Source organism: Mesocricetus auratus, unplaced genomic scaffold, assembly GCF_017639785.1.
Source record: "Mesocricetus auratus isolate SY011 unplaced genomic scaffold, BCM_Maur_2.0 Super-Scaffold_100707, whole genome shotgun sequence".
Classification (NCBI taxonomy): domain Eukaryota; kingdom Metazoa; phylum Chordata; class Mammalia; order Rodentia; family Cricetidae; genus Mesocricetus; species Mesocricetus auratus.
This window is the reverse complement of record NW_024429269.1, coordinates 2,957,003-3,206,712: the sequence shown is the minus strand read 5'-3', so window position 1 is coordinate 3,206,712 and position 249,710 is coordinate 2,957,003. Positions and strand designations below refer to the sequence as shown.

The window sequence follows — 249,710 nt, the reverse complement described above, 5'->3', positions numbered from 1 at the left end:
TCACCCTGGGACCAATCTTGTCATTATGACCAAGGCTCATTTGGCCTGCACTCAACTGGTGGCTGAGGGGCACGTGGATCACCAACAGTTCCTTTAAACAGGCTCAACCGTGTCCAATCTGCTGCCAGAGAACAACTTCTCTTCTGGACATATGGGCAAGCAGAAGCTGCCTACAGACTTAGTGCATGCATTTATTTCCCATATTTAGCAAACACTTTCCCAACAAGTCTGCTGTCAAAAAACTTCTAAAATATATGTGATCCGTTGATCTGCCTCACGTGCAGAGTTTGGATATGTCTAGGTATTTTTCACACAGCAGCTCATCTAATAGTATGGGGGTTGAAGACTTCCCACTATCCTGTGTGATGTTATACTTGAGCAATCTATACAGGCATGAAAAGGATCCACTGTTAAGTCTCCGGTTGCAGAGCAGATGATAGTGACTCATTAGGGACCTTAGCCAAGAGCTTCCCGTGTCCAAATATTTCAAAAACACTTTTCAGTGCCTGACTTTGGGGGTTTTGCCTTTTAAAATAAATGGTTTCTCATATAATTATCTTTTGTGACTAATTCCCAGGAGCACATGGAGACTGGGAAACAGAGCTGTGTTCCCTTACTTATTCCAGTCCTTGTCATACTTGTAAATCTCAATATTTTCCTAAGGCCTGACTGACATCCTTCCTACATGGTCACATTTGCTCGTGACAATGCATGGTTGATGCAAACACATGCTTCATTAGATGAACAGAGGAAATGGAGCAGTTTTAGGGGAGGAGAGTATAAAGAATGGAAGTCTCAAAATATGAAAATAAATGGGAAGAAAACTGATTTAAAAATGGAGATGGGGAGCCAAGGTAGTGGTAGCACATGCCTTTAATCCCAGCACTGGGGAGGCAGAGGCAGGGGGATCTCTGTGAGTTCAAGACCAGCCTTCTCTACAAAGCAAGTTCCAGGATGGCTACAGCTGTTCTACAGAGAAACCCTGTCTCAAACAAACAAACAAACAAACAAACAAACAAACAAAAAGAAACGTTAGAAAGTCGTTCCCTGAAAGGTGCAGGGGACTGGTTGCTCTTACTGAATCTCCATCCTGTCAACAGCCAACATCGTGGTGACTGGCCAGCTCTATGAACTGTTGGACTCTTAATGGATTCCTTGGGCCACTTCCTAGTCCTCACTCGTTTAATTGCCTGCAGTTTGCAGACATGCAAGAGTGAGGCTCTGCACACTCATTTGCTATTGCTCCCTAGCAAACAGTTCCCACTATAGGGCTGGACAATACACGCCAGCCACCCTACAGTTTTGTAGCTCTGAAGCTGAAGGTCTCAGGGGCTGTAATTTAAGGTGCCGGCAGTGTGTTTCTGGAGAGTAGGGTGGGGATTACTTCATTCCTTATTCTTGTTGACTGTCACTGAGAGCTGCCCAGTGTATGCATTGTGGCACCCTTCTTCCATCTTTAAAGCCAGGGACGGTACAGTGAGTCCTTGCAATGTAGCATTTTTCTCACCTCTCTTAACAATCAAGGCCAAGAACTTTTTTCTTTTAAACCAAATCATGTGACTAGATTGGGACCCCCATTGATAACCCAGGACAGTCTTTCTAATAATATTTACAGAACCCCTGTGAAGGCTAATCTTGGTTGTCAACGTGATGGACCTGGGAAAGAGAAAACTCAATGGAGGAATTACCTCCATCAGAATGGCCTATGGACATTGAAGATAGGGTCTCTCTGTGTTGCTCTGGCTGTCTTGGAACTGGAACTCGCTCTGTAGATCAGGCTGGCCTTGAACTCACGGAGATCACCTACCTCTTCCTCCCAAGTGCTGGAATTGAAGGTGTGGATCATCACCGCCTGCCCCTTACTTTTAAAATTTGTTAGTATTATTATTATTGCTACTTGATATAGGAGGATCCAGCCCTGTGAGTCATACCATCCTGAGACAGGTGGGCCTAGGCTGCATAAGAAACAAAACAAAATAAAACAAAACAACAGGAACCATTGCAGAATGTGAGCCTGGGATGGGAGCAAGCCAGTAAGCATTCCTCCATGGTTTCTGTGTTAAATTCCTGCCCTGACTTCCTGTGATGAAAGACTGAACCTGTAAGCAGAAATTAACTCTTTCCTCCTCGAGTTGCTTTGGTTATGGCATTTGCCACAGCAGCAGAGAAACAAATCCAACAGCCCCTTTGCCAAATAAGGTGGAATGTTTGCATGTCCTGGGGACTATAGACCAGGCATTTTCTGAGTGTATATGGGGGGGGTCAGTCTGTCACAGAGTAGGGCTGCTGTGCAATCTGAATTCTGAACTGTTCTTTCTGAGAGACCTAGAGGAAACAGGAGATTGGCATGGGCTGCTGAGAACTACTTTCTTTGCATAAATACATTAACAGTCTAATTTTTTTGAGAATATTAAATTTGGAGAGTCAAGCCTCTGTGTAACAATTGCTAATATATTCTTTAACTCAATTGAAGGAAAAAAGCAGATAGAAAATGTGCCATAAATTAGAGGATTTTATAAAACATCTAGGAATCATCTTAATTTAGTACTTAACAAAATTTTAGAGTCAGGTGTGGTGTTTCATGTCTGTAATCTCAATACTTGAAAGGGTCAGGAGAACCCAGAAGAGAGGCCAGCCTGGGGTACATATCAAGAAGCTCTAGAACAACAGCAAAAGAAAAGTAATGCTGCTGAAGTATTCATTTTGAGATAATTACAGATTCAAGTGCAATTTAAGAAATAATACCTATCTTAGGGTTTCTATTGCTGTGAAGAGACACCATGACCATGGCAACTCTTATAAAAGAAAGCATTTGATTGGGGTAACTTACAGTTTCAGAGGTTTAGTCCATTATCGTCCTGGCAGGAAGCATGGCAGCATGCAGCAGACACGGTTCTGGAGAAGGAGCTGAGAGTTCTACATATAGATCTGCAGGCAGCATGCAGAGTAAGATACTGGGCCTGGCTTGAGCATTTTAGACCTCAGAGCCCACTCCCAGCGGCACACTTCTTCCAACAAGGCCACATCTCCTAAGAGTGCCACTCCCTGAGCCCTACAGGGCCATTTTCATTCAAACCACAATACCTACATCCAGTTTCTCCCAACGGCAACGTTTCTTTTGTAACCACAATATAGTATCAAAACCAGGAAATTGGTTTGATAGCTACAATCTGTCTTACTCAGATTTATTCCTTATAGACACACACACACACACACACACACACACACACTCTCTCTCTCTCTCTCTCTCTCTCTCTCTCTCTCTCTCTCTCTCTCTCTCTCTCTCTCTCTCTCTCTCTCTGTAGCACCAATTCTCTTTGGTCTTAATAATAAAAACCCCAGAGTCAGCTATCAAGGGGTGAAAACTGAAGAATGCAGAGCAGCCAGCCACTGGAGTTCTTACCTCTACCAATGCTCAAAGAGGAGACCCCATCCTCAGACTGCATCCATCTCTATGAATCCTCAGATTGCCTTGAGCTCCTGTCTCTTCCCGCCATATACTCCTCTCTCTGCCTTGCCATATCACTCCTGTCTCCACTTCCCTAGTGCTGGGATTAAAGGCGTGTGATTTGTGTGAGCTGTTTCCCTTCTAGACAGATTCAATCTCATGTAGCCCAGGATGGCCTTAAACTCACAGAGATCTGCTTGCCTCTATCTCCTGCATGCTGGGATTAAAGGTGTGTGCTGCCAGTGCCTGACCTCTATGACTAATTAGTGGCTTAGCTCTGAACTCTGATCTTCAGGCAAGCTTTATTTGTTATAGCATAAACAATCACCACACTATACAGTGTTCTCATATCTAGATTGAGTGGGTTCCATCACAGTCAAGGTGCAAACAATTCAGTTTTTTTGGAGATAGGGCCTTGCTATGTATGCCACCCAGGCTGGTCTCCAACAGATGTGTACAACTACAACCGGCTGGCTTTAGTAATTTGTAAATATATTTATTGGAGGGGGAAGGGGAGATAGAGAGTTGGTCGTGAGTTGCCTGGTGTGGACACTGGGAACTAAACTCAAGTGCATGCTCTTAACCCCTGAGCCATTTCTTCAGACCCTGAATTTAATAATTTTAGAAACTATATTATTTGATGAAAGGATCCCACAGCTAAAAGCCACTGGCTTAGCCCAATATTTTTGCTTTGGAAAGAAGAAACTTGTGTACAGGTACCTGAGTACTCCAGCACATGCACTAGTGACCAGCACTGACAAAGTTAAAACAACACAAAACACATACAAAACCAATCTCTCCCACTTCCCCTCGAAAGTGAACACCTTAAATTTAGCAAACATAACGATTTAGTCCATTTTTCCATCTTAAGTATTTTGTTTAGAAGTGAACTGGTGGGGCATTAAGGACTACTTGGTTCCAGCAGGGAGTCAATTGGTGCCACTGAAAAAACAGTTTTAACAACTGATGGGCATATATAGCTACATAATAGTTCATTGTACTGATGGTTAGATCCCTCAATCACCAGAAACAGTTTCAAGGTAGATTTAGAACTAAAAGGAGAATGCAGAGAACACAGTGTACCCTTCTCCGACTCAATGCAACCAGAGGTGGGTGGCTATTCTGTGGCTATTCGTACTGGAAAGAACACTATAGCCTCATAGGATGTTGCTGGGAAAACAGGACATGTCTTGCTTGCAGAAACAATTTGGAGGAAGTATCTAGGAAGTCTTTCTAGGGAAAAATTATCCTGTATCCATAAAACAGAACCAATGGCAGAGGGACATTTTATACTCAACTTAAGCCTTTCATCACAAAGTGGAACCAAGGCCTTGGGGAGCAGTGGACTACTGGCTACTCACGTCATCCAATCCAAAGCTACTAAAAGGTTTGGAGAAATTTTGCACTGGGAGGCAGCTGATCCTCAGGATTTCATTTCAAAATAGAATTTACATGCTACCAGTGGGCAGGAGCCATGCTAACCTCTTCACTGTTCCAATTTTAGTGTGTGTTCAAGTGAGTACAGACCTTGTGCTTTCTTTTCAAGACTGGTACTGTGTAGCCTTCGGTGACCTGGAACCATGTAGATCAGGATGGCATCAAATTCACAGAGATTTACCCACCTCTGCCTTCCGAGTGCTAGAACTGGATCTTATGAATTCTAAGGTCTCTTCTAACTACTAATGGTACCTTAAGTCCTGGTCTGTCTTCTGTGTCTGAAAACAAAATCATACAAGAAATTATCTGCTTATGAGAAAACTGTTGGGTATGTTTTTCGACCAATATTTACCAAGCCTCTATTGTACTGCAATAGATACAACAATGAACAAAGATACCTATCGCCTATATTGATAAAAATGAGAGAGGTATGATAGAGGACAGTGTAATATAAACTTCACTGGTAAACTGTCATGTGCTGCGGTGGAGACACAGTCTCAATTGGGAACCCCACGTGAAGGAGCAAGACCTTGGCAGATGCTGTGAGCTCCACACCGATGTCTCTGCTCACTATTTGTTCTCTTTTATTTGCTAAATACTTAAGTTCACTTATTTGGAACTGAATGGTTATCATAGATCATTCTCCCGATAGACAATGTGTATTTGTATATTTCTAAATCCCAGATTAATGTTTTTATGTAATTATAAATAGAAATACTGTAAAAAATGAAATATGAAAGCTAACTTTTGAAGTTAAATTTAATGTATGTATATGGGTGTTCTGCCTGCTTGTATGTGTACCATACGCATCCTTAGTGCCCACAAAGGCCAGAAGAGAGGGTTGAATCCTCTGAAACTGGAGTTATAGATGGTTATGTGTCCCATGTGGATGTTGAGAATTGAACCTGGGTCATCTGGAAGAGCAGTTGGTGCTCTTACCTACCAAGTCATCTCTCCAGCCCTCTGAAACCTAACTTTTAAAGAAGCACTGTAATCTGTTAGACTGAGTCTGGACGGTGACGTAGGAAATTACATTCAATAATATACTAATGACAGAAAAGAGAACAAATTATTTAGTTTTATTAAAAATTTCCAGTTTAACCAAAATATACAGCCACTACATTTAAAATCAGTTTTTACACTCACAGTTAAAGTGCTAAGAAAAACATTTACAAAACTGACATCAGTGTACTGTAAACAAAATAAATCTACAACAGTAGAGTGCAAAGCACATCCAGTACCGTGAAGTACAGTCCATGCTCTAACTGGTGTGCTCGCCCTACACAGACCCCACTCACCCGGACACGAACAGTTTTAGCCAACGTATGGAGAAGAAACATGAAGAACTAATGTCACAAGATACGAGTCTTCATCACAAACACTTTCTAACTAGATGTTTATGTGATAAAACAAGGTTCGTTTTAGAATTTAGAATCACCTCAGCAATTTAATTCAGAATAGCATTTGAAAGACTAAATTGCTAAGTACCAATTATTTAAAAGTAAGTTCTGGAATAATGAAAAAGGAGTATTTTTTTCCTGCCTTCACATCCCTTAGAAAATTGTTAACAGAAAATAGGGAAAGTCTTTTTTTTTTTGAGCAGGCACGGACAGTGTTCACCTGTAAATTCCCCATCATTGAGCAGAGCTGCCAAGATTGATCTGTTTGTTGTTAAAACAGACCTCTCTTTAAGCAAGATAATAGGATTATAGTTACTAATAATTTAATATGAACTAAGTTTCCTTCTTCCTGACACTTGAAGTGGGTTATACTTTGGGCATGATTGGAACAGTTGGGACTGGGAGGGAAGGAGAAAGATTTCAGGCTGTGCATTTGGGGACGGGTCAGACAAGAGTGGCGCGCTCATTCAGGGCATCACTTGAGTGGATCATCTAGGAAGAAGTGTAACAAGTCTCTATTGAAATCAAAGTAACTTTCTCTAGCCTAAGAATGTATCAAAAACAAAGATGCCCAGACACCTCTAGAATGTGCTGATAAATGGTTTCAGAATAATACAGGGCAATTTAGTCTTGAGTTTGAAACAACTTCATTTATACCTTTTGGATCATAAAACTGGAGATTTCATCTGTGGGAGTTTTCATATATTTCTTACATGTGTGTTTATATTCATAAACTTTTGCTCTTTTAACCAGAAATGTAAGTATAAAGAAAATCTTTAGATGAAAGCTTATGGAAAATGTATTGACTGTATAACTTGGTATTCATTATTTTAGAATGTCTATGGGAGATAAAACTCAGTATTTAGCAAAAAAGGAGTACACATCACTCTGGGGGATTACTCTGCCTCTAAATGGTATTTATCGATTATTCCTTTCACATTATGACAGTATGTCAACTTATAAAAGCTTGAAAATCAAACATGAATTCAGCAACAGGACAAAGCTCTTCAGGTGAGCCAGAGCTCACACAGTCTCCTATTCTGATAGCCGGAGAAGAGCAGGGATGAAAAGTTAACCTTTATGTCCTAAACATCTTATTGTTTGGTTGTCCCTTTAATACACACTGTTCTTTTTTTACCCCAAGCCAGGAATTTCATTGTTTAGAAGAATATTTTCCAACTATTCAGACAACAAGAACCTTGAGATGCTCGGCTGTCAAGAAATGACTGATCAATGAGGACTGTGCTGAGACAAGGAAGTAAGAGCCAGTTCATTAAATAAATATGAGACTTAGATATTCTGCATTATGGAAAATGAAATAACTATTAATCACAGACACATCTTCATATAAGCAATCCTCCAAACTGACCATCAGATTAAAATAACAGATAGCATCTTCTTGTTTTGGAGACAGGGTCTTGTCATGTAGCTCAGGCTGGCTGTGAATAGTAATCCTCTGCCCTTAGTTAGCCTCCTAAATGCTGAGATTACAGACATGTATTAACATGCTGGGCTTGAAAACATTAATTTAATTTAAAATTTTAATTTTGAAGAATTAGCTTTTATAATAGTTCCTACAAACAAAATAAGCCAACGTGATGCTTGGAGTTGTGAGAAAACTTTGGAAGTTGGAGGAGGGGAGAAGGTATGGTAATAATGGTCTATCTTTATCATGATGAAACAAAATTTCAAACTTAAGTGAGAAAACAAAACTCAAAAACAAAATCCAGAAATTGAAAATAAAAGAAGAAAAGGTGTTTGAAGTTGGTTGGTATTAAAAGCTGGTTCAGTGGTAGAAGGCTTGGATAATGCAGTGCAGTCATTAGTCTCAGTCTCTCTCTGTCTCTGTCTCTCTCTCTCTCACACACACACACACAGAGGGAGGGAGGGAGGGAGGGAAGGAGGGAGGGAGGGAGGGAAAAAAAACCAAAGTTAAGCACATGAAAAGCCTTATATGATGGGTTGTTCATGCCTGCAATCTTGGTGCTCAGAAGGCCCAGGCAGGAGGACTGCAAGCTTTACGCTAGCCTGGACTACATGGTAAGTTCAAGGACTTGACACCTGATACAAAAGACCAAAGCCTCGTGAATTAGAGCACTTGCCTAGTACATGCAAGGCCCTAGTAGCAGGCAATGCCCTAAGCACTAGGGAAATAACAAAACAAACAAACATAAAACAAGAGAAGCTGGATGGTTTGGGGGAAGTTAGAATACTATATAAAGAGAAATAATAAAGAATTCAGATTTATTCCAATTCATGGCTAATATACATGAAATAATGCCCACTGACAAGAGAACTTCCAGATGCTAAACACCTTTCTCCTCTTCTCTCTACTTGGTTTTTGAGACACAGCCTCACTATGTAAAGGCTAGCCTAGATTTTCCCATGCAGCACAGGATGGCTTTCTGTCTTAGCCTCCCAAAGACTGGGGCTCCAGTGGGTGCCACCACATTTAGCTTAGACAAACATTTTCTTACTAGAGAGTCCTTTTTATTACTTAAACATTTTCACACTTATATTATTTTCAAGGCATATTTATCTCAGCTCAATGTAAAAACCTACTGTGTTGATTTTCTCTTACCAAAAATAAATAGATAAATAAAGATTATTAAATGTTTCTGCCGACAGGATTAGTTCTGGGAAAATGATCTGAGACAGGGCTGAGGGAAGCAATTTGCCAGCTTCCCAAAACTCAGGATGGAAGGAATAGCTAAACAAACTGAGACGTACAAGATGGATAACTCTAAATCATTCTGTGTTTACTTGGTTTTTCTTACATGTCATTATCAATCCCCCAAATAATCACTGAAACCGGACTTCAGATTCAATATATACAACAAGGACTTGGAGAGCAGGAAAACTGAAGATAAGTGTGTTGTTTTTAGAGACTGTTTAATAATTATAAGAATGATTAATGGCAGGATACAGTTGAGAAATGTGTTGCTAGGCAACTGGGTCACTTTGCAACATCACACCAAGCATTCACCAAATCACATGCCTATTTTGTTGCTAGGTGGTATGACCCTAGGGACCCTGCTGTATGGACAGGAGGTCTAAAACAGGTCTTAAACTTGTGATCCTCCTGCCTTGGGCTGCCTCGTGTTTCTTAACTAAAAATGACTAAAATGTCATTATGCAGCATATGGCCATACAGGAATCTCTGAGTGAGAGACTGAGCATCTAATTTAATTATGGGAAGCCAGTGAAAGGCCTAAGGCAAGGAATCAAGTATAGTCAAGGAAATCCTACCAGGAGCTGAGAAAGTATATAGCTCAATGGTAGAATGATTGCCTAGCATATGCATGGCCTTAGGCTTGTTCACCAGAAACAAGAGGGGTGGTGGTGGGGGCTACAGAGTTGACATAGTTAGAAAAAAACATTAGAAACCAGCACACCAACCTATATCTAATTTCTGGTATGTACTCACCAGAATTAAACTCAACTGTACACTGTAAATCTATAGTTCAAAGGATTGAAAGACATTATATGAACTGATATAGACATTAGAGAAAAGAAAACGATCTTTAAAAGTAACTGGGCGGTTTGGAGGAACGACTCAGTGGTTAGGAGCACTGGCTGATCTTTCAGAGGACTGGGGTTAGATTTGCAGCACCCACACAGTGGCTCACAATCCTCTGTAGCTGCACTTCCAGGGGACCCAAGACCCTGTTCTGGCATCCTTGAGTGCCAGGCATGCAAGTGGCCCACAGACATAGAGGCAGGCAAAACATTCTTACACATTAAAAAAAAAGCAGGATTTCCTTTATCTAGTTCTTGGAAAGCATCTTTAATTTACAAGAGAATTCTGTTGACAAGATGGAGCTACTGAAACCTCTGCTTTATTAAAGAATACTTAAAATTTTGTCATATTTATTGATTGTATGCTTGTGTGTTTGTGTCTGCACACATGTGCCTGCTCATGCACCTACACCCTACCCACACAAGCACACCACAGTCCACATTCTGAGGTCAGAGGGCAACTTATGGGAGTCTATTCTCTCTTTCCACCACACAGACCTTGGATGGAACTCAATGGCAGCAAGTGCCTGTATCTGCTGAGTCATCTCACTGACCCTGATAGATAATCAAGGAATCTTTATGGTAATATTTTCTGCAAAGCCAGGACAAATTAATAATAACAAACCACATTTATCTCTAACAATATATTGTGTGTTTTGTTTTCAAGGCTGGGAGTGAACCCAGGGTCCTGCCTATTGCTGAGCTAAATCCCAATCCTGCTAATATTGTAAATCAGGCTATCACTTTTCTGTGGCAAGCTGACAGCTACACCTATTCAGTGAATTCAAGGAGGCAGTTAAAAAGTAATGATTAAATGGAAAAATTCTATTTATAATCAAGTAGGGTAGTAGTGATGGTACATGCCTTTAATTCCAGCACTCAGGAGATAGAGGCTGGTAGGTTTCTGAGTTTGAGACCAGTGTGGTCTACAAAGAGAGAAAGGGCTACTCAGAGAAATCCTGCCTTAAAAACAAACAAACAACAACAATAGATTTTTATAATCATTTGAATTTTGGTTAAACCTGACAGTCTTCTGATTAGCAAAGGAGCCAGTGCAGTAACTGATCTGTCCCTAACTTTATTTTGAACACATGCTAGGAGGTACACTCTCAATGAACTATACTACAGCTGTACAGGATGCATCTGGCAAGAGGTCTTAACTAAATACCTATACTCATAACTAAGAAAACAAAGACCACAAAACAGCATGCCATTTCTTTTATGTTTACCAATGTAATATGTTTATGTGGAAAAAGTTTTTTTAATTAAAAAGTCCATGTCTGGTATTTATAACTTCTGTCTCTTTTATTAAATGTAATACAATTTTCCTCTTTTAAAAATCACTTAAGCTGGGGCATGGTGGCACACTTGAAATCCCAGGACTTGGCTGGCAGAGGTGGGAAAACCACAAGTTCAAAGCCAGCCTGGGATATACACCTAAGACTTGCATATGAGTCTGAGGTGTTTTGTCGAGGGGAATGGAACTAGCTCAGTGGAAGAACACTTTTCCAGCATTGGGGGTCCTGAAGTCTAAATCCTCACACTGTAACAACAGAACCAAACAAAAACTAGGAACATCTCTCATATCTGTCAACTTAGGTTCAAGTTGCCTTAGCTATGTAAACTGATCAAGTAAACAGAATTTATGGGAAGAGATGCAAGTGAGCTTACAGCAGTGACTACCAAATGGCCAAGGGAGAGGCAAATTAGAGTCTAGTGGAATATGAGACTCCTCATCTAAACTCTACGTTCCCTTCAACTGCACACAAAAATGCTGTGTCTGAAGTTACACAGCTCATTGAAAAGGGAGGCAAGACTAGATATCAGCTTTCCTGACTCAAAGTACTAGGATGTTTTTAAAATAACACAATGCATTCTTACTAGTTATTAAATAAAATCTGGCCAAAACAAAAGCACTGAGTTCTAAACTTAAAAAAAAAAACCAGTTAGCATAAAACAAAGAAACATCTACAAGTTTGCAAATATGAGCAAGCTTGCTTATTTTTTCTGCTTCAGGAAATTTAACAAGCTTGAAAAAAAAACCTTAAATAGTGGTAATGAGGAGAATAATAGAACACTGTCTATTAAGATGGTAGGCTTTGGGCAGACTTTTAACATTTTTTTCCCAGAAGATTTAAATATTGAAAGGAAAGCATCACCCTGTATCAGTTTAGTTATTAAAGATACACAGGATTAGAATATTCAGAGAAAGCAATTACAGTCTGGTGAACAGTGAAGAATGTCTAGTGTTCCTAAGGTTTTTCCCATTACTCACATGAGCCAAACAACAAATCATGAAAGAGAAGAAAGACTATGAAGAGATGCACAAATGCCAATGCATTTCCATAGACAATAATCAAATTTATGTAAAAGTATATAAATTTTAGGTTATATGGTTGAATTAAATACATGGTTTTCATATTTTAAAAAACATTTACTTTAAGCTGGGTGGTGGTGGTGGTGGTGGTGGTGGCGGCGGTGAGGCAGCGGCCCACGCCTTTAATCCCAGCTGGAGAGGCAGAGGCAGGCGGATCTCCGTGAGTTCCAGGCCTGCCTGGTCTACAAAGTCAGTTTCAGGATGGCCAGGGCTGTTAAACAGAGAAACCCTGTCCTGAAAAAAAAGTATTTTGAATTTTGAATTTATGTGTACGTGTATGCCTGCTACAGTGTGCTGGTGTCAAAGGAGGCTATAGAAGAGCCTTAGATGCCCTGGAGCTGGAGTTACAGGCAACTCACAGCTGCCGCACTGGGTGCTAGGAACTGATCTCGGGTCCTTTGCAAGAACAGTGAGCACACTTACCCACGGAACCATTTCTCTAACCCCAAGCTTTTCTCATTTTAATTGGTTACAAAAAGGCATAAAAGAAGCTTAAAAGAGCCAGGCGATGGTGGCACATGCCTTTAATCCCAGCACTCGGGAGGCAGAGGCAGGTGGATCTCTGTGAGTTCGAGGCCGGGCTGGACCGATAGCCTCCAAAACAACACAGAGAAACCCTGTCTCGTAAAAACCAAAAAAAAAAAAAAAAAAAAAAAAAAAAAGAAGCTTAAAAGAATCATGAGTTATTTATAAATTTAGGTTCTAGAAAACTTCTATCCCTGTGTTTTTGTGTGAAATCGAAGAATTCTTATTTTACACAGATTTTAAAAACACTCATAAACATATATAAATAGTTCTCATGGTCTAAGTTGAGTGCTGTGTAGCTGATTGTTCATTAAACATTTTCTGAAAAGCTTATGCTGCACTAAGCCCTGTGCTAATTGTTATTCATCAACTGCCTCTGAAACAAATTACTGTTTTGAGCTTAATATTGTCTTGGACCTCTTGCCTAATTATGAATAAAACAATATTGCTAAAATCAAAGTACTTTTCAAAACCATGTTTGCTAATATATTAATACTTTTGAGGGAACTATTATTTTCTTGGTTGTCAACTGAACAAAGAAAACACTAAGTATTAACATATGCCAATCACAACAGAAAGTTACCCATATGGTAAGAAACTGTCCCAACTTGTTCAAGTCAATTTAAGCAGCTTAAGATTTGAAATCACTGTTCTGTTATAGTTCTTCAATGGTCTCTTCAAAAAAAAAAAAAGATTCTTAATCTGGAACACTAGTATGATAAAGAACATGGCCCAAACTAAAAAGTGTTACATAAAACAAACAATATTATGCAGGGTGTGTCAATAAGTGAACGATGGTACTCGTTGAAAGTGACGATAGGCCAACAACAATCACACATACAGCAGCAGCTTCGAGGAGATGCAGGTACACACACAGAATCTGGAAGCACAAAGGTAAGACTTTCATAGCAATGTTCACTTCACTGTCTACACTTGGCCCCTTTAAAAGACAACCAATTAACACTTGGCAATCGGTAGTAATGCAGATGGTGATAGATGATAACATCTTTGAGCTCAAACTGGTATTTCTCTTAACTTCCTATTTTTGTTTGTGGATGTTTGTTTTGGTTTGCCCATGCTGTTCTATGGAGCTTCTCAAACAGAAGCTTTCTGAGTTAATGGGTTATTTATAGACAAGTTATCAGTTGTGCCTTAAGCCTTGTGAGGCTTAAGGAAGGGGTAACTACTATCAGTTATAAGGGACTTCAGGCTCTCTGAGCGGTAACTCGAGTTCCAGGGAGAAAGAAAGAAAGGACAGAGGAAGAGAAAACATTTGGGGCCAAATGCCCAAATATGTCTTATGAAGAATGGGTAATCTCCACCGATACATACTTTGAAGAAGCAACATGACACAAATAAATCATGACTACCAGAAAACTGGCTCTTCTGTCATGTGGGAGCTCTTCATTTTATAGGGCGAAAGAAGCATGGACATGAATTAAACATGTGTCAAGAAATGTACTACAGTAGACCTCTAATAAACCTCTTAAATCCTCAGGAATCTTTATATTTCACAATGCTTCACAGTTTCAAAGAGCTTCCATATGGTTGTTGTCATCTGATCTAAATTTGACAACTTTGTGAGGTAGGTAGAGTAGATATTCATCTTCAATCTTCATTTTCAAACAAGGGGAGCTAGGCTCAAGGAGGCTGACTTGTTCAAAGTTGAAAACTAGCATATGGCGAAGCCAAGCCTATCCAGAGTCTAGAATATTTTTTCTGAGTGTCATTCTTAGATAGCCTGCTAAGAATCTTCTGTGGTGTTTTTAGAAATACAGATTTGTGAAATCCTATTGCCTTCGACTCTCCAGAGATAAGAGCTGAGGATTCTGCATTTTATAATTGGATAATAAAGTAGGAAACAAAAGTATATTAGGTAACAATGCAAAGTGCATCATTGAATCTGGCTAGATCTTCCCAGTGATCAAAAGTGATGCCATCAGCCTATCATTAGGGAAAAGTGAACTTAAAAGAATGGGCTTCCAGCCTGGCTAGCTAATAATCACCTAGAACACTTTTGTTTTTAAAGCATCAACTCTCACCTGAAAGATGTTGGCCAACAAGAGTTCCCAGAGTGAGTTTTACTTGCAATTAGGGCTGAGAATCACTGTGTTTTCTTAATAGCACATTAGCATTTTCCAGAATTTTTTCTGATCAATTTCAAACCCAATAAAGTTCACATTTCATATCCTAAATCATATAAGCTTTATAAGATAAGACGTCAAGTGTTTTTTGATATTTTTAAGATTAAAAGGTATTCACAGAAAGTAACCACGCTCCACTTAGCTATAATGATTTTTAAGAACCCAAATTAACCACCACTCTGGACTTAGACTATATACCTCAGATGTAAACAGTAATTCAGAAACTGAAAATAGGGATGTGGGCAAAAGCAGTAGCCAAGTGGCTACTGGGGAATTCGAGTGCAGACAATCAGCTCACTATAGGAGGGCCTGGATACCAATGTCTGATGGCTTTGGCAAGGTCACATCTCACTGTAGAAAAATACAACAACGAATACAGAGAAAATATTTTGCCATTTTGTAATTTGTTTACCAGTAAAAACCCTTTTAATGTGTGATGCTTATCTTACTGCATGCCTCCACAGAACATATCTGAACATGAAGTTGTCTATGAATCAATACAATTACCTGGGAAAAGATGGCCACAAATTAATTTTTTTCTATCATGCATATGGATATTATAAAAACATAGCCCATAAAAGTAATATTTACAAAAGTGAAAAACAATACAACTACAGGGGAAATGCTCATTTCTGCCTTTATTCCAGGGCTAATCCACATCCTGAATATCTCTGGGGGAAGACTGACAGACTTTGAGAGAACCTCCCACAGGCCAACGGGACTCTTCTGGCACTTTTATCTTATTAGCTAAATACCCTTGCTGGCTTATCATAGTCTTCTACAGTTTAAAAACAGTTCCTTTTTTTCACTCAGTGGAAATAAACTTACAAAGTCCTAGTATTTATCTGAGAAATAAGCCTTGCATAGAAATTTTCTTTAATTCTGAAACTTTGTTTTATTAACAGAGCTACCAGAATATCATTTCACAACTAGTTCATATGATATGAAAGTTCACTACAAAGCAGTCACCACACATATAGGGTTTTTCTAAATATAAAATAAGTGGGTTTATAAAAATGCTTACCAGACAATCATCTCTTCACAACCTGGAAAGAATTATTTTTGTGATGACATGATTCTTTGTGTTTTGGATGTGTTTACGCGCCAAGTTTGATGTGATACAAAAAGCACAGATCTACCTTCTCAGTGGGCACACTCTGTCTGATTGGAAGCAGGATGACAGTGAGTTACAGCAGCCAGTCATGCAAAGGTAAAGACTAAAACCTGCTTTTCAACAGCACACATTTTCACCTTGGACAAGACTAAGCACTGGTCCCATCCTCTTCGATAACACGGTTCATGCTGGTGCCGTGTGTAATGTGAGTCATGGGGTTGTTACTGAGGTCTCGGATGCTGCTGTGTCGTGACTGCTCATTAAGCCGATGAGAACTACTGTGCCTGGAGTGATCCGTCAGGCGTGACATGCTGCCATGAGGTAGTCTCTCCTCCATTCCTCGGTAACTGCAGGGAGTGTACCTGCGTAACAGAGTGGATCTTGAAGTAACTGAACACATCAAAAAGTAACACTAAGTAGTTTTCATTAAAACACCTTAGTGATTGAAGTGCTCAACAAATCAACAGTGAGAAAGCAATAACTGACATGATTATTTAGAGTAATTCCATTAAGCTGTAGAGTTATCTGATATGGGTAACAGAAAGAGAGAGTCCACTTAGGTTCAGAATGAAGGTCCTACTCTCTGCAAAAGGGCAAATGATAAACAAGCAAGGCTGACCTACTTGAAACTATGTTAAGTACACATACTTTTCTTACTCAAGTATGTGTCAAATACAGTGGGCTCAGAGAGATGAAGACTAGGTATAGTCAGTAGCAGTGCAGAGTCCAACTACTAAATGACTAGGGTTAGAAGAGGGAATACATGAAGTCAGCAGAGAAATGAAGAGTGACTTAAAGAGTGAGTTGCTAAGCACTGATGACATCTGTGTCCATGGTGTCCAGACGGGTTAGCAAACAGCCAATCAGTCATGTATAAATTATCTTAATTCTTTTCCTCAGGGTTTAAAGCTGTGAAGACGGTAATCTGTAGATGCTATATCTACTTGGAAGTTGTATCCTGACACCCTATAACCAAATCTCTTATCAGCAAATCTTTGTACCCTATCTGGGCTCTGCACACAGCTGAGCTACACACCTTACTCTAGGTGGTCTTCCTATCCAGAAATGCAACAGTGGGTTGATCATATTTTCTTTTGTTGAAACCCTGATTCAATAAACCACCTCAGAGTCAAGAATATAAAAATACAAAAAACAATGACAACAACAACAACAACAAAACCAATCTCAGTCACTGGGTCTAGGCAGTCAAGGTCACAAAAACCAATTAGAGTTTTTTATTGATCCATTTATAGAGCTCATATGATACTTATCAATTTTTCTGGCTAAATAGTGAGTTCTTTCAGGTTAAGTACCATATTTTAATATCTTAATATGTAATACCTTGAGAATTTTTTCCTAAAATACTTTTGCTCTGCAGACCAGGCTGGTGTCAAACTCACAGAGTTCTGCCTGCCTCTGCCTCCTGAGTGCTGGGATTAAAGGGCCTGCACCAACACCAGCTGGCTCTTTTTAAGCCAAGGTCTCTAAGTAGTCCTGACTGTTCTGGAGCTCACTATGGAGACTAGGCTGGTCTTATATTTACAGAGATCCTCCTGTCAAAGTTTCCCAAGAGCTAGTTTTAAAGTTGTGTACCACCATGCCCAGCTCATTCCCTTTCTAACAGTCATCAAAGTAAATCATTATGAGCAACTGAAGAGCTACTGTTTAACAAACAAACATTCATCTAGCCAGCCGATGGTAGTGCACACCTTTAATCCCTGCACTTGGGAGGCAGAGGCAGGCGGATCTCTGTGAGTTTGAGGCCGATCTGGTCTACAGATCGAGTTCCAGGATAGCTTCCAAAAATAATATAGAGAAAACCTGTCTCGAAAAACCAAAAAAAAAAAAAGTCACCTACCATTCTTTTATCATAACTATAAAAAAATACCATGACTTAAGGTGAATCATTTGTAAAATTAAAAGATCTGAAAGATTCATGAACATTGCTGAGGTGGCCATCTAGTTTTACAGAAGCGCTTGTCAATGGACTTTTCATTATGTTACAGAGTTTAACTGAGAAGTCCTTTTTCAAGTCTTTCTAAAACCTATCTTAGGGACCAGGCACAGTGGCAAATACCTTTAGTTCTATCACTCAAAGAGGAGGCAGAGACAGAAAGATCTCTACCAATTTGAGGCCAACCAAGGCTACATAGTGAAACCCTGCTCCAGCCTGTCCCCAAACCCAAACTTATCTTTGTTTCAAGTTTGAATAAAGAAAAAAATAATAAAGATGCTATCTAGGATTTCTATTGCTGTGCTAAAACACCATGGTCAGAGGGTTATGTCAGCTCACAGTTTCGTCATCCAGAAAAATCAGGGCAGGCACTTAAATCAGGAACCCGAGCGGGAACCGGTGCAGGGGCCAAGGAAGAACACTGCTTCCCGGTTCACCCCTCATTGTCTGCTCAGCCTGCTTTCTTACACAACACCTCCCTGCCTGGGGAGGCGCCACCAAAAGTGGACTAGGCTTTTCATAGTAATTATTAATTAAGAAAATGCCTGACAGGCTTGCCTGTACTCCAATCTTACACAGGTATTTTCTCTACTGACAGTTTCTGTTCCCAAATGACTCTAGCTTGTTTCAAGATGACATAAAACTAACCAGGACAGATGTATATTTAAATGTTTTAATTTTTTCATATTAAATAGTACAAATTTCAGCCAGGCATGGTGTACTTGTAATCCCAGGAACTGGGAGATGGAGGCAGAAGGCTCAACTCAGTTTTGGCTATGTAGTGAATTTCAAAGCCAACCTGGGCTACAAGAGACCCTACCCTATTTCAAACACTTAAAAAATTTTTACATTTAGAACCTAGAGACATTTACATTTTTTAAATAATCTATTTACTTTTATTTCATTTGCATTAGTGTTTTGCATGAATATATGCTGTGTGAGGGTGTCAGATTTTGGAATTAGAGACAGTTGTTAACTGCCATGTGGGTGCTGGGACTTGAACCCGAGTCCTCTGGAACTGTGGTCAGCCCTCTTAACCATTTAGCCATCTCTCCAGCCCGACATTTACATTTTTAACTGTATGTTTTGGTGAAATAATTAGAATGATTGCAAATGCAAATATGTTACAATGGACTTGTTACAATCTATTTTAAAGTTATTACTTTGCATAATGATTATTGTTCTTTGAACTAAATAGATTCCCTAATTTCCAAATATGACTTGCCAACTTTTACCTTCCAATGTATCAATTTCAAATAAATATGGCAAATAAAGAAAGCAAATGTTCTAGTAATAATAGGAAAACAATTAAAAACAAAACAAAACAGAGTCCTGTGTGGTGGTGCATATCTGGTATCCTACTTGGGAGACAAAGGCAGGAGGATTAGCAAGTTTGAGGTATGCCTGGGCAATGTGGCAAGACACCACCTCCAAATAAAGGACAGGCCAGGGAAACGGCTCAGCAGGCAGTCTACTGTGCAAGCAGGAGGACCTGAGTTCAATGTCTAGAAACCTCTTAAAAGCTGGCATGGCTGTTCCACAGTGCCCTAATGCTGGTGAGGAAGAGATGCACAGGTTCCTGGAGCTCACTGGTAGCTAGACTAACCAAATCAGTGAGCTCCAGATTCAGTGAGAGACCTCTTCTCAAAAAGAATAAGGACATCCAATGTTGACACATTGTATATACACATGTATACATACATACACATGCACAATCAAGAAAACACACCGCACACTACAAAGGGGGTGTCTGGGAAATGAAATAGTAAAGTACTTGCTTACCATGTGCAAGGCCCTGGGTTTAAGCAGGAATGGGAAGGGGAGAGAGAAAAGGGAAGAGAGGAAAAGGGGGCAAAGGGTGGAAGGGAGGAGAGCAGAGAACACTCAGTCATTTAAAATACATAAAGGAGGGCTTTCAGGACTGGAGCTTGCTTCCCAGCACCCACACCACACAGCTCATAACTGCCTGCAACTCCATTCCAGGACTTCTGACACCTTCTTCTACCCCACAAACACACACACACACATAAATAAAAATAGTGTTTGCCTAGTGTTGAGATTACAAGCCATTTGTGCCTGACATTTGTGCTGTTGATGCTTAACTCTTCCCCCCTGCCAAGGAATACATTTCATAGGAAAAATTACATTGTACAATTATGTCTGAGAAACATGACTATCCACAGAATTCTAAAATAAAAATATCCTGCCCAAGAATAAATAAGAACTTATACAGAAAACAAGTTTAATTAGTGTTTAATATAGCTTGTGTATGTAGGAATTGTCAAATTTCTGTACCTTTCAAAAGGTACAGAATGTGATTATATGCCATACAATATGAAAATACAGATTTTATATAGTTTTAATAGATGTCTAGACAAAATATGGTCATTTTGCTGTTGTTAAAAATATAATATGGCCCAGCACTCGGGAAGCAGAGATAGGCAGATCTCTGTGAGTTCGAGACCACTCTGGTCTACAAGCGCTAGTTCCAGGGCAGCCTCCAAAGCCACAGAGAAACCCTGTCTCGAGAAACCAAAAAAATATATAAATAATATGGGTACTCCAGAGTCAGTGAAAAAGAGATGATTGACATTTTGATTCTCTTTACTATTTGCTACCATTCATCTGAATAATTAAACTAACCATAGTTTCAGTAGTGATTATTCACGCCACTGCTTTCCCTTGCCAGGTCACCTATGTACCAATCTAGTCACTCATTCCCAAACTTCTACCTACTTACTTTTCTAGCTATCCTCTCATCTAGCTACCAGTGACTTATTCTTTGAAGTGGTATTCACATGTATGTAGTACAGAGTTCAATAATTACCCAAGCAGTGAAACAAAGTGAGTACTGGGAATTTGTGACCCAAAGCCAGGATGCCGTTAGATAATAAGACAGTCTGAAAACAGTTAAAGTCTGACTGAGCAGAAGGAAGTCATCACGAGATGGCTTTTTGGATTATGAAAATTCTTGTTTAGACTTTTAGTCTCAATGTAGTCTTGAAAACTCTCACATTTGCCCTACAGTTCTGGGTATGAAAGAGAGTCCTATGGGCATATTCATTTATGTGCATATTCATTCACCCAGATACCTTCAACAGACCCGTTCCACATCATTTTGCTTCATATGTAGATATTATACCCTTTTTATAAGGCTCTATGCTCCTAGAATATAGAAATTAAGAAACTTTTCAAAGATTTCTTTATTTATTATATATACAATGTTTTGCCTGCATATATGTCTGCATATCAGAAAAGGGCACCAGATCTCATTATAGATGGTTATAAGCCACCATGTGGTTGTTGGGAATTGAACTCAGGACCTCTGGAAGAACAGCCAATACTCTTAACTGCTGAATCATCTCTCTAGCTCCTTACAATATAGAAATTAAAAACCTTGCCGGGCGTTGGTGGCACACGCCTTTAGGGAGGCAGAGGCAGGCGGATCTCTGTGAGTTCAAGGCCAGCCTGGTCTACAGAGTAAGTTCCAGGACAACTTCCAAAGCAATACAGAGAAGCCCTGTGTCTCAAAAAGCCAAAAGCCAAAAACCAAAAAAAAAAAAAAAAAAAAGAAATTAAAAGCCTTTCCTTTCTATATATTTATGTACAGAATGTCATATATAAATATAATACTGTAATAATGTCTATTCATCACTGAAAAGGATGAGGCCAGGATGTCAAATATCATCACTAAGAGTTCATAGATAAAATATATTCCAAAACATGGGATCTCTATTGTGGAATATTCCTTTACACTGTGTGAATATATGTCACTGTAATTGGGCTAATAAAGAGGCTGGCTAGGTGGTGGTATCACACGCCTTTAATCCCAGATCTTGGGAGGCAGAGATAGGAGGATCTTTGTGAGTTCGAGGCCAACCTGGTCCTGGTCTACAGAGCGAGTTCTAGGCCATGCTCCAAAGCTACAGAGAAACCCTGTCTTGAAACAAAAACAAACAAAACAAAAGAAGGAGAAGAAGGAGAAGCAGCAGCAGCAGCAGCTGCTGCCGTCTCAGAATTTCGAGGAGATGCACTTGCCATACTGAGAAAAGGTACTAAGCCATGTGGCAGAGAGCAGATAAGAAATACAGGTTAATTTAAAATGAAAGAGTTAGCTAGTAACAAATCTGAGGTATTGACTGAGCACTTACAATTAATAATAAGTCTCTGTGTGATTATTTGGGAGTGGCTGCTAGGACACAGAGAAACTGCCTATACTTAAGGAGTTATCAGCATCTTAAATTAAGATCCCACATCAACAGCTCCATTATACTTTCCTTTCTCATGCTGTTCTAAAATTCAAGTCAGACTTTATTATCCTAGTACTCAAAGTCCTACAATAGCCTCTCACCGTCAGAGAAACCCAAACCCTCATCCTGGTTGCATCTCCTAAAAGTCTCCACACATTATGCTCTGGTCATACCTAGGCACCAAAACTTGCCTGCCTGTTCTTTCCTCTATAAAAGGTGCTCCCTTGTCTTTCATTCATTCCCAAGTGTCTCCTCTGTACTCTATTTAAAGTAGACGTGTCATCTGTTAGGAAGCTGATTCTGACTGTCCATGATGAGGTCTCTCTCTGTCTGTCTCTCTGTCTCTGTCTCTGTCTCTGTCTCTCTCTCTCTCTCTCTCTCTCTCTCTCTCTCTCTCTCCTCCCCCTCTCTCTCCAGGTTCTATAGAAGAGGGAAAAAAGTTGTCTTTGCTATCTAGCTTATTCCACTTAATATGATCTGCAGTTCTACTCATTTTCCTGCAAAAGAATGTTGTTTCTTCTTTATAACTAAATAAAACTTCACTGAACCTCACTGTGCACATGTACTACATTTTATTTATATGTTCATCTGTTGATGAAAATCTAAGCTGATTCTACAACTTTGATATTCTGAACAGCAATGCAATAAACACAGGTAGAGGGGAGTGATGGGGATGTCCTTCTGTGTATATGTTTATCTTATTTGTTGATGAATAAAACACTGTTTGGCCAATAGAGGCAGGAAGATAGGCAGGGCTAGGAGACGAGGAGAATTCTGGGAAAGGTAGGCAGAGACATGCTGGGGAGAGTTGCCACGTATTAAAGGAAGGAGTAACAGGTATAGAGCCTTCTCTGGTAAGGTAAGACCACGTGGAAATACTTAGATTAATAGAAATGGGTTAATAATTAAGACAGAGCTAGCCAATAAGAAGCCCTGGACGTCAGCCAACAGTTTAATAATTAATATAAGTCTTTGTGTGCTTATTTGGGGCTGAAGCAGCCATGGGACCTGGCGGGACAGAAAAAACAGCAAGAGGGCTGTGGTGGATTGAATGTATTGGCTCCCATAAGCTCACAGGGAGTAGCACTATTGGAAAGTCTGGCTTTACTGAAGAAGGCATGGCTTTGCTGGAGGAAGTGTCACTGTGGGGCAGACCTTGAGGCCTCTTTTGCTTAAGCTTCACTCAGTGTCACAGTCTATTTCCTGTTGCCTGCAAGATGTAGCACTCTCAGCTCCTTCTCCAGCACCATGTCTTCCTGCATGACACCAAGCTCCCTGTCATGATAATGGATTGAACCTTTGAAACTGTAAACCAGTCCCAATTAAATTTTTTCCCTTTGTAAGAGTTGCTGTGGTCATGGTTGTCTCTTCACAGCAACAAAAACCCTAACTAAGGCAGGGGTGTCTCTACATTATGCTGACTTAGATCCCTTTGGGTATCTTCTCAAGAGTCATATAGGTAGGTCATTAGGCAGCTCTATTTTTAGGGTTCTGAGGGACCTCCATATTGATTTCCATAGTGGCTGGAATAATTTACACCTTCCCAACAATGCTTATCCCATCTCCTCTCCATCCTTCTAACATTTATGCTTGCTTTCCTAAAGAAAAATATACCTTTCAGGTCAGCTGTCCCTCCCTCCCTACTGCTTCTTTACTCTCTGACAAATCCTATTACCTCTCAAATGACTTCATGTGGCAGTTCCTAAGCAGTTTCTAGCTCTAGTATCCCAACCTCAAATTTAATGAGAAACCCACACCCAGGCTTCCTTCAAGCTCTTTCTCTGAAGCATTTCTGAACTGCTCTCCATGGTACCAGAAAGAGTGACTCCTACTCTCTGCTTGCTTCCATTGCACCTAATAATCAAGGGCTGGGTATTGGGTGCTAGGATATAGCGCAGTTAAAATCCTTGCCTAACATGCTCAAATCCTGGGTTTAAATCCCAGCACCCCACAAAATAGCAGGCTGACAAACTGACTTAATGCCACACCTGCTGCCTCCTGGTTATAACTAAGGCCATGGAGATGAAGCTTGTCTGAGTGCACACTGCCACAGCAGGTCTGAGCAGGGGTTGCCACTTTAACTAAAAAGCCTGAAGCATTTACTATCTGGCTCCTTAAGAAAACACTTCCATAGCCCTGGAATATAATTTGCTTTATGCTTGTATTTTACTTTTATGTGCGTATTACATTAATAACTGAAGCTTATATCTGACCCTGAAACAGGCTCTTTTCTAGTGAATAGGTGCATCATCTCACTGGGTTTTCATGACATTACTTAAGGGGTGGCTATTACTATTTCTCCTTTATAGGTAAGGAAACTAAGTTTTATTGTCTAGATCTATACTCTTTAAGATTTACTTTCATTATTTTTAATTGTGTGTGTGTGTGTGTGCCTGCATGTGGGTACGTGCATGTGAGTACACGTTCCTGTGAAGGTGTCGGGTCCTCTGGAGCTAGAGTTGCAGATGGTTTGGAGCTGTCTGATGTGGGTGCTGGGAACTGAACTCAGGTCCTCTGGAAGAATAGCAAATACTTTTAATTGCTAAACTGTCCCTATAGCTCCCCAGATATACATTATTTATTTTCTTGGGGAGTTATTTAAGACAGGGTTTCTCTGTGTAACAGCTCTGGTTGTCCTGGAACTTGCTTTGTAGACCAGGCTGGCCTCAAACTCACAGAGATCCACCTGTCTCTGCTGGGATTAAAGGTATGCACCACCACCTGGCAAAATTCACCTTCCTAAACTGACCAGTCCACCTTCTCTACCCTCTCAGTACACTACAATAATGCCATACACTTTTATGTCAGGGCTAAACCCCAAGTCCTTTGATTGGCTTTAAGCCCCATAATCTGGGACAACTATAACCAGAAAGTTAAAAAGAGCTTAATAGTGTTCCACTTCTAATTCAGAATTGGCTCCTGTCTCCTAAGCTTATTGAATACATATGGTGAATTGCTTGCAGAGCTTACCTGCCATCACGTGACCTGTGGAGGCTGCCATGGTAGCTGCTCACTTTGCTGTGGACACTCCCTGCTTTGCTTCTTTGATCATCCACCATGGCCAACTGAGTTGAAGAAGCATGTGTGGATGTTCCTTGAGTGGAAGTTCCTCTGGATTTTCTTATAATAGGAGTATTTGGGTCCCTCAGGAGCGACTGAGCAAAGTCAGGTTCCTGGAGCACCTGCCGGCTCTCATTCACTATCCTACACAATACAACAGGAAGTTTACGTTATGAACATTCCTATAGGCCAACAAACAATACTGCTATGCAATACTGGTTGATGCTAGTCTTGAAATTAATTGCTCCCGAAATTAAGATTTTGAGACCAATTTGAGGTAACATTTTTGGCATAGGACAGAATATAACAAAAGCCTGTGTCAAAAACTAGGCCTGATGCCAATAATCCTAACATCTGGGATGTTGTGATAGGAGGATCATAAGTTTAAAGTTATCTTCAAGTGCAAAGCCAGCCTAAACTACATAACACCTAGTGTCAAAACACAACAACAAAACAAACCCAATGTCATTGGCCCTAAAGTGGTGTGACAGAGAGACCGTGTTAGGGTAAGAAAACCAAGATTGTAGTTCCAATTTTGTGAGCACATAGGCGATCTCAGCAAGTTACTATCCTGTCTTTCCTTTATTTTATCTATGAAATGAAGGCAGATAAGTCCATTTTTTCTAAAAGGTCCCTTTCAGCTAAAGACACCTGTGATTCTTTAGGTTCCAAAATACTTTTAAAAATTAATTATAAGACAAAAAAAAAGCTTTCTTTCATGCTTTGAAGAAGTAACAATGGTTTCATGATGATAACTGGATACGGTTTTAATTTGCAAAGGCCATTTAAGGCTTCATCTTGACTCTGGGTCAGGAACAGCTGTCTTGTGTTAGAGTAAACCTGAGTAGTCAACCTTAGAACAAAGTCATATGAAAAATTAAATTAAGCAAATATTCAATGAAGTCCTACACATTTCAAAGGACAAATTATCAAAAGTAAAAGTTTTAACTGTTATGAAAGGACGTACAGCAGGTATGTGTGCATGATGATGAACAAAGCAATAACTGAATTAACAAGAACCCAACTTGTAGAGTGTCTGCGAGAATCAGCTAAAGTTAAAAATTAAAGGACTTAATTTAAAAAACAACCCCAACATGTAAAGACTTGATCATATATTGAGAAAGCATTTGAGAAAGCACATGTAAGCTCTCAAATTAACAGTGTTGGTCCAGTTCCCTGCTGTTTTCAGTACTGGGCTGATAGGCTGAAGACAGGTATTTAACATCTACTTTACATATATTCCTTTAATCCATCTAACGTTATTTTTGATATTTAAAACTATAATAGAGGGCTGGAGAGATGGCTGAGAGGTTAAGAGCACTGGCTGCTCTTCCAGAGGTCCTGAGTTCAATTCCCAGCAACCATATGGTGGCTCACAACCATCTGAAATGAGATCTGGTGCCCTTTTCTGGCGTGCAGACAGAACATTGTATACATATTAATAAATAAATAAATAAAATCTTTTTAAAAAACTATAATAGAGTACCAATAGAGAATAAGTTCTTACAAAGAGAAAATATGTCACCTCCAAAAGCAGCATCATTATTTAATGAAAACACCAAAAACCACTAGAAATATTTTCTTTCTTCCAGGACAAGGTTTCTCTGTGTAACTCTGGCCATCCTAGAACTCATTCGGTAGACCAGGATGGCCTTGAAGTCACAGAGATCCACCTGCCTCTGCCTCCTGAGTGCTAGGATTAAAAGTGTGCATACTGGATAACTAGGAATATTTTTAATTAAAATCAGGAACATGATGCAACCTATTACCATCACTCTTAATTAACTCCTTCAATAATTTCAGACTAGAATTCAACAAAAGAAAGAAATTAGGGTTATAAACTTTTAATGTGCACTAAATTAGAATGGAACAATAGTCTATCTTTTCATATGTTTGACAGACCTGTGTAAGCAATGGAAAACTTCAAACTGAAATTGAAGTTACCACTTATATTGAACAGCTGTGTGGCTATGGCCAGACATTTATGCTATTCTTAGTTTTTTCATCTGAAAAGAGATGAGAATACACACCAACCTTCACAAGGAAGTTAGGAAGGCCAGGTAAATATGAAGGGGAAAAGCATCCACTTGTTTGCAATTTCAAGAACACTATACTTTGAATGTTCTGCAATGCTTAGCCTTCCTTCCTTATTAAGGATTAGAACAAGCAAGCACTTGGATGGTTCTACTCAGCCATCTTCTCAAAGTCAGAGTTTCCGTTGTTTGTTTATTTATTTATTTATTTATTTAATTTTTAAGATGGAGTCTTCCTGTCTGGCCTCGAATTTCTAATCCTCCTACCTCAGCCTAATCAATAACTAGGATTACAGGCATAAGCTACTGTGTTCAGCTAGTTTTTCATTTTAAAGTCAAGCTACTGTGCCAAATGTTACTAGTCACTGCTGACAGTTACTTCTCCAAGCCCAACACACACACACACACACACACACACACACACACACACACACACACACACACACACACACAAGGGCTGTTAATACTGTGAGGACTCATTAACTTACTCTTTTTTCCTACGACCATGGAAAAAACTGGCCCATTCAAAGCATGTCTTTTTGCTTCCAACCCAAAATATAGAAGGAATCCCAACTATGAGAGCCATCAGATACTTCATCAGAAAGAGAATCAGGTCTGGACGACTCATCTGAGTAACCTACAGGGAGGCAAAGAAAATCACCTTAAATATGTGCATTTATTGAAGGCAAATACAGAAATACAAACAGACAACAGTGAAATCATGTTACAAACTTAGTACCTTTGTTTCTAAAGTTCTGTGAATAATTTTCTTGGATCCTCAGAATAACAGCAAGTACTCTTAACTGAGCCATCTCTTCTATTCTTAACTAACTTTCTGTCTACCTTTTAGTTTTAGCAGAGATACACTCACATGACTGTGAACCTACCAATTCTTACACTGTCAATGTCACTCTGTATCTTGCTAGTAAGGGAGATGCTCTAGACATTTGTCTTACTTTGTTAATGTTCTTTTACCTTACATTTTGTCTAACGTTAACATTGTTCATCAGCTATTTTCTTACTCATACCAACATATTTTCAAGGATTCCCCAACACCTCTTCATAGACTGTTTCTTTCCCCATAAGTCCTATGTCTGCCATAGCATGCCTTTTAAAAGCAATGTGTAGTTTACCACTGGAATGTAAACTCCATGAAGATGAAGGTTTACTAACTCTCCAAGTGTTTTATTTCCAGGGCCTTTAAGCAGTGCTCAACACATGATTGATACACAGTAAATATGTATTTGAATATATACTTACACTTTTAAAAATTTTTAGATGGGTCTTACTGCTTATCCCCGGCTGATGCAGAACTCATTTAGACCAGGCTGGCCTTAAACCCATAGAGATCCATCTGCCTCTGCCTCCTGACTGCTAGGACTAAGGGTGTGTGCCACCACACCTGGCTACTTATACTTGGTTTTATTAGGAATAAATTACAGTCAAAAGCTGGGCAGTGGGGTTGGTTGCACATGCCTTTAATCCCAGTATTTGGACGGCAGAGGCAGGTGAGTCTCTGTGAGTTCAAGGCAAGTCTGGTCTATAAATCAAGTCCCAGGACAGCCAGGACTGTTATACAGTGAAACCCTATCTCGAAAAAACAAAAACTCAAAATAGTTGAAAATATTCAGCACCAACCACATCCTCTTCACAAGACAACACTCCTCCCACAACTACCTAATTTTGAAGTATTCAGAGTAATTTTCACGAAAATATTATTTTATCATTACTAACTTTGCCTAGAACTACTCAAGACTTCTCCCTTTGGAGTCCCTTGTTTTCCCACTGCCTTCTTGGGTAGGGTTTGCCAAGCCTTTGTCTAAAAGCATTTCTGTCCACTAATCTCAAGTAGCCATACAGCAGTAACACTATTTGTTACTATCTTGAAGTCCACTGCCTGCAAAGTCCTTCTGCTGCTGGAGAGACCCCTGCCTTCCACTGGAAACTTTTACCTCTGGTAGTCTTGAACTTTGCACTCAATACTCCTTATTGTCTTTTACTTATTGCTAGCATTCTGATTGTTGTTTTAACCAGTTTTGTTGTTGTTTCCAGACAGAGTATCTCTGTGTAGCCCTGAGTGTCCTGGAACTCACTCTATTGACAAGGCTGGCCTTGAACTCAGAGATCTGCCTGCTTCTGTCTTCCAAAGTCTGGGATTAAAGGTGTACACCATCATGCCCAACATATGTATGTGCATTGTGTTTTTCCTGCATGCATGTCTGTGTGTCATCTGCATGCGTGGTTATTACACAGGGCAGAAGATGGCACGGATCTCTGAGAACTGGACTGTAGGCTGTAATGTAGGTACTGGGAACTTAATCGAGGTCCTCAGCAAGAGAAGCAAGTGTTCTTAGCCATTTTTGAGCTGTATCTCCAATCCCACAACATATTTGTTTAAATGAAGATTTTCTTAAAATATTAAGGAACAAATGTACATTTCATAAAAAATGATATATAAATATCTTGTACCTAATAAATGTTCAAAAATATGTCTCATGGAACACTGCTGTCTCACGTGCAAGTTTGGAGAGATGGCTCAGCAGTCAAGGGCACTTGTTGATTTCAGTTCTTAGCACCCACGCTTGGGAAGTGGGTGGTCATAAATGCCTATAACTTCAGTTCCAAAGGATCTGACACCCTCTTCTGGTCTCCTACACACATGTGGCACATACTCACCCAGACATATAAAAATAAAGCTTAAAAAAGATACTCTGTGGTGAAATAAACCATGGAGACTATAACCCCTTTAAAGGAGTTTTTATATCAGTGTGAAGTTTCTGAATAGCCCTGAAGTATGGAAGTTATTTACATCATCCTCCTTGCCCCCAACCCCTAAGCTGATAGACACTGAAGACTTGGAAAGGGAAAATTCTAGGCATTGTCCTACAGTTTAAGAGCCTATTCATCTCAGAAAACCTTTTTATTTTTTTCTGTTCTGAAACAATGTCTTTTAACATGGCACACCCTTGAATTAACACACATTCATTCTCCCTCAACCTCTGGCTCCGCTCTTTTAGACAAGTTTTCACTCTGGAGCCTAAGCTAGCCTTGAACTTGTGGCAATCAATCCTCTGCCACCTCATTTCATAGTACATAGGTGAGCTGCCTAAACTTCCCAAGTACTAAGATCAGAGGTGTGTGCCCTGGTTTGAAAAACTGTAGTATAATGAGACACTAATTTTTATGTCTAGTTTTGTTGTCTTCCCCATGATTAAAAATCCATCAAACCAATTAACATGTACATTAACCATGATTGTATGTATCCAGAATGAGGGCGGGGAGGGAATCTCTACAAAGGTACAATACAAGAATGAAGTGGCTAAGAAACATGCTTCAAATCACATTTGCTTATATCCAATAAATGGTCAAGTGAGGGATCATCAGAAAAAGATATTCCTATTACTGCAGAGAGGCAATTTAATTCCATAATGCAAAGAGGAGCTAGAGAGATACCTCAGAAGTTAAGAGCATTGGCTATTCTTCCAAAGGGCCTCAGTTTGATTCCTAGCTCCCACATGGTGGCTCACAACAATCTGTAACTCTAGTTGGTGAAGATTGGATGCCCTTTTTCTAGCCTCCCTGGGCATTAGGCATACACACAGACATACATGCAGCACAAACACTTATATGCACAGAAATAATAATAGAAATTTAAATAATACAATGAGGATGACAATGGGTAATAACTTTAGAAAATACAACAGGTAAAGGTGAAATAAGGAAGTGCAATGGGAGAACTCAACAGAAATCACATAATTCCTAAAAGTGTTGCAGCTGTCAAGTACTGTCCTGAAAAATGTGTCTTCAAAAATCATTTGAAAAGTTAAATGCCTTGAACTTGTGCCTATCCGGGAATGATCATCTGAAGTTGAAGTGATTACTCATGGACTTTGGGTAAACCCTTCATTTTGTAGATATGGCTTCAAAATACAGGGAGGTGAAATGATCCACCTTAAGGTTAAATTTATTTGCATCCTCAGTCATTTAAATTTTGAGTGTTACTATGTCTCACAGCAGATGAGTCAGAATATTCTGTGTACTTGTTGAATTTCCATTCTAGGGAGAGGTAGGGCAGAATACTGCTAATACACAATACAGAAATAAGGAAATCTTAGACATTTGGGAGCAGTAAAATAACTAAAGCAAGGTGAGGGGCAAAGGAGAGAAGAGTATTTGGGGTGTGAAATGGTAGAGAGGAATTAGATATCAGAATGGCCAAGGTCTCTCCACAGACATGATACATTAGGTAGGGGTTGAGGACATATCTTGGAGTGTGAGTATTTCAAACAGAAACGCTGATAATGATAATCCTAAGGAAAGTTTGTTACTTTTGAAGAAAAGCAAAGTGGCCAGTAAAGCTAGAGCCAGCTAGAGCTGAGCATGCAAGTAGGAAAATGACAGGAGATACCGTCAGAAAGAATTAGCAGGAACCAGACGATGTCTGGTCCTATGGGCAATGGTAAGAATACAAATTTCATTACAGAACAACAGGAAGCCATTGAGGGGCTTTGTTCAAAGGGGCAACCAAGTTCACTTGTGTTTTCAAAAGAGTATTATGGCTGCCACACTGAACCGAGCTGTGAGAGAGTGAGAGTACAAGCAGATGAACCTTGATCAAGGGAGGAAGTGGAGGTTTGCAAAGCTAATTGGGTTGGATGCAAAGTGTGAAAGGAGAGGAGGCTCGAAGACGCCTCCAAATTGAGTCTGAACAACTGGGGAAGGCAACTACCAATCAGTGAATGGGGGGAATGTGGGGGTGAGATGCAGGAAGTAGGCTTTTAGGAGAAATATTAAGAGTTCTAAACTAAGCTTGGAAACATCATGCAAATAGGCATTCTGGAGCTTAGATACCTGTCTAAAACAGGGTGAGATTAAGGCTATCCAGAAACGGGGGCCGGGGGGGAACGGGGACTGGGGGACAGAGCACAGACAAGAAGACCTATTTTCCAACTTCTTTCCTCTAATGTTTTATGCTGTATGGTACTATCGTTAATAAATCAACATTGCTCGCATAAGAGATTGTTTGAAATAAAAGGAAGGAGTACTAAAAACAAAATCAGTAATACCCAAAGCAATCACAGACACCTTCAGTCATGCAAGCAGCAGAGGAGATTTGAGGGAGAGCAGAGACGGAGTATGAACAGTCTATCATAGGATTCTGGTTAAACCCCAAATTCCAGGGGGAACAAGTTAGCACCTGTGGATGGCAAGGGTAAAGCAAGACAGTGAGTGCTGGAGCAGAGGTCCAAGACACTAACGGGAGGATGGCCAAGTGACTGCTGTAAAGGAGCTTTCCTTGTGACGGAGAAAAGAGCTGGGAGAATGCACTATCTGGTTATACATCACAGAGAACACAAAGATATTGAGGGTGTGCTATATATAAATATGATACACAGGGCAAGGCCCACCAAATAAAGGAAAAGGAATACATATTTAGCTTTATTACAAATAACCCTATAATGAGGAAGTGAATTAATAGTTTTTTAAAGAAAAACATTAAAAAACAAATCTTTATATAGAAGGGAACAAATGAGAAGCACTACATTGTTTTTCCTTTTATAAAAAAGTTCTTGAAAACACCAGATCTTTCTGATGTTATAAAATATAACCTGTCTTAAGTTTTGTTTCTGGTGTAGTGATAAAATACTGACCCCCTTAAAAAAACCCACCCTAAAACCAAACCAAAACAACAACAACAAAACAAAAACAAAACAAAACAAAACAACGTTGCGACAGAGGGTTTATTTTGGTTCACAATTCCAGATTACAGCTACCACTCCAAGGAAGCCACAGTAGCAGTAATGTGAGACAAGCGGCCACATCACACCCACAGTCGGGGTAGAGAAACAACAAGTGCATTCACACTTGGTGCTCAGCTAGTTTTCTCTGCTTTTACACAGTCTATGACCCCAATCTATGGTGTGATCCACAGTAGACTGTGTCTTTGAAGCCACATCATTTCTTGTAATTAAAACTCCCTACCAACATAGCCACAGGCCAACTGGATCTAGACCATCCCTCATTGAGACTCTTCCCTTGTGGTCTAGAACAGATTGCATCAGGTTGACATTCAAAACTAATGATCACAGAACCCTAATTCAATTCATCTGATGTATTTCTTTGGCTTGTTATCTAGGAAACCAAGGAGAATCCCAGATAAAGGAGACACCTGCATCTACTTTGACTACTGTGCCACCCCCCTTTTTTGGACAATAGCCTGGCTAGCTATAAACAACCTATTTGGTATTATCTTCTAAACAGCTGATCTCCACAATCACTCTTACTATAGCTAATAGTACTGCTATATGGCTTTACTGAAGTATCATTTGGAAAAAAACATTCAACTATATCTTATTTTTCCTACTTAGGTTCATAATCTAAAAAAGCCCTGTGGTTTAAATTCTTTTCAAGTAAATGGAAAAAAATTACTCATATTAAGGAGGGAAAACCTTGCATAAAAAGGAAACAACCTGGCCGGGCGTTGGTGGTGCACGCCTTTAATCCCAGCACTCGGGAGGCAGAGGCAGGCAGATCTCTGAGTTCGAGGCCAGCCTGGACTGACAGCCTCCAAAAACAATACAGAGAAACCCTGTCTCATAAAAAAAAAAAAAGGAAACCCCCTAAGATATAGTCACATTATTTTGGTAGCCTAAACTGTTGTTGATATTTTGGCTTTGAATCAGGTTGGCAGAGTCTTTGGCTCTTAGCTCTTTTTCCTTACCAAGCAAAATCTGTATTTTCAAATGGAGATACATACTGTGATCGATTAGCTTTTATTTTTTAAAATATGTTAACCACAAAATACTGACTTATTATCAAGCCTGTAACCATGTAAAACCATAAGAAAATAAACTATTAATCAGGCTCAGGCAACCTGTCATACAAGTAACACAGCATGGGAATTTTGTTTTGTTTTGTTTTCCTGGGAGCTGACAACAGAACCCAGGGCCTTCTGTGTGCTTAGACAAATGTCCTAGCACTGAGCCACACCCTCAACTACAAATTCTTGAAGCTTCAAGTTATAGCTTTTATACACTTCTTAATTACATTATGTTGCTTTATCAGCCTTTACTTTTATTACACTTTGAAAAGTCAATTACTTGCCCTATCGACATAAAAGCCTATTATAATGCTATAGTAATTAAGATAATGTAGCACAGAGAGACGAGCAAGCCGTGGAGCAGAGTGGCAGCAAGTTTCACTGGGAGCTCCTCGTGTCTGGCTGAAGAAGCACTAAGAGCAGTGGAGCAAGGATGCAGGGAATGGTAACTGCTACAAACACCAGGCATGGCTATGATAAGTTATAATTCTAAATAGAGAGATTGCCATATTAAGGTAATTACTTCTTATAAAATTAAGAGCAGCCAGTGTGGCCAACTATAACAAAGTTCAACAACTAGCTTGTATAACTACTCAGTGTCATCCTTTAAGTAAATAAAAATGAAATTTAATGGTTAAAGAACAAATTTGTCTTTCATTATTCAAGCTTGTGACTACTCAAGTGAGAGATGAGAGAGAAAAGAGACAAAAGAGAGCAGAACTTGACTAATTTAGAATGAATTGTCCAGAGAACACAAATGCTCAGGCATTACCACAAAATCTTACTACTATCAGGCATATATCAATAAAGACTGCACCTATTATTTAGCGAACCCCATAAGAAACTTACTCAAGAGATCAAAATGAAAATAGAAACAACACAGTTATCTCAATTTTGTCATTCTTTGCCTTGCTGGCATTATGAAGAAGTTATAGTTGATTAAGCAAAGGGCAACATCCAATTCTACATGACAAGTGTTGATCATCATTGACATTATTGTCTGTCTTACAACAGGAAATAGTTAATAAATAGAAAAGCAACGCTGTACACACAGACTATACACTAATAGATGCAGTAAGTGGGAAACAAATAAAAACTACAGAATTATCTTAATCTTGGTGAGCATAAGCAATGATATTCCTCATGCATAGTGTAACAATGATGCTCACACAGGTGGAGAGTATAATTTCTATCCTGGATTTTAAAAAAAGAACTACTATTTTTTTCCTTTTTTAAAATTTAAATTAGAAACAAGCTTATTGTACATGTCAATCTCAGTTCCCTCAAGAACTACTGTTTTCTTCCTAAAGCAAATCACACAAAAAGTAAATTATTTGGGAAAGTCTGGTCTTTTGCAAATGCAAACTAAAAATGATCAGAAAAGGCAAGTCAGTTTTTACAGAATAAACAAAACAGGGGTCCTCCTTTACACAGCAATGTCATAGCCAACAGCATTCTCAGCCTCGTACACAATGGAGAGATCTTTAAAACTTCCCAAACTGTTTGCAACTTCAGGGTTTAAAGAGCTCGCAAGCAACAAGCAGAAACCCTATCAGCTATGAGCCACAGCGTGAATGCTGAGAACTGAACCTGGGTCCTCTGCAAGACCCAGGTTCATAACTGCTGAGCCATTTCTCCAGCCCCTTAAATGGTGTGTTTTATTTTAAGGTGGGTTAATAAAACACTCACCTGGAAATCTGTTACAGTAACTTCCTAGTCACTCCTAGACCCCAGGATTTCTTATTTAGAGACATTTAAACCTGGCTATGAAGTCCTAGAAAGATAAATGTAATCTTTGTATACTTAACAAATTGTATTAATATTTGATATAAAAACTTCAAGCTGTTTTAGTAGGTGTTTCCAGGTCTGTTTGTTGTTACTCAGGTATTTTTTTCTGGTTCATGCTAAGAAGGTGCTCATTTTCTATGGAAGAAAAGACAGGAAGAACTCACACATAATTCTGCTTTAGTCATGCCGTTTTCTGATTCACAGTTAACTTTCTTCTACTGGCTATGAACTCCTTTAAGACAGTGGTTTTATCTTAATCATTCCTGCTTCTGTAGCAACCTCAACATGTCAGAAGAATAGAAGCATAATAATTCTGAATTAATGAGATTCTTAAAAGAAGAGAAAGTAAGGTGTGGTTCTGGGAAAGCAGTTTCTAGATTCATTTACTTTTACATGTGAGAAGAACTTTAGATATCTTGTAAGATTTCAGAGCTCAGGGTGGGGGTGTAGATCACGAGACAGAGTGCTTGCCTAGCATGCACGAGTGTCGCAGAAGCATATAAACAGGGTGCAATAGCACCCATCTGTAATACCAGCATCTGGGAGGTAAAAGCAGGAGGAAAATAAAATCAAGGTCATCTTCTACCAGATGGTATATTTGAGGCCAGTTTGGGCTACATGAGATCTAGTCTCAAACAAACAAAAAAAAAATAGAGCTAAAGAAATTATAAACTAAGTGACTAATGTAAAGATACAACTTCTGAAGCCAGGCATTGGTGGTGCATGCCTTTAATCCCAGCACTCAGGAGGCAGAGGCAGGCAGATCTCTGTGAGTTCGAGGCGAGCCTGGTCTACGGAACGAGTTCCAGGATAGCCTCCAAAACAATACAGAGAAACCCTGTCTCAAAAAACAAAAACAAAAACAAAAAACAAACAAAAAAAGATACAACATCTGAGTGAAATAGCAAAATGTAGAAAAAACCTCTTTAAATACATCAGTGTTCTTGCATAGAAAAAAGCATAAAATATTAAGACTGCAGGCTTTGGAACCAGGCAGTTTTACATCCAAACTCTGTTACTTACTGTATGATTTTGGCTAAACTGTGTTTCACACTTAGTTTCCTTAATAATTTTAAGGAATTTTGTAAAATTATTCCTTGGCTCCACTGTCAATAAGTTAACATCAGAGGTTGTCCTCTGGCCTTCACATGCCTGAGCACATACTTGAAAACATACATACACCCCCCTATGTGCACACACACACACACACACACACACACACACACACACCTGGCAGCAACTATAATTATTAAACTGTATCGCTGATGTTATATTAGCATAAACTACCAAAATTATGTCCCTTAATTGGTGCGGCAAAACTGTCAAAGACTTCTAAGAATAACCTTTACTGACAAGTCTTATAGTGACATACAAGTCATTTTATTTATTTAGTATAGTGACATAGCAATATTAAGTTATAGTAAATATTTTAGTTTTGGACATAAAATTATCACCAAATAGTGAGACTACACTGCAAGTCTGACAATTTACATGATAGGTATCAACTACTATTACAAGTTCATTATAAAATATCCAAGGTTATAGAGAATGTTTGATGTTGATCAGGAACTGGCATATTATAGCATGTAGACTAAGTCACTCTTTTGTAAGTTAAACTTTCTTGCAACATTTGCCTCCTTTTTTCATGGTCCTTTTTGCAGACAGCAGCAGAGCTGAGTACTACTTAGCCACAAAAGCTCCCATATTTACATTTGACCCTTTATAGAAAGACTGCTGTGTTATTTTGTAGATCATGACAATGACACTGAATTAAGTTTTTTTTTTTTTTTTTTGGTTTTTCGAGACAGGGTTTCTCTGTGGCTTTGGAGGCTGTCCCGGAACTAGCTCTTGTAGACCAGGCTGGTCTCGAACTCACAAAGATCCGCCTGTCTCTGCCTCCCAAGTGCTGGGATTAAAGGTGTGCGCCACCAACGCCCGGCTTGACAATGACACTGAATTAAAAGGGAGGAAAACAAAACAAAACAAAACAAAACTAGCACATGCCTATAATCCAAGCACTTGGGAGATGGAGAGAGGAGATCAGGAGTTTAAGGCCAGCCTCTGCTACACAGCAAGTATGAGATCTTACCTTTATGACCCAAAGCACAAAGTGCAAACTTTAAAACAAGGTGTATCTAAAGTGCCACTTAACTGAGCTCACAGTTTAAGCTGTTTTGTTCCACGGAAGCCCTAACATCAGCAGCTTATATCTTAATTCTGCAAGAGATTTGCAATGCTTTTTCAGGGAATTTGACTCCTCTTTAACAGAAACTAAAAAATTCTGAGAATAAACTGATTGAACTTAGAAGTTACAAACAAGATAGCTTCCACTTTAAAGATTAATAGATACCTCCACCAAAACATTAGAAGAACTACATATTTACAAGAATCCTTTACTGTCTTTCATGGTTCAAGAAGAAAAATACCATTTCCTTCACAGTCCTAAGTACGGCTGATTCTTTTGAAACTGACTAGCAAAGGGAACATCCTATCAGAAAATGAAGCTAAAACCAACAAATTGGACTTAATGTCATTCTGCTATTTTTGTATTTTCCTGAATCAAGACTAGATAAACAACAGATGGCTTGCCTTGTGTGTCTGGAAGGGTAAATGATGTTTGTTTTCCTATAAAAATGTATTTTTTTAGATGCTGCTAATGTGAACTCGATAGACTGAGCTGTGGCAACATACTTTCTATGTCTGAAGCAAAAGCTCTGGTGTCAGATGCCTTGACATATAGCACTAGGTTAGAGGAATCAAGGACATGAGAAAAATGGAAAAAAAACCATGTTTTTGAAAATTAAATGTTTAGAAGAAAATTGGATGATTACAGTAGAGAACCCAAGAAGAATTATGTACTTATCCTTAATTAATGCTCTATATGAGACACTCAGGCAAGAGATTAAAATTCATCTTGCTTAATCTTCATAGCAACTTAAAAGATAATATTATTTTCTTACATGAATAAGTGGTATTTACTTGACATGAACTTATCCCATTTGATTTGTTCCAGTTTTGAGCTAATATGCCCTGTTACATTAAAAAAATCTATTCTAGAATTATCAGGAACTTTTGAAAAGTGCTTCAAATCTCTTAAGACACAACAAACAAACAAATAAATGAGACTGCCATTTACAAAAAAGGGGGAGGCTGAAGAGCTGGTTTAGCAGTTAAGAGCACTGGCTACTCTTCCAAAGGACCCAGGTTCAATTCCCAGCACCCACATGGCAGCTCACAACTGTCTGTAACTCCAGTTCCGGGGAATCCTACGCCCTCACAGATATACATGCAGACAAAACACCAATGCACATTTAAAAATAAAACAAACAAACTCCCCAAGTACCTAGGGAATTACTAACATGACATCTGCTCTAGAAGTAAATATCACTGCCTTTAAAGACATGTTTTTAACTACATGCATTTCCCATAGAGAAGAGAGGATTAAGACCTCCCTGAAGCACAACAGATGGTTTGGGTTCTGGGAACTGAACTCGATCCTTCACAGGAACAGTATATACTCTTAACCACTAAACTATCTCTGGCTCTCTCTTTTTCAGTTGTGAAACAAGCATTACTCTGAGTAAATTTAGGACTAAATATTCCTTTATTTAAAAAATATTTGAGACAGTATGCCACACATCACAGCCTAGTCCTGAATTCTATATGGCCAAGAATGACCTTGAACTTCTGATTTTCTGTTCCTACTTCCAGAATGCTGGGATCACACACATGGACCAGCAGCAGGTTTACATGTTGTTGGGGATGAAATCCAGAGTTTCATGCTTCTTAAATAAACTCTACCAACTGATTCATAGCTTTAGCTGGCCCTTAAATAATGCTTTTTACAGCATGAGTGGATACATATTTAAAAAAATAAATGAACATTCTTTTCTCTGTAGTTTTGGAGGCTGTCTTGGAATTTGCTGTGCAAACCAGGCTGGCCTGGAATTCACAGAGATCCACCTGCCTCTGCCTCCTGAGCACTGGGATTAAAGTTGTGTGCCACCACCACCTGATTAAATGAACATTCTTACAAAAACAAACAAACAAACAAAAAACAGTTGGTACAAGTGTAGGCAGTGAAATTCCATTTTCAAGATGAGCATTCATTTCAAATATTTGCTTTGTTTTTTGGTTTTTTTTTTTTTTTTTTTTGAGACAGGGTTTCTCTGTGGCTTTGGAGGCTGTCCTGGAACTAGCTCTTGTAAACCAGGCTGGTCTTTAACTCAGAGATCTACCTACTTCTACCTCCCGAGTGCTGGGATTAAAGGCATGTGCCACCACTGCCCTTGCCATTTCAAAGATTTTTAACCCAACTTATATTTAGCTCATTTTGTCCAAATCATAAGCTTATATACATGTGATTTGCATTAAATCCAATTAGTATTTTAAGCAATGTGATAAAATTATGTCACAAACTGATTTTTTAGATGTTAGAGGCCAACTTTACTATTTTTGTCAGAAGCCAAATAGCTTCTTTCTCACTTGCTTTGTATTGTTTGTTATTTAGGGTTACACTATATAACCCAGGCTGTCCTCAAACACTAGTGGTGCTTGGATTACGGTGTGAACCACCCTACCTGGCTTACAACCTTAGTATATTTAATCAAACACATTCAAATGCTATTTAGTCTTTCTAAGTTACCTGCAGCAGCTACCCCACTACGGCTCAAACCACTTATAAAATTCTCATTAGGAATTATCATAAGAGCTTCCTGCATGTTCCTTTAGGCATGCTCAATATTACTTCAAAATGAGAATACAGTATCATTGGTGCTTAAGATCCCAATGAAACTGAATGAAAACTAATATCCTAATATTTGCATGTTAAAAGTCACAAAGTAGGCAAGTACAAAGCCCTGCGTTCCATCCTTAGCACTTTATAAACTGGGTCATTCTTGGCTACATAGTGAGTTCAAGGCAAATTTGGCCTACATAAAATACTGCCTTAAATATAAATAAAAAAGTAAAAGGGTGAATATTGTCTTAGTTATTTTTAGACCCACTGGTGGCAGGCCTTGTAATCACTGAAATGCAGTTTGTATAGGTTTACTTTTGTTGATTTTTTTTTAGCTAATGTGACTGTGTGTCTTAGAGTTTCTATTGCTATGAAGAGACACCATGGCCATATCAACTCTTATATTTTTGGTTGTGAGGCTAGCCTTTAATGGCTGAGCCATCTCTCCAGCCCCACAGAAACTCTTATAAGGAAAAGATTTAACTGGGTGGCTTACAGTTCAGAGGTTCAGTCCATTATTAACATGGTGGGACATGGCACTGTGTGGGCAGACATGGTGCTAGAGAGGTAGCAGAGAGTTCTTTATTCTAGCAATGGCAACAGGAAGTGAACTGAGACACCGGGTGGTATCTCGAGCATAAGAGACTCTAAGTCTGCCTCCACAGAGACGCACTCCCACCAACAAGGCCATATCTACTTCAATAAAACCACACCTCCTAAATAGTGCTATTCCCTATGAGCTTGTGGAGGCCAATTACATTCAAACTACACACTGAGAAAGCCACACACTTCAAGTGTTTTAGAATAAAGCCACACTACATACGTTATGAGGTTACTGTGCCTATCAAATGGTATCATAGACTTTTATCCACCATCAAGTCAATTTAACTAGTGCAATATCTACAGTACTTTATCTTCTGAATATACCAGATTCAATTCAACATCCATTTACTCAAGTGAGATTAAAACCATGAAATCACAAAGGAATTCACTAGATTGCACTATTACTTAAAGAGAAATGTTAATATTAATTATAGAGAAAATTTAAATGATAGAAAAAATATTAATGTATGCATACAAGTGTTCTTGGGTTTTTGTTTTTTTTTTGTTTTGTTTTGTTTTTTGTTTTGTTTTGGTTTGGTTTTTTGAGACAGGGTTTCTCTGTGGCTTTGGAAGCTGTCCTGGAACTAGCTCTTGTATACCAGGCTGGTCTTGAACTCACAGAGATCCGCCTCCCTCTGCCTCCCGAGTGCTAGGATTAAAGGTGTGCGCCACCATCGCCCGGCAATGCATATAAGTGTTCTTAACCATGAGATGTGAATGTGGAAAACTTCATCAAGTTTTAGAAAACCTGGAGCAGTCTTGGGAGTTATCCAGAATGGCTACTCTGGTCTCTGTAGATGAGGATAATGGAGAAGCCATTTGGTTAACTATGGTTGAGCCTGGGATCTTGTATTGAAACCTTAGATGGGAAATAGCAGGTTTTAAAATCACAGGATGGCAAAGTGTTCAGTGCTCCACCAGCCTTACCCAGCACTGGTAGACAGGCTGGTCAAGAGCTCAGAAAAGTCAGTCAAAATTAATTGACCCCTCAAAGAAAAACAACTAACTTTTACTATGAAAAAGGTCACCAAGGAGACTGTTAAAATACAAAGTTCTTTTCCTGCTTCTGATGACAACAGAAAAGTCTAGACCAGTGGTTCTCAATCTGTGGGTTGCGACCCCACAGGGAGTCAAATGATCCCTTTCATAGGAGTTGCATATCAGATATTTACAATTCATAGCAGTAGCAAAATTAGCTATGAATTAGCAACAAAAATACGTTTATGGTTTGGGGTTGCCACACATGAGGAATGGTACTAAAAGATTGCAGCCTTAGGAAGGTTGAGGACCGCTGCTGTAGACTTTTAGTTCTGACCTTCCTGAGGAGCATCAGACACACCTCCCTGTGAATGGAGTACCCCTCATGATTGTGAATGAGAAGAACTTGAGAAGGTGCAGATCCCAGACTCCCCCTTGCCTGTGAAGATGCTCTTTCTCCCATGGGTATCAAGCTGTTGCAGTCTTCTTCCAGTGCTCTCTCCACCCTGTTATGATGCAGATATTTAAGCTTCTTATTCCTTTATAGTTTGTGTATATGTATGTTGCATTAATAAGACATTTGTAAACCAAGTGATGGTGGCACACACCTTTAATCCCAGGACTCGGGAGGCAGAGGCAGGTAGATCTATGTGAGTTTGAGACCAGCCTGGTGTACAAGAGCTAGTTCCAGGAAAGTCTCCAAATCCAGAGAAACCCTGTCTTGAACCCCCTCCCCCCAAAAAGCAATCTAAAAACCAAACCAAACCAGAAAATTACAAACAAACATAAACCCCAAATCACAAAAGGTAGGTCAGAGAAGATACTTGCTGTGATGCAAGTAACTGGAAATCAGCAACCAACAGCAACCTATTAGAGCAGTAAACAAAGATAACAAATAGACAAGTCACAGGGAAGAAGCCGCAAGGCTAATAGGCACATGGGAAAATAATCTTATTACTAGTAAGGGAATGTAAACACTAAACAACTGGGGTAGTACTTCAAAGCCTGGCAAAAAAACTTTCATGCCTGATACTTATAAAAGAGAAAAAAATGTCTGAATCTAATAAAATAGCCACTTGAGTTGAAGACTCTTTTTCCTACGATGCAACAATTGCAAATTTTGGTAAAAACAAAATAAAATAGAGAACAAGAAGTAATATTACAAAGAATGTGGGCATATGGATGAAGAAGAAAGGTTATTTTAAATAAATGGTAACAGCAGTGTTGGGGACATGAATATGATGTTAACACACAGTCAGTGCTTATAGTAGATGATGATAATGACAGTTTCTCGTTTGCTTTGTGGTATAATTGGTACAAACAATGCTTTTATATTTGTAAGAAATATTAGCTACTATTTTTAAACCCACAATTTATAGATTGGGGAAAAATAATAATGATCTTCTATTGAATTTCTTACTAGATTTGCTTACTAAAAACCCCTAATACAATTTTCAGACCTGAAAGTACATAAAAGACATGGTTGACTCACATTAATCGCTTCCCTATATGTTACCTAGTATTCAATTACATATTGTTTTATGGCTGGTGAAGAAACAATGTTTGGCTATGAGGCAGTCTTTTAAAATATCAAACCAGAAGAAAGCAGTAAACTGTCATTGTCACCACTGACTCTGAGCACTGACTATGTGCTAACCTTATCCTCACTGAAGCATTGTGTTACTACTTCTCTAAGGTATTCTTTTTTCTGTATCTCTGTGGCAACTTTTCATTTACCAACTATAGAATATGTATTCAAACATTTTTTTTAAAGTTCTTTCTCTCAAAGAGTTCACTGTCTAACAGGAAGAAAAGATACATGGACACGAGAAGTGCTTTAATAGTGTTTAGAGACTTGACAGATCTTGTTAGATGTAGGAAAGGCGTTTGACAAAATCCAACATGCCTTCATGATAAAAGTCCTGGAGAGACTGGGGATACAAGGCATACCTAAACTTAGTAAAGGCAATTTGCAGCAAGTCCACAGCCAACATAAGCTTAAATGGGGAGAAACTCAAAGCAATACCACTAAAATCAGTAACAAGGTAAGGATGTCCACTCTTTTCTTACCTATAAAATAGAGTTTTTGAAGTCTTAGCTAGAGCAATAAGACAACTGAAGGAAATTAAGAGAATACAAATTGGGAAGAGAGAAGTCAAGTATTATTATTTGCAGATGATATGATAATATACAAAATGGCCCTAAAATTTTCATCAGGAAACTCCTACTGCTGATAAACACTTTCAGCAAAGTGGCCTAGATTCAAGTTTAACAAAATAAAACAAAACAAAACAAAAAAATCAGTAGCCTTCCTATATACAAATGACAAATGGACTGAGAAAGAAATCAAGGAAACAGTATCTTTCACAATAGCCTCAAGTAATATAAAAGTATCTTGGGGTAAATCTAACCAAACAAGTAGAAGACTTGCATGATAAAATCTTCAAGATATTGAAGAAAGAAATTAAAGAAGACATCAGAAGATAGCAAGAGCTCCCATGTTCATGGATTGGTAGGATTAACATAGCAAAAATGGCCATTACCAAAAGCAATCTACAGATTCAACACAATCCTCATTAAAATTCCAACACAATTCTTTATATGGAAAAACAAAAACCCAGGACACCTAAAACAATTCTGAACAATAAAAGAACTGCTGGAGTCCCCACAATTTCCAATTTCAAGATGAACTACAGAGCTACTGTAATAAAAAACCACAGGGTATTGACATAAAACAGGAACATTGATCAGTGGAATCAAATAGTAGACCTAGACATAAATCCGTATACCCACTGACACCCAATTTTTGATACTGGAAAGAAGATAGCAACTTCAACAAATGGTGCTGTTCTAACTGGATGTCAGCAAGAGCCAGAGGGGATGAAGGACACCACAAAAAAAATGCTCTCTGGAGCAACTAAGCAAAGCACATATGAACACACAGAGACTGAGCAGAAAACACAGGGCCTACATGGGTCTACACCAGGTCCTCTGCATATATATTATAGCTATTAGTATTTTATGAGGCTTCTCAGTGTGAGAACAAGTGGGTCTCTGACTTTTGTGTCTGCTCTTGGAACTCTTCCTCTTTTTAGATTTCCATTTCTTCATCTTACTATATTTTATTTAGTCATGTTTGATTGCTATCTCTTAAAAGCCTGCTCTTTTCTAATGAGACAAAAAGAAAGTAGATCCAAAGGGAACGGGAGGTGGGGAGGAACTAGGAAGAGTAGAGAGAGGAAAACTATAATCAGATATACTGTAAAAAAACAGAATCTATTTTCAATAAAAGAAAAATGTCTTGCTCTCAAAGAGTTCACTGTCGCCGGGCAGTGGTGGCAACAGTCAGGAGGCAGAGGCAGGCGGATCTCTGTGAATTCGAGGCCGGGCTGGACGGATAGCCTCCGAAACAATACAGAGAAACCCTGTCTCGTAAAAACCAAAAAAAAAAAAAAAAAAAAAAAAAAAAAGTTCACTGTCTAGCAGAAGAAAAGATAGAGGAATGCAAGCCCTTTGGTCTGAGATGTAAACACTTCAATAGTGTTTAAAGGTCTGAGACATGTCAGGGAGCTGTAAGATGACTAGTGCACACAGAAGATGGTGAACAGATGCCACATTAGAACACTAAGAAAACACCTTTTGAGGGGCTGAGAGACTGCTCAGCAGTTAAGAACCTTTATTGCTCTCTGAGAAAAGCCAGGTTTGGTTCCCAGCACCTACATAATGGCTCACAGTCATCCACAGACCCAGTTCCAGAAGACACAACACCCTTTTCTGAACTCCACTGGTACCAGGCACACAAGTGGTATATGTTCATACATGCTAGCAAATACACATAAATTTAAATAACCCTTAAAGAATTACAAAAGAAAAAGAAAACCCTTTTAAAAGGAGGAAGACTGCTGGGCGTTGGTGGCATATGCCTTTAATCCCAGCACTCGGGAGGCAGAGGCAGGCGGATCTCTGTGAGTTCGAGGCCAGCCTGGTCTACAAGAGCTAGTGCCAAGACAGCCTCCAAAGCCACAAAGAAACCCTGTCTCGAAAAACCAAAAAAAAAAAAAAGGGAGGAAGACTAGGCACCATCTAGAGGATGAGGTCCTCTGGCCTGTTCTCAGTTACTCTCCTAAGACTAAATGGTCACACACTAAGCATGGGCAAGCCCCCAGTAGTTCAAATAGTCAAACAAAACAGATGTATGAAAATTTAATTTATGGACAGAATCAAAATAAATGATCTTTAAACTTCTTTCTAGATCTAAAATTCTGATTCTATGGCTCTTCAAACTAGAAGGTACATCACAAAGTATTCTGTATACAAACAAGAAAAAGTAATGCCAAGAGTTTACACAATTGAATTCAGCTATTTCTATAAAACTGTTCAAATAATCTGACCACCAATGAAATTTCCACAGAAGACAGGACCCTTCTCTCAGAGTTGGAACAGTTTTCTCCCCTATAAAACTTGACTTTCAAAGAATCAAATATTTTGTGGTGATGAGATAAGTTGCTTTAAGCTCATAATATGAAAATATAAATCATCTTTTAAAATGAAAATCTAGCCAGGTGGTGGTGCACATCTTTAATCCCAGCACTTGAGAGGCAGAGGCAGGTAGATGTCTGTGAGTTTGAGGCCAGCCTGGTCTACAAAGCTACACAGAGAAACCCTGTCTCAAAAAACTAAAACAAAAACCAAATAAAATCTATACAAGTATGTGTATTATAAACTTACCACAATACATGCTTATCAATTATCTTCACTTTAAAACTTTAATGTACATGCTTAAGGTTCATGACGAATTAGAAGGAAAACAACAGATAAGATTACTTTTTATAGTAACCCTCTTTTCATTAACACACATTCCGAGAATTATAACAAGGGTTCCCTTACCTGGTATGGACATGGAATATGATATTCTCTGCAACGTTCCTGTATCCATGTTGTTTCCCAGATGCCACGGTAAGCTTGCTCGTAAAAGTAACATCCAATTACAACCAAGAGTGGTACAAGGTAAAGAATGCTGAAAACACCAATCCGGATCATGAACTTTACTAACTTATCTTGGTTTTCCTTTTCTAGTGGGATCTCAATCCGAACTCTGTTTAGGGATATAATGCCGGCTAAGAGGAGAGAAACCCCAACTACCACATACAGGCAGAGGGGAGCAAGAACGAAATATCTTAACGCATCAACATCGTAGAGGCCGACAAAACACACGCCACTAATATTGTCACCTTCAATTTTATTCATCGCTAAAAGGATGATAGTTAGAGTTCCAGGGATGCCCCAGGCACTGGCATGAAACAGCAATGCTTTCTTCTCAATAGCTTCACTACCCCACTTTGGCACAGCTGCTAAAAACCATGTGATGGTAAGAATTACCCACCATACACTGCCAGCCATAGTGAAAAAATAGAGTACCATAAAAAGCATGGTACAGGCTTTATTGTGAGATCCTTGTGTCACTGTGGAAGCCTTGTACTGTGCAGGGCTAGATGCATTGCAGGCTACTCGATCCTCAAGCAAAAAGCCAATGAAGAAAATCAATGACACCATCATGTAGCAGACTGCATAAAATATGATAGGCCTTTCAGGGTAACGGAATCTTGTGACGTCAATCAAAAAGGTTAAAAAAGTAAACAACGTGGCAGAGAGGCAAATGATTGAAATTAGTCCTATGAAATAGCGAGCAAATGACAGTTCTTCTCTCCTAAAGTACATATTGGGACATGGTGGTGAACAATCTCGAACACGCAGAAAGGAATAGCCAAGATCTGGATCAATTTTCAACTCTCGGGGACACCAAAAACCGTAATCCCTCTGTACTGCAACTGGGGCACCTTCAGTTGGATCTCCAACTAAATTCAAATCCACAAGTCGGGGATATGGCTCATCACAATCTGGAAACCTAAAAAATAAAGATGATAACCATATTTACTTCGGGTAGATCTGCTGTCACTTAGCAATTTCAAATTCTAAATTTAGCACCTGTAATATCATCTATTCCCATCACTTGTGATAAATAAAAATAAAGAAAACAAGGGGCTGGAGAGATGGCTCAGTGGTTAAAAACACTGGCTGCTCTTCCAGAGGACATGGGTTCAATTTCCAGCACTCACAAGGCAGCTCATAACTGTCTGTAAATCCAGTTCCAAGGTTTCTAACACCATTACACAGACATACATGAATGAAAAACACCCATGAACATAAAATAAAAACAAATTGTATATATTTTTTTAAATCTTCAAAAAAACACCAAAATAAAAGAAAATGGCATGTTCTGGGGAGGCTTCAAGCAGATTTTAAATGACAGTCTTAAAATTAAATTTGTTTTACCCTCAAAATCAGCACTCCATTCAGTCAAACCAGCCATCAAAAATAAACAACATATATGTGGACTATTTATTTAGTATAGTCTTTATAGTTTCCAAATGTGAAATAAGTGTGTATATGTATGTGTAATTATATTGTGTAAAAAGAACAGCAGATAAAAGTTCAAACTTAAGATTTAAAAATCTTCCTTAAATGTATGGTCCAAGGTGCTGTGAGCTACATTAGTAATAAAAAAACCTCACAAATGAGTTTTAGATCTCATGTGCACTCTCTAGCTTCAGGAGAGGCAATGCTGGGTTTAGAACCTAAGGCTTTTATGAATGAATGCTGAGCAAGCACTCTAGACTCCCCTAGCCCAATCTCTGTTACTGGTAACAAAGCTTATACTAAATGATGAAAAAAAAAATAAAGAGGCTGGGGAAGAAACCAAGGATGTTCATGATACATGTCCAACACATCTCATGTGTTAAACTTAGTCCTCACTGTGGTAGTATTAGTAATAAAGGCAAAGCTCTCATAGATTGGGCTTTAAGAAGAGATTGCCTTTTTGCTTTCTAGCCCTTCTGTCATGTGAAGACATGATATACTACTCTACCAGCTACTGCCAGATCACAGTCAAAAGTACTTTAAAGGAGAAATAGTTTCTAATAAACACTGTAGAGTAATCTAAACAATTATCAATAGGAGACAGCTAAATAATTATAGGATTTTAACACAGTTAACTATCAGATATTAACTTTTAATTAGTAATTTAAGAAACACAAACAAGAATAGATCAGGGAAAACATTTTGTTTAATTAATATATATATATGCATACACATATATATGTAAAATGTATAAACCAAGCATGGACGTAATTAATAGTTACTTTACCATATTTACCAAACCTTGGGGAGAAAAGAAGGAAATGCAAGCAAGACAAGGGCCAACAAAGCATGCAGCTGTACTATAGAGCCCCCCCACCTCACTCCAGACAGAGTCTCAATATGTAACCTAGGCTGGCCTCAAACTCACAATCTTCCTGCCTTAGCTTCCCAAATGCTGGGATTACAAGCATATGCCACCAAGCTCAGCTTGTATTTACAATATTTTATTTCTTAAAAGAAGATCTGAAGACAAACATTACAAAATGTTGAGGGCAGGAAAAAGGCAGATCATTGTGAGTATATAAGTATTCCCTTATTATTCGTTATCTCTGAAATAATTGCAGAAAATAGGAAGGTATGTTATATAATAAATCCCTTATTATTCGTTATCTCTGAAATAATTGCAGAAAATAGGAAGGTATGTTATATAACAAACTATATCATTACTCTTAATAGTACTGACTCCTACAAAACTACAGGAATGTCTGCTAAACAAATTCCTAAATCTTCTGTAACAGTTCACAGTCTATGTGTTACATAAGATTTGAAAAGCACCAACATTTTCTCAACTGGGTGCTAATATGTGATAGGGAGAAAAAAATTGACCCATCAACCCTAAATATCAGCACATCCTATCAAAAGCATTTAAGCTGCTAAAATGATAGTCATGAGTAATTATTTAATTATTTTCCTCTTCTTCTTTTTTTTTTTTTTTTTTGGTGGTGTTGTTTTGTTTTTTTTTTTTGAGGCACAGTTTCTCTCTGTAGTCCTGGTTGTCCTAAAACTCATTCTGTAGACCAGGCTGGCCTTGAACTCACAGAGATCCACCTGCCTCTGTCTCCCAAGGGCTGGGATTAAAGGCATGAACCACCACCACCTAGCTTCTAATTTTTCATGAATGGCATTACTTCTAGAAACAGAAAAGTGTTTTAAAGGCAGAAAAGAAAAAAATGTCTTTATGATTCTTAATTCTTTTAAATTTCTTCATAGAAATATCTTCTTCCTATCATATTCATTTACTTCTTCCCAATTCCTACAAAAATAAGACAATGAAACAGTGCTCAACATTAATATATACATCTATACATTGAAAAAATCCTGCTCTTTAAAACAGATGAAAGAAAAGGCAAACATCAGCATAAAAAAAATGACCATACCTACTGCATTCCATATCTTCAGGCCAAGGAACACCAAACATCTCCATGAGCTTTGAACATTCGCTATAGGCACGCTGACACAGCCTACGACAGGGAAGTGTGACACGCCCATATTCCATACAAATAGGAGCATAGAGTGCACAAAGAAATGGCCGAAAATCCCGAGAACAGTCCAGGTTCACCATAGGGTGGAATGGCTAGGAAAAAGTTAAAATTGAATAATTAGATAAAGAGCTTTAGATAATTTAAGTGTTTGTTAATAGCCTGAGTTACTTTTTATTGATCTTTAAAATTTTTTCAAGGCTATTAATATTTATTTCGTGGAAATCAAGACTCACTAGACTCAGGACAGGTTAAGTGAAGTTTATTCGGGGAGAATGAACTTACACAAGAAACAGATGACTGCCTCGAGTTCCCATTCCAAGGATGCCGACCCTGCCACCCAGATACTCTCCATGACCAGACCAAGAAGCAAGAGAGAGCCACCTGTCCTGACCCCAAAAAGTAAACCCACTCTATGCCACTTCTGTACCTGTGGCCACGCCAGAATGGGCATGGTCACAGTTACAGGTGCTGGGTGGCAGTGGATATCTCACTACAAATATTTTTTAAAGATTTATTTATTTATTATGAATACAACATTCTGCCTCCATGTATCCCTGCAGGCCAGAAGAGGGCACCAGATCTCATTATGGATGGTTGTGAGCCACCATGTGGTTGCTGGGAACTGAACTCAGGACCTCTGGAAGAGCAGTCGGTGCTCTTAACCTCTGAGCCATCTCTCCAGCCCCACGACAAATATTTCTAAGATTTTTAAATAAAATGTTCCCCAATCTATTTCTCAAGAGTCTAATTTGGTTAAATCCAAGGACTATGACAAAATTGATAAATCCTTGTACATATTTAAGTGTTACAGGTACTATTAGTGAAGAAGCAGGCTAGGAATTACTAATAAAACAATCCACTTAATATAAAAAAGAAAAAACTATACAAGATATGCACTAAAGCTCAGCAATGATTAGTTTTATTATTTGGCAATGGGACTGTAAGGGTTTTAATTTCCTTTTATGTATTTCAATTTCTACATTTTCTTCAATTAACACCTATCAAAAAGAGCAAATTAGCAGCAGCAAGGGGTTCTGGAAAGAATAGAAGGGAGAAGATAGGTAGTTACACTGTAAAGGATGGAAATGGAAAGAGACCTCTCCATAGTTATACACAGTAAAAAGTGTTCCAGTTAAGAAATGGTCTCTCACCTTTTGTTGATCAATTATTTTTTTTAAAAACGTTAAAAAAAAACCAAACATCTACACGATTTTTTAGACTGAAATAAAATGTTGTAAATACAGCAAATGCTGTAATTTGATACTAAGTTAATGAAAAGAAAACTTGTGGTCCCAAACATAAAACTAGGCTAAGATACCTACTGTAACCAGAGGAATAGATTAAATATCCCCAAGAGTATTCCTGGGTTTCTGACTACTAAATATTTTTCTAGTTGTTTGTAAAATAAACTGAGCTCAGCTGATTGTGAACTAGTTATACTCTCACCACTGGCTTATCTACTGAGTAAGAATAATTATTGCTAAATATAGTATAATCAGAAAGCTGAGTCAGTTAAATCAATGCCAAAGAAACTAACTAATGTATAACAATCACAAATCACTTCCAACTATGACAGCATCCATGAAAAACTTAAAAGAGAAAGTATTTTTGTTTTTGTTTTCTTTTTTTTAGATTTTGAGACACAGTTTCTCTGTGTAGCTTTGTAGACCAGGCTGACCTCAAACTCACAGAAATCTGCCTGCCTCTGCCTCCTGAGTGCTGGGATTAAAGGCATGTGCCACCACTGTCCACCCAGGTAAAAGAGAAAGTTTTAAGTTACCCACTTAAGTTGAAGGACTATTCATGGAAACATACTGAGTACCATGAGCTCAAAGAGCAGGGGGTGCAGCCATGTGGCTTAAGAGGGCAGCCAGGTTCCCATGCAGGCACTGGCTGAATATGGAAGTAAGGCAAAAGGCTGAGAATCAAGCCACCTGTGCTGGTGCTGAGGAACTCAGAAAAATGAAAACGTAAAAGGGGGGGAGGGAGAGAGGAAGAGAGAGAGACAGAAAGACACAGAGACAGAGAGAGAGAGAGAGAGAGAGAGAGAGAGAGAGAGAGAGAGAGAGAGAGAGAGAGAGAGAGAGAACAACATATGTACCTGCACACACACATTAAAAAAAAAGCTGGTGGAAAATGACAAGGTCTATATATAGACTGAGCCAATGTTAAGAGCATAACCTTATAATGTTAAGACAAGGGAAAGAGGAAAGGCAAGGGAGAGAGAAACAGAGAAAATAATATATATTTTTCAGAACTAGCATAAGATGATACATTCTTATAAATGAAAACTCAAAACACCCCAACGTGTGTATGGGGGGTTGTTAAAAACAGAACTCATCCTTACGTGGAGAGAAGGCTCAGCCATTAAATGCTAGTGTCACAACCAAAGACTAATAGAAAATTCCTGTTCTCCTAAAGACTCTGCTAAAAAGATGAGACTTTCAAACTAGGATGCACTGTTGTATATCTTCTACCTACAAAAGATTTTTTCTGTTTTGTTTTAGTTGGGTTAGGTATTTTAAGATAGGATCTTACCACATAGCCCAAGCTGGCCAGAACATAATCCAACCTCAGCCTCCCAGGTGCTAGAATTATAGTTAGAAGGGATTTGTATTCAGAATACATAAATAACTCAGGGGCTAGCAAGATAGCTGAACATATAAAGGCACTTGCTGAACACATGAAGAACTGACTCCTGAATATAGTTCTTTGGTCTTCACAATCATGCTGTGGCACGCCCCTTCCACACACATTAATAATAATAAGTAAAAGTTTAACTCAAGACTCCAAAGTAAAATATAAGGGAACCATGAGAAGGAAAAAATAAGGAGAGGGTGGAAGTAATAGAATACATGAATCATTAAAGTGGGAAGGTGAATACTGGGGGAGGGGTAGAAGGACATGGGGAGGGAGTAGAAGAGGAGGTTCAGCAAAAACAATGAAACAGGTTACAGCTAATTTAAACCTTTTCTAACGAAGTGGAAAAATACAATCAGAAAACAAGCATAAAGTTTAAACAGTTATTTCAACAAGTAAAATGCACATGGAATAGTGCTTCATATATACCTGCACTGCTAAAGACAAAGACAGTGGTAATGCCAAATAATGGCAAGAACATAGATTTGACTATGTCCTGCAGGTAGGAATATAAAACGGGTTTACAACCACTATGGTTTCTTAAAACCCAACCCCAGAGAAAGGAAAGGTTATGTCAACCCAAGAGCTTGTCACCAATGTTTACGTGAGTTTTAATTTGTAATAGCAAAGACCTGGAAAAATGCATACATCTTTCAATGTTACCTAGGTATCCTAATTTTAGAAAATAGAAAATAGAAAAAGGGATATACGTAGTCTCTGTGTACTGTTTTGGCAACCTCTAAGAGCCTATAATTATTTAAAACTAAAAGCAAAGTTAATAGCACTTGGGAGGCAGAGGCATGCAGATCTCTGTGTCAGGCTAGAATAGTCTATATAGCAAAGCCCAGGTCAGCCAGGACTACATGGTATGATGCTGTCTGAAAAAAAAAAAAAAGGTAAGGAATTACATTCACATACTGATATATATATACATATATATATATACACACATACATGACAAACATGCACATGTATGATGGTAATAAGCAAAATTTAAAATAATCACATGATGGGATATCTTTGTATATATGTCATCAAACTCTCCAACTGTGATTACTATAAGTTAACTGTATTTTAATATTTTGTGTATTTGCACTTGAATTACAAATACCTTGAACTAGAGTTTATCTGACATTAGCACAGTATGATACGAATTGTTCAAAGTGCCTCACATACATTATTTCATTTCAATCACACAATTCCACACAGTAAACAAACTTGTCGAAGGTCATACAACTATTAACATGAATACAACTAAGTTTAGTCAAAACTTAACATTTTTACCCAGATCCCTTGTACTTAACCAATTTGTTTCACTTAACCTCTATGCTTTAGTTTCCCCCTCACATACAGAACATAACTAATAAATAATATGTATAAATAAGATATGGATTACTTTCAACTATAGTGGGTCTGTAGCAGGCTGATTGGGTTCCCTGTTCTCAACTGTCAAATGGAGAACTCAACTGGAATACTTTTAAAATGCCAAACAAAGCAGGTAACATCAAAACTGTGATGCTAAGTGAAAGAAACCAGATATAAAAAGTAGATACTGTGTGCCTGGAGCAATGGCTCAGCAGGTAAGAGTACAATCTCCTTACTACTGCAGAGGGTAGAGTTCAGTTTCTATCACCCACATCAGGTGGCTCACTGCTGCCTTTAAACCAGCACCAAGTGATCTAATGCTCACTTCTTGCTTCCATGGGCACTGTGCTCATGTTCATAAACCCAAATCAGATGCACACATACACATAACTAAAAATAAAAATAAAATGTAAAAAGGTAGATGCTGTATGAGCCCAAGTCCATAAACATTAGAATGCACACTAATCCACAAGCACAGAGAGCACATCTGCAACGGCTGGAAGCATAAGCATAGGGGTGACCACAAAGGGCTGTAAGGCTTGAGTGACAGAACTGTTCTACACTTTGATGATGATGATGTCACAGGAATTATTAAAACTCATCGAAGGTAACACTTCAAATGAGTATAGTCTGTTATATATGGTACAACTCAATAAAGCAGTTGTTACATAAACAAAGTATTGACGTTTTTTAAATGAGCAAACCACCTTTTTCTTAACCTTAACATTTTTAACCTCACCAAAATAAAAATTAAATGATATAGCCTAGACACTAGTTGAGAACACATATATAACAGAGTGAACAGCACTCACAAGCTATGAAATTGAGAAAGGAACTTGGCTGACTGAATTCTAAATGACTCTTCAGTGTTTCTCAAAGCTGTGATGTTTTCATTCCCTAAATCAAGACTAGAGTATAGGAAGTTTACAAACTGGAAAGTAACTTTCTAAAACTAGATTTCTGATTTCTACAACAAAGGTGCACTACATGGAACCTTACATTCTTTGTTTAAATTCAAATCAACCAAGCCTTTGTGCTCCTATTCTTTCTTCTCTCAAATTTCCATTCGTTACCATAGCAACTTGCTAACTGACAAGCCTTCAAGCATAGCAACAGTCCAAGCTTAGCAAGGGTGTGAAAAGGGGACAGTGTCAAAGGCCAAAATCTGACTCAGGAGAATCAGAATTCCAATCTTTGTCACTGTACAAAGAGCCTGGTAACCATAGAAACTGTGTTGTACTGGGTTTGGGAATAGCATGATTAAATTCACTAAATGTGAACCAATGTGGAACAGCCTTGAGAATTCAAAACTGCTATTCATAGCTACTTTAGATCTAACTGGAATAAGAAGTTATTCCAAACAACTTATAAAAAATAATTTTATGTAAGTAGAACTATAAAAGACTCTAAAAAAAGTAAAACAAAACCCAAAACCCAACCTCTCTTTCTAGACAATAGTTTCTGAATATACAAGGTCTAAAACTTTTAAGAATTATTTTTTGCCTTGAAAACAATAAACCAAACAAAAAAGCTTCTAGGTTTCTAAAAAAACACATTTAATTCAGTAACAACTCTTTTCAAACCTTAGAAACAAATGTACCATGGTAGTCTACACAGCTAACAGCTAGGGTCAGCATTATCACAATCTATCTACTTTCATAAGTCAAAGTAGAGTTCCTGAAACAGTGCATAGAGTTGACTCTTCTTTAGTGAGTAAGCATTTAATATTTCCACTAGTGTAGAGAGTTCTGGATTATGACATACTTAAAAAATAATACTTTACAAGTCCAATTCTATTACATTTAATAATCTGACTTAAAGAATTACAAGGGATTTCTTTAATGTAATTTATCATAAGAAAACCAATTCAAAATTTCTAAAAAGTTATTTACAAAAATAACTGTAAATAACTCTCCTACCTGTGTGTATAGCTGTTTTAATTTAGAAGTTTCTTAATTGTTTGGTTTATCCTAGTCACAATACTAGTTTTTACTAAAGCCACACCTATCATGGCTGGGGATATAGGTCAATGTGATAATAAAAGGTCATTTCACTACATTGTTGTTTCTTTAGAGGAAAAAAATCACCTTATAAACATTAGCCTAAACAAAAGATAATAAGGAAAATAAATATGGTGGACAATTAGTGTATTTTAGAGATTAAAAACATGAACCTGGCTGGGCAGTGATGGTGTACACCTTTAATCCTGAGGCAAAGGCAGGTGGATCTCTGTGAGTTGGAGGCCAGTTTGATCTACAGAGAGTTCCAGGACAGAGAACCCATGGCTTGGAAAACAAACAAACAAACAAACAAGCAAAAACAAAAAACCCATGAACTCAAAAGAAATTTTATTTTCTAAAAGGTCTATCTGTAAAGGTGAGTCAGTATTGTTACACTGGGGTACATTCAAAATTTCAGAAGCTGTTATTTTTGTTCCTAAAATCAGAAATAACTGCAAATAATTCTATACTATCTGTATATAGAGTGCTTTTTGTTGTTGTTTTTGAAACCAGAACATTTATGACTAATTGAAATCTTCAAGATGAACTTAATGCTTCCCTCACAGAATCCATGTCTCAATCTACAATAGACAATTTTAGGTGCCTTATCCACCCAGGCCCAGTAGTGTTTCCTAGTTTAGCCTTGGCACTCTAGTTACACTTTCTCTATAGCTTGGAAGTGTAGCCACATTTGCTACAGGTTCTACTTCTGAAGGTGGCAGGGCTTGGAGCCACAGCAGTGGCACATGTGCATCTTATGGAGACACTTTCCAAGGGATGATGCTCCTTTCATCATCTTGATTCTTCCACCAGGGCCAAAGAGACTGGAAGAAAAAGCACTTCTGTTTTTTAATTTAGAAGATTCTTGTATTAGTCTCTGTTCTAGTTAGGGTTACTACTGCTGCAATGAAACACCATGACCACAGCAACTTGGGGGAATCAACCTTTCTTACAGGGTGCCTTCTACAACTGAAATAACACTTCACATCAAAACACCATTTTGGAAAGGGTTTATTTAGCTTACACTTTCATATCATTGTTCATCATTGATGGAAGTCAAGACAGGAACCCAAACAAGACAGGAGCAGATGCAGAAGCCATGGAGGTGTGGGTGCTGTTTACTGGCTTGTTCCTCATGGCTTGCTCAACCTTCTTTCTTACAGAACCCAGGACCACAGCCCAGGAGTAGACACATCCACAAGGAGCAGGGCACTCTCCCATCAATCATTCATTAAGAAAATGCTCTATAGGCTTGCCTACAGCTTGATCTTATGGAGGCATTTTCCTCAATCGAGGTTCCCTCTTCTCAGCTGACATAAAACTAGCTTGCACAGCATCACATGTTTTGGTTAAACCACATACCCTCCTGCACTTTTTTTTTAACTTAACAATAGATCAAGGACAACAGAATTTGGACAAGCAAAGGAAGACTTAAGCAGAAACAACACAAGATCCTAGAGAAAGGAAAGTTATGTTGCTTCATTCTTTTGTTAATTACATTATTTATAAAATACAAATACATAAAGTGAAAAGCTTCAAATCACTTTGAGCAACAACCAAAAAAGAAAAAGAAGTATTACACTAGTGTTCATAGGCAGGTGGTAGCTTTGGAACTGTGATCATCATCACTATCCCACCAAACTATTTTCAATCCCAGGATAGTAAGAGTTTAGGTATAGCAGCAAAACATAATTGTGATTACTGCCATTGCTAAAGAATTTACAATTTAACACAAACATTTATTAGTTATTGTATATGAGGCTCTATGTTAAGTACTAGGCATACAAAGGTGGTTAAGGATAAGCTTCCAAATGAGTAATGCAAAGGAGGCAAAAAAAACAACAACAAAAACAATCATTGTAACAAAATAACATACACACTGCACAGTGGTAAACAAAGCATATTGCTAAGTATGGAGGTAAGAGGAGCTAACTTTGGTCATCCTAGATTCCACAAGGAAATCAGACCCAAGTCAGGCCTTGAGAATAAAGCAAGGTATCACCCAAATATTGGCAGAGCCTTCCAGGCAAATGTGGCATTTGCAATGAGTTGATAAGGTCAAGGAATGTACAAAGTTCTGTGAAACTGTGAAGAAAGGCTTCTGCAGACCATTGAGACTAGTCTAGAGTAGGAGCCATTTACAAATGTCTATTAGGCTTCAAACAGGCAAGGACTGGCGCTGCTATTTTAGAAAAGTAGTAGTTTTCGTATTTTTTATCTTTATAACCACTTCCATTCTGATGGTACAGTAAGACACTGTGTCCCAGCTATACTGTTTATAAATAGTAAAATGTGGGCTTAAATTACTGTACCTCCAATTTCCTTACTCTTACCTCTTCATTACAACAGTGTAATTAATCCTCATTTTACTGCCTTCACATATGATGCATTCTGTCTCTGTAAAGTAGGTGCTAAAGGTCAATGAGATGCTATTTTCCAGCTGCCACATTGGTTTAATACAACTATGGCTTGAATCTGAATGTCCCTAGAGGCTTCTGTTTTATACAGTTGGTCCCAGCAGAAATCATTCTTTTGGAAGGCTATAAAACCTGTAGGAGGGTGGGGCCTACCTGGTGGACATAGTGCATTTCAGGGTTAAACTCAGCTGCTGGCTTTGGCATGGTCTCTGATTTTGGATCCACTGCAATGTAAGCAGCAGGGCCACAAACACCTGCGATGAATTTACAAACTGAGCCACTCTGCTATGCCTTTTCCCAAGTTGAAGTCAAAGTCCCTGAAATGTCAATCTTTTCACCCTTATGTTATTTCTGAAGGTATTCTGTCAGTGACAGTCTAATACAGAGACAAAGAGCAGATTCTACTGCTAATACTGGGAAAGAGGTTCTCTCATGCATTGTTAAGGGGAACAAAAAGTATGGTACTACTTCTATTGAGTTTAAAAGTATCAATGAAAACATTTTCAGTAATTTGAACACTTGAATTTCATTTGAAAATATATTAGTAAAAGTATGAAAACACATGTGTGGCACTTTTTATAAGAGCAAAAGACAGGAAAAATCCCAAATGTTCATTAGTAAGTACTGAGTGAAGAAATGCTAACTATCTAACCCAATATAGCTCTAAAAACCTAGGACACAATATCCGTTACAGCAGGATAGCTATTATAAAATTTTTAAAGAGGAGAAGGGAAGTTGGCAAGTGCTGATAAGCAAGGAGAGAAATTAGGAATCCTTGTGTGTTACCTTAAATCTGAAAACAAGTGTGGCCACTACAGAAAGCAGTACAGCAGTTCCTCAAAACATTAAATGGTTTGTTGCAACATTTTTCTAGCAGCCGTCTCTCAGCTCAGTAATTCTATGTTTAAAAAATAATTTTTTCAAGTGCTGGGGATCAAGCCAGGGTCTTAAGCTGCTAGAAAATTATTTTTAAACACAGAGTTACTGAGCTGAGAGATGGCTATGAGTATGAATTTCACACTTTCAAACTGTGTCTGATGACTCTGTCAGTGGCATCTCTGTTCTGCTATGACAACCATGCAGCAAACAACTTCCTCAGGGTTCAGTCAAATCTCTGAAGCTTTCTCCTCAAAACTACTTCCCACTTATGGATTCTTCCAGGCTGTCAGAAATTCTAAGAGGCAACCCCACTGACAAACTATATGCATTACATGGACATATTAGAAAAGGCAGAGAATGCCTACCATGTCATCATTCTGAATGTTCCATGAACATGTGAGGAATGATGAAAGTTCACCTGGGGCCAAGTCCATCACTTTCCTAGTGATTCTCTCTAGACAATTTAGAAACAGAATCTGAAACAGAATTAAATCTGTAGACCAAGCATTGTGCACCTATTTACAAATCTCCCATTTAATCCTAACAAGCACATCTAGTTTTTTTTCATTATTGTTGCCTTAAATAAGAAAACAAGATGTAGGAGGGAATGTTAGGCAATCTGTCCAAAGTCTTACACCTACTGCATGACAGAACCTAAGTACAAGCAACTTTATGGCGTCTTTCTTGCTTCCAAAGAAGTTGTGACTTTACAGTGATACTAGATATGAGGGTATTTTTAATTCAGTCTTTAGTACATAGCAAAACTACTACAACTATTATGCTAGGAGTCAACCTACTTCTGGCAGACAATACCTCCTTTCATATATCCTAGTGTGATGGTCTAAGAAAAATCTTCCTCTTTATTAGTCAAACCTTGCATAGTCATAGAAAGAGGAGAAAATGTTTTGTTCAATCTCTATAACATCATCAAATATTCAGAAAATTGTAACATACCTGACACACTTCTCACCATGATAATGGATTAAACCTCTGAAACTGTAAGCTAGCCCCAATTAGATGTTTCCCTTTATAAGAGTTGCCATGGTCTCCCCAACCAAAAAAAAAGCCGGTGGTGGTGGCACACACCTTTAATCCCAGCATTCCGGAGGCAGAGGCAGGTGGATCTCTGTGAGTTCGAGGCCGGGCTGGACCGACAGCCTCCAAAACAATATAGAGAAACCTTGTCTCGTAAAACAAAAAACAAAAAAACAAAACAAAAAAGATTGATGTAATCTCTGAGGAAGTATGATCACATATGTTAACAGTATAACAAATTTCTTTGTAAAACATGTCTCAAGGGGCTGGAGAGATGGCTCAGTGGTTAAGAGCACTGACTGGTTTTCCAGAGGACCTGGGTTCAATTCCCAGCACCCACATAGCAGCTCACAACTGTCTGTAACTCCAGATCTAGGGGACCCAACACCTGTGGCAAAACACCAATGTATATAAAATAAAAATAAATATTAAAAAATGTCTCAAAATAAATTCAGAGCAGAATTTCTCCAAACACAAATTCTTCAATCTATTATAGCATGAGCCAAATTATGTAAAATTTCCAAACGTATAAGATATAGTAAAAAGCAGCAATATTTTCTTATCATTTGTATCAGACACATTAGGTGAGTCATCAAGGCACTGTAGGTTACTTTCTGGAATGTCAAATGGTAGCTCAGGTCTTACCTCCATTGCTAAAGCTGCTGTCTGTTGGTCATAATGGTTCAGAAGATTAGGCATGAAGGTAGTATTATAAGGCAAATCTTGGCACATCCTCAAGGTAATAGGTTCACAAGAAAATAAACTGTGCCCACCTATACGCCTCACAAACACAGTCAAGAGCCAAAGATAAAAGACAGTCCAACTCATAGCCATTCTCCCTGGATCTGAATGAGACTTGATGATCAGATCTACCAGTATATGCCTGCAGGTCTCAGCTTGAAAGCACCCTTCTGTATCTGTTAGGTTCTTCAAACAGTTAGAAACTCCTTGTACTGTCAGAGGTTTGTTAACCTGGTCTCACAAAAGGCATTTGTTTTTGGTTTCACAATATTGGAAAATGACATCATCTTGTATCTTCTTTTCATTTTATTACACAGGGCACATCTGGCCAGCATATCAAGTTGATCAACCACATTCCCAAATCACAGATTCCATCTTAGGAGGAGAGTTATTTCTTCCTTGTTGAAATATCTGAAAAGTATTGAAAATGGAAAAGTTAATCATTTCTCAAAATATTGCAGACTTGACATTAAAATATTTGATGAGATAATACAGGGGTATTCAGAAAGTAATAGTTTTTCTATTTTATCATATGATATATTCATACACACTAAAAATAGTTCTTAAATAATATTTAAAGGCTAATTTTATACCCTAAGTTGCATATCTAACACATGGTGGAGAATTCCATCACAAGATATAAACGATCCACTTTGAATAATTTTCCCTTTGCTCCAAACTGTGTTCAGATGATATTTGTTGTAAACTAGATTATGGAATTACAAATTTATTATATGTGTTTTGTTAGCAGTACACTTTTATATTAACTGACTTGGTAGAGAGTAACTGTGAAAGGCCTGGGAAGATATTAAACCTCTTATTAAGTCAACATTGCAAACACTGTCATTTGATGATGGGGGGAATGTCCTTTTGTATGCTGTGAATATATGTTCCTTATTAGTTGATTAATAAATGCTGATTGGCCAGTGGCTAGGCAGGAAGTATAGGCGGGGCTACCAGACTAGGAGAATGCTGGGAAGAAGGAAGAAGAAGGAAGAAGGAAGAAGGAAGAAGAAGAAGAAGAAGAAGAAGAAGAAGAAGAAGAAGAAGAAGAAGAAGAAGAAGAAGAAGAACAAGAAGAAGAACAAGAAGAACAAGAAGAAGAAGAAAAGAGTTGACAAGGAGACACCATGTAGCTACCAGGAAGATAGGACACCTGGGCATTCTCCGGTATGCCAAGACTATGTGGAGATACTTAGATAAATAGAAATGGGTTAATAATTAAGAGAGAGATAGCCAATATGAAACATGAGCCCATTGGCCAAAGAGTTTATAATTAAAATAAGCTTCAGAGTGTTTATTTGGGACTAAATGGCTGCGGGACCAGGCAGAACAGAAACTCTGTCTTCAAATGGTGCCCCCAATATGAGGCAAGAACCTGACGAAAGCTTAAAAAGGGTTCTGAATGCACAGAAACGGAACTGTACTGGTCTTCCTAGTCTCACAGTCGCATGCAGGCCATAATGCAAAGAGGCTGTGGCATTCAGGTTTGAACAAAGCATGGCGGATTCTGCTGTGGTACACAGAGGCTGCGTCTCCAAGCTGCAGAGCATGCTGCATGGCAGATTTAGCTTTTACTCATATAGACAAAAACGGTTTATGGGCAGTGTGCTATAAGCTGCTTGATGGCAGCATAGAACAGAGTTGAGGTGGTAAGCGCAGCTCTGGGAGAAGAGAAGCACAACAGAAACTCCGTCTTCAACTTAACCCACACTTTCCTCCTCAAAATGATTTGAACATCACTTCTCAAACATGGAAATCTATGAGTAAATTATGAGGTAATCTATGCAAAAAAGTAGCATCAAGCATTAGGTGCTTTGGGCACTGAATTGCAGTTGACAAGACTCTATCAACCATACTGAACTAAAAATAGATGGTTCTAAAAGTATCCCCAGCCAGTTTTGCCAATGTTACATCATTTTAGATAGCATAAAAATTTAAGGTCACATATATTGCGCTGGAATCTCAAGTAAGTGAACAACAAAAAGGTCACCATACAGCCTGGTGTATAGACAGGTTGAGTAGGGCTGGTGATGATTCCAAATTACCACTTCCACTGAACTACATAAATCCTCTGAAGACAGACACATTGCCTAAGGACTACTTCCTAAGGAGTACCCATAGTTACAAGTGTCCTGTAAGTCAGGTCTTGAGAAATGCTATGCTAAAACGGAAGAATTAAAAGAAAAAGCATGTTTATATATAATAATCTACATGAAATTATTAGGTAGATATAAAGAAGAAGAAGAAGAAATGGAAAGTGACTCAGTTTTGGTTCCCAACACCCGCATGGTAGTTCACAACTATCCATAACCCTAGTCCCACGGGATCCAATGTCCTCTTGTGAAAGTACCAGGCATACACATGGCACACAGACATACACGCAGGTGATCACTCATACACAAAAGCAATATTTTAAAAAAAGAGTAATAGAAAACATTCCAAAGAACAAAAGAAATACAAAAGGCCAATAAACACATGGCGTGATGTTTAGTTTCACTTAAAAATGCAAATAAAAAAGACAAACATAACACTTTTGCCAATCAGATGTACAAAAATAACAATGTATGGCATGGATTATAGGGAAATATTATTTTCAACATCTTGAAATACTTTGGATAAGGATGTAAATAGTTGATACTTTTTTTTTAAATGGCTACTTATGGGGCTGGAGAGATGGCTCAGTGGCTAAAAGCACATGCTGTTCTTCCAGAGGACTTCGTTCAATACCCAGCACCTGTAGGTGACTCACAACGATTTGTAACTTCAGTTCCAGGGGATTTAACATCCTCTTCTGGTTTCTGAAGGGGCTACAGGTACATGGTACACATACATATAGGCAAAACACCCATACACATAAAATAAAAATAAGTAAGTCATTTTAATGGCTATTTATACCAAAAGCCCTCAGTTGCATACATAATTTGATTCAGCAAACCTATTCATAATTTATTCCAGAAGCATACCAGTGCATATGGTATACAACTGAAATATTAGCATAGGTTAATTTATAACAATTTTAAAAACTGAAAGTAACCTAAAACATTACCAGTAGGTGTTTTGATAAATAATGCAGCGTAAACATATGATGGATTAGTACCCAGACACTAAAAATGATGAGCATGACTTAGAGCACACCACATTGGTCATGTATACAGCATGCACAACATCCTGTGTTCAATCTCCAACACTGCCCCTCCCCCCCAAAAGATGAGCCTGAATTGCATTTACTGACATAAGAACATAACAATGATAAGCTAAACAATTACAACTGGGAAAATGGTTCAGTATGTAAAGTGCTTGTGTTGTAAGCATGAAGATCTGAGTTTAAATTTCCAGAACCCACATAAAGCCACATCCGATAGCAGCATTCCTACAGGAAAGATAGGAGGCATATACAGGAGAACCCTACCTGGAAAGGCTGAGAGGCAGCTAGCCTGGCATATACAGCAGTAAGCAAATGACTGTTTTAAACAATGGAAGGGAAACATTGGCATCAAAAGCTGTCCTGACTGCCACACATGAGTACTTTTACATTTACACACACATATACACACAATGTAACCCTAGCTAGCCTTGAACTCACAGAAATCCACCCATGGCCTGGAATTAAAGGCTTATAGCACCACATACAACTTAATACAAAGATTTTTAAAAATCAGTATGCATACATAACTCACTTCTATCAGAAAAGCATACATGCAAAACAACAACAAAAAACTCCACAGTTATTTCAGCTAGATGTGGTGGTACACACCTATAATCCTAGAACTCAGCAAAAGGATTTTAAATGGAGAATAGTCTGGGTTACATGGTTAAGAGCATCTTAGAGGGGGAGGGGCATATTTAAAAATAATAAAAGTGCTCTATGAATTTCATGAAAGACCTGATTTTGCATTATTTTGTACATAAGTAACTCCTCAAATCTATTAATGTGTGCTGACTGGCAGACAAGAACAAATGCTACTTGAACAGTGTATTGGCTGGTAATTAAAGCAACAAGCCAAGGGATCTACTACTTGTATTATTGCGGGTAGTAGGAAAAGCAAAGAAGTGATAATTTAGTATGATTCAAATAGATTTTTCAGGTTGGCCAGATAGCTCATCAGGTAAAAGCACTTGCCACTAGGCCCGGTTGACAGGAATTCAATCCCCAGAATCTATATGACAGAGAGAACTAACTCCCAAGTTATCCTCTGATCTCCCCATGCATGTTGTAGCATGAGCGGGCATACACACACACACACACACACCCCTAAACAAAACTTGAGTTTTTAACACTAAAATAACTGAGGTTACCTGTCAGCTCAATCAAAATGTTGTGTGTACTTTGCAGCACCTTGCATACACTTGTACACACTCCACACCACTCTCGGAGGATCAATCACCTACACCTGTGTACATGCACGCAAGCATGCATGTGGTGGCTAGAGATCAATCTCCAGTATCTTGCTCAGAAGTGTCCACATGTTTTTGTGAGACAAGCAGGTCTCTCACCAAGGGCTCTCTGATTCAGTTAAGCTGTCTAGAGAGCCAGTCTGTCTCTGGGGCTGGGATTACACAGATGCACCAGGCATCAGGCCTCAAACGTGTATGGTAAGCACTTTACCAACTGAGCCACCTCCATAGCTTCTGAAATAGGTGTTTCTAATCAGAATCACGAGAATGTGCCACTTTTCTCAAGGTAGGCTAGTCTATGGAAAAGCTCTAAGCTTTACAAAACATAGCAACCCATTAAATAAAGGTTTACAGTTGTTTGAAGCATTGTTTTTATTATTATCCTTTTTTTTGGCATGGATCTGTAGGATTACAACAGAATAAGGAGTCTATTGAGCTAACTAACAGAAGGAGTAAGCAGTTTTGGGCACCAGGGTCCAAGCAAAAATGAATGCTATGACAGTTCATGTACTATCTGTGAGGAAAGAGGCACTTTCACCTCTCCACAGAGCAATATAAAATATTTGGAAAATTCTAAGTGCTTGGTACCATTTTAGATGGGGGCTAAGGGACTCATCTTGGAAAAGTGCTTTCCTAGCATTTGTGAATCCCTGGTTTGAGTTCCTGTACTAAGCGGGACATAGGAAATACTTGAAATTTATACATGTCCAGTTTTATGAATGTATATCATTGGGTATCTAGTATTGTCCAATTATTGTTAGTTTTATGATTAAAAAGTAAAAGTCCTTAATATAAATTTAGCTGAGCACATGACCTGAAGGACAAGAAGAAAAAGACAAATCAAATGTTGGCAGACTGTCTTCCCAAGTTGCCTACTGAGCCTGGCCCAAAGAACTTAGGTAGAAAGCTAGCTGATCCCAGGAGCTACCATGAGAAAGTGCACCACAGGCCTTCTCAAGAAAGTATGGCAACAAAAGATTGTCTAGAAATGTCTTCCCATCACTTTGTCCACAGACAGGGTCCCTCTCATCATTCTTAGTTTACGCTTAATTTTCTTAACAGGAGGTTCAGAAATATCACCTGTAAGCTGTAAATCCTGAATACACTGGCTACAAAGTGGAAAGGTAGGACACTCATTTTTCAGACATGTTTTTCAAGAACACATCCCAAAGATTAGCAATGGGTTCCTCTAAGTCAGTCTCTCTGAAAGAAAGCATTGACTTTCTAGAAAAATATTCCTATGACATATTCTCTTTTCCCTAAGGACCACTCAGTATTTGTCCTTTCATTTTCCATTTCTTATTGGGGGTGGGGTGTGTGTGTGTGTGTGTGTGTGTGTGTGTGTTCATATGTGTGTCTGCATGTGTCAGATATCTTCCTCAACTGCTTTCTACCTTTTTCTTTTCTTTTCTTTCTTTTTTTTTCTTTTTTTTTGGAAACAGTCTCTCACTGAACGCGGAGTTCACAAATTAATTGGCTAGATTAGCTGATCTGCAAGCCAGGGCTTTGTGTTTCCACTCAGGTCAATAATGGGTTACAAGCACCATTGCCACACAGGGCTTTTTAACTGGGTGTGGAGAATCCAAACTCAGGCTCTCATGCACATACAGTAAACATGTTAGCAACAAAGCCACCTCCTCGGCCCTCCATATCTTATAGTATTAAAAAAAATCATCCTCACCAAATTGCCTCTTAGCTATTGTAAAAAAGTTAACATATCATATTTAATTCATAGAACCTACATTTATACTAATCCCAGAGTTATTATTTTCTGGCCTTTCTGACTATTATCAATCTAATTTAACCCTGGGGCAAAGGGGGATACTGCATCCCATGTAGCCAAGGTTATCATCCAACTCCTGACCTTCCTGTCTCTCATTCTCAAGTGCTAGGATTACAGGTGTGCACCACAGTGCCCACCACCTCTTTAATGTTTAAGTTTCTGTCATCTACTAGATACGACAAGTAACCCAATCTATTAATGTGCTGAGTGGTATTGAAGAAATAAACCAAAAGGTACTTCTAGAAGCAGAATTAGAAGCAATAGTAGGCATCAAATTTCAATCATATTTGCAAATTACTAAATTCTGGAACTAAGAGATGCAATCTTTCAAAACTAACCTGTAAACAAAACTGAAAGTTCAAAGACAGATCTGCTTGTTTTCTCTCTCTCCCCACCCCAGTACTGAACTCAGAGTCTTGAAGGTACCAGCCAAGTACTACCAGCTGAGTGGTAGTCCCAGGCCTGAAGATGGACAAATTCTAGCAAAAGGTAAATAAAATAAGTAAAGGTGAAATTCCAACCAGCGTCCCTTTCCAATTAAAGTCTGTTAATCAGAAAATGCTGAACTTCTGAGAGGAAACAGCAAGTCCCAGTGTTTTCCCCTTAACAAGATTGTATGTTTCATAGGCTTTCACTAAAGTATTATTCTGGAACTTAATGAGTGGGAGACTGGAATGTGTTAAGCTCACACCCTGTTATAGTCTTCAAAAGCTTCATTTACAGTGCATTCCCTGGATCCACCGAAGTCAGTGGTTCCCAGGATGATAAACTGGAAAGCAGAGAGAAAGTCCATTTCTGCACAGCAGCTAAGTCTGCCAGCCAATGAAGAGCTGTTACATCCAGCCTTCATCATCATTGGAAACTCTCATTTTCTTTCCTCAGAATCTTACTATAGCTGCCCCAACCTCTACTGAGTCAAAGAAGACAACGTGCTGAGAACTGGTGCCTACTGACTCCTAAGGAAAATAAACTCCACGGAAGCCTGGCATCACTATATTGGGGGGGTTGTTTTTGTTTTTGTTTTGTTTTTGCTTGTTTGTTTGAGGCAATATCTCTCTATGTAGTCCTGGCTGTCCTGGAATTTGCTATGTAAACCAGGCTAGGTTCCAACTCAAGAAATGCTCCTGCCTCTGCTTTCTAAGTGCTGGGGTTGTAGGTGTCCACCACCACACCTGCTCTCAAGCTTCAAAGTTTTACGAACAAAATCATAGCAGAGTTTTAGCAGCAAACTAATACAAAACCTAAGTTGGATGGATTCCCAAACCCCAGAGGAAAAGCAGGGGAACAGACAATCTTTTGTAAGCAACACCACCCCCCACTCTTCTTAGATGATAAAGGTTTCATGCTGTACTATACAAAGAATGTGCACTTCACTATTAAATCCCTCCCAACCATTTCCACTTCAAATACCTCAAGCATGAAACTCCCAAGAAAAATTAACCTGAATACCAAAAACAGAAAATAAAGTTCAAAGAAATGTGAGGGAAGAATAAAAGAGATGAGGAGGCCACAGTCCCTTTTCCTTTCATTAATGGAACCTTGTTAGCTTTCTAGAAGATGAGATGCACATTATTACTAGACGGGGGTAGGAAAGATGAAATAGAATATACATATTTGCCTAACAGTTTCAAAGCATTTGGGGGCAGGGAGCAACACTACACATTGTTTTACTAAGTACAGAGAAGCATGGTAAGAGCTGCGACTGGGTTATAGGGTATCTTCGGTTTTATCCTTCCAAATATTTACACTTCTTTCATTGGCTCCTTAACTGATTCTTTTTACCTTTTGCGTGGTTTCACACAGCTCACGCAGGGAGCAGGGGACATAGATTTGTTTAAAAGTCAAGATGGAAAGGAAAGCACTGTTGTCGAGAGGACCTCCCCACCTTTCTTTTTGAGAAAGGGGGTTCAGTGTAGCCTTATTCTGTCCTAGAGCTTGCGGTGATCCTCCTGCTTCAGTTCGCGACTGCTGGAATTACAGGCACGAGCCATCATGCACGACCCGCTCCTTAATACAGAACTCAGGATTTATCTGTCCTCTTCTAGCCCACTATGCCACCACCGAGGACCAAAGAAAGCTGAGGAGGGAGGCAGCATCCTTAAGCCCAGCTGGGTCTTTGTTTCCCTGCTCTCATACACTGGCTCTGCAAACTAACCCAATTCCCATCAACAAACACTGCAGATGTACCGAAAAGACTTTTCTGCGGAGAGATTTTTGAGCTGGTGCGTCTGTTCGGCAGCCTGAGAAATTCAGAAGGGAGCTAAGAATTCCCATTTTTCATTTACACTGGGCGAAAACCCGGGACCTCTCCTCGAGTCGTGGTATTTTTTTTCAACTTTAAGTCTCCTCTGCCTAATTAATGGCATGCGCTTTTGTTCTTTTTCTACCCACCGAAGGAAAGGGAAAGGATAAGAAAAAGGGAGGAGAAAAGAAAAATGAAAAAGCTCTCCTTTTCCCTTGAAGCCCCTATCTCCAAGAGTACCAAGATGTTAAGAAGCCTATGGGATGTTTACAGCCTTAACGTCACCCTCAGCTCGGCGTCTTTATTCCAAAGGCCACGAACTGTTCATCATGCAGCCGTGGCATCCCAGGGCTAAAGCGCCGACCCCGAGTCCCCACCACGGGGGCAGCTGAGGAGTGAGCGGAGCAGGGAGCCTCCGACTTTGCAAAGTGATGGGCAGCAGGGGACAACTTTCGGGCGGTGGGTGGCATGGGTCGGCCGGGGGCTGCTGGGAAGCGGCGGCGCCGGAGGCTGGCGCATCGTCCTCCCGCCCACGCCCCCGCGTCGCCGAGCACAGAAACCGGCTCGGGCCGGCCTCGCTCCCCGCAGGCGGCCGGCGCGGGGACCCGGCGCGTCCACACTCGCACAGGTTGCCCGGCGCGGGCGGGACGTACCGGCCCCGCCACCTTCCCGGGGTATCCCCGACCCGGCACGGCTGAGGCCCCGAACTACGCGCCGCCCACCCCGACCCCACTCGGGCCCGACCGCTCACCATCCGCCGCTCCGCGCCCGCCTCAGCAGCGCCGGCCTCGGGCTTTTGTTCCGCCGCGACGCGAGCGGCGAGCGCCGCCTGACGAGGGGCGGCCGGGCTGGGGCGAGCGCCTCAACGCTCTCCACACGCTCTGCTCCCCTCTCGCCCTCCCAGCTCCGGAGGAAGCGTCGGCCGCGGGACTTACCTCACCGGCGGCCTCCGGGCTCTCCCGGGCTGCACTGCTGGCCCCGCAGGCGGCCGCGCGTCCCTCAGGTCCCTAGAGCAGCCGAGGACCGCCGGCGCGCCGAGCCTTCGCGAGCGTCGGGGCGCGCGGCCCGGGGAGGAAGGTGCGCGCGCGCACGTGCCGCGCATGCGCGCTGCACCAAGTCTCCCAGCCGGCGCCTGGCAGTGCGGTGCTGACCCGCGCTTCGTTGTTCTCTGCTTGGCATCCTAGGTGACTGTGACGCCTTTGAGCTTCGGCGCGTCGGCTTAGTGGTTCCCAGCGCTGGAGGCGTTCATCTGAAATGTGCCGGCTTCTCCTTGCAAGGCCCTCCTGAGCCAAGCTCTCAGTGCGGGTCCTCCAACACCTGCTCCGACAGCTAGTGTGCCAATTTCGGGATCTCGGGGTCAGGGAGCGATCGCCCGCGGCGGAGGGTAGGACCGTGTACAAGTAGCAAGGGACACCCGGCCAGTTGCAACACTGCACACTGACCCGCGAAGCAGGTGCACTCTGTGCGTCCTCTCCGCCAAGTCCTTTCTATAAGCAGATGGAGCTTGTGTTTACTGGCGCCATGCCTCATCTTCTCTTTAGAAAAAGCTTCCCTCTCCCTTTCTACATGCACGACTCGAGAGCGGAAAGATTCTTCAGAGGTCATCTAAACACAGTGTTATTGTATTTTTCCCCAAGAGGGGAGAAGAACGCTCAGAAAGGTTGGGTGAAAGCGTTTTAATGAAAGAGTAGGGATTCAATCAACTGTTCTCTTTTCTACAGCATTTTACCTATCTTTCTTTTTGTCTGTCTCCAACTTGGAGTTTGTGGCATTATTGTTCTCTTGGTAGCTCACAGGACTGTTAGCATCCTGCTACAAGTTAGTGTACTTAACACTACTGACCTGTATGTTTATAAACGGTTAAGATGGTAACATATGGGCTAGAGATATGGTTCTGTTGACAAACCGCTTGTTGTACAAGCAGAAGAACCTGAGCTACATTCCCCAGAACCCACAAAAGTCCAGTCCTCAAAACAGATACTTGTAATCCCAGTGCTGGGGAAGCAGAGACAGGGAGATTCCTGGGTCTAGCTGATCACTCAGCCTAGCCTATTCCATGAATCCCCAGTCCAAGGGAGAGATCAGTCTCAAAAACCCCGTGGTTAGCCTCTGGCCTACACACACACACACACACACACACACACACACACACAGAGAGAGAGAGAGAGAGAGAGACAGACAGACAGACAGACAGACAGACAGAGACACAGAGACACAGAGACAAATAATGTAATGAATATTGAGAAGGCTTGTGCTTGGACATATAGTCTCACATCAAAAGGCAGCCCCGATGAACCAGCGTGATAAATGAAATCAGAAGCAACAGTTTCCTTTTTCCTTATTGTTACTTGTGCAGTAACATTTTAGGATAGTAACATTGATTCTTAGGGCCATTCCAGGCAAGTCAGGGTGTCCTGGGGGAGCTAATGGTGCCTCTTGATGAGAGTGAATAAAGAAGCAGGCGTTATATGGGGGAAACTTGGTGCTAGCTTCATGTATTGCCAGGTCCCCATAGCTAAAGCCCTGGAAATGTGCTCACCAGGAGCTTTCTTAGTCAATGGACGCAACATCCAGTAAAAACAGGCACAGGCCACACCACTGCTCGTGTCAGGAATCACAAATACATCAACACGATTAAGTCCCATAAATGCAATACTTAACAGAGAATGAAACTACAATATATGTAAGTGGAGGTGTATCTTTAAAAAGTGGCAAGAATAAGTTGCTTATAGGAGTTAACATATATCTAATGAAAATATCAAAAAGAAACAAGGCTGCACACTCATTCTGCAGCAAGGTGGCAAAGGGCATTCCAGATATAGGGAAGACAATGGGATCTGTGTGTAGAAAGAGCTTCTACATGTCTGGTACACACACACAGAGAGAGAGAGAGAGAGAGAGAGAGAGAGAGAGAGAGAGAGAGAGAGAGAGAGAGAGAGAGAGAGAGAGAACAGTAGCATCTTGAAACATCTTTGTGGAGATACAGGTATTGTGAAAGTTCCTAAGGTTTTCTTTATGTTTGACATGCTCAACATAGAGGTAATGTCAAAATATCACAGACACTGGGCTATGTGTGCATGTTCCCTAGAAACACAGTGGGCATGGGGTGACTCACAAGGAACACAGTGGGCATGGGGTGACTCATTCCCCTTTGGGGGAACAGCTGGATGGAGGAGCTGTGGGACAGGAGACCCAAAAGGTGCAGTTAAGGGCAGAGAAAGGGATCCTCTAGCAGGAATAAAAACATTCAAATCCCACAGGGATAACTCCAGATGCTTTCCCTGTCCTGTCTCCCTTTCCTTCCATGTTGTAACCACTAATAGAAAGCTTTTAACAATCGGGAACTTCACAGAGAGACTCAGCCACCTAGGCATTGTTAAAACTGGTCCTTTTCTGGATGAACCCGTTTTGAAACCATAAATGTTAACTGGTAATGCATGGTAATTTAGTATGACATCTCTACCTGCCTCCCCCAGGCCACCCCCTCACATCCCCAAAGGCTTTGTTTATTCATTTACATACAAGCTGGTCATTTGGGAAAAAAAAAACCACTAAGTTGGAATCCAGACAACCTAGGTTCTAATTTCAGCTTGACCACTTACTAAACCGTTGTTAACTTAGGCAAAGCTCTAACCTCCATGAGACCCACTGTCCTCTTTTCATTTAACTTGGAGATATGCAAATGTTGACTATTTAAAAGTTATGAAACGTAGGCTGCCATGATGGCTGAGAAGGTAAAGGCATTTGCTGCCAAGTTTGAGCCCTGAACCTACATGATGAACAAAATAGAGTCCTGAAAGTTGTTCTCTGAACATGGCACACACTTGCCCACACGAAGACATAGATACACATAAATAAATAAATAAATGTGAATTGAAAAGTACACTATTAAAATTAAAATGTTGAAACACGAAGAACTGCTCAAGTCTTAGGAAGGTCCATTATTTTAGCAAGAAAGACAAAAAGACAACGTGGAACTCACTATTTTTGTTTTTGGTTTAGGTTCTGGGTTCATTTTTGGTTAGCTGGTGCTCATCAAAATTGCTTTGCACCATGGCTGCGGGCATGGAATTTTGAACTTCCTGGAATCCTCCAGAACTCACTATCAGTTACTAGATCCCTGAGCTTTGCTGTCTTTATTTGCACTTTGTTGTGTGCCGTTTCTCTCCTTGGATTTCTCCTGTGTTTTAGACAGTGTTTTGGAGCCCAGGCTGGTCTCCAACTCCCTGTATAGCCCAAGTTGTCCTAGGACTCCAGATCCCTTTGCCTCCTCCTCATGGGTGCTAAGATAGCAGGCTTGAGCCACCACGCCCGGCTTCCTCCTTCTGCTCCTGCTCCTGCTTCTTCTCCTGCTTCTTCTCCTGCTCCTCCTCCTCCTCCTCCTCCTCCTCCTTCTTTTTAATCTTTGCATTCTCTAGTTCTCACTAAAGGTGGGCGTTCAGTGCATTTAACTAATTAAATGTGACTGGACTTTAAAACCCAATTCAGAGTTATTCTTACAACGGCATGCCATCTGCTGGTTCCCTGATGTATCTGTCACTCAGCTTGGGACATTTCCTCCACGACCTCCCTTTTCCTCTGCAGGTGCTTTTCCGCCCGCATCCAGCCCTTTGCAAATTCTTATTCCTTCCAACCCTCTTCCACCTTCTGGGCAGTCTTAAAACCTGTCACAATGGAGTTTGCATTTCGGAGCTCTCGAATGACCAGAGCAACATAACTGGGCATGCTCCGTAGGGAATGGCTGTTTTGGAACACAAACATAGCAAGCCTTGAAGGAAGATTTTTCAAGGCTGCTGGTTTCAGGATTGAATGCAGCGTCCTGCCAGCATTCTATCAAGATGTTACAGCTCCTCCCACTCACCCTACAGCCACACTTTCTCCTGTTTATCTCCATGCCCTATTTTGGAGTCAGCCCTCCTTGGATGCCCTGGCCAATCAAGAGACCACACATTGTTGCCTAAGAGACCCCGGATGCCAGCGACAGGATTTATAGATGGTGATTGGACTGCTAGAAGCGGTGAGGTGGGGCTGAGAGGAGTCAAAGAAAGCTGTCCTAGTGCAACGATGGCAACCCCAGAGCCTGAGGCTTGAAGAAGGAGGCCAGCTGCTGAGGTGAGAACAGTGGGCAGGGCAGGAAAAAGATGGAGGTTCTGAGAGAGCTCCCTAGCTTCCCACAAGCCTTGCCGGGGCTCCTGGGGATTGCAGTCTGCTGCAGTTTTAGTGGTTGCTTCACACTCCTGAAATTAACAACCAACAATTACATGCAGGTCAAACATTAGCTTTTAAAACCATGCATTACAGTGTTTACTTAGTTTTTAACTGGCTGGATGTAAGGTGAATTCGCATTTAAACCTACCCATCCTCTATTTCCTGATACTGTGTGAGAGCCCCTGTGTCTGGTGCTATCACAGTGTACTGAGGGTGAATTGTGTGTTAGCAGGGAAACTCAATCCTAGTCTTGGCTGTAACCTCCAAATAAAACCCTGACAGCCCTGAGCGTTTCTGCTGCGCCAGGTTCATTATGTTCTGAGTTTTAGCGTGCAATCCCACAGGTTTAATCCTCACACTGCCCCCTCCCCATTCTTCATTTCTACTAACAAATACTTATAGAACTTCTTTTATGTACCGACCGCTGAGATTGGAAAGAAGATGAGCAGTGTTCAAGAACGCACAAGCCCAAAAGGGTTTCATGCTACCATCCTTACAGCGGTCAGAAGGGTTTTGTGCCACAGTCCTTACAGTGGTCAAACCGTCAGTGGGTCTGGACAGAGTACAGGAAAAGACAGAATGAGGTTGAAACAGTTACAGTGAGTTGACCCAGACTTCATGTTAAGAGTTGAGATCCCACAGCCATTAGTAGGATTCAAAGGTTTTTGAGTTGAAAAGTGACTTCACTGACTGGTCCTTAAAAACAAACATTAAAAAATAAAAAGAGTTAGGTGTGGTGACATAGACCTTTAATCCCAGCACAGGGGAGGGAGAAGCAGGCAGATATTTGTATATTTGAGGTCAGCCTGGTCTACATAGCAAGTTCCAAGTCAACCAGGGATAGGAACTGAGACTCTGCCTGAAAACAAGATTAAAAAACAAAACAAAGCAAATCTCAGACCGGGACTATAGTTCCATTGGCAGAGTGCTTGTCTAGCACACATGAAGCCTGAGTCCATCTCCACATAAATCATGTGTGTGGTGCACACTGTCATGCAGAACTTGGGAGGTGGAGGCAAGAGACCGGAAGCTTCAGGGCATCCTTGGCTCCACAAGCAGGTTTGAGGCCTACCTGGAATGGGTCCTTAGTAAAGTTATTGCATAATGGAGACAGTGTGAACCATGGCTCAGAAGATTCAGAAGGCCAGACCAGACCTTAGAGCATGACCACTGGGACTCCTGCGTGGCTGTTGAACATGAGCCTGGAGTCATATGTAGGGGACAGGGACTCTGGGCCTTCTTTCTACAGTTCTATCCCAAGGAACATGAAGTGTAACAACAGTCAGTCATTAAAAGGAAAAGAAATCATATGAAAGTACCAGCAATTTTTATTTCTGGAAGAGGGTGAGACAGTCTGCTTTGTCTTGGTAGACAAGGTCAAAAACAATTTTTTTTTGTTTTTTTGAGAAAGGGTTTCTCTGTGTAGCTTTGGAGCCTGTCCTGGCACTCGCTCTGTAGACCAGGCTGGCCTTGAACTCACTGAGATCCACCTGCCTCTGCCTCATGAGTGCTGGGATTAAAGGGGTGCACCACCATCACCGGGCCATAGGGTCAAATATTTCTTGTGTGTGCTGTGTGAAAACTTCTGTCTTTTGAGTAGTAAGTAGCCAGTGGTCTATTCTGTGAACTCGTGTATGCACACTAACTATGTGCACTGCTCATCTTCTGGGATGGAGGTGGGGAGGGGGAAATTGAAAGAGGATAATCACAAAAGAGGAGGAAAGACACCTCCACTAGCAAGCTTCTGCACGACTGTCATCAAGATCTGTGCCTCCTGGCCAAGCCCACCTCCTGGAAACTACACATGCTCTGAAGAAAGCCTAATCAGAAGAGATTTTCAGACTCGAGGGACCAACGGGAAGAAAACAGCCTGTGCAGACATGTAGGGTATCTTTGAGCAAAGCTACTTTATCTTCATTCAGAAATGGTACCTAGAATACAACAAATGGCTTTCCACACACACTGGAAAGCAAGGGAGCTTCTCAGCTTAACACAGATTTTTTTTAACCTGGGGGAAGCAGAATTTTAGCTTCCTGTGTATTTTTTTTCTACCAAGAAGATTCATAGCTTTTATCCCAGAGGCTTCAGAACTCTCGAAGATTTTAAAATAGCTGCTATCTTAAAAGCAGAGGGAGAGGGCCACGGGGCATAATGACAAATGCCAGCAATCTCAGAACTGGGAAGATGGAGGAGAGGAGGTTTTGAAAACAATATACAATTGTTGCCTGGGTAGATCTGAACTTGGTGACGGTGCTTTATATCTGTAGTTTGCCTGCTCACCTGTGCCTGTGTCCCTGGCTGCTGGTTAATAATGCTCAATGAAACCATTTCCTGTGCCTTTTGAAACCTAGCTAAAACTGTAGTGACTTAGATAATTAAACATTAGATGCTGAGAAGAGCCCAAAGGCTGATCCAAGCCCAGGCTATGGTGGTGTGATGTAACCAAGGGAAGGTGTTGACTGATGAACCTTGCAGGGTATAAGACACTGGCTTCATCTTCAGCTGTAACTTAAACCTGAGTGAATATTACGTGTCAAGTGAGGACCTCAGAGATTTCAGATGTGGTGAATGGGGAAATCCTATCTCAGCTGAAAAGTAACGCATTAAAAAGTTTTTATACATGTTTTTAAGGCAAAGCATCCATTAGCCCAGGCTGGCCTTTCTACGACAATGACTTTGAACTTCTGACCTCCCACCTCTATCTCCTGAGCACGGGTGTTGCAGGCATGTGACACCATACCTGGTATGTGTTAGTGGGGTTAAGCACAGGACATCATGCATGCTATGAAAACACTCTTCTATCAGAGTTACATCTCTAGACCAATTGGGGTCTCTCTCTCTCTCTCTTCCCCCCCTCTCTCTCTCCCTCTCTCTTTCTCTCTCTCTCTCTCTCTCTCTCTCTCTGAGACATGGATTCTCTCTAGTTTTGGCTGTCTTGCAACTAACTCTGTAGACCAGACTGGCCTCGAACTCACAGAGATCCACCTGGGATCAAAGGCATGCACCAACACCACCCAGCCTCCAATTGGCTTTAATTTGTTCAGTGTTTAATGCTGTAGGGTCATGTGTGGAGCCCCAGATCAGGTATGTGTAGAGTCACCTCTGCCACAGTTGACCTGTGTGGGCAAACCCATCTTCAGAGAGAAAGGAGTGTAGAAACACTGAGGGCAGGTACTGAAACTACTGTCCATTATAAAATATTCCATCATGGCCCACCAAAGGACAGGTTTTGGACTCTCTGTAAGTGACAAGTTCTCAGAAAGACTGAAGGAGGTTACTAGTTACTGAGGCCACCTGCCCCATCAGCCACCATGTCAAGACCTTTTTATCTCTTCCAAGTACCATTTTGGAGATCCACATACATAGGATTTTTAAAAACTGCACACAGTGGGGCTGGAGAGATGGCTCAGAAGTCAGGCGTTTGGTGCTCTTGTAGAGATTCGCAGCACCCACATGATTGTTCACAACCATCCATGACTCCAGTTCCAGAGGATCCAATGCCCTCTTCTCAGCTACTCATGCACCAAACATACACACGTGCGGGCAAAAGACACAAGTGAAATAAATAAATCTAAGAAAAAAAGTTTAAATCGCAGAGTCATTATTTTTTTTAAAAAAACTGCACAAGGTTAATAAAAAAATGTTACAAAAGCAGAAACAGATTCTAGCTCACAAATGTAGAAGAGGAAAAAGTCAGGTAGCTTCTGGGGGACAGAAGGACAGGGACAGCATTGCAATCTGCTCAGGTCACTAATGTTACCCTCAACTACCACCTCATGCAAAAAGGATAAGTGCATCTGTGACTTGATCCACTCACCATCTGCCATCTGCTGTCAAGGAAGGGACTGCTGGTGGTCCCCAAATGAAGAAAAAACCCAGCACCTCTAAAATCAGCCAACCAGCCAGCAAACACCACACTAGTGAGGAAAAATAATTCCTCAAGGAAATTAAAGTACCTTAGTTAAAAGTAGGCAAACTGTATACCAGATAACTAAAAACAGCAGATTTACCTAATAAACCCATCTGTCCATCTCCAAAGGCATGGCCTTGCCCAATACATCAACCCTGAGTGTGTATTAGGCTAAAAGCTAAAACTCTTCTACCTCAAGGCTAAGACTAGAGAAGTAGAGTTAATTACACAAGGACAAAAATTAGGTGTTTGTTTTGAGACAGAATCTCATAGGGTAGCCATAGCTGGCCTGGAGCTATCTATGAAGAACAATGTGACCTTAAATTCAAAGAAATTCACCTACTTCTGCCTCCCAAATCGGATAAAGGGTATTTTTGTTTGTTTGTTTGTGTGTGTGTGTGCTTGTTTTCCAGACAGGCTTTCTCTGTGTCGACCTGGCTGTCCTGGAACTAGCTCTGTAGACCAAACTGGCCTCGAATTCACAGAAATCCTCCTACCTCTGCATCCCATGTGCTGGGATTAAAGGTGTGCACCACCTCCACCTGGCAAAGGGTGCTTTATGTTGTATTGTGACTCTAAATTTGAAGCATTTCTCTTTCTGGGCAGTAAACTTTGTTCTGAGCTAAGAATGACTGAACTCCCCCATGATCCAGTGGTGTGATTCCTAGTCCACTCACTATATGATCTTGGGCAGGGTGGGCAACTTCAGTGAGCCTCTTGTTTTTCAATGGCCTAAGTAGTTAAAACCCACAATTTCATCACCAGCTCATTATAAACTTGTACTGAACATACATATAAAGTCTTTCACATAAGCAAGGCTCTCAGTAAATATTCTACCCGCCTATACCCTCTTTCAACATACAAAATGTATATGTATGTATATATATATAGTTTTCAGAAGATTTGATTATTTGTTTCTTTTGATAGGTATAGTCTTTCTGATAGAAGAATACCAGGGCATTTCATGATGGCATTTGCACCTCCAAAAACCACTGATGGCTCCAAAATGCAGACAAAGATGAGCACCTGGACACCCTTAAACCATCGGCTTCTGAATGACCAGGTGAGTTGGTCAGAGATATTTTATTATTTGGGTCCATGGGCAGGGAGGTAAAATTCTGATAATCAGAATATGAGCAGGAATTCTTCAAGATGGTACAATCTATAAACAAAAGACAAGACACAAGGTTTTTAAAAAAAACAATTTTGTGTCTTTGCTATGTGGGCAAGACAAAATATAGATCAGAGTTCTGCCCTAGGGAAAAGTCATTCTTTCCTGCAATATCTGTCCCCAGTGTGTCTTCTTTCTCCCGTCACTGGTTCTCCTTGGAGTCAACAGAATTTGGGGAGGGGAGGAAAGATATCTAGGAGGGGTTCCCCTCAAAAACCAATCCCTGAGTTTCTGGAAAAAGTTGGGGTCACTTAGTGAATGTATCAGCCAAGTGCATATGGCACTGGCATTCTCCTAAGAAGTCTATTTGCCAGTTTAATACTGGGAAGACGCAAGTAAAATACACCGGATGAAGGATTGCAAGCAAGCGGCTGGGCACTGAAAATGAAGACCTATGGGATATTGTATTCCTGCTTCTACGAGTTGAAGAACTCAGATCAGTCTCTGAACATCAGGACCACACCCACTTGGCAACAAAACACAATCCGTTCATTGTGTAAAACTGACCTTACTATCTTCCCTCTCCACACCAGTTCTTCCTCCAGGTGAGAACCCCCACTTTATACTATCACGGGGGCCATAAAATCTCACCTTTCCCTGGCAGGTGTTGGATTGGATTCTTCACCCAAGTTTACAGGCTAATAAGTAAACCTGTTACCAGAGAAACAAAAGACAGTACTATCTCACAGTGAAGAACACTGGGATCTGGGCAGGGACAAAGAACTTACGCTCACAGCAGAGCTGTCAGGGTGAGCATTATGTGTCGAGCCTAAACACTGACTCTCCTGGTTGACCTCGACCAGCCGAGTGATGCTCATCACATAGAGAAACGCCTAGCACAAGGTGGGTTCCCTGGCAGCTGAAGACCAAGGAGCAGAGGGAATCTAATACTTCTAGGAAACAGTGAACATAAACTCCTCCCTCTAGGCTGCCTTCCTGCAATGTAACATGGGAAACAGGTCCAAGTGAAGAGTGCTGAGGGCCTTCACTTCTCAGCATGCCCAGACTCCTGGGACAGGGAAGCTGTGGAGGAAGAGCTACCTACCCACCCTTGCCTCCAAGCTCCATTTGTTCTCTGGGTCTCTGAGTCTCCTCCCTAGATCTAGTCAACCCAGTTCCATGTTCTCTGGTCGCTTCCTCACCCACCACCCCTTCCCAGGCACAGTACGCTAACTGCCTGGCTGTTGTCACTGCCTCTAGCCAGCTTACATATCCTCTAGTAAGGCTCCAGAAAGATCTTTCTGAAATACCAATCCTATTAGGTGAGGCTGAAAATGGGATTTACTCCAGAGGGAAAATTCCAACGCCCCACGCATCCTTGAGGTTCCTTCAGGTCCTGACCCCCGAGACAACCTCCCGGCTTCTACCTCTGCTGCCGCTCCCTGGCACTTGTAGCCACAGCTCCTGTCCTCATCACCTGTAGCCTCAGTGTCCCCTCTGCAGCACCGCCACTGCGTCCTGCCTCCTCTCTGCTCTCACTGCTGTTTCTGACTTTACTGCTCAACTTCAGCCCATCTCCCCCACTCCCTCTGAATACACAGGTCTGGGCCAAGACACAAGTTCAGTCCTCTCACTGTTTTTCTTTGTGTGTGTGTGCGTGCGTGCGTATGTGTGTGTGCATGCATGCATGCACTTGTGTATCTGCAGCTACAATTGTGCATGTGCATGCATGTGTGTGTGAAGGCCAAAGGAGTTCAGCTGTTATTCCTCAGGTCTGATCTACCTAGTTTTTTGAGACAGGGTCTCTCATAGACTTAGATCTTACCGAGCAGGTAAGGCAGGCTGAGCCCCAGGGACCCACCTGTCTCTGACTCTCCAGCACTGGGTTTTAAACACACCACAACTCCTTGTGCTTTTTTAGTGTGAGCTCTGGGGATTTCATTGAGGTCCTTGTATTTGCAACTACCGTGTTTCACCAACTGAGCCCTTTCTTAGATATTCATTGACTTTTATCTTAGGGCCCTTCTAGCTCATTCCTTGGCCGGAGTTGGTCCATTATTTATGTAACAAAGTGTTGATCCCTCTTGGCAAAGCCTGTAGTCAAACCTGGCTCATCTTAGGACTAGGGACTTGCTTCTATTCTGATGTGAAACAGGAGTAAAGGGAGGAGGGGGTGTGTGTAAGAGATTGGATCCTGAGAAATAAAGTGGACAGAAGCTATGAAGGAAACTGATTTTTAAAAAAATGACCCAGGCAGGGAGAGAGACGGAAGAAAGGAGACCTCAGGAACAAAAGGACAGGTGCAGGCAGATGGAGCCTGGCCTCACAGTGCCAAATTAACGTATGGAAATCTTTTTCTTTCAACACAGCAATTATTCATTGAGCACCTGTTATGATGCTCAGAGCTCTCCAACAGTTTATATAACAGTTTATCCCTCCAACTTCAGTGTCAAATTTGGAAATCTGTTTTCTCATTGAATTGTGAGGGTTTTGCACATGTGTGAAAAAGTGACTTGAGTCGAAATACAAAGTTGTTGAATGTCTTGATTTTCAGAAAATTTCCTAGAAAAGTCTTGATCAATTTGGCCACTGTGAAGAAGGGAAAAAAAATATCTTAAGCTAGGCATGGTGGCATGTGCTTTCAATCCCAGACCTCAGAGGTAGAGTTCCAGACCAGCCAGTGCTGCGTAGTAAGACTCTAGCTCCATTATTTTCCTTTAAATCAGTGGCTGGGAAGGATGGCTCCACAGTGAGGAGCACGTATTACTCTTGCAAAAGACCACAGTTCAATTCTTAGCACCCACATGGGGTGGTTCACAACTTCTTTACCTCCATCTCCAGGGGGATCTGATACTTTCGGCTTCTTGGGGCACTAGAAGTCACGTGCACATACCCACGTACAAACATAGTTAGAATCAAAAATAAATCTTTTAAAAAGTACTTTCATAGTGCCCAAGTGCTTGCTGTAGGAGGGGTGATAAAGACAGATTCTTTGTTTGGCATTGCTGGGGATTGAACACAGGACCTTGCACTTGTGAGCTAATATACATCCCCAGCCTTAAGAAGCAGGTTTTGAGATGAGCATATTGGAATTAACCCTAAAGAAGGGGAGAGAAGGTGTGATGGCTGTTCTTGCTTGTCAACCTGACTACATCTGGAATTAACTAAATGCCAAGTGGCTGGGAACACCTCTGAGGGATTTTTTTTCTTAATTAAATCATTAAAGATGGGAAGATCCGTCCTTTAATCTGGGCTGTACCTTCTGGTGGCTGCCAGAATAACGTAAAGGACACAGAAGGAAGCTTGCTGTCTCTGCCTGCTTGCTCTCCCTGGCAAGTGCATCCCTTCATTAGCATGAGAACCTACTTCTTCAAGAGTCTGACACACACTGAAGACCGGCTGAGACATCCAGCCTTGTGGACTGAACAACTCCTGGATTCTTGGACCCTCTGTTGGTAGGCAGCCATTGTTGAACCAGCTGGACCATGGCCTGTATATACACATATATAGAACTACTGTATATACATATGTAAGTTCCTCTTGAGAACTCTGACTAATACAGAAGGGAAAGATGTAAGTTTGGGTTCAAAGATGAAGGTGAGCTACAATACAATCTCCATGGTGTCTCCACTGCCCCACACACACACACCAGCTGTCATGATCCCTCTGAGTTGTCTCACAACTCAGCAAGGAGGCCTGTCCTTTTATAGTTGACACTGCCCTTCGGTGACCAGCTGCTCTCTCCTCCAAGGTCATGACCTTGGCCCAAGGCAGCTTCTTTGAACTCCTGGCTGTCAATGGGTACTAAATAAATCCCTCAGCTCTAGAAAGGATCAATACAACATGGCAAACATGGCATGGTTTTATCCTTGTTCTTTAATGGCTTTTGTCACATCCAATGATAATTTTTAGAGAAAATACTCATCATTCATAATTCCCATGTTAAAAAATATAATTTAGTTAGCTTCTTGTCTCAAACTAATTTTTTAAAAACATATATGCCACTGTGAAGTCCTTTTCTAAAAATATTTTTTTTATTTTTAATGTATGTGTGTGTGTGAGAGAGAGAGAGAGAGAGATGTGGGGGGGAAGGAGAGGGAATGGGGCAGTGCACAGGTGCCCATGAAGCCCAGAAGTCCCTGGACCTGGAGTTAGACAGTTGTGCCTTGTCCTACTGGGGTGCTGGGAAAGGAACCCCGGTTTCCCTGTAAGAGCAGCACATGATCTTAGCCACTGTGCCACCTCTCCAGCATCCATCTCCCTTCTTTTGGGACAGGATATCATGTAGGCCCAACTGGTCTTTAACCCAATATGTAGCTACAAATAAAATCGTACTTTTTTTTCCCCGAGACAGGGTTTCTCTGTGTAGCGTTGTAGACCAGGCTGGCCTTGAACTCACAGAGATCCTTCCTCTGCCTCCTGAGTGCTGGGATTAAAGGCGTGCACCACCACCGCCTAGCCAACACTGTACTTCTAATCTTCCTGAATTTACCTCCCTCGCTCAAGGGTCATGGGCCTGTATCTCTAAGCCCCATTTATGAGGGACTGGAGGTTAGACCCAGGGCATCATGCATGCTAAGTAAGCAATCTACCAACTGAGCCACAACTCCAGCCCTCCATGTTGGTTTTGTAATTTTTGTCTTTTCTCTGTTCTGTAGTAGAATGTGAAATACATAATAACCAACTCAGCCTGAAATAAGAGACTTGGGCTTTTAACTTCACAGCAGGTTGTCAGCTGAGAGACTGAATTCAAATTTAGATAACTTAAAAAAAATAGAAGCATCATCAAGGTAGGCAAATACAGCAGATTACAGAGTAATTTGGGCGCTGAGGATTCCTAGGGGAGAGTGCTGTAATAGTACCTATGTTGCCAGCCAGTGTTGTAATTAGAAGGATCACGTTCCCCCACACGCAAAGCTAACCATGGGCAGGGGTGGGCAGGATAATTGCCTTGACTCTAGCGGTTATTTCTCTCTTGTATATGCATCCCAAAACGTCATGCTGCACACTTTAAATATATATAATTTAAAAGCACGAAAAGTGCACATCCCCGTTTCTTTGACGCATGAGTCACACATGCCCCACAGTGCCTGTGAAAAGGGTGTTCTGGGAGGCAGCACCTTGCTGCCATCCATCGATCATAATATAGGATTTCCAAAATAGCTCCCTCCTCCACTGCGATGATGTCACGTGAGGAAATATGCAATTGCAGTATCAACAGACTAAAATAACAACCAAGGGATTTTAACTTAACAGCAGGCTGTGTGTAAACTGCGATAGAAACAGACTGCAGCCGTCTGTGAGAGAAGAGCCATTTTAATATTGCCTTTTCAAAGAGATACTGTGTTTTCCAGCTTCTTAAAAATGAAGACCCTGATTGCACATCTTTCGAATGACAATTCGCTCTAGTTCAGGTAATGTAAGAGTGCAAATCCAATTGAGGACTGACACAAAATGATTTGCCCCAAATTATATATATTTGTTAAAGGCAGACTCAACCAGATCGGAGTCCTCTTGACTTTGAGTCAGGATGTGCCCAGCAAGAGAGACTGTGATATTTGTTTATTATTTCCTCTTTCCTTCTCTCTTCGGTGGTCAGTTTCTCTTCTGTGGAGATACTGTCAGTGAATGCCTGGGCTTGCTTGGAGTCTGAATAGATGTTGGTTTTCCCTTTTCTTTTCAGTGCTCAAACCCACGGCCTTACAGCTGCTTAGCAAACATACTGTTGCTGAAACATACTGTTGCTGAGCTGTGTCCCCAATCCTCCTTTTTACTTTTTAAGACGTGGTCTCACAAAATTACCTAAACTGACCTAAACTCATGCTGTAGCCTAGACAGGTCTTAAATTTGCGATCCTCCTGCCTCAATCTCTTGAGGAGCTGTGAGACGACAAGCCTGCACCACCGGGTCTGGCTTAGACATTGTATTTGCTTTAGCCTGACACATGACCAAAACCAATCCCTACCTCATTTCTTTCCTGATGCCTTTCTGTGAACTCTCTTCTCCAGTCAGTGTCCCTTTGTTACCATGAGCCACACCCTCGGGGAACACTGTGATGGCACAGCCCAACCTCGTTTTAAAGACTTACTGATGATGTCAAGACCCAGTCTTCATCCCATGCCAGGCAGAGCACTGGTAGAAGTGCTACAAGAATTTAGAGCTGCAGGACTGGTGGGATTCACCTATAATCCTAGCACTCAGGGTGCTGAGGCAGGAGAAACATCAGTTCCAGTCCATCTGGGCTATATAATAAGTTCCAGACAGCCAGGATTGAGACGACCACGATTATAATGGAAAAAAAAAAAACAAAGGCAAAGTTAAGCTGAGTAGGTAGTTCAATACCAGGGTTCTTCCCTCCATTCCTTCATATCTCTCTCTCTCTCTGATACAGGGTTTCATGTAAGCCAAACTAGCCTTAAACTTACTACGTAGTTGAGGATAAACTTGCATTGATCCTCCTGCTTCTGCTTTCCATGAGCTGGGCGTGTGGATGTGTGCCACCATGCTTGGCCTTTGTTCTTTCTGTTAGCCCAGTTATGCTCCAAACTTACTATCTCCCTGCTTCTGCCTCCTGAGTACAGACTACAGTCCTGTACCATCATGCCCAGCTTGATCCAGTGGTTTGTTTATATTTTTTAAAATATGAAAAAAGTAACTTTTATGGGAGTCTGCCTTCCCTATCTAAAATAAGGAAGTTGAAGAAGAAGCTCTTTAGGGTTTTTATGATTTATTTTAATATTTTTATTTATGTATGTGTATATGGGTGTGTGCACATGAGTGTAGTGCCTACAGAGTCCAGAAGAGGGTGTTGGATCTCCTGGAGTTGGGGGTTACAGGTTATTGGAAGCTGCCAAGTGCTCTCAGCCCCTGAGCCATCTCTCCAGCCCTTCTTTAGGATTTCTTTCAGCTCTGACCTCCTGTGCCTTCAGAAACCTTTTCATTATCATTGTTTGACCAGTAGTGTTGCTGAGAGTCTGCCATGAAACCTGTTCCTGCTGGTTCTGGGGAACATGTATGAGAAAGGGGTTCTCATCTATATGGGGAGGCAAGATGAACTTAAACCACTAGAGAAACAACCAGACACTCTCACTTGGCATAGTGGTTCACGCCTTTAATTCCAGAACACGGGAGACAGAGGCAAGAGGATCTCTGTGAGACTGAGGCCAGCTTAGTCTACACAGTGAGTTCCAGGTTAGCCAGGGCTACAAAGAGAAACACTGTCTCAAAAAACAAAATACAAAAACCAGATACTCTCCAGTCCCTGTGGAACAGGAGTAGAGCAGAAAGGGGAGGAGCCCTGGGCATCAGAATTGCATCAGCATTGGCAGGTTGGCTTGAGGGGATTTTGGTAGAGGAGAAAGAGCTCCAGAAATATTTGAATCCAGACTTAGTTTTGCCTCTTCTGTGTTTTCTACATTCTCTTCTATTTGCATGTGTAATCCTGAATTTGTCTGCTGTCATTATGATAGGACCACAGCTTCCCAGTGGCAGTGATTGGGGTGGGAAGAGGCAAGAGTCTTTTTCCCCCTTTTCTAATATGCAAAAATATCTATGTGTGGCATATGAGATTCCTTGGACCAGAGGGTGGAGATTTCTCATGGCACTTGTTGAAGCCACTATTTCAGTCCCCATTTCAATATGCCCTTAACGACCAGAGCATGAGCTCTGAGAAAGGAAAGGACGACCTGCTGTCATCATGAAGTCAACTTGTCATCCTCCATGATCAGGAGAGAGCAAGGTCTGCACAGCCTATCCTAGCTGGAGAGTTCCTTCAGGGCTGCTTAAGAGCTGTAACATTGATCCCCATTTGAGAGCTGACAGAGGGTGTCTGTATTGGCACGGGAGACACAGCCACATATGTTCATTATTCTCTCTTCCTCTCTTCATAACCCCTCCTCTGCCAAATATGCCCATGTTGGTCTTCTCCTCTTCACATGCTGAAATCCACATATGTTCTGAGGCTCAGAAAAATATCAACATATACATTCACTCACACCGTGCTGCAACACCCTTAAGGCCGTCAGTTCTTACAGCCACATCTCCTGGAATGTAACATCTTGAGTACTCATGATATGTTATAGCAGCACACTGCTTGGATGTGTCACATGAGTAGGACGTGGTTTCTGTCTGAAATATCATATGAGAGCAAACCTGTGCAGACTCAAAGTGGTAAGCCCAGAGGCACATATACAGAAATTACTAATTTTATCATTAGGAAGCCCATGGGTATACACTGAAGGGCAAAAACAGGGCTAGTGAGATTGCTTGGCTAGTAAAGTGCTTGCTTGGCAAGCACAAGGACCTGAGTTCAATGCCCAGAGCCTGCAAAAAAAGCTGAAGACATTGGCATGCATTTATCTCAGTGTCCAGGAGGCAGAGACAATGGGATACCTAAGGCTTGCTGACCAGCCAGCCTAGCCAAACTGATGAGATCCAGGTTCAGTGAGAGGCCCTGTCTCAAAAAATAAGTTGGAGAGAGATAAGATACCTGGTGTTGCTGACCTTGGCCTTTCTCTCTCTACCCACACACATACATACATTCTCTCTCTCTCTCTCTCTCTCTCTCTCTCTCTCTCTCTCTCTCTCTCTCTCTCTCACACACACACACACACACACACACACATACACAAGAAGAAACAGAATTTCTCATTCATGTATTTTACAAGTTTTTATGTGATTAATATTGAAAATTTCCCGAAGCTCCATTTTCTTATTTGTCTGTGTTAGTTTATGATCTTTCAAATCTGAGTCTCGAGTGCTCTTTTTTGTTTTGAGTACTCTTTATAATTCCTTTTTCTTTCATATTTCATTTCTTTTAAAGAATGATTTCTCAGTGATTATGGAGGTACACACTTGGAAGATAGAAGCAGGAAGATCAAGTTGGTTGGGCCAGCTTGGGCTATAAAGTGAGGGTCAGGCCAACCTGGGCTACAGAGAGAGAGCCTGTCTAAAAGGTAAAAAAGGAAAAAGGAAGGAGGATAGGAAGAAAGAAGGGAGGATAGGTTACTTCTTCTGGATGAATTATTCCATATACAGAAACTAAAAAGAGAGGCCTTGCCTAGGTTAGAAGTGAAATGGGCTGGTAGTGTAGCTCAGTGGTGGAGTGCTTGCCCAGCATGCACAGAGCTCTGGGTTTGAGTCCCCAGCTCTGCATAAACCAGACATGGTGGTGCAGACTGTAATCCAAGTACTCTGGAAGCAGAGACAGGAAGATGGGGAGGTCAAGGTCATCCTTGGCCTGCATATAGAGTTCGGGGCCATTTAATAAATAAATATAGTACCCTTTCAGAAATGCAACCTGTCTCTTCCTACTCAGTTGGGATAGTGAACCCTTACTCAGTAATCCTTTAGTGGTGTTTATAATGGGTATCTTGAACCAGGAAGCCCAAAATGACCCTATTTTCTTTTATTTGCTGTAGGTGTTTGAAGAACGAAGAGCTCTGCTTGGAAAATGGGTAAAGCATTTAAATTATATAGGCCCGCTGGGGATATCTGAGTTGCAGGGTATTTGCCTAGTCTGCACAAGGCCTTGGGCTCAATCCTCAACACCACAAGATAGATAGACAGATAATAAAAACAAAATATGCCTGTGTCTGAATCATGGTATAATATCTGTCTTAGTCTATTCAAGATACTATAATGAAAACCATAGGCCAAGTGGCTATTTGTTTAATTTTCTTAGTTCTGGGGCTTGGAAAGTCTCAATATCAAGGTGCTGGTGATGGGTGTCTGGTTAAAGCCCTCTTGAGCATCCCTCTTGCTGTCTCCTGAAATGGCAGAAATGGGGGAAGAGTTCTCTGGGATCTTGTTTTGAGATCCACCTCCTGAAGGCTCCACCTACTCCCCACCCCAATCTGCAGGTTAGGATTACATACTGGTTTTAATTTTTTATTAGATTTATTTTATATGTATGAGTGTTTTGCCTGCATGAGTGTATGTGCACCCTGTGGGTGACTGATGGCCATGGAGGCCAGAAAAGGGAAGCATACCTTTAACCCCAGCACTCAGGAAGCAGAAGGAGGTGGATCTCTGAGTTGGAGGTCAACCTGGTCTCCAGAGTGAGTTCCAGGACAATCAGGGCTACACAGAGAAACCCTGTCATGAAAAACCAATAAACAAACAGTAAAGGTTTTAACATGTGAGTGCTTCAGGACACAAACATTCAGTCTGAGCATTGTCTCGGTGTCATGCGTACCAAAGCAGTGCCAGCTCCTTCCTGAGAATCATGACTGATGGTTTCCACTTAAAGTCTACCTGGAAAACAGAACTCATTCAGTATTTTAACAGACATAATTTAATCAAAGGGGTTGGAGAATGAACATTGAAAGGAAGACTCAGGAAGGGGTTGGTGAGGGTCTGTGGAGAACTGGGCTAAAGCCAGCCTTACTTGCTCCAGCCCAACAGAGAATCCACAGTCCTGAGGGGGGCAAGTAGGCATCTCAGCCAGCTGGTTCTAATATACCCAAGAAAACGTGATGACTCTAGGTTACCTGTGGGACAGCTGGAGCCAGGAGTCAGGGTGAACAGTCAGGGTTGACAGGAGCCCAGGTGAGTAGGAAGGAGTATGTCTCTTCTTCCTCAGTTTCCCTGTAGTGCCCCCATAGTCACAGGCAGCATTTAGCAGAGTTGGCTGTCAATGGAGAAATATGGCTACAGAGTTCCAGCCTCCTTGACTCGCAGAGCGTAGTTATGTGGGTTTGGATATGAGAGAGGATTTCTTTGTAACCAAATGCAGTTCATCCACTGGCCCCCAGCATCCAGGTAGCAGGTACATTCTTCTGTATGTACTTGAACTTCTGCATGAGCACAAACAACTTCATGCTTCTGCCTAACAAGCTACAGTTATCCTTCATCATCAATGAGGGCTTTCTCATCTGTTCCTCTAATGAGGAGACAGAATCCCAAAGGTCATTATCCATTACTGAGTAATGTCAAGTTATGTGTTTCTGGGCAACAGATTACTTGTTGAATTACTCTACAGTTTCAACTAAATATTTTCTACTACTCAAGAGAATTGAAAACATATGGCCATATAAAAGCTTGCACATGAATGTTTATAGCAACCATATTCAAAATAGTCAAAAGCACAAACAATCCAAATATTCACCCACAGGTAAATGAATAAACAAAATGTGCTATGTTCATATGATGGATTTATTATTCAGTCGTAAAAAGAAAGTATTTCTGATACAGGCTATAACATGGATGAACTTTGAAGGCATTGTGTGCTAAGTGAAATAAGTCAATTAAAAGACAAATATTGTACAACTCCACTTTATATGAGCAAATTCATGAAGACAGAAAATAGAATAGAGGCAACCAGGGGTTGGGGAGCTAGTGTTTGACGGGTGAGACTCTTGGCTTGAGAAAGCTCTGGAGACAGGTGGTCGTGGTGGTTTTATGACAATGAGAATTTATTTAATGCAGCTGTACACATAAAAGCCTGTAATCCCAGCACTTGGGAAACAGAGGCGGGAGAATCAGCTCCAGGACAGCCTCAGGCTATGTACCAAGTTCAAAGCCAGCCTGAGCTTCTGGGACCCTGTTTCCCTAAATCAATCTTCTCCTCCCACTCCCCAAAACAGTTTAAATAGGATGAAATGCTTATTTTTTCCAAATCATTTTATCTTTAATAACCTGATGGTAATTCAAAACGTGAAAAATAAATGGTGAAGCTGTTCGGGCTATGGTCGATGCCACTGTGAGTGCCTCACCTACCACCCCACGTGAGGCTGAGATTGGATTCCAAATGCATGGGCAGTCAAACGGCTTCATGGCTTCCAGACTGATGTGTTTGGTTCCTGAGTCTCTGAAAGGCAGCAGTTGAAAATTTAAATGTAAGGGACTTCAGAGAACAGGGTGCCATTTCTTTTTTCTTTTTTCTTTTTTTTAAGGGGCATGGGAACAAAAAAGAAGCTGAGATTAGATGTGCCGATGGCTTTGTGACCTTGTCACAGTCAGTTGTACACTTTACTTTTCATTTCTCTCTGTGTGTGACTGTGTGTTGTGTGATGGCTGTATAAGGACACATGTGCCACAGTGCTCATGTGGAGGTCAGAAGACAACTTTGCGGAGTGTGTTCTCTCCTTCCGTCTTTATGTAGATTCCTGAGATCAAACTCAGGCCACCAGACTTGTACTGCCTGCCCCTTGAACTGCTGAGCCGTCTTACTGGCCCTCCACCTTACTTTTTAAGGCAGGATCTCTTACTAAATCTGGAACTCATGGATTCAGCTAGACTGGCTGACCAGCGAGCCCCTTGTCTCGGCCTCTCCAACCTTGGGAATTCAGGTGTTTGCCACCACACCCAGCTTTTACATGGTTGCTAGGGGTCCAAGCAAACCCCTTGCCAACTGAGCTATGTCTTATCCCTTCAAAGTCCTCACATTTTAACATACTTAGTTTTGATTATGCGTATATATGAAGGGGCAGGGTACATGTAAGGGATCCGTTTCATCTCAGGACCCCTAAGACTAAGTTCTCAGGACAAAAGAGATTTACTTGCCCAGAGGGACAAAGAGCAGGGAATTAGAGACAAGACAGGAGATAGAGGAGAGGGGAAGGGAACAAGACAGAGGGGTCAGGGATATTTGCTTCTGAGTAACAAAGACTGCCTTTGGATAGAGAGCAGATAGCTGTGGCCCATAGGAAGCTGGCAGTTTATAAAGGTAAGAGGAAAAATTCTGTGTTAGGATTGAGGTGTTTAGTGTTAATTGGGCATATTAATTAGGTGAGCCAAGTAGGGTTTTTGTTTGTTTGTTTTGCTGTCGTTGTTTTGTTTGTTTTTTGAGGCAAGGTTTCACTTGTAGCTCTGGCTATCCCCAAACTTTCTGTGTTCCAGGCTGGCCTTGAACTAACCGAGATCTGCCTGCCGCTGCCTCCCGAGTGCTGGGATTAAAGGCCTGTGCATCCACTGACTGGTCACAGGGGGCTTTTGATTGCTGAACTTCAATACTTTGATTAGATGGACCTTGATAGTCAGCCTCAGGGGGAGGAAGTGGCCAAATAAGGGAATAGACCTTGGTCGTAAACTTTCAGAATGTAATCTAACAATTTTTAGCAAGGCAGAAGGAATGGGGGAGAAAGGCAAGGCTTGCTAGAGCCATGTTTGCCGTGGAGTCCCTTCAGTATGTGCACATGAGTGCAGGTACCCATGGAGTTAGAAGAGGGTGTCAGATCCCCAGAGCTGGGGTTACAGGTGGTTATGAACTGCCTTGCCTGGGTACTGGGAATAAACTCAGGTTCTTTGCAGGAACAGTAAGCTCTCGTAACCACTGAGCAATCTCTCCAGCCCCGTAAATAATTTCATTTTTATTCATGAATGTACACGTGGTTCTGTCTGACATTTAGAATAGTTACAAACAAAATAATAATGAGAAATTGAAGCTGTGTGGTAGTGCACACCCGTAATCCCAGCACTGCAGAGGCTGAAGCAGGAGGATTGTAAATTCAAGAGCAGCCTGAGATCCACAATAAGACCCTATCTTTAAAAAAAAAAAAAAAAAAAACTCTGTAGGGCTAGGGAGATGGCTCAGTGGTTAAAGTACTTACCTCATAAGTTGAAGTAGAAGAAAAGTTCAGGTCCCCACAATCCAGATAAAGTCCAGAAGGTTGTCGTACCTCTCTGTAAATCTAATCTTTGAAAGCAGAGCCAGGATCCCTAGAACACACTGGCTAGCAAAATAACTCTGTGAGCCCTGGATCAGACTGAACCCCTGCCTTGATACATAAAGTGATAGGTAGTGATTTCCAGCATCAATCACACACATACACACACACACACACACACACACACACACACACACACACACACACACACACACACAAGTTCAAGGGAGCCTCCCAAATCACCCTCCTGTCCTTGCCATTCATTGTGAGATGATTGATGAACTCTAACAGCTCAAGCTACGGCGACTCTAAAAATAGCATGCTCACAATTACCAAGAATGCCCCACAGAACAGCGTCCTTCAGGAGTGAACCCCGAATGAGAGAACTCTAGCAGCTACCCAGCCTCACATGCTGATTCCTCACTTTTATGCTTCAGATTTTACTGAAGAATTGATGCAAGAAATCAGGGAGATTGCTAAATTCCTGCACAGTGAACTTTGCCTGGATTATCTGCTTCCCGGTTTATCCTAACACCTTCTAAACTCCACAGGGATTTCCCCCCTGCTGCTCAGTATTCTGAGTCATCACCCCCATCTTGAATTGGTAGGGGTTCAAGGAATGCAAATTCATTTTCTATTAGCTTAAACAAACACAATTAGAAAGGAAAATCCCTGAGGCAAAAAACACCTATCGGAGCCAAATGTAAATTATCCTGGACTTTCTGGATCAGTGAAACAAATGAAAAGTCCAGGTAATTATATTTTTAATCTCCAGGGAGAGTGTTTCAGTGATTTCCTTTATAGGTTTTTATGATCTTAATGTTCTTTTATATTCATTTAAAGTCACACTATAATGTGAGTTCATTCTCTTATACGACATTAAGGAAATCTGGTGAGCTGACCTGGGCTTGTCCTTGTCAAGACGAAAACATGACAACTTGGTACTTTTAAAGTTTCTGGCATATCTCCTTTACACAGACTTAACTACTTACATATTCTTACATATTGTTTTTTTAAGATATCCATGGCATTTTAGAATAATAGGTATCCTTTATACAATGTACAAGCACACATACACACACATACATATGTACAGGTAATCCTCACAATAGTATGCAATCCTCATAATAGCCCTACGATGTACTTATAATGACCCCCAATATATAAATGAGGACATTTTAAATGTTACAAACAGTAGAAAAGATAGTGAGTATTTTCTCCTGTCAAACAATCCAAACTCAGAACATACAGGCAAATCTTATGTGAGGTGTGGAAAACTAATCCAGGAGACACAGGTTCTAACAGCTCTGAATCCCTGTTTGGAAGGAAGTAGAGAAAGCGGGACCTTTACAGACAATGGGCTCTAAAATCCTCACAGGGTAATTTGAAGTGTTGAAACAGAGACTCCTTTTGAAGTTGGAAAAGACTGTGAGAGCCAGAGGAGCACAACCTAAAGTGGCATTTCTCATGTCTGTACTCCAACAAAAATGAATTCACACACATATTGCGAAGGAAAGTTTTAGCTGTCAACCTGCCACAACCTAGACTCCTGTGAGAAGGGAGTTTCAACTGAAGAACTGTCTAGACTAGATTGACCTGTGGGCCTGCCTAGTCTATGGGGGATTGTCTTATAGGCAGTACCATTTCCTGAACAAGAGCTTCTGAACTGTATTGGACAGGAGAAAACTAGCTGAGAGCAATCAAGGATCATTCATTTCTCTCTGCTCTACACACACACACACACATTTTTTATTATATTTTCCTAGTGTCATGTCTGTTACGATGATAAAACACCTCAACAGAAAGCAATTCATGTAAGAGAGGGTTCATCTTAGTCCACAATTGCAGTTCTAGTCCACCATAGCGGGGACACTAAAGCAGTAACTTAAAACACATCTACAGTCAAGAGCAGAGAAATATAAGTGCACACAGGCACACGTGCTCAGCTTTCTCTCAGCACTTGGATAGTACAGGGTCCCATGCCTGGGGAATGGTGCCTCCCACTATAGACTGGATCATTCCACATCAGTTAACATACGGCAGCCACGCCCCTCCACCTGGGCCATGCCCAAATGCCAACCTAGTCTAGTCAACGCTTCAATGAGACACTCCTCAGGTAGCTCTAGATTGTGTCAAGTTGACGATTATATATCCACTGAAGGTCTAGGTCAGATGCACTTCTGCAGATGCAGTTTAGTCATGTAACATGGAAATGTGAGAAAGGATAAGTCAGTGGTGAAATGTGGACCTTACTGAGCTGGTATGGTAACATACGCATGCTATGCATTAGCAGTAACTTACTAAACTCACTTTCGGTGCTATTCTCTTTCTCATGGTTGATCAGAATACGTGTGGGACTCTCGTTCTGTTTCCTCAGTTTGACAAATGGACAGACTCTCAGAGGAGAAGAATTCTTACAGGCCTGCTAGAGCGCTGCTCCCTGTCCCAGCAGAAGTTCTGTTGTCGAAAGCTGCAGGAAAAAATCCCAGCAGAGGCTCTGGATTTTACTACCAAGCTTCCAAGGGTGTTATCTGTCTATATCTTTTCCTTCTTGGATCCCCGGAGCCTTTGCCGCTGTGCACAGGTAAAGGCAATGGAATGGTACATGGTGTTTTATTGGGACAGCCTTAGGAAACTCTGAAGGAATAACCTAAAGATGAACCCCACATGCCTGTGCATAAAGCCAAGTAATGGGTTTTATGTCTAACTTTGTGTGTGTGTGTGTGTGTGTGTGTGTGTGTGTAAGACACTTTTAAATGGAGGTTTCTCTGTCCCACCCATCCCTCAGTGGCTTGTAAATAATCATTCAGAAGCTTATTATTAATTACAAACTGTTTATAGGTTTATTGCTAACTAGCTCCTGCTTTTTTTGTTTTTGTTTTCCGAGACAGGGTTTCTCTGTGTAACAGCTCTGTCTTGAAACTAACTCTGTAGAACAGGCTGGCCTTGAACTCACAGTGATCTGCCTGCCTCTGCATCCCAAGTGTTGGGATTAAAGGTGTGCACCACTACTGCCTGAATGGCTCCTACTTTTAAATTAACCCATTTTTGCTAATCTATGTATTGCCACGTGGCTTGTGGCTTTACCTGTGATCTAGTACATCTTGCTGCTCCAGCAGCTGGTTGGCATCTGCCCCTGACTCTGCCCTTCTTCCCCTGTATCTCCGCTTGGGTTTCTTGCCTTGCTATATTTTGCCTTGTTATAGGCCAAAGCGGCTCTTATTATCAACTGATGAGAGCAACATATATTCACAGTATACAGAGGGGTTACCCCACAACAAGTCACCATAAGTATCAGATGACAAAAACTACTAGCAATTATAAACATATAAGTGGTTCCTCAACAGGACAGCATCTACAACAACACCCTAGACCAGTGGTTTTCAACCTTCCTAATGCTGTGATATTTAACACAGTTCCACATGTTGTGGTGACCCCCAACCATAAAATTATTTTCATTGCTGTTTCATAACTGTAGTTTTGCTACTGTTATGAATCGTAATGTACATATCTGATATGTGAGCCTTGTGAAAATGTTGTCAAACCCCCCAAAGGTATTGACCCACAGGTTGACAACCACTGCCCTAGACTATGTAATACAGGTCATCTGTAAATAGAAAAGCTCACAAGACGGTGTTTAGGCAATATGTACTAAGAAGACAAGAGCCAAGCTGTGAACTCAACACTTGGAAGACTAGGTCGGAGAACTATTATGAGTTCAGGAATACACTGGGCTGCAAAGCAAAACCTTTCTCAAAAATAAAACAGAAAGATAGGTAGGTCTGAGTGTGCCAGTATACCCTCTGAGGGCTTAGGGAAAAAAGAAGCCAATATTTCTTACAAGTAATTCTTTATTGAATTAAACTGAAGTTAAGGGGCTGGAGAGATGGCTCAGCAGTTAAGAGCATTCGCTGCTCTTGCAGAGGATCCAGGTTCAGATCCCAGCATCCACAACATGTCTATAATTCCAGTTCCAGGGCATCTGACTCCCTCTTCTGGATTGCATGCCTATACATATACACAGGCAAAAATACTCATGCATTTAAAAGTAAAAATAAATAAATGCTTACAAAATAATTTAAAAATAACCAGGAATTAAATTAAGATATAAACCTGTAAAGCAGACTTGGTGGGGCACACCTGTAATTCCAGCACACCACAGGAGGATCAGAAGTGTAATGTTACCGAGCTTTGCCTTCAAGGAAAATGACAGATGTTGTCTGGGATCCCTCAGCGCAGTTCAAGCACTAGCGGAAAAGAGGCTGTGAATGTGAGAAGGTTGCTTTGTTTTCCCAGGTGAGCTGGCACTGGAAGAACCTGGCTGAGTTGGACCAGCTCTGGATGCTCAAGTGCCTGCGCTTTAACTGGTACATTAGCTTCTCACCAACGCCTTTTGAGCAGGGTGTCTGGAAAAAGCACTACATTCAAATGGTGAGAGAACTTCACATCACCAAACCCAAGGCAAGTCTGAGACAGAAAGCAGCACACTTGGAGAATGTCAGCTGTGGTAAATTCCAGAACTGTGAGTTAATGATCCAGCTTGAATTCAGGCAAGGGAATGGGTCAAAGAGCATACCCATGACTTCAAACTTCTCGTTGGAGGAGGCCTCATAGGCCTTTTCAGGATGCTCATGTTACCAAGAGATCTCACCTGCTGCCTCCCTCCAACCACAGCTACCTGTAGAGGTCAGACTGGGGGGCTCCTCCCTGTATCCCCACCCTGATTTATGTGCCTCTCCCTCAATCTTCAGACAGTTTGACATGGGAATTACACTTTATGTTCAGTAATTGTCAGTATGGGCCATTAGAATTTGCACATTTAGATTTGCTATGATTCTATAAGTCGAGGTGAAGTTGGTTGGTTGGTTGTCGTTGGGTTAATTAGTTTGTTGTTTGAGACAGTGTCTCCTTATGTAGCCTAGGCTGGCTCTGATCTCCAGAACCCTCAGCCTCAGCATCAGGGATGCTGTTACTATAGATATGTGCCATAATGCTTGAGTGTTTATTTATTAGCGTCATGGGGATCCACACTAGGGCCTCATGCAAGCATGATTGTCTGAGTTTGGGTCTCCACCAAAAAAAGCCACTTGTAATCCCAGCACTGGGGAGATGGAGAGAGGATGATCCCTTGGGTTTAGCTTGCCAAGACAAATGGGAAAGTTCCCAGTCCTCGTGAGAGACCCTGACACCCAAGGTTTAACTCTGTCTTCCACAACCATGTTCACACATATGTGCACACACCCTCGTTTGATGTGACAGTTCACTTGAAAAAGAAGAAATGTAGGATCATTTTAATGCAGATATGCAAACAAGTCATCTAACAAGATTCAACGTCCAGAAAGATGTTGGGAATATAGCTCAACAGTAGACCCAGTGCTTGCCTAGCATATGTCAGGCCCAGGGTTTAACCCCAGCACCAGCACCAAAGATTTGAAATGGTAAGAGCAAAACTTGTTGTGGATTTCATTATTGTTTTTCAGAATTAATGCTTTTTCTACATTTTGCCATTACTTATACTTGAATACCTCCAAAGTTTTTTAAAAAAATTATCCCATATCATTTTATTTCTAATAGTAGTGTACGTATTGCTTTTATCATTGCTGTGGCAAAATACCTGGCAAAAGCAACCCAGAAAGAAAGGTCTATTTTGGTTCATAGTTCAAGGGTATAGTTCATAATGGTGGGAAATCATGGCTGAAGGATCTTAAGGCAGATGGTCACATTGCATCCACAGTCAGGAAGCTAGGAGGGGAATGCTGGTGTTTAGTCGCTGTCTCTTTTTTATTCGGTGCCCAGAATGATGCTGCCCCAGTCAGGGTAGATCTTCTCACTCCAATTAACCCTGTCTAGAAACTCCCTCACAGATGTGCCCAGAGGTTTATCTCCTAAGTTATTCTAGATCCTGTCAAATTGACAGTATGAACCATTGCATGGATTAAAGTAGAACTCCTCCAGCAAAAAAAACAAGGGTTTATTTCTGAATAAGCTAGTAGAAATGAACGTCCATTCTAGATGAGACCTATACAGCATACAGAATTGTACAAACATTACATGTCTTCTAAGTTGGCTACTGAACTACAGTGATAGTAATCTTGATCTTCAACTTGGCATGCCTGGGACTGACCTCTTGCCGTGTCTGTGATGCTTTGCCTTGACTGCTAATTGATGTAGGGAAGGAACTTGAAGCAGAAACCATGGAGGGATGCTGCTTCAAGTTCCTTCCCTGATTTCCCTTGATGATGGACTGTAACTTGTAAGATGAAATGAACTCTTTCCTCCCCAAGTTGCTTTTGGTCATGGAGTTTATCCTAGCAGCAGACAGCAAACTAATACAGCCATAATCATTCATAGTGAGTAAATATTTATCAAACACTGTTAGGTGGTAAGCGCTAAGAGTACAAAGATCCTAACCAGTTTCCACAGAACTCAGTCTAGTAGCCATGACATACCCAAATAAACACTATACTTGAAACATTTAACACTAGCATAATCTTGGAGTAGAAATGACTAGAACGAACAGGGAGTGGCTCAAACAATGAACCTTGCTATGCTTGGGGAACTAGGGAAATTGCCTCTCCCTCCTTCCTTCTTCCTTTTCTTCCTTCCTTCTTTATTTTTGGTGGTTGAGCTGGGTATGGAATATGAAACCCTAGCAGAGAGTTACACCCCAGTCCTAACTGGGGAGATTCTTGATTTTTTTACTCACAATTGAAGCAAGTCAATTTACCAAACAAAGCCTCTCTAATCTCTTAATGAACAAAAATTGAGCTCTTAATGGCTTCCCAACATACCAGTACCATTTCCCTTGGGCTAAACCCGTGTTGAAAACAAAAGATGGACGTCTAATTTTGGAAATTAAATAGAATTATTCTTAGGGAGTGGCTTGACTTTGGATAATTGACACAGCTACAGTCTGCCCCTGTGCAACTTGAACGTGTCTGTCTGTTAGTTCATTAAGGGTAGGGCACTTTGTGTGTATGTGTGAAGAGGTGCATCCTTTTCATGAATATATTAACTTCTATTAAGTGTGATAATCTAGATGATGGTAAGAGCTACAGGATAGGATGAAAAGGCTTGACATACACAAAGACTTGGACTTTAATTCTGTATTCAAATTGAAATTCTACTTATGTCTTATGGGCCAATTAGATAGGTTTTTCTAGCTTCAGAGTCTGCCTCTGTAAAATAGGAGCAATGATGAGCTCTCTTTACTGTGAAAGTTGGGAGTGGTGCTCACACCTATAATCCCAGCACTTCTGAGGTTGGGGAAGAAGGATTGCAGTAAACTCAAAGCCAGCCTGGGTCGCAGACTGAGACACTGTCTTTGAACACCAAACAAGGTAGACTGTTTGCATGTTGGTCAGAAAGTCCTAAATTGAGTCCCCAGTGCTATATAAACCTGGTGTAATAGACCTGTAACCTTAGCATTCAGGAGGGGGAGGCAGGAGGATAAAGAGTTCAAGATCATCTTGGGTTGTACAGGAGTTTGACGTGAGCTTGGGCTATATAAGGCCCAGTATAAATAAATAATAAATAAATTACTATGAAGATGGAATAATAAAATGCAAAGAAACTGCTATGCACATCCAAGTACTCATGGGACAGTGGCTGCTGCCATCCTCATCGTCATTGTTATGGATATGTGAAGATGAGGATGAGGAGGGCGAGGAGCAGGGTAGTCAAGATGTTTGTGTTCTTTGTCTATTGGTGGTGGGTGGTGGTGTTCTGGTACCCTCAGAGTAGAAATAATACATTTTCTTCCTCTAGACGCCTCCAAAGGATGGATTCATAGTTGCTGATGTTCAGCCCATTCCCGGAAGTTCTCTAGAGGAAAAACAGTCCTCTTCCTTAGCTTTGCGGTCTTCCTCCTCCTTAAGAAGGAAGAATAACCCAGGGGAGAAAGAGCTTCCACCGTGGAGATCGTCGGATAAGCATCCCACTGACATCATCCGCTTTAATTATCTAGACAACTGTGACCCTGAACACTTCTGGCAAGGGTGAGAAGCTCCATACCCTCTCAGCCTTTTTGTTGTTCAAAATAATCTATTGACACTTGAGGACATGAAGAAAGGTGATCCCAGAACTCACTGTGGCTTACAGAAGCTTTTCAGTAGGTCCGTGTGGACTAAACATTCTTAACAAGTCTGCCCTCTTCATTGTCATCTGTTTGCTTCTGAAAGCTGTAACGACTTAGCAGCGCACCCTCCTTAATTACTGTGTGCGCATGCCACTGCACACATGTGTGGAGGTCAGAGGGCAATTTAGGAGTCGATTCTTTCCTTCCACCTTGGGTTCAGGGGATCAAACTCAGATCATTAGGCATGTATACCAAGGACTGCTACCCACTGAGCCATCAGGTCAGCCCATCATTTAAAATTTTTATTTAATTATTTTTGTATGTATGTGTTGTGTGTGTTGTGTGTGTGTGTGTGTGTGTGTGTGTGTGTGTGTGTGTGTGTGTGTGTGTTAGAAGGGGTGCCTGTGGAGGCTAGAAGATCTTTGAACTGGAGTTCCAGGTCGTTTGTTTGTGCGCTGTTCAGTGTGGATCCTGGGAACTAAACTCGGGTCCTGTGAGAAAACAGGAAGAGACCTTAACTGATAATCACCAGCTACCTTATTTTAATATTAATTCCAAGCCAGCATCATGTGGTTCATCCTAGATTTCTTTCCTTTTTATACTTCCTTTCTTTCTAGTGAGTGAGCAAATGAAAGGAGGGAGGGGCAAACTATGATGCCCCCCCCCCGCCCCCGGCCATGCAGAGCACGAGGTAATAAGACAGTCACTGACTTTTCCCTACCAAGCTAAGTAGGCATGGACTTGTAAAAAAAGATCAGACCAAGTTGAGGCAGCCTGAGCTAAGTAATGAGATCCTGTCTCAAAAGAAAAGTGGCAGCTGAAATACTGGTGGTACACATCTGCACTCAGCACTGAGGAGGCTGAGGTAGGAAGACGGCACATTTAAGGCCAGCCTGGGCTACATAGAGATATCCTGCCCCCCTCCACAAAAAACCTCAGACCAAAAGTGTATTATAATGAAGTAGAAAGTTAAGTTATATATAGTAAAATATTACCAGTTATTGAAATGAGATGGAGGCTATGTGGTTCATCACTCTGCTGCTAATCTCTCAACTTCCCTGCCTTTTGGAGGTTGGTTTGTTTGTGGAGATAGAGTCTCCTTTTGTAGCTAAGGCTTGCCTTCAACCTGCATTCCTCCTGCCTCAGAACCCTGGATGCTGGAATTGTCAGTGTGTGCCACCATGCCTGGCTTTCCTGTACATTTGGAATTCCTGTGTATTAGTGCTCTCCATCAAAATGTAATGTGATGCTATTAATTTTTCCTACATGTGGCTAAGCTGGATGATGCGGCAAAGTCAGACTGACAAAGCCAATTTAAGCCTGTTTTAGGATTAAACATTGTCTGGAAGTTGCCTTCTAGTCCTGACCTGAAATAGGATGAATGGGGATGAATCTGGGCAGTCAGGCTTCACAGTATGTAGCTCTTCTGGGGGCATGCACAGAATTGCAGGTATGTGCTAAATTTTCTGGGATTCTAGCTTTTAAAAAAAATCCGTGCGTTAAAGTCAGATGTGGTGCTGCTCACCTTTAATTCCGGTACTTGGGAGGCAGAGGCTGGCAGATCTCTTTGAGTTGAGGCCAGCCTGGTCTATAGAGCAGGTTCCAGGACAGCCAGGGCTGTTACTCAGAGAAACTTTGCCTTGAAAAAACAAGAAAAAAGGACAGAAGGGAGAGAGGGGGGAAAGAGGAAGGGACAGAGGGAGGAAGAAGGTGAAGGAGGCAGAGAAGGAGGGAAAAAAGAAAGGACGGAAGTCATTCTTGGAACAACTGCATAAATTTTAATATGGACCATGTATTAAATGATAGTAGATAATGTGTGTTTCCTAAGACATAATGGTACTAGCGTGACTGGATAGACAAGGGTCTTGTCTTAGGACATGAGTGTTGAAGTATTAGGAGGGATGTATCATTTTTGCAACTAATCAAACAACCATCATCACGAAACCCAACCATATATATATATATTTTTTTATATGTGGAGGGATCAATGAAGCCAAGAACAATCAAATGCTATCAGTATCTACTTAAGGCTGGGATTGCTGCCTTAGCCTTCTAGCTCTTCTGTCTATTTGAAACTCCTCAATTAAAACTTGGAAGACCTCTTGAAAATGAAGTGCCAAGTAATATTTGGGCAGACACATTCTTTTAAAATTAAAAGCCTTTTATGACAAATATTCAAACTAGATAGATTGATAGATAGATAATCAAAATTAGCCTTTCATGGCTATCATCAGTTGTTACAGTTTTTAACCCATAGCTGATCTGGAGTCACTTATTCCATATCTACTCTGCCCCTCCCCTATATGATGATACTAATGATTTAGCCAGGATCTCACTAGGAAGCCCAAGCTAGCTTCAAATTCCCAACCCTCCTGCCTCAATCCTCCTATGTCTGGATCACCATGTCTTCATTACCATTTCTGGATACCCTAAATAGTTTTTTAAATAAATGGTTTTTTGGGGGTTTTTTTTTTTTTTTGGTTTTTCGAGACAGGGTTTCTCTGTATTGTTTTGGAGGCTGTCCTGGAACTCGCTCTGTAGACCAGGCTGGCCTCGAACTCACAGAGATCTACCTGCCTCTGCCTCCCAAATGCTGGGATTAAAGGCGTGTGCCACCAACGCCCGGCTTTAAATAAATGTTATATTATTTCATATATGACTTATTTCATATCTCATATACTTCTGTTTTCTTTCTTCCTTCTTTCCTCCTCCCTTCCTTCTTTTTTTTTTTTCTTTTGGTTTTTGGTTTTTCCAGGCAGGGTTTCTCTGTGCAACAACCCTGACTGTCCTGGAACTCGATTTGTAAACCAGGCTGGTCTTGAGCTCACAGAGATCCACCTGCCTCTGCTCCCAAGTACTGCGCCACTACACCCGACTATCTCTATTCTCAAAAAGTAAGAACCCTTTATAGAAATCATAATCGGACACCATCCTCATCTAACACGCTAACTCCTTAATACGATTAAGGGTCATCAGTGTTCAGGGTGCCTTGAATGTCACACAGACGTTTGACTTTGTAACGAATGCTTTGTTTGATCAGGTTCCAGATAAGGTCTGAAATGCCTGTTGCATTTTGTCCATGTGTTCGTTTCTGCCCTGAATTGCAGGTTAACCCTCTGCTCCACATCCTCCTCTTCTGAAGTTCCTTCCGCTCCTGCTCTCCTTCTGCCTTCTTCTCCCGCTACCCCCAACTTGCAATTGTAGAAATCAGGCCATTTGACACGCTCCTCACATTCTGGACTCTGTGGAGTGCCCAACCATCCGTGTCTTCTCATGTCCCCTGTCCTCTGTCCCTGGCCACACTGATAGTCAGAATAAGAAGCACTAGACCATATGGATAAACACTAGACTATATGGACAAATACACACACCTCCATTTCTGCTTCCTACTGTGTTGTTGGTAACCATGGAAGCATATTACCTAGATTCACTATTTCAGGCAAACTTATTCTAGAAGGGGCCAGAAGGGAGATAGTTTAGGCTCTGCAGGACATAAGCTCCATGGCTCAGCTCTGATGGCATGGTCTGATATTCCACACACAAAAACCATTGTTTTCTAATGCAACTCTATGAACAAAGTAGACAGCAGGCTAAACTTTCCTTTAATCCCAACACTTGGGAGGCAGAGGGGCAGAAGGAGCAGAGGGGCAGGGGGAAGGGGGAGAGGGGCAGAGGCAAACTCTGTGAGTTTGAAGTCAGGTGGTCTACATAATGAGTTCCAGTTCCAGGCTAGCCAGGACTATATAAATTGACCATGTCTAAAAAGAAAGAAAGGAAGGAAGGGAGGGAGGGAGGGAGGAAGGAAGGAAGGAAGGAAGGAAGGAAGGAAGGAAGGAAGGAAGGAAGGAAGGAAGGAAAGAATTCAGCTAAATAATGGTGTTAAAAGCACAAGAAAAAACTGTGGCTGTGCCACCAACTTTATGAACAAAATCAAATTTGTTTCATTTCGCTTTTTGTTATTTCCTCACTTTCATCTTAGCTTATATTCTGAAGAACATGTTAGTTGGTTCCAAAAGTCAAGTATACAAAATAAGGTTATGTTTGTGGGAGTCTAACTCTCGCTCCCATGTCTCCATAATGTTTCTGGGGGATTCCTAATGTTTCTGGGGCACCCTACCTATGGATAATTGCCTTTCAAACTTTTGTATCATTCTTCCACTTTAAAAAGTTTGAAGAGTCGGATATGGTGGCGCATGCCTGTGATCCCAACGCTTAGGAGGCAGAGGCAGAATGCTCAGCAGGAGTGTTGGGTTAGCCTGGTCTATATAACAAGTTTCAGGAGCAGTCAGTGAGGTTACATAGTAAGATCCTGCCTCAACAATAATAAAATAATAACTAAACAGTACAAACAAAAGTAATAATAAAATTTAACAAATAGAAAGTACAGGGGCTATTGTTCTTGCACAGGCCCTGAGTTTAGTTCCCAGCTCCCCACATGGAAGCTCATAACTGCATGTAGCTCTAGTTTCAGGGGATCTGACACCCTCTTCTGGCCTCTACAGGCATGTAGGCAAACCACATACATGGGAAATAAAAATGTTTTTAAAAGTACTGGCAGGTTCTAGGATGGCATGTAGGGAATCTTCATCCAGTGACTGATGGAAGTAGAGACAGATACCCACAACTAAACACTGAACTGAACTCCTTGAACCTAGTGACAGAGATGGAGGAGTGATGAGCAAAGGGGTCAAGACCACGATGGTGAAACCCACAAAGACAGCTAGCCAGATAAGGGGGAGCTCTTGAATCCCAGACTGATGGCTGAGAGGCCAACATGGGACTGATCCAGACTCCATGAATGTAGTGCCAGTGAGGAGGCCACAGAAATCGATGGGGCCTTGGGTAGTAGATCAGTGTTTACCATGGTGTATGAATGAACTTTGGGAGCCCACTCCACATGGAGGGATGCTCTCTCAGCCTGGACACATGGGGAAGGGCCTAGGTCCTGCCCTGGGTGAAATGACAGACTTTGGAGATCCCCCCCAAGGAGGGCCTCACCCTCCCTGGGGAATGATGTGGGGATGGGGTGGGGGGCTGGGGGGTTCGTGGAGGGACAAGGAAGGAGGGGTGGGAGAGGGAGCTGGGACTGACATGTGAAGCATTCATGTTTCTAATTTAAATAAAAACATATATTAAGGGGAAAAAAGTACCGGCAGACAGCAGACTGTTATGTTTTTAGATGTCTCCTTCTGAGATAAATGGCAGCATACAGTCTATTCACCTCTCTTTAACTGGTTTTCTTTTTCATGTGTCATTGTATCCTGAGGCTCACCATACCGTTGTGTATAGAAATAGCCTGCCTTCGTTTTCACAGCTCAGAGCTCTCCTTTGTGTTCCTGTGCCAGGACTGATTAAACTGGCTCTCTATAGACAGACATTTGACTTATTTCCAATGGAGTGCAGGCAGCCTTTCAATCAAACAAAGGTCATCAAAAATGGGGTGAAAAAAATAGCTATGTTAACTGCTGAAGACTTCAAATGACCAGTTATAATTTTCCCATCACTTTGTGATTTTGCAGAAGAAGAAAAAGAAAGGAAGTGACCCCAGACTTGAAGCGGCAGGTGAGAGATAAGAAAAACAAGCTTGAGGACAGAGCCAGGCTCAGGAAAGCACAGTCACTGGTAAGTCTGCTGGAACACTCTCCCCTTCACTGGTGGAAATTACCCTGGTCCCTAATCCTATTTGTGAAATTGGATTTGTTTGCTAAATCATGATCATCAAGTGGTTGTTTAAACCCCGGTCTCTGGGGCTAGAGATGTAGCTTAGCTCAGTTGCTAGAGCGATTGGCAGCATGTGGAAAGTCCTGGCTCCCATCCCCGGCACAGCAAAAATCTCACAGTGGTACATGCCTGTAATCTCAGCTCTTGGGAGATAGAGGCCGAAGGAATTCAAGTTCCTGGTCATCTTCAGCTACACAGCAAGCTCAAAGCCAGCCTGGGTTAAATAAATAAATAAATGAATAAAGTGACTCAAAAAATAAATAAACCAAACTGAATTAAGAATTTTTTCTGTCTCCAGTTAAAAATCAGTTAATTGGCAACATAATAATGTCAGTAATTGTGACTAGGGAACACGATTAATTTGTAGCAGACTTCCCCAAATTGTGATTTGGACCACAGGGGATCCCTTTTTATCACATTATGAGAGGTTTTGGAGCAAAGTGGGAAGGAATTCGGTTGGAATTAAAAGTGCATGTAACGTAATGAGAACTGAAAGCAAGGCTGAGGACACACTCCAGGAAAATTAATAGAGAATGGATATCAATTGTCGGGATAATCTGCACCCACTCGGGAGTAAATCTCTTCCACAGCTCAGCTTGAAAATCTGTTACTTTCTGCCGAAATGCATTTTCAAGTGTTATATTAAAAACACACACACACACACACACAAGAGAGTGAGAGATAAGCTTCTTAAAATAGACCTGCCTGTGTGCTAAAGATCAGTTCTACTGCACTGGAGAGGCTCCTTGCAGACATGTGCAGCCTGTGAAACCTGAACCAAAGCCATACAGCTCTCCATGAATCTGTTGATTGAATAGATAGGTAGGTGGATGGATGGATGGATGGATGGATGGATGGATGGATGGATGGATAGATATATATATACATATATAGATAGATAGATAAACAGATGATAGACAGATAGATAGATAGATAGACAGATGATAGATAGACAGATAGATAGATAGATAGATAGATAGATAGATAGATAGATAGATAGATAATGTTATGGGCCCCATTGCATAGGCCATCATGAGACATTCTGCCTGGTTTCCATCCCACTAAGCAAGAAGGAGGAAAGAAGCCAAAACAGAATCTGAACCAGATGTAGTGGCCCACTCCTGAATTCCAACACTCAGGAAGCTGAGGCAGGAGGACAGCTGTGAGTCTGAGACTGGACTCAAAATACCAAAGAAATAGAGACAGAGGGAGGAGACAGGGAGGACAGAAAGTGTGTGTGGGGGACAATATAAATCTGAAGAAATGTATGCTGAGAAATTATCAATGCAATTGAATGTTTCCCCTGCTTAAAAATCACAAAAACCTGTGGCTTTTTATAGTAACCATCTATCAAACACTAGCAGAGATTCTTAAAGTATTCATTAGAATTCAAAAATGGAAAGATGGAGATGTAACTCAACTGGTGGGCTGCTTACTTAGTATGCATGAAGTCCTAGGTTCAATCCTCAGCATGGCACAACCTAGTCATGCTGGCTCACACCTGTGATCCCAATACTGGGGAGGTGGAGGCAGGAGGATCAGAACTTCAAGGTTACCCTTAGCTACATAGAAAGTTCAAGGCCACCCTGAGCTGTGTGAAACCCTGTGCCCCCCCCCAAAAAAACCAAACAAACAAACAAAATGAAGACATTAAAAAGTGGGTTAGGTGTGGTGACACACCCTGTAATCTCAGTACTGGGGAGGTTGAGGCATGAGAAGGATCAGTACAAGTTCCAGGCTAGACCAAGGTAAGACACCGCCTCAAAAGCATAGGTAAATAAATAAATAATAAACCATGAAGAAGTTGTGCTAATTAGGATCAAAGGGGAAATCCAGATGAATTAATGATAGAGAACAATTAGCTATTACTAAGCACATGGTTATTATATCTGCCTGTTTTGGTTTTGTAAGTATACTAATTATAATTACTACATACATTTGGTAGTTTTGATAAAGAGTATAATTGACCTCTGGCCAGAACTATGGTGTGGTCTTTGACTCATGCCTGCAATATGCTGACCTGTGACAAACCTGGCTGTTGGTGCTGCAAAGTAGTGGTTCAGGACCCCTCTCCACAGAGTGGCAGTTTGCACTCACTATAGGTCACAGGCCTGGGAAGGAAAAAGCCACGCTGCTGATGCGGGCTCTTGTGGCAGTGAAGAGATGCTGGGGGGAGCCTGGAAAGGGGAAGCAGTGGTACTAAAATCATTACCCCTCCCTCCATAGGAGGGAACATGTGAACACACCCCAAATGATCCTAATGAGTGACTTCGATAGAAAGTTCTAGGATCCTTCCAAGGGGTTTATGGGGGGAGAGGAAAAGGGTGTGGGGGGAGGAGCTGGTGCTAACTAAACAGTTGAAAGTGTGATACCTCCCTCACCTCACCAGAGGACTATCTGAGACGACAATAATTGAAAATGAGTTGTTCCTATCCTGTGGGAGAGGGGCGGGTGGGAGTTGGAGAAGGTAAAGTGTGGAATGGGAAGGTCTGGGGAAGAAGGAAGTGAAGAGGCTTGAAAGAGCACAAGGAATATTCCATAGGCCTCCTGCAGGGTCCTGGCTGCAGCTTCTCTGCTGCCTGTCACTCCTCAGAGCAAGCTGAGATGGGGCTCCGTTTTTTTTAAGGGAAACATCCCTAGGGCATCAGCTTCTAATTTGCACATGGAGTGCTGTGAGCTCGCCCAGTTCCTGCTTAACCGGTGTGAGTTGGCTTTCTCTCTTCTCACTTCTACATGAGATCCCCAGGGGCTGCCTGATGCGTAGCCGATTCCCTAACCACTTTATGGTGTGAACATCTGTTAGAAGATGGTAATCAAGCTTAGATATGTTTGGGGATGCTTTGAAATTTCCAAAACTTCTTGGGGAACTTTCAGACATAGCAAGAAATAAAACCCCATATTGACTATCAGTAGTGACAATATTCCATATCAAACAGAACGGGTCGAAAAGCAAAACACCACAATGCCCTTGTCTTCTTTAAACTTGAAAGATTTTCCAGTCTGGTATCAACACACACACACACCATTTTTTTTTCCACATCTTAACAGCTGGCCTCCAAAGGCCATTTAGGGAAGGAGGGAGCTGTCTCCTTGCAGGGAGGTGTGGTGAGTTCATGGAGAGGAATGGGGCACCAGGGGCACAGTATTAGCAGATACCTTGATGTAGAGGAGGGGAAGTCTAAGCCTACAGTGCTTGAAGTCAAAGAAAGAATCTAGTGTGTTACTTCGGTCTGGGGAAGAGAAGGGAAAGAAGGAAGGAAAGAGGCAGAGAGTGGGAAGGTGAGAGGAGAAAGAGGGAAGTTGAGATGTAGTGGGAAGGTGAGAGGAGAAAGAGGGAAGTTGAGATGGGTCATGAGGAGCCAGGACAAGAGTGACCCCTCATCCCATTTCAAGTAAGCATGTTTGCTACTGCTGAGGTGCAAACCTCCTTCCATCTCTATGGTAAATTCTATTCGCTTTATACACACAAATAGGATCTTGGAGTCTTGAGGCCCAAGAAAATAAAAGCCTCTTGGGACAACACAAAAGATCCAGGATGTGGGCGTCAGATTTCTTGGAATTGGACTCAGAGGACTATGGATGACATCTTTAAACATTTTTTTTGAGATTTTACTTATTTTAATATGTGTGTGTTTTGCCTGCATGTATGTCTGTGCTCCACATTGTGCAGTGTCCGCAGAGGCCAGAAGAGGGCGTCAGAGCTTCTAGAACTGGAGTTACTGGTGGTTGGTAACTATGTGGGGCTAGGACTCAAACCTGGGTTCTGTGAAGAGCAGCCAGTGCTCTTAACCACGGAGCCATCTCTAATTGTGCCCCCAGCTGACATCTCATTTTGATCTTTCCTTCCCACCAGGTCCAGTATAAAACACACACACTTTTGTCTCCATTGGGCTCTTCCTTGGAAGTCAGTCCTTGATTTCCAGGTCCTGTCTGGCCTGGGGATTTCAGAAAGCTGTTGAGCCTTTAATTACCTGCTTATACTCTCTAATTGCCGCAGATAAGACCTGCGGCTAATTCCAGCCTCCAGAAGGCAATTACTTCACCTCTTTTCAGGATTACTTTACTCTCAGTGTCCTGACTTTTTTTTTTTTAATGTTTCTTTGAGTATTCTCTTTTCATTTTGCTGAATCAAGTGGGGGGGCCATAAATGAACTCCAGAGTGATTCTGGGATGGTGTGAAAGAAAGGACGGGAGAATCTAGGGTCCAGTTTCAACTCTAACCGTCAATCTCTTGGAGTTTATGTTTTTGGTGTATAAAATGGGAATTTGAATGACAGCATTGTAAAGAATAGTCTAGGATAGGGGATAGAGAGATGATTCTTTGGTACTTGTCTTGAAAGAATAAGGACCTCAGTTGGATCCCTAGAACCCATCGGGACAGAGATGGGGTGGGGGGAGCCGAGAATGGTGGTGTATGCTTTCGATCCTCATGCTGGGTAGGCAAAGATGAGTGGGTGTTTGACACAACGTTCCCGGCTGAATCCTGACTCTACAGGGTCCCCTGGGTTTCTACTGAACGTGTTCATGCTTCTCTTCCCCCTTTCCTGGAGGCCACAACTGTGATTGAAGTGACATTAGATAGAATACCAAAGGTAAGCCATTCCGTTTGTGAACCCAAGTTTTAAGCCAATAATTCTTGTTTACTCTCTCATCTTTTTCTTTGAACTGTGGAAAATACGATTCACTAAGACTGAAGAAATTGCAAAAGAGAATTTAAAGTGGTTTCCTTGCTGGCAGTCTTCAATAACTGCTTTCAAATTCCAGCAAACTCTCCCCCGTTTTTTTAAAAAAATAATATCTGTTTGGTTTGGATGTGCAAAGCTACCCGTTTCCACAGGAAAGATTTTTTAAATCCTTTCATTCCACCAAGGAAGCATCTGGGGATTTCATTTGGAAAGAAGTAGGAAGAATGTGGCTATATATGGAGATGAAAGGGGGTTCTCTTCCTAAATGGTGTGACTGTGTGTGAGTTACTTAGTCTCTCTAAGCCTCATTTTCTCCATCTGTAAAATGTGGTTAGCACATAAATATGAGGTGTAAATTAAGAACCGTGTTCGTTTCTTTCATTATTGTTGTGATACTCTCACAAAGGCAATTAAGGAAGAATGGATTTATTTGACTACAAATTTCAGGTTGCAGTTCATCATGGCAGGTCTCACAGCATTCAATTTTTTTGTTTTGTTTTTTTGTTTGTTTGTTTTTTTAGCCCAAAATTTCAGAGTCTTCCACATTCTTCCCACAAAACAGTTCCAAAGCCAAGAGTCATGCAGTTAGGTTTATTTAACAGCAAAAACGCATCTTGATACCAATTTTTGTCTTTGTTTCTTTTTCTGGTGTAATAAAATACTCGGGCAAAAGCAATTTACTGGGGAAAAGGTTTATTCAGCTGGCCATTTTGGGTTATAGCTCATCACTGTGGGGAAAGGAAGGCAGCAGGAACTTGAAACAGCTGGTCATGCTGCAGCCACAGTCCAGAGCAGAGAGCAATGAGTGAGTGAGGCATGCCAGCACTTGTAGCTTACCCTCTCCGTTTTATGCAGTCCGGCATTCCTTGCCTGGAATAGCCCCACCCATAGTCTAGATGCATCTTCCCACATTAATTAACTTAAGACAATCCCTCACAGATAGATTCGGAGACCAGGTCCTAGTGAGTCTAAATTTTGTCAAGTTGACAACCAACACAAGCACCTACTGTATAGTAGGAGCTCCTCCCCTATCACACGCCATCTTTCCTGTTTACTTTGCTATCTAAGAACACAGGGTAGGACTCGGATAGCCTAAGCTCAGTGCCTAATATCACTGTTTTAGTAGCTTGGAAATTTAACCCAGGGCATTTAAGCTCTCCTGGGACTGTTTCCTCGTCTGGAAAAATGGAGACAGTTAACAGGACTGCAAGAGGGTTGGGAGGAGGTGAGGCATTTAACGTAGTTCTTAGCTCAAGGTAGGCGCCCGCCAGTAGTTGCCAGTCATGGTAATATGCGTGGCACACACCTAATTTGAAAAGTTCAAATCTAAAATGCTCTGTGTCCTCATTTCGTTTCTGTTTGCTGTGTACTGTGCCCTGGCATTAAGCACCTTAAGGGAGGAACGGTGTATTTGGCTCACAATTCCAGGTGATAGTCCATCACTGCAGTAAAGCCGAAGCGGAAACTAGAAGCTGCTAGTCAGATCCACCATCAAGAACAGAGAATGGAAGCATGAATGCACACTCCTTGGTGCTCAGCACCTCCCCACACTTATATAGGTCAGAGCCCAGATGCAGTGCCACCCACTGGGCTTGTTTCTCCAGGCTGGGTCTTTCCACATCAATTAAGGCAATACAGACAGACCCCCATGGACATGTCCACAGGCCAACCTGATGTAGTCTCTCGCTGAGACTCCTTTTCCAGGTGATTTCAGATTGTGTCAAGTTGACAACTATAAACATCACACTTTCTGAGCGACAACAGGGAACATTCCACACCTAACCTCCTAGCACAGGTCACAGTAAAAAAATTAAAGTGCATGGAAAATAGCCCGTAAACTAGCCCTCAGGACACATGTATGAGGTGTATAAACCACATCAATGAGTTTCCTTTGTAGACTCGGAGCCCATCCCTAAGGTATCTCATCGCCCATATGCAAACAGTCCAGAATCAAATACTTCTGCTCCCAAGCATTGCAGATAATGATTACTGTACTAGCAGCAGCAGTTAAAGACCGAATCACACCTGAGACTACAAAGCAGGTGAGAGAGACAGCTGCTGAGGAGCAGACAAAGGAGGAACTAGAGGAGAAAGCAGCCCCTGCAGCCAGAAGACAGTGGCCAGCGACTCCAAACAGTGGCAGGAATGTTTCGGCTATACCCATCTTCCCCAAGCTTCCTTTCCTCTTTGCTCTGCCTTCTGAAGTGGGCAGGGATGTGCTCAGTCATGTACTTGCCTAGTAATCACGAAGCCCTGGCTTTAATCCCCAGCCCATGTAAGCTGAGCTTGGTGGTCACATCTATAATCCCAACACTCAGGTGATGGAGAGAGGAGAATCAGAAGTTTGGTGTCAACCTTGAGGTCAATCAAGGCCAGTGCAAGGCATGTTTCCTTTGCCCATGTGGCCTTTGCACCACTGTGTATTTGGAGATATATGTATAGTCTGTGTACATCCTCTGCACTGGCTCATTGGCACGCTTGAGCTTCTCTCCACCCTCCCAAACTGGACCACAGAGTATACTGAATACACCACCACCAATTTTGGCTATCAGTGTGGATGCCTAAAAGGCCTGGGAATCCCTGTCTAGGGCCTGCATTCTCCTCTATGCTAAGAGAGCTGAGTGTACGTTCTGTCTCATCGCCTCATTTGTCAGCATACTAGATATGATGAATGATCTTGACATTTCCCACTAAAAGGAGTTCCTACTTCTCTGTCACCAAGCATTTAGACATGCCAAATGGCTATTTAAACCAAAACATTTGGCACAAAGTAGAATCTACTTAGGACCTACCAGAAGTGAATTTTGCTTATGAATTATGTTATTAGTTATATGCATATCTATGATGACAGGTTTGAATCACTGCTACTATAGTGTTTAAACTATAAATGAATGTAGATAGTGAGAGGAATGCATATGTGTGTGCATCTGTGTTTATGTAGTTTGTGTATGCATGTGTGTATATTTGTGTACACATGTATGTGCATGTGTATATGTGCATGCATATGTATTATGTGAATGTGTATTTGTATATGTATGCATATATATTACGTATTTGTGTATGTATACATATGTATTTGTGCATCTGTGTATATGTGTGTATCTGGGAGTATATGCATATATATATATGTCTTTGTGTGTCTCTATGTATGTCTCTGTGTGTGTCTGTGTGTATGTAGCTTGTCTATGTGTCTCTGTGTCTGTGTGTGTAGCATTTGGTAATTTGGGGCTTTATTGAAAATCTCATGGAAGCCAGTGAGTTGAGCTGTGGCTTTTTTGAAGTAGGAGTCAGCACGCTGCCTGGGTTATATGGCCCATGCATGTTTTGCAACATGTCTGCGCTATTTCATCTACTTGGATGGCCAAGTGGCATAGACTTGAAGTCTTGAGTTAAAATTTCAAAACCCTGGCTAAATTGCCTCATCTTCCTATGCAGCTGACAGTTTTGCCTAAAGATAACCAGGAACAAAGCCATGCTTGAGGCATCTTCAGGTGGTGCTGAAGATTTCTCCCTAATACATCCTTTCTGTTTCCCTAGGACAAGAGGGGAGGGAAGGGGACAACTCTCCTAGGTGCAGACCAAAGTAGGGTCCTGACCAGATGGGCCTGAGCAGCTTTCTGGGCTCCACAGTGGCAGGACAGCAGTCTTCCTTACAGAGTAGCAGGGAGAGAAGTTCAGCCTTTACCCCCAGAAGGAACTCCCTCTCAGTGAGGACTCCTCACTGGGTGAGGCTTTGTCTCCACTGATGCTCACACAAAAACCTTCTGCTTTTATACTTTTCAATAATCCACATTTAGACACAGAATTATATATCACCCCTGAACTAGGAGTCATAATGCAACATGTAAGGGATATAATTCCTAAACACCGAAAAGGGTGAAGTCTTCTACAAAGTGAAGACTTGCCATGTCCCCGCTATCCCTCTGACACAGAATCTCATCATTGGCCTCAAACCAGTGAACTCAAATGATCTTCCTGCTTTAGCCTCCCAAGTAGCTGGGGCTGTAGGCACATGCCTGTGCTTGGCTCTGCCACTTTATCTTTTTTTCCGTTTTGCAGAAGTACTGGGAAGATTAAGTGGACAGATGAATGTTTAGTTCTAGGTGTGTACATCAATGGCCGTTGGCTTTCTGGGAGAGCTACAGGGACACCTTGTGAACAATTCTTAGCACTGTATTTCCTTGTTCTCCATACTCTCTAAGTGCTTTACCTAACTCTCTTCACTGGTCCATGGGCTTAGCCAGTGGTGCTGTTCATATGGCTCATCATTTCCAGGTGGCTGCACGTAAGAAATCAGCCACAGGATGAAAACTACAAGTCTGTGTGCCGACTCGTTCATACAGTTTGTTTCCTGCCCGTCACTTTCCTAGGGCACTGCTGTTCCTTGGGTCTCTCAGCTTCAGCAGCCTCTGGGTCCTGTCCTCCACTTTTCCTGCACCCAGCCTACCACCAGTGTTTTCTGTGCTTATTTCCGAGTCCACCTGCTGCAGCCATTGCCCTGTAATAAAAGGAAGGAGACACTGGAATGGATCTCATTGATTCAGCAAGTATTTTGCAGGCATTGGACTAGGCATTAGGGACACAACCAGGTTAAGACACAGTTATTGCCCATAGATGGCTCGTAGGCTAGAGGGGGGAAAACTCCCAACGGAGGAAGAAATAATTAGGTATCTGGGATAGGTAATTGTACCGATATTCATTCCCTGAGGCTAGAAACTAGGCAGACGTGGCAGGGCTGAAGAACTTGTGGGTCTCCAAGTGAACCATTCAGGGGAGGCCTGAATGGAAGTCAGAACTCAGGGGGAAGAGTAAATGGTGAGGCAGATCCAGCAATGATGATCTAGGTACCAGATGCCTAGGAAGTAGACCAAGATCACTGATTTCATGTTGAAAGCTCAAACTTACAGCAGCTGTGGTTAGTTGCACAAGACCCAAACAAGAAGTGGCCATTCCGCCGGGCGGTGGTGGCGCACGCCTTTAATCCCAGCACTCGGGAGGCAGAGGCAGGCTGATCTCTGTGAGTTCGAGGCCGGGCTGGACCAACAGCCTCCAAAACAATACAGAGAAACCCTGTCTCGTAAAACCAAAAAAAAAAAAAAAAAAAAAAAAAAAAAACGTGGCCATTCAACATTCCATCATGAGTTAGGGATGGGCTTGTGAAGTCCCAGTCTAACTAAGGAACTGTTGGCATTTATGGTTGTGTTTGGGGCAGGAGAGTCATTTTTCTTCAGTGGTGTGGCCACTGGTGAGTTCCCCGTGTTCCAGGAAACACTCATTAAACTCATTAGAGAGTTATAATAATAACAATTTAAAAGCCACAGGTTAGAGAGATGGCTCAGCGGTTAAGAGCACTGGCTGATCTTTCAGAGGTTCTGAGTTCAATTCCCAGTAACCGTATGATGGCTCACAACCATCTGTAATGAGATCTGGAGCCCTCTTTTGGCCTGCAGGCAGACATGTATACATAATAAATGAATCTTAAAATTTAAAAGTAGGAGGGGAGTTACTGAGAAGAAAGGGTTCAGAGGGAGTAGCAGGGGGTTAGGGAGGGCAATAGAGAGTGAATATGATTGAAATAAATTATATGCATTATGAATTTATCAAAGAATAAACAAAATATGTTTAAAGAAGAGAGGATCAATATCTAACCCTGTGTTTTTGGTGTTGACATGTGTGTGGTGTATACATATGTGCATTTGTGTTCCCATTGGCAACACTTGTATTTTGTGTGTACATGTGCACATAAATTTACTTATTGTGAACATTGTGGATGCACATAATATCTTTAGAAGGATATAAAGCAGCAGATGACCTTGTAAAAGGGAGCATAGGGGATGAATGGGGGGAATCTCATTGAGTCCTTTCTCATCTTTTGAGTATTAAATTGTGCAGAAATGTAGCCTGTGCAAACAGCAAAGAAGTTCTATTTTTAAAGAAAGGGAGAGAAACCTCAGAGGCCCAGTTGGAGACTCTCATTACAGAAGAAGCCCTGTGGAGGAAAGAGGGTTAGTGAAACAGATTGGACCTAAGGTACTCGAGGGTCAAATGAACCACTTGAAATTAGGAGTTCTGTCACCTTCCTAAAATTGTCCTTGTTGCTAAGTTTGTGTTTGAGAGGGTAGACATTTCAGGGGTCTGGGGGGAGGAGGTAGCAAAGACCAGCAGGAAGGAAAAGGCTTGGTGAGCCCTGGTGTTGGGGTGAGAGACATTTCTAGTTATCATTTCAACCACAGTCAGATGTTGCAAACCAAGATCCAACACTTTAAGGTTTTTATTCTTTTATATATCTTCCCTGTTTTTCTCTCAAATTTTATGGCTCATACCTGTAATCCCTTGAGTAGCTGAGGATTGCTATGAGTTTGAGGCTAGCCTGTGCTATATTGGTAAGTTCCATGCTAGCCTGGGCTACACTGTATATGGCTCTGTCTCTAACACACACACACACACACACACACACACACACACACACACACACACACACACACACCAAAAAGCAGACAACAAAGTCTTAAACTGGGTCTGGAGGGATGGCTCCATTGGTAAGGTCTGGTAAATGCATGCCTTGCAAACACAAGAACCTGCATTTGCTCCTCAGCACCTATCTAAGGTATGTTTGTGAGAGAAGCTTGTCGTGGTGGTGGACACTTGTAGTTCCAGAACTCGGAGGGTGAAGACAAGCAGATCGCTGGGGCTTCCTAGCCCTTCTCAGTAGGCAAGTTCTAGGCCATTGAGAGGCCTTGTCTCAAAAAAACCAGATGCATGACACCTGAGAAATGATACTAGAGGTTGTTCTCTGGCTTCCACATGTACATACACACATCTGCATGCATACACATGTATGTACACACACTCATACACCCATGTGCACCTATATACATGCACCCAAAAGCCAAAGTAGACAAACAAAACTCAGTCTTAAACTGGAGGAGGTCTATGACTTTTCTGGGACAGGAAGAATAAACATAAGAAAAACAGCTTCCCAGAACTGCTCTCAGCAGGACAGAGAAAGCCAACAGTCTGGACAGGCAGTAACAACAACTATGGAGGAGCCAGTCAGGGGGAGCTCCTGGGACCTGCCACCATGAAGAAGGAGAGTGGCAAAGAGCCTGCCCAGGCCTGTGAGTGCCCCAGGCTCAGGAGCAAAGGGTTCCTCAAATTCAGTGACAGATAAGCAGGGCTCGGTAATAGGATTAAACCTGAAAGTGTTACAGGTGAGGGGAAACGAGCCCATTCTTGTTATTGTGAGAGCCAGGCCTTGTCCTCATCCAACAGGCAGCACTCTGTCTTTATTGTTCCTGACAGGGCACAAAGGAACACTCCAGTTTGTTCTCTTGCCTTATGTGGATCTGCAAACAACTGGAAACAATCGCTCTGTGGTTGCTTGGTTTATTTGTTGCCTCTTAGTGGTACTGAGGATTGGACCCCGGGCCTCATGCGTGCTAAGCAAGTGTTCTACCATTGAGCTGTATCCCCAACTCTCGTTTTAGTTTTTGTTGTGAGACGAGGTTTAGTTAAGTTGCCTAGGCTGATTCTGTAGCCCAGACAGGCTTTGAACTTTAACCTTTCTGCCTCAGACTCCTAAGGGGCTTGGATCATGTGCAGACCAGACTCTATAGGACAACACTGAAAACGTCAAACGAGAGAAGGTTATACGCTCTCATCCCCCTGCTCCCATTCTTAACACTCGCACTTTGACCCTTTGAACTTAGCCACTTGCTACTTCAACCCTAGTTTTGTCTACTTGTCTGGGGGGAAAATCACCATCCAATATATTCTGGACCTCTGTAGACAGCCCCAGGTGGAAACACTGAAGCTTTGCAGGCAGAGACGAAGACTAACAGAGAGCAAGCAGTCAAGGCTAAGGTGGGGGGCTCAGTAATGTTCTGGGATCCCACTGATGGAGGAACCCCAGAAGGTGAAAGTATTCAACACAGGCAGGCTCATACAAACCTGTAACCCCAGCATTTGAGAGGCAGAAGCAAGAGGATTGCTACAAGTTCAAGGCCAGTTTGGGCTACACAAAGAAATGCTATCCCTAAAACACAAAGACAGGGCTGAGGGGATGGCTCAGTCAATAAAATGTTCTTCATGCAAGCACAGGGATCTGAGTTGGATACCCAGCCAGTGCCCACATAGAAGCTGACAATGGTGGCTGCCGTGTGTCTGCAATCCCAGTGTGGTGGTTTGAAAGAAAATGGCCCCCAAAGGTAGTGGCACTATTAGGAGGTGTGGCATCGTGAGAGTGGGTGTGGCCTTGTTGGAGGAAGTGTGTCACTGCGGAAGTTCAAGCCACACCCAGTGTCTCAGGTCACTTCCTCTTGTTTGCAAATCAAGGTGCAGGACACTCAGCACTTCTCCAGCACCAGGTCTGCCTGCAGGCCACCACGTTGCAGACTAACCTCTGAAAATAAAGCCACCCCAATTAAATGCCTCTCCTTTGTAAAAGTTGCCATAGCTGTGGCAATAGAAACCCTAACTAACACTCCCAGCATACCCATAACCCCAGCTCTGGGGAGACAGACAAGAGCAGTACTTCCTACCCAGCCAGTCCAGCTGAATCAGCAAGCTCCAGGCCAACAAGAGGCCATGCCTCAGAAATCAAGGTGGAGAACAACTGGGAAAAATAGCTGATGTCGACTTCTAGCCTCCACATGCACATAATCCATGTGAATCTCCAGGTGTAGTCATGCATACCTATAATCCCAGCACTTGGGAGGCAACGGCAGGAGGATCAAGAGTTCAAATTTGAGACCTTGTCTCAAACAAACAAGCAAACAAACAAACAAACATAAGACAAAACAAAAACCATTCAACATTCAAACTTCTAGGAGAAGGTAAACCTTGGATGAGTTAGCTGTAAGGAATTCAGGCAGGTCAGAAGTGCAGGACTGTTTTACATAGTGCATCCTTGAGGGACAGTGAAGGGACAAGTTAGCCAGAGGGGAGGGCAAATGACAGCAATCACTGGTTTCTGAGGTGAAATAAAGAGTGAGATTTTCCAGGATTCAGAGGAAGCCTGAATACATCTGTCAGGTCATAAAATGGATTAGTAATTCCACAAGATCTGTCAAGATTGGGGGAGGGGGTGACCATGGGAATCATCCTTCATCATTGTGCATTTGGAGCCAAGGGAAAGCAAACTATTTATTCGGGGTTCTTTTTCTTTTTGGGGGAGGCATTTCGAGTCAGGGTTTCTCTGCGGCTTTGGAGGCTGTCCTGGAACTAGCTGTCATAGACTAGGCTGGTCTTGAACTCACAGAGATTTGCCTGCCTCTGCCTCTTTAGTGCTGGAATTAAAGGTGTGTGCCACCACCGCCTGGCTGTTTTTTGTTTGTTTGTTTTTCTTTTGTTTTTGTTTTGGTTTGCTTTTGAGTCAGGTAGCCTAGGACTATATAGCTTAGGCTGGCCTTGAATTTGCAGCAGCCCTCCTTCCTCTAAATGTACATAGCTGGTATTATAGATATATGTCATCGTCCTTGGCTCAAGGGCAAACTTTTTAAATTATTTATTGTTTGAGATTGGGTCTCACTATGTAAACCAATCTGGCTTCAAATCCATTGAGATCTACCAGTTTCTGCCTCCCAAATGCCTGGCTCCAAGTTTTCTAAAGCACTTCACCCTTTCTGGCCTCAAGCTCAGGTTGCCTTATCTTTTTACCCTCTGTTCCTCCTCTTCCATTTCGTGCACACCGCCAGATGTCAAGGAGAGATCTGTTGTCACTGTGAGTTTGGGTTGGGATGTCAACCTGGGCCATTCGCCTTGTTAGAAAGTGCATGCAGATGAGTGGAGTGAAAAACGTGGGGACCGTGGGTGTTCCCTGGTCTAAGATGCAGAAGTCTCGGGAGCCAGCTGTGACACTGAGCTGTGTGACCGTGGACTGTTAGCTATCATGCCTGCGCCTCCATTTCATTTGCTTGTAAAATGGAGATTGTGAATACTTCTTTCCCTCCCTCCCTCCCTCCCTCCCTCCCTCCCTCCCTCCCTCCCTCCCTCCCTCCCTCCCTCCCTCCCTCCTTTCTTCTTTTTTTTTTTAAGTCTTTTTTAAAAAAGATTTTAAAAATTATTATGCTTACAGTGTTCTGCCTACATGTATGCTTGCATGCCAGAAGAGGGCACCAGATCTTATAGATGGTTGTGAGGCACCATGTGGTTGCTGGGAATTGGATCCAGGACCTCTGGAAGAACAGCCAGTGCTTTTAACCTCTGAGCCATTTCTCCAGTCCCCCTCCCTCCCTCCCTCCCTCCTCCTCCCTCCCTCCCTCCCTCCCTCCCTCCCTCCCTCCCTCTCTTTGTATCTCATGATTTTCTTGAGGTTCAAATAAAACGTGGTGGGGACTGGGGAGATAGATAACTCAGTCTATAATGTAGTTTGCCTTGCAAGCATGAGGACCTGGATTTGACCCTTAGCACCCATGTGAAGAGCAAGGTGTGGTAAGTAGTGTGTACTTCTAATCTCAGCATTTAGGAGAGTCAAGACAGGTGGATCCCTGGGGCTCACTGGCTGGCTAGCCTAGCCTAATTGATGAGCCCCAGACCACTGAGAGACCCTGTATCAAAAAAAGGTGGGTGGTTCCAGAGGAATGAACTCGTGTGTGTGTGTGTGTGTGTGTGTGTGTGTGTGTGTGTGTGTGTGTGTGTGTGTGTGTGTGTGTATATGTGTGTGTGTATGTGTGTGTGTGGTGTGTGTGTGTATATGTGTGTGTGTCTGTGTGTGTGCCTGTGTGTGTGTGTGTGTGTGTGTGTGTGTGTGTGTGTGTGTGTAGGCTCTTTTGAGGGTGAAAATTTACTAGTTATAGTTCAAAATTAAGTCTGCCTGGGAGTGATGTAGGGATTAGTGGTAAATTTGGAAATCCTCATCTGCCTTATGACTGTGTCATGCTGCATCTTATCATTATAAGTTTATAATTGTGTGACTTCCTTTGGCATGTAAAATAACCTTCCCTCTACTGGTACTTTTTCTTCCCTAGATGTCCCTGAGCTCCCATCCAAAAGTTCCTGTTGGTCTCAACTGGCCTCTTCATCTGCCAGTGGGACCCTCAGATCCTGAAGCAGTAACTAGAATTCTTATGGAACACTTCCCAAACCACCCTGGGCTTCGGTCACCCCCCTCAGGGGCTCCAGAGTCAACACTGACTTAAGAATGGAAAAGGACTCTTCTAGAAGTGACAGCTGAGAGTTGGATTCTAACCAGCTGCTCCATTAAACTCTTTTAAGTACCTGGTTGTGAATGGTCCTGTGAGTCTACTGTATCCTGGAAAAAAAAAAGAACAAATGGCAGAAATGGTAACAAGTGCAGAACCTTGGAAATGCGTCAGTAGACATGTTGGCTTTGGTGAGGGGATGTCGGATAGCCTCATTGGTAACATTGGGTGGGTGAGTCAGGATCCCAGGAGGAAATGATACCCCCAAGGCTCTTGAGTAGTTGGCAAAGGAGATGCTTAGAATGCTGGGGTTGTAGCACAGACCGAGAGGTTTCAACAACAGAAATGTATTTGCTCATAGTTTGAATACTGGGAGTCTGAGATGATGTGTCAGCCGGTAACACTGAGGCCTCCTCTCTCCACTGGCCATCTTCTCCCTCTCTCCTAAGTCCTGGTGGACTGGGGCCTATTCCAATGACTCACCTGACCCCATTCATCTGTCTCCAAAAGCATGCTCATTCTAAGACATTGGGAGTTAGGAGTCCAGCATGTGAATTTGTAGGGGACATAGTTCAGCCATTAACACATGCTATGGGAAGGATGAGGTGAATGGAGATAGGTGGATGGCAGCAGGGAGAACCTTTATCATCCTTTGGGCCAAAGGATGAAGGGAGAAGGGAAAGTCTTGGAATCCAGCTTCTGCTGTGGCCTTGGGAGAGAGGCTGGCAGACTCAATGTGTTGGAGGTGGCAGAGGAATTCGGGGAGGGAAGCAGCTGATACCCAACTCTTCTTTTCTAACACCCTTCTCCACTCCTGGCAAACCCCATCTGGAAGTAGAGGCAAAGATACTTGTGGTTCAGCCCTTAGCTGCCAGCCTCTTGAGGCAAGACAGAAGAGCTGGCAAGGGTTAGTCAGTGGAAAATAACCAGTATCATGGAGGAGAAGAACACAGGAACCAGTGAGACGGCCGAGCGGGTGAGAGCATTTCCTGTACAAGCCTGATGACCTAAGTTCAGTCCACAGAACCCATGGTGGAAGGAGAGAACTGACTCCTAAAAGGTGTCCTCTGGTCTCCATCTGCATCAGCCCCCACCCCCACCACCCCAACAGTAGAATGCATGTCTGGAGAAGTTACAATTGGCATTCAAGCAATTTAAAAGAGCTTTGAGCAACTGGAAAACAAAACGAACAAAGCCACTTAGCCACAAAGAGATGAGTGCTAACCCCCAGACCTAAACACAACTGACGCCATATTAAAGACACCAGTCCTATCTTAAAACCCGGCACATAGGCCCCTGTGCCTGCCAACATGGAAACAAAGACCTAATCCATCAAAGAGCTAGTCCACAGCTCCAGAAAAGTCCCCAAATGTACTCAGCTTGGTTTCTGGCTTCTGTAGTTCTGCTTCTTGCTAACTGAAGTGTGACAACCAGGATGTGAGTTTTGTGCATAAATGACAAAGGGCTGTTAAAACTCAGGGCTGCATGGTTTGGGCAAGTTCTCTCCCTATGCAGTCACCAGCCAGCAACAATGGCTAGGCTACACCGGTGTCTGTGGTGGTCTCTGGTGGGCTTACCTCACAACAGTACCTTCTACACTAAACCACTTACCCATGTAGCTATCCCAGTGTTCCAGAAACTGCTGTTCTAGGATGCTTAAGTGAAACAGAAAATGGAAAAGCAGTGTTGGCTGCTATAGTTTGAGTATGAATTAGGCCCAGAGAGGCTCATGCATTGTAGGTGTGGTCCCCAGGTGGCAAATCCAGTCACTGGGAGGTGGCTGTATCATTAGGGTCTGACATCATTGGTCGGTTAGGATGTATACCGTAATGTGCTTTTAGGAGGTGTGGATTGGTTGGAGGGAGTAGGTCCCAGAGGTCATATTTGAAGGGTCTGTCTTGGCCTTAGTCCCTTCCTGTCTTACTCTCTGTCCTGTTTACTACAAGGGGAGCAGCGCTGATTTTACCCCATGCTATTCTGGGCCATGTTGTGCATAGGCCCAGAATCAATGCCGCCAAGTGGCCAGGGACTGAAACTCTGAAGTCAGCAACCAAAATAAGTCCTTCTTCTGCAAGCTGTTTATCATAGGTATGTTGCACAGTATTGAAAAGGGTAGCAAACACAGCCATCAATTGTGATGCCGGACAATTCTTATACACACACACACACACACACACACACACACACACACACACACACACACTGGTTTCGAACAATGGCCCAGAATGGTGGTACAGAATGAAGTGCTGTGTGTCCACATGATAGATAGGGACAAAACAATCTAGTAATACTCACTTCATTTGTACCACCTAGTGTGACACTGAAGCGTAGTTCCACAATGAGATCTTGTATCTTCCCCATAGGAAAGGTGTCCTCTTCCTGTGTGTCCTCATGGTCAGCCCCCAGCAGCCATGGGCAGATAGAGAAGCATGGTGGTCTGCAGCTGTGCCTGTCTCTCTTTTTCCCAGGAGACCCCTTGATCATGAAATAAGCCCGTTACACTCTGGGCCTATGTTTGGACGGGCCAGGCTGGGGTCTACCACTATTCCCTTCTGGAATATGAACCAGAATCGCCTGGACCAAGAATTACCAAGGTGAAGAAGGGCTTATGTATACCAGCACTGCTTGTTGTCTGTGGATGTCCTTCAGCTATTTAACCCTGTGTGTCCACCCATCCCCGGCTTACTACAGGGAAGAGCTGATTACTTCCTGCACGAATCTGAAGTTTCGGCAGGGCTCTGCGTGGAGAATTTGCCTCTGCTCCCATACGCAGCCCCTGGCCATCTCTACAGAGGAATGAAAGATCTGTTTCCAAGATAGCAGAGGGCCATCGCTGACAATTTGGTGTGGGTCCACTAGGGGCTCAGTATGGGATGAAGGCAGATCCATCGTTCCCTTCACAGAGTCTGGGGCTTTGAAGCACGGGGGTGAGCCAGGTGGGCCTGATTCACCTTCAAGGTTCCAGTCATAGTTTCACTTCTGTTTGCCAGACAGTTCCATTTATAAAAAAGGGAGCACAGACTCTGGAGACTTACAAAGCTCTGGAAGAACATACTGGTTTCTAGGACAGGCACAGACATCAAAATGTACCTTTGTAGACGTGTCTCATGTGCAGATAACCTGTTTTCACATAAAATATTTTAAATAGCCTCCCGTTTATTTCTGTTGATCCACCTGTATTTGAGATGATCTCATGTATCCCAGGCTGGCCTTGAACTTACTATGAATCTGAGGATGATCTTGAACTTCTGATCTTCCTATCGCCACCTCTTGATGCTGAAATTACTGGTGTGGTGAATGGTAGTTTATGAGACGCTGGGGATCAAACCCAGAACCCTGTGAATACTGGGTAAACACTCTACCAACTTGGTAATATCCCCAGCCCCTCCCATTTATTCATTATCTCTTTTGGTGCTGGGGATTGAACCCAAGATCTCATATACAAGCTGGTACCAGGGAGCTATGACCCCAGCCTTTCCCACACATTAAATCATTTCTAGATGACTCGGTAATTCATAACACAATGTGAGTAGTTGTGGTACTGTGTCCTTTGTACAGTGACTGAAAAGGACAGGACAGATACTCAATACACATACAGCAATGGCTCCATGGCACATGTATGTCAGTAATATTGTGATAACTTTTCGGAGCATTTTTTTGTGGTTGGTAGAGTCTGAGAATGAAGAAGCTGTAAATGCAGATTGTGGTTGTGAAAAATAAACCTGTTCCTTCTTAGGCTAAGGAGCCCAAGAAGCTGGGGAGGTCAGAGGGCAGCCATTGCAATACAGGGCTCCTCCAACAGAGCTCCTTGAACAGAGCTGGAAGAGAAGACCATTCTGGGGAAGCTGCAGAAGGGATGGCCGAGCAGAGGGCCAGGGGTGAATCAACAGAAGCGGCGAGGAATATGCAAGGGGTATGATTTCCAAGTGAGAAACGAGACAATAAAATAGCCAGAGACCCCGGGCGAAACCAGGCCATCAGTCACCCTGGTGTGCCCAGGCCTGCCTGGGCTTTAGTGCTGCAGGCCCAAATCCAGGGGGCTGGGGCACATAGCTCAGTGTGAGCAAGTGTGAGCTCCAGGTATGGCCCCCAGCACCTCCAGAGCAAAGGGAAGGAGAAAGGAAAGGGGGAGGAATGGAGGAGGAAGGAAAATGGTCAGAGGAGATGAAGAAGAGGAGGAGAGGAAGGGAGAAGAGAAAAGGAGGAAAAGAAGGAAGAAGAGGAGGAAATGGAAAAAAAAAACCAAACCATTTTCAGGACCCTCTTGGTCACCATGGGTTACTCTGGAGACCGGATGGTCAATGAAGGCTGGAGCCGACAGGTGTCGTTCTGAGCTGCCATGAGCTTGGGGAGAGAGATGGAAAATTAGTCAAGGGTCCAAACAGGAAGCTGAGCCCTGCCAGGAAGTCAAGGCGTCACTCTAGGTACCGAATCGATAAGGGACTGTTAAACAGGAAAGTGACCTGGGGACACTTGCATAGAGAGGGCTCTGGAGCCTGGGCAGTTGGGGAGAGGTGCTGTGCAGAAGACTGCCCGCCACAGAGCCCCTGCCTTTCTCCACAGAAAGTTGAACCAAAGTGGCGGAGGGAGATAGAGGACTAGGGGATGGATAAAAAGACTCAGCAACAGCAGGACTTAAGAGTACAGAGGTTGGTGCGAGAGACTCTCAGATGCCTGGCACGGGCCGTTGGAAAAGTCTGGGGAAGTAATGAGGGTGGTTTGGAAAGGCCTTCCCACACCACCCTGCCCTGGAATGCAAACAAACAGTTCCTTCCCCTCAGCTTGTGTTGCTTTGACAGCCGTCTTGCTGGGTGTCTGCATTGGACATTCCAGGGACAGGGCCTGTGAGAACTGCAGGGTAAGCGGGAGATTTGTCAGCGGCGTGAGTGGAAAAGAGAGAAACAGCACTAAACTACAGACGTCCGAATCCACTCGCCCACTCTTGTGCCGTTTCCACAAGACCCTTAGTGGGAGAGGGCGGGGGAGGGGAAGGAGGGAGGGCTGGCACCCTCATTTTATAGATGGGAAACTTAGGTTGGAGCAGCAAGCCCAAGCAATGACTACAGAGCAGCAGGCCTGGGATGGACTATGGCCGGCTTGACTCCAAAGAACAGCTCTTCCCGCCTCAAGTCTCCCGTAGCCACAAGCACCTCCTTGAGTGGATATGTCCTCACTTCCCTGCCGGGCCTTGGAGTGATCCTCATCTGGGCTGGAAAGGGGGTCTTCCTGGGATAGAGAGTGGAGAAGACGCTGATGAGGAGATGGGAAGTCAGGGAGTGCTCCCCACGGGCTCTCAGAGAGTGGCTGAAGACTTAGCTGGGTGTGGTGGCGCACACCTTTATTCCCAGCAGTTGGGAGGCAGGGGCAGTGGGTCTCTGTGAGTTTGAGGCCAGCCTGGTCTATAAGGTTGAGTTCAAGGCCAGTCAGAGCTATATAGTCAGACCCTGTCTCAAACAAAACAAAAACAAACAAACAAAAAACCCCAGAATTGTCAGATAATTTCTTCCTCCTCCTCTTCTTTTTCATACCGCTAAATATTTTATTTATGGGTATGTGTAAAGGGATTGCTGTAAAAAAAAGCCGGTTCTGGGCCGCATAATAATACTGTCTGAAAGAGAAAAAAACAACACAAAACAAAAACGATGACACTGCGCCTTCAAAGAAAGTGTCTAAACCAGACACATTTACATTCCCACAGGGACCTTGATGTCTGGCCTTCGATTTCAGGGTTGGTTCTTCTGTTTGTGACATTCCATGCATTTCTCTCCATCCATCTTCTGTCGTACTCACTCCTGCAGGAACCTCATCTTTCCACCCTCTAAGATGAGACCCCAGATTCACTCCCTGATTCCACATTTCTTTTTTGCTCAGCAGGTGCATAACTGGAGTTTGACAGTAATGCTGTCATCAGAATGTCATCCGAAGTTGAGAAATTCGGCATTTCTCAGCCGGCTTCTTTAGTCCCGGCTCCAGCAGAGAAGGGCCGCTAGAGGGAGCTCCTTCCCCTCGCTTCCATCACTTTGCACCAGTCTCCAGAAGGAGGTTTTTCAGAGTTTTGACTCCGTATGCCAGCACCTACGAAAATGCTCATTGATTCACTTCAAGTCATTTATTCCATTCAAATTACCCCTTCAATGCTAGTTTTTAAATTTTTTAAATTTGTATTTTTATGTGTATGAGTATTTTTGCCTGCTTATGTCTGTGTACCGTGTGCATGCAGTGCCCACCGAGGTCAGAAGAGGGCGTGAGATCCCCCCGGAACTGGAGTTACAGACTGTTTTGAGCTGCCTTATGGGTACTGGGAATCAGACTTGGGACCTCCGGAAGAGCAGCCAGTGACCTTAACCACTAAGTCATTCCTCCTGTCCCTAAAGTCAGTTTTAGACACAGACTCATCTTTTCCTACAGTTTCCCCCGGAGTTCAGAGAACTTCCCAGCCAGGCAGCTCCAGGTTAGTAGGGGACAGGGGTGGGGGCGGGGGGGGGCTGGGGGGGCATGGCTGCAAACAAAGCAAAGACCGTCTCTTCCCCCACCCTCGCCTCCTGTGTGCGTCCCAGGACCTTCTTTATCCGTGAAACCTGTTCCATGTATGTGTCTTACGTCCCAGATACTGTGATTTGGGGGGGCGGATGGGCAGAGTTGAGACAGTCCAATGTGACCTAAGCCGCAGTCAAACTTCCCATGATGCTGAGACTGGCCTTGTATTGATAGTCCTACCTCTATTTCTCAAATGCAGGGATTTCTGAGGTGTGCCACCACACTTGGTGACATGCTACCCTTTGTCATTCCCTCAAGAATGCTATTAGGTCAGCATCTACTCTCCTGAACTAGGAAGTGTGTCCTCAGCTTTCACAGCAGGGAAGCCCACCCTCATACTGCTCCTGTTATTTCCTCTCAGCGGCTCCTTTGGTCACCTCTCACGGCCCCTCCTCCATTTTCATCCTGTTTGGCCCCTCCTCCATTTTCATCCTGTTTGACCTCTCTGCAGCATTTGCTGCGGTTGACTCAGACGCCACGCCTTGCTCCATCGGCCCCCTTGGTTTCCACCTGTGAACCACTGACTTCTCCGCTCCGGATGCCCCTGCCACCCTGTCACTGGGGACTCACCGCAATCCGTAGGGACCCTCTGTCTCCAGTTTGCAGGAGTCCAGGGCCAGCTCTGACCTCTCCTCACTTCTGCCCACACCAGTCGTTTCCATTCAGGAATGCTCTGTCATCACCTCCAACTCAGCAACCAGAGGTCTTCAGGGACCTTTTGCCCCATTTGTGTGTGTGTGTGTGTTGCATGGTTCTTCTGCTTGTATGTAGGCTAATGAGCGTGTGTGTGTGTGTGTGTGTGTGAGAGAGAGAGAGAGAGAGAGAGAGAGAGAGAGAGAGAGAGAGAGAGAGAGAGAACAAGCACATGAAGGCCCATGGCTGGAGTCAGAAACCATCCTCAACTTCTTCCTGAGACAGAACTTCGCAATCAAAGTCAGAGCCCGCTGATATGGCTATAGTCCCATTAGCCAGCTGCTCTAGGAATCCCATGTCTGTGCCTTCAGAGCCTGGAATCACTGAGGGAGGTTCCATGCAGCTATTCTGTCTTCACTGCATTAAGGTGGCAACATGGGGCAGCGAACGGGCAGGCCTCTGGGTAGTCTGGGGATGGATAATGCTTGGACTAAATGGGCTTTTTTATTTGCTTGGAGTTGTTTTGCTTGTTTGTTTATAATTACATTTGTGTGTATACCATGGTGAAAGTCAGAGGACAACCAGGAACTAACATAAGCTTCCCATCCTTAAGGTTGCTCCTGTCATGGATTTTGGCACAGTGGAAAGGAACTAATACAAACGGAGCAGAGACAGTTTGATGACTTTCTCAGACTACTAGACGAGTGACTTGTAGATGTTTCATAAAATATTGCTTTTGGGCCAGGGAGATGGCTCAGTGAATGGGTGCTCACTACACAAGCAGGGGGGCCTGAGTTCAGATCTCCAGCACCCGCGTATGAGTGTGCACGCCTGTAACCCCAGTGCTGGGTGGGGAACACGGGCTACGGGATTGCTGGGGCTTGCTGGCTGCCAGCCTGGCTGGAAAATGGCAGACTCCAGGTTCAGTGAAAGAGCCTTCCTCAAAGGGATGAGGCGGAGGGAGCTTGCTAGAGGACACCCAGCCTTCTCTGTCCTGGCCATGTGTGCCCACCTCTGTGCACACACCCACACATACACAGCTTCTAGCCTTGATCATTTTTCTTTTCTAAGCCATTCCTGGATCAGTCAGACTTCTATCACTATCATGAAATGCTCGAAATAATAGAGGAAAAGGTTTGCGTTTGCTTGTGGTTTGGGAAGTTTTAGCTCGTGAATGGTTGGCCGTCTTGCTTTGGGCCTGTGGCAGGGCAGCACATGCTGGTGGAGGCACACGGCAGTGCGAACCCTCACTCGTGGCTTGGAAAGACAGTGGAAAAGTGTAGCTTCTGCAGAACTCCTCTCTAGCATATGTAAGGCCCTTGGGTTGGTCCTCTGTACTAATTTTAAAAAATGAGGAAGAGATCAGGGTCTCACCCCACCCTTTGAGGGCTGATGGTATGTTCCAGATGACCCAGACACCTCCTACCAGGCTGCTCCTTCCAACTGTACTATTGTGGGGACCACACCTGACAACATAACAAGTCTGACATCTCTCTCTCTCTTTCTCCTACCTTTAATCCCAGCACTCCGGAGGAGTAGACTGGTGGATCTCTTGTCAGTTTTACTCCAGCCTTGATCTATATTACAAGTTTCAGGTAGTCAGGGCCACATAGTGAGATATTGCCTCAAAACATTTTTAATATATTGTCTGTGTTGTGTGTTGTGTGTGTGTGCTTGTGTGTGTATCTGCTCACACATGCACATGCGTGCACATGCCACAGTGTGTCCACATGACTAGAAGTCAAAGGACAACCTTCAGAAGTTGGTTCCCTCCTTCCACCATGGGTTCCAGGGGCTGAACTCAGGTCACCAGGCTTGAATGGCAAGCACCTTAGCAGGCTAAGACATCTATCTCACTTCGTCTGCCCCTAGCATGCATGCATGCATATACATACACATATACATTCACACACACACACACACACACACTATGACCTTGAACTCACAGAGATTCATCTACATCTGGGATTAAAGTTCTATTCCACCACACTTGGCTGGCATTTATATTTTTAAAAATAATTTACTTGTATTTCATGTGCATTGGTGTTTTGCCTGCATGCATGTCTGTGTGAGGGTGTTGAGTCCCCTGGAACTGGAGTTACAGGCAGTTGTGAGCCTTCCTGTGGATGCTGGGAATTGAAGCCAGGGCCTCTGAAAGAGCAGTCAATGAGTGCTCTTATCTGCCGAGACATCTCTCCATCCCCATGCATCTATATTTTTAATAAGTCCAGCATGATCTACATAAAGAGCTCAAGACCAGCTAGGGCTACATAGTAAGACTGTATCTCAGCAACCTGCAATAAAACCCCCAGCAAACATGAACAGGGATTGAACAATGTTGAAGTCAAGGGGAGTGGTGATTGATGAAGGGAAACCCTGGATTTGCGATTCTGATGTTTATTTGCAATACATGTTTCCTGTAATTTGTTCATGATGAAATTTTGATGTTTCATTTCATCTTCAAAAAAAGAGCAGCGATACTTTTCAAGAAAGGAAACTGACCATATAATTGACATGAATTACAAAAATCACAACTACTAACACATGCCCAGAAAGAAACCAAGCCTCAGAATGAAGCTTCATCTGTTATTGCCAAAATTGTATTATTTATACGCTGCTGGGTCATTCCTTCTGTCATCCACGAATGCTAGTGGCTCAAAGGGTGGGTCCTCACCTCTAAGGGGAAGACAAGAATGGGGGAAGGGGCATTTTCAAACCAAGCAAGTCTGATCCATTAACTTTTCCTTTCTCTATGAAATGGGGACACAATTTGTAGTCATTTGATAGGGAGGCAGACTGTCTCACTCAACTCAACGAACACGGCATTCCGGGAAGTCACGGATTAAGTCCAGGATGGACCATGGGAAAAGCAAGGTCCCCAAAGGATGACAAGTGCTTTTAAGCAGATGACTTTGGAAACTGAATGCAGGACAGGCTGACGATGGGTGCTGAGAAAACCAACCAGGGGATCACAGTGACAAACAGCTGTAACCCAAACGGGAGACGCAGTGATCTGACCTTGTATTTACACACTGCGTACATGCTCCTTCTATAGACCCCTCCCCTTAAAACTCAGCCTGGGAGCTAGGCTGAGTCCTTTTTTAGGAGCTGGAGGTTTAATTAAAAAGGCAGGTATGGGAGAGAGATTTTACAAACCCAAACTTGGAAGCATTCAGGGGCAGGACTGAGAAGGACCAGAGAAACTTGAAAGACCACCTCTAGATATTAAGTTTGGGTGACTGGAACACTATTCTCTACTGTCATGGGGCAAAGGAAAAGCTGACATGGAATTTGTGATGGTGAATTTTCTTTTATTTTTTTAAAAAGATTTATTTATTATGACTATAGTGTTTTGTCTGCATGTGTGCCTGCAGGCCAAAAGAGGGTTGCCAGATCTCATTACAGATGGTTGTGAGTCACCATGTGGTTGCTGGGAATTGAACTCAGGACCTCTGGAAGAGCAACCAGTGCTCTTACAGTGAGTCATCTCTCCAGCCTTGAATTTTATTTTTTAAAAGGGTTTCTTTGTTTCAATTTTATGAGTCTTTTGCCTGCAATGCTCATGAGGGCCAGAAGGTGGCATCATATCCTCTGAAACTGGAATACAAATGGTTGTAAGCTACCACGTGGGTGCTGGGAACCAAACCCAGGTCCTTTGCAAGAGAAACCAGTGCTCTTAACCACAAAAGCATTTCTTATATTTTTGGTTGTGAGCCTAGCCTTTAACGGCTGAGCTATCCCTCCAGCCCACAAAAGCATTTCTTTAGCCTCTACTTATCCTTTTTATCCTGAGCTTCTTGAGCTTTTTTGTTGTTGTTGTTGTTATTTTAATTGTTGTTGTTGTTGTTTGCTTGTCTCATAGTCTAGCCTGGACGTTGATATGTGCCTGAGGCTGACCTTGAGTTCCTGTTCTCCCTGCCTCCACTTCCCAAGTGCTGTGATTACAAGTGTGCACCACCACACTTCTCCATTCAAGTGCCGTCTACGGTCTCGGTAAGGCCGTTTGTAGAGGTCACATGTGTCCATCTTGAGCAGTTCCTTGAGCTGCCTTGACGTTCACAACCTTGATCTGTTGGCTTTTCAGGCTCCCTTCAGCTTGGAGTTGTTTGGTGTTTCATTGTGGTTAACCTGGGCCAGGCTTCTTTGAGACGAGTATCATGGTGCTCACACCATTGGTTCTCATTGTGTCCCATCGTCAGGCGACGCACAAGCTCCACTCATCTCAGGACCTGTGGTTTCCATGATTTGACTACGGTGGTATCCGCCAGGGTTAGGTTTCTCCCTGGTAAAGTCACTTTCCACACGGAAGGACTGATGTAACTCATGAGGAGGCCCTTGAGAGGCTCTGGGGCTGACCTCACTGGTGCATTTTCCTCCAGGTCTGCAGAGCATTTGGGATTAGAAGGGCGCTGGGCTCTGCTTTTCTCCTCAAGAAAAGAAAGGGAGACAAAGGCGGGGGAGGGAGTGGAGAAGGGGAGAAGAGTGAAGGCATGCATTTGATCTGGGTTTGTAGCTCAGTTCTAGCACATTTGCTTAGACATACGAAGCCGGGTCCTACCCCCAGCACCACCAGAAAGACAATGGTTCAGTGGTAAAAGCCCTGAAGCCGGGTCCTACCCCCAGCAGCACCAGAAAGACAATGGTTCAGTGGTAAAAGCCCTGAAGCCGGGTCCTACCCCCAGCAGCACCAGAAAGACAATGGTTCAGTGGTAAAAGCCCTTGACGCTAGGCCTGAGGAGCCAGGTTCAACCCTAGGACCCACATTGTAGAAGAAGAGAGCCAATTCCCACAGGTTGTCCTCTGACCGCCACAGCAGGCTTGATGCCAAGAACCTTTGCCTGAAGTTGGGTGGTGAAGGTGCACGCCTTTAACACAGCACTTGGGAGGCAGAGGCAAGATCTCTGGGTTCAAGGCCAGTCTGGTCTACAGAGCAAGTTCCCGGACAGCCAGGGTTACACAGAGAAACCCTGTCTCAAAAACCAAAACAAAAAAAAGGCCAAAAAAAAAAAAAAAAAAAAAAAAGGAGAGGTCATTTGTCCGGCACACCCTGATTTCACTAACTTTCACTAACGCCCACTTGAGAATGGAAAACCTAAAGGCAAGGCTGGCTTGCTGGCTCCGAAGCAGGTCCAAGTGTCCCCCTTGAAGGACGCTGGGTTTGTGTCAACACTGTGCTGTCACCTGGTACCAACTCAGGTTCTGAGCATGAGACCCACCTCACATTTGCACTGGGCCCCGCAAGTTGCACAGCCGGCCCAGGGTGAAGGCGCAGGTGTGGACTATTCTAGGTCTTGGGAATGTTTCTGGCTGACACTGAGAGGGCAGCTCAGTGGGGAGGCGCTGGATGTTCCAACAAGAGGGGGTGGATTTGCAGATAGCAGTGAAGGATGGGTTGGTTCAAGGCCTTCAGACAGCATATTTAGCCTTGGGCTGGAAACAAAGTGGAGACAGACACTGGCCAGGCAAGAGGGGTGGCGGGCAGCCCATGAGAAGCGAGGCACTGAAGGAAACCTGGCGTGGTGCCCAGTCCCAAGGCCGCCTTGGGCGATTGCGCTCTGGGGGCCCGGGTGTCCCTAGCGGTCCGGCACAGACGCCCACGGTGGGCACAGGGCGGCGCCACAGTCGCGCGGCCGGAACGTGCAGGCCGCCTTTGGGGCCCTGTATTGGCCCGATGTCCCCGCCCCCCACCCTCCAGCCGCACCCATCCACCCTGGCAGGGCGGACCCGGAGTAGCTCAAGGGCCTCCGTGGGGCCAGGCACGTCCGCTCTCCGCGTCTTCTGGGCGCACTAAGGTTGGGCTGGTGGGGAGGGAACTCCAGGAGGCTCCTTATGCCAGAATCATGATGGGGGCGATCGTGTTGCAAGCTTGGCCTGAGCTAGTCCCGGACTTGAGAGGGAGCGGAGGCTACCCTGCCGTGACTGCAACTCTATACAGAGCCTTGCGCTGCAGGGCGTCACCAACCCCAGCCATTGGTACGAAGATCGCTGGTCCACAGTGTGCAAAGGAACGCTAGAGACCCGCGTGATCCCGCCTGCCTCCCAGGGTCCAGCCTCTTCTCCAACTGCAGCCCTAAGAGGGTCTGTGTGCCCAAAGGTCCTGCGCAACCTTCACAACTTTTCAGAAGGGTTCTGGAAAAAAAAATTCTCCTGATTCAGTGAACTGGGGAGGAAGCAGAGGGGTTGGGTAACATTTTCAACCTTGTCCACCACCTTACCAAGTAATAGTTTAGAATCTAAACTGGCAAACACGGAAACGTGTGAATAATTAAATTCCTCCCCAAATAAAGCACCCAGAAGCCTACAGCTCCAAATCACATTCTTTTTTTTTTAAAGCAAATGTTTTCTTTTTTTTTTTAAAGATTTATTTATTTATTACATATACACCAGATTGAATTGTAGATGGTTGTGAGCCACCATGTGGTTGCTGGGAATTGAACTCAAGACCTCTGGAAGAGCAGTCAGTGCTCTTAACCTCTGAGCCATCTCTCCAGCCCCTCCAAATCACATTCTTCATTTACCAGAATGCTTCATGTTTTGATGTGTTGATTTTTCTTTACATATTTGATAATTCTGCATAAATCATTTCATATCTTGCTTTTTATTCTCTCTTGCTTTTAAAATATTTTAACTTAATTTATCCACGGGGGTGGCTTGTGTGAAGGTGATAGGGTAACTTGCAGGAGTTAGTGCTCTCTTTCACCAAGTGGGTTCTGGAAATCAGACTCAGTTCACCAGGCTTGGGGGCAAGCACCTTGACTGGTTGAGACATCCGAGGTGCCCTCCCCTCCAGCGTCTTTGCAGTCATTCTCCTGTCTCAACTCCTAGGTACTAGGATCACAAGCATGAACCACCCCGAACCTAACTTTGTTTTTTTTCTGCTTACTCTCTTACATTTCCCATTTCTTCAAATACATCCTAAATATGGGTAAATGGTTCTATGCTAATATTATTGTACAGGAAGACCTCTCGGATTTATTGTTCCTTGCTTGTGTCACTGTGGATACTGATAAGGGAAAGGTGCCTGGTCTTGGAATAGCAACCAGACCTTTTGTAGGTCCCAAACATTTCCTTCTTTGCCTCAGTTAAAAAGAAAGAAAAGGGAAGGAGGGAGGGAGGGAAGAAACAGTTAAATTCAAGGTTCTGACTGTGGTGACCTTTGACACGTTCTTGTTTTTCAGTTTTCCAGGCATTATCTATTCCCCCGCAAGCTTCAAAATCGTATCATCAAATCAGTACTTTGAAGAGCCCAAGGAGAAGTCAGTACACAGTGTTTCCCAAGGGCCCCTAGTACAGGCCTTGGTTTCAGGTAGATTCCCTCCCAGGTTCCCTGCAGACTCAACAGTCTGGGCTAATAGTTCCATAGCTCCCATGGGGCCAGGCTAAAAAAGAAGTCATAGATTACATGCTGAATAATCATAATAATTGCCTTATTAAGAGTCCCTTGGAGACAGGTGTCCCTTGGTGGCACAGCCTTTAGTCCTGGCACTCAGTAGAGAGGGATAGGCAGATCTCCTGAGCTTGAGGTCAGCCTGGTTTAGATAGAGTTCCAGGGTAGCCGGGGCTATGTAGAGAGATCTTGTCTCAAAAAACAGCAACAAAAATCACTAAGAGCCCCTTAGAGTCCTGTGAGGGCTCAGGTCGATAATCTAACCACTTGGAAGGTTGAGACAGAAGGGACAGGACAAGTTCAAGGACAGCTTGAGCTACACTGTGAAACCATCTCACAAAGGGTCTCCTGGGAAGTCAGTCCTATACTGCCACTTGGTGCAGGCCTATTGAAAATCATGGTCTAGAATCTGTTCTCCAAACTTGAGTGGACAAAGGGACTCTAGGAAACACTCTGAAGTTGCAGTATTGCCTTAATTTGTTTTTTTAGGGGTATTTGTTTTTAAGGATTTTAATTTTTTTCCCCTGGAGAGGGGGTTCTTGTTGTTTTGGCTTTTTTAGTTTCTTGAGACAGGATCTTGTTATGTAGTTCTGCCTAACCTGGTCCTATATAGTCCAGGTTGGCCTTGAACTCGTAAAATCCTTCTTTCTCCATCTCCCTAAGACTGGGATAACAGGGGTATGCCAGCATGCTGGCCTACCATCAGGCTACTCTACTGAGAACCAGCCTGCACACTTGGGTCACTAATGAGGTCATACCAACCCTAGGTGACAGGGACATTGACTTTCATTTGACAGTTGTAGAAATCGAGGCTGGTAATTGCCCACCTTCCTAAAGTCCTGCCGCGACAGCATATGCCACTTTCTCCTCCTTGCTTCAGTGGAGGGGGTGAATCTCAGGGAAGCCCCACTGTGTCCAAATGGCCATAGCACAGCTTACTTAAAGGCACCCACTTTCCTGTTTGGCTGCACACTAGACACCCCAGGCTTTCTCTCAATTGACCCCAGAATCAGGCCTGCTTGCTCAGAACCATAAAACAGCTCCCTGGCTGCACACAGAGCCCCATTTTGACCTGATCTTGAAAACAGTTATATTCATGTACTCAACAGGAAGCTCCTCTCTGGGTCCCTAGCCCTTTGCTGTTTCTCAAGACTGCTCTGGAGCCAGAGAAACAGCTAACTGGTTAAGACTGCTTGATGCTATTAAGACCCGAGTCCAGTTCCCAGCACCATATCACATGTGGCTTACAGTCGCCGGTAACTGCAGCTCCAGGGCGTCCGGCACCTCTCACCTCTTTGAGCACCTGCACTCATGAGCACATGCCTCCCTCCACTCCTCCCACCCCCTCCCCATAACTAGAAAGGAAAAAAAAATGACTTTGAACATCCCTTCTAGTAGGCCTGCTGTTTCTTCTTTCGGACTCTTCCTCTGTGCTTGTCAAATCAGGAATTAATGGCATTTTTCCAGCTATAGGGACTATCTACTGCCTACCCAACTTTCTGCAGAAGTCATTTGGTCACCCTGCTAGTTATGCCACTGAGGCTGGACCACCAGCATTTCTGAGCTTAGTCTGCTAGAATAGACCTGGTTGTTTCCTTGGCTCTGGGCAATCCTGAGGTTGACTTCTTGATTGAATCAGATAAGTTTCTGGAGCACTAGGCTAGGCAGGGACAGATGCTTCCTGCACTCAAAATGGTTATTCAGGGGATCAAAAATATAGGGTAATACAGATCCTGCCTTTTTTAACTTGCAAACTTTCCTGATAAACTGACTTTTTATGGATGTGGATTGGCTAATGACCTGACCCTTCCCAGTGAGACAGTAACAAAGAATATCTTTCAGAGAAATCCTACTGAAAAAGAAATCATGCAGACAGAAAGTGCCTCTTCCTTCCTGCCAGACCTAAAGTTTACATATAGCTAGTGACTTCAATTTTCAGACATTACTGCAAGCATATAGCAGGCTCACACTGCTGAAGTTTATTGTCAGGGCTTCAAAATCAAGATTGATATTAGAGATATGGCTCAGTGATTAGGAGCACTCTTTCAGAGGACCTGGATTGCATTCTCCCTCCACACTCATACGGAAGCTGGAAAACTAACTGCCTGTTAACTCCAGTTCCAAGGAATCTGGCACCCTGCTTTTCTCCTCAGGCATTCTACACACACAGTGTAGGCAAACACTCATACACATAAAATGAAAATTGTATAATGTGGCGTTTTATAATTTCAATATTACTTCAATTCTACAATTTGGATTTGTTTTGTTTGGGATAGGGACTTACCATAAAGCCCAGCTTGCCGTATAGCCAAGGCTGGTCTCAAGCTTGCCAGACTCTTGCCTTGGGCTCTGGAGTGTTGGCATTGCAGGTATAAACCACTAGAGCTGGCTTCCAGAGCTTTAAAACACTGGTGTGTATACATATGAAGAAATGTGCTTATTACAGAGGTGCAGTTTGATGGACTTTCCCATACTGAATCTCAAATCCCCCCAGATCAGCTAGTATTTCCAGTACCTCTGGGGCCAGCACCCCTCTGTAGCAGTTCTTGTCACTGCTGTTTCTTCCTTCCTTTCAGAAACATGCCTTCTGTGAGTGGACAGCATGAGGTTGTGCACCTCAGAAGAAACAGTTCCTTCCCTCCCACTCCAAGGAAGCTGGGTGAAATCAAATGCACAGACCTTGGCTAACAAGGAGAGTCTGAGGGCAGATACCTAGATTCAGAGATGCTCAAGGCTTGGAAGAGTCTTTGGAAAGAGGTGATAGCTAAGGTGTCAAAGTGTCAGGTCCAAGATGCAAGTCCGGGCCTCCAAACAATCCATCATTGTTTTTTGCTTTGTGGGTGTTATGTAAATATAACCAACCAGGGGTGGCAGGGTGTACCAGGAAAAGACTTCAGGAAGATTTCCTGTGTATAGTTGAGCATGGACACTGTGGCAGGTCATGAACAAAGGTGTACACAGTTGCTTCTCTCCTCCACCCTCCCATCCAAGTCCCAGACCTGGGAACTTCCAGGACCAGATGAGATGGAGCACCCTCAGTGAAATATGGTAGTAGCTTTCCTGATCCATCCTGCGGGAAATAACCAAGCTGTCTTTTGGTTACTTTTGGAATCATCTCTAACAGTTACTGAATCAATCTTCCTAAATTGTGAGATACCTTAGGGTCCTACAACAAATGTATATATATATTATTTGAGACAGGTTCTTACTATGTAAACCTGACTGGTTTGGAACTTGCTATGTGTAGATCATGTTGGCCCTGAACTCCGAGATCTACTTGCCTCTGTACCACCACACTCAGCTCATATTTTATTTTATTTATTTATGGATTTGGCTTTTTTGAGACAGGGTTTCTCTGTATATCCATGACTGTCTTGGAACTCACTCTGTAGACCAGGCTGGCCTTGAACTCAGAGATCTGCCTGCCTCTGTCTCCCAAGTGCTCAGATTAGAGGTGTGCGCCACCACACCTGGTCTTATATTTTATTTTAGTAATAAATAAAATTAAATATCTATTCCAGTTAACTCACAAATGAAAACACCACACAGCTGGTTTTAGGAAGCCATTCAAATACTTGTCCAGTTCACATCTCAATAATTCCTCTGCAGTTATAATGGCTGTTGTGAAGCCACGGAACTTCATTAGGGTTTCACACACTATTAATCACATTTATATTCACTTATCCAACACACACACACACACACACACACACACACACACACACACACACACCACAGACTGAGTTAAAACTAGACAAAGAAAATGGTTTATATCCTCTTTCATGGCCTGTGTCCTTTTGCCTGAAAAAGGAATTATAATTTCTTTTAGACAGGGTCTTCTGCAGCCATGTCCACCTCAAAATTCCTATATAGTGGAGAATAACCTTGAATTCCTGATCATCTTGTCTTTACCAAGCCTGGGGGTATTTTATAAATACTCAAGGAAAACACAATGATACCTGATATCTACCATAATGCGCATGGACTGTTAAAGGAAGTGCAGTTATCCTGCCTTAAGTTCATTTTGATGGTGTCAAGTCTTCACAGAGTTAGGTCTTGGTAGATGCTCTGTTAAAATGTAAGCACTAAGTAAAGCCTGGTGGGAACTAGGAAATGTGGGCAGTTATGTGCAATCTGATGGTAAGGTTTGGGAAATTGTGAAATGTTCAACAGGTGCACACATCCCATTAGACAGTAGTAGCAGTTGTTGAGAAGCAAAATAAAAAGACTGACTTATTTTCATGTGCATACATCATTTTTATAAGGAACTACTAACCTATCAGGGCATAGCCACTTCAGTGGTTTGGACTTAACTACTAAGTAACCAGATGATTCAGTAGTTTCTCTTGTCCTGGAGCTGTGTGACCTTTGCCTAGGCTTCCAGCTCTCTGAGGTCTATTCTTTGGGCTATTTGTAGCATCTCTAGCACTCTTCACTGACTGGACGTTCAGCTGGTAGACCAGAGTCCAGCATGTGAAAACTGTGTTGGAAAGTCACTCCGTCGAGGCCATTCACTTGGGGCTGGTCTAGATGTCTGGCGCCTGAAGCACACACAACTACTGGAGACTTCTTTAGAGCCAATAACCAACACAAGAAGTGTGAGACTGGGTAGGCAGTTTGCAAGGTGCTTATGCACAGGAGGGGCCCCAAGGTTACCACATTCCTCCATTTGATCAGCCTCTGGACTAGCTGGCAAAAGGCAGAAATAGAATTCCAGCCCAGGATACAAGATGTGGATTTCCTCTTACCAATCATAAAACAGAGAAAACTGGGGATGTAGAACTATTTATAAACTGAGAGCCTAGCAGGATCACTCCTGAAGGGCCTGGGAGTTGGGATGCCTGTGTCTTCTGATTAGAAGCTTGTGAGAAGCAGCAGGTATAGGCTTTGGCATCAAACATGGGTTTGAAGCTGGGCACATTAGCACAGCCTGTAATCCCAGCACTGTGAGGCTAAAGCATGAATACCTGTGAGTTTGAAGCTAGCCTGGGCTTTATAGCAAGATTCTCAAAACAACAACAAATAAGCAAACAAATCTAGCAGTGCATGAATGAAACAAATAAATGGATACCTGGGTTTGAATCCCAGCCCGTCTACCTCCTGACCTGTGATTGTGGAGCTTCCCATTTTCAATGTACATACTGTCCCTGGAACAGCTAGAGACAGGGGCTTTAAGGAGTGCCCTCCATTCGTACAGCTGTTGACGTGTATTTCATTGATGGAAAAACTCAGGTAAGAAATGATGGAATGATTTACAAGCGACAAATTGTAGAGTGGAATAGTTTTCCTTTAAGCGATACTTGGATCCAGGATATTCTACTAGTGCAATAAGCCCTAACCCCGGTTTTTTGAGAATGTGTAGCCAGTCTGGCTGTGGACTTTCAGCCCTTCCTTCTGCTCCTGACTCTCAAGTACTGGGAATATACATGTACACCAACATGTCTAACTCAAGCAATACTTTTTAAAAAACAATCTTTATTTTTATTTTATGTGCATTGGAGTTTTGCCCACATGTATGTCTGTGTGAGGGTATCCAGTCTCCAGGAACTGGAGTTACAGACAGTAGTGAGCTGCCATGGGGGTGCTGGGACTTGAACCCAGGTCCTCTGGAAGAGCAGCAGTGCTCTTAACCACTGAGCCATCTCCCCAGCTCTCAAGCAATACTTTTTAATGACTCTGCCCAACTGCAACCCCTTGGTAGCATGTCAAAACCGATTTTTAATCAAGAGAGAGGTCTATGGAATTGTTGAACTCAGTTTTCAGCCTGCCCATTGCTGTTAGCCAGAATGAGGATGAGGGACTGGAGAGAGCACTCAGTGTTTAAGGGCATTTGCTGCTCTCACAGAGGACCTGAATTCAGTTCCTACCACCCACATGGTGGCTCACAACCATCTACAACTCCAGTTCCAGGGGATCTGACTGCCTCTTCTGACATGTGATGCACATATGTACACTTAGGCACATACACATAAAATAAATATTAAAAAAGAATGAAGACAATTACTAATAAAACGTCAGTAGGCTGGCAGGAGCTTGGCTTTCTAGGAGTTAATGAGGAAGTAGCACAGGCCTCCAGAAGGTGGGGATTAAATGAGGTATCAGAAGGTGGCCAGTTTTCCGTAGGCACACTACTTCTCATGATCTCCCCAGCAAACATCGTGTTCATTTGGAGATGGAACAGACACAAACCAGTTGATAAGTTTCCTGTGAGTGGAGGATGAATATACAGCAAGCAACTGTCTGCAAAAGATGCAAATCAGATCAGGCTGGCAGATCTCTGCCTGGTACCCAGGCTTGGTTCAGTACCTGGTTCACTAATTTCAGGAGGTCTTTGGTACTCAGACAAAGGTCAAAACTTATCTCACTAGTTGGAATTTCTCCAAATCTGACCTCAACAATCCTCCAACATCTTGTCTTATTAAGATCCAACACAAACCTCTCTTCTGACCCAAATGGTTTCCTTGTTCACCCCTATAAACATCCATTGTAGCCTTGGTAAAAAGCCACTTCCCCTCTGAAGACTTCTCTTTCCATAGACCCAAATCTTACTCATCCACGAGGACTCTCCAGGTTCTCTCTTGCAGTATTTCTGATGTCTGAGTGAAGATCACTCGTGTGTGTGTGTGTGTGTGTGTGTGTGTGTGTGTGTGTGTGTACATTGGCACGAGGCCATACAAGACATAGGGTATCCTGTTTTATCACTCTCTGCCTTATTCCCTTGGGACAGGACCTCCCACTGTACCTGGAGCTAAGGTTGGAGGTAAGCCCCAGTGAACCTTCCATCTCCATCACTACTCCCCACCCACGCACTGGTTTACAGGTGTTCACACCTAGGATTATTAGGATTTAAACTGAGGGCTTCACACTTGTACAGCCCCAAATCCCACCCTTTGTACTATTTTCCCTCCTAGCTCTGGCATGATGGTAGTAACAACAGAAAAAGAGAAACTTGGTCCTGTGTCCCATTTGCTGTATACCCCTGACAAATACCTTTCCTGGCTTCTTATACTTCTGGAGTTGAGTAAGGAAATGAAAAACATTCCTTTAACCATGTTTAAGATTTATCTTTGTTTCATGTGTATGTGTGAGACTACACGAGTATATGTGTATCACATGTGTGCAGGAGACCACAGAGGCCAGAAGGCACTAGATCTCCTGGGACTAGAGTTACATGTAAGTCCCAGGGGTGCTGGAACTCAACTAGGGTCTTCTGGAGGAACAGTCAGTGCTTTTAACCTGTGAGCTATATCTACAGCCCCTAACATCCCTCCTCCTCCTCCTCCTCCTCCTCCTCCTTCTCTATCCTGTAGACCTTGATGTCCTGAAACTCACCATGTAGACTAGGCTAGCCTCAAGCTCACAGAGATCCACCTGCCAAGTACTGGAATTAAAACTGTGTGACACCATGCCAGCTAAAATTCCTTTTAAGATGAACCCCTGGGGTAAATCTCACTTAACAAACACTGAAACATTTGTTGACCACCAATACCCACAGGATGGAGTTGGGGGTTAAATATAAAGAGGCTGTATAGAGGAGAACAAAAGGCTCTATTCTGAAGGAGTGAGCAAAATCTAAGTGCAAACACTTTCTCGTGGGATTTACTGGATAAAATACCAGGGGCCAGTAGTGTCTCCCTACTCTGGGCCAGTGGCCAACTTCTTTCTCGGGACCCCATCCTGTTCCAGCATCCCACCCCTCACTCCTTGGTACCACAGTTGGTTCACAACGTGCAGGGCATTCCTTCTACTTAGAGATTTGTTGGTGTTGGCTCTGGGAGTTCAAGCCCGTAATCTCAGCGGTTCAGGAGGGTCACAAGTTCAAGACCTGCCTGGGCTACTTTAGGTGGCCAACTGAGTGAGAGATTGTCTCAAAATAATCTGTACGAGGAGAAAGGGGGTGCAGCTCAGTGGTGGAGGCCGCCATAGTAGGCACAAGATCTGGGTTCAATCGCACAAGATTTCAAGCGTCACTAGTCAGAAGCTGTGTTTGCTTTAGTCAGTATAGTGACCTGTTTGTCCCTCCATTACCCCTAACCCCGTGCGTGGTAACCTTGACTTCGGACCCCAAAGACTTGTCTGGATGTTGTAGGTACTGGCAGGCATCCGGAAGCGCGTTAAGAAGGCAACATAGATGCCGGGCGGTGGTGGCGCACGCCTTTAATCCCAGCACTCGGGAGGCAGAGACAGGTGGATCGCTGTGAGTTTGAGGCTGGGCTGGACCGACAGCCTCCAAAACAATACAGAGAAACCCTGTCTCGTAAAAAAAAAAAAAAAAAAAAGAAGGCAACATAGAACAGTGACCAGTCCTGAGTGATTTCTTTGATTAGCTTGGATGCCACGCCCTATTCTGAACACCTGACCTACAGCTTTAATCTGTGCGACATCTCTGTTAGGTAGTTACTGTCACTCGTCCAGGTTACATGTCATCTCTGGAATCCAGCAGAGAGAAGTCAAATGACTGGCCCATGATAACAAGTAGGTGGAGAAGCTGGCCATGGGATTCTGGCGTGCTCAGTCCTTTCGTTACAGGCACGAGAGAGTACTGCTGGGAAGGTTCCCCATCTCTTTCTCAGCCAGATGTGTCTAGTTCCTGGAGCTGCCTTAAAGGTGATTGGCAGAAGTGCTGTCCTTAGGAGAGGCGCGGATGCTGACTGAACTGGTTGGAGTGGTCAGTTTTTTGACCCTGAACTGCAACAAGAGGCGGGACAGAGAAGCAACAGGAGGTCGTGTCTGACTTGGGATCTCTTTTCTCAGTCCTGAATCTCAAGTTCGCTCACCTTCGAAGAAAGGGCAACGGGCGCCACTCTGACGGCTCAGGAGGCATGTTTACGTAGCCGGAATGCAGACATTCAGGGACCGAGGTCGATTCTGGGGCTCACGCGGTAAATTTAAGAGGTTCAGCCGGGCCGAGACCACAGGAAAGACGGAGCGGAGCGCGCAGCGTCTGCAGAAACAGCTCTGGCACCCGCGCCGCCCCGAGGCCCAGCGCGCCAAGCGGGCTGGAGCAGCGCCAGGTAGCGCAGGCCTCAGGGTGGGGAGGGGCGGGACTTGGCCACACCCCCAGCCCCACGTTTCTCTCCCGCCCATAGCGCGAGTCACGTGGGTGCGTGGGCGGGGCGGTCCCTCCAGAGGAGGCTCGCTGAAGGCCAGGGGCCTCTTCGGCTCGGCGACCGGGCGAGAGAAGGAATGGAGGGAGAGGAGGAGGCACGCGGGGCGGGGCCTGTCGTGGGGGGGCGGAGCCTGTTGCTAGGGTTGGCGCAGGAAACTGGGCTCAGGGGCCCGGCCTACTGACTGCGGGCTCTGGCTGCTTGTTTACTCCTGGCGGGGGAGCCGTAACCCGGTGTGGGGAGGGGGGAGCGGGAAAGCGAGTGCGAAAATGCGGCCCGGAGTTGCGCGCTGCGGGAGCGGAGCGAGCTGGGGCGGGGGGGGCTGCCGGGGGCTGGATAGGAGCTGGATGATAGGGCCCAGCGCAGTCTTAAAACGAATTCCTAGCGGCTGCACAGGAATTCTTCCACCCTTCCACCCTTCATACACACACAGTACTGTAGTCGGGGAAGGGTGCGTGCACAACGTTTTTTAGGCCCTGACTTTCTTAGATCCCTTAGGGTAGGGCTGTGGAGCGGTGTTCTAGAGTTGCAGTTCTAGGAGGTGGACACCCGCTGCGTGCTGTTGCAGAGTGGGGCTCTGCCACTTTTCTTAATCCAGGAAATGATTCATTTGCTCGTCCTCATGTAGTTCGAATGCCTGTATGTAGCCAGTAAACCCTTTGTCGTTTGTTCTAGGCAGTTCAGTCTCGCGCTTGGTTTTCTAATTTATAGGATGAGCCCGAGGGCTGCTCACACATCCTAAGTGCTCCACAGATAAAACTCGAAAAAAATTAGGGAACCCTGGGTAAATACCTTCCTCAACTGAGTTTCCCATCATCTGGAAAATACAAAGCACAGAGAAACTGTAGCACGCACGTCATTTGATACTGTTTTCATAACTACCATGTTTTATACCCGAGGACTTGAAACTCTTAAAGACACTAGTTGGTCTGAAGTCACAAGCCAGAAAACAACAACAAAAACCCCAAAGTAACAAGAGTAAACAGGAAGCCTTGACTCCCCAAAGGTGCTGACCCCATTGTGTGAGGATGTCTCTGATTTTGGGACATTACTCCTCTATTCCCTGGGGCTAGTTATTGAATATTTGTTATTATTTTAAATTGTGTGTGGGCTTGTGTATGGGTTGTGTGCATGTGAGCGCTGGTTCTGGTGGAGACCAGAGGTGTGAGATTTGCTGGAGCTCGCCTTTTAGTCTGTGGCAAACTGCCCTATGTGGGTGCGGGGAACTGAACTCTAGTCCTCTGCCAGAGCAGCAAGCCCTCTTAACCCCTGAGCCAGCTCTCCCTGTGGGTTTCATTGTCTTCATGATTGTAGCATCCTACCCTTTCTGGGATGCATCGCCAGAAGGTGGGACATTTTATCTCAGCAGTCAATTAGTCTTTCCCAGTGACCAACAGGAGGAGGTTGGGAGAGAAAGGCTGTTTTCTGCTAGAGTTGCTAAATTGAGATGTTGGAGTTGGGACTTGCCAACAAACCCAAGTATATGAAGGAAGTCCTTTGGGGGGAAGGGAGCTCTTTTGAGGCAGGAAAAATAAATGGAACTACTAATATAGAGCAAACAGACATGAGAAATTTGGAAAACTAAATCATTACAAGGTTGGCTAAACTTGGGCTCTCAAGGGCTGGACATGGGTCTGGATCCATATTAGAGTACTTAACTAGCATGCACAAGGCCCTGAGTTCAATCCCTGCCAGGCACATTCGATTTCTCAGTGAAGCCAACAAGTTTGCTCTTTTTGCTTAAGCTAGCATAAAGCGAGTTCCTCTTACTTATCTCTAAAAAGGAGTCTGACTAATAAGTTTGGCACAGGGTTTATTTTTCCCTCCGAGAATAATGGAAGTTGGGTGCTGGCCATAACTATCACTTCTTAAGTGTTCTACTTCCCGTAATGAGTCATGCCAAGTGTGTGTGTCCCATGGATGTGGGTTAGACAGTAAGAAGCAAGTTTAATTCTTCAGTATTACTGCCATTGCAAACAGGACACACTTCAACAAGCCCAAATTATGGACACAACACTTAACCCTGGGATACTGTAATTGTCTGAAATGTGAATAAAATATAAACTGGGATTCTAGTTTTTTTCATTTATGTATTTTGTTTATTTTTGTTTTTGTTTCTCTGTAGCTCTGACTGTCCTGGAACTCACTCTGTAGACCAGGCTGGCCCAGCAGAACTCAGATCTGCTTGCCTCTGTTTCCTGAGTGCTAGGATTAAAGGCAAGTGCCACCACTACCCTACCATTTATGTATTTTTTTAAAAGGTCTTGCTAAATAGCTTAGTCTGATGCTGACCTGTAATGTATGACCTTCGGCTTCAGCCTCCCCGGTATTGGAATTACAAGCACATGCCACCACACGTTCCTAAGGCTAAGGCCAAGTTTAGTTATTTATTATATTAGTCATTCATCTTATTTTATTGACACAGCCTCTCATGTTTCTCAGGTTGACCTTGAACTAGATTCACAACCAAGGATGATGACCTGCTTCCATCTCAAATGTGCTTCAGGTGGGCACTATCTTAGTTGGTTCTCTGGTGTTGGAGATCAAACCCAGGGCTTCATGGATGGTAGGCAAGCACTTTACCAGCGGAGCTCTGTCACCAGTCAAAGACAGGTTTGTGAGATGAGATTATTTGTTTTTTTTAGGGACATAAAAAAAAAAGAAAGATAAGATAGAGGAAGGAAGGAGTGAGTTTGATAACCATTATTAGTTGGTTATAGCTGAAGGATAGATAGGAGCAGGGACATTTATAATAACTAAATCTTAGACACCAAGCATTGAAAAAGGTGTCAGTACTCCATAAAGAGCATGGGTAGATGCTCTTTTTCTCATTCTTTGTTAGCAATGGCTATTCTGAGGGCCTGAGGGGCAAGGGGGGGGCTATGTGTACTCCTTGGAAGCACATGGGACAATCCACTAATCTGATATTGGCATGAAAGTTTAAAAGAGAAAACAAAGTTGAAACGATGACATTGGAGAGATGGCTCTGTGGTTTCAAGTACTTATTGTTCTTGCAAAGGACAGGGACTTGATTTCTAGTATCTCTGTGGTGGTTCACAACCAACCAGAACCTCATTTCTAGAGGATCTGACGTCAGTAGTTCACATTACATACATGCAGGCAAAATGGCCATACACATAAAATAAATAAATAATTCTGAAATGTACGAATTAATTTGAGCACCTGAGATGTCTAAAGTATAAATCCCTGTCTATTCTTGATTCCTCTTGGGTCTGAGCCCGGTGAAAGTTGAATGCTAGGTCCCTGAAAAGTTTATCTGCAGAAGGCAGGTCACCCCTGGAAGAGAGGGAGCAAGTGAGAAGAAAGGCTGGGGACAGCAGGAGAAAGGAAGGAAGGAAGAGAGGCAGAGAGAAACAGCAGATGTGGGAGTTTAATCTTGAGGCAAGGGATTTGGAAAGAGGGTTTTTGGAAGCGTTGTTGTGTGTTGTGCAATAGAACTGCTCCTTGGCTTCTTCCCATCAAAGAGTCATCGGAGAGGCTGGCCTCGATGGAGCTCACTTGGTAGAGTGCCTGCCTAATTGGCACTAAGCCCTGGGTTCTAGTTCTAGGCCTGCATAAAACAGGTGTGATGATGTCTGTAACATCAGCGTTCTGGTAAGTGAAGGCAGGTGCAGAATTTGAAGGCCATCCTTGGTTACATAGGGAATTGAAAGATAACCATGACCATGCATGAGACCTTGGGTAGCAATAGGGGTGGGAGTGAGGGGTGGACATGGTGGATCAGGAAATAAAAGCATTTGCCCAGCAAGTTTGACAACCTGAGGGGGGCAGTCCTGGACCCAGGGTGGACGGAGAGAACTGATTTGTGAGAATTGTCCTCTTACCTGTACACTCATGTGGTGGCACGTGTGTGTGCCTGAACACACATACACACACACACACACACACACACACACACACACACATAAAAAAATACAGACTTAAGAGAGAATGCAATAATGATATCTCATGGTCTTTTAAAGAAGGCCTCACATGTTTATTATTGCACCAACCAACTAGAGCAGATCAAAGAAAAACACACTTCAGATTCCCAAACACGTCAATCGTTGGAACAGTGGTGACATTTTCAGTGTGATGGGGTAAGGTGGGCATAACTGGTAAATTATGATTATTTTGTCAGCTCATGGGGACTCCTTATAGACCCAGCTTGCTTTTCCAGCGTCTGCTCTTGGAAGTGTACCTGGTTTTATCACCAGTTTCATCTGAGTCCATTGAGGAAATTCGCTCTTTTGTCTTGGCTTGAATCAGTCCTTTGCCTCAGAAACTCTTATGAGAGAAACCCTGGAATAGTTCAATGGAGCAATGTGGAGAAAATGAAGAACGGTGAAGCTCTCTTACCTGCAGAGCCATCTTCCGACTCCAGAAGGGATTCTATGCCAAGAGAACTGTGCTCTGTCATACCAAGACACATAAGAAGACATCAATAACTTGAAGTTACCAAGTGGTGGGTTTGCTTGTTGGAATTGGGCTAGCTGATGCCAAAGTAAATGGTAATAGTCATTTTCCAGCTTTTAGTGTTTGTTATAAGCTAGTTGGCTAGTGAGCCTTAGAGGTTGCCTTTGGGTGACTAGTCTTAGTCATGAGGTAAGTAGGAGCTACAGTGGGAAATAGGAGAGGTATAACACCTTACAGACATCTGGAGTGGACTGAAGTCCTCACCCCTACCCTGAAGCGCTAAAGCAGAGAATACATCGTTATTAGCTATTTCTCTTGTTCCCAGGAGGCACTGAAACAGCTCATTACACCAGGAGAGAGGGAGGGTTGGGATTTGGTAAATCAACAGTTTATAAGTGAGAACATTGTGAGATTGGCCATGCTGGAGACAAGCTTTGGAAAACTTGAGTGCTCCCAGGAGGGTAATACAAATGGGTAATTGAATAGGACTTTAATAATTCATAGGGCCTCTATCTCAATGTATTAGAAGGTTTGCTAAAGCAGGAAGTGGTTCAGTGTCTAATGAATTGCAGCTTAAGAGAATCAGTGTGGTGATGGCTATCTTAGGAGGCTAAGACTCAGCTTTCTGGGAAAATGTTTGACTCTAAAAACAACAAAAAACAAACAACAGGGACTGGAGAGATGGCTCAGTGGTTAAGAGTACATATTACTTTTCCAGAAGACCTGAGTTTAGTTCTCAACATCCACGTTGGTCAGCTCACAACTACCTGTAACTCTGACTCCAAGGGATCTGATGCCCTCTTCTGACCTCTTAGGGCACTACACACACACACACACACACACACACACACACACACACACACACACACACTTAAAAATAAAATAAAATCTTTAAATAAACAATATTAAAATAAGACCCAGTTTTCTTTATCTAAACTTTGAGTTTAAGTATAGACACTGTTATCTAAAACTTAGATTCTCCTTCAAATGTAATTTTCAAAGATTAAATAATTTTTTGGAAAAAGATTCTTCCCTTTTTGTGGCTCAGGATAAATTTCTTCAGGTGAGGCTCCACCCCTTAAAGGTTCTCCCACCTCTTATTATTTTCAAACTGGAACTCAGCCCTAGCATATCAGGTTTGGGAGATAAACCACTCCCCAAAACAATGCAATCACCTTAAAAATAAAACAAAACAAAACCATCTTGACCTAGGCATCTTGTTTTATGTTGTAATACTTCACACAGCTCTGACTTATTTCCCTTGTGGGTGAGAAAAGCTGCCCTAGGCCTCATTGAGGTCTTCTCTGAGAAGATTCTTCCTTCAGGGGATATAACAGAGAAACCCTTGGTGACACTGGGGAGCACACAGAGGCACTCAATAAGTTGAATTCAATCAGTGTTTTTGTTATGTGTTAACTTGCCTGTATCTGGGAGGCTCCTGGGTGACAGGCATCCAGATAGCCAGAAGACAGTGTGGAAAGCTTTCTGGTCTTCTATACCTCCCTAAGGACTTGATGTGCCTGGGAGCCACAGTTTAGCCATCTTCAAAATGGTCCTGTCCTGGGTCTTATCACTGTGCTTTCAAGGGCCGAGATAAACATACTGCCCTCTCGAGAAAGCAGCATGGTTGTCCAGAATGAATTTCCTGTGTCATAGAAACCACAGAAGCATAAAATGACAAAACCATATGTGCATATACAGCCTGCCTGGGCTTACACATCCTCTTCTACCCAGAGTTCTTAGACCTTGTGCTTATTATTATTTTTTTCTTTTTCCTCCTTCAGTGAGTGTGCATTCTTACTGAGATCCGGATGCAAAGATTAGAGGAAGTAGGCACAGAGCTGAGAGTTTATGCACCGGAGTGTCTCCAGCTCTGCATACGTGTGGGAGTTTGTCTGAGTGAAAGGGCATTGCACAGATCTATACCAGGTACTTCAGGGATACCCTTAAGCTTTGTACAGTCTCACAACCTATCAATCCTCTAGCAATGGAATGCAAAGCCTACTTCCTCCAGAAAAGCTTTAAGACAAGTAGATCAGAGAGAACTACCATTGGCCCCAGGTGAATTTGCAAACACTCTCTCTCTTGCACTTCTTAGAGAGAAAAATGTTCAGGATAGGTGCTGGGCTGGTGGTGTTTTTTATGTTTTTGTTTTTGTCCACTAAGATGTACTGTGACTTTTCTCAACTAGAGAAAAGCACTGAAAATGCTACAAATGCAAAAATAGCATATTATTCTTTCCATCTGACACTCACAGTCTGGTTTTGAGAGGACCACAAAGGAAGCTGTGTTAGAAGTGTGTATTGAAGAGGCAGTTGTGGCTCCTATTTCGACTAAGTTAGAAATGAAGCCCAAACAACTAAGCTGATAGATGCCCTCCCTGCCTTGGGGTAGCTAAATTCTGGAGGGGATTCAAGAAGTTAAAATTGTAGATTGCCTTGACTCATGAGTAACCCACACACACACCTTTTTTCATTTTCCTGTGCATGAAGTGTTCATGTGTATATGCGCATTTGTATGTGTTTTGGTATATGTGCACAGATGAATGCACATGAATGTGTGTGGACAGGTGTATGGAGGCATGAGGTTGAGGTTGGGTTGATCAGAAATTATCCCCCATCTCTGTTGCACTTTGTTCATTAATGCAAGGTCTCTCAATCAAGCCCAGAGCTAGCCAATATGGATAGTATTGCTAGCTGTCTTGTGCTTGGAAATCTCCTGTCGTTAACTCCAGAGGATGGAATTATGGGCAGGCCACCAATTCCACCTGGCATTCACATGGGTACTGAGGATCCAAATGCTAGCTTGCATGCTCACTGAGCCTGTTTTTAACCCCTGGACCATCTCCCCAGCCCATGAAAACCTTTTTGATGAATTAATCAGACCCTTGATTTCTGATTATTTAGTGGGTATCTACTGTATGCTAAACACTGTCCTAGAAGCTGAGGACACAAGACAAATAAAATCCTTGTGCTCATTGAAGTTGTAGCCAAACAGATGGAGACAGATTGTCAGGAGGTAATGAGTGCAAAGCCCAGAGACTACCAATGGAGTGGTGGTAGGTGCATTTTCAGATATGTTGGAAGGAAAATGTCTAGTGCGTTTGAACAGAGATGTAGTTAAATGCTAGATGTATACAGGAAGATCATTCCAGCCCTAAACAAGGAGTCTCAGATAGGCCGAGGGGGCTGGTTTAAGAAACAGCAATGGTGTCCTTGGGTAGGCCAGAACTGCTTGGGGCCAAGATCACATGGCCTTGTAGTGAGTGGATGGAGGAGCCCTTGGAGGTTTTGAGCAGAAGGATCTTTATATTTTCTGAGGTGTCACATAGACTACAGAGAGGCAACAGAGACAGGAGGAGGCAGGATCTGATTACAGATGTTCAGGTAGGAGAGGTGGTGGCTGGTTCGGGGAAGCTGTACTGGAAATAGGACATTAGGCAGATAGTGCCAATAGATTTTTTAAAAAATGTTTTACAGAGTTTGAGATCGGAAGGAAGGAAGGAAGGGAAGGGAAGGAAAGGAAAGAGAGAGGGGGGGAGGAAGGAAGGGAGGAAGAAAGGAAGAAAATGAGTTAAGGATATTTCCAAGGATGTGTGCTTGTTCCCAAAGAACTTGAAGAATGTTGTCATTTACTGAGGTGGGAGGAAGCAGATTTGTCAACGGCCATCAGAAGTCTGTTTTTGCATTTGGAACCCCAGAGGTTTAATGCTGGGATGCCAAGCAGAGAATTGGTGATAAGTGTTTAGTGCTCATAGCTGGGCGGTGGTGCACACGTCTTTGATCCCGGCACTTGGGAAGCAGAGGCAGGCAGATCTATGAATTCAAGGTCAGTCTGATCTACAGAGTAAGTTCCAGGTCAGCCAGGACTACAAAGAGAAACCCTGCCTTGAAAGAACAAAGAACAACAAACAAACAACAACAACAAAGACTTTGGAGTCCAGGAAATGAAGCCGTAGAGAAACCTCACACTGGGAGTTGCACCCAGCTTTAAATAAATGACTCCTCAAGAACCCGGGAGCCCATACAATATTTAAAGTGTGCTTTGAACTGAGGATCAGCTGGACCATAGAACACTGCTACTCTTTCCCCAGATCCAGCCTGCAGTTCATTCAGCAACAAATACTTACAGCACTGTACTGTACTGGGTATAAGGCATTGGCTGTGTCAAGGACAACGAGACTGTCCCATACATTTGTAGTCTTGTAGGAGGTAAAGGTCAAAGAGTGGAGATTTCAGCACAGTGAGGAGGGAGTAAGTTGAGGATGCCGGAACCATGGGAGAGACACCTCATCTTGCCTCAGAGGCCAGAGCAAGCATCTCAGAGAATATGTTCCTCCAACTTCCCAGCTTGGGGATGGGGAGGGAGAGCCATGTAGAGCAATGAGTGAGAACAGTATTTCAAGCAGAGGATACGGCAGAGGACAAAGGAAGACGTGTACTCTGGTGAGCGGCTGAGGGTGTCCGGGGTGCAATATGAGAGGGGTGCACAGACACACAGAGAGAGGCAGGTGAAGCTGGAGGCTCCCCAGGAGGGGCTGGTTCTATGAGTAGTGCTGGGACTGTATTAGAAAAGCTACAGGCAGCCTCTGGGGAGCTTCAGGTAGAGGAAAGGGCCAAGGGAAGGGTGGTTTGGAGAAGCTACACCTATAAGCGGTAGCATAAAGAGTCTGAGGAAGGTGGACATTTAAGACTTCTAGTGTATGACCTATAAGTGTGTCCATACAAAGTTAGTGAGGGGAGGGGAAGAACAAGGCTGAGGTGCTTTACTTAATCTCAGCTGATGAGGGATACTTTAATGGAAAGGAGGTCTGAGGTGCCAGCATTTTAGTAGGGAGCCAGAGACTGGAAGAAAGGAAGCTTGACAGGCCAAAGATGAGACAGCCCTCCAGGAAGGGCAAGTCCTTTAACATGGAGGAAGTAGGTAGGAGAACAGGACTACAAACCCAAGATGACAGTCTTTCCAAGCACACTCTGCTTGGCATGTTGCATGTTGTGTGTATTCGGGAACGTGCTTCATGCTAGGTGTCTGTGTGTTTGGACCAGCTGTTTGAGAAGGGATGTTCTGAGTTGGGGCTAATTTGCAGAACTCTGGAATGTACACCATGTGTACTGCCTGTGGTAAAGAGGGATTTGTGTCTAACATATGCTGGGAGAGGACATATGTCCCCAAACAGCCTGTGATTCCAAGAAGAGATTTCAAACCAGAACAAGTTATGGGCTCTGTTCATATTCAGGGAGTATGGGTTCGCTTTGCACACAGTGGGGGCATATGTTTTGTCAACTGAATTAGCATTTCAGCTTTATTGAAACTCAGTCATTTTAGGAAGCATATGTTTGGTTAAAAGTTTAAATGAGATAGTTTAAGAAAAATAAATTCAAGCTGGGAATTTAGAGCAGTGGTAGAATGCTTGCCAATAGGCAGAAAGCCATGGGGTCAATCTCTAGTATTGCAAAAATAAATTAGTAAGCAAACAAATAGCCAGTAACGGTGGTACATACCTTGTAATCCCAGTACTGAGGATGCAGAGGCAGGTGGATTTCTATGAGTTCAAGGCCAGACAGGGCTATAGAGAGACCCTGCTTTTTTTTTTTAGTAAATAAATAAAAATTATAAAAAAGAAAAAAGGGCAGGAGATGTAGTTCAGTTGGGAAAGTGATTGCCTGGTATACATGAAGCCCAGGTTGGTCCCCAGTGCCACATAAACTGGGTGTGTTGGCACATGCCTGTAACATCAGCCTTTGAGAAGATGAAGAAAGAGAATTAGCAGTTTCTTCTTAGTTATCTAACAAGTTCAAGGTAAGCCTGGGCTACGCAACCCTATCTCAAAAACAAAAAACAAAACAAAAACAGAAACAAAACAACACCACAATAAAACAAAACCCAACGCCAGATACTCTCATTTTTTTATGAGGCCTAGCAGTCTAAATCCTGTGGTGAGTTCATATTCTGGCTGGGGACCTACTCTGTGCACAGAACTTTCATTTAGCTCCACAAGCATTTCTGGAGCCCAGGCTTTACTGTGAAGACTCATTTCCCTTTCCTCTCAGTCACCTTAGTCCCTGGACTGCATTTAACACTTAATTATAGGTTTTTTTTTTTGTATTGCTCCTCAATTGTTTGTGAGCAGTACTAGTCTGCCCCTCAAAGAGGCCGAGTGTTCCTTGGGGGCAGGGACTGTTGATCTAGAAAGGCATGAGAGGGGTGAATATACAGGAAGCATTTGAGGACAACTGGAAACAAGAATGGAAAGCCATGCATGGATTGTTGGTTCCTTTACTAATATACAATTGCAATCTACATTTTCATGTTAAGGGAAGGCTTTGTGTATTAAAGTCATTGATGTGAGTCCCTACAATGTTCTGTTCTTTTTAATTCGAAACCGAAGTCTTTCCTGAGGTTGAGAATTAAAAGGGAGAAGCAGTTTTGGATGAATCACACCCTAGCAGGATTGTCCTAGAGCAGGCACTACAAGCATTTCAGACTAGTTAATTCATCCATGGGAAGCGGTCTTGTACACAGCCGTACACTGGTAGCATCCTTGACCTTCAGCAGCTTAGATACCAGTAGGAAACAGCTCTCAGACTGTTATGACTCCAGATATTATTAAGTGTCCCTGGGGACAAAAATCACCCCTAATTGTGAACCATCTCCTATAGGAATTTTGATTCCAGTTGGATAATTTTATTTCAACAAGTAGTTGGAGGCAGGTGAAGGGACACGCTAGTTTTTAAATTTTATTTATTTATTTATTTATTTATTTATTTATTTATTTATTTATGGTGTGCGCAGGTCTAAGGATAACTTGCTGGACAACTCCACCTCTCCTGCCACCTTGCAGCATGCTGGGGCTCAGGTTTGGCCACACTGTTAGTGCCTAGGTCATAGCAAATAAAAATTGCATATCTTGGGAACTGGAGAGAGATGGCTCAGTGGGTAACAGTGTGGCCAAACCTGAGCACTATCTCTAGTTACTCGGCTTTATCAAATAGATCAGAGTTGAACCAGATGAAGATGCTGGTTCTAGGATCACACGTGACTCCCCAAACTGTACCAACACTCCACTGAGCCGCAATTTCAAAATGTTTTAAAACCTTTTTTTTTTTGAGAAGGGAGGGGATTACTCTTTTACTCATTAAATTTGTTTGACTGTAAACACACACACACACACACACACACACACACACACACACACACACACACACACACACACACACACACGCCCCTCTCCACCGTCCTTGGTCTTATCTAGGAAAAACACAGAACTACACAATGGAACAGCTTCGATTCTCCCTGTTACAAATTATCCAAAAGCTAGAGCCTAACGGTGCCAAAAAGCAACCGGTATTGTTTACACAAGGGTTGAAGGCTAATAGTTAACTTTCTCCCATTTAATTCTAGAAACAGTAAACACCGCCTCGCATTACAGCTCCAAACGAATAAATGTCATAAAAACCGGGGAAGAAAACTCTTGGTCCAAAGCAAAATGGAAAGGTTGGGTTTTCAAGCTCTTCCGCCCTCGCGCGCCGCCCCCGGTTACCCGGCCTCGGGTCCCTGTCGCCCTCGCCAAACTGCTGTCCCTGGCGCCCAGAGCTTCTGGCTTCCTTTCCCGCCCTGGGCGCGCTGGAAAAACAACAGCCAGAAACTTTGGCTGGGCTTGCAGTTCAGTGGGGGGGGGGGGGAGAAAAAGCAAAAAAAAAAAAGGGGGTGTCAGATACTCTAGTTCGGTTCCGGACCCAGCTGAACGTTCCGATTTAGGGGTGGGGGCTGGGGGAGGGGGGGTCACAACTCGGTCAGGTTCAAGTGCGCATGTGTGAGAGGAGTCGCTCCAGCATTTATTGAGCGCCCACTGTGTACAGTCAGCCAGGGTTTGTGGAGCGCGCGCGCGCGGCCGGGGTTGGGGGCGCGCGGGTCGTGCGCGCGCGTGGCCGGGGGTGTGTCCCCGCGTCTAGCTGGCTGGCTCGCGGGCGGACTGGCTGCGAGCGGCTCGGTGCGCTCCCTTCCCGGGCGGGGGAATCCGGGCCGGGTTGTGGCCGCGGCCGCGTACGTGAGCGCAGTGTCCCGGAGAGGGAGGGCAGGCCGGCCAGGTGGGCGCGAAGGCGGCGGCGGCGGGAGGCGGCGCAGTGCAGGGGCCGCGCCGGTGGCGGGCAGGGCCGCGGCCGCTGCAGGGAGCCGAGCTGTCCGGGCCAGTGGCCGGCCGAGGTGAGCTGCGCGCGGGACCTCGCGGGGGCTGCAACCCGGGATTGGGGACGGCATCGGGCTGGGGGCCCAGGAGGCTCGTGCGGCCCGGGCGGGACCGGGGCTGCTGCGGCGGTGGCCGGGTGGGGGTGGCCGCTCGCTTTCTCGCGCGTCGCCTTGTTTATGTTGCGGGTCCTCCGGCCGGATCTTCCTCCCAACTTTGAGCAGTGGCCGGGAGTGGCCTCGCGGGCCCACACTGACCTGTTAACCTGCCCCTTTTCCGACTGGGCCGTCAGCCCGGCGCTCCGCGCGCCCCTGCCCTCTCCAGATCCACAGAGAGCCGTGCTGCGGGACATGGCCTCGCGACACACCCTCTCTCAACCCCCTGCTTGCGGCCCCCTTCGCCGCCCCCTTGGCTCTAAGCCTGCTGGGCTCACCCCGGGTCTCTTCTTGGCCGTGGCACTGTGGGCCTCTGGAGTGGCCGATGGGGGCCTAGAAAGGGAGTTTGTCATGGACAGACAATTCCGAGGCAGGGTTCCCTTCCTGCCTGGGAGTTAAGGCTCTGCTCCGCGTCTTCACTTTCGGGCCCACTTGGAGGTCTACCTGCCAGCAATCCTGCGCGAGCCCTGTTTTCCATCCCTCCCTTTCCTGTGGTTTTGGAGGACTTCCACCAGGCATGGGTTCCCATGATGCCAGGCCATGGCACAGGGACTATCTCCAGCCCTTCACTGCTTTTTTGACTCTCCCTGAATAGAAGGGTGTAAAGTGGGGCAGTTGGTTTCAAAGTGGGCGATCAACAGGTCTTGTAGCTTGGGGACACCCTCCTAAGGGGATGTGTAAATAGAGGTTCTTGCTTTGGAAGAATGAAACAGAAGGACATTGGTTAGCCCACAGGTACTTCTGAGAACCTACTCTGTTCTCTTTCTACTGCCAAGACTTCTGGGCGATGCTTACAGGCACGTGAGAAGTCGAAAGCCTCAGGAAGCTACAAGAGAAATGATTTAAGAGCTCAAGTTTAAATTAATATGCTATGGCGGCAAAGTTAATATAAACGTTGGGGCACAGGGAGCATGGCAGTTAAAGGTGGGGAAGGGCCCTCGGCACACATTTTAAATAATTTCCACCTGTAGACAATTCCCTGGCAAGATTCAGAAGTCAGAAGGAAGCATTCACAGGTGACAAGCTTGATAAAGGATGTCCAGTGGCTTGGTTGTTCCCGTGAGTAAGGCAACAGAAGATGCACAAATAATTCTCTCCAGGGCTTATAATCTCTTGGAGGATACAGAAAGACTTGAGCATGTGAAATAAGATTCCAGATGGGGCACAGTTAGTTGTCAAAATGCCAGGTGCAGAAATGGGTGCTGTTGGAGGTCAGGGGACAGTGCTATGTACAGGGATTGCTAAGCCTGTGTTATGTCCTTGCATGATGAGACTCTGGAGATGGGACATAATAAATGTGGGGAATGAATATGGGTTTCTCTAGAGACTAGGAGATGGCCTTGGCCCTCTTGGAATGTTTCCTGAACAGTAAGAGATAAAGATAGAGAGGAACAATGACTGAGATTGTGAAAGTCCTAGAAAGTCAGACTAAGGCATTAGACTTTTATCCTGGGTGTACTGGGGAGACATTAGGCCAGGGGGTGATGTAACTAGGGTATTTGTAGAGATTTTTGAATTTGATGTTAGGAGGCAGACCAGTGAGTAGCCTGTTGCACTTTTGGAGTGCTGTGGGTTTGGACTTGGTTTTATTGGAAGACTTTACTGTTGAAATATTCTGTTGACAGGGGCAGGGTGGAGAGATGTGAATAGGAATTCATTCCTGGAGGAAGCTGATCACACACCAGGGCCTTGGAGTTGCCGTAGTTGGTAATCGGAATCGGAAATGTGTATTTTGTAGAGAAGGTAATTGACACTTGGGCTCTAGAGAAGTCTCTGTGTTCGCCAGGTTGTCCAGATGTAGGGATGTATGTGCTAGCAACCGTGGTTCTGATAGGTGGGAACCCTGGAGGGTAGTGTAGGGGGAAACTCAGGGAGTTGTCTTGGTCATAGGGGCAGCAGAGAATTCACTTGGGACCGAGGGCCTGACCCTCAGCACTTCTGTTTTGCCCTCCTCTCACTTGACATCACCTGCATCTGGCCCCGAGCATGGAGGAGCAACTCTGGGGAGTGGGCTTCCAGGAGCATGGGGTCATTTGTTACAACCCTGAGGGTGGGGCTAGAGGTTGGAGGGAAGTGCAGTGGGCTTTGCTAAGGGAGTAAGTTACTAGGCTTTGATGCTCGCTGAACTTTACTCTTTACAGAGATATGAAGGTAAGTCTCCTGCGCTGTTTGTGCAGGGGGAGGGACAAACAGCAAGACAACCTAAGGGAGACAGAGGAATGTGGGGCCTCTTGTAGGGCCTGGCTCATCCTAGTCCCATCCAGTTACTCCTTCCCAGGATTCTAGTGACAAGACTGGCTCTCTTTTTTTCCTGAGCTCTAAATTCGGCTTTCTTTTTGCAAGAGCAACTTAGGGTGATTTGCTGAACAAATTCCCCAAGCTTCAACTTGCAACATCTGAATTTGAAGGGTGATTGCAAAAGGTTGTGGAGTGAGCTGGGATGGTCATTTCGGTTGCTTGTTTCTCTTGAGACTCAGGATCAGCGAACTGAGGGGAAGAGGGCCTCGAGGGATAGGGATGGAGTCGTAAGGGTCACTCCCATTCTTTCTTACCTTCATTTCCTTCTGTCCTTTGGTCCCTCCCCTCCCCGTCTCTCATCTCTCCTTTTTCTTACCCCTTTCTCATTCTCCCCCCTTTTTTTGTTCCTTCCCTCTCTCTGTCCATTCATCTCTCCAATCCCTTATTCTGTGTAACTCAGGAGCCTTGAGTTCACTGCAGTCCTGCTGTGGCAGGCCTGAGCTGTGACAGATATTTTTTTTCTTATAGTGATTATCCTCTAGCAGACAGAGGTTTCGTTCTTTGGTTTATCGTAGGGCAGGGTTTATACACAGTTGTGACCATGACCTACGTTAAGAGAGTTGAGGGCTGACGAGATGCCTCGGTGGGTAAGGGTGCTTGCCATCAAGCCTGGTAACCTGACTTGATTCCCAGAATTCACATGGTGGAAGGAGAGAGCCAACTCCTGCAAGCGCAGGCACTGATACCCTCTCTCTCAGTGTAAAATAATGAGAAGAACCTTACATCATGACTTTATGTACCTAATCATGTATGTCAAAATCAAATTTCAGTTTGTGAAGTCTTAACCGCTTTTCTTGGTGCAACCTTGGACTTTTTTTCTTCTTATTGTCTATTGTGTTACTTTTCACTAAAAATGCTCTTGTTTCCCACCAAGTTGATCCAGCCACTCTCTGGTGGATCATAATAGACTCACAGTTTGAAATGCACCGGGAGACTTTCACATTCCTCAAGTATTTATGAAGCTGCCTGTGTGCAGAGCTTCACCTCCCTGGGCTGCAAGTCCAATGAAGAGGTGGGATTTATGGCCTGGAGAGATAAGATACACCTTGGAGAAGAAGCAAAGCGGAGTGTTAAATGCCAAGATGGAAAATTAGTACTCAAAGGGCTAGAGAAGTGGGCAGGGGTTTTGAGGAGTCAAACATGACTGCTTCCCCATGTTGAGGGGCTGTCTGCTGAATACAAAAGAAAGACTTTAGAGTCCCCAGTCCTGGTCTCAGTGTCCCTGGTCCTTTGAAGCAGTCACTCAACATCTTTGCAGAGGCCTATAGGCATTTGGGACCTCAGGTTTCAAGACCGTGAATGTCAAGACAGGGAGCCTGGGATCTATGCCATGGACTGTGACTGGCCACCAGAAGGTTCTGGTAAGGGTGTGACATGGAATCTGGGATATTGGTGTGCAGTGAATTTGTGTTATGCAAATCAGAGACTGCTCCTGAGGAAGATGGAGTCTGAAAATATTTTTATGTGATCAGAATTATATTTTTTAATTCATTTTTTATATGTTGAGTGTTTTGTCTGCATGTATGTAGTGTGTTCGTGAGGGCCAGAAGATGTCAGGTCCCCTACCATGGAGTTAGGTCTGTGAATCTCCATGTGACTGCTGGGACTAGAACCTGGGTCCTCTGTAAGAGCAGCAAGTGCTCTTAACCATTGAGCAAATTGTATTGTATATTCCCTCTCTCTCTCTCTCTCTCTCTCTCTCTCTCTCTCTCTCTCTCTCTCTCTCTCTCGTTTTTTTCTTTGTTTTGAGACAGGGTTTTTCTGTGTAGTCCTAGCTGTCCTGGAACTCACTTTGTAGACCAGGCTGGCCTCAAACTCACAGATCCACCTGCCTCTGCCTCCTGAGTGCTGGGATTAAAAGCATGTGCCACAGCTGCTAGAATGGTATTCTTTAAAACAAACTTCCACTGGTTGATTTAGGAGAGACTTGTTTCTAGGAATGCCAGGGTTTCCTCAGCATCTTCACTGTAAGTTTCTGGTTCTCATGCCTAGGACCCCGACATATCATCTAAGGATGATATCTGGTGACGATCACTTGGTGAGCAGTGAGTAAGTCACAACTCTCCAGTGCCATGAGACACTGGCTTCTCGGGTGCTGTGTCTGTGAGACAGTACTAAGGGGAAGTAAGAAGGGTCAAGCCATCTCTCTCTGGTTTCCTTATCCCTGGGCCAGCCCAGGATTCAGGGAGGCTACAAAACAGTTGGTTTAATAGAGGTGACTCCAGAAATACTAGTCGGATTTGGTGACCAGCAGAAGTTCAGGTTTTTGTAGTCTAGAACATTCTGGTTTACTCTGAAGAATCCATAGTCACCTGTGATGCAGAGGCCTTCCCACATGAGCAGCAGGTAGGAGGTGCTGACCTTGTTTCTGTATAGGTAGGACAAAATTCAATTATTTAAAAAATACTGTTTCAATAGCATAAAAAACAAAGACGTTAGAAGCTAGACTTGGTGGTTTATATCTATAACCTTAGCACTTAGAAAGGTGAGGTAGGAGAATTATAAACTTTGATGCCAGCCTGAGCTACAATAGACTTTGGGGGTGGGGAGGAGTTGTTTTGTTAACTATATTCTACTGAGAAAATATATCTGTAGGATGAAGGGGTAGCCATAATCAGCTGAGTCCTATTAAATTAAATCTATTTCTTGTTTTATACGATGACTGAGGGGCAGAATCTATACCATATTTTTGGCTTTGGTAAACATCCTTAAAATTTATTTTTATTTTTTCAAATCGGCACATAAGGTGTTAGATATCATCATGCCTTTTTTTAGCAAAGTGTGTTTTTTGTCCTTCCCCCATCTCCTCACCCCTGCTACCCCACTCTCCCTTTGTAGCATCCTCAGGCTCCAGAATTATTCTCCTCTTTTATGTCCCGTGTGTCTGTCCTCTTACCTCCCCTTTCCATTTTTCCTCTCCACCCGATGTTACCATCTCTGGGCTTTTCTGGATTTTTAGGCTCTATTAGTAAAGTATTTAACACTTTTTAAAAAGGCATATTGTTCATATTAAATCATAGGTGGCAAATTGTGGTGGGCTGGGTGGCATTATTAATTTAGTTTGACAATCACATGCAGAAACTTAATTGTTGGCACCGAGTCAGCCTCGAGGGAGGTCTGAAAGTAAAAGCTATGTGACTCTGCTTTTGATGGCTTCAACATTTTTCCAATGTTGGGGGGTGTTGATGTTTATCCAGCCTAAGAGTCACAGAAGTGGAAGGGACTGCGCATTTCACAGTAAACCATGGTTCAGAACCCTCTAGAACAAGGATGATTTAGAAAGGAATTCAGTAGTGAATAAATAAATGTCAAGAGTGACTTTAAACATTTTGAACTGTGGGTTGGCAAGATGGCTTAGAGGGAAAGACACTTGCTCCAGCCTAGCGAGTGTGACCAAGGACCCACGTGAAGGAGAGAACTGACTTCACAGCGTTGTCCTTCGATCCATGCGCAGGCCATGGCGCACACGGGTGACCCACCAGTCATGCATATACGGGGTAACACTGCTTAGAAAATGAGAACAAAATTGAACTGTGATTATTGAGATGTTTGTGCAATTGTGATTGGAAATTCCTCTTCTGAGGGTATAGCTGAGATCATAGCCAAAATGTAGATGATGTTTTATGCCCAGATTACCCAGAGATTGAAGAATATATATAGTGAAAAATTACCTCGTTACATGGCCCAAGATAGCCTCTGCCTCCTAAGTGATGGGATTACAGGCATGTGCAATTGTAATGAGTTTTGTGATGATGGAATACTACAAGGTTATGAAGAGTTATGTTTAGTGATAGTTTAAAAATCTAAGTGCTGTTTCTACCCAAAGGTTCATTTATGAGATGAACTCAGATGTCTAATAAAAAGCAGTGGGCAGAAGACAAGGGATGTGACATGCACTCATGACACTAATACCGACACACACTGATTCTGCCTCTAAAGGTGATGGGCTCTAAGGCCGCCTCTGACTCCAAAGACTGGGTGAGCAGATTGCAGTTCAGCATGTGGAAGGTTTCTCCAGCTGGTAGGCTGTCCAGCAGTGGACACAACTGCCGGTGTAGTAGTGAGTGTCCTATTGTTGGGCGCATTCAAGTAGGATTCAAGCTGTCGATTGAAAGGAGGAACCAGACTGATCTTTGGAGCCCGTTTTGATTTCCAGTTATTCTGTGACTTGTCGCACCTGAAAGAGGACATGGGATAGTGGCTGTACCACCAGAGTCAGTATCACCACGTATGTTTCAAGGAAAGTTTCCACTCTTGCTTTTTCAGTACTGGGGATGGAACCTGGGACCTCCCGTAAAGACTAGCACAGGGCCGCTGAGCCACATCCCCTCCTCGTTCTAGCATTATGAGATGGGTTAGGACTTAATTTGTGGCTGTTGAAATTGAATTTGGTCCTCGAAAGAGGCAAGGACAGTGGGGGAGATGGCAAACCATAATGAGCACTCCACCCTCTACTCTGTTGATTTTTTTTGTTTATTTTTTGAGTGTGTCTGGTGTGTGTATGCATGTTGGCATGTATATGGGCATGTGTGTAAGCATGTATCTAGAGACCAGAAGAGGCCATCCGGTGTCTTCTTAGCCATTCTCCACATTAGCTAGTTATTGAGGCAGGGTCTCTTACAGGGCCCAGAGCTCACTGACTCTGTCTGGCTAGTCTAGCTAGTGAGTTTGCCTTAGTGCTAGAATTATATAGGTGGCTAGTATGGTTGCCCAGATTTTATGTGGGTCTGAACCCCTGCCCTTAAGACAAGTTCTTTATCCACTGAGCTCTCTTTTCAGCTTCTGTTTTTTTTTTTTCTTTTTAAGACAAGGTCTTGCTGTGAAGCTTTGGTTGACATGGAGGTCATTATGTAGACTCACTGAAATTCAACTGCCTTTGCCTCCTCCGTGCTGGAATTAAAGGCGTGGGACACCATACCTGGCTTCCTTTTCTTTTCTGAGAGATCTCTCACATGACTGGACTCACACTACCTTCTCACCTCCTTTTAAGAAGTACAGATATGAGCCACAAGCTCTAGTTTTGGACATTTTGGGGGTGACTTTTGCCGTTGTTGGTACTGCTTGGGCAACCTTGCAACAGAGCACTCTCAACTCCTTCGGACCTGTAGTGGTTGATCTTGTCTTCCAGGACTATCACCAGCTGATTTCTGTCTCCTTGCAGTTTATGCTCCTATTTTGGCATTTGAAAAACCATTATTTGACAAGAAGTGCTCTGCCCCTATGGGTGTGGTAATTTGGGAACACAACAACCCAGGTCCTGGCTGGCAGTTGAGACTTGTGGAGAATGATCAGGAAGAGTTTGGTTGTGCAGACCTGGAACAGAAATCTTTGTACTCTTGTTTGTTTTTGTTCTGACATGGGGTCTTCGTGTGTGTTTTTGATGGCTTTGAACTTGTGTCCCTCTTGTGTCTGTCTTCTGAGTTCTGGGCTTACAGGTGTGGACCGACCTGAGCCTGGCTGTTGCTCATGTGAGATGATGGTGCAGCTCTCCTTTATTTCCATGTTGCTGTACTTTATGTGGTGTCTCTACTTGTCTAGCTGCTGGAAATTGGTTCTTTGGTTTACATTTGTGGGTATGGAGAAAAGCTAGACTAACATGCAATTTTTTGTGTGTGATGTTGGGGATGGAACTCAAGGCTGTATACATATTAGATAAGGGCTACATTCTTACGTTCTTAGGCCTAGGTGTGTGTGTGTGTGTGAGAGAGAGAGGGGGGAGAGTTAGGTGTGTGTGTGTGTGTGTGGGAGAGGAGAGAGGGAGCCGGCTAGGGGTGTGTGTGTGTGTGTGTGTGTGTGTGTGTGTGTGTGAGAGAGAGAGAGAGAGAGAGAGAGAGACATAGACAGAGACAGAGACATAGACAGAGACAGAGACAGAGACAGAGACAGAGAGAGCCAGCCATAGGACAACATCAGGTGTTGTTCCTTAGGTATTGTCCATTTTTCTTTTGGAATCAGTATCTCATTGGCCTGGAACTTGCCAGAGATCTGCCTGTCAATAAGTACAGAATGCCTAGCTTAAAAACAAACAAAAACCTCCATATATCTATATCTATATCTATGTCTGTATTTGTATCTGTATCTACAGCTATCTCTTCCCAGCCCTCAGTCTTTACCATTGCTGGATACAAAGTATGTAGTTCAAGTTGGCCTGAGATATCTCACTTTGTATCCCAGACCAATTTCTGTATCACTTTTTACCCCATCTTTCAGCCTCAGCTGAGATAGCCATACCCAGGATTTTTTTTTTTAAAGCTAGCTGGAAGAATCAGCAGTTCTCAGTTTTATTTTGTTCTCTGAGTACTGGGAAATCATAAAACTCTTGGTTAAAAACAGCCAGTCAGTGGCTAAATGTAGGCAGTAATAAAGCTTTCTCTCATTTCTTTTTTTTTTTAAGACTTGTTTATGTTTTATGTGTATGAGTTTTGCCTGCATGTAGTTCTGTGCACCATGTGTGTGTCTAGTGCCTGTAGAGGCCGGAAGGGGGTGTCATTTGGTCTCCTGGTACTGGAGTTACGGGATAGTTTTGAGCCACTGTGTGGATGCTGGGGGCCTGAGGCCTCTGCAAGAGCAGTAAGTACCCTAACCACCAAGCTATCTCTCTGGCTCCTTGCCATCTGTTTTTATGTAACTGTCACTATGCTATGCATGCACCTTACATAGTTTAATAGACGTTTCTAGCATCCTATAAGACAGTTCAGAGTCCCATGACTTAACTGTATTTGAAATTTCTTCCCCCTTTGGTTTTATTGAGACAGGGTTGGCTGTCCTGGAACTCACTATGTAGACCAGGTTGATCACAGACTCACAGAGATCCCCCTGCCTCTGCCTCCCAAGTGCTGGAATTAAGGTGTGCGCCACCACTGCTGGTTTTTTTTTTTTTTTTAATAATGATGGGGTCTTTCCACATAGTACTGGCTGTCCTGAAACTCACTATGTAGGCCTTGAACTCAGAGATCCATTTAACTCTACCTCTCCAGTGGAATTAAAAATGTACACCATCACTCCTAGCTTTTTTTTGTATAATTAGGTGCAGTGAAAATTTTAGATCTTAGTGTTCTTTAATTAGATTTCACAAAAATATCTTTTACCCCAGAATTTGTGTATGCATATGTATGTTTGTATGTGTGTATGTGTGAGTGTTTGTGACCATTTTAAAGTAATCCCTAATCCTCATTCTGATGGAAGGTACCATAAGTTTGATTTCTAGTACTGTAGGTTAGTTTTACTTAGTTCTTAGTTCTTGTGTGTTCCCGAGGACTCAGTAAGTGGCATCAAAAGATGAGGAGGTTACAGGTGTGTGTGTGTGTGTGTGTGTGTGTGTGTGTGTGTGTGTGTGTGTGTGTGTGTGTGTGTGTGTGGATAACACTTTTCAGAGCTGAGGCTGTTAATCATTGGGGTGTGATTTTTCTAGCATGCCTAAGGCCCTGGGTTGGATCCCCCTGTCCTAGGACAGTCAATCAGCTAATCATGCAGTTTCCTGTGTAACGAGGTGGCCACAGTAAGTAAATTGTAAGGCTGTGTGGTGTTTTTCTTATGGGTTGTTTAGTTCTTCCTCTTCATTAGCCCCAGGGATCTAGACTGATTCCCAGCTGGAAGACTGAGAGGCAGCGTGGTGGGGCAGGAAGTGTCTCATTGCTGTGTGCGTGTGTTCCGTGTGCATGCCTGTGTGCCTAGGGTGTGTTTTAGCTTGTTGGGTTGGAGCCCTGCAGTGTGGGTTAGAACTGGAGTGGCTCCAAGGAGGTCCCTTTGGATTACCAGAGTCCCCATGACATACTGCCCCCTCCCCCACCCCAACTGACATAAAATTTAACCATCTGCAGAGTTTCCACAGAGTTGACTGAGTTGCGCCTGTGAGATTGAAATAAGATCTGTGTTGCAAAACGAGCTCCTGGCTTGCAGCGCACACAGTCTGTGCACTGCTGAGCTTGCAGCCTTCTGGCAGGCTGGGGCCAGATTCCATTGGAAATCACTCTTAACTAAACACGCTATTAAAATGTATTGAGCAGGGTCCCAATCTCTTCTTTAAAAAAATCAAATGAGTGAGCATTTCATTGCATATAATATGTGATATATGAACATACACTCTATAGGGGAAGAAAAATGCAGACTTTAAGCAGGCAGAAAACCAAAACAACAAAAAAAAAAACAACAAAAAAAGAAGCTTCCTTGACAATCACTCTTAATCCTACTTTTTTTTTTTTTTTGGTTTTTTTTTCCCCCAGAGGTTAGCCACTGTCCTAGGGTTGTTGATATTCTTTGGATGCTTTGCATACTTACAGCTGTGCCTTAAGGATTTAAGAGTCAAATGCACTGTATAGCATGTTGGTATACCTTACCAGGATGTCTTGTTGTCGTTGTGTGAAAGTGGCCTTGATCTTATTTCCTGCTTAGGTTTAGAAGGCTGAACAGTTGTTTCATTCTTTCCTAATTGGTGGACACAGGAGTTACTTCTCATCTTTTTCTCTTACCAGTGCCCTTAGAGAAAACATTGTTGCAGGCTTTGCAACTTTTGGGAAGTTTCTCCTTTAGGCATCGGAGAGGTTATATTCTAGGGCAATAGGGTGAGATAATTTTATATCCTGATAAAGACATGGGATAGGGGGTGCTTTGAATTTAGAATCACTATAGGCAGAAGGGTGCTTGCATTGTGCTTTGAGAGCAGGATTTAACATGTGCAAGGCGTGTGTTCTCTGGATCTCATTGGGCATGCAGGCCAGGCAATGGTAGGTGAGAAAGGCTGGTGTTAAGAAAGGCGTCTTTGGGCCTGGGAGTTGATGTCTGGTCCCATGCCCTGAGGACTTTGGTCTGTATGCTGATAGTGTCTGTATGAAGAGTCCTAGGGTGGATGTGCAGTACTGTGAACTCAGAATGGGCAATTTGAAGCTCTTTTTACTCTTCTCATCAGTCACTCGATTCTTCTTGTACTCTCTTTTTTTTTTGGTTTTACGAGACAGGGTTTCTCTGTATTGTTTTGGAGGCTGTCGGTCCAGCCCGGCCCCGAACTCACAGAGATCCCCCTGCCTCTGCCTCCCGAGTGCTGGGATTAAAGGCGTGAGCCACCACCGCCTGGCTCTTGCACTCTTTAGACTACAAAAAGCATAGCTTCACTGTTCAAGCTTGGGCAGGTCACCGGAAAGTGTTTTTAGTGTTCTGCAAGTGTCTAGATCCCTGCACACAGTGGTTTATATTAGAGAAAGAAGCTGCATGGCTTTCTCCTATTTGCACTTGCAGCCTTGGATGTCTGCCCTCATGTACTTTGGAGCCAAAGTACCAATGGAGAGTATGGCCATGTTCCTGTCTCAAGGCTGTGTGCTGATATGACCAGTCACCCATAAAAAACACTTTGTAGGCCGAGCAGTGGTGGCACACGCCTTTAATCCCAGCACTCAGGAGGCAGAGGCAGGTGGATCTCTGTGAGTTCGAGGCCAGCCTGGTCTACAAGAGCTAGTTCCAGGACAGCCTCCAAAGCTACAGAGAAACCTGTCTCGAAAAACACAAACCAACCAACCAACCAACCAACCAACTACTTTGTGGTCTCCATGATTTCCTGGGTCTTGCCTTCAAACCCTTCCATAGGTGGCGAAGGCAGCTTCTATTGTGACCTAGGACACCTAGCCTTGCTTTTGTTCAGACCTAGGAAAGCATTCCCATTCTTGCTTGGGGCACTCAGGTGGCTTTCCCTCTGGTCTCCTCCAGGTCTTTGCAGGCTCTACTCTTTTTGTCCTTTCAGGACTTGGTGGCCTGAGCAGCACCCCCCCCCCACTTGTTAGGTTTTCCTGGAGTCCTCTTGGCTCTGACCCTTTCAGCTTGCCCTGTTTACCACGTAGCACAGAGGTTTCCAAGTCATTTTTTTTTTCAGGAGAGTGACCACTGTTCTCAGGGTGGATAGCTTTTTAATTTTATGGGGGTTGTGCCCTTATTTTCGTTCCTTCCTTCCTAATTAGTTAGCTTTTTTATTTGCACTATATTAGGAAGAGTGAACATCTTTATAAAAAAGATTTATTTGTCTCAAACCCCCCAAAAGAGGATTTATTTGTGTGTATGTGCTTTCCAAGTGTGAGCATGAGCCCATAAAGGGAATGGATCCTTTGAGGCTGAAGCTGGGGTTCCAGGTAGTCATGAACTGCCCCAGCTGAGTGCTAGGAACTGAACTCAGGTCCTCTGGAAGACCAGCAAGCATTCTTATTTGCTGAACCATTTTTTTTTTAAAGCTTTCTTTATTATGTATGCAGTGCTCTGTCTGCATGAGTGCCTGCACACCAGAAGAGGGCACCAGATCTCATTATAGGTGGTTGTCAGCCACCATGTGGTTGCTGGGAATTGAACTCGGGACCTCTGAAAGAGCAGTCAGTGCTCTTAACCTCTGAGCCATCTCTCCAGACCCCTGGATTTTCTGTTTGCTTTGTTTTGTTGAGATGAGGTCTTACTGTGTGAACCATAGCCATCCTTGAACTCTTGATCCTTCTGCTCATTACAGGTGCGAACCCAGCATAAGAAGCTTTTTTGCTTTTGACCTTTGTGGCTACAGTAGAGTGGCGTTCTGACCCACATGTCCTTATCTGTGAATGTGACTGCACTGCACTTGCAAGGTTTTGATGTTTTTTTTCAGATGCCCTCCCTTGTCCTTGCCAGTGGTAAATTCTGTTTTCCTCTCTTAGATTTTAGTGACTATTTATTGAGAGTCTAGTGGGTGTGGAAAGTATATGTGTGCAGCGGTGCATAAGTAGAGGTTTGTGGACAGCCTGTAGAGTGAGTTCTCTCTTTCTGTGTGAGTCCTCCGGTATCAAACTCAGGCTTTCTGGCTCACTTGGTGGTAAGGGCCTTTACCTGCTGAGCCCGGTCACCAGACCAGTATTATAATGTATTGTTTTCTCCTCTATAGTGCTACCGTATAATCTGCCTATAAATTTGACTCTTCACCACTGCGTACAGTTTGGTGTCCATTATTTAGCCTTGTATTGGGGTTTGAATTCAGGGCCTTGTGTATACCAGTCAAGTGGTGGATCATAGACCTGATATAGCCTTACTCAGCCCCATTTCTTTTGTTAGAAGTCTCCTTTGGGGAGATGGTCAAGCATGAAGACTTGAGTTTGACTCTTCAGGACCTCCACATAGTAGGTACAGTGACACTTCTGTAATCCCAGTGCTTCTGGTGAGCTGGTAGGTGGTGACAGGAGAATGCCTGGAGCTTGTGGACCAGCTAACCTAGTGTATTGTTTGCAGCAGACCAGCAAACCAGGTGGAAGGCAAAAGACTCAGTGCCTCCCCAGGCTGGCCTCTGACCTTGACCTTCCCATGTGCCCTGTAGCATGCGTGTCTACTCGTTAATACACAGACATTTCTCTCTCTCTGTCTTTCTCTCTGTCTCTCTGTCTCTGTCTCTCTCTCTCTCTCTGTCTGTCTGTCTCTCTCTCTCTGTCTCTCTCTCTCTGTCTCTCTCTCTGTCTGTCTCTCTCTGTCTCTCTGTCTCTGTCTCTCTCTCTGTCTGTCTCTCTGTCTCTCTGTCTCTGTCTCTGTCTCTGTCTCTCTCTGTCTCTCTCTCTCTCTCTCTCTCTCTCTCCCTCTCCCTCTAAGACTCCCAAAAGCCAAGGCATGCCCCTCCATGTGTGCACGTGTGTGATGTGTATATGCGTTTGCTTGTGTGTGGGTTCACATGGCTGATGTCTGTGCTTGTGGAGACTTGACGTTGGGAGCTTTCCTTGGTTACTCTCCTCCTTATTTATGTAGGCAAGGTCTCACATCTGAACCTAGGGCTAGCTGGGTAATAACGCCAAGTCCAGTTGGCCGGATTGCTCTAAGGGTTCTTGTTTCTTCTTTCCACATAGCTGGATTTACAAGTGGGCTGCCATGTCTGCCTGGCATTTATGTTAGCTCCAGGGATCCAAATTTTGATCCTTATAGCTGCACTGTAAGAACTTTATTTACTGAACCATTTTCCCAGACCCCAAGGCATCTTTGAAAAACAAATAAAATAACTCCAGCACATGATTGTCTCATCCAAGTTTCAAAGCAGTGGTGGCACACGCCTTTAATCCCAGCACTTGAGAGGCATAGGCAGGCAGATCAAGTTTGAGGCCAGCCTGATCTGCAAAGTGAGTTCCAGGACAGCCAGGGCTGCATAGAGAAACCCTGTCTTGAAAAGCCCACAGGTATAGTAACTGAGGAGTAAAAAAGAGAGCCCCCCACTCAAGGTTACATACTTGGGAAATCTGAGCTCATTTGCTGCCCAGGCTATTGAATTGTGCCTTCTCAGCTGGTGGCCCTGGTGTTGGAGGAGCCCCATCCTGCATCACTGCCCCAGGGCCCATTTCCCCTTTCATGTGGCAACTACCAGTGCCGCTTTGACCTCGATGTGACTTAAGATCTTTAACGAGGAGCCTGACTGGCCCGTCACCGGTGCATGACCATCCTGGCTGAACTGAGGTGAGAGTGTGGGGCTTTGGAATCAGATTGTCTGAGCTCATTTCTGTGTCTGTGGTTCTGGAAAATTGCTCAAACTCCCTGGGGCTCAGTTCACTTATCTGGGAAATGGGGATGGCCAGGGTGCTTATCTTGTGAATTATTTGGGAGGATTAAATGAAGTACAAGTTGTGAAATGCCCTGTAAGTGTCTGGTGCTTAGGTATTTGATCAGCAAAGCTATTGGATTGGTCCGGAACACAGACTCTGAAAGGCTGTGGGTCGTGTGTCAAGTTTCCTACTCTGTGCTTGTGTGTTTATGCTGTAACCAACTGTTCCAATAAGGTAGACATGAGCAGCTGTGCTCTGGGATTATAGATGTGTGTCTCTACTCTAGGCAGGCCACGCATTCTTTTTCAAGGCAGGATTGGAACCTTCATGGTCTTCTTCCTCTACTTAGCATTGTCTTCAGGAGCTAGGGCCTGCCTTGCTGTAGCTAAGTCAGCAGATGGCTTGGGGCTGGGGCTTTGCTCTGTGGTGCCCGGTCCCCAGGTTTCTGGTGAGTCAGTGCTTAAGCGTGTCTTAGCCCCAGTGTGGGCCGGATCTGCTCCATGAGGCTGGCCAGGCCACACCCCAGGAAGTTTGGCAGTCAGCCTTGAACACTCTGGGCAGGGCCCCAAGACAGATGTAGGCACAGGGGAGCTGAGCAGGAGAGCAACCCATGGCTGAAGAGAGGTGACAGGCGGCTGGTCATGTGGAAGACAGGCAGGACCTCACTCTGGACTTCCTGAATGTCTAGGTTGGCATTGACTGTGGTCTGAGGGCTGAATCCAGGGGGCTTTTTGGACAGGAGGGCTCGAACAGAAGAGGCTGGATTTCTTTTCCCCCATCTTGCTGAAGTCAGCTTCGTTAGGATTTCAGTTAATCAGCGGCTCATCCGTTGTAGGCTTCTGGATTCCCTTGAGAGTGGGTAGTCACATTTCTGGTATGGTACCTTGGGGCCATGCCAGTTCCTAGATGACTGTCGATGGACGGTGGCTGCTCAGAGTCACTTGCTGTGTTATATAGCGTGGGCCTAACGGCGATGACAACAACATGTTCCTTCTGGATTTGGGGCAGTGTGCTGCTGGCGCTGGCTGAGTGAGGCAGATGCCTTCTCTTCTTCACAGATGGGGTGGGGAGTTACAGGCTTTGAGGTGGTGGCTGCTGGAGTGGACATGGATTCCTGAGGGGCACTCGTGTAGTGCCTCGATTTCTGCCCTCACTGTTGAGTCTCTTTGTAGGCACAGTGTCTCTTGTGTCTGTGTTTGCATTGTTTGTCATCTTTAGTTTTAAACCTGGCGTTCCAGCTTGGTGCCTGAATTGTTGGTACATCCCTTGGACACCTGTAGCTCTGGGTGCCCTGGTTGCCCACCATAGGGAAGTGCTGTTGGATGACTGTTGGTTCCAGCCAGGAGCATCACCAGGGAAACCTCCTCCTGCCTGGAAACGTGGTAATTCACAGGAGTGGTCCTGACTCCTGCAGCTCCATCTTCTAAGGGTTCACTGTCATTAACCAATCCCATTCACTTGGCATCACAGGGGTCTGAGGTTAATTCATACAAATGATGGCCCAGTTCCAAAGTATGTTTGCTTCAGCCAAGTCTCTGAAAAAAATGTGTGAATTATGTCCTATGCCCCGCTTCCTTCTTCGAGGAGTAAAACATCACCCTGCTCACTGAGCGTCGGGAGGGGACCTTGGGTGCTGTTGACACTTGGCTTCCCTTCCTAGTGCGTGCGGTGGCTTGTTAGGGTTTTCGGACTCGTGCTCCACTGTATGTTTTGGGGCATCCATCTTGCCAGCCTTGTTTGTCGCTCCTGTAAGTGCTTCACATAGACCCTTTCCCAGTGAAAACCACTCTTCCTCCAGAGTCCCCGTCCCTCCCCGTGCCACTCTTCCTATCTCCCAATTCCAGAAGGGAGACCAGACCAGGACGAGCCAAGAAAGGTGTAAATGCCCCCCCCCCCATTGCTAGTGGGAAGGACCTGGCTTTCTCAGCCATAAAACAGGTGCTATTGCTCCTCCATGTCAAGAATTATTATACAAATAAATACATAAATGAATTGTTTTACATTTACTTATTGTGCGTGTGTGTCCATGTGGAGTTTGGTCAGAGTACAGCCTGTAGGAATTGGTTTTAGTTTTCTGCCATGTAGGTTCCAAGGTTATCAGGCTTGGCGACAGGTGCCTCCACCCCTGAGCCATCCTCTGGGTTTTATTGAGTTACTGGGGTGGGGTAGGGAGTCAGTAAGTAAAGCAGCCCCAGAAATGTCTGTTAAATCGAGAGTAGACAAGGAGTCACCCTCGTGTTCCTCCTCCATTCCTTGAGCTCCAGTGCCAGGCTCCAGACTTACCTTGAGAAGCCACAGAGCCGCCGGGGTGGGTGTCTGGGGCATGTCTCCCTGGGGAAACTCTGGCTCCCAGCTCCCTCCGGTGAGACCTGGCTCTGGCTCTGGGGAGAATGCCAAGTCAGCACTCCTTTATCTCCCTGCCTCTTTCGGGGAGGCTCACACAGGAGTCTCAGACCAGTTTCAGTCAGGTTTAACCACACTATTCCCTCTCTGGTTTTTATTTGCTGGTTGAAACAGGGTCTTACTATGTTACCCATGTTCTCCTAGGTTCTAATGAGCCCTGTGCTCCGGTTTCCCCAGTACACGGGACTATAGGAATTGCAGGTGTGTACTGCCTGTGGTGGTGTTGTCGTCCTGGGGTGGGCACACCCCGTATATGTTTACTGAGCTGGGAATTGAAGCCAGGGCGTGCTTGGTGCATGCTAGTCAAGCACTCTACTGCTGGGTACCCCAAACTTTTCAGGTTTTTTGAGATTTTGAGACTGAGTCTCACTAAGTTTCCCAGGCTTACTCTGTAGCCTAGACAGGCCTTGAACTTGTGATCCTCCTGCATCAACTCCCTGATTAGCTGGGATCATAGCCCTGTACCACAAGACCTGCCTCAGTGCCTGCCTTTTGAAAACAATCTTAGAACTGATTTTGAGTGCCAATTAAGACCCTGCCTTGGAAGGTTGGAGAGATGATGGCTCAGTGGTTAAGAGCACTTGTTGCTCTTGTAGAGAACCCAGGTTCAGTTTCAGCACCCATATGGCAGCTCACAACGATCTGAAACTCCAGTTCTAGGGGCTCTCATGCTCCCTTCTGATTTCTGTAGCAACCAGGCACCTGTGGGACTCACAGCTAAAACACTCAAACATCTACATCTAAAAAACAAAGCAAGACTGCTTTACTTTTTCTATAAATGTGTATGAGTGTTTTGCATGTATATATGTATGTATGTATGTGTATTATATGTGTGCAGTGCCCACAGAAGCCATAAGAAGGCACCAGAACCCTTTGAATTGGTGTTGTGAGCTGCCGTTTGGGTGCTGGGAATTGAACCTGGGACCTCTGCAAGAGGAGCAAATGCTCTTAACAGTGGGGCCCTCTCTACAGCCCTCTGCCTTGCTTTGATGTCTGCATGTCAGAGGAAACAGCAGGTCTTTTTTTTAGAACTATGTTTTGTTTTATTTTAAAATTTATCTATTTTATTATTTTATTATCTAATTTATCTATTTTATGTGTGGGAGTGTTTTGCCTGTGTGTATATCACTTGCATGCAGTTCCCAAGGAGGCCAGCAGAGGGCATCATGTCATCTAACATTCAAGTTATGGATGGCTGTGAGTTGCCATTTGGGTGCTGGGAACCCAATCAGGAACCTCTGCTAGAGCAAGTACTCTTAACCGCTGAGCCATCTTTCCAGGCCCCAAACTGACTATTCTTGATTCTGGGACCCTGGAAAGCCTTGTTTACAATAACCAACCTGGATTGACAAGCAAAATACAGTCTGCCAGAGGCTCTGTAGTCCCGCTGCTGCAGGTTGAGTATTCTTCAACAGAAGTGCCTGGGAACAGAAGTGTATCAGATCTTTACCCTGTCCCCAAATTGGAAATACCTGCAAATGTATAGCATATCCTGGATAGGGAACCCAAGTCCAAACACAGAAGTCATTTGCATCCCACCTTAGTCACATACTCTGAAGGTAGTTTTACTTATTTATTTATTCCGATGTGTATGTATGTATGCATGAATGCTTGCATGTAAAAATGCATCACTTGTATGACTGGTACCCTCTGAGGCCAGAAGTGGGTATTGGATCCCCTGGACCTGGAGTTACAGATGGTTGTGAACTGCCACGTGGGTGCTAGGGACCGAATGAACCTGGTCCTTTGTAAGAGCAGCAAGTGTTCTTCACTACCAAGAAGTCTCTGGAGCTCTGTGCACACGGTTTTTAATGTGACTGTGTTTTCACTGTGACCTGTCATAGGAGGTCGTGTATGGAATTTTCTAGGTTGTGGCACCTCCAGAGCTCACAGTGTTTGAGGTTCTGAGATGAGAACCCTCACCAGGTGCTGGGTGCTGTGCTTAAGAATTGTTCTGTTTGATAGAGTTAAGCAGGCAGGACAGTTAGGAACAAAGGGCACTGTGTTTCTGCAGGAGGGAGGAGGAGGTGTGAGGGGGAGGAGAGTGTTGCTGGGGAGAGCTGTGAACTCCTTCCTTTCCTGCCTCCGCAGCAGCCTGCCGTAGGCCGGCAGAACTGCCTCTGTCACCCTGCTGAATGACACCATGAGGCCCACAGGCGTATTTGTCGATCAGGTTCATTTATTATTTGCTGGAAACCGGATCGAATGACCTGCTTCTCTGGCCCATCTGCTGGAATATGAAAATGGCTCTGATATCTGAGACCATCTTTCTTCCCTTCCATTATCCCATTACATCTATTACCCACAACAGTAAGGGCTGCGTGCTGTTACTGGGATGCTGCAGAGACCGTGCCAGCCCCAATTCTTGGTTGGCTGACCTTATTTAAATTTCACTGGTCACCCAAATTATGGTATACAATGTAACAACAACAGCAAAAACAACTTTGGAAAAAGACAATTAGAAAACCCCGGCAACCCAGAATTTTACTGTCCGGACAGCCAATTTGAAATTTTAAAAATTGAATCTTACCTATCTGAGTTTTGGGTGTGAGTACACATTACAATACATGTGTCCAGGTCAGAGGACAACTTGGAGGAGTTGGTTCTCTTTCTGCCATGCGGGTCCAGGGGATCAAATGTAGGTGGTCAGGCTTGGAGGCAAGTGCCTCTACCCATTCACAGGCCAGTGGGTTTAGAACCGGATACAAATACGTTCAGTGCCCTCTGGAGATTGTAGTGTGGAAATCGTAAATCTGTATGCCCTTGCCCTAAAGTAAATGCCACACAGGAGACGGAGAGACTAGAAAGTGCTCCGTGTACAAGCATGAAGGCCTGTGTTCAGAGTCCCGTGAACCAGAGTGAGGCTGAACATGGTAGCTCACATCTGTAGCCCCAGTGGTCCTTGGCCTTGGGTGCCCTCACTCGGATGTAGGGTTTTTTTAAACTTATTTTTGTTATTTCTAATTAAGTGTGCATGGCTCCGTATGTACACGTGAGTGCAGCTGTTCGAAGAGGCCAGAGAGTGCTGTCAGTTCTGAAACTAGAGTCAAAGGTTGTTTGTGTCACCTGGCATGGGTGCTGGGAGCCAGACTTGGGTCTTGTGCGAGAACAGTGCACGCTACTGACAGCTGAGCCTTCTCTCCAGCCCCTTTACTGGGGTTTCTAACTGAAACCAGGTAGGGTTTTCTCCTGTCTGTGTGAAGAAAAGCCTAAGTGTGTTAAGCTTTGTTTTGTTTTCCTCCAAAGGCTTGAGAACCATCAGGTAGAGGTGATAGGACGCCGTGAGGTGCGAGTGTGGCCTGTGAACCGGAATGATCCCGAATGTATTTGCTCACGATCACTGTAACACACAGGTGCTCACGCCACCTATCAGCTGAGATACTAGGTAGTCATTATTGGGGATAGATCCCCGTGGAGAGCTGCTGAAAATAAGAGACATGGTTTCCTGATAACCTCTGGTTGAATTTAGAACGTCACATTGGAAAACATTAAAGATTTAAAGGAAAGAAAAGAACTGAACCCCTGGTAGTTCTCTAGTAAGGATGAGGATAGCATACGGGATAAAAACTTAGGTTCCTGTATATGCGCTGGCTGTCAGATCTGGGGCTTAGCTTAAGCTTCATATCTTCACTTTGACTTACTTGTCAGCGATGACAATGACGTAGTGAACACCAGGCCTTTTGCAATTAGCCTCGCTCCAAACTGCACCCTCCTCAACTTAGACAGAAGACCCATGAGTTGTGTAATAAGCCACTGGCTTATGACCTGTGTCCTAGAAGTGCGGGCAGGTGATGTCATGGCATGCTGCGAAGCCCCTGGGTAGTGAGAGGCGCAGCCATTGTGTGCAGCCCTGCGCACTTGCTGAGTGAGGCTTGCTGTGGCCCCGCAGCCATCGGGAGATGAATGGCGGTTTGCGACTCTGAACCGTGGAGTTTGTTTTATTATTCTGTCAGGTCCAGCTAACGTATGGCAGATGTCCGCATTAAAAGACGAGTGCTAGCCGTCTCTGGACATTGACCAAAGTACATAAGCCATCCTTTTCCTGTTGGTGACAGCACTTGGGGTTCCAGGTCCCCCTTACTTAGGTTCTGAGACCACTTTGGCATGAGTTTATGCCCCAGGAGGAATTCTGCAAGTGGAGAATGTAAAACCAGAAAGCAGCGTTTGGTCACACATTACTCTCAATACAGGTTTCTCCATTTTTCTCTGCTGTTATAGAACCACATGGCAAAGCGAGGAATAGCTGGTCCAGGGACCGTCAGTGACATTCAGTAAAGCGTTCAGGGAGCAGTAGATGGATGCAGACAGAGGTTGGGGAAGAGGGACCTGAAGGAGGCCAGTGGGGGGTGGGGTGCGTGCATGCTAGGGAGAAGGGTGTGATCCTCTATGCTGGGTGACCAGCTAGCACCGACGAAGTAGGTGTGACCTTGCCCCTCTACCCATCTTTCCAGCCAACTTCTGTTGTTAGTGGCTCATTACTTCTGAATCCTGGCAGCATAATGCCTGTTTTTGAGTGGATCTTTGGAGAAGGCAGCCAGCCTGTGGAAGCGGGCCAGGAGCAGGCCACTTGCCTATTTGTGGAGATCCCTCCGGCTTCTGGAAGGTGCAGGCTTCACCAACCAACAGAAGAGCATTCTTTTAAAAAGAAGACAGGCTTCCAAAAACATCATCAGAGTTTGTTGCCCAAACATCTCAGGTTCTTTCTGAAGACTGGGAACCGAGGAGGTTTGGAAACACCCCTGTCTTCATTTTCAGTACTGGAAACCCCAAACTTCCGGCTCAGGAAAGTAAGTGTGTGTGTGTGTGTGTGTGTGTGTGTGTGTGTATGTGTGTGTTGGCTCCTGTTTTTTTTTTTTTTTTTTTTTTAGTTTTTTATTTTATATTTTTGCCAAGAAAAGAGCTGGTGGTTTCTCTGTATTGGTGCTTCCACCTGTTGTCGGTAAGTGGTATTACACTCTAGTTCCCCTTTGCTTTTGCTCCAGTCTCTCCTGGGACTGGGATTGAACCCAGGGCCTTATTACACCAGGCATGTACTCTGCACTGAGCTATCTACCTGGCCCAGCGACTGCAGTTTAAAAGCCATTTATCTGGGATACATTTCCTTTTTTTAAATTGTAGTCACAAAGACCGACTCCAATATGAGAGCCCCTAACAGCCACCTAACCCGGGGACTCTGCATGCCACACCTTGGCTTTGTTTCTTGGGGACTCCTGGATGAGCTGCCAAGATATCAGATTACAGCCTTCCAGAGGGGGCTTCTAGAACCAGCCTTTCCACTTCCATTGGTGCTTGCCACTTTTTCCCTTTTTTTTCATCTTTTTTTTTCTCCCAGTGACAGGATTTCTCTGTATAACAACTCTGGCTGTCCTGGAACTCTCCGTAGATCAGGCTGACCTCAAACTCACTGCCTCCTGAGTGCTTGGATTAAAGGTGCGTGCCACCACCGCCTACCTGGCACTTTTAAATAATTATCTTGTTGTTGTTGTTGGCTTTCTCTGTAACTTTGGAGGCTGTCCTGAAACTCGCTCTTGTAGACCAGGCTGGTCTCGAACTCACAGAGGTCCTCCTGCTTCTGCCTCCCGAGTGCTGGGATTAAAGGCATGTGCCACCACTGCCCAGCTTTTATTATATTTTTATCATTTAAAACAATTTTTAAATTGAAATGCTTCATTATATTCTTCCCTCCTTCAAGTCCCTCCAGCCCCTCCTCCCTTCCTTACCAACCCAACTTAAAGTTCTTTCTAAAATAAATTCCAACAAAACAACGCCTCCAAACCAAGAAAACAAAACAACATCAAAACAGAAAAAAATTAAATGAAAGCATAAAAAACCAAAACACTAACAAAAAAAAACTCAAATTAAGGAGTTCGTTTTATGTTGGTCACTACCCTTGAACACGAGGCTGCTCTGGAGTAGTTGATATACCCACTGTCACTCCACTGGAGAAAACTGATTTTCTATCACATTGAAGTTGAAGGAAAAGAGCCCAAGAGAAGGCATGAGAGTCAGAGACCCACTTGTTCAAACACTCGAGAATCCTGTGAAAAACACTAAATGGGAAGCCGTAATATATGTGCAGAGGACCTGGTGCAGACTTGTGCAGGAGGGCCCTGTGCATGCTGCTCAGTCCCTGTGAGCCCTGACCCTGTGGCTTTGGAGGACCTTGTTTCCTTGGTGTCCTCCGTCCCCTCTGGCTCTTACGCTCTGTCTGCCTCGTCTTTTATAGCTACTTTTTCCTGGCTTGGTTGGTGGTTGTAGACATGGTTGCTAATAGAACTTGCCTGGCTAGTTGGGAAAAGAAGCAAGGATGTCGGGGTGAGGCTGCAACAGGGGACCCAGACAAATCAGCCCTGAGCTACTTTTCCACCACGGCAGAAAATCAAGGCTTATGGACCTGTTCAAAGACAGTTGATGTGAACAAGTATTTAAAGGGTATTTAGTGCTATGAGACAGAGTTCACCACTCTGTGTGTGTGTGAGTGTGTGTGTGTGAGTGTGTGTCAGAGGACAAAGGCTTGTAGGCCTTTGTCCTCTGCCTTGTGGGTCTTACAGATTGAACTCAGGTCATTGGTAGAAAATGACTTTATCCACTGAGTTATCCCGATGGCCCTGATAGGCTTCTGGTTATGGATTGGGAAGGATGGGGAAGGGGAAGGGGAGGGAGAGGAGGAGGAGGAATGTTCTGGAACACCTTTTTGAAACATTTAGCCTGTGTGCAATTAGTCTCATGGTGTCCGGGGCTGAGGAAGCAGCTGTTGGAATCAAGGTCCTGAAAACCCTGGAGTTTCAGCGCCCACCCCAGCTCACCATACTTTTAATATGCTTCATGCATAGCTAGTCTTCAGCTGGGTACCAATGAATGAACAAATAGACCTTGAATGGCAGAGATCAGAAGTTCAGGTGGAGACCCAGAGGGGTTGAGAGGCACAGGGTGGCTGGGAGGAGGAGGCCGTGTGAGTTGGCAGGGGCTAGTCTTTGTCTATCCGTTTGATGATATATTATTTTTACTTTGTGCATACAAGTGCTTTGCTTGCGTGTGTGTCTGTCTGTGCACCGTTTGGTGCTGGCAGAGGCCAGAAATAGGGCACTGGATTCCCCGGAACTGGAGTTATGGTTGTTATACTGGAACCAGACATTGTCTTCTGGAAGAGAAGCTGGTGCTTTTAAGCACTGAGCTACCTCTCCAGTTCTGGTGGGTTTCCAAAGTTGTCTGAAGCTTTGAAGCCAACCAGCTTGGAAGTCTGAACCTAACAGAAGTCCTCCGTGTTGACCTGGCGGTATCATGTGAAGGAAGCTCACCAAGGAAGCAATGGTGGCTGTGTGTGTGGTAGGGGTGGGGAGGGGGCCTGTCTCAGGGGATGCCTGATGAACGTGGAGTAGCTGAGACACGGGTCTCGGCCTTCTGGGAAATAATGGGGGAATTTGTTACACCTGCCTGGAAAGTACTGGCGGCTGTTTTTGTAGATCACCACTCAGTGACGTAGGAAAACTTAGCAGTCTTATTGAGTGAAAACCAACGCTAGGCGAAGCCGGCCCTACTTGTGATCCTGGTTTGTAGGATGCAGGCAGGAGGTCAAGGCCAGCTTACTGACTTACATAAGTTCCAGGCCAGCCATAGGCACCTGACGAGAACTTGTCTCAACAACAAGGCAAAGCACGAACAGGGAGTATGCACAGTTACAGTTACAGGAGGAGTGGCATGCTTTAATATAAAAAGGGAGGGGGCATCAGGCTGGGGATGTGGCTCAGGCGGTGCCTAGCGTGCATGGAGCCCTCGGTTTGTCCTGAGCACCACAGAACACGGGCGCGGTGGTGAAAAGGTGGGGGCCGGAGGATCGGAAGTTCAAGGTCATCCTCAGCTGCATAGGAAGTTTCAGCCTGAGCTACATGAAACAGGAGTCTTAAAAAACAAAATAAAAATAAGGAAACAGAAGCAGGGAGGAGTGGGTGTGCTTTGGGGAAGCAGGTTCACAAGTGATTTTATTTTCTTTGAGTTTATCAATACTTTTTACATGATCTCCTAGGATTAGGTATTCATTTTTTTGTATAAAGAAAAGATAAGAGCCGGCAGGGTGGCTCAACAGGTATAGCAGCTTGCCTGCAAGCCCGATATCCTGAGTTTGTCCTTGCAAGAGAGAGAACTGACTCCTTCAAATTGTTCTCTGATTTTCACACAGAAATTAGTGTGTATGTGTGTGTGTGTGTGTGTGAGAGAGAGAGAGAGAGAGAGAGAGAGAGAGAGAGAGAGAGAGAGAGAGAGAGAGAGAGAGAGAGAATTTACTCACTGCCACTTTTGTCTCCTCAGCAAAGCAGAGTATCCAGCATGCTGTCCCGACGCCTTGGTAAGCGCTCCCTCTTGGGAGCCCGGGTACTGGGACCTAGTGCCTCTGAGGTGCCACTAGGGACCAGCTTGCCTTTGGAGCCACAGATACAAGTGCCTGAAGGAGCCACGCCCCAGCCCTTACACACCTCTAAGGACCCTGTGTGCCAGGAGCAGCCCAAGGAAGTCCTCAAGGCTCTGGGTACCTCAGGCCACCCACAGGTGGCCTTTCAGCCTGGGCAGAAGGTAGGTTGATCCTAACATGGATGCGGACCCTGTCTCTTGAGTGTTGGGATTGGCAGACTGTCAGTTCCTAAGCGGTAGACTGGAAGTCTTACACACTGGGGCCCTAGGCAGAGGATGTACTGTCATTTCAGACCAGGGCATCTTCATGACTGTCGTGTGGAGGAGAAAGTGACCAGGCACTGTGGGATGCTCAGAGGCCCAGCTCACAGCGTGGCCTCAGCTCAGTGGCTCTTTGTCTGTCCCACTTCAGCACTGTAGGCAACAAGAGAAAGACCCTAGGCGATAGACTCTGGAGAACAGATTGCAGAAGCTGCAGGTGGAGGCGTGGTCCAAATCCGATGGGAACAGTTCCTGCTTTCCTTGCGTCCCCTTGCCGTGGCTGCGCCCAGGGTTGCCTAGCCTGATTTATCACTAGGTCCAGATGCGTGGGGCTCCTGCCATTGCCTTCTCCAGCATCCATCTAGAATGAGTTGGCCTTTGCCTTCCCATGAGGCTTGGCGCCCCCAGACCTTTGTCCTCCTGAGACAAGGTGGCCTTCCAGCTTCCAGGTACCCTGATGAGAGAGCGGTCTACCCTCTCCCTTTCCAGTACATGCTGAGGAGAACGGGACTTAGGACTCTCCAGAAGGAAAACATTGAGTAAGAGGTGTTTACCAGTTCAGAGGCAAGGAGGGGGCAAGAGTACCTGAAGGATGAGTATAGGTTTGAGGCTCAGAGAAGCCCCGGTTGCTGGCTTCTAGGATGGAAAGTGTGTAGAGAAGCTGTAGGGGAAGATTTGATCCTGTGTGGCTAGCCCAAGTGCTTGGGTGGGCAGCAGGTGCCTGGAAATGCCTGCTTCCTTCTGGCCTGTTTAGGCTGCTGTAAGGGAATACCCAAGGTGGGAAAAATGTATAGACAGTAGTTTATTCAGCTCAAACTTCTGGAGACTGGGAAGTCCGAGAGGAGAATAAGGACAGGAGAATGGGAGGAGCTGCACCCACTTTTATAACAATTCACACTCTCCCTGCCTACCCCACTCTCTGGATAATTCTCTACTGTTACGACCTGCCATTTGAGAGAGCTGCAGTTCTCATGACATGCTCACTCATCCTAGACCCCACTTCCTGGGGGTTACGTGTCTAACATGGGACCAGATCTTGGTATGGACCAATTAAAGATGAGCGTATCAAAGCACAGACTGCAGCAGACAGCCTGATACCCAGAACCGAGATCTCTAAGGGCTTTGGCGTGGGAACGCCTGAGTGTTGACCATTGGCTGTCATTCCCCCGCAGGTCTGTGTGTGGTATGGGGGTCAGGAGTGCAAGGGCCTGGTGGAGCAGCACAGCTGGGCTGAGGACAAGGTGACAGTCCGGCTGCTGGACCAGAAGTTACAAATTTGCTGTAAAGTAGAAGAGGTGTGCCTGGCGGAGCTGCAGGGGACCACACCCCAGGTGCCGGCCTACAGACCCGTGTCTAGGAACATCGATGTTCCCAAGAGGTTTGTAGGAGTGGTGAGGGTTATAGATATGGGCTGGGACATGGTGGGAGTCTTGGGTACCTACTTGCTGGGATAGCAAAGCTAGATATAGAAGAGGCATCCTTTTAAGAACGCCTAGGCAACATCCTTTTTTCTCCAAAACTCTCTTAGGGGTTACATCTATTTGGTTTGGTGAAGGTTTAAACTCAGCTCAGAATTTTTTTGTGAGAAGAGACAGGAACAGATGAGACAGAGTGTCAGCCGGATTCCATACAGGGCGGAGAGAAATGATTTCAGCCTTGTGGGCCAACCAGACTCCGTCATTGCTACTTGGTGCAGCAGCCATAGAAGTAAAAGCCTGTACGCACGCTGTGCATCAATGAAAACTAATCAGGGTCCTCAAACTTTACTGTGATTTACTATCGTTTATATGTATCATATGTCAAGAAGTAAAATGCTTTTGATTCTGAAATGGCATTTAAAAAGGTAAAGCCATCCTTTCTTGGCTCAGAACTGGTCAGGCAGGCAGCAGCCTGTGTCTGGGCAAGTTGGTCTGATTCTTCACTTGGGTGCTAAGAACCTTTGAGTAAAGAATGGATATTCTGCTTTGGGACTTAATGATATGATGTCATCTTGGGATCCTAGATCCTGCTGTGCATCTTATGGTCTGTCTAGATTGTTCTTTTAAGATTTAAAAGGAAAATCTGGGGCAGGGAGAAGGCTCATTGTGTCTAAGCCAAGCCTGTCTGTGCAAGCCCAACAACCCGAGTTCAATGCCTGGAACTCATGCAAAGGTGGAAAGAGGAGCCTACTCCACAGAGCTGTTCTGACCTCCACATGGGTGCTGTGGCGCAAGGGCACTGATGCTCACACAGCGTGCACAAACATAACAATAAATAAAAGTGAGAAACAAGAGGCATGGCCAGCTGAGATGAGTTTGCATGCAAGATATACAAAAAACTAAACTCTATTCCACCCTCGTCTGTGGGTATGGGGGCTGTTGGTAGACCAGGTGGCTTAACAGGTTTTAGATTACATTCATTTATGGACTATGTATGGGTTATGTGTGCATGCTCTGCTGCCCCTGTGATGAGGGCGACTTTCAGGAGCTGGTTGTCTCCCACTCCGTGGGTACTGTGTACTGAACTCAGCTCATCAACCTTGGCAGCAAGCATTTTTACCCACTGAGCCATCTTGCTGGCCCAGCAGACCCAGTGTTTTAAGACTAGAGGAGCAGCATTTCTGATCGTGTATTCAGTGGAAGACCAGCAAAGAACTTAATTTTCTCTTCTGTGGAAGTGAAAACACAAAGATCGTGCAATGTTTAATATGTTGATGGCTTTGCTCTGTCTGCTTCAAACCCAGTTGCACAGTTTGGTAGACCTGGTGTGTAAATAATTGGTGAATATAGTCCTTTGAAATTGGCTAGTCGCTGGCGGTTTGCTACATTCTAATTTCCCTTAAATACTTTAGATATCAGATAGTGTTTATTTTACTTCCAAACCTCATAACTGTATGGATTTAAAGGAGAGGGGGAAAGCACATGTAAAATTCTAGGCAGCCTGTTTAAAGAATGGAGCTTAACAGTGGGAGATGGTGTCATCTGGTTATTTATTCTATCCTGGTTTGTTTGCTCACTGGCTTATGTAATAGGTTCTGTTGACATTCAGAAGCTAACAGAATGCTGTGTTTATTTTGGCAGAGGGGAGAGAAAAACCCATTAGTGTAATTGTCTCCTCTTAAATTTGAATGTAAGGCAGGGGGAAGGAGGTGATTTTAGGGTTTAGATTCCAGTGGGCTCCATTTATCCCCATGCTTCATCTTATCATGTGACTCTTCTCTCCATCCCCAAATAAAATGCTCCATTTTAAGTTGTAGAGTTAGAAGGAGAGTTTGAGGAGAACGGCACTGTCTCGGGTGTTGGCCCCAGTTTAAGCAGGTGCCCCACCCGCTCATCCTGGGCTGATTGAAACACCACCCAGAACAAGCACTTTTCGGGGATTGTTGCTTTAGTTTCCATTGGGCTGGTTGCTGGGGGAGGGGGCGGCTCTGAGGGGACAGCATAGCAGTGTAAGGTGATCCCATGAAAGTAAGCAGATGTGGTAGCTTAATCTGTGGGCTTTGTGGACCAACCAGGCCCAGGAAGTAAGCACAGTCCCCGCTCATTTGAATCCAGGAAGTCGGATGCAGTGGAGATGGATGAGATGATGGCCGCCATGGTGCTGACGTCTCTGTCCTGCAGTCCTGTCGTGCAGAGTCCTCCTGGGACTGAGCCCATCTTCTCTGGTGAGCAAGTGGGGTTGGGCTGGTTCCTGGCATGGCAGAAACCCACAACTGATGCTCTTTCCAGGGTCAGCTTGGCTATAGGGTTCTGGAGGCTCTCAGGGCAGTCGATCAGGAGCTCAGTTTCCTCATCTGAGCAGAAACCCCCTTGGTGCTTCGGGACAGTGCTTGAACTCAGCACTCAGCCAAGATGGCCGCTCAAGCAAGTTCTAAGTTCTGTAGGAGCCTGGACAGGGCCTCCAGGAACATTTATTTAGTTCACAAAAGCAGAACTACGCTTGCCGGTCCACTAGTGGCTTCCTGTTAATCAATGCTTAACTTCTAACTCAGCCTCATAAATTAGTGTGGGCTTGCAGGCCAAATACCTGAGCTGAAGTCTCAAAGCTGGTTGCTTTTTACAAACCAATAGAACGGACCATTGAAAAGATTGGAAAGACGAGGTGTCGGTGCTTGCTGCTGAGCCTCACAGCCTGTGTTTGGTTCCCGGGACCCACGTGGTGGAAGAAAACAAGTAACTCCCTTAGGTTGTCCTCTGACCTCCACTTATGCATCATGACAACTCTCTCTCTCTCTCTCTCTCTCTCTCTCTCTCTCTCTCTCTCTCTCTCTCTCTGACACTGTAATAAAAAAAAAGCCCCTCATAATATGACTTCAGATTTATAGATGCCAAAGAACTCTTCTGGTTATAATCCCCAGATGATTTACCAGTACCTGGGAGGGCAGCATTAGAGAAGGATTGCAAGTCTTTTGGCAAGACTGGTCGTGACTTCAGTTATTTTAGTGGCAATTCCTTATCTGTCAGTCCTAAAAGCTATTTAAAGTTTGTAGGAGAATATGGAGCTAGTTCTAGCTCATACTGAGATGAAAGTGGCCTTTGCAGGTAAGTGTCTCTCATAAGTAGTGTTTGATTGAAAGCAAATTTAATTATTCCACCCAGAGGCTGTCACTGCACTTGGGGACATCTAGTGGTAAATTCCATCAGTGCAGCCTGCTTTAATGTGCACAAAGAAGGCAGAGAGGAAGGATGCCAAATTCTCAAGAAGTCTAAAAAGCCCAGGCAGTTGAGTCAGCAGATTCAGGAAAGGCGCTGAATCGGGGAAAACATGGCTGGAGTTCCCTCTTGGGCTCATCTCATTGGTCCATGATCAGTTGCTTTGGATGCTTCTTGAGTTCTGCCCTAAACATCTATTGTTTTGCACTCTGTGTAGCTATGGTACTTTCTCAGTTTCCAGGAAGAGCAAGTGATGAGAGTTTTAAGACTACACAGGGGGTATCTGGGTAGGAGGCATTCTTTTTTTTTTTTTTTTTTTTTTGGTTTTTATGAGACAGGGTTTCTCTGTATTGTTTTGGAGGCTATCAGTCCAGCCTGGCCTCGAACTCACAGAGATCTGCCTGCCTCTGCCTCCCGAGTGCTGGGATTAAAGGCGTGCGCCACCAACGCCCGGCCAGGAGGCATTCTTTATCCAGCATCTGTTTGGGGAGGAGTCTCTGAGAAGTAAAGAGAGCCTTGTTTGGAAACATGGGACCTCGGAGTTGGCCCAGCCTTCAGATCTGCCCTGACACTTAGGGTATGGCAGTGTCTCATCAAGCCTAGGGGCAGGAGACTGTGTATCCAGAGAGGGAGCTTGGGCTTTGGGGAGCGTAAGTTTTTTCTATCTCTCTTGCTGTTCCCATGTATTAGGCTTTCAGATCATCTTATGCGATCAATTCACTTGGATTTGAAGGCGGGCATGAGAGAGTCCAGCTTGAGCATGAAGCAGCCTACAGACAAATCAATCAAAAAGTAAAAAAAAAAAATCTAGGCTTGGGGTTTCACTCAGTACCAGAGTGCTTGCCTCGTATGAGCAAGGCCCCAGCAATCAAAGAAAAACTAAGCATAAAAATCCCATTTGTTACCTGTATTCTTCCTTCTTAGACGTCTGAATTGGAAGGGGCAGGTGGCCACTGCAGTGACAGGCCAGACACCAGGGCCTCTGAAAGCTCTGACACATTTCTTTGCGCTCACAGACCATCCTGCACTTGTCCAAGTTGAAATGGTTGAAAAGCATTTTTTTTTAAGGAAATTCATCAAGAATTTGCTAAATTCCACATGTTGCTACCACTATGTGGATGCCCTCAGCCAGGCTGGAACTAAGAAAGGCTCTTCCTTGTTAGCGTGTACAGTGTGAACACCAGTTTTTAACCGCATTCTTTTTATTAATCTTCGATGAAAGATAGTTGCAGTGTGCTTGTGGTGATCAGTGATGACCCATGGGGCAGAAAATGTCCACCAGGCAGAGCGATTATAACATCAAAGATTGCCGTAGTATTTGCAACTGCCCTCAATCTTGTGTCTCAGGGAGAAGTTTCTTTAATAATTAAATTTTTAGTGATATTTTAGTTTTTGTCATTTACTCCTTTTTTTCCCTTTGTTCCTGGGGATAAGCCCCCTGAGTATTCTGTTGCCTCTCTCTCTGGCCAGTTTCCCGTGCAGCTTGTGGTGACCCGTGGAAGGAGAGTGGTGACGTGTCAGACAGCGGCAGTAGCACTACCAGTGGGCACTGGAGTGGGGGCAGTGGCATCTCCACCCCTTCGCCGCCCCACCCCCAGGCCAGCCCCAAGTACCTGGGAGACGCCTTCGGGTCCCCCCAAACTGATCATGGCTTTGAGACTGATTCTGACCCGTTCCTGTTGGATGAACCAGCCCCACGCAAGAGGAAGGTAGGTGGCGATTGGCGAGCTCATGGGGACAGCCATCCCCAGAGGGGCAGGGGCGCCCCAGGTCCTGGGCGTTTCTGGTCTTCCTTTGTTGCACTTGTTATGAAATCCTAACCTGAGGCTGGTTCCTTTTCTTTTTTTGTTTGTTTTTTTTGAGACAGGATTTCTCTGTGTGGCTTTGGAGCCTGTCCTGGAACTAGCTCTTGTAGACCAGGCTGGTCTTGAACTCACAGAGATCCGCCTGCCTCTGCCTCCCAAGTGTGTGCGCCACCACCACCTGGCTCTTTTTGTTTTTTGGGGGTGTGTATGTTTGTGGGTGTGCATGCACATGGGGTCAGAGGTCAACCTCAGGTATTATCTTGAGGTGCTGTTCATCTCTCCCACCTCACCCCGTCTTAGTTTTGGAGATAGGCTCTTTCAGTGGTCTGGAGCTTGCCAAATAGGCTAGGCTGGGCAGTCAGTGAATTCAGGATCTACTGGCTCTGCCTCTCTTTGATAGCACAAGTGTGTGCCACTATTTTTTCGTTTTTTTATATATATATATATATATATATATATATATATATATATATATATAAAACTATGGCCACCAGGTCACCCCTCAGGTTCTTTTGGGCATGTTTCTCTGCTCTCTGGGAGTCCCTTCCTAGAGGTTTTTCTTTTGGGTCTGCCTGAGGATGGCAACCAGCTGAAGTCCTCATCAGATGACGAGGGAGGCTGGGGAGAGGATTCCCACACACCAGTCGCTAAGACCTCTTTTTCCCCTAGAACTCTGTGAAGGTGATGTACAAGTGCCTGTGGCCCAGCTGTGGCAAAGTTCTGCGTTCAGTCGTGGGCATCAAGCGACATGTCAAAGCCCTCCACCTGGGGTAGGTCCAGCGCTCAGCGCCTCTTGCCTGAGGCACCTCCAGCCTTCTAACTCCACAGGACTCGTAGCCCAGAGGCTTCTGGTGAAATGGCTTGCTGCAGGCACTGTCCAGTTCTCCTCCCTGACCACTGAATGTACGACACCTTCCCTGGGCAGGGAGGCTCTTTATATTGTGGTCGGCGTTGACGCTGCTGCCAGAGAGTGAGCTCTGTGTGTCTTATGGTGGTGTCTTCCCACCTGGTGTAGGGAGCAAGATGTTTCAGTTCTGAGTAGAAAGGGAACAGTTTGGTTTAATCGCCGGCGAGATGCTGTGGCTTAGACATAGCGAGCAGGCTGGACATCTGCTTCTGTGTGTGGGAGTTAGGTCTGTATCCGTGCTCTGATGCTCAGGGGAGTGCCTCATCTCTGTGCAGAACCCTCAGGGTGGCCACCGCCTCTGGTGTGAACTACCTCACAGGCCTCGAGAGCGTGTCGTAGATGGGGCAGGTCCCAAGAGGGCTTGTGACAGCACCAGGACTGTGCTCAGACACGTTTGCCGTTGTGTGAGTCCGTGCCAGGAAGAAGAGCTTCCGTGGGTGGGCATGTTCTAATCCCTTCTGATAGCCTCTGAGAGCAGCGCTCCTGGGTGTTCTCTTGGGTACTTCTCCCAACTTCTTCCTCCTTCTACCCCCCCCCCCACGACTTCAAAGTAAGGCATCATGTCCTCAATGATGGCCAAATGTCTGCTCCACACAGGGACACCGTGGACCCTGATCAGTTCAAGAGGGAGGAAGACTTTTACTACACAGAGATGCAGATCAAGGAAGAGTCTGCTCTGGCTGTGGCTGCCCCCCCTGCCCCTGGGGCGCCCAACAGCGAGCCGGCCCCCGCCTCCCGTGTGAGCAGCCCGTCCCTTGCTGCTCTTGCATTGCCTCCTCCCAAAGCCCAGTCCTCGGGCCCAGAGCACCCCGGCCTGGAGTCTCCCCTGCCTTCAGTTGCACTCAGCAAGTCAGCTCCTGGCTCCTTCTGGCACATTCAGGCTGACCACGCATACCAGGTTTGAAACAGGCCTATGTGGGGGCTTAGTCTGGGATCTCGGTGGCACTAGCTGTCAGACAACAGGCCTCTGAGCACCTTGACTGAGACTGAGCCTTTGGCTGAGTTGCTAATCTTGCTTCCACAGAGAAGGGAAAGGAAAGGCTGGGATGTAGGCCAGTTGGTAGAGTTGCTTACTGAGCATGCGCAGGACCCTGGGTTGCACACACCTGTGATCCCAGTCAGGGGTGGAGACAGGAGGAATAGGAGTTCAGGGTCACCCTTGCCTACATGGGGAGTTTAGAGTGAGCTACATGTAAACCCCGTCTCAAAAACAGCAACAACAAATGCTGTGACACTCGGCTGATAAGAAGTCTAGCCATGTGTCAGGATGTGAACTGAGAGCTGTCACTTCCAAGACTGGCTAGAAGAATCGACAGGTTCATGTAGGGCTTCCCAGGTTTCCTTAGCTCCGAGGAGCATGTTACATTGGATGGTGCTTCTCTGAGCACCTACTAGGTATCAGCATTGGGTTAGGTAAGCCTTCTAGTTAGACTAGGACACGACCCCTGCTCTCACAAAGTGCATGGTGGAGGTAGGGTTAGCAATGAGGATTGGGCTAGGACTCATTATAAATTGTCAAGTACCATTTCCTCGAGACACAGGAAGACATGACATAGGCCCAAAGGAAACAACTCCATTATTCTCCTGGGCTTGGGAAAGTTGTCATGTTGAGGTGGGCAGTTTGACCTTTACCCTGCAAGCTAGGTTCATATTCCTGTATGCTGGTTTAAAACCTTTCCTGTGTTCATAGTTTGACTTGAGCAGGCTGGATCAGTCTGCAGGTTAGTAAGTAAAAAGTAGTGCTTCCAACCAGGTATGCTTGTCCTTACCTGTAATGCTGGCACCTGGGGGGGGGTCAAGGTCAGCCTGGACTATATAGTAAGGGCCAAAACAAACAAACAAACAAAACAAAACAACACCAAACCAGCAGTACTTTCAGTGAGAAAAACTACAAAATAAGCAGGCTCTCCTCATTAGAATTAGTGACCACTTAGTTTGTGTCTGGTTAAGAGTCAGCCTTAGCTGACCCTGTAGCATCTGGGCATAGTGGTCAGTACCACTAGAGCTAGACCTAAGCCAGACATCCCTGCCTGTATCCCTACTCCTGAGGAGGTGCCTGGCAGGTCTCTGTCCTTTTCTGGAAATAGTCCTCAGACTCAGTTGACCTTTTTGCCTTAAGCATGTTCTCCAAAGGCGGCCCAGCCCCTGAATAACACCCTGTGAGGACGAAGTCATGAGGCTGGCACCTAAGCAGTTCCAAGCAGGAGTGCAGCCTCTCAGGAAGGAAGAGGCTGTGTTGATGATGGGTAGACGGCTTTGAGGCTGCTCATGGGAAAACCTGTCTAGCTGTCTTGGTGTTTTCCAGGCTCTTGACTAGGCGCAGATATGCCTTCTGCTGCAAATGGGAAGTTACTGGGACCCGAGGCAGATGCTTCCTTACTTAGTTGGAGCACAGGCTGACATGCTCTTGTCTCTGCAGGCTCTTCCATCCTTCCAGATCCCCGTCTCTCCCCACATCTACACCAGCATCAGCTGGGCTGCTGCCCCTACCACCACCTCCCCCCTCTCTCCGGTGAGTCCCAAAGCTGGGGGCCTGTGTCACTGGTACACGGCACATGGCTACTGTTGCCCCCATACTTCATAAAGATCACCTCGTGTCCTCCTCTGTCCGGCTACAGCTCCTCTCAGCAGGAGGACACCTGGGGGAGTCAGGGTGGAGCAGTTTTCTCCCTTAGAAATGTGCTGGGCAAGGCTAGACTCAGTCTCTTGCTCTGTGAGTCTCTGAGGTGCTTGTTAGAGTGAGTTCTAGGGCCTCGATGAAAGGAAGGGAGACAATGTGGGTGTGTCAGATGGTTGAGCTCGATGGAGGATCATAGGAGGAGCATTTGGAGGCTGTGTGGGCTGGACCAGAAATCTCAGGCCACCATGAACTTGTACCCTTGACTCTGAACTGACATAAACTGGAAGTCATTAGAACCACGTATGGGTGGCTCTAGTTTCAAGTGTCTGCCACAGAGAAGCGTCACAAATGACAGAACCTAGTTGACAGAAGGTGTCACTAAAGCAATACAATGCCTCCATTTGCCCCTTGTATGGTAACTCCATCTAAGTCCCCTAAAGCCTTGAGGGTGGCTCCTGTCTCTGGCCCTGACCTAACTCCATCTATTGAGAATGTCCTTTTAGGGGAGATCCATCGTCCCCTTCACCAGCACCTGCTCTGGGGCTCAGAGAGGCATGCGTGGCAGAGCCCAGGGAGTTGCCCCGCAGTTCTGAGGGGTCTCATGCTCACAGACGTTCTTTTTTTTGGTTTTTCGAGACAGGGTTTCTCTGTGGCTTTGGAGGCTGTCCTGGAACTAGCTCTTGTAGACCAGGCTGGCCTCGAACTCACAGAGATCCACCTGCCTCTGCCTCCCAAGTGCTGGGATTAAAGGCGTGCGCCACCAACGCCCGGCTTCACAGACGTTCTTATACTCCCCATACCCAGGTCCGGAGTCGGTCACTCAGCTTCAGTGAGCCCCAGCAGCCGCCATCCACAGTGAAGTCTCACCTGATTGTCACCTCCCCACCCCGGGCTCAGAGCAGCTCCAGGTGAGCCGTCTCTCCCTTAGCCTTGGCGTTTCTGCCCGGTGTCGACACTGGTGATGGTCTCCAGGGCTAGTCCCCAGGTGGAGGCCACACTGGTCCGGCCGCCTTCTCTTCCTTTAGTGACTGCTGCCAGCAGCCACCCCTCCCAGCTCCTGCTTGTTTGCCTGGGTCTAACCTCCACTGCATGATGCCACCCTCATTTCATCCTTTGCCAGGAAAGCCCGTGGAGAAGCCAAGAAGTGCCGCAAGGTGTACGGCATAGAGCACCGGGACCAGTGGTGCACAGCCTGCCGGTGGAAGAAGGCCTGCCAGCGCTTCCTGGACTGAGCCCGCCTCGCCCGGCCCCGCCCCTCGCCCGGCCCCGCCCCTCGCCCTGCCCGGCAGCCAGGGGGCCTCCAAGCCTGCAGCCATCAGCAGAACACAGAGAGATGTGGAGTGCATGTGGGCAGCCGGGGCTCCATTGGCTAAGATTTAACACTTAGAAAACACTTTCTCCCCCTTGTGGGAGTGTTTTATTTTTTAAAAAAAGAAAATATTTTTCCCCCTAAAATAGGAGAGAGCCAAAATTGACCAAGGGTATTCTGCAGCGAACCAGAGACCAAAGAATTACCCCCTCCCGCCCTCTTGGGAACTAGTTTGTATGCATCAAAAGTAGGCCAGGATGCCTTGCCCAGTTTTTGTGCTGAACGGGTGCATCCATTACTCCTTTAGCTATTCCAGAATGGACTGTGAGTAAAATGAATTTCCCTTTCTTAGGAAACAAGACCTTTCTGGCAGGTGGATGACCCAGGGGGCAGTAGCAGGACTCTGGGAAGGGCAGGGGTCTGTACCTGGTGAGATGCAGTGTCACTTCTGTTGGAGCAGCTTCTGGGGCTGGAAGAGAGACACCTTCTTACCTTGGCAACCTTTGGATCTGGGTCCCCTCAGATGTTGGGTTGCATGCCAGTAAACTTTATGTGGCTTCTTCTCAAAGCCTGTCCCCAAAAATCCCGAGCCAAAAGGCTAATATGAATTTAGTTTAAGAACATGTCCTTGAAACACTACCCTGAGCATCCTTCCAGCTCTGAGAGGAAGTGTGGAGGGTCTGCACAGAAACTTTGCTCCCACCTCCCTGAGGTCTCTTCCCTCCGGAGTGTCACAAGCTCTAGAATGTCTGTTCTTCTTGTCTGATGTGGAACTCTTTGATGAGGAAGACTTCTTTCCCTCGGGGGTCTCTGGTACATCCTAGCAGACTTGGCCTCTGTGCCTGCTAAACATGACTTCCAGGACCCAGCTGTCTTACTGAAGTCCCAGGTATCATAGGCTCAGGGAGTGCCACCAGGCCACCTCTCCAGGGCCTGAGCAGCATTGACTCATTAGTTGTCACAGAGACCATCCTCTTGACCACTGGAGGCATTACATGGGAAACGCATGTCTACTTTTTATTCTGAGACACACTAAGTTCTGTTCGAAAACCCGAGAACCTAAGAGATTGTGTGTGTGAGGTGAAGGTTATAGTGGTAGCCCGGCTGCTGATGGAGGGGAGAGACACTAGTTTCTTTGGTAGAGGGATATTTTTATAACAAACCAGGCCAGACAGAGGCGACCCTGGGCTCTCCTGCCCCTTCAACCTCATAGATAATTAAGAGCCAGCAGCAGAAGTTTCTCTTCTTTCCTTACTTCCCATGATGCTCAGCTTCCAGTCTTACTGGCGAGAGGAGGGGGGATATAGAGACACAGAGAGAAAGAGTTTCTGGACATGTAGAGACCTCACCAGGAAGCTCTCCTCTCCCCTTCATAATCCAGTGTGAACTAAGCCTCCACTTCAGCAGAGACCTTGTAATCCCAGCCTTGGTTTGGAGCTTGCAGATGTAACTGACTATAATGATTTTCTCCATTTGAAGCAGGCTTCCTATGCCATTGGCGTGCCAGGCAGAAAAGTAAGAGGGGGAAGAAAAGGAGTTGACGGGATGGTTTGAAAACTGAGGAGTTTCAATTTAGTTCAGTTCTTTATTCCATTTCTGTGCAGCCTCCCCATTTGTTCCCTCTCTTTTCTGGCGGTGACGACCTCCCAACCGCTGTTGTGCACCCCGCCCCCTTCATCTTGATGCTTTTGTGTTGGTTCCTGGGTTTGAAGGGCAAGGGTGACTTGTGAGCACACCCAGCCATCAGGCCCACCTCTGTCATCTCTGTATCTCCCTGCTTCCCAGCCCCGTGGGTTTGGAGTCTGACTGGGTGAAGGTACCACAGGTATGCTTTTGAAACCAACAGGACCTAGCTTGCAGTTACCTTGGGAAACTGTCTAGCCGTGTTTCCGTCATTCAGAGCGCTCTCAGAGTTACCTTCAGACTTGGTACCTCGTTGGGAGCACCCTCAAGCGAGCGTGCACCATATCAATACTGTGGTGTGAGTTCAGAGGTACTGTCTGTGGCTAGCCAACGTCTCAGGTACAAAGCCAAAGGGCTCTCTGGTAACATAGGCTTGGATCAATGATAAGGCTTTTAACCTGGCCCTGAACAGTGCTTCGAGCAATGGCTGCCTTGTCACAGTGAGTGTATAGCTCGACGCCTTAGGACCCTGTGAAATTAGAGATGGAAACTGATTTTGTGGAAAAAATCTGTTGTGTTACTTTCTGGTCACCCCAGGTCTGACTTTACCAGGGGCAAAAAAGAAAAAAAAAGAGAAAAAAGAAAAAGAAAAAATTTAAAAAGGTTAAAGCAAAACAAGAAGGGAGAAGAATCCCATCCGTGAATTTGTCTCATTGGCGCTTCTCCCCCTCCCCCACCCCAGCCCCGCTGTCTTCCAAGTATTATTTTTACTGTTAAGATTTTTTTTAAATGTGAAATGAAATGTAATGTTTTTACAGCAATGATATGAAATATATTTTATAAGGAATAAAATGGTACATTGTCTGACTTAGTGTGTGCCTGCCTTGAGTTCTTAACTGCCCCTACAATTAGGTGAAATGACACCATGTGACACTGTGGGCAAGGGGACTCATTTGCTTACACTTCCAGTAGGTTGGCTGGGGATGTAGCTCCGTAGAGGAACACACGTGTGGCTCTGGGCTCAATGTCCTGAAACAAATGCAAGTAGGTTGTATTTCCCAGGCTAGTAGGCTGAGTGTTTACAGCAGTGGTTCTCAACCTTCCTGATGCGGCAACCTCTTAATACACTTCCTGCCGTGCTGACCGCATCCATAAAATTATTTTCCTTGCTACTTCATAACTCTAGTTTTACTACTGTTATGAATTGTAATGTAAATATCTGGTATGCGACCCCCAAAGGGCCAGGACCCACAGATTGAGAACAGCTGCTTTAACAGATGAGGGTAGTGAGGCATGGAGTTTGAATATCTTACCAAGGGTACATACTGGGGTAGGGTGGGGTGATAGTATTGGTGTTGTAATCTGGGCAGTGGATATTTTCTATGGCTTACATTCATTTTCAAAGGAGGACATATTTTGGACATATTTCTATGCTTGATAGGGAATGGCTGGGAATTTAGGAGAAAATAAATAACATTCTTATATATTCATCAGCATTTCATAGCTATAATAAATTATCCGAGATGGGTTAACTCTAAAATAAAGGTTTAGAGACTGAAAGACTGGCTCTTGTAAGGGACTTCCTGAACACATCACCTCCCAAGCAGGTGCAACGTTGGGAACTCATACCAAGGGTAGGGTCGCAGTGTGACAATAGGAAGCCAGAGAGGCTGGGGTCCCCAGGCACCATCTCCCACTGCCACCCTGAGCATCTTGCCTCCAGCACATGAAGGTTGGGGACCTCCCCAGACATGTCCAAACCATAGCATAGAAGGACTTCTCAGGACAGTCTGCTCCTGAGACGTTGGCTTTCACAGGCTGTGGACAGATGCTAGTTAAGCTGGCCTCTGTGGGCAGGGTCCTAGAAGCAGAAAATGTGCACACATACACACACACACACACTCACGCACGCACTCACGCACTTATTCAACTTTGATATCCCAAGAGCCTGTGAAACCAGGCTGTCGGAAGTGGGAGGGGATGTGTTTTAATGTTCAAAGGACATTTGGAATACAAAGGGGATTGTGTTGCTCTTGTAAGCATTATCTGCACCCCCTCCTCCAGGTTTTCTTAACACAGTCCAGGTCTCCTCTTGCCTCTTTAGCACCGAGATCACAGTGTGCACCACCTTAGAGGGTGGATGGAGAGCAGGAAGGGGACCTGGGACTTTTTTTGCATTAGGCAGGAGCTGGAGTGAGTGACTACTGAAAGAGCCAGAGGTGTGCAGAGCTGCTTCTGAGTTCAGTGTCATCTCCAGGGCTGGGTTCTAAGGCTCCCTGACATCGCTGGACAGTGAAGGCCCTTTGATCTTGTACTTTTTGACCTCAAGAAGTGTGTGTTAGTATTTAGGCATCTGTACTGGCCTGTCCTTAGGGTTCTGACAGGATACGCCCTCAGCTGCAGCCACTGAGAGTACCACCTGTACACATTCACTATGTTCCCTTTTAAAAGGGCCCTGCCCACCTCCCCCACTTCTGCTTTCCTGCCTGTCTGTCTCTCCTTCTCCTCCCTCCCTCCTCCTCCCTCCTCCTCCCTCCCTCCCTCCTCCCTCCCTCCTCCTTCCCCCACCTCTCTGCCTCTTTCTTCTCTTCTGCCTCTCCTGTCCACAGAGACTGTTCTCCCCTCCCCCCTTTCCCACTCATTTTCCCCCAGTAAAAACCTCTCTCTCCAAGATGTGCAGCATAGCGTCTTTCTCTCGAGTGCTGCTTTTTAAAATTACAACAGTGTGAGCAGAGTAAATTAGCCATTGCTCATAATTTACCCATTCTATGGTACAGTTGTGCAATGGTATCTGTGGGTTCTACATCAGCAGACTCAACCAATGCGGACTGAGAATCTTAAAAAACAAATTACATCTGTCCCAACCAAATACAGGCCTTTCTCATTATTCCCTAAGGAATATAATAAAACAACTATGTGCATGCTATTTATGCTGTATTAGATAGCACAGATAGAAATAATTTTGGTGCCCAGAAGCTTGTCTGTAGGTTATATACAAATGTGCTGTTATGTGCAATGGGTGATTTTGCTACTCACAGGGGTCCTGAACTAGTTCCTGGAGGTTATAGAAAAGCAGCTGTGTTCTGTCCTTTCAGCAGGAATGAATGGACCTCTACAGCCATCTACCGTGTAGACACTGGTCAGTCCTTCCTATTGGGGTCTCTATGTGTTTCCTGGCTGCACTTCAACAGTCACACACCTTACCACGTTTAGTGTTACATGGAGAAAAGAGTAGGTGGGCAGGTTTGCCCTTCCCTTGCTTCTGTTACAACCCACTGGCTCTCAACAGACTTTTTGTATCACCTGGTAGCGTTTTTTTTTTTTTTTTTCGAGACAGGGTTTCAGGGTTTTTTTTGTATTGTTTTGGAGCCTGTCCTGGAACTAGCTGTTGTAGACCAGGCTGGCCTTGAACTCACAGAGTTCCGCCTGCCTCTGCCTCCTGAGTGCTGGGATTAAAGGCGTGCACCACCACCTCCCTGTACGTGGTAGCTTTTAAAAACATGTTTCTGCTGGATCCAGAGCTGGGCTTGGGACCCAAGAGCAGCTGGATGGACTCAAAGGTTGAGAACTGCTGTCTCCCCTCCCATCCCCTGCTTACACAGCCACACCGTCATTTGCATCTGGCTTCACAGTGCCCTTGGCTGTGGCCCTCAGTGTGGTCATATGCCAGCATCTTCTGCCAAACTTATAGTCCGCGTAACTGTCTGTGAGTTTCCAGCCTGTGCTTCTGGGAGAGGTGGCTTTCACAGTGTTTGCAGAGTCCATGCTTCATCGCGTCACTTAAAAACAGCCAACGAGTTTATTAACCATTTGCTCAGTAGAAGTTTAATGGAGAGAGTTGTTTCAAACGATCGGTCAATACAAACAGGTTATGGCAGTGACGAGGCAGAACCCCAGGTCTGATTTCATATTCCTCTCACCTGGTCCCAGAAGAGGGCCGGAGATGAGTGAGAAGATGGGGCCATTAAAATGTGAGCTGGAGAAATTACAAAAATACACTCTGATGTAGCAACAGGGCTGAGGTGAAACATGCCATGGGAGGGGGCAACAGCTGGGCAGGGAGGGGCCGGGGTACTCAGTGCCTTGGGGAAGAAGGAATCCTGAGTCCCGGCCTGCAGGTCTGGGTGTGGACACATGCTGCTCTGGGGATCACCTGGATGCCTGGGGAGACAGAAAAGATTAAAACGTCAAATCCAACGGGTCTGCTGAGCCATCTGTCCTGTTTTCCCAAGCGAGTAAGACTAAAGCAACCCAAAGTGGGACCACCACAGCAAGTGACCAGAAGGTGTCCTTATTAGATGCCCTCCACTTACCTGCCGCTTATGCCTACTACTGGCAGGAGGGAGGCATTGGCTAAAAGGGAGGTTGATGGGCTGTGACTTAAGAGGTCAGTGACAAGCCTTTTCCCAGTACCACCCATCCCCTTCCCGGTTCACAGCATCTATGTGAAAACAGTGTCCCTAAAGTTGTCTATGTGACACAGGCTCTCTAAGCTACATGTTGAGAATACAGGACCGTGAATGTGCTGCTGATGTCTAGAAGGTCAAGGCTGGACACAGCAGAAAGTACTGGAAATATAGTCAGAGCAGGAGAGGCTGTCCTCAAGACCTGCTGTGCCCTTCTCCCAGACCCTCCATGGCAGGGTCTGCACTGCAATGCCCTGTCTTCCTAGGCCACATCAGGTTCTTTATTCAGCTCCAGTGTTGGATAGCCCCTTCTCCCAACTCCAGTCTTCTGAGTGTAGACTGACTTGGCATTTTAGACGCCAGGAACAACTACGCCAATGGGAATCGTCAGGATTTTTATCACGCACATGGCAAAGTTGGACTGTTGTGTATGCAGATAAGCACAAGGTCTCAGCTGGCTACAACTGGCTCATTAACACACATCCACTCTGGAAGTCACCACCATGCATGTGCAGATGAGAGAGAGAGAGAGAGAGAGAGAGGGAGGGAGGGAGGGAGGGAGAGAGAGAGGGAGAGGGAGAGGGAGAGAGGGAGAGGGAGAGAGAGAGAGAGAGAGAGAGAGAGAGAGAGAGAGAGAGAGAGAGAGAGAGAGAGAGAGAGAGAGAGAGAGAGAGAGAGAGAGAGAGAGAGAGAGAGAGAGAGAGAGAGAGACCTGGTTACATAGTGACAGGACAGCCATTAATAATACCCAAATGAGCTGGCTAATGTTTCCATCAAGAACTTTGCATGTTGAGCAGAGCAGCAGACAGAAACCAGTTATTAGCCCTGTTACAGCGCCTCTCAGCTGGAAGTATAATAGAAAAGCAGAGAAGTCAATTGTCTGGCTCAAATCGTTTTTTCTTTTCAAATAAATTGATTCTTGCTAATGGGACTGATCTTAAACTGAAAGAATATTGCTGTAGTTTAGAATTAGATATGGGCTTTGGTGTCCCTTAAGAGCTGCTGTAAAGAATGCCATTAAGACTCAGAAGAATTTGTGCTACTTCTGGAAGATTTACTACTAGATATCAGACAAGTCTGGCTTAGAAATAGCATGCTTGTCAAGAATGGAGTGCAAGTTCACTCAGGCTCTTTGGAGATGAACCATTCTACTGAGACAAATGCAGTGGTCTTCTCCCCACAACCTAGTAAATGTGTCCATCTTTGGGGATAAGCTTGCTGCAACCGAGTGGGTTACTAGTTCAGGGCACCAAAGATTAGCAAATGATGCATCTATCTCAAAAAAGGACTGTGAACAACACGGCTACCTTGGATGTGTGGGAAGCAAAAAGAGAGGATGCGTGCATTTTTCTTTTTTTGCATCAGAGATGGGAAATAGCTCTGTTGGAACAGCATTATGTGGTCAGACTAACTCATGTTTTATATGAGGCTGTGTTTCTGAGCTGTCTCAGGACATGTGTGGGACTCTGCTTATGTTCACATTGACTTGTATGGATGAAGGGACACAGACTTGATGGTTGGATTCTTTCTTAAATCCACCGTGCTAATTCCAAATGCCATTCCCTAGCTGTGCACTGGTGATGACTGGAGAGCGTTGGATACGGAATCAGCTGGCAATAACTGGGTCTTTGCTGTGTGTCTTCTGAGGCTTTATGACTGTGTGTAAGTGTGTACCCGAGGGTGGGGTGAAACATGGGGGGGACACGCGAAACCTGAGAAGAAGGAAAAGACCAAGTCTTCCTTAGTTTACATTCTAAAACCTACTGGTTCCATTGGGCCACATTCAGGAGTCCTGATTTAGCAAGGACGCCGTTAATGATAAACGACTGGTCTTTCTTTGGCAAAGCGCAAGGCTGACCAAATTGTTAATGGAAGAAATGAGAGCAAAAAGCATAACTCTGGGTCCCAACAGAAAGTCTTTGGCAGGGGGAAATGGGAAATACTAATGGTTTCCATGGAGTTTAGCCACCTTGAGATGTAGGGTGAGATGGGTAAGCGGTCTTTGAAGTAGAGTGGTAATCAGCCTTTTTGCAAATGGCTAAGAGGAGGGCTGACTATTGTTTTTTTGTGTGTGTGTGTTGTTGTTGTTCAGATAAAGTCTCTGAGGAAAGGTGAGCCGAATGGTTGCTATGGTAACTGACTGTTAGAATTGGTCCACTTAACTGTCCCCATAGTAACTAAGCTCCTGGAGAGCTACAGAGGAATTAGTTATCTTAACATACTACTATTATCCCCATGGTAACCAGTCTCTGAATGGGAGTGGTCAGCCTCAAGGAGAATGGTGGGAAAAAAATCTTTCTCCCTGGAGAAATGGGTGAGAGGGATAGATGTGAATTTCTTTACCAACCGAGCCTCCCAAGACCTGGAGTCTTTGGATGTGTGTGGGGAAAAGGGAGAGGGACTGGGTGGGGTGTGTGTGTGTTTGGGGCTGGCTAATATGTTTTTAGGCCTGCGACAGTTGTGTCTATGAGGTCACTTCTTGCCCCCTGCTGGTTGGTGCCCAACTCACTCATGGGTTGCAGTGGCCGGTGCAGCTGGGAGGGGCTCCTTCTGGCTACACATTACCATTCTGGTGTAGGGTGCGCCGGCGCTGGCTTGATTGCATGCTCAGGACCAGGTACTGCCTCATAAACTCACTGAACCGCTTCTGGTTGGCCAACTTCCTGGCTGACTTCCGGGCCCCAGTGAAGCCCCCAAACCTCTTCTGCAGTTGCTTCTGCTCCGCCTCGTCAGCATCATCCGCACCAGGCTCCGTGTCTCGAGCTTGCACCAAGCTCCTGACCCGGGGCATTCGCTTCAGATGCTGCATCTCCGAGGCTTTTGGCTGGTAAAGAGGAGCTGACACGAGCTCTGGGTCAACAGGGTTGAGCTTCCCAGAGCCATTGGCCATGACTTTGGTGCATGCAGTCCAGAGAGGGCGGGGCAAGACCTTTTCTTCACACTGCAGGATGCACACCTGCAAAGACACGGGCAGGAGGAAGAGAAAAGGGGACAAAGCCAGGGATCAGCTAAGATATAGAAGCATCTATGTTCCAAGTCACGTGCTTCTAAGCTGCTATTTCTCAAGCATTGGGTAGCAGTTTATGTATGTATGGGGGTGCGTGTCTGTATGCACTCGTATGTGGAGGTCAGAGGTCGATATTGCTTATTTTCCTCTATCACCATTAAATTTTAAAAAATTATTTATTTAAATTAGAAACAAGCTTGCTTCACATATCAATCCCAGCTCTCTCTCCCACCCCTCCTCCCCTGCACCCCCTGCACCCCTCCCCCAATCCCCACTCCACTCTCCCTTCATGGGAGATCTCCAGAGTCTGTCATTTCATTCCAGGGAGGGCCTAGGCCCTCCCCCATGTGTCCAGGCTGAGAGAGCATCCCTTAATGTGAGATGGGCACCCAAAGTCCATTTGTATGCCAGGGATAAATACTATCTGAGGCCCCATAGATTGCCTAGGCTTCCTCACTGACACCCACATTCAGGGGGTCTGGATCAGTCTCATGCTGGCCTCTCAGCCATCAGTCTGGGGTCCAAGAGTTCCCCCTTGTTCAGGTCAGCTGTTTCTGTGGGTTTCACCAGCCCTGTCTTGACCCTTTTGCTCATTACTCCTCCCTCTCTGCCACTGGGTTCCAGGAGTTCAGTTCAGTGCTTAGCTGTGGGTGTCTGCCTCTGCTTCTATCAGCCATGGGATGGAGGCTCTAGGATGTCATATAAGGTAGTCGTCAAACTCATTATCAGGGAAGGGCATTTAAGGTAGCCTCTCCACTATTGCTTAGATTGCCAGTTGGTGTCATCCTTGTAGATCTCTGGAAATCTCACTAGTGCCAGATCTCTTCTCAAACCTATAATGACTCCCTCTATTATGGTATCTTCATTTAATTTTTAATTTCATTGTCTTTTATTATAATAATATAATAATGCTATTGTTGTGTGTGAGTGCGGCGGTCAGAGAACACTATGTGGCCACCTTCTACATTTATGTGGCTTCCAGGAGTCAAATTCAGGTCCCTGGGTTTGAGTGGAAGCGTCTTTACCCACTGAGCCACCTGACTGGCCCCTCCACTCTATTTTTTGAGACAGGATCTCTTACTGACCTGGATGACTTGAGCCATTTGGGCTATACTGGCTGGTCAGCAAGCCCCAAGCATCCTCCCATGTCTGCTTCCCTAGTACTGGGATCAGAGGTGTGTGCTTCCATGCCTGCCTTCTACATGGGTGCTGGGAATCAAACACAGATCCTCATGCCTGTGTAGAAGCTCTTTACCGATGTCTTAGTTCAGGTTCCTATTACTATGATGAAACACTATGACCAAAGCAACTTGGAGAGGAAAGGGTTTATTTGTCTCACACGTCCACATCACAGTCCATCATTGAAGGAAGTCAGGACAGGAACTCAAACAGGCCAGGAACTTGGAGACAGGAACTGATGCAGAGGCCATGGAGAGGAACTGCTTACTGGCTTGTTTCTCAAGGCTTGCTCAGCCTGCTTTCTTATAGAACCCAGGACCCCCAGCCCAGGGATGGCACTACACATAAGGGGCTGGACCCTCCCACAACAGTTACTAATTAAGAAAATGCCCTACAGGCTTGCCTACAGCCTGATCTTATGGAGGCATTTTCTCAATTGAGCCCCTTCCTCTTAGATGACTTGAGCTTGTGCCAAGTTGACAAAACCACCCAGGACAGCTGATGAACCATCTCCCTAATCTTTGTACAGCAGTTCTACATATAACTACCTGCCCCCCAAATTTGCAGAGTTTCAGAGTTGAAAACAGAGAACCCTCTGACTCTGCTCCATTATTTTACCAGCAAGGAAACTAGGGTTCAGAGCTGTGGTTAGTTTATCTTCAGACGACACAGCAAGTTAACACAGAATGGAGGCATTCCAAATTATAGCCTGCTATATTCGTAGGCTTTTGGAGCCTAGCATAGCTCATGAGTGTCACTCAGGGAGAAGAATTCTATTTCTCCCTTTGGGCCAGGGAAGGACAGACTGGTTGCAGAAATAGGGGAAGCATGCATGGGATTATATCTGCAGGCATATTTTAAGGTCACTCTTTAGCTGGGGAGATGGCTTGGTTGGTCAAGTGCCTTCTGTGCAAGCATGAGGACCTGAGTTCAGATCCCCAGCACCCATGTAAAAGCTGGGCATAGTGGTACTGTTTATAACTCTAGTGGGAGGGGTAAGAGGGTGGAGCACCATAGCTATCCATTCTAATCAGCTGATGAGCTCTGGATGCACTGAGAGAGACTGTCTCAAGAAACAAGGTGGAGAAGGATAGGGGAAGACACATACATGCACACAGGGGCACAAACATTCACTTACACTACACACATGTATCCATGAATAAATGGGGAAGTAAACTAAAGCCACTAGGTAAAGGTCAACGCTAGGGTCACTAGTTTTCATTTTATTTATACTAGCTACTCCTATTTGTACCTCATTTATAGCAAGTGATGTCCAAGAGACTCTGGATGCAGGCAGCTTGGGTATGTGGAGCTAAACCTGCAATCCACTGGACTTGCATCTTCTTAGATACAAGCCAGGCAGTGCCCCAGGAACTCTCTGTGGCTGACCCACCTCCCCAAGCACCACATCCTCTAGTGGAGACCAGCAGCTGGCCCATGCCATCTTACCAGCACCCCATGGCTGGTCCTGACCTTGACCTCATCCCCCTGCCCTCCTGTCTCTGGGTTTCTTCGAAGTCTCTACTGACAATGTTTCTTACTATGTACATTTTGGCTTCATCCCTGACTCTTGTCATGTTCCCAGTCTCACCTAGATGAAAGTCTCCCTTCTCTTTGACCTTACCATTGTGATGAAGAGTGTTTCAAGGGTCCCCATCAAACCGGCACTCTCACCAGGCTCCCCTGAACCCCTTGTGGTACAGAGGCTGTCCATTGCCCACCCAGAGCCATCTCTCTTACTAGTACATAAACGCCAGATTCCTTCCTGAAGGCAATAGTGCCTCTCCCTACCTCCTTGTAATCAGAGGTGGCTGTCAAGAATGAAAATGACCAGTTGGGGCCTGCGATGAACTTGGAGCTGACTTGACAGGAAAGACAACCCATTCCTTCCTGCCTGGCTTTCCTTCAGCATCTGGTTTACAATGTGGGCATTTTGGGCTGTCCTTCTGAAGCCATCCTGAAGCATGAGTTGACTTGGAGGGTGGCATCCTGTTCTGGAAGCCAAATGAGCATGGGGCAATATTCTGGCAGAATAAAAAGACAGAAGACCCTAGAACTGTGACACTAGCTCTGAACTCACCAAATCTGTTTCATTGGCTCCCTGTTGCCTTTAGGTCTTTGATGCCAGCGGGTGAGTTTAATTCTCATGAGATTTATTCTCCCCACTTGCTGTACCTTTATTTTATTTCTTTTCTTTAGATTGATTTATTATGTATACAATGTTCTGCCTGCAGGCCAGAAGAGGGCACCAGATCTCATAGTTGCGTGTGAGCCACCATGTGTGTGCTGGGGATTGAACTCAAGACCTCTGGAAGAGCTTCCAGTGCTCTTAACCTCTGAGCCATCTCTCCAGCCCCCAGGTCCTCATTCTTGCAAGGCGATTCCTTAACCAACTGAGTCTATCGTGTCTTCTAATGGGATGTAGAAGCTGAAGATGTTAGTAAAATTCCTTTGGTACACAGAACAGATGCCAGTAACAAATAGCTGTCCAGCTCCTCATGTCCAAGACGGCAGATTTGCTTAAACAGCATTGTCTGGGGTCAACAGGAGCACAGGGAGGAACAGTAGCACTGATAAGGCCAGGAGGGGGGGCTGGGAGCAGCTTAGCCTTTGGGTACCCTTGGTTCCTTCTACAGAGAAGGAGCCCTCAATGTTCATTGTATTTTCTGCTCCTTTGGCTTACAGGTGGAAGAGACACATCTAGAGGCCACCAGAACCAAGCACTCCTGGCCTTCTAATTCCAGATGGTAATTGGATTTTGTGTCAGTGAGAGAAAATGTAATTTTGTGACCAGATGCCACAGTCTTAACTGAGATTCAACACACTGCCAGATAAATTAGATACTGACCGGATCATTACAACGGTTGGTTTAGAAGGTTTGAGGGAAATCTGGGGTATCTAGATATACAACTGCATTTTTAGGGCCAGATGGGCATATGAGCCTAGTGCTTAAGCCTCTGGTCCTTATCAGCTGCTTCACAGGGATGGGCTAGTGGCTTATTAAGTGAGCTGGACACATTTTCTCAGCCATGATGATGACATTGCTATATTAAGCCAGAGTCTGCATGAGCATCTGGAGTCCTAGACTGGTGCCAAATTGATTTGCAAAGCTGGGCTTCTGAAGAGACTGAGCGAAGGGCCATTTGGATGTCTGGATCAAAGATTAGGGTACGGCTGAGTGTGTAACCCAGCCACAGAGGTCAGGCCTGTGTGCTAGCCTCCCACTGCTTATCAAAAGACACACTGGCCCTTTGAGGGGAATGAAGACAGTCACTGCATGCCTTCTTTCAGGTTGAGTGAGGCATAGGAGCTATTTATTCTAGGAGGTCTTGCCAAAACATTCAAAGGCACGACTAGGGATGTAACTCAGCCATAACACACCTGCCTGGTCATTCACAGAGCCCTAGGTTCAATCCTAACCACTGTAGACTTTATAAAAGTAAATCCAGAGGCTGGAGAGATGGTTCAGTGGTTAAGAGTATATTTCTCATAGATGACCCAACTTTAATTCCTAGCACTTATGGGTGGCTCACAGCCACCTGTAACTTCAGCTGCAGGGGATTCAAAAACCTCTTTGACCTCTACGGGCAACTGCACTCATGTGTACATACCCCCCACAATATATATGCATATAAAATATTGAGTATATATGTATGTATGTAGGTATGTATGTTCAAAGGCAGACCCTATCAGGGCAGCAGATGAATATCACAGGAAAAATCCACTAGAAGAGCTTCTGCTGCAAATCACTTGCAAAGAATTTTCCCTACCTGCAGGTAGAGATGCCAAGAGGCAACTTCTGTTGCAACAGGACTTCTACAAGCATTTCCCTGAACTGTTTGAGAGTGTGTTGTCTTCATCTTGGACTCTAAAATAGCCCTGTGAATTTAGTTTCTTCTGCTTGAACTGACAGACTAAGCACCACTGACAATTAGTTGAAGAACCAGAGGACACTGCACTGGGTGAGTCATTTGCTGACCAAAATTATAGTCTATCAAAAAGCCAACCATACTTGGGCCACCTACCAGGAGTAGAAAATAGAAAAATTTCTGATGGAGTCAAGTGTCCTGAGGATCCTGGGAACAAGTCAGGATTATGTAATCTGGCAGAGAGACTGGTAGGTGACCGTTGCTGAAGTGTGAGTCCCTCCATCACTGCCCTCATCAGAGCAGACATGGGCAAGATTTGCAGCCTCAGAGAATGAGACATAATTGCTTATGCCCTTGACATTTTGTTCTACCTAAAATGGGTTAAAAAGGAATAGGAGCTAGAAGCAGAAAAACAAGCAAACAACAGGTTCCTGGGGAGGGGGGCGGGAAAGCGTCTATCTCCAGCTGTGAGGTTTTTACCAATCCATTTTCTGACTTGTTTCTGGGAAGTAAAGTGAGTATTGTCTGGCCCCCAAAGATTCCAGATGCTAATGGAGAGATAGAAGCAGACTTACAATTCTTCACCACCCCAGAAAGACCCAAATGAAAGACCTTACAGTGGCTGGCCAGGATGTGCTCAGCAAGGAGCCTCATGTTCCGAGAATCATACAATTTCCATGGGGCAGGCTGCCTGAGCCCTGTTATGGGCTACACACTGGGCCCCATGCTGGGATACCCAGATGAGTCAGCAAAGGAACTCATACCTCAGTCAGAAAGAGAGTGGGGAGGAAGGGAGAGAGAAAGAGGGAGAGAAAGAGAAAGAGGGAAAGAGGGAGAGAGGAGAGAAGGCAAGAGACAGAGAAGGAGGGAGGGAGGGAGGGAGGGAGAGAGGGAGGGAGGGAGGGAGAGAGAGAGAGAGAGAGAGAGAGAGAGAGAGAGAGAGAGAGAGAGAGAGAGAGAGAGAGAGAGAGCGAGCGCACAAGAGCCAGAATAAGCACAACCCATGAGCATCACCCAGGAAGAATTTATTTCATTTCCTCATGAAGTTCAAGGCCAGACTGGTGGTTAAGTGTGCATGCATATTTGAAATAAAGGTCACTGTAGACAGAACAAACCTGGTGGTGTTAATTTTCATGCTACGTACACTGGCCATCCGTAACTCTGTGGGATCTACAGATATAGGCCCGTTGAGCATGTGGGGCTAAAGATGCAATCTACCCCATGGGGGCTCATTCTCATACCAGAGCCAGACCCCAGAGACCCAGGAACTCTCTGCTGCTGCTGTTCCCCCAAGTAGCACAGTGTCTAGTGGAGACTGTCACTCTGACCGTGTCATCTCTCCAGCTCTTTCTAGCTGGTCCTGACCTTGGTCTCACCCTCCTGAACTTCTGTCTTGGTTTGGGTCTCCTAGACCCCTATTTCCCTCTCCTGTGTGCTGCTTAGCATTACCTCTGATTCTGCTATGAATTTTCAGATCAAAACTCCACTTGGACCTTTGCCTTTGTGAGTGGCCAGCGTGTTTGTTATGATGTGAAGCTTAACTTTGGCCTTGAAGTGTAAGTGGGATTTAGTGGGTAGGGGCAGGGAGAGGCAGGTGCAAGGTAGCAGGACAGCAAAGAAAGGCAGGGTTTCCTGGGAGCTGTAAAGAATGCCTTGGACTGGGCCTGAGCCCAAGGGAGACAAGCTCAGGGGTCCCTTTGACAGTTACATGCACCCTAGGAGAGAGAAGCCAAGGTATGTGGTAGCATCTTGGGAGAGATTTGGAGGTTCAAGAAGCACACATCTTGCCATCCCTGTTAGGGACTGGGCAGAGGAACAGAGCCAATATAAAAGACTTGGAAAGAGCAGACAGAGAGGGAAGAGACTCATAAGTCAGGCAAGAGGTGCAAGAGATGTTTCTTAAAGGATGAGATATCCTCCAGGCAGACATGCCTAGCAGAAAATAGGATAGGTGAGCATCAGAAACACATCCGTTCAATGGGTCATCTGGGATGTCCTTCCTGATTGCATGACTGTGTCTTTCTACCCAGAACACGGGTGTGTCCAGGCTGGGAGGAGTGTAATGTTTGCCTGTTGGGGCTGGGGCCACGTTTCCACCTGGAGCTGAGAGATAGCAAGGTGTATTGGGCACCAGCTATGCTGGATTTCATGTCTGCACATTTGCCTTAAGGAAGAGCAATTACTTGCCTGTTTTGAAAGGCTGAGGGTTTTGAAGCATGGTGCCCTGAAAGCAACTTTATTGACTTCAAAGGAAAAAAAATAATTGAATTATGCTGAATTTCATAGGAGAGAATAGCTAAGTTGAAATTAAAGGAGTAAAAAAGCAGTTCATTTAATGAATAATAATTTAATGTTTTGTGCTTCAAGTTGGAAATTTAAAACACAAGAGAGCATTTTGGATGCTTATTGTAGAATTATCTGCAATATAAAAAATGGATGACAATATACATGCTCAGCAGATGGGGAATGGAGAACAAGTTATATATTCATAGAAAGAAGTCACTTGAAATAATATATAATAGCATGAGAAAATTAATCCTATGACACTACAGAAATTAAGAAAAGTAAGATTCTCTCTGGTTCCTGGACTTTCATTGTCAACTTGAGGGGCTGAGGAGACAGCCCCACCTTGAGTGTAGGTAGCACCAGCCTTGGGCTGGAGTCCAAGGCTGAATAAAGAAGACATGAGTGAGCAACAGTGTATCATCTCTCTGTGCTTGCTGACTGTGGACACCATGTGACCAGCTGCCGGAAGTTCTTGCCTCCATACAGTAGCCTCCACGGTAGACTGTGCTCTCAAACTGTCAGCCAAAACAATCCCTTCCTTAAGATTCAAGGATTTTTGTTACAGCAAAGAGTAAGGTAATTAGTTCACGTGTTGGAAGAAGATACACACACACACACACACACATATATGTATATATATATATTACATGTATTTTGTGTAACACTGGGACAAGGGCATCATGAATAGATATTTACTGGAAGATAAAGAGGGAGGACCACAGGAATCTGGTGGTAGAGAGGGAGGACCACAGGAATCTGGTGGTAAAGAGGGAGGACCACAGGGGTCATAGGAAGATGCAGCTCAGCTCCACCTGCTTCCTCTTGGTCACATGACACTGCACAAGTCCTGTGACCTCTGGCAGAGACTTGAATGTCTCATTTAGCATTTGCTTTGGAGTCAGAAGGAGGATATGGCAAGGAAGAGGGGAGTTCCTTGGCCTTCTGGACATACCTTCAAGTTGAAGCTGTCTGGGTCTGGGCGGAGCGTCTCCTGGCAGGTGAGACAGTCCCTGGGACAGCTGCTGAATACGCTGGAGAGCAGGCTGAGCAGCAGAACATCACTAAGCAGGATTTTCATGGTGCAGAGTGGGAAGCAAGTGGCTGAAACACACAGAGGACATGTGCCAATTAGTGTAGCCTGGGGAGAGGGCTGGTCAGCTCTGGTGATCTCAACCCAGGGAGGCAAGCATCATTCCTCAGCAAGGAGATGCCTCAGGTCTGAGATTCCTCTGGGAAGGAATAGACTGTAGACAGTACTGGTGGCCTGGTCCTGCTTTCATTCATAGGCTGTGTGCAGTACAGATCCCTGGAGAGCACTTGTGACTCCTGCCACTTAGCTAGACTCTGCTGTTTCAACAAGAGCCGTGGGATGGGAAACAGCTTTCCTGGAGGCCAGAGGCATTGCTTCCTGACCAATGAGTGCCTTTAAGTGAGCCTCTTCAAATCTCAGTTTCCATAGCCATAAAAGAGAAAGCATGGCACACGCCTTACCATAGGCCTGTTAGGAAGATAAGATGTGACCTGTCAGGGCCAAGGTTTCCAAGGAACAGAGGAGGATCTGAGTGTGGCATAGTTTCTCATCCTGTTTCTCAGGAGGCTGAGGCAGGGGGATGAGTGACTAAAATGCCTCCTCTCTTCTTCTCTGGCCTGACTATGAATGCTGTCCCTCAATTCTCTCTCCCAGGGAGCTCCCATGTGTACCCTGTCTGTCATCCACATCAGAACTGAGCTCCTGCTGTGGTCTGAGTATTTGTGTCTTCTCGGAGTCCTTATGTTGTAATCTATGATGGTAAATCTTGGTAGACAGCTTGAACAGACCAAACACAAGTAGGAGGAGGTAGGGGGAAATGGCTTAGTGGGTAGAGTGCTTGCTATGCAAGTGAGGACTGGTGATTGGATCCTACTCAGCAAATGCTGAGTGGTGTTGGCGGACCACCGGCAATACCAGTGCAGCGGAGACAGGCGGTCCCCAGAACAAGGTGGACAAATGAGTGGTTGAATCAGTGGACTCCAGGTCTAAGTGAGAGAACCTGCTTCCCCATATATAGTCTAGTTAATAATTAGAATATATCTGAAGTCAACCTTGGGCCTCCACACACAGGATCAGCACACCCCCACACACTATGCAAGCACACCCGCATACCACACACACACCCACACACACACACACCCACACACACACACACACACACACACACACGCACACCATGTAGACTCTTAGTAAATTACTACTCTGGTTCATGTGTGATGACATCATGAGGGTACTGACATAACAAATAGGCTAATCCCTTGGTAAATGCATGAGATGATAACATTATTGGGAGCTATTTTCAGCTATGTAGCTGAAAATAACTTTTAACTTCTGATCCTTCTATTTCCACCACCCAAGGTCTGGGATTCCAGTGTACATTATTTGGAGCCAGGAAGAAGTAGGTCACATGCCCTCTGGTTTATACTGAAGACCAACTGAGATATCCAGCCTCATGGACTGAACAATTACTGGATTCTTGGACTTTTCATTGATAGATAGTCATTATTGGAGTACTGGACCACACCCTGTAAGTCACTTTAATAAATACCATATATATATGTATATATATCTGAACATATACATTAATCCTATCAGTTCTGCTCCTCTAGAGAACCCTGACTCAACATCCTTAGAACAAATGTCTTGAATCAGGAAACTACTTCCTTGTACTATGCCATTTTGGGTTGAACCCTCTTTAGTTGGGATTGAATGGAAGGAGGAACAGAAACTAGTTTTAATTGTTAACTTGACACCTAGAGTCACCCTTGAAGAGAGTCTTAATGAGGGATTGTCTAGATCAGGCTGGCCCAGGGGCATGTCTGTGGGACTGCATTGATCAACTGATGTAGGAAGACCTGGCCCGCTGTGGGTGGTACCGTTCCCTGGGCAGGAGGTCTTGATCAGTGTTAGAGAGGAGAGAGTCAACTGAGAGCAAGCAAAGAAGCAAGGCTGCCTTTGTCTCCCTTGCTCTAGATGCAAATGTGAGATGACTAGTTGCTGCAAGCCCCTGTCGCTATGGCTTCTCTGCTGTGACAGACTGCAAACTGAAATTGTAAGTGTAAAGAAGTTGCTTTTAAAATAATTATTTTTCATTTTTGTACATGTGTCTCTCTGTGTGTGTATACCACATATATGATGGTGCCTTCAGAGGCCAGAATAGGGCAATGGATCTCCTGGAGCTAAAATGACAGGCAGTTGTGCGCTCTCTGTCATGGGTGCAAAGAACAGCAAGTGCTCTTCACTGCCGAGCTAACTCTCCAGCCCTCTAAATTCTTTCTTGTGTCAGGGAGTTTTGTCACAGCAACAGAAATGAAGGTGGAACAGAAACTCTCTAGAAACATTGAGATCCTTTACTGGAACCATATGGGTATGGGTGGCTGTGTGTGTGTGTGTATGTACAGAAATGAAGGTTGGAGCCATATGGGTGTGTGTTGTGTGTGTCTGTGTGTATTATATGTACATATATACACATATATACCACATACATATAATATATACAACATATGTATCTTGCTTGTACAAATAAAGCTTGTCTGAAGGTCAGAGGGTAGAGCTTGCCACTGGCTAACCATAGAGGTCTGGAGGTCTGTACAGACAGACAGGAAGTAAGATGGCTGGGCGGAGAGAGGATATAGGCTGGAGGAAATATGAACTCACTATCTTTTCTGCTGGGAAGCTAATGAGGTAAAGGTGGCTTTAGCTGGTTCCTTCTTGTCTCTGATCTCTCAGCATTTTCCTCTACAACCGACTCTGTTTTTTAATTATTTAGACCAATTAGAGCTCCATTTACAAACTTTCTAGAAATATTGACATTCTTTATTGAGTCCATAAGGGATATATATATTTGAGATAGAATTTCTCTGTGTAGCCCTGGCTGTCCTAGAACCCTGGATCTCACTCTGTAGACCAGGCTGGCCTCAAACTCACAGAGACATGCCTGCCTCTGCCTCCCAAGTGTTGGGATTAAAGATGTGTGCTACCACCACCCAGCAAGGGGTGCATATGTTTTCCAAAATCCATCAAATTGTAGATTTAGAGTCTGTGCATTTTACTATATGTAACTTTTCTGCATAGAGAATTTAAAAATCAAGTTTTCATTGCTTTTTCATCAGATGATTCTGAGAAATCTATGAGTTTGCCTTCTAATGCTGTCTGCTGGAGTCTTCTGAGAAGTGTAAAATCTTGGGCCCTACCCACAGCCGTCATCTCAGGATCTGTGTTATTAGCGCTATTCCTAGCTGGCTTGTCCGCATGACAAAGTCTGAGAAGCATGGGTGAGGAGTCAGTCCATAGGAGTAAGGAGGGGGCATGCAACAGAAGCTATCAAGGAGCCATATTGGAAGACCACTGTGTTCTCGTGTACCAAGAAGCACTTCAGACCTAGGGAATAATAATTAGAAGGGTGTTCAGTAGATTTTTGTTTGTTCATTCTTTTGAAATGGAGTCTCATGTAGCTCAGGCTGTCCTTAGACCCCCTGTGTAGCTGAAAATAACTTTGAACTTCTGATCCTTCTATTTCCACCACCCAAGGTCTGGGATTCCAGTGTACACCACCAAGCCCAATTTATACAGTATTGGGTATCAAACCTAGGGCTTCATTAATACTAGGCAAGCATTGTACCAACTGAGCTATATAGTCCCAGCCCTCAGCAGATATTGAAGTCAGTGAGTGTGTGTCAAATGAGTATTTAGTAACAGGAACCCCAGGAGATCTAGGACCGTAGCCTGTGAATGTGGCGAGTAGACTGGTAGCCTGGGGAACCTGTGTATCTTCTTCAAGGTTAGCACCTGCTGAAAGGGGACTGGGTTCAGATGGAACAGGTCTTGTCTGTCTCCTAGAAAGCTTGTGCTTTATCTTCAGATGGTGGGATGTCTTGGGCTAATAAATAAAGCACCCAGACATCTGTATCCATGAGTGTCTCTCAAATGCAATTTTTTCCTTCTTTATCCCAACAGCCAGTGTCTAGTTGAGATTTATTGCCTTATTATTGTAATCATCTCCTAATTAGTCCACCTAATGATCTGGCCTCCCTCCAAGCCATTGGATGACACTACTTCATTCTTAAAATAATTCTATAATGCCCATGGCTGTCAGATGTTCCAAGGACTTATCTGGCCACTGGTTTACCTCATCCCGTCACTCATCTTGACATCACATCCAGGCCCATTGAGCACAACTCTCACCTATGTCAGGTTGCTGACGTTTTTATGTTGTCACTGACTGTTGCCTCTGTCAGAGTACTGTATCTCCATGTCAGGAATGTCCCACTCCAGAAAGCCATCACTGGACCGGCTTGAGCTAGATCAGTCTTTGCTGCTGTTGTGGCATCCCAAGGCAATGTTACCATGGGAAACAAGTGGGACTCAGGACTCTGTCTGTCACATTGGCTAACCAGAGTAGAGTTGTGTAATGTGGGTTTTCTTATCTGATCATCTTGGGAAATGAGTCCTGGGCTCAGATCATTGGCTCTGTAGCTTGTTGGCTGTACCCGATCTCTGAGTTCCTCGCTGTAAAAATAGGACCATCTTAGGAACTATATCATACTATCATCAGTGGGTTCATGTTTGTAAACAGTGAAACCGGCACCCAATCTATAACACTTTATGAAAGAAAGCCAGAGCATAGCACTCACCTTGTAATGTCACTATGTCCTCCCCACATCATCAATTGTAACCTTGTACTTCCAGGTCTGTTTCTCCCACTGGCCTGGGACTTCCTGGGGAGCAGAGATCCTGTCCTGTCATTCTCTCTGTCTGCCAGGTACCCAGGCTAAGACACAAACTTTAGGATCTGCTCAGTGAAAAAAATGACAAAAGACAGTGGGCGATCTCAGGAACCCCTTCAGTTTTCTCTGCAAATGTGGGGCTGAGGGATATTCTGGAGCCACTGCCTCATTGGGGGTCCAGTGCGCTCATGACACAGGAGCTGCCTCAGGACCCGAACCATCCACAAAGTCTTTGTTAGCAAATCGTCCTGTCTGAGCAGGGAGAAGAGGAGGCTAGTTTTTATGTCATCCTAGTAAGGTAAGATGTTATCCTAAGCAGATACGCTGGTGCATGTCTGCTAGGAGACTGGTCACCAAGGGCCATGGCTGGGCTGTGTCCCATGCTAGGTCTGCCAAGGTTAAGTAGGAGTTGGTAGACCAGCAATGGGAAGGCTTCTTTGAAGTGAAAATACAGCTCACTAGCTATAATACAAAAATCAATATTCTAGAAGGCAGTCTTCAGCATGCCTCTGTGAGTCTCTTGTTAGTGTCTCCCAATTATTATCTGGTAATTGCTTCTCTGTTTCATAGGAAGCTCAGTGTTTGCATTTCTAGTTAGGAAACTTTTTTTTGTTGTTGTTGTAGGATCTATCCAGAACAGTGCAGCTGTTCCCTTTATCGCCACATGATGGCAGTGGCCATATGTCACAAAAGAAAGGGCCGGTTCCTTTAGCTCATGCCTAGAATGTTTAAGACAAGTCTTTGCCCAGTTGATAAGCGGCGACAGATGTAAATGAGAAGCCCCAGCCGAGAGTACTCATGGTCTCCATCAGCAGGTCTATGGGCAGGCGGTGTTGGCGTTTTGACTGGTATTTGTCATTTACAATTTGTGGTCAATGGGATTTAGGGGTGTGGTCCTGGGACAATCAGCCTCTGCTGCTGGCTCCATGGAAAACACAAACCCTTTGGGGCTGGCTTTTGCTGAGGACTTCTCAGCTCTCTCTGGTTTGAATCAGACCCTCCTCCTGTCTGTACTTGATGGCCTTGCATCCACCCTCCATTTCCTCTTCCTCTTCCTCCCCTTCTTCCTCTTTCTGTACTTATTTATTCTTCTTTCCCTTCACCTCATTTCTCTCTCTCTCTCTCTCTCTCTCTCTCTCTCTCTCTCTCTCTCTCTCTCTCTCTTTTGAGACAGCGTATTACTACGTAACTTTGGCTGGCTTGGAGCTCACTTTGTAGACCAGGCTGGCCTCAAATTCCCAGAGATCCTCCTGCCTCTGCATCCTGAGTGCTGCATTAAGGCCATGGGCCACCATCACACCAGCCAGTTTTAAATTTTTAAAAGTAATGATATATTTTATTTTTGAGACAGTGTGTCATGTAGCTCACTTTGCCCTTGAACTTATGAGAATGACTTGACCTTTTGACCCTCTTACGCCTATCTCCCAAGTACTGGGATTACAGGCCATGTGCCACTACTCCCAGTTAATGTGGTACTGGGGATCTAATGGAGGTCTTTGTGCATGCCAAGCAAGCACTCCACCACCTGAGCTTCAGTCCCAACTCTAAAAGTTCTTTTAATTTTAAAGAAGTCTAAACAACATGTCTGGCATGTTGGCATATATCCTAGTACCTGGGAGGCTGAAGCAGGAGGATTGCTGCGAATCAAAGGCCTGTCTGGACTGCAGAATAAGACTGTATCCTAAAAAGTCCCCCCCCACATACATATACATATGCACACATGAAGATGCACACACATAAACACACACATACACACATTCACATACACTCTCACACCCCTCCAACAACAGATAAAAGAAGCCCAAACCCCAGATGTGTGCTGGCTCAGAACTGTGCACACACACTGGTGTCCAGTAGAAGGGAACAGAATAGTTTATATAGTTCATGCTTAAACTATACACTTTGTAACTGTGTGACATAGGGCAACTTAATTTACTCCCCAGAGCCCTAGTCCTCTCAACTGCAAGGTGAAGATGAGTTTCCCCCCACTTGAAGATGATGCACCCCCCCATTTGTTGATTATCCAGAAATAATGACTGGCCTTCAGTAAGCACAATGTGCCTGATGATGTTTGAGTTTTTAATGGCTTCCATTTCATAATGGAGCCCGGAGCTACTAGCCATTCACTGTGGCAATCCTATAATCAGGCCATTTTGTATTGGATAAAGAAAGGTTTAATTACCTTTTGTGTAGATAATGGCACCTTATAAATTTGATTGCATCTTGCTGTTTAAAAAGATAAGACACTACTGTGATTTAGTCTTAATCTGCTTGCACGTACTCTTGCCTCCAAGGGCAACACAATTAGTTGCTTTTCTGTTGGATGAGAACACGTGCAGGGAGAGCTGAAGTGAGACTTCTGTTTCATTCCCTGACCTGGGAGAAGCCTGCGGCCCAGGTGCTATCGGTGAAGAAGGGGAGGGGGCTCTCTTTCCACCAGTGACACAGGGAATATTGTTCCCTATAGGCTGTAGATAATATTTATTCTCATCTACAGCCCTATCACTTGGAGGTAACTTTACCCTCCTTTCTGGGATAAACATCAATTCACAAAGGTTAAGCAATTTGCCTAAGGTGAACCAGATGACAAATAGCACAGCTAGGACTTAAACTCGGGTATGTGAACCCGTGTTCTGACTCTATACAAGGTTTATGCTTTGAAAAGCATAGCAAACTGTGAGGGAATCGTGTTGGGAAGGATTCCCCATGACTGAAAGCTGTTGAGAACCAATGACTTTGTGAGGTTCCATCCTATGGCCTAAGTGCTGCCAACTCCACTTTACAGTTGAGGAGACTGAGGCCGGGAGGGATGCATTGTGAAGTAGCGGAGTGGGGATTGGACCCCTAAGCGTAAGCTCTGATGATCTGTCTTTATGTGAGCTCATTTGGAGGACCGGCTCGGTTCCTTTCCCTGGTTCAGCAAGTGGCACTCACACTCTATCGGCTATACATCATCAGGGAGTGCAGGGTCTTCCTCATTCCTGGGTCTCCATCACAGGCGGGCTCTGCTATTTATTCACCAGGCAAGCCGCTTAACCCCTATGAACTTGCATTTGTCCCAGAAAGATAGATTAAGTTACCTTTGGATTTCAGGGTTATAGATGACTATAAAGTTCATCTATAACCTGTAAAGAATGGTATTCTGTATACCACATTGATGAAAGGGAAGAGGCCACACATACTTCTAGGAGGAAGGAGTCCCATCCTCATTCTCTAATAGAAGCACCAAAGAATCGTAGGCTTTCTCATCACCCAGGGAACAAAATCTGGGGTAACAACAGCTAAAACTTCTGTATAGAGTATGGCTTGCTCTTACCCAGGGAGACTACTTTCTTTCCAAGCTCTATTTCCTGTTCTCAATTTCTACTCAGAGAGGAAGGGAAGGACTTAGAGGGTTAGGGCATAGAGCACCTGTCTACTCTTTGTGGATCAAAGCATCTGCCTACCTTATGTGGACCAAGGTACCTGTCTGCTGGCACCTACCTACCCTGTGTGGGTGGACCAAGGCCCCTGCCTACCCTGTGTGGACCAAGGCCCCTGCCTACCTTATTGGACAAAGGAACCTGCCTACCTAATGTGAACCAAGATACTGGCCTACCCTATGTGGATCAAGATACCTGTTTACCTTATATGGAACAAGGCACCTGTGATGGGGGATGTCCTTCTGTATATATGTTTCTCTTATTGGTTGATGAATAAAACACAGTTTGGCCGAAGGCAGGAAGATAGGCGGGGGTAGGAGAAGAGGAGAATTCTTGGACAGGTAGGCAGAAAGGCACCGTGAGAGATGCCATGTAGCTGGCTAAGGAGTAACAGGCCCTGGCATTCTCTGGTAAGCCAAGACAACGTGGAAATATATGGATTAATAGAAATAGGTTAATAATTAAGAGAGAGCTAGCCAATAAAAAGCCCTAGTCACCTGCCAACATTTTAATAATTAATATAGCATCTCTTTGTGTTCATTTGGGGCTGAAGTGGTGGGACCTGGAGGGACAAGAAAATCCAGCGACACACCTGCCTACCTTATATGGACCAAGACACCTGCCTACCCTATACGGAGCAAGGCCCTTGTCTACCCTAAGTGGGTCAAGGGTGCCCGGGAAGAGCTGTGAATGACAAAGAGCCTTGTGCTTAGAGACAAAGTCCTGGGCTCTAGATCTGATTCTGTTGTTACTTGCCTGATCTTAGGCATGACACTGTTTTCCTGGGCCTCAATTTATCTTCTTCTAAAACAGGCAGTCGCACAAGATGGTTAGTAATATCCTTTGATTTTATGAATGCCCTCGACCAGTAGGAGAAGAAAGAAGGAGGGAAGGGGATGGATGATACCACAGGGCAATGGCTTCAGACAGCCACAGATGAAGCTCGTAAAGGTGCATCTGGGTTCCACAAAGGGCCAGGAGGGAAGCCAGACACATGTCCTTTAGGCTGTCACACATCTCGAGGGAATCACCTTCCTGATTCTGGCAAATGCTGCCACATACACTATCAAGATAGTTTAAACGAACTTTTAAAGCTTTGTTTGCTTTTATAAATTCACTCTATGTTCTTTTTAAAATGATCAGAAATCCCAGATAGGAAGACAATGATGAATCTAGACTATATAGTCTTTCAGTGTCTTTAGTTTTGCATCTCCAGCAACCAGTTTTAAAGAAAGTTTTAGTTGACACAATTACACATATTTATGGAGGCACAGTGTGTTATTTCCACACATGTGTGCAATGTGTAACAGTCAGATTGGGGTGAGTTGGTACAACTATTGTTTTGAGCATTTATCATTCCTTTGTGTAGCCAATGTTCTAAATCCTCTGTATTGGTTATTTTGGAATAAAGAATTAATTGTCATTAACCACAGTTACTCTAGGAATCAGTTTTGAATATACATTCTCAACCTCTTCATGAATGTTACGTATATTATATAAAATCCATTAATGAGCAAATTAAGAAAGGTAAGATTTAGGGGGCAGGGAGATGACTTGGTATATAAAATGCTTGTTGCATAAGCATGAAGACTTGTGCTCAGAACCCCAGAACCCATATAGTATGGCTAGGAGTAGTATTGTGTGCCTGTAACCCCAGTGCTGAGGCTGGGGTAGGGACAAGTGGCTCCTGCTGGCTTGTCTCCAGTCAGTCTAGCTAAACCAGGATTTCCAGGCTTAGTGAGGGATTCTGCTAAAATAAAGCAGGTGGAGAACAATAGAGGAAGATGCCTGATGTTGACCTCTGGCTTCCACATGTGTCTGCAGGAGAAAGTGTGCCTATATGCATGTGTGTGTGTGTGTGTGTGTGTGTGTGTGTGTGTAGTGTGTGTGTGCTAAAATAAAAAATAATTTGGCATCTCAATTTCTAGTACCCTAGTAGGTACGTGGGTAGGTAAGCCCCTTTGGAGGGCACTGGTCTGGGCTCACTCACATTTTGAGCCTTCGGCTGTGCGTTGGGAGAAAGCTGATGATGGACGGCTCTGCACCACTGGCACGCACGTTGCTCGGCTCCTCCCAGGAACACCACGCACGTTTACAGTCGGATGAATGAAAGGATGAATGGGGTGACAGGATGAGGGAAGATCACAGGGCTAGCGTGAGGAGAAGGGGGGCTGACTATGACACTGTAGGCTGCAGGGCCTTGGCTGCTTGTCAGGGAGGCAAGTCCAGCTTCTCCCACCTGGCTAGCCTATGCTGCTGCAATGCCTAAGCAGCTGCCGGAATTCTGACAGACCCAGGACCATGCAAAGTTGATGATTAAAGTGGTGGTAGCCTATTGAGGGTGACAATGCTCAGAAAAATCAACTTGTGGCCCCTTTCCCCCACCAAACGAAAAATTGGTGTGCCCCAAACCTCACAGCTAGTTTGTGGTTACATGAGGTTGTGGGAGCAGCTGTAGGCATTGAAGGAGAAGTGTTTCAAAGATCCCGTTTGTCTAATGAGTTCCCAAGAACTCAACCCCCAAAAGCCGATGTTATGATGCCTCTCATTCTCTGGGATGTGTTCATCCTCTCCTAAAATGCCCGATGACCCAGAGTACAGGAGACGTAAGCATTTTCTTATGGTCTGTGTGAGCTGTGGAGTTGGGGAAGGAAGGGTCTTTGAACCATATCATTGCAAGTGAACAATAAAGGACTAAACCCCTCTCATCATCACTGTGTGTGTGTGTGTGTGTGTGTGTGTGTGTGTGTGTGTGTGTGTAAGCTTAGCTTACTGCCTGCCATTGGTAACTTCAAGAAATATGAATTCCTTTGCCTTTCTTTTGTGCTTTTGTTCTAGCTGCCTTCAAACCTCCAGCCCACCCGGATTTTAACCGTTTTCCCACTGGCCTCAGCCCCTGGAGGAGGTGCCCTTCCTCAAGTTCCTCCAGCATTGACTCTCTGGACTTCAAGTGTAGGACTGATCACACCCAGCGCTGTATTATCCCATTATCTCGAATTGCTTCCTGACTGTCTGTGCTGCTACTCCTTTGCCAGCATCACAGACCTTAAGGGGTGTGAGCACCAGACCTAGGACAGCTGCCCTGGGCTGTGCTTGCTTGCTGCACTGGGTCTTGTCCCTGCAACTCTGAGATAATGATTTTTTTTGCCTTTCAGGGTTGTTGCTGGAGATAATGGGTGCGAGGTGCGTAAATCACTGCACAAAGTAAAGTGCTGTTATTAGCACCTCTGCTGAATCTATAGAGCCCCATGCCTCCCTTGCCTGGTGGGGTGCAGCTGATAAATACCTGATTGATTGAAGATGGAATTGCTTGGTGACAGCTCCATTCTCAGGCTCGGCTAACATCTAATCCTGCAATTACTCCCTTCACTGGCGATGCAAAACCTGCTGAGTTTTCTGCAGCCCTAAGTGCCCTCAGACTTCAGCTGATGAGGCAGGGCTGCTGCACCTGAAGAAGACGACCCTCAGCTGCACCAGAGTACCTTCCGCAGACAGCGCTGGGTGTCACCTGGAAAAGTGCGGCTGTTCCTGCTACTCAGGAGCTGTCTGGGGCAGCTGTCCCTGCAGAAGACTCAGCAAGCGCAAGGAATACGAATCCTTTCTGTTAAGGTATCATGGCACTGATGGAAGCTTGTCGAATATTTCCCTGCTAGGCTTCATAAATGAGAAAAAGGAGGGTGTGTGCAGCATCCACCCACAGGCAGCGAGAAATCACAGCATTCTCTTTGGGAGGTTTTGATACGAAGCCGGGCAGTTACTTTTCTCCCTCTGTGATGAAAACTCTCGTTTGGGCTTGCTGGCAAATGCCGTGTGGAGCTCAGCTTTTGTTAGTCTGCCGAACAATGTTATTGGTTATAATTGGGGCAATTATGAGCTGCTGGAGGAAGCTAAACACAGATGTTTAAGCCCAGGCTTGGGGTATTCAAGTCCAAAGCGGCATGCTTTAAATAGCCCCCCTTCCGAATCATCCTGCCTTACTTGAAATTCCCCTCCGAACTTGCCCATATTCAAAGGGAGATGGGGGAGAGGAGAGGATGGGTTGGGAAGGGAGGGGGAAGAGACTCACAAAGAGAGGAGGAGGAGAAAGAGAAGGCTGAGAGAGGGCAGACAGAGTTCAGATGCTCTGACGTGAGAGAGTTCCATGCAACCTGGGCAGAGAGACCTTTGGGTGGGACAGACGGGCAGTGGAGGGAAAGATATCAAGAAAGAAAGGGTACTACCTCGAAACAACCCAGGATCGGAGGACCAAGGTCATGCCTTCAGAAACGCCCATGAAATCCATCCAGCCAGCGACTGACTGCGCTCAGCCATGCACACAGGTGAAGCTCAACCCTCGGGTCTGTCTTTCCCCCATATTCTTAACAATTCCCACTAAGGTGTACGAGAACTCAAACCGGAATGACATCAGATCCAATGACACTAGAGCAGATGCTTGCACAAAGGGCAGGAAGCCACAGAACAAAAAAACCCTCATAAGGTGTGCCAGGGGCTTCCTCGGGCTGCTCTGAATGGAAGCCCCTTCCCAGTGTCTGCCCTCTGTCCCTGTAGCCACCTTTTCCATGTGTATCTGTCCCCCAGTCGGAGCCACAACTGGGAAAGCAAAACTTTTCCTCATTTCCAAGTTCAGCTTTCTTTCTCATTTCTCTTTGAGATTAGCCAGCCCTCAGCCCTCCCCCTTCTCTACCATCGGAACCCTGAGAATAAGATGAATGAAGCCATAATCTCACAAGAGGCCAGCAAGCAGCCACAGTGGACAAAAGACAGAGGTGGAGGAGCCGGCCAGGCTGTCCTGCTTTTCCTGAGAGGCTCCGGGCAGATAGTGCCAGCCGGCTGGTGCTGGGGTCACATGCATTGCCTACCTGACGCTGTCTGTCACAGGGCTCTCTCAGATGTGAGGTTTGTTCTTCTGTGTCAGCCACACCAGCATATATATCCTCCCCCCACGCACAGCCCTCCCCTTCCCTGCCTACCTCGATGATGACACATGCCTACGCTGACCCCCTTCATCAACCAAACAACCCAACTACAATCCTGCCTGCCTGGACCCTCCCCTGCTCTGCGTTCAGACTTGTGACACGCCAACCTCCCCATCAATCCAGCCTCTAGCTTGCTTCACCTGGGCTCCGGATCAGCCAGGATCCCTCAGCTGCCTCTCCGGTTGCTTTCAGAGCCACTGTGAGGATGGCCAGCCAGGGAGAGCTGGCAAGTCACTCAGAAAAACAGACTCCTAGTGACAAGGGATGAGGCAGACCCCAAATCCTGGAGTCTTCTTCAGTACCCTCTCTGCCTGAGGAATGAGCATCAGGCAACACACAGGGAGGGAGGGGGAGCTCGTGCCCACCTCCCACTGGCTCAGGGAAGGGCTGAGCTGAGCCCCCTCCTGATGTCCTGGCCCCACTGGAGTGGCAAGCTCTAGGCCAGACCAGGGTGGTTCTGGGGGCATTTTCCACAGGTGCCCACAGCACGGCACAGTACACATCAGAGAGCACGAGCTCGGCAGGGGCGCTGCGATTTCAGCTTTCTTCCTTGGAGTTAGTGTGTCTCCTGTGAGCCTCGGGTTCCCTCCTGTAGAATGGGTGCACCGGCTCCCAAGATGGGAGTAGAGTGATGAGGTTCTCTTTGCATCTGCGACGTGCAGGCCTTTAGCAAATGCTAGTACTGTGTTCTCTGCCACCTCACTACTCACTCTAATTGGTGCCACCTGAAGTCTTACAGCAACATCCAGGGGGCTTCCAAGCTGCCGTTGCACCTTAGGGTATTGGAGGCTGCTGAAGACACCCGATCCTTGTTGCGGAACCCCGTTTTTCCTCTTAGCTCAGGCAGGGAGCAGCCTGCAGACAGGTGGCTCACAGGCAGCTTAGAGTCTACCCTAACCCCGTGGGTCCTCTTTCCCTGCCCCAGAGAACTGCACCAGGACCCTGATCTTCATTTTCTGAACAAGATTTAAAATATCCCAGGATGCAAGACTTTCATCATCCAATGAGAGCGAGCACCCACTCAAGGGGCGGGTCTAGGTGACAAGGACTGGGGCCTTGCCGGAGTAGGGTTGAGGGACCAGCCTGTCCTGACCACTTGCAGGCACAAAGTTTAATCGTGAGCGAAGCATCGTTTAGAACGCTGAATTTGGTCCTGCTGAAATTATGTCTCAACAAAAAGCAAACAGCAAGCACTTGCCCAGGTTAAGAACAAATCCTGAGAATAAAATCCCTACTCTTACATGTTCCCTGTAAAAAGGCCCAGGGAACCAGGGTGTCCACCTAGCAATGAGATCACTGAAGTCCACTTGCTCACCACGGGTCAAAACAGCCAGTGCAAACTCTTCAGGAAATCAACATGCCCTCTATATGACAAGCGGCATGGGTGGGGCTAGGGAGCGCAGTTTTGCACCCTGCTGTACTTTCCAGTCTGGGGTGTGGTGGAGTCTCATCTCACATGTGCTAGGGCAGACGTTGCTGACTGCCTGCCCAATAGTTTCCCATCCCCTTGTTATTCCTTATTGAGCAGGGGCTTTGCTTTTATTAAAAGTGACAGCCTGCTAGCTAAAACCCTGCATTTCTCTGGTCTTTGGCATAACTGAAGTAGCAAGTGAAAGTCAAACCACTGGTTTCTAGGTGGGATTTCGAGGAAGTTCTTTTACAGTGTCCACTCCTTTCCTGGAATGCAACTATGATTGCTGGAGCTCTGTCCTGGTTCTGAGGCAACTTTGAAGTAGAAAGTCATATGGTTACCAGCTACTTTTCTTGTTGTGAGAAACAAATGCCCAACAAAAGCAACCCAGGGGAGAAGGGTATATTTTGGTTCACAGTTTGGGGGTACAGTCTTCCATGGTGGGAAGCAATAGAATGGCGTCTGATGCAGCTGGCCACATTGCACAGCCAGCAAGCAGAGAGCAATGCATGCTGGTCTACAGCTCAGTTTCTCCTTTTTGCTCAGTCTGGGATCCCAGCCAAAGGAATGTTGCTACCCACACTTAGGGTGGGTCTTTCTTTCTCAGTTCACCTAGTGGAGACACTCCCTCACAGACGCACCCAGAGGTTTGTTTCTATGGTGACTCTAAATTCCATGGAGTTGACAATCAATATTATCCATTACAAAATTCATAGACTAAAGGAGATTCAACATAAATACAGAAGACTTTGGGTCCCCCATGGCTATGAACCTGCCACATTGATCCTAGACTTCCAATGATCAGACTGCTGTTTTTTTGAAGGGGAAAAACCCTTAAATCTTTATTTCCAATGTCATCAAGGGTTCAGCTATACATCGCTGTGTTACATTTAATGCCAAAGGCAGGGACTTAGCATAACAGAACCTGTGCTGGTCTCATGACTCTCCAGACTGGGGATTCAGGCTGGGCACAGCAGGGAAGTTCTGCCAGTCTCAGCATAGAGCTCTCATCAACACCCAGCTGCAAGTGGCTCTCAGAGGCTGGCTTAGTTCTGCTACTGAATTCTTTCTTTACCGTACCCTCCATAGACCCCAACACACACCATCTCACAGTAAGACTGAAATGCCTGTGTAAGCAAAACCAAACAGGTGAGGGAAAAACGCAGTACAGGGGTGCTCTTGAGGCTTCACTGAGGAGCTGGCTTTCCATGGATTTGCCCCGTGTCTTGGCTGCCCAGGACAGTGTAGGCTAGACACTACAGTCACAAGACAAAAAGAGGACACTGTATAGAACCAGCCAACACTTTTGTTCAAGCTAGTGAGTTAGACTTTATGTTGTTATACTCAGGGGGAAATCTTGAACAAAACACTTGCCATTCAGTCTTAAAATGTTGAGAGATGCCAGGCAGTGCTGGCACAGACCTTTAATCCCAGCATTTGGGAGGCAGAGGTAGGCAGATCACTGTGAGTTCAATATCAGCCTAGTCTACAAAGAGAGTTCCAGAACAGCCAGAGGTGCTACACAGAGAACCCCCCCCAAACACAAACCAAATCAAACAAAACAAAAAAGAATGTTGATAGAGCTAAATCCTTTCCTATCCCACATCCAGGGAAAGAAAAAGTGAGAGTAGCCAGGCAGCGGTGGCACACGCCTTTAATCCCAGCACTCGGGAGGCAGAGGCAGGTGGAGCTCTATGAGTTTGAGGCGAGCCTGGTCTACAAAACTACACAGAGAAGCCCTGTCTTGAAAAACAAAAAACAAAACGAAACAAAACAAAAAAATGGAATGTAAAGAGTTACCACTTCTGACGTTTTCTTTCTAGTTTATCAAATGGGGGAAGTGAAGCCAGTGGTCTGGAGGTTCTCTCGGAGACGAATGAAGGTGTGTGTCACATCAGGCTATTTCTATGATAGAGGGGAGGGACAGGGTGAACCCAGAGAGGAAACATGCCCTGCAGAAAGTAGGGTGCGTGTTTGTCACTCCATGAGGGCTTTCTCCTATGTATCTTGTAACAGAATCATCAAGCTGTTAGGTCCTTGTCTTTCCTGTTGTACAAGTATGGTGACTAATTAGAGTCACATGCTGTCGTTTGTTTTCCAGACTGAATAGATGCCCTAGGAAAATAACTCAGTAAAGTGCTTACCTTGTAAGCATGGTAACTTAAATTTGACACCCCAGATCCTATATTAAAAAAAATTCAGGCATGGTGATGTGCACTTATAATCCCAGCCTTGGGGAGTGGAGTCAGATAGATTCTGGGGCTGGCTAGCCAGTCATTGTGGCCTATTTAGCAGGTACCAATGTGAGGCCAATGAGAGACTCTGTCTCAAAGACAAGGTGGTCAGCAACTAATGGGTGCTGTGGTTGTCCTTTGTTCCACAAACACGCGTGTGCACACACAAACCATGTTCTGGTTTTGAGTCTGAAATGTCCCCCATAGGCTGTTTTGAATATTCAGTCCCCTGTTATTTGGAAGGCCATGGGGCTTTTGGGAGGTGGGGTTTGTTATTGACCATCTTGTGAGGAATGCTTACTGTATGCTACTGCTGCCATGAACTCCACCATGATGGACTATTACCCTCTGAAGAGTCAACCCATCTTCTGTTACGGTAGTTCTGCCAGTTTTTTTGTAGCAGCGATGAGAAAGCTTGCACTTGCTAAGGGAGGCCACCTCACCTCACTCTCTTGCTTTTGCAGCTGGTTTCCCTCTAACAGGAGAAGGACCCAAGCTGAGGGTGTAGGAGGTGGTAACTAAGGAGTAGACTCCAGCAGTTCCCAAAGGTATGTCTTGAGGCAGATGGAGCAAACTTTTAGAACAGGCATGGGACCCACTCTAGGGAGGGGCTGCTGGGGAAGAAAGTGCTCAGCATCTTGCTGATCTTCTGGATAACTCCACTAACCTCTACCCACCCAGCTGTTTTCCCCTCTCAGGGCTGAGGGCACCTTCCTCCCAGGTATGTGACTGCCTGCCTGGGATTTACTGATGTTTTAAGGTGCTTCCAGCCAATTGGTCTCCCTAGTAACCACAGCATCAGGGTCCTGGCTGGAAAAGCTGTTTCCATTTCTCCAAAGAGGGCAACCCAGCCTCATATTTTAAGACTCTTTCAAGTTACAACATAAGAGGACATTAAAAATAGACCATCTCTCTACTCTGTGTCAAAATAAGGATGAGCTTTTGAAGTATTGAGGGCAAGGTGGACGCCAGAGACTAAGAAATAGGTTCTCCCTATTGGATTCCTTTGTTTGTTTATTAATGCAGGTGCTAAGGATGACACCCGAGGGCTTATACACCAAGAAAGGTGCTGTACTACTGAACCACATCTCTAGCCCCAGATGTTTTCTGTTTTTAAATCAATGCATAAGAATTGTCCATACTTAAGGTTTCTGAGTGGTAGAGACTCATGTCTGCAGCATGGACTAACCAAGTCAATGTCGTTAACACTCCATCACAACACCATAAGATGGTGATTTATGTCTATGATGTGGGATGCAGCTATCATCTTTGCTACTTCAAACGTCTGTCGTTTCTCTGTGTGAACACCCCAATCCTCTGCTCTAGCTATTTTAAAACACACAACAAACCATTGCTCATAGTGTTGTAGAACACTAGAACTAGACTGGGAGAGATGGCTCAGAGATTAAGAACACTAGAACTTAGTCCTCTTATCTGTTTTTGTACCTCTTAACCAACTTCCATGTTCCCTCCTCTTCCTTCCTCCCTCTCGGGTAATCGCTATTCTACTTTCTCCTTTTGTGACTGTAATTCTGTTGTTGAGATGGTGTCTTGCTGTGCTGCTGAGGCTGGTCTCAAACTCCTAGGCTTAAATGATCTTCCTGCATCTGTTTCCCAAGTATCAGGGACTTTAGGCATGTACCGCCACAGCAGTTAAGTTCCACTTAACAGCTTTTTTTTTTTTTTTGGTTTTTTTTCGAGACAGGGTTTCTCTGTGGCTTTGGAGGCTGTCCTGGAACTCGCTCTGTAGACCAGGCTGGTCTCGAACTCACAGAGATCCGCCTGCCTCTGCCTCCCGAGTGCTGGGATTAAAGGCGTGTGCCACCAACGCCCGGCTCCACTTAACAGCTTTTAAAAAGTGTTCATCTACTATTTATTAGAAGTATGTGTAGGTAGATGTCATAGAACTACTTTTGGGAGCTAATTCTTTCCTTCCACCATGGGATCAGGGATCCAGCTTAGGTGGTTAGGTGTGCGTTGCTAATGCTTTTATCCACTGATCCCCTGACAGCCCTTAAGTTCAACACTTAAAGCTCCTTTATTTCGAGTTGGTTTTTCTGTGCTTAGCTTATTTCACTTAACATAATGTCCTGCAGTCCTATACATATTGTTGCATACAACAGGATTCCATTGCTTTCCTATAGAAACTTACCACTTCAAAAACCATATTCATGGGCTCACCAACACTTACATATATTCTGTATCTTAGCTGTTGTGAATAGTAAACACTGGATGTAAAAGTCCCCTTATTGCTATGACATACTGATTCTAGTGTCATTGGATATATGTCTGGTAATGGATAGATGGATCATATGTTAATTCTATTATCACTTTATTGTTTTGAGGAAACTCAATGCTGTTTTCTGTAAGGGCTTTACTAATTTACATTCCTACAAATAGTGTCAGGTAGATTCTCCTTTGTCCGCACCCCCACCCCCCACCTCTTTTGGTGACATTTTACCTGGAATAGAGGATATAAACATTAGATTTTAGTGAGTAGACCTTTCATGCAGAGAGCCAGTGATTGCCTTGGATCGTGTGGAACTGACCACAGGAGTGATTGCAGTGCTTGGTGCTGTGAGAACGGAAGGGATCCTGCCCAAGAGGCTTTCCAGGGCCACAAGAATTATGCTAATAAGTGCTGATCAACACAGCCTGTGCCACAGTGACTCTGAAGATGAGAGTTACAAGGCTCACAATAGGCTCTGATTGTAGTTCAGGACAGTGGTGAAAGAGGGGTTCAAGTGAGGAGAGAAATGACATGATGTTTATCATTTCTGAACAAAATGTTAAGATACTGAAGACAAATCACAGGTTTCAGTGGACTGAAAAGTGTCAGCTTGCCTTCAACACAGCCAAGGTGCAGGATCAGGGGGCGTACAGTTTGTTTGGGCTACAGTAGCAGAGCCCTGCTGACTGAGTGGTTTCAGCCATACGTATTTATTATCCTACTGTTCTAGAGGCCAGGTTGGTTTGCTTGAGAGACTCTGGAGTTTATTGGCCACTCTCTTCTCCCTGAATCTTCACATGGCTGTCCTTTTTGTCTGCCATTATTGCCTCACAAGGACCCCGGCTATACTGGACTAAGGTCCATTTTAACGATTGCATTTGCTCTTATCTACATCTTCAAAGGTCTTGACTTCAAAGACATTCTGAGTACTGGGGATAGATATTTAACGTAGGAATTTAGAGGGGAGGGTATATAGTTCAGCCTGTTATGGGGAATATGAAACCATGCCCACCAGAGAGTGGTGGTACAGCCACTGAGAGGGAATGGAAGTTAATTGTGGGACATGGGTGAATAATGGTCAGAGTTATTTTCCTATTGCTTGCCCTGCCAAGCCTCCCATGCTGCTATCCACAGGAGCTGGGGGCTGCTGGCTCCAACATAACAATGACAATGACCCTCTGGTTGTCTGTATCAGAGTGTGCCTGGAGCTCTTCATACAGCTCGTGTGGCTCCATATTAGTGGTCTTGTCACTGCAAGATCTGTACCCTGAACTTTGTAGCACTAAGCTCTGTCTCCAGCCACATCCCCTATCCTGTACCTTGAACCTTGGCTACTAAGACCATAAATGTATTAGAAGTGGTAGTGTTTAGAATAAGGCAACATCTAGCCATGTACGAGTCTGGGCATGGTCCCTGGAGAACTCTGGAATGCAGCTGGTTGAAATGCAGGGAGGAGCTTCTGATATCCTTGTGTTTTATATATTTCCAGAAGTATCCACACGTTTCACATTATTCACCTGAGCCCCACTTCTGCCTGTTACTTTGTTAAGTATAAAGTTTTATATAGTACTCACTTTTGCATTCCTGCGGCATCCCAAGTCTCTTCTTGCTTCGCAAATTTCCCAGTGCCTTCAGGGTGCTCTCATTCAGTGTTGATGCTCACAATGATGTCATACCCCTGGGAGCTCCTGTCCAAATTGTCTGTGCCATGGTCACATTCTCACAGCCTAAGTTTATAGTGTGTTTAAAAAATTTATTTTATGTGTATGAATACTTTGTCTGAGTATGCGTATGTGTATGTGTACTGTGTGTGAGCCTCATACCTGTGGAAGCCAGAAGAGGGTATCAGGTCCTCTGGAGTTGCAGTTGTGAATGATTGTGACCTGCTGTGTGGGTGCTGGGAACTGAATCCAGGTTCTCTGCAAGAGCAGTAATTGCTCTTAACCACTGCACAGTGTATCCAACCCCATTTGGTATTTTTTTAAAAACATAAGTCACCTTCCTTCATCCTTGTTTCCAGATATTATCTAATGCAATCAGTTCATCTTTACTGTCATTTGCCAGAGCTCCTAGTATTCCCATTCTCTCCTAGGGCTGTTATGTAACGAAGGATGGTCTTAGCATCCCATTTCCCATTTTCACTTGAGTGCTGGGATCATGAGCCTGCGCCACCATACCTGGTTTGTGCATGGTGTTGGGGATTCTGAGTGTGGCTTCACAAATACTAGACAAGTGCTCTCCCAACTGAGTTACACCTTTAACCCCACCAAATATTTCTTGATATACAAAAAGTCGATAGATGGGGGGCTCCGTAAAATGTGGTATAGAGCGCATGGTCTGGCTTGGGAGGTGGCCTAGAAGTAACAGCGGAACGTAAGGCAGTTAAATTGTCAGCAAAGATGCTTGGGCCCTGAGAGGACTTGGATCCCTTCTTGAGGGCTCAGTGGATGGGGAGGAAGTGAGTAGGGTCTGGAAGAGCAAGTGAGATCTGAGCGGGCAGAGAGAGAGAACAGGCAGGTGTGGACTCAGATCCGCTGAGAGTGGGTGTTAAATAAGACAGCAGACTCCAGTAGGGGTGGTCCCACGAGCTCAGGCTTCTCCTGGGCCATAGAAAACACATCAAGTATTTGCTCTCTATATTAGAGCATTCGGTTAGGCACCCAATACTTATTGACTGGCAAGAGCAGGAGAGAGTGTAGGGGTGTTCCTGTGCTCGTGGCTGGCTCTGAGGGGCTGCCTGCAGTCTTAGGGTTTGACTAGAATAAACAAATGGTCAGGTGACTGCACAGAAAGCTTCCTATGCCTCCTGAAAATAGTGTTACATGAAAAAAAAATCGCTGACTGTCTTGATGTTTCCTGCTTCTACATCAGGGAATCGCTGCTCTCCGATCTACCCTTAACCCCCATCAGAGGTGTGACTGGCTACAGCACCCACCCCTGCTTCAGTGGGGAAGAGCCCTCACCCTCCCTTCCTTGCTTCACATCAGACAGTGGTTGGTTGAAAGCTGGGATGGTGTCATTTCACAGATTTGTGCTCTTTGAGGGAGATGACCATCTTCCCCAAGCTATTTCCTGGTTCTGAAGAATAACATACAAAATACAATTTCAGGGGAAGGAGAGACAAGGTAGCTTCAGTCCTTTGTAATATAAAACAACAGGTCTCAAAGTCTGTTTTTTTTTCTGTTCCAATGAAAAGTCAATGGTTTAAGTGTCTTACTGCAACCTTCTTGGTCTTCCATAGTCTCATCCCACCGTGGGCCACTGCGGGCTTTTAGCTAGACCTGCACACATGGGCATGAGGCCACAGGACATTTACTGCTCATGCACACACACACACTGACATCTTTAGAATTAACTCATGGAAACACATAAGCACAACACCAAAGATCACACAGAGCCAAACAGTCGGTTAAGACAATGGGTTGTTTCTGAAAAGGAAGGAAGGTGATTCATCTTTCGTGTTGAATGTCAAGCAGCTTACTACCTGCTCCAGGACAAGAACTTTCCCAGAGTCTCTTGGTTCCATGTTTTCATATCTATTGCCCACTAAAGAGGTCAGAGTTGCCCAGGGCTAGCTCTGGGAGGCCATACTCCTACCATAACATACAGAGGACTGGCTGAGAATGCACTCCCCACTGAGGAAACATATCTGTATTCTAGGCTGTCACGCGGCCTCCATGGGGCTGCATCTGGGACCTGAATGTTTTATGGAACCATTAATAGTGAATTTTCTGCTTGAATTCCCTGCTGCCTGGAGACAAAAGGCACTAGAGGGCTCTGTGTGGGGCTCAGGAGTGGCATGGGAACACTCTGATTTGTATTCCATAGCTTCTTGCACGTGTATATTTTCAGCAAGGCGCAAGCAAGCCTCCTTTGCCAGCATAATTCTGTGTGTTCTTATTTGTTCGTTGACACATATGCAACAAAGTTTCTGGGTGCCAGGGGCTGTGCACACGAAATGAGACAGGAGGCATTGGATGACATCCTGGACCCCTCTGAGCTTGCCAAAGGCAGTTTGTAGGAACATAAAGCAGGACACATCCCAATGTGATCAGTATCCAGATGGTTTTAAATGAATGAGGCATTGGTTTGGAAGAGGGCTGGAGAAGGATATACAGATATGGACTGGTGGGAGATAAACATGCAAGCACTGTGTGGTGGTCCTTTATTTTTTTTTTTGTAAAATGTTGTTTTACGCGATTAGAGTAATACTTATGCAGTGAAATTGGAACATGCTAAGGGGAAGTGAGGACTGTAAAAATATAGTTAGTATTTACAAGCAATATGATGCTGAAATATTTGCTGAGTGAATAAGCATTCCATCACAGAACAACTTCCCCAAGAGCCCTCAGCTGGAAAGACTGCTTATGGAACAGGAAATGGTATTGTCTTCCCAAAGGAGAATTTCCCCCTACCCCAAACTATGCAATCAATACATACTTATTGTGAGAAAAAGTTCAAACTATACACAAATTATAAGATGAAGGCAAAAAGCATCATTTGGACTTCCTCAGAGACTGTTGATATTGCTATTGGTAGTGACAATTTTAAACTTAAAATGCATACATCTTTAAACCCCATGGTCATCACATAATTATTATTATTATTTTAGAATTATTCTTTGACAGTTCATTCACATATATGATGTAACTTGACCACAGCTGCTCCCAGCTTCCCCTCCCCCTCTACTCACAGCTAGTGGAACGATTTGAAAGTTGAATTATGCATTTTCACATTTCTCATGGGCTTTCCTTGTCAGGTACCAACCAAGATTAACACACTCTATTTCTCAACCCCACACTCTCATCAATCACAATTCAACATCATCTAAGACACAATATATATTCAAAGCTTCCCAGGAGTCTCCAGTATTTCTTTCAGGACTTAAAAAGTAATCCAGGATCCAGTTGTTATATATTGTATTTTGGGGTCGCTTTTTAAATAATCAAAATCCAGAACAGTCCTCAAGTCTGACTTTGTGCTTGACAGCGACCCCTTGATGCTTTCTGCTCAGTTATTTTTATTGACCACTCATCACTATGGATTTTACTGCAGCGTCTTCATTTTGATTTGATTCATGTTAAACTCTTCATCTGCAAAAACAATTGTGTAAGTGACACTGTGCATTTCTTGCATTGTTATACATCAAGCAACTGCTGCTAGGATTCCTTAGTGGAGGGAGCAGCTGGCAGACCAGTGTGATGGAGCATGATGTCTTTCTAGTCACCTAGAAACTCAAGAGATGATAACTTGAAGATTGTGAGCATCCTTTGCTTTCATATAACTTTCAAAGTTCTCTTTTTCTAGATGAAGGTCCCTTGGAGCTGGTGTTACAGGCAGTTATGAGCCACCTGATATGGGTGCTGGGATGCAGGAAGGTCCTTTGCAAGAGCAGTTTGTGGTCTTAACTTTGGTGCGGTCTCTCGTTATATCACATTTTATCCAGCATTTAAAAAAAAAAGGTGGGAAATCTTCACCTGAATCAGAGTTTTTTCTTGGGATTTGCAAAGTGATGATTTTTCTGATTCCTTCCTTGTTTCTTAATGGTTTCTCTTCTGTTTTTAATTTCTTCTTCTCTCTTTGTAAGTACATTTATTTGTTTGTTTTGATTTATTTGATACAATGCAATAAACATAGCCCAAGATTATGTGCTTACTAGGCAAGCTACAATCTCCAGACTTTTATAGACCCTGTGGATGTATGTATCTTTCAACAGTCTATAGTTCAGTGGAAGAGTGCATGAGACCCTGGGCTTGATTTCTAGCAATGAACCCTACCCCTAGACCCTCAATGTTCAATGTTTAAATTGCCCCAGATTTGACAGTTACTCCTGTGACTCACACTAACTCTATTAGTCTTAGATGGAATGTTTTGTTTTTCTGGCAGAAGATATTCCAGAATTGCCATGGCCTTTAGTGCCACAAATCAGAGGGCAACCACAAGAGAGAACCCTGAATGGTTCAACATGAATCTATTCTTCCCTCACCCCCATTATTCCATGGATGTGAAGGTTGGGCCAGGAAAGGGGCCTCACAGAATAAATATTCCTGCTTGTGTGTGTTATGTGTGTGATTCTATGTGTGTGCGTGTGCTCCGGGAATGCTAGAAAAATCTGGAGGGTTTAGTTCCCCAGGATTCTAAGACAAGGACAAAGTGTCTAGTCCAACCCTTTACCATATCACCCTTTTAGGAAACCCCATCTTCCCATTTCAAATTTGCATCTACTGTTCATTCAAATCCAGTCAAAATACAGCATCACGGTATTTATTTTGGCCCTCACCTCCCAAGAGATGTGTATTTGGACAAACCTTACACATTTGGCCCAAACTGATCTACTCTGCCAGAAGAGAGGATTTCACAGATAGAGGCTTCAAAACAACTATGCTAAACAGGTGCTGTCACTTGACTACAAGAGTACAGAAAGGGGTTTCAGACTGGGTGGTGCTCATAGTCACAGGCCAGTAAGTATCAAGTTCTTACTTGCATCCAACTTGCCAGACCCCAAATCTAGCAATTTCTCTTCTATTCCTTGCAAATCTGGGTGTAAAAACAACATGCTTTCCTGAGTACATCACCAGATATGCCTAAGTACCTACTATGTGTTCACTGCTATGTGAGGAATTCAAAGATATAGTTAGCAAGCACTGACTGTGATCAATAATGATAGATTTGCTGATCTAGCCAATGAATGAAACAAGATTCACATTGTCTTAGAACTTTGTGATCTCGTTTGTGAGTGAGGGGCAAGAGGAAAAGCTTTAAGTGAAGGAATGACTGTAATTAGCCTGGAGAATGGGAGAAAGTTTCACAAGTGTGACAGTAGAATATATTCTGTTCTTTCTATTTGTTCAAAGAATTTTGTGAAAGGAATGTTGATTTGGACATCAACACAAGTGATAATTAGATACGTTCTGATTGATCATCTGGGGTGCACTAAGTACATTATATAAGGTATAATTTATGTAATACATATAAATATGTAATATATATGCTCTAATCTTTGTAGCACTATTGTGCATTGTGTGTAGCCCCCGCCATCTATGCGCCAATTCAGTCACACTGAAGTCTTAGCCCCTCATATGGCTGTAATTGGAGATAGTTAGTTTTAAAAAGTGATTAATGCACACCGAGGAAAGACCATGATGACCTGCCAAGAGTGTCTGAGAGCCCACAAGAGGCATGCTGCTCTCTGCTGACCGCTTGATCTTGGACTTTTAGACCCTGAAACTGTGAGAGCAAAGGTCTGTTATTTCACTCCCCGAGTCTGTAGTTTTTTTGCTATGGCAGACTTTGCAAACAAGTACACATCCTCCAAATTATCAAGAGGGATCCCCACTTGTCAGAGAGCATGGCCTTTGACCCCAGCACTAGAGTGGGATAGAGATAGGCAAGGATCTGCCAGTCTGAGATCCTGTCTCCAGGGAATAATGTAGAGAAAAATAGAGTAGGAAACCTGATATCTTTCTGTGGCCTCTCCAAGTGCAACACACACACACACACACACACACACACACACACACACACACACACGCACGCGCGCACACGCACGCACGCACACACACACGCTCCTACATGCACACACACATGCTGGAGTGAGGGGACTAGGTAGATTGAGAGCAAGGGGGAGAGGGAGAGGGAGTCAGGGAGCAGAAGAGGGAGAGAGAATATAGCTTACCATAAGACTTTGTTTTGGCCGGGCGTTGGTGGCGCACGCCTTTAATCCCAGCACTCGGGAGGCAGAGGCAGGCGGATCTCTGTGAGTTCGAGGCCAGCCTGGTCTACAAAGTGAGTTCCAGGACAGCCTCCAAAGCTACAGAGAAGCCCTGTCTTGAAAAACCAAAAAAAAAAAAAAAAAAAAAAAAAAAGACTTTGTTTTGGCAGAGGTTCTTGGGACAGTAAAAGTTCTAGGTGGATTAGAACAGCAACAGAAAATTCCAGAAGGTAGATGGTACTACACTAGGACTTCAATCCTCAGAGCACCCTTATTCATTCTATCGTCAGAGCCAACAGGACAATTTAATCATTTTTATATTTCAAGTCTTTCTATGACTATTATACAGACTGGAGAACAGAGGGCATTGGACACAACTTCATTAGAAACTTTGGTAGTGTCCAGGCCTCTTTGTATCAAGTTAACTTCCATGTGCAAAAAACATCCAAAATGAAATGGTCGCAAGGACTTTGAGCAAGATGAGGTGGTCCAGGTTATTATTCCAAATTATGACACGATGAAGTCCTTCCTGTTGTCTAGCAGGGTAAAATGTCCTATATTGGCTCCTTCTCCACAAATATGTATTATTCATGCACTAATTCTTTTGCTTGAGAAATTCACTCAGGGTAGAGTCACCTGAGGAGTCATAGTCTGAGGTTTCACTTATAAAGTACGTTTTACTCCCATTATTAGAATTGAGAGTGCTGCTCCTCTTATCTTCTGGCTCATCTAATAATTTGAAAAGTCTTTCTCTGCCCATTTTCTTTTTCTTTTTCCTTTTTTTGGCCTTTCAAGGTAGAAAATGAACAATTCTGAATCGTTAATTGTGTTCCATGAAGGCTAAAAGTAGACCACAAAGATAGCATCTCCTGCCTTCTTTTACATCTCCATGAAAGATGATGTCATTCTTTTGGCACTATGAAAGCAGGATGGAAAGCTGGGAAGGTAGCTCAGTTGCTAAAGTTTTTACAGGGCAAGTGTGAGGCCCTGAATTTGATCTCAACTCTGGAGAGATAGAGACAGGCAGAGCCCTGATGCTCACTGGTCATTGTACTTAGACTGTTTCGTGAATTCTAGGCCAGTGAGACTCTGTCTCAAAAAAAATATGGTAGATAGCACTGAGGGAAGATACCTGAGGTTGCCCTCTGACCTACACACACACACACACACACACACACACACACACACACACACACATGCATGAACACACACCCCTGCACATACATGAACACACATACCCCTGCACATACATGAACACACACACACCTGCACATACACGAACACACACACATGAATACACACACCTGCACATACATGAACACACACACACACACACACACACAGAAAAATGCAAGGTAAGTTCTCCCTCCTCATGTTGTCATCTTTTCATGTGGTACCATCATTCCTCCATTGAAAAGTACTTTTGTCACATCTGGCACAGCTGTACCAGTGAAAGATGATAATCTCCAGGATAACAAAGTAGTAAGATGTTTTAAGACAGAGGAGAGGAGGGATTGGTGTGATCCTATTATTTCTTAGATATATTGTTCTTGGGTTTCAATGGAATGCTAGGGCCATTGCAAGATGAATTAAGCGTGATCCAATAAAATCAGTATGCAAATATGCAAATACCGTTTTCCTTGGGAGATCTCCCACAGTCATAAACACCATGCCTTATGAAGTTAGAATTCAAAGCGAGAGACACACGGGGAGACTTGCGGGAGTGAGTGGACAGATGAGCACACCGCTGTGGGGGGTGGGGCTGGCAAATGCATGCAGCAGGGAGATGTGATGTGGCGTGCTTGGATGGGAGTCAGCAGCTGACGCAGAGTCCTCATAACTGGTGCTTTGCAGAGGGGCGGGGACATCAGGTTAGGGGTCCGATTAAGGTTACATGTCAATCCAAGTGCCATAAACTCTACTCTGCAGGTATTATACAGCACCCCTGAAGGGTTTTAAGCAGGGTTGCATGGTGCGCTGATTTATGTAAACATTTTCCTGTATTTTCTACTATAATTATTCCCCTGGGTGAAAAGTTAGTTTAGAATGTGTAGCAGAAATCAGGAGTGATACCTTCATCATTCAGTCAGAGCATTATACGTTTAATTAAAAGTACTCCAGTGGGCCCTGCATTCAGCAACACAAATTAAAAGCCATATTCAGTCTTCAAAGCAGGATGAAACCTGCTCCATATTCATACATAAGCCACTTGGTTAAACTGTATTGCTGGACAGTAGCAGTGACTGAGGAGGGCTTGATGGTTTTCCATGAGGGGCAAGATGCCGTGGGCTGTAAAGCTGAAGTAGAAGCACGAATGTGATCATAGTGTTGAACTGAAAAGGGCAGGAGATCGATAGGACACCCATTTGTTTTTCAAGTTCTGGAAGGACTTTCGTAGGAAGGAAGCTTATGGACTCGTTATCCGAAGAGGCGGCAGAGCCTGCAAAATGAGTTTCACAGATTAAGATGCAGGTGGAGATGACAGTTATAATTGGCAATAAAAAGAACCTGCATGCTGTTGGTGGCCTTCCTGCAGAGGCTGTGGTCAGGGCCATTTATCCCCAGGTGCTTGGGAATACAGGCTTACCTATCTGTACTCTTGTGAGGTAGCCTGAACCAAGAGGAGCCAGTAAATGCTTTTTCATTACTTTAATTGGTATTCTCAACAACCACACATGAAGGGCTGGGGATGTGTTGTCACTTCCATCTTTTCGGTGAAGCAATACAAATCCAAGAACTTCATGCAAAGTCCCCAAGCTGGTGGCTGGCCCAGAGGTCAGTCAAACTCAAGGCTAGTCTGGGACAGTGTGCCTTCCACTCATCACCAAGTATGTGAGATAGAGAATGATAGACTGACAGGCAGCTATGGCAAAAGGTAATACTGTTAATCTTGACCTGGGGGTGACAGGAACCAGTCAAGACTGTTCTAGACACTCTTGACCTATGGTCATCCTTTGCACATATAGCCAGAGTTACTTGGAACCCAAATATTTTGTAACTTTCCAGTAAACAGGTTCTTAATTTTTAAGCCTATCCCCTCTCTAGTTTGTACGTATATATATGTTTTGCTGGGTTGGGGGTAAGACCCAGGTCTTGCTAGACAAGTGCTCTATCTATCTATCTATCTATCTATCTATCTATCTATCTATCTATCTATCTATCTATCTATCTATCCATCCATCTATCTACCCACCCATCCATCACCCCTTCCCACTTCAATCAAAGCCAGTAAGTGTTCACTGCAATGTAGGATAGGAGCAGACCATTGCTTCCTAGTGTTTCCATGGGCAATTGCTTAGTGACTCCTGGTACTCATCTCATTGTCTGGGGACTGTGTACATCTGTGGGCAAATGGGTAGAAGACTGAGAAGATGTTCTGCTGTCCTAGGCATCCCGTCCTCCTTCCATGATGGGTTGTATCATGGGTCAAGGAGATAGAAAGCTGCTCCCTAGGGATGTGGCAGAGGGAGCTGGGTAGCCCTTGGTAGGAAGAAACAATTCATCTTGCACCCATGTTTCACTGTCCATGGCTGTGGGGTGTATGGGAAAAAGTGGCACAGACTTCTCTTGTTCAGACAGAACACAAAACAGCTGATAACTGGCAGCCAAAGCCATCCATGCTGCCCACAGATGAAATATAAACCCTTCCTTGATGAGGGTGGTGGAGAAGCCACGCCTTCTATCTTCTTGAGCTATTCTAGAAGCATATCAAAAACAGGAAGAGAATATAATTTACATTAGATGTGGTTTGAGACTTAAGGGTCTCAGACTGGCATATTGCATGGCTGTGACAACTTGGGGCACTCTGTGCTCATCTCAAAGTGGTGGGGATGAGGGGGGGAGCTGAGTTAGAGCTGGAGGCAGCCTGGCTCTCCACTCCATCCCACCCCACCATTGTGTAGCGAGTTACTCAGGCTTGGCAGAAGACTCTTCTGTCTGCCATTTCAGTTCTTGACTGAGAATATTTGTTATAGTGTGCTCAGAGTAAACTAGAATACCCCCTAGGGGATAATGTTTTAAAGGGAACTGCAGAAAAATTTATTGTGACTGTTAAGTGGCTAAAGCACAGAGACTGTCTGGGGAGTGATGGGATGTCAGCTGAGTCTTACCACTAATGGGAGTGAGTATGTACAGAACTGTGGCTAATAACCGCCTTGGGCCATCCTTAGCATTTGCCAAGAATCTATTGTGTCTTTCCTATTCTTTGAATTTTTACTTTCTTCCTGAAAACCCTTTGCTGGCCTGCTTTGTGTCCTGCCAGCTTGGAGTGGCAGATTTGGTGTACAAAGTCTTCCTTAAAAATAATTAAACTAGGGGGTTATCTTTAGCTTTGATTCCTCTTATCTCTTGGTCCCAAGGTCATTAACAGTGGCTGCCACTGAGGAGTTTCAAAGGCTTCTCTATCAGCAGGATTTATCTTGCTCTGCATCATTGGTGAAGTCTTGGCCTTCACTGTTTCTGTCAGTCTACGGATATCAAGGATAGAGGGTTACACGGGGGCCCCTGGGCAGTCAGGCTGCCCCTCCGACCATTCTGCTAGCTTCTTGGAGGATAGATAGGAAGATGGAACCAGAGACTTGAGGAGATGGAAACCTCTTCAGTAGGCAGAGTTCCATCTTTCACCATCTGCAGGACAAATGATTTATAGAGCTGTGACCATACCATTTAGAAGAGAGTCTCTTGGAAAGGAGGAGCAATACTAGGGTTGTTAGTTTTCAGCGGTGAGAAGGGGGCTAGGGAGTCCACACTCTGAGCTCATCACACATACCATGCATATCATCTGTGTGCCAGAGTTACAGCAACCCTCTAAGCTGTTCTCAGAGGTGAGTTTCAAAGTGGGTCTACTAGTTACTTTGGCACTGCTGTGACAAAATACCTGACACAGATAATATAGTGAAGGAAATATTTCTTTTGGCTCACGGTTTCGGGGAATTGCAGTTCATTGCAGCAAGGAAGGAGTGGTAAGGCTGTTTGATACGTGGTAGATGTAACTGTTAGCAGGATGATAGATCAGAAGGCAATCTACAACCTTTAAGTTTCTTTTTTTAAAAATATTTTTATTTAACTTTTTACACATGTCACTCTCAGTTCCCTCTCCTTCCTCTCTTCCCCCACTCCCTAATCCTCCCAACCCCTCGCTCCCACTCCATCCCCCCCCCCCTCTGCTCCCCAGGGAGGGCAAGAGCCTCCATGAGGGATTTTCAGAGTCTGTCACATCATCCCGGGAAGGTCCCAGGTTCTTCCCCATGTGTGCAGGCTGAGAGAGCATCCCTCCACATGGTATGGGTTCCCAGAGTCCTTCTGTACGCCAGGAATAAATACTGCTCCACTCTCCAAGGTGCCACAGATTGCCAAGGTCTCCTCTCTGTCACCTAGATTCGGTGGGGGGGTGTGTGTCTGGAACAGTCCCATGCTGGCCCCTCAGTCATCAGTCTGGGGTCTATATGTTCCCTCTTGTCTAGGTCAGCTACCTCTGTGGGTTTTGCCAGCCCGATCTTGACTCCTTTGTTCATCACTCTTTGCAACTGGGTTCCAGGAGTTCAATTCGGTTCACAGCTCTGGGTGTCTGCCTCTGCCTCCATCAACCACTGGATGAGAGTTCTAGGATGGCATATAAGGTAGTCATCATTCTCATTATCATGGGAGGGCATTTAAGGTAGCCTTAATGCCAGTTGGTGTCATTCTTGTAGATCTGTGAAGATCTCACCAGTGCCAGATCTCTCCTCCAACTTAAGATTCATTTTTATTCACAGTTACGAGTGTGTGTGTGTGTGTGTATTTTTGTAGCGGTATGTGTACATTAGTGAAGGTACTCACAGAGGCTAGTAGTGTCAGATCCCCTAGAACTGGAGTTCTAGCCAGATGTAAGCTGCCTGATGTGGGTCCTGGGTACTGAATTGAACTTGGGTCTTATGTATCAACAGGACAAGCTCTTAACTGCTGACTCATCTCTCCAGTCCCTAGTCCATAACCTTTAAAAAGCCCACCGTTAGGGACATACTTCTGCCAGAATGGCCCTATTTCAAGGCTCCATGGCCTCCTGGAAGAGTGCCTTCAGTCAGAGTACAAAAGTTAAATGTGAGCCTGCTTGAATCATAGCGGGGCATCTTAAGGAATGTGAGGGCCACTGAAAGGCTGCAGAGGAACAGGGCAGATAAGACAAGCAAACACCAGAGCCAGCATCCAGCCAGGGCCTTTCTGAATTGGAGACCAGGACATGTCTGGCAAGGCAAGGCGGGCCACATGAGAAAGAGGACTGATGGAATGGAATGGTGGATAGAAATCAGATGACCATCCTGGAACCTGAAGAACTGAACCAGGAACTACACCAAGCCCTTGAGCATGGGAAGATAGGGAGGCTGGGGAGTGACTGATGGTGGGGAAGAGACTGGGTGTTAGAGACACTCCAGGGACACTGTTGTAGCCTAGGTATGAGGGCATGGAAGAGAGTGGTACCCATTCTTACTGTCACCATCATGACATTCAAGAAACCTGGCACTTAGACCCTAATAAAGTCCTAACAGTTCCACAGTGGGATGTTTTTAGTTTCCCTGTCCCACACTCAATGAATCCCTAACACTGTGAACTCAAACAGTTCCCTTTCTGTGGCTCTGGTGCTTACAACCTCCTCAGTGCTCCTGGAGCCTTCTGCTCAGGATGAAGAGGCCCCCATCCCTTCTGTGCCTCCAAGTCAGGCAGAAATTCCCTAGCAACCATTGTGGCCTTCAGCCCTCCTTTTCATTCTGACCTCCTGCATCTAATCCTACAGAAAGTCAGTTTCAATTATGCTGCTTCTGTGTCTTTATTTATAACTCACCATCCTGATTCAGATCTCCTCCTTTTCCCTTCCTTCCCCTGTGGCCTCATTGATAAAACACTTGCTGTCTTGAAGGTCTAGTCTAATAAACCTACCCACGTTTCTATGAGCAGAATGCCTTTCTTTGTAAGGCTATAATAACACGTAATCCTGGTGTTTCGTTTATTGCTTTTTCTTGTCGTCTCCATCAATAGCTTATCCGTGGTACTTGAACATTCTGGAATAAACCGCCAAACCTCTTATCACTCACTTGGCTGAAGTGTGAACATCACTTACTTTTTCCTAGTGTGTATGTTCCTCTTGGTGACCAACATCCATTTCTCTGATACCCTGATTGTGAATCTTCACAGGACCAATACCTCCCTCCTCCAGCTGTTCAAACAATCAATGCCATCATCCCCTTTTCTGCTGCAGAAGTTGTGATCACACAAGGCTGCTCTCCTGCCTGCTGTAGCTGAGCATGGTGCCCCGGCAGCATCTCAAGAGTAGATCGCTGGTTGAATTCCATAGAACCATTCTGTAGATGTTAAAAATGGGAATCAAGAATGGCTTCTCAGGTGATGTTAAGGATAAAAATAAAACCTTTGGTGACAGAAGACTTCATAAAAGAGCGTAAAGTTTATGATGCAGTGCCCATTTAGCAAAATCATAGTAGCAGGTTCACCCTTAAGGCCTGTGAGATAACCAGCCATGACTTCTTGGACAAATTTACAGTACCAGGAATGAGTTTACTCCTGTGGTGTGGGACTTCAATCCAATCAAAAACTACTTGGCTATTCCCATAACATTCATGCAGACATTGCATCCATTGGCATATCTTCCCAGGGCACTCATTATTGTAGCTCAAAGGGTTCATAGCTGGATAGGCTTATTGATAATTTTCCTGCCCTAGTAGCCTGTATCTTCTACCATAAACACTAGCCAGCGGGCAGGAAGCTTTCAGATTAGCAGTAGCTTGATTTCAGTCCTGTAATCAAAGTCTGAAGTGCTTCAGCAGTGGGATCTTACCATCCAGTTCTAGTGGAAAACCAAGAGCATAGGCATAGTCTGCACTGTTTTAGGGATCTCTCAGACCTCCTACACCTGTCACTGGAACACTGGGGTTTGTATTTGGTGGCCTATGGCTTCTGGGGGAAGCATTATCTCTCATATAGGGTAACTCATGTAGCTTCATGCACACACCCTTAGGAAGTTTGTACGATAGTAGGTTTCCATACAGCCTCTTCAAACATCTTTAGTGGTAGTCATCCCTCCTCTTCCTTCCTTTTACATTCCCTTCCCCACATAAACCTCATGCCTCCATTATTTCTCTTCCCCACTTCAGAAGCACTTAAATGATCTTTGTCTCATTATAAGTTTGAGATGTTATTGAAGTATGGGTTCAACTTCATTTGTAATAGACAGCATTAACTGAGAGTCCTCAGAAATGCTGTGAATTACCCTGGCTAACATAAAGTGTAGGCATAAGTGATTACTCAGAGGTCAGGTCATGAACGAGTGGGGACCACATTGTGGCACTGATATAGGACACAGCACTAACCCAAATCCAGAGGAGAGGGTGTTCTTGCCACTAGGATACTCAGGCAAGGTGGTTTCCCTCTGGTATCTCCTA

At 44.2% G+C, this 249,710-nt stretch overlaps 4 protein-coding genes across 16 annotated transcripts; 2 read left to right on the top strand and 2 right to left on the bottom strand.

Annotated features, from left to right (window-relative positions):
* Window positions 1-15,237: 15,237 nt before the first annotated feature.
* Fzd3 (frizzled class receptor 3) lies at window positions 15,238-71,210 on the bottom strand. Of its 2 annotated transcripts, XM_013117295.3 has the most exons (8): window positions 71,083-71,210; window positions 61,629-62,135; window positions 50,543-50,739; window positions 47,076-48,093; window positions 27,750-27,898; window positions 25,139-25,372; window positions 19,701-19,713; window positions 15,238-16,326 (listed from the first exon to the last, which is right to left on the bottom strand). In XM_013117295.3, the coding sequence occupies exons 2-8, from the start codon at window positions 61,815-61,817 to the stop codon at window positions 16,240-16,242; spliced, it is 1,887 nt and encodes a 628-aa protein (XP_012972749.1). In that variant the 5' UTR covers window positions 61,818-62,135; window positions 71,083-71,210; the 3' UTR covers window positions 15,238-16,239. The 2 variants fall into 2 exon arrangements, with proteins under 2 accessions (XP_012972749.1, XP_005075312.1); XM_005075255.4 differs by lacking the exon at window positions 19,701-19,713.
* A 3,671-nt stretch (window positions 71,211-74,881) lies between these two features.
* On the top strand, window positions 74,882-129,771 carry Fbxo16 (F-box protein 16). Of its 5 annotated transcripts, XM_013117212.3 has the most exons (9): window positions 74,897-75,259; window positions 80,193-80,328; window positions 89,796-89,831; window positions 96,361-96,567; window positions 98,280-98,444; window positions 101,751-101,980; window positions 107,580-107,682; window positions 122,162-122,187; window positions 123,434-123,577. In XM_013117212.3, exons 2-9 carry the CDS (start codon window positions 80,230-80,232, stop codon window positions 123,441-123,443), a joined length of 876 nt encoding a protein of 291 aa, XP_012972666.1. In that variant the 5' UTR covers window positions 74,897-75,259; window positions 80,193-80,229; the 3' UTR covers window positions 123,444-123,577. The 5 variants fall into 5 exon arrangements, with proteins under 5 accessions (XP_040596600.1, XP_040596599.1, XP_021085876.1 ...); XM_040740666.1 differs by lacking the exons at window positions 122,162-122,187; window positions 123,434-123,577 and adding an exon at window positions 129,479-129,771 and having other exon boundaries at window positions 74,882-75,259; XM_005075254.4 differs by lacking the exon at window positions 122,162-122,187 and having other exon boundaries at window positions 74,907-75,259; window positions 123,434-123,682.
* Window positions 129,772-147,027: 17,256 nt separating this feature from the next.
* Znf395 (zinc finger protein 395) lies at window positions 147,028-199,660 on the top strand. Of its 2 annotated transcripts, none has more exons than XM_040740599.1 (10): window positions 147,028-147,178; window positions 185,539-185,799; window positions 187,071-187,276; window positions 189,432-189,541; window positions 192,000-192,238; window positions 193,004-193,104; window positions 193,839-194,139; window positions 195,661-195,753; window positions 196,666-196,769; window positions 196,982-199,660. In XM_040740599.1, exons 2-10 carry the CDS (start codon window positions 185,557-185,559, stop codon window positions 197,091-197,093), a joined length of 1,509 nt encoding a protein of 502 aa, XP_040596533.1. In that variant the 5' UTR covers window positions 147,028-147,178; window positions 185,539-185,556; the 3' UTR covers window positions 197,094-199,660. The 2 variants fall into 2 exon arrangements, with proteins under 2 accessions (XP_040596533.1, XP_040596532.1); XM_040740598.1 differs by lacking the exon at window positions 147,028-147,178 and adding an exon at window positions 159,609-159,889.
* Window positions 199,661-202,595: 2,935 nt separating this feature from the next.
* Window positions 202,596-230,957, bottom strand: Pnoc (prepronociceptin). 7 transcript variants are annotated; one of them, XM_040740702.1, is made up of 4 exons: window positions 230,907-230,957; window positions 214,493-214,641; window positions 205,765-206,155; window positions 202,596-202,954 (listed from the first exon to the last, which is right to left on the bottom strand). In XM_040740702.1, exons 2-4 carry the CDS (start codon window positions 214,616-214,618, stop codon window positions 202,869-202,871), a joined length of 603 nt encoding a protein of 200 aa, XP_040596636.1. In that variant the 5' UTR covers window positions 214,619-214,641; window positions 230,907-230,957; the 3' UTR covers window positions 202,596-202,868. The 7 variants fall into 7 exon arrangements, with proteins under 7 accessions (XP_040596636.1, XP_012972703.1, XP_005075310.1 ...); XM_013117249.3 differs by lacking the exon at window positions 230,907-230,957 and adding an exon at window positions 227,836-227,989; XM_005075253.4 differs by lacking the exon at window positions 230,907-230,957 and adding an exon at window positions 227,579-227,745.
* Window positions 230,958-249,710: the final 18,753 nt, after the last annotated feature.

Coding starts and splice junctions, on each gene's coding strand:
- Fzd3 (XM_005075255.4), bottom strand. CDS start 61,817: ATGGCTATGAGTTGGACTGTCTTTTATCTTTGGCTCTTGACTGTGTTT. Junction 48,094..50,542: donor GAAGATATGGAATGCAGTAG/GTATGGTCATTT, acceptor TTTATTTTTTAG/GTTTCCAGATTGTGATGAGC. Junction 25,373..27,749: donor CATGGTCGTAGGAAAAAAGA/GTAAGTTAATGA, acceptor TGTATTGTGTAG/GATAGTGAATGAGAGCCGGC.
- Fbxo16 (XM_005075254.4), top strand. CDS start 80,230: ATGATGGCATTTGCACCTCCAAAAACCACTGATGGCTCCAAAATGCAG. Junction 96,568..98,279: donor GCCTTTGCCGCTGTGCACAG/GTAAAGGCAATG, acceptor TTGTTTTCCCAG/GTGAGCTGGCACTGGAAGAA. Junction 98,445..101,750: donor TTCACATCACCAAACCCAAG/GCAAGTCTGAGA, acceptor TTCTTCCTCTAG/ACGCCTCCAAAGGATGGATT.
- Znf395 (XM_040740599.1), top strand. CDS start 185,557: ATGCTGTCCCGACGCCTTGGTAAGCGCTCCCTCTTGGGAGCCCGGGTA. Junction 192,239..193,003: donor CAGCCCCACGCAAGAGGAAG/GTAGGTGGCGAT, acceptor TTTTTCCCCTAG/AACTCTGTGAAGGTGATGTA. Junction 193,105..193,838: donor GTCAAAGCCCTCCACCTGGG/GTAGGTCCAGCG, acceptor TGCTCCACACAG/GGACACCGTGGACCCTGATC.
- Pnoc (XM_021230213.2), bottom strand. CDS start 226,045: ATGGAGCTGTCACCAAGCAATTCCATCTTCAATCAATCAG. Junction 214,642..226,005: donor TTCCATCTTCAATCAATCAG/GTATTTATCAGC, acceptor TGTGTGTTTCAG/CCACTTGCTTCCCACTCTGC. Junction 206,156..214,492: donor CAGACAGCTTCAACTTGAAG/GTATGTCCAGAA, acceptor GTGTCTTTGCAG/GTGTGCATCCTGCAGTGTGA.